Source organism: Nothobranchius furzeri, chromosome 3 (assembly GCF_043380555.1).
Source record: "Nothobranchius furzeri strain GRZ-AD chromosome 3, NfurGRZ-RIMD1, whole genome shotgun sequence".
NCBI classification, from domain to species: Eukaryota; Metazoa; Chordata; class Actinopteri; order Cyprinodontiformes; family Nothobranchiidae; genus Nothobranchius; species Nothobranchius furzeri.
Window position 1 is genome coordinate 4,634,820 of NC_091743.1, and position 288,358 is coordinate 4,923,177.

General features: G+C 43.7%; 2 protein-coding genes and 2 long non-coding RNA genes across 13 annotated transcripts in view; 2 read left to right on the forward strand and 2 right to left on the reverse strand.

Moving 5' to 3' along the window:
• Positions 1 to 2,228: 2,228 nt before the first annotated feature.
• usp48 (ubiquitin specific peptidase 48) lies at positions 2,229 to 159,624 on the reverse strand. 8 transcript variants are annotated; one of them, XR_011520076.1, is made up of 29 exons: positions 159,305 to 159,624; positions 158,739 to 158,893; positions 158,312 to 158,432; positions 158,047 to 158,188; positions 154,138 to 154,265; positions 151,934 to 152,058; positions 139,404 to 139,512; positions 99,655 to 99,788; positions 93,819 to 93,904; positions 93,127 to 93,306; positions 92,841 to 92,978; positions 92,447 to 92,596; positions 92,090 to 92,290; positions 91,741 to 91,852; positions 91,494 to 91,633; positions 51,204 to 51,278; positions 50,962 to 51,086; positions 48,395 to 48,517; positions 48,254 to 48,315; positions 48,027 to 48,137; positions 43,617 to 43,747; positions 41,611 to 41,717; positions 29,037 to 29,141; positions 6,311 to 6,478; positions 6,104 to 6,229; positions 5,697 to 5,818; positions 3,019 to 3,067; positions 2,917 to 2,943; positions 2,229 to 2,776 (listed from the first exon to the last, which is right to left on the reverse strand). XR_011520076.1 is itself a non-coding variant. In XM_070549125.1 (27 exons), the coding sequence occupies exons 1-27, from the start codon at positions 158,870 to 158,872 to the stop codon at positions 2,754 to 2,756; spliced, it is 3,132 nt and encodes a 1,043-aa protein (XP_070405226.1). In that variant the 5' UTR covers positions 158,873 to 159,387; the 3' UTR covers positions 2,229 to 2,753. The 8 variants fall into 8 exon arrangements, 2 of the variants coding, with proteins under 2 accessions (XP_070405226.1, XP_070405227.1); XR_011520077.1 differs by having other exon boundaries at positions 159,241 to 159,624; XR_011520075.1 differs by having other exon boundaries at positions 158,739 to 159,624.
• Positions 159,625 to 178,064: 18,440 nt separating this feature from the next.
• LOC139068966 (uncharacterized) lies at positions 178,065 to 180,499 on the forward strand. The gene is made up of 3 exons (XR_011520197.1): positions 178,065 to 178,332; positions 178,655 to 178,729; positions 180,244 to 180,499. It is a non-coding gene; the product is annotated as an uncharacterized lncRNA (long non-coding RNA).
• Positions 180,500 to 193,992: 13,493 nt separating this feature from the next.
• Positions 193,993 to 288,358, forward strand: part of LOC107372335 (laminin subunit beta-3) — a 143,632-nt gene continuing 49,266 nt past the window's right edge. The window contains exons 1-13 of one of the 3 annotated variants that reach the window (XM_054734789.2): positions 193,993 to 194,147; positions 194,382 to 194,428; positions 199,297 to 199,451; positions 207,970 to 208,084; positions 224,730 to 224,803; positions 232,831 to 233,019; positions 241,429 to 241,492; positions 245,592 to 245,782; positions 246,087 to 246,207; positions 249,835 to 250,023; positions 250,099 to 250,245; positions 271,364 to 271,557; positions 277,239 to 277,335. In XM_054734789.2, the coding sequence (XP_054590764.2) occupies positions 194,404 to 194,428; positions 199,297 to 199,451; positions 207,970 to 208,084; positions 224,730 to 224,803; positions 232,831 to 233,019; positions 241,429 to 241,492; positions 245,592 to 245,782; positions 246,087 to 246,207; positions 249,835 to 250,023; positions 250,099 to 250,245; positions 271,364 to 271,557; positions 277,239 to 277,335 (1,561 nt within the window). In that variant the 5' untranslated portion in view covers positions 193,993 to 194,147; positions 194,382 to 194,403. Of the gene's footprint in view, positions 194,148 to 194,381; positions 194,429 to 199,296; positions 199,452 to 207,969; positions 208,085 to 224,729; positions 224,804 to 232,830; positions 233,020 to 240,951; positions 241,285 to 241,428; positions 241,493 to 245,591; positions 245,783 to 246,086; positions 246,208 to 249,834; positions 250,024 to 250,098; positions 250,246 to 271,363; positions 271,558 to 277,238; positions 277,336 to 288,358 lie in introns of those variants that run through there. The other 2 variants (XM_054734788.2, XM_054734790.2) reach the window with 2 other exon arrangements.
• Positions 240,640 to 241,147, reverse strand: LOC139068826 (uncharacterized). Its single transcript, XR_011520081.1, has 2 exons — positions 241,075 to 241,147; positions 240,640 to 240,958 (listed from the first exon to the last, which is right to left on the reverse strand). It is a non-coding gene; the product is annotated as an uncharacterized lncRNA (long non-coding RNA).

A 288,358-nucleotide genomic window follows, 5' to 3' on the forward strand; every position in this document is an offset into this window, starting at 1 on the left:
TATCATTTTTGCTACATGCAGGATCCTTCATGAATATTCTTCAGCTTAACAAAGGTCATCAGCCATCATCTTTGCAGCAAATCCTCAGTTTCCTCCGAAGCCCAGCATTCTTCATGAAGGCCTTCCGTTCTGATGAGCTCTTTTCACTCTGTTTCTTTCAGTCCCATCTCTCCTGCCAGAGGTTGGGCCAGACGCTTCCTGACCTTTTGCCCAGTTTGGTCCACGGAAGCAAGTTCTGACCTCTTGTCCCTGCGACCCTTCTGTGACCCTTGTTTCTGACCACAGTTTTTGACCCGCAGGAACTTGCAACAAGGAGAGACATTAATTCCCAGGTATGTGATATTCCCTGACTCCAATTGTGTATTAAGTAAATTGACAAATGAGAAATTAATTGGTAGAACTGTGGATTTTAACCAGTTTGTAGAGTAAACTGAAACTTTTGAAAAAGAGTTCAGTTCTATTGAATGAGAGAGAGATGATTTAGAATTCTGGAGAAAGAGTAAAACATCATCTGCATAAAGACTGATCTTATGTTCTATTTTCTTGCACTTTATCCCTTTAATACCTGTTGTTTGCCTAATTGCTGCTGCTAGTGGTTCGATAAAGATAGCAAACAGTGAGGGGGAGAGTGGGCATCCCTGCCTGACAAAAGACAGAAGCTAGCTGATATTTGGTCGTAGGATGTTTTCTAATGTAAATTGGACCGTAGAACTTATTTTGCATCAAATGGGTAAAAAGTTTTCAAAAAACAGGCTTTTTAATAAAATAGCATTGAAGCGTTTTCAATTTGCATTTGTTTATTCAACTTAAGCCTAATAATGATTAGATATGTCTTAAAAATGAAAATTCTCTGTAGTTTTCCCTGCTGCTTTTCTTTAAACTGAACAGAACCAGTGTACAACAGGTTATATGTTTTGTTTTACATTTTTCAATAAAAGAAAAACAAAACTATTTTTTAATCTATTACAGGTCAGCATGCACTGTGCTGCACATCTGCCTCTGTGCTGGTGAAGTTGTGGGTCTGGAGGATGAGCCTGAGGAAGATGTGTGTGGAGGAGGTCAGTGGTGCTCTGTCCTGGAGGAGGTACCAGCAGACCACCACTACTGTTAACAGGCAAGTCATTCACAGAGACGTAACAGCCGTCGTCTGAGCCAGCCCAGCAGGCCCTGTAGATGGACGATGGAGTGGACAGTGAGAGGAAGCGTCCCAAAGCTCTCTGCAGACCGTCCTGTATGATGTTCCTCTGACCAGAAACGTCCAGCCACGGGTCTGCTGGGATAGCCTTGTTCTGTGAGGATACAACAGACCCGTCCTCGGAAATGTGGACGGAGCGAGGACGAGTTGGAGGACGTGAGAATAAGTATTCTTGGAATTCGGACAGTACTCGTTACTGCGCTGTGACGTCATCGACCTCAAAATGCACTCTTACCCCCAAATTCCACTAACTCCACTCCGCTCCGGTCCGCCCCCGCCTTCCGCAGCCGCTTGCTTCCGAACTCAATTTTTACTGGTACCCGCTCTACAACGGCTCCGCTCCGGTGCGGAGACCTGAGGTGGGCAAACAAGCATGCGCAGGATTTTCGAGATCTTGCGATACAGTCCGAGCAATAAACGCGGAAGTTAGATCCAAACGCCCGTTGTGTGGGAGAAGCATCGGCATGAACTATTTAATCTGCCCATCATTTGTGTAGAGAGATCAGCAGTGTTTGGATAGACAAAGTGTGACTACTTTGATAGTGGAAACTGTATTTATGGCTTATTTTTGTGCATTTAAAGTTCAACCGCCATTGATAGTTGTTAAAAGTTGTTAAACCTGTGCATATGAAACAAAAAACGCCTTTTATTTATCGATTGATTGTGAAAAACGGAAGTTGTGCTGGCTCCTTTTCCTGTTTGGCGGTTGTGATTTCTGTCCATTTACTGCGGAGGTGCTCCGGCGTCCGGCGAAAATAGGATCGATTCTATTTTTGCCGGACGCCGGAACAGAGGGCGGCGCACGGCGCCGCACTGCCGAAGCACGGCCGCAGTAGTGGAATTGCTCTGATTGACTACAATGGGACCGATTTTGCTCCGGTGTTCGTGTCGGAGCGGAGTGGAGCGGAGGTAGTGGAATTTGGGGGTTACAAGCATCCTTCCCGTGGATTCGGACACACCCCTAGCTAAGTCCTGAAGATGATTTTTAATCAGAGTGTTGGGAATGGGCTTCCATAATAACAGACTCAACAACTGCCTGGAAAATAGCTTTATTGTCCATAAGAAATAACAGCTGGTCCTGTTTCTCACTTCTGAAACCAGGTCGTAGTTTCGACCTTTACCACCTCACAGTGTACATGAACGCTGAACATGTTTTAACGTCTAGAAGTAATAATTAACTGTTATTAGGGATCATTTGGACATACCTGTAAATCCTGCAGTGACAACAAAAGCTTTAATAAACTGTAAAGTGAGCTTGCATTTTCCATGTACCACAATTCAAACCCAATTAAAAGTTTCGTTTCTGGACTGACAGTCAAACAGAATAAAAACTCATGAGAACAACAAGCTACTTGTCTTCAGAGTTCCAGACTCAGTCCTTCAGAACATTTTTGACCTTTATGCAGAAAACAGAAGCTTTGCAAAAGAGTCACAGTTTTATCAAAGGAAATCTCAACAAAACATAATAGTTAAAGCACTTTTTGCATAACATTTAACAAATCCAAGCTTGAAAAAAACACGTCTGACTTCTATCAAACGAAATAAAGAAGAGCTTTCCTCAGTGTCCGAGAAGCCCAGTGCCTGTAGGGACACAAATGAAAAATTACACACTCAACATAAACAACATGTCAGCTGTTTTCATCTGGAGTGTGCTTTGTCAGCGTCAGACCGGAAAAACGAGACATTACAGAGAAAATGGGAATGAATGAAGGAACACTCACCTTTAAATCCTTCCTCAGGAACTCTGACTGTAAAAGAAACCATGCCACATAAAAAACACTTCTTTTTTTGTTGTAGCTGATAAAACAGAACATTATATTTACCCTGATAGGCATCATCCATTGCTGCATAATCTGCTATCGGCTCGTCAGCCTTAGAAGAAGAAGAAGAAAATATCATTTCTATAGCACCTCTCATGATAAAAATCACGAGGCGCTTCACAAAATCATAAAATGTAAAAATGTAAAAAAGAATTTAGAAAATGGTTAAAAATATATTTAAATGAGCAAAAAATTGACAATTGTGATTAAAAAAATGTTAAGAAAGAGAGAGAATGAATAGGAAAGAGGGAAATCAGTGGATCCCGAGGAAGGTGGAATAGGTGGGGAGAGCAGAATAAAGAGCACCTCAGGCACCTCTCAAACCAAGAAGGGATAAAGGGAGGTCGCTGGGCGGCCCCCCCTGCATGTGACGTACAGGGTCGCGCATTCAGCGTCAGACGGAAGGCACGTCAGACTTAGGAAATTTCTTTTTCAGGACCTTTAGCTTTGATGTGACCTGCTTTTTGTCCCGCTTGACGCCCTGCTCAGCCAGTGTTTTCACCACTCTGTCGAACAGCTGGTTGTCTCTCACCATCCCTGTAAAAAGGCGACTAATCTGTTCGTCCGCTCGCACGGCCAAAAGCTCCATGGTCTCCGCGTCCGTCCAGTTTGCCATGTAGTAGGTGGTTGAAAGATACTAGTGAGAGGCCATGTTTATCTGTGATTATATCCCTTCCGGCCGGCACTCGGCGCACAGTATACGTCACTAACGCGACCGCCCTCTTTTGCGGGGGGACCTCCCACAGTCGCTCCAAAGGGATTAGCTGGGCTGACACGCGTTTAGCCGTCAGAGGCAAGGGGCTCATGCGGCAATATTACTGCGAGGCTAAGCGCATCGGAATCGAGTTTTATCACCTTTCCCCTTTGCTCCTTGCCGCATTTACGAGACCCACAAATTCGGATTAATCTGTAATGACGCGATGGTCTGTCTTATAAAAGAGGCTTAAGGGAGAGCACAGCCTCCCTGTGGAGAAGACTAATTTCGGCCGCCTGTAACCGTAATATAATTTTTTTGGTCACTACCCAAACCTCGTAACCATAAGTGAGGGTTGGAATGTATATCGACTGGTAAATCGAGAGCTTTGCCTTCCGGCTAATCTCTTTCTTAACTTATTAACTGACATGGATGATTAAAGTTGTCATTTTAAATTCAACCGCTTTCTGCCATTGACAACAAAATTTGTCAATTGCTTTTAACATGGCGGGCATGGGAACGAGCCCTTGCACCGCTAGAGAAAATCTTCACTCGTGTTTGTCACACCTCACGTGATCAAGAAGCAGAAAATCCATGAATTAGGAGATTGTTTTGGGACGCTGTTGTGGAAAAAAGCGAGGTGCAAACCGGAAAAGCTTCTGCTGCTCACACTTCGACAACGGAAAAGCTAGAAATATGCTGATTCTTCCTGCTGTAAGATGTGAGTCTACTCTTTCTTTTGGTAGTTTAGGTGTTTATATGACAATAGAGCACAATGTTCTGTGACTCTTAAAAAAAAACAGTAAAAACGCTCAAAAATGCTGGCAGTCAGGGGCTTTCTGATCAGAAAACAGCAGGCATTTAATGAGTTAACCACAACAGACCGGTACAACGCCCGCATCACTGCAGATGCAGCACCAATCCGGCTGTCCATCTCGCGCTCCATCTTTCCCTCACTCATGAACAAGACCTCAAGATACTTAAACTCCTCTACTTGGGGCAGGACCTCATCCCTGACCTGGAGAAGGCATTCTACCATTTTCAGAATGAAGACCATGGTGTTGGATTTAGAGGATCTGCTTCTCATCCCAGCTGCTTCACACTCAGCCGTGAATTGCTCCAGGGAGAGCCGGAGATCACGTTCTTATGAGGCCAACAGGACCACATCATCTGCAAAAAGCAGAGAATCAATCCTTAGGCCACCAAAACGCATCCCCTCAACACCTTGGCTGCACCTAAAAATCCTGTCCACAGACTTCATGAACGGAATCGGTGACACAGGACAGCCTTGGCGGAGTCCAACCAGAAAGAGCCTGGCTTACTGCCGGCAATGTGGACCAACGCCAAGCCAATATAGCCCTAAAACATCCAGAGCCCTAAGGAACTCTGGGCAGATCTCATCCACCGTTGGAGCATTGCCACAGAGGAGCTTTTTGACCACCTCAATGATCTCAGCCCCAGAGATAAGAGAGCTGACCCAAAGTTCCTGGACTCTGCTTTCTCACTGGAAGATGTGCCGGTGGGATTCAGAAGATCTTCGGAAGGTCTTTGAAGTTCTCCACCCACGATCCACAACATCCTGAGTTGAGGTCAGTAGCACACCGTCACCATTGTAAACAGTGTTGGTAGAACACTGCTTTCCCCTCCTGAGGCCCCGGATGGTAGATCAGAATCTCCTTGAAGCTGTATGGAAGTCATGCTCCGCAGCAATTTCCTAATGTTGTGATTCTCGCACATATGGCAATAAAACCTTCCGATTTTGATTCTCCATGGTCTCATCGAACTCTTCCTATGCCCGGGTTTGTGCCTCCGCGACCACTATGCTTGGACTGCCAGTACCCATCAGCTGCCTCTGGGGTCTCACAGGCCAAAAAGACCCGATAGGAATGTTTCTTCAGCTTCACGGAAGTTGGAAGTTCTGTCAGAGGTAGGAATTGAAACTTCTTCTGACAGGAAACTCCACCAGACGTTCCCCGCAGACACTCACCACATGTTTGGGACTGCCAAGTCTGAATGGAATCCTCCCCACCATCGAAGCCAACTCACCACCAGGTGGCAGTCAGTTGAGAGCTTCACCCCTCTCTTCACCCGAGTGTTCAAGACATGCGGCTGCAGATCAGATCAGATGACAAAGTCATCACCGAGCTGTGGCCTAAGGTGCCAAGAGCACATATGAACACCTTTATGTCTGAACATGGTGTTCATTATGGAGAATCCATGATTAGCACAGACGTCCGATAACAAAACACCTCTCGGTTCAGATCACAGGAGCCGTTCCACCCAACCACACCTCTCCAGGTTATTGCCCCAAGCTGAATGTTTGTTGTTTTAAATGGTTAAAGCATATCTTGTTGTAACTTTATCTTTCTATGGCTTTGACGCACACACACTTACCTTCAGACAGATGATGCTGTCTGGGATGACCCCCAGATTGCCCAGTGTGGCTGAATCATCCGTCAGGCCTTTTCCATTGATGGAGAGGTTCTGGTCAAACGGCGCCACAGAGAAGGCATGCATGATCTATCGGCAGAAAGGTAGGAGTTCATGCTGGGAAACACTATCCTTTCTTCAGCATTTTGCCCTGTGTAGGGAAGCCCTCACCTGGATCTTCAGCTCCTTTAGTGTCTGATTTGCTGAAACAATGAGTGCCTTTTCTCCTCGGAGTTTCCTGTGCCGGGTGCTTCTCCTGATCCCACCGGGTTTGGTCACATTGGTTACAAAGAGAGCAGCACCATCACTCAGCTTGAGTCGTTTAGCATTGTCTTGTAACTAGAAAGAAACCATTTGATGGTTAGCAACAGATGATCATCTCCTCCCCTTTGGGAACACAATGACAGTTTCAACCTGGTCTCAATCTTAGTCTGCTCCTATTGCAGTGTTCGCAAAGGCGTTTGAACAACGCCTGCCATACTAGCAGATGTGGGAATGTCTCACGCAGGACATTTTTGAACCACTTAGGACAATGGACTCGCGATTTTCAGATATGTATCTGTTATTCAGTGGGTTTTTAGTGACTTCTGAATTTTACATAATATACATATTTTATTGTAACAATAATCTGATGGAAAAAGTTGAAAAAAAGAACCATAGTTTTTTTTTGGCTGAGGCTCAGCATGCGCTGACGGCCGATCACCAGATACACGGCAGCGTTTGAAGCTGATGGCAGCTCGTTAACAAACATCCACAAACAATTAAGACACATTTTTGCCTAATTTATCTACTGACAATGCAAAAAACAATCTGGTAAGTATAACTCACTCAATCTGGAGGTAAGTGAAGAAAATTTAGAAAGTTTACTAAATTATATTGATGAAGTTTTTGAGTTATTCGTTATGGGTCCGAAGAAATCAGCAGCTGAGCCTGAAACACCTGGGACCAAGAGGAGCCGTCCTCAGGACTCGCCTGAGGCCTCACCTCCCCGTAAGGACATATTAGATTCTATAGATAAACGGCTTCTGGGATTTGAGGGGCGTCTTCATCTGCTTGAGGTTCTACACCAGGAGTTTCAGAACCTCAGTCAGTCTCTGGAGTTCATCCAGGAGCAGGTGGAGCGGCTCGCCGCTGAGAACGCGTCTCTGCAGGAGTCCGTTTCTTCCCTGGAAGAGGGAATGACGCGGATCACCCAGGACAACAAGATTCTGAAGGAGACTGTTTTGGACCTTCAGGCCCGTAGCATGAGGGATAATTTGGTGTTCGCAGGCCTGCCGGAGAGGTCGGGAGGGACGGAGAACTGCGAGCAAACAATAAAAAAACTTTCTCCAGACCCAAATGAAGATACCTGAAGAAACGGTAAAAAACATCACCTTTCACCGGGTACACTGCCTTGGAGCTAAAAGAGTGGACAGCAGAAGTCCTCATCCCAACGTGGCTAAATTTGAACATTTTGAGCAGAAGGATCTTGTTAAAAGTCACGGAAGAGAGCTCAAAGGGAAAGACTTCAGCGTAAATGACCAGTTCCTAAATGGAAATCCTGGATCGGCGCCCAGTCCTCTTTCCGCTGCGCAAAAAGTTTATCCAGGATGGGAAGAGGGCTGTCCTCTAGGTGGATAAGCTTTATGTGGACGATAAACTTTACAAGGAGCGAGGAGTGACTGACTGGCTGTATTAGCCCAACATCAGGTCAGACATTTATTATTCTTATCAGGATTCACTGGGTTTGATCACGTCAGGATTAAACAGCTGCTAAATCCGTTTTCTAGATGATGAGATCACCTGTTCATCACCACCTCACACCCCTATCACCCTTTTTTTAGTTCTTTCTTCGTTTTTAACCTGTATTTTCCTTTCCTCTTTACCTGCTTCTGCACCTTTACACCTGTATGGCACAACCACACAACGTTCCAACACTGCGTCAGACTCGGCACACACGTACACACACGTACACACACGCACACGCACACACACACACACACGCACACGCACACACGCGCGCGCGCGCACACACACACACACACACACACACACACACACACACACACAAATATATATATATTAAATGCACAGCACAATATCATAATTTATGCGTCAAATAATACAACCACAAACACTGTTGGATCTTTATTATTATTATTATTATTATTTACTTTTCTGTTATTTATTAACGTACTATTCTATACATTTAGATACTTATTCCATCTTATTCACATGAAGACGCCATATTTTAGCTACTCACACAAACATCTATGGGTGCACTAAAGTTTGTCTCATGGAACGTACATGGAGCTGGCTCCACAGAGAAAAGATTAAAGATTTTTGATCAGCTAAAGAGAGTGCAAGCAGACGTAATATTATTACAAGGGACTCATAGATCTGCCACATCCGCAGATGAACTTAAAACACCTGAGTTTCCCAGCATGTTCTCTGCCTGCTATAACTCTAGGCAAAGAGGGGTAGCTATTTTAATACACAAAAACATCAATTTCACAGTATTGGACACAGTTTCAGATCCAGAGGGTAGATTTATAATGTTAAAAATATCTGTACAGAACCAAAGCTTATGTATTGTCAGCAAATACTGTCCAAATATTGATGACCCATCATTCTTTCATAATTTTTTCTCTGTACTCTCCGAACACTTGGACTGTCCACTTATACTTGGAGGTGATTTTAATCTTTGGATGAACTCCTTAACAGACAGGCTCAGTACAGCTGGGACTCAGTGCAATTGGCAATCCACTAACATAGTTAAACAGTACATGAGTGATTATGGGCTTTGTGATGCATGGCGATCTCTTCATCCTAACTGTAGAGAGTATTTTTTTCTCACACGTCCATCACTCTCATTCACGTTTGGATTATTTTCTAGTCAGCAGCTCATTGTTGGCTGACATTTCAGACACTGAGATACACCCCATAGTTGTCAGCGACCATGCTCCGGTTTCATTAACTCTGGTAAATAAGAAGACAATCCCACCAATCAAAAACTGGAGGTTTAATACATCACTGCTTAAAGATGAAGGTTTTATAGAATTTTTTAAAAAGGAGTGGGCTTTATATTTAGAACATAATGACCTGCCTGGAACATCAGCATCTGTTCTCTGGGAGGCAGGAAAGGCAGTGATGAGAGGTAAAATAATCTCTTTCTCATCACATAAGAAAAAAACAGAAAAAAAACATATTCAGGAGTTAGAGGAAATCATTAAGGCTTTAGAGGCATCCACAGAAGAAGAGTTACTGAGCAAATTACGTAAAGCTAAATTAGAACTTCATGGAATCATTGACAAAAAGACACAATTTTTAGCACAAAGACTACGAATAGAAAACTTTGAACATAGTAATAAATCAGGTAAATTTTTGGCTAGCCAGTTAAAAATTAATAAAGAGAAAACTACCATATCTGCCGTTAAAGACTCAACCGGGAATATAGTTTATGACCCTGAAAGAATAAACAACACTTTCAGAGACTTTTACCAAACTTTGTACTCACCACAGATAAACCCATCAGATAACGAGATCAATGAGTTCCTTGACAGGATAACACTTCCTAAATTATCAGACAGCCAAGTTACAGTCCTGGACTTGCCACTAACATCAGCGGAGCTCCAGGAAGCCCTTAAATCCATGACTAATAGGAAAGCTCCAGGTCCAGACGGGTTCCCAGCAGAGTTCTACAAAGAATTCTGGATCATTCTGGCTCCAATATTTTTCAGAATGGTGAGGGATATCGCAGAGAGCGGCAGATTACAGCCAAACATGAATTCAGCCAATATTAGTCTCTTGTTAAAACCAGGCAAAGACCCTGCATTTTCTACCAGCTATCGCCCAATTTCCCTCATTAATGTTGATCTCAAAATAATTTGTAAAGCCCTGGCAAAAAGATTAGAAAAGGTAACCCCCTTCATAATACACCCTGACCAAACTGGTTTCATCAAGGGCAGACAATCATCCACTAATTCACGTAGATTACTTAATTTGATAGATTTCTCTTACAGTAGAAACAGAAACTAGTATATTATCTCTAGATGCAGAAAAGGCGTTTGATAGAGTTAACTGGAAGTTCTTATTTGAAACTTTACATAAATGTGGGTTTGGGAACTTCTTCATAAACATGCTACAAACATTATACAGTTCACCAACTGCACGTGTCAGGACAAACGACCAAATATCAGCTAGCTTCTGTCTTCAGAGGGGGACCAGGCAGGGATGCCCACTCTCCCCCTCACTGTTTGCTATCTTTATTGAACCACTAGCAGCAGCAATTAGGCAAACAACAGGTATTAAAGGAATAAAGTGTAAGAAAATAGAACATAAGATCAGTCTTTATGCAGATGATGTTTTACTCTTTCTCCGGAATTCTCAATCATCTCTCTCTCTCATTCAATAGAACTGATAAACTCTTTTTCAAAAGTTTCAGATTACTCTATAAACTGGTTAAAATCCACAGTTCTACCAATTAATTTCTCTTTTGTTAATTTACTTAATACACAATTGGAGTCAGGGAATATCATACCAGGGAATTAATATCTCTCCCAAGTTAGCAGATCTAACCAAACTAAAACACATCCCACTTTTAAAGAAAGTGGAAGATGAGATGAGAGAGACCTCTCTGACAGCATGGTGGGTGTATCTTAAAATGACAGTCTTCACTAGTACCATGCAGACGCACACCTATCTGGAATAATCCTGATATTTCGCAAAATAATAAAATGATGAACCTTCCGGACTGGAAAAATAAAGGAATCCTATACCTGGAACACATATATGAAGGATTAGACTTCATCCCATTTAATAGAATAGTCTCCCAATTTGGAATAGATAAGAATAGCTTTTTAGAATACCACCAAATTAAATCTGTAGTCAAGCAAAAATTTAAGCTCAATAAAATAGAACTACAAACACCACCAAGGGTTTTCGGCTTCTATAATCTCAACCCCCCCAAACTACTGTCTAAAGCAGTGGTTCCCAAACTTATTTAGCCGCGCACCCCCTTCTATGTCCCGACCAAGCTAAACAGAAAGGGTTAAAAAAATTCCCCATCACTTTCATTTTTAAAATAGTGATTAATAAACATTTGATACCATTACAATTTCCTTTATGTGCCCAGGTAGCACATAAAGAATGCAATTTAACGGTTTTCTTAAAGTAGGAACGTTTAACCTGTGCGGCCAGAGCGCTCTGCTTCCCTCTGCTCTGCGTAAACCTGAACGGATCACCTACTTGTGCGTAATCAAATGTCAATAGGGGACAAGATATAGCCATGATGTTCACTTTTGCCTCAGACCGACTTATTGCTGTTTTATGGTGTGGCTTAATCTGCGATCCGCTGTCATGCGGACCGGAATAACAAATGCTGCAGTGGACTTGTGGTCAGGTTCATGAGGAGTCACTGGCTGGAGCGGACCCGACTCATCCCAGAAGCTAATATCTTAATTTGACCTTGAATGAAAAATAACCTCTTAAAAGTTTTTATCACGGTGGAGGCAGCACTCATTTCTGCCGTCAGTCTGACAGCGGGCCGGAGTTAAAGCAGCGTGTGCGCTTATTGAATCTGTGTGTGTGTGCGCGCGCACGCGCGCGCGGCACAGCCGCTCAAGTCACCGCGTCTCGCGCTATTTAAACCAATGTTGTAAAATGACTTCTGCCCAGCCCAGATGTGCTCACTTGTGCACCCGTGAGCCGTGGTTCAGCTGGAACACGTCTGACCTCTGACAGACGTGCTCTGAACTTCAGATCTTCAGCGTGCTGTTAATAGCCTGGATGGGAATCATTTCTTGTTATTTAGTTACATCCACGATGTTCTGTGTGAGGTTTACAACGTTGGAACACCTGCATGAGACAGGTGTTAATTACAATCTGCCAGAATGACTCACCACCTTCAGATTCCTCCAACACCGTTAAAAATGATCAAATACGGAACATATCGGCGTGCGCAGGCCAGAGTACTGAAGCTCGGCGCATTATTATTATGAAGCTAGGGCACATGTGGAGGACACACACGCGCTCAAAAATATACTTGTTTTCAATTACATTTATTGTGCCCACTTACTTTTTCTTTGGCCCACCCACAAATGAGTTTCTACGCTAATGGTGACATATGACAGACTTCACTGAGCTCCGCAGCCATTACACTTTTCACCTCGCGCACCCCCTAGCGGCAGCTCGCGCACCCCCAGGGGTGCGCGCACCACACTTTGGGAATCCCTGGTCTAAAGTATATTAGACACTGTCCAAAATAGATGATAGAATAGCAATCCCTATTGAAAAATGGGAGGTGGATCTATCAGTCAGCTTTGACCAGAACTTCTGGTCCCAAACTTGTTTAAAAACTTTTAAAATGATCAGACACCCCAATTTACAATTAATTCAGTACAAAATTCTACACAGAGTACACTATACAGGTCATCGAATGTTCAAGACGGTGTTTGTGTCGTCTGACACCTGTACACACTGCACAAACAACATTCCTGACAATTACATTCACGCACTGTGGTCCTGTCCACCTGTCCAGGAATTTTGGGGTAGAGTATGTGAAGACCTGTCAAAGTCTCTGAAATGTCATATCCCAACCACCCCCTCTTTTTGTTTACTGGGAAACCTGGACGATGTCCTGATTGAAACATCTTTGGTTCACGTGGTTCTGACTGCCATATGCATTGCTAAGAAAACTATCCTCTTGAATTGGAAAAATAGAGAAACTCTGCATTAACCAGCATAGCAATCTTTTGTTAGATCATATTACACTTCATTTAGCCTCTGCTTCCACTTAAAATCAATCTCTCTGGGCTCCTTTGATCAGTTCCATCACATAGCGATGATGGGGGACTGTTGATGTTGTCCTGCGGGATGATGTGGGTGGGGGGGTGGAGGGTATGAGTTTGGAGTATCCGGATGTTCCCTGGGGGTGGGTTCACTGGGGATGTCTAGGACTGGGGGGCCATTGCCCCCCTCTAGAGGTGCTTGGGTTGCCTCGGGGGGTGGACTACTGGCGGTTGTGAGTGGGGCCCCTTGGAGGTCTTAGCGGCGGCCATGGGTCACTGCCTGGCAGCTGCATTGCCCCTGGGTGGGTCTGGGGGCTCGGGGTGTTGGGGTGGCCGGCCCCGTGTGGGCATCTGGCCGGGGACTTTGGGGTCGGGTCCTGACATGTATGCTGCCGGGAAGAAGGCAGGAAAATGCAGCAGTGCCTGGCCCAGGTTCAGGGGCCTCGGGTAGACCGTGGCTCCTCTGCTGTCCCATCACAGGTGAGGGGGAGCTCCAGGAGGGGGAGGACCCAGCCTTACCTGGATGTCCTATGTCTTATATATTCTGGAAGTTGTGCAAATGCAGGGATGGGCAAAGATATTCTGCTGGGGTGGGGCTGGTTTCGTGCCCTCGGACTCCTTGAGGCTCTGTAATGCTGCTGCTTTGGGCCCTGGCAGGAAGGGCTGGGGTCTCCATGCCCTGGGCGGCAATTTGACAACAGAGGTGCCTATGGGGGCCAGTGGGGGAGCTAGCTCCCTGGAGGGCTAAGCCCAACCAGCCATTCCTCCCCATCCCCGCATATTTCTCTCCTCCTGCTCCCTCACATCATCACACAAACATACACATAGGACCTTGGGGGGTGGACAAGTCAGGGAGTGCGGGAATGGACCCTATTTCCGCATTCCAGTGGCAACCTGCCCCCCAATTTTATTTGCACCTTATACACTTCCACCGACGACATTCCACGCAAACACACACTTAGGGCCTTGGGAGTGAGCGCATTCAACGGCACTTGGCAGGGGGATTTCTCAGCCTCCTCCCGAGTGCCGGTGCTCACTTCCAATTTTAAACTGCACTTAGACACCGAGGGCTGTGGGTGCAAGTGGGGTGGTGCGGTGGCATCAGCTGGCATAGGTCAGACAATGGCCGCTCACCACAGCCACGGAACACCTCATTAACACACAACACTATGTTGGAGCAGGTGGAGGGAGACTAGGGGTCTTAGCACACCTCTGTTGTTGCTTGGCTTCCTGGGGTGGGTGGGGGGGGGGGTTGCTCATCAGCACCCCAGCAGAAAGGGTCAAACTCTGGTAACCGGTGATGGTTGTACCCCATGTGCAGCAGTACTGCGACCAGAGTGAATAGGGTGTGTATGGGGAGCATGAGTGGATGTACGGTGTGCATTTTTGTAAGTCTTTGGTTATATGTGCATGTGTGAGCATGAGGGAGGGAGTGTGTGACTGTGTTTGTGTATGACTGTATATGTCAGGTGGGGCCTTTGACTCCTCCCCTCTCCTGGGACTTCTTTTGATGACATAGATCTTCGTCTCCCCTCCCCCTGCCACACCTGGTGTGGGGTGTGGTGCCTTGGTCTGCCTGAGTGTTCGTGGCTCCCGGGTCAGGGAGTTTAAGATTTTTTGGCGTCTGCCTGATCAATCCCGGTGGCGGCCTGGTGGAGTCTAGGTCCCTGGGCTCTGCTGGGTCCCCGGCGGGGGTGGTCGCCCCTGGGTCCCGGGCTCGGCCGGCTAGGGGGTGGGAGGCTGCGGGCGGGCCTGAGGGCTTGCCGCTGATGTCTCCCAGGACTCTGCCGGCTGCTGGTTGTGGCCCCCCGGGGCGATCCTCTGTGCCTCTTGAGGGGGGTGGGGGCCTTTCTGGTTGCAGTCTCCTTAGGGTCCCTGTGTTCTGGGGCAGCGCCTGGATCTCTGGGACTTGGAGCTTCCCCCGTCTCCTACGCATCTTTGGGGGGCAGATCTGTGGTCCCTCACACTCTCTATTGGACGCTCCAAGAGAAAACTTACATAAACAAGCGCATGTACACACACAGGTGCTCACATGGTGCTCTCAAAAGTATGGGCTTGGGCACGTTCAACACAGGTCTTAAGACTATGGTGGGCACTTAATGCACTGTGATTTATTATCGTGCGACTGTTCAGTTTAACAATGTTGATTATATATTTCTTCATCAAGTTGACGCAGTGATAGCTTGATCTTGTTGTATTGTTGTTGTGTCCCATATTTTTTGTTTATTTTTTGCTTTTTTTGTCTCTTTCTGCAGGTCTAGAAGCAGACTCTTGTTCATTATTGTTTATTGTTTTTACTGTTTATTACAATGATATAATAATCATCATAAATAATCATCATGGTTCAGTATAAATGTATTTAAATAAACTGAGCGTCTTGGGCTTCCTGACAGGGTTGCAGAAGGCGCTTTATAAATAAAGCTTTAATTAATTTGATTTTGTTAAAACTAAAATCTCCACAGCTCAAGACCAGTTCTTGAACCAACCAGAGGACGAGGGTCGGCCGCCTAAGCCTCTACTAAGCTGTTCTGTCATGCAGATAGAATTGCTCCGAATAAACGCACCTGTAACCAGCTGACGCAAAACTCCTTCAGAGTTATTGATTTTGAGACGCAAATAGTTTCATCAGTCGTTGTGACCCGGACACATCTCAGGACCGATTTGAGTCACACTAAGGTCCTTCTACCAACCTCGTGCTCGGAGGAAACCATCTCCACCTGACATCTCAGATCCACAGAGGGTCTCCTGAACTGGGTGAGGTAGACACTTTCCGACAGATGGCGTCTGATGCTGTTCTCTCTAAGAAACCACTAAGTTAGCTGCAAAATAATATTTTTCACCCAGAACATGTTTCTCTCTTTGAAAGAAATCTTCTGAGATCATCCACGCATCCAAACATCGCATTTCACTTTAGTTTTCCATTCAGACACAGGTTTGCTTTTAATACCAAGTTTTATATCAAAGCTGTTACAAATGGTCATTTCTTTAAATAGTCATTTTCAATTGTCATCTTTAAAAATTGTTAGTAATAAATTCTTAACTTTTTAAACCTATATATAGTTTAGTTTATTTCAAACAAAGAAAACATACATAATTTTTTTTAAAAATACCACAAACAGAAAAAATACATATCATCATCCCTTTTTTTCTTCTTCTCTGTTTGAAAAGGAGTAGGCTGAAGTGGAAACTTAAATGTCCCTACCCCTTTATACAAGTAATTTTTACTTGTTTACTAAATCTAACATAAAACCTACATTAAAACAAACAAAATAGTACAAGTCACCAAAAACCACCAAACCATATGGAAAAAAAACCCACATCTTTTTACAATTGATACAATTTACTTTTCCTTAGAATAAAGGACACCCACATAAATCATCTATTTTCCACTATATACTTCTTCAGAATATGTTTTTTATAATTCATTTTAAACACATTTTTATTTGTACTTACTTTGATTTCTTCTTCTAAATTGTTCCATAATTTCACCCCTATTATTGTGATACACATCTGTTTTAATGTTGTTCTAAACTTATGTATCTTTAAGTTTAGTGTCCCTCTCAGGTTATATCCTCCTTCTCTCTCTGTGAACAGTTTCTGTATTTTATCAGGCATTAATTTATTTCTTACTTTATACATTATTTGTGCTGTTTTGTATTTAACCAAGTCCTGGAACTTCATTGTCCACGTTTTAATAAAAAGTTCATTTGTGTGATCCAAACATCCTGCATTTGTTATTAATCTGATAGACCTTTAATCTGATAGACCTTTTCTGCATTGTCGTTATTGTTTGTAAATGACTTTTGTACGTGTTTCCCCAGACCTCTACACAATAGCTCAAATATGGCAGTAGCATCGTATTGTATAATATATAAAGTGCTTTCTGATTAAAAATATACTTAGCTTTCCCCAATATAGCAATGCCCCGTGCAAGCTTCCCCCTAACATATTTGATGTGTGGCTTCCAACAGATTCTGCTGTCTATGATCACCCCAAGAAATTTTATTTCATATACTCTCTCAATTTTTACATTATTAATTACTATATCTAATTCATTGTATCTTCTTTCATTACCAAACAACATAAATTTTGTTTTCTCTAAATTTAGTGAAAGTTTATTTACATCAAACCATTTTTTTAAATTTATTCATTTCCTATGTGACCACATCCAGGACCTGTTGCAATTCCACACCCGAGCAAAAAACATTTGTGTCATCTGCAAACAATACAAACTTCAATACTTGTGAAACCCTGCAAATGTCATTAATGTACATTATGAATAGTTTAGGTCCTAAGACTGATCCTTGAGGTACCCCACATTGTATCTCTCTTAGTCCTGATTTATGTTGATTTATTTGCACATATTGTTGTCTATTTGATAAATAACTTTTTATCCAGTCCAATACTATACCCCTGAAACCATATTTTTCCATTTTTCTCATCAATATGTCATGGTTTACTGTATCTAAAGCTTTCTTCAGATATAAAAACAACCCTATTGCATGCTTCTTTTTGTCAATGCATTATGTTATTTCCTCAATAAGATCAATCAGTGCCTGGACTGTTGACTGGACTGAAATGCCATACTGGCATTCCGTCAGCAACTCATAATGATCAACGAAATTATCGAATCTTTTAACAAACAGCTTTTCTAATATTTTGGAAAATTGTGATAGTATTGACACAGGTCTATAATTTGTAAATTGATGCTTATCTCCAGTCTTGTAAATAGGAATTACTGTTAGGTATTTTTATTAAATGTTCATGTTGGTTGGTCTGTGAAGTGACGTGCTCCTGTGAACTTTGTAATGCCTGAGGCCAGATCTCTGGAATGTGGTAACCCTAGGAGATGGGTGTAACTGTATGTAACTTGAGAAGGCCCACCTTCTCCATCCTTTGCTGATTAAAGCCACTGGAAACTCTGAAGAAAGGGGGAGTCGCACGGCATCTAGCTCTGGAGAGGGTTATGGTCATTGGTGGTCTCCCCCTCATTTGGCTAATTCAGTGTAAAATGTCTCCCTTTCGTGATGTGTGTTCATTTCAGGTTTCAGGGTTAGGGAGAAGTAAAAATTACCCAACATTTTGGTGGAGAATGCGGGCATGCAGAGCTGGTGAGCTGAGGGCTTTGTCTGGAGCTGAGTGGGGGAGGTTTCCGGTTGGCTCCATGGACGGGTTTTCAGCGCCCAGCTCTCGCATAACGATTCAGGGAAATGGAAACTACGAATAATCAATCTACTCTCTCTCTCTCTCTGTGTCGTCCTTTAAGGTAATATGGGATAAATGAAAAATTACCTATCAATTACCCTTGCTACTTTCATGTTATTCGGAAAAATACCCTTTTGAAAAGAAAGATTACAAATGTGTGTTCATGGTTTTACAATGCCCTCAATTACACATTTCAGTGTTTTCATGTCAATATCATTCCAGTCTGTACTGGTTTTATATTTTACTGACTCTTTCTTGAAATGAAACACAGAAAGGTGTATATTTGGTTATTGAATAAGCAAAGAATTAATTAAGTCTTCTGTTTAATAAATAAACTTTTGCTATTACATTTAATTATCTTAAATAAAAAATTAATCTTTGGATTAAAATATAGACCAAGACAGTTGGTGTATGAACTTCTATCGATTGTATTAATATCCTAGATATTTATGCATAATATAAGTTCATATGCTAATGTGCCTGGTCTTTTCTCAGGATCTAACCAAACTGATAGCAAACAGTGTTAAATCCTAGTATGTAGATTGTCCATCCTACATCTTCTACATTATTCTTAGGTGTGAGCGTGTGTGAGCTTGGTTGTAGAGCTGTAGCGACTCATCGATGACATCCACGACTCAATTCTAAAACGTCTCCAAAGTCAAATCAGCTGCCTCTGGGGTCTCACCTAGAATTGATCTTCTGTGTGGAGTAGATCTCCCTTTTTGTTACTTTTCCCAGTTATATTGGGATATCTTCAGTGATGTGATTATTGACAACTCTAGTTAGTTGTACTTGTGTTTTATTTCTCCACAGGCAGAATTAATTAGGTTTGTTAGTATTCCTGACCTGTGGGAGTTTTTTTTTGTAAATAAACCTGATCATTATTTTAACATTTAAATCTTGTGTTACTGTGCCTTCCTTTTGGCACACGAGCCAAACTCAGGCTCTACATGTCACAGAACACAACCCAACACAACTAAATAAAAACAGTGTTATACAACATGGAAGGCCTGTAGTGTTTATTCTTTTACAGTTTATTACATTTTTGGGGTATTTATTAGAGATTTCCTGCTTTTTATTAACCTTGCAATAAAAAAAATAATCATTAGATTAATCATCTAATTAGTCTTAAGAATAGCTGACTATTCGATAAAATACTTGCTCGAATTATTGTTTTAAAAACAATTGTTTGCCTCCAGCACTATTGTCCTGTGTGTGTCTGTGTTACCATGCGGGGAACTGGCATCCTGTCCAAGGTGTACCCCACCTATTTTCCTGGAGACTGCTGGGGATAGGAACCAGCCCCCTGTGACCATGTGTCGACAAGCAGGTATTTAAAATGGATGGATGTCATGCTACACATGATCTAAATTAGTGATGGGACTTATGGCAAGGCAGCTTTATTTCTAGAGCACATTTTAAACACTGAGGCAATTCAATGTGCTTTTTTACATTTATCAGGACATGATATAAAAACACATAAAATCACAAATTAAGATACACACAGATAGAATTACAGTTTAGAGTTAAAGGAGAAGACAAAGTTACAGCACAGTGGAGATGACGCAGCATAAGAAACAATTCATGTAAAGGCTGATGAGTACATGAGGGTTTTAGTTGTGTTTTAAACAACACTAGGGTTGGGGAACATCTGAGGTCATGGCGAAGCTGATTCCATATGTGAGCAGCATAGTAACTAAAGGCATCTCCACCATGTTTGGTTCTGACCCGAGGTTCTACCAGCTGATTGTTTCCAAGGGATCTCAGAGCCCTATTTGGTGTATATACAGGAATGAGATCGAACATGTATTTTAGCCCCATGCCACTGAGTGATTTATAAACTAGTAGAAGCACTTTGAAATCTATTCTGTAGTTTAGTGGTAATATATTGATGAGGAATGCTGATTTAGTTGGCCTTAATATGTCCAGAGAAGTTCAGGTCTGAGTCAATAACACTTAGATTTCTAAACTGGGTCTTTGTCTTTATTCCCCTGGAGTCCAGTTGAGCAATAACATCCATTCTATCCCTCTTGTTGCCAAAGACAATAACTTCAGTCTTGTCTTTGTTTACAGTAGCTGAAGGAAGTTTGACTGTCTGACATTTCAGCCTCATAACTTTGTTGTTTTATTTCATATTTTTAGCAGCAGACTACAGCCTCTTTGCACTTGAAACATGTCAAATGGAATATTCAAATACTAAAATATCCAATAGCTGCTGTCCTATTTTAACCCTTTAACAGAAAAACAAACAAGAAGACACAAAAACCCAACCTGCACCAAACCAAGGTACGTCTGAGAAGATAAAAGTTTATAAATACAACACAGTGGTGTTGTACCTGAACAAGTTCAGTTAACAATCATTCATGAACTTGCAGTTTTTTTTTGTGAATGTAAATCAAACTCACACGTATTTTGCCTGATGAATAATAAAGTGAACTCTCATTCTGGCGTGTGAACGGGTTTATGAACGGTGCTCTACCACAGTTTGAGAGCTCCAGATCTCCACGGAGCTAAAACTTTAGCTAAAGCATCCTGTTAACCATAGTTTATAAAAAGTAGACCATGGGAATGCAGCTATCATACACCGTAACGATCGGTGTGGTGTCTAGTCTTCTATGTCTATGCTGTTGAGGACGGACCTCTGTAATGAGCAAAGCTACACTAATTTGAATTTGAACTACTTTTGGTTTTGAGGGATTGCAACCAATTTTTTTGGCTGGTGCTACAACTTTTTGTTCTGTGCTACAAAACCTGCAACCTTTCCAGCACCAGGGCTATAAGCTAAAAATGTTAATGTACAGCCCTGGCATCCAGTCGTTTACTTGTTCTAGACACTGACAGAGAGAGTCCAGTGGACTACAGTCACTAGGTGATAAGGTTAGGTAGATCTGGGTGTCATCATCATAGCTATGAAAGGCAATGCTGTTATTAAGTATGACCTGACCCAGGGGGAGCATATAGAGATTAAAGAGTAGTGGTCCTAGAATTGAGCCTTGGGAGACCCCACATATCATGGTGATCCGCTTTGATTGGTAGTCCCTAACAGAGACAACACTGCCCCTGTCTTTGAGATAGGACTGGAACCAGCCAAGCACTGTGCCTGATAGTCCCACCCAGTTTGTGAGTCCGTCCAGAAGGATGCTATGGTCCACAGTATCAAAAGCTGCACTGAGGTCAAGCATCATCAGGACATACGCTTTACCTGAATCAGTGTTGAGACGAATGTTGTTTAATACCTTGATCAGTGCAGTCTCTGTGCTGTAGTGCTGTCTAAAGCATAACTGAAGACCGTCCATAATGTTATTTGACTCTAAATAGTTGTTTATTTGGATCATTATTGCCTTTTCAATGATTTTTCCATCAGTGGGAGATTAGAGATTGGTCAGTAGTTGTTCAACACTGAGGATCTATTTTCCTCTTCTTTAGAAGGGTTTCACAGCAGCAGTTTTCAGTGGTTTAGGAAAAAGACCTGATGTTAAAGAGCAGTTACGATTTCCAGTACCTCAGCTTTTAGGCAACTAACACATTTTAACTCATACATGCCATTGACGACAAAAGTCATTTTAAATCCAACCATTGGCATCAAAAATGCCCATGACAACTATAATACTACTACTACTAATAATAATACTAATAGATTTGATTTGTAACGCACTTTAAAGTCGTCATGGGCATTTTTTACTGTGTGGGCATCGGAACGAGCCCCTGCACCATGAAAAAAAACATCTCAGCATTAAAGCCGATCTTCATCCGCGTACGTCACACGCAAGCCCCCACAATGCCGCTCTAAAAATGGTCCCATCCCGGAAGTAAGAAAAATTGCAGTTCCACCCTCATCTGCTGGGGGCTGGTGCCAGAAGCGAGCAAATCCTCATTGACTCCCATGTTAAATGCCAATTTCACAGCAGAAATAAACATGTTTACAGCCTGGTTCCAAAACATGTTTTTTGTCTAAATTATCTAGTTTATACTCATGACAACTCTGAGGGGGGTAAATTTTTTTCTCACTCTTCTGTTTAAGTGTATTGAAAGCCTAAAATTCTGTATAATTAATGAGCATCAGACCCACGTGACCGCCGCCTCAGACCCATTTGACCACAGAGCTAGCTCTGTGGAAAGGCCTCAGTACAGCCTCGGTCCCTCCTGGAAACTGTGTCGGGATTTTGAGTCTCTGTGCTTGTGAATTCTGTTTTGGATATTATTGGTGCAATTGTTGGACAAAATGACTTGCAGTGGTATTAATTGCACTAATAGAGCGTCCAAGGAGTCTCCACTTCATTTTTTTCGGTAAGTTAAAATCTATATTTGTATTTTATGTCACTGCCGCGCCTTTAAACTAGCTGAGTTTACCAAAGTAGCTAGCTAACTATCAGTTTAACATATATCATTTACTGTTTAACCATGAAATTTAAATGTAAAATACGGTAAAATAATTAATAGGGCATATTTCGATGGGTAAAAGGGTAAAGGTGTTTTCATCTGAACCCTTAAAATCTCCAGCAGGCTATGCTGCACTATTGACGTGTTAGCGCGCGGCGCCAACAACTTAGCAACGTGACATGTCTCTGAGAAAGCGTAAAACACGGACGCTTCTTCTGAAGCGGAAAATAACACTTCTTCTTAAGCAGAGCAGGATGTCGCCTCGGCTCGTTCACGGCCGAGCCGGACTGAGCTCGATAACATTGACCAAGCACAGCCACTGGGTCGTTGTAGCTGCCACCAGGCCTGCTGAAGGAACACCAGCGGGTTTCATCAGACTCGTAAAGTTTCTTGTTTTTGCTGGGGACCCCCTGTATTTTACCGCTCCCTCCTGCAGTCTTCCCCTATTAAAATTTAAAATGTGTAACTTTATGTATTGGGATGAATGACTAATATTCATGTAAAACTAAAACGTTAGGCATTTAGGGGGAAAAAACAAAATAATAAACATTATACAGATGTCAAATAACTCAAACTGTAATTAAACTATATATTTTCAAAGTCATATAGACAGCATGATGGTTTGTGTGATCCGCGCGGTTTCACTTACACCCCTTTTCACTTACACCCTCAGGCTGTTTTTATTATTTTTATCAGCTGATAGCAGTTAAAATTATGGTAAAAAATAATTTTATCTGTTTTTGATAACTTAATGCCCAGGAAGAGCATCTTCTCTAGACATTAAATATAACCCAAATGTTTTATTATGAGCAGATCTGATGAAGGTGTAGACAAGCAGTCTGCAAAGTAAAACTTGTTTAGAGTCCAAACTCTTACTAAAGCTTTTGAAAAGAAAACATGGTTGAATTTTGAGAAATATCCACAACAGGGGAGCGAGACCTCTGAAAAATGTATATTTTCTCTGAATTCATAGAATAATGTGAGGATTCTAGGAAAAGTTGGGATTCTGAGATTAAAACGTAAATCTATCTAATCATAATTCTGGCAGTTTTTGTGTCCTTCTGCTGTGGAAAGTCGTGCAACATGAAGATACTGAGAAGATGCTTAAAACCTGTATTTTTATTCCATCCATATATAAAATCATGAGCTATTTTTTTAATCCAAATTTGATCCAAAGGGCCATCGTTGGTTCCAGACCCGTTCTAGAACATTCCTCTAATCTTAAAGTCATCATCAGTTTCTTCCTTTTAACAAATATTTATTTGTTCAAATATTTAATATTTATAACTGGAATATTTGTTCCTCCCTCTCCCACTGCAGTTAGTCCTGTCCTGCAACCCTGTTTTTGCAGCTTAGTGAAGCCAACCATCACTAGCCTGGGGGTGGTTTTGGACCCAGAGATGCGGATGGACTCCCACATTAGCCAGGTGGTTAGATCCTGCTTTTCCCGGCTTCGCCAGCTACCAAAGATGAAGTCCATCCTGAAAGACGTGTCATATTTTCTCCCCAAGCCGGACCTGACCGCAGAAATACTGCAGCTCGGTGAGTTGGTAGATAGTGCTTGATGTTAGAAGTCTGTATGCCATCAGATAAACTCGCTCTTTTTTTTGGGGGGGGGTGAGGCTTATATTGCAGTACGCTCGAGTCAGTAATTTCTGGTAAGTATGTTAAAGCCATATACTTAATTAGTTCTTTGTATGAAGTTTTCCTCTAGGTGATCCAGAGAGGCTTGACCTTTGGGTGAGCAACCAAAGAAGAGAGTGCTGGACTCCCAAATCATTCTCCCGCTTGTGCAGTGAACACTTTGAGAGTCATCACTTCACCACGGACTCCAGGGTACAAACACATGACTTCATATTTTGGTTGAGATTTAAAAAATTGAAGCATTAGCTGTATAACATACCGACGTTACATTGCTGTGTAACTAGAAGAAAATCTTCCCCACCCTTGAATTGTCTGTGACTAGGGCTGTTTAGATGGGAAACAATCATGTTATTAATTTCCATCTAATTCTATGGTTAATTACTCAGAGAAACAAATTAATTTTTGGACAGTCTTTAATGTGTAACTTTATGTATTGGGAAGAATGACAAATATTCATGTTAAACTAAAACGTTAGGCATTTAGGGGGAAAAAACAAAATAATAAACATTATACAGATGTCAAATAAATCAAACTGTAATTAAACTATATATTTTCAAAGTCTCGATTCTGGATAAAATCCAACAACATATGCTTTATAAATAACAAACACTACACATGCCTTTTACACACACACACACACACACACACACACACACACACACACACACACACAAGCACATTCACTCACACACACACAGTGCTCTGGTGTACCAGTGTGTTCTTCAGAAGCTGACCTTGTCTGATGTGTGTCTATGTGAATCTCTTTTTTTTTAATTAAGTAATTATGTTTTTTTATTTTAGGGGAGAGTTTGCCTGAAGGACACAGCCGTACCTACAATCTTCTCGTCCTTTAAGGTCAAAAAACCTGTTCCAAGAAGGGAAGAACAGGTAAGTAGGAATGACAAGGTAAGTTTTGAACGTCATCAGCTTATCTGAAAGTAAGATTTAAAAGACCCTATCATCTTTGGTGATCTCACGCCTACACAACATCCTTTGTTCCAATGGTGAAATTAATTTAAGCTGATCTTTTACCTGCTGACCTCTATAACTTTATTCCTGTTCCTAATTACAAAGAAACACCTGTGCAGAGGAGGTGTTTTGAAGGTGACAGTTTCTGCTTATCAAGCAACAATTGACAGCTACAATAAAGCCTGATTCATGCTTCTCTGTCAGCTCCAACAGGGAGAGACACGCACGCACGGACGGAGACATTTAGCTCTCATACTTCTCCGTCTCCTGGGGAGTGTTGCAAAGCAATTCCCGGACCGGACAGCAGAGGGCGGAGAGCTGTTCTGTGGTATCCTGTCATGTATCGGTCCAAAATAGTGTGATGATATTGTGTTTTTTGTACATAACAGACTTTTTAACAGACAAATTTGGCTCATTCTCCTACACCTCTTCACGGGCTAGCCACCTCTAAACCCACGATTCCTGTCATTTCCGTCTACAAATAAAACGCTTGCTGTGGATCGTTTCACTCCTCCAGTCACGGGGAATAAACACGTTCATGTTTTTAGAGGTTTTTGTGAGGTGTTCTTCAAGTTTCTCCGTGTCTGTCGCTAGTTATCCTCGGCTCTTTGTTTTTGAGTGCGCAATGGCGGCGCTGTAGACGACAACGGCATCCTGACCAATCACAAGCTTGCGCTGTCCGTCTCGTTAAACAGATGTTTAAAAAAGTGGGCTCGACTTCGTGCGTACTTGCGTGCCTGCTGGGGCCCTACGCAAGGACGGATAATGGAGTTGCGTGTCTCCGCACTGACGCAGGAGAAGCATGAATCAGGCTTAAGATCAACCCTCCTATATTCATGAAACCAAAGAAGTCCAATTGCCTTCTTTAAAAATCCATTTGATGTCATACTGAACAACTGTGGTATTTGATTCTAATTTTAATGATTCTGTTTCAGGTGGAAATGCTGTGTGATTCCTGTGTCCTGTGGCCCATGACCTGTGTCAGCCCGGTTCTGGATGTGGCATAGCTGAGTTCTCTGTAGCAAGGTTTTCTGGTGCTTGTGGCGGTTCCAGAGTGCACCTGATCCAGTCTAACACTTCACATCCCAGCACACGCACAAACACATGCTTGTCAATGTTTGTTGTTCATGTTTGTGGTTCATGGTTTACATGTTTATAGTTGTTCATCCCACGTTTTCTTGATGACTCTTAGAAATGTTTCTTCACAGGTGCAGCTGCTGGTTGCTGTGTTTTTATGTTGGTTTCCTAGTTGTATTAATTTTTCCTCTTATTTACTTGTTTATCCTCTATCAGCAGTCTTTATTCCAGATTGGTTCAGCATTTACATGCTGATGTGGCGATACATAACCCAAACCAACATTACTCAAGGGGAACCTCGTACACATTAAGGCTCCTCTTGATAGAGCAAATCTGTTCAGCACATTCTGACAGACAGACCACCATTCTTCTGTCATGTTGCTGTACATGACATTTTTAGAGTTTTTCTTTTCTTCATTTAAAGAGCAATACTTTCACATAATCATTTTCCCACACTTTCTGTATAACTGTATTTTATTGTTTTTCAATAAAGAATGACAAATTATTTGTTTGATTTTTGTTGCACACAATTATAGATCTGTAAAAAATATCTACAAAGCCAATGTTTACATAACAAGTATGATTGGGTTTTGAAATACGGCACTCTGTTTATTTTAGTAAGATTTTTAAACCAAGTGAAGTTAGTAAAGAACACATTTCTATTGTCTGCTAAGAAACTGCTGGGATTTAAAATGGGCCTGTTGTACAAATAACTTGTAAATGATTATTCCTCACTTTTGTCTTAACCAAAGAAATTCCAGTAATTGAGCAAAAACATTTATTTTTAACACTACATTTTATAAAACAGGGCGCAAAGTGTCGGCACATGTATGTATGTCGATGGTCCGCCCCAACCAAACCAGGAGACACAGACGTCAGGGAGGCCAAGGTTGTGTCCGACGGTCTCTGCAGCTCTCTGGGCACCACGCCTCACGTAGCTGTCTCCAATGATCCAAATGGCTATGGAGAAAAAATAACAGGTTTGTCATAATTGTTTAAAGTACAAAACCATACATGAAGTGGTCAAGACAGGTATTTGGAACTTACACTTGCTGCGTTGTGTAGCTGATGTTGGAGACACACAGGCTGCCATGGTGACCTTTTAATAGATCTAAGAAAAAAATGTAATAAAAGAATGAAACTTAAAAACTCCCAGACCTCATGTCATATTTACTAATCAGCTATGGCTGATTTATTGTTTGGAACACAGTGAGTTACACTAATTCTAATATATTTTTATTTCTATTACACATACATACTTTTTAACTGTTATTTTCACATGACTGTTATCAGGCTCTCTTGTTCTGGTTCTCATGATAATTCCGTGTCTTCCAGTAAGTTATCTTGTGCTTACTTCATCTGTATAATGTCTCTTTACTTTTGAATTGTACTGAGTCCAGAATAAAGGCTACTTGGCTGTACAAGATACAAACAAGTATTACGTTTTGGAAATATATGAAATGTATTTAGGCTGCTAATTTAGCTCGAATACTAATAACTGCCATATTTTCCAGACAATAACTCACACTATTTTACATAATCTGGCTGGACCTGCTACTTATACTCCGGAGTGACTTATATAACAAAATATGTAGGCTACACCACGCTGCTGCAGGCCGACTCTGACCCGAGGCGCGCGGTTGTTCATTCTGTTATGGTTACCGGTGCTTGTCTTGCAATGTGAAACACTTGGTCTCAGATTTTGTAAGAAAAATAATAAAATGTCCCCCCAAAATACGACTTAAATACATTTTCTCTTCTTCATTATACATTTAATGGCTGGTGCGACTCAGGGCCAATAGCCCGGAAAACACGGTACTGAAAACTTGCTCAAAGCAAAATGTTTTCATTACGGAAATAAATTATAAACTTACCGATTTAATACTTTTTTAATCCAGGTACTTTTCACGAACAGGCGCCGAAAACCTCCACCTAAACTCCGTGTAAGGTTCAGGTCGATGGGTGTTCCAGTTAGCTCCGGTTGGGTTGAAGCTAGGTGGCTACATCCGTTAGCTCGGCTCCCACCTCCGCTTTAGCTTTGGGTTAGCCAGGGTTAGCTTCAGGTTAGCTCGTAGCTAGTTCGCCTGGGTGTCGTCACTCGATCCCAGCCTTACAGCCCCACCCTCAGCTCCTCCTCTCTTCCCTTTTATGGAATTGTCTGGGCTGGACGGAACCTGTGACACGGTCAAAATGGTGGTGGTGGCCACCTCCCATTATAGACAAAAAACGTGTTATTGGAGCCTATGGAATCGTTTTGTCCAGTATGTACAGTCTATGGTCACACGTCACAGGAGGCAGAAAATCCATGTTAGGAGATTGTTTTGGGCCGCTGCTGTAAAAGTGAGGCGCAAACTGGAAAAGCTTCTGCCGATCACAATTCAACAACAGATTTTGAAAGAACGGGTAACGTTCGAAATGTGCGGATTCTTCCTGATGTAAGAGGCGAGTCTCCGCTTTGTTTTGGTATTGACATCATCCTAGTGTGCAACGCTGGCAGCGAAGGGATTTACTGATCAGGAAACGGCTGGCAGTGAATGAGTTAAAGAAGTTTGTAGGCAGGCTGTCCTGACAACATGTAGAAGAATTTAGGGTATTTACTGTGTCATTCAGTGTTTAAGTACTAATCAGGGTAAAAGTTGCTATTCTGGCCAGGCTGTTGCTGTGTGGCTGTGTCAGTGGTCTGTAGCAGTTGCTTTATGAAGACAAGATGAATAGTTCTCTACAAGGACTCGGCTCTCATTGTTCACTTTTAAAGCCCTTTGATGTGTTCATGAACGTCACATCACTATTCTACAATTTTTATTGTCCTTGAGGACTGTCCAGCGCATCTGTCCTAGCAGCTGCTGCATAAGTACCTGACTGAAGTCTGGATCTGTCCCTCCATCCAACTTATGATGCTCCTCTCTCTCCTCTTCTGCCTCAGAGCTGCTGGCATTCAGCTCTGGAGCAGCATCCTTCATCTGTGAACAAAATTCAGTAGCATCATTATCTACAGCCAAGGGCCAAACTCCTCTGTCAAAAGTGAAGCAAAGAAGGAAGTGACTAAAGTTGCAGTTCCACCCTCATCCACTAGAGGCTGGTTCCAAAACAGAGAAATCCTCTTTGCCTCCCATGTTAAAAATGCCAACTTCACAGTAGAAAAATCATGTTTACAGCCTGGCTGAAAAAACATTTTAGGTTTAACAGATATAGTTTACAGTCGTGACAACTCAGAGGGTGAATTTTACGTAACACTTCTGCTTGGGTGTAATGAAATCTTGAAGTTATGAATAATTATACTTGATTGACATGGGGCATGAGCATCAGAGCTAGCGCTAGCAACAAGCTCCAGGGAAGGCCTCAGCCTGGGACTCACATTAATAGATGTTTGGACATTTAGACTCTGAACTTTAGTTGTGTCCTTTGTGTTTTCCTGCTTGGATGATAGTAATTGCACAGAGCTGTGGTTACTGATTGAAATAACAGACCATCTAAGAAGTCTCTGCTTCACTTTTATTTTTTGATCCATTTTTATTGGTAAGTAATGGCCTGTATTTGATACAACACCTTCGAGTCCTGGAACCCTCCAAGGCGCTTTACAACACAATCATTCATTCACACACATTCACACCATGGTGGGGATGAGCTACAACGTAGCCACAGCTTCCCTGGGGCACACTGACAGAGGCTAGTCTGCTATACACAGGAGCCACCGGTCCCTCCGACCGCCACCAGCAGGTGAGGAGGGTTAAGTGTCTTGCTCAAGGACACAGCAACAGAATGAGCGGAGCTGAAGCCTGCAACCTTCAGATTATGGGACAAGGACTTAACTCCTGTGCCACCGTTGGCCCATGTAAAGTAAAAATATTTTCTGTATTTTAATTCCCTTGTTGAAGTATTTACCATGGCGCTGCTTTAAATGTGATGTGTTGGTTGGGCTGGGTACCAAAACTCTGCACTGTAGTGTGTGATTGGTAAGTCAGGAAAGGAGTGAGTGAAGGCTGATTGCAGCAGGGAAGCTGATTGACTGCAGCCGTGGGCAGCTGGAACGCTTGGAGGAAATGGGATAAGAGGAGAGGTTGCATGAGCCACATGAGAGACGGGGGAACAGAGCTTGCTGGTAGTAAACCGGGTAGTCGCCCAGCCATTGGTGGGGATAGGGATGGATACCTTTCACATTTCAATCAATTTGGTACCAACTCTCGGTATCTAATGGGCCATTCCCATCTGTACCGGGTCGGCCCGGGCCGGGTAGTGTAGGTTGTTTACATATCTGGGTGGCCTGGTATTTTTCCGGGCCAACCAAGGCTCATTCTCAGCCCTCTTCTCGAGGGGGTCTGCTTCAGGCCGACCAGGGCCAACACACCCACTGCTGACAGCAAATTCACACCTTCCATTAAAGCAAGCCTCTGATTGGTGGGTAGAATCAGCCCACATGGGCTTAAGACAAGGATGTGTGGAATCAACCGGGCCAGGCTGGGGCCGACTGGGGCTACCCGGCCCGGGCCGACCTGGTACAGATGGGAATGGCCCATAATTGGTACCGGTGTCCTGGTACCAATTTTCAATACCTTGGAGTGTTTAATAATTAGTTAGTTCTCTTTTTTTAACCACACACACACACACACACACACACACACACACACACACACACACACACACACACACACACACACACACACACATTGTGTGTGTGTACAGTACAGGCCAACAAGTGCTAAACACCTCTGGGAACTCCTTCCACACTGCTGGAAAGCCATTTCAGGTGACTAATGGGCTCGACACACGGGAGGCGACAAACGACCGCGATCAGCGAAATTTGTCGCTGTCGCTTTTATTACCTGTCACACGGGAGGCGATCTGCGGTAGCGGCCAGCGGCAAAGCCGTCTACGCGTTCTGTTCCATGGCGAAATTGAAACTTCCGTTGTTTTGTTTGGCTGTGTCAGGTTGGAGGGAATTAAGGTTATTTAAGCGGTTCAGAGTTAATAAAGTGGTAGATATGATGTTTCGCAAGGTGCTGCTAGAGTTATGTGAAATCTTACTTCTGATTTTACTATAAAACATAATAATAATCAACTTCTCCTTCATGTTTGCTCGGAGATGTGCGGAGCATTATGTCCGCTCATTGGTCAGTGAATGAAACCTCCGCTGATTGGTCCTCGCCCAAGCGACAGCGATGAAAAGTTGAAAATGTTTCAACTTTCTGGGATCGCGTCGCTGGGTCGTCCATGCACGACAAGTGCACGAGTGCAAACTTTCACACGCACGTTTTTCGCATTTCGCTTGGTAGGAGAGACCCGCGATTATCGCTTTGTCTCGCATGTCTCATTGAAAATGAATGGAGGAGAGGCGATGTCGCCTCCCATGTGTCGAGCCCATAACTCTTGAAGTTCATCAGGAGAATACTAAGAGTGTGCAAAGCAGTAATCAGAGCAAAGGGTGGCTATTTAGAAGAAAATGGAATATAAAACATGTTTTCAGTTATTTCACCTTTTTTGGTTAAGTACATAATAGTTTCTAAATGATGCAAAAACAAACCCAGCTCCATGAACTCCTAATCCTCTTCTAATCCCTCTGGAATAACTCTGATGAGACCAAGTATTACAAACTACAGATAAAACTAAAGGAAACTTCGATACAATACAACAGTTTGTATCTTAATATTGTGCTGTTTCACAAACTAAACCAGCTCTATGTTCTCCTTTTCCTTTCTCCTCTGGACAACCTGTGTGACAGTGCGTCCTTGTAGTTTTATAAACTGTGTGATGGTGCGTCCTTGTAGTTTTATAAACTGTGTGACGGTGGGTCCTTGTAGTTTTATAAACTGTGTGACGGTGGGTCCTTGTAGTTTTATAAACTGTGTGACGGTGGGTCCTTGTAGTTTTATAAACTGTGTGACGGTGGGTCCTTGTAGTTTTATAAACTGTGTGACGGTGGGTCCTTGTAGTTTTATAAACTGTGTGACGGTGGGTCCTTGTAGTTTTATAAACTGTGTGACGGTGGGTCCTTGTAGTTTTATAAACTATGTGACGTGGGTCCTTGTAGTTTTATAAACTGTGTGACGTGGGTCCTTGTAGTTTTATAAACTGCTGATTACACTGAAGCAAACATCTCTGCTGTGAACTAAATTTACTATGTATCTTCATTCTTTTTGCCGTTCAATTTCGAACTGTTAATTTTTCCTAATTGGAAGTGGGAATTTTCAAATTACAGGGAGGAAGCAAATGCACCATTAGTTGATAGCGCTAATGTATCAAGCTAATGTCAAAGTTGGGCATTTTATGCAGTGCTCCTTTATTGCGCAGAAGTCAGTGTTTGCTGTGGTTACCAATTGCATGCTTTTTTGAGATGTTTGCTTGTTTACTTGCATGGATTTGTTTTTTTTTTTTGTTTGTTTGTTTGAGCATGGGACAATGAACTTCCGATTGAGAGCAGCTGTGCAGCTCATAATCACAGACTATACGGCTCCGGATTGGACCACTGAGGGGTTTGGACCTTTCATAAGGACACTGACAAGTGAAGGGTGTGTGCAGTGGAACAGGGAAAGCAGCAACAGAGCAGTAACGGGATCTGCCCTCCTGAAATCAGCTTGGATTACCGCACAGGTGATTTCTGTCTCCTGGGAGAGACCAGAGGACGCCGCGGGAGGATAATGATAAATGACCCACGCTTGTATAGCGCCTCTCAGAGTAAGGACTCCAAAGCACTTTACACTACAGTGTATCATTCATCCATTCACACACACATTCACACACTGGTGGGAATGAGCTACGATGTAGCCACAGCTGCCCTGGGGCACACTGACAGAGGCGAGGCTGCCGAGCACCAGTCCCTCCAGCCGTAAGACCAAAATAAGTCAACGTCCGCTAAACAGCTAAGTAAAGGAACATGAAATATTGTTGCTGCAACTGTGCCTGTGGATTCTGGGAGAAGTGAATGCTCCCCCTGAGGTATTTCCTTGTGTTTCCCTCACAGTGGCAGAGACAGAGCCGAGGAAAGAAGAGGAGCGGGACAGCGGCACACCCCCGGCTGATGATGCATTGGAGTGGACACAATCGTTGACGGAATGAGGCAGCCCCAGAAGAGGAAGTCGGGCCATATTTGGGAGACTATCATCAGCAGCGGAGATTGAGGGAAATCTGTGGAAGCCCCCCTGCAGGACAGGAAGGATAATACACCACACACCCATTCAAGTTCCAGTTTGGTGGGGACAAACTGTTTTAATCTGAGCTGCAAAGACTTGTTTTTTAGGACATTTTTTACAAACTGTGTGAGAATAAACCTTCTGATCGTACCATCCGGATTTAGTCTTTCTGTAACACTGAAGCTTTTATAAATGCTGGAATAAGGAAACCTGCATGGTGACGTTGTTGGCAGGATTCCAGCTCCATTGTTAAAGGATTTGAGAAAGCTAAACAATGGATGCTGCTCAGTGTAGTGCATCCTCACCGGCTACTGCACAGTTTGTCTTACCATGGTTTATGGGGGCTGTTTGGATTCCTAAATTTGACGGTTATCAAAGTAAATTTGGGGAATGGAGGGCTCAGGTGGAAGCCATGTTGCGGGCACAGGGGCTGAGCCAACAGCAGCAAGCAGATTTTATTATTGGTGCCTTAGAGGGGGAGCCCAAATGAGAGCTGCAGTTCATTAGTTCCAGAGATAAGGATATTGGACAGAAAGTTTTAGAAATTTTACAGACACTGCACACCAAACCAGTAACTAGAGCGCAGCTACGCGCCAGCTTCTTCAACTGTAGGTAGAAGCTAGAAGAGAACATTAGTTCTTTCATCTTGAGACTGAGAGAATTATTTTCCAGATGGCGGGAACGAGATGAGGCTGGTGCTGATGGTGATGAGGACCTTTTACTGGATCAGCTGATGGTGGGACTACAACCAGGACCAATAAAGCAAGAGTTGAGCAGACAACTGCGGCGCCGGGAGAACATGACGTTTTCCGAAGCTTGCAGAGAAGCACGGGCTATGGCCGAGGAACTGCAGGATGGGGATGTGGTTCTTTCCCAGAGGGTGGTTGCACCAGTCTCCAAGAGTCGAGACACTCGGATAAATGAAAAACAAGATGGCCAGATGCAGGCCAAGTGCCAGGCAGAGGTGATGGAAGACATGAATAAAGAACTTATGGAGCTGATGAAAGCTGTTGCAGTGGACCTCATGGAAGAAATGCGGACACAGATGGCCCTGAAGGATGTCCCTACAGTCCCAAGAACTGATCGTTTCCCAGCTTCAACACAGGCCCCTCGGGTGAGGTGACAGCAACCAGATAGGTCACCATCCTATCAGTGGGACGCTCAAGGTAGGCCCATCTGTCATAAATGTGGGGCAGTTGGATATGTACAATGTTACTGCTCCCAAAGATCATCCAGGCTGCAGGATTTTTAACCTCCCCCACGATTGAGGGCAAAGTTGTGGGGGTTGCCACTCAGGAGGAGCCCGCAACTCTTGTGGTGACTCAGTCCACATCTACTTTGGTTGGTGAGTGCCCTGATGTTACTGTTAAAATGAATGGCCACTCTATTCCCCTTATTCTTGATAATGGTTCTCAAGTGACGATGTTAAGCAAAAGTTTGTTTGCAAAGGGGACCAGTGTGACCAGCCCTGGCCACCTCCCTTGGTTGACGTTGTGAGCTACAAACGGCCTGAAGATCCCCTATATGGGCTATGCCTTTGTGGACTGCCAAGTAGGGAAAGTACATGTGCCTGAAAAGGGGGTAATTATTGTTGAGGATGACTGCCTGGGATCCAGTAAGGGTATGCTGGGCATGAACATTTGTCGGGCTGTTTGGTCTGCTCTCACGCAGGGAAGCCACCCGGGGCTGGCGGCATTCAAAACTATGGAACCTCTTAGAGACAGTGCTACAGAGTGGCAAGTGGGTATAACATTGGCCACATTAAGAGGTGGAAAGGTGCCCTGTAAGGTTTGCAATCCTAACCCTTACCAGTTGAAGTCCCGCAACGTCAGCCCTTTGCCCAAGTGTAGGAGGTGACGCAAGATGGCATAAAGAGGGAACAAGAATTGGTTCTCCACACAGTGGAACCAGACATGGTGGAAGTGTTGGTGAGCCGGTTAGGGGTTGCAGATACAGTTGATGACTTGAAGTCTCATCCTGTTATGTCATTGCAGGGAAATGGGCTGACATCCAACCAACAGACAGTGATGACCAGTCTGCTGCAGGAATGGGCCAAAGTGTTTTCCAGCCATGATGAGGATTTTGGCCGCACTGGGGTTGTGAAGCATCAAATCCCAACTGGAACTGTGCAGCCAAGTCGCGAGACGTATCGGCCTGTTCCACTGAGTCTTTATGCTGACCTACGTGCTCTGTTATCTGCTTCCTCTGGGGTCAATCTTTTGTAAATATGGCCTATCATTCCATCTCTATGCTGACGATTGCCAGATTTCCTCTCCATTGTGTCAGGAGAAAGGTCACTATCCAGTCCTTTGTGTCCTGTCTTAACGAGGTGAAGTCTTGGCTAATGGCCAACATTCTGCATCTGAATGAGGGAAAGACAGAGCTCATTGTTTTTCACCCCAACAGCAGTGCTGTGGGTCGTTATGTTGATCTTGGCCCTCTTTCTCCCTACTCAAAACCAGCTGTCACCAGTTTGGGGGTGAAAATTGATGCTGGACTTAAATTTGATGCTCACATCACCTTTGTGATCAGGTCCAGTTTCTTTCACCTGAGACGCCTTGCAAAAATCAAGCCTATGCTGTCAAGAGCCCACCTGGAGCGGGTACTGCATGCATTTGTAATTTCTAGGCTTGATTACTGCAACTCTCTCTATGCAGGGTTGTGTCAGTCATCACTGTGTTGCCTACAGGTTGTGCAGAACAGCGCAGCCAGGTTCCTGACTGGGACCAGGAAACGGGACCACATCAGTCCGGTTCTGGCCTCCCTGCACTGGCTTCCGGTCTGTTATCATTCACACTTCAAACTCCTCGTCTTTGTTTATAATTTCATCCAGGGTGGTGGTCCCCCCTATCTAGCCACACTCCTGAACAGACATTCCCCATCACGCGCTCTGCGCTCCTCCGACCTAGGCCTGCTCGCTGTCCCTCGTTCTAGGTGTCGTACTCGCGGGGACCGGGCTTTCTCAGTCCTAGCACCGTCACTCTGAAACCAGTTGCCACCCTCAGTTAGGCTTTCCCCCTCTCTGCCAGTCTTCAATGGGCCATTCCCATCTGTACCTGGTCGGCCCGAGCCGGGTAGCCCCAGTCGGCCCCAGCCTGGCCCGGTTGAATTCACACATCCTTGCCTTAAGCCCATGTGGGCTGATTCTACCCACCAATCAGAGGCTTGCTCTAATGGAAGGTGTGAATTTGCTGTCAGCAGTGGGTGTGTTGGCCCTGGTCGGCCTGAAGCAGACCCCCTCGAGAAGAGGGCTGAGAATGAGCCTTGGTTGGCCCGGAAAAATACCAGGCCACCCAGATATGTAAACAACCTACGCTACCCGGCCCGGGCCGACCCAGTAAAGATGGGAATGGCCCATAAGAGTCGCCAAAAAACCCACCTCCTCCGCTTGGCGTTTCCTGAATGTGTTTGAATTTGGCCCTCTTGTATGTTGATTTTATTTTCTTGTTTTCATTGGTTCACTCTATCCCTTGTTTTACCCATTTGTCTTCTACTAGAATGTTTTACCTTTTTTGCAATTTGTAATTTGAATTGCTTTTATTTTCGATTTATTCACCATATTTAACTTTCTCTTGCACCATGTTCAGCGCCTTGGGCTTCCCAATAGGGTTGCAGAAGGCGCATTATAAGCTTTGTTTGACTGATTGATTGATTGTTACAAAACATCAATCAATCAATCAATCCTTTATTAATCCCAGAGGGAAATTAGTTTCAGTACACACAATTAAGAGATCAGACAAGGGCAAGACACACATGACAAGAATTGGTGACTGTGGTAATTCGCAACCCGAGTTGCGCTACCTTAATAGAGATAAGAGGGTTACATGAGGATAGAGTCAGGTGGAGGGGAAAAAAGGCACTTCAGAGTTACCCTCCACCAGGAGGGCAGCTTTGCTCTGCAAAAAAACACCTAGCTAGGCTGAAGTCCACCAATCCGAAGGCGGGGGGGGGGGGGGGGGGGGGGGGGGGGAGTCGGGTTTTCACAGCATCTGTCTGCATTCCTTCGTGGGGGTCTTAGTTGCTTGCAGCTCAAGGCTTCCAGGGCGTCAGATTCAGATAACAAAAATTTGTTTGGGTCAGGCTGAGAAAATTTTCCTCTTTGCCTTCAGTTTTTAAACTGATCATTTCCAGTCCCTCGGTGAAGCCAATTTTAGGTTTTTAAACCTGTCCATACCGTCCGGTGACTCTCTCCGAGATGACATCCATTTTGCGCACCAATACCGGTATCGCAGCTAGAACATTGTTTAGCTTACGATTCACCTCGAGTAACGTCCCAGTATGAGAAGTCTCCACACGGACGGTGCTTTCCGTGGGTGCGGGTCGCCCTCCAATCGCTCCCGTCTTGCCAAATTTCCAGAAAACCAGATATCTTCCCACTCCAATCAGGAGAAATCCAGTGATCATCAGGCCGAATATCCACACGTCTTCGATGTCCTCAAAGGACAGCTGACTGAGGCATATGATCTTCCACTCCTTCCTGGAATCCAACATATATCCCACCGGGTGTGTCCCCTGTGGACATGTGGGAGCCCCCTGCTCCGTTCTAATTGTTGAAAAAATCTTATCGATCGCATTGAATGACCAGTTTATCAAATCCATGGTTGGTAAAAATAGAGTTTTTCAGAAGAAATGCAGAGAGGCGCTCTGTGGGCAGGCAGGACAAAGAGCCTTGGGAAAAAAAGATAAGGGAGCGAAAGAGGGAAGCATCTGTACTCCTCGAGTGCCTTGTGAAGAACATGATCAACAGTGGGATTGTGAAGGAGAACGCAACCCTTGGGCTGCACCAATTGTATTAGTGAAGAAGGATGGAAGCTGGTGCTTCTGCGTGGACTACAGGAGGCTGAACGCCCTGACCCACAAGGATGCGTACCCCTTGTCCCGTATCGAAGAATCCGACTGGGTTAAAAACTGCTAAATGGTACTCCACTTTAGACCTTGCAAGTGGTTACTGGCAAGTGGAGATGGACCCAGTCAATCAGAAGACTGCTGTTACTACACCTGTAGGCCTGTACGAGTTTGAACGGATGTCATTTGGCTTGTGCAATGCTCCTGCCACATTCCAGAGGCTGATGCAGTGCTGCCTGGGAAACACGGTAAATGAGTCTTTGCTAATTTACTTGGATGATGTGGTTGTGCTTTCTGCTGATTTTGACAGCCACGTGCGCCATCAGAGTGAAGTGTTCCAAAAGCTCCACCAACATGGATTGAAGTTGCAGCCCAAGTGCCACTTGTTCCAATGAAAGGTAACCTATCTTGGACATGTGATTAGTGAGGAAGGAGTGGCCACAGATCCAGCAAAGATGGCAGCCATGGAAGATTGGCCCATACATCAGACAGTAAAACAGGTGAAATCCTTTTTGGGCTTCGCTGGGTACTACTGGCATTTTATCCCAGCCTTCTCTAAACTCCAGCTACTGCAGCATCTCAACAAGGATGACCCAGATCGGCGCACAGAATTTGCTGAATGGGCTAAACAAGAAAAGATTTTGTTCAGTGATGAGGCAAACTTTTATGTGAATGGTGAAGTTAAAAAACAAAACCACCGCTATTGGTTTGACACAAACCCACATTGGATAGATCCCTCCAGGACTGCTGGAACAAATAAAGTGATGGTATGGTGTGATATATGGGGTACAAAGACAGTGGGGCCATTCTTCATCAATGGAAACCTCAAGGCCACTGGATATTTGAAATTGCTACATGATGATGTGTTTCCCTCTTTATGCGCTGAAGCTGGCACGTTCCCTGAGTTTTTCCAGCAAGATGGTGCATCACCACATTATGGGTGTCAGGTCTGAGCATTCCTAGATGAACAGTTTGCTGGAAAGTGGATTGGTTGTCGTGGGCCAGTTGAATGGCCCCCAAGATCTCCCGATCTGACCCCCTTAGACTCATCTTTGGGGGTCATTTGAAGGCAATTGTCTAAGGTGTGAAGATACGAGATGTGCAACACCTGAAACTACGGATACTGGAAGCCTGTGCTGGCATTTCTCCTGGGGTGTTGCTATCAGTGTGTGAAAAGTGGGAGAAGAGGGTTGTATTGACAATCCAACACAATGGGCAGCACACTGAACATTTTATAAGTGGTCAGAAACTTGTAAATAACTCATGAAAGAATAAAGTTTTGTTCAAACCAAGCACACCATTGTTTTTCTTGTGAAATTCTCAATAAGTTTGATGTGTCACATGACCCTCTTCCTATTGAAAAAAACTAAAGTTGGATCCAAGATGGCCAACTTCAAAATGGCCACCATGGTCAACACCCATCTTGAAAAGATTGCCCCCTCACATATACTAATGTGCCACAAACAGGACGTTAACATCACCAACCATTCCCATTTTATTAAGATGTATCCATATAAATGGCCCACCCTGTAATTTGTCATCTTCAAAGGTGTGCCCCTTGTCCTTCAGGTGTAGGTGGACTACAGAGCCTTGACCTGAAGAGGTGGCTCTCCTGTGTTGTGCCATGCTCTTGTGTAATTGTTGTTTAGTTTGCCTGATGTAAAGGTCTGGACAGTCCTCACTATACTGGACTGCATAAACGACACCACTGAGCTTCTGTTTGGGTGTTTTGTCTTTTGGATGGACCAGTTTCTGTCTGAGGGTGTTGTTGGTTTAAAGTTTACCGGTGTTGAGGGTCTGCCCTCATAAGAAATTGCTACTCAGTATTTTCTCCAAAAGACTGTGTCATCTGCTCTGAAAAGCTGGAATATATTCCAGCGCCAGCATGCCCTCATGAGAAAATTGCTACGCAGCATTTTCTCCAAAAACTGTGTCATCTGCGCTCTGAAAAAGCAGATAATAAATTCCAGCGCCAAGAGAGACTTCATTTCCCATGATTCCTTGAGCCGGAAGCAACAAGATGACGTCACCGTCGAACCCAGGAACACAAGTTCTGCGCATGTGCGAGAGCCGCACAGAGTCTTCCCGCCCGACCGCTGAAAGCTATAAATCCCAGCGAAATGAAACTTAACTCCATCTTTTGTTCCAGTTCAACTGGCGTGAAGAGGCACTCGTTTTCCAGCTCCGGACTCAGGCACGAGGCCTGACGGCTGAAGAGCAGCGGAAAACCATCAGATCTGCTCTCTTTGTGTTCAGCTTCAGCTGATGTTTGGAGAGGTCGCTCGCTGCTACGACTGAACGCACAGACGGAGGCCGAGCCGCTGGAATCAACGGAGAAACCATCTGACCTGCAGCGCGAACACAAAATGGGACGCCTTGGGGTTCGACACGCAAGCTTTTGTTTTTTTTCCTATTTCTCTTCCTTCCGTTTCTTCTAATAAGTTCAGAATAAGCAACCAGACCGCGCAATTGCTTCAAATTACCAGACGGCTTTCCTTCTCCGTACCAAAAACGCCATTGGATCATCTTGAAGAGTAAGCCGTTTTGTTTGTCATTGTTTAATATCTTAAATAGTGTTATGCTGTGGCCAGGCTGACAAACTATTAGATATTCATTTATGATTGATCTTTTTGTGTTGTTTCTTGATTTAAATGAAGCGGTTTTTGAAGTTTGGTTTAAGTTACTGTGACTGAACGTGCTTCGAAGTTTAAAGTGCAAGTTGCCCACCCACCCACACACACACACACACACACATACTTGTTTTCAGTGTTTAGGAGGACACAAGACTAAAACACAACCATCCATTGGGGTCAGATTGTTTTATGGTATCATTTCATTGTTTCATTGTTGTTATTCATTTGATAAAATCAGTTGGTTGACATTGATTGATTAACACTTTAGAAGGAGCTGAAGTGAATATATTAGTTAATAAAGGTCATTGCCAATTAAGATTTTGTCTCAGGTAATTTGTTTGTGTGATATATAAATTCAACTGCAGCTCGTTAGGATTTACGGAACGTTTAGACGAGATTGATAAGAGGTTTGGATTCATTTCCCTTTCAAATTCAAAGGGTGGTGCCCCGAGGATATCTCCGGATATCCTAATTACGTAATAAAATCGGTAAATATTTCCATATTTACGAATTTTATTGAAGAATCCAAAAAGTAAGTAAAAGCTTACAAATTATTCGTTGACCAATAACCCCCGAACACCGGGATGTTGTGTTTGGAGAAGATTCTTCTAAATGTTTCTATTTGTCCATTTCTGTATTGTCTGGGAGTGACCAGATGTGTGGCACAGACAAGATGGCGGTGCAGGGAACTACACATTGGCCTTCAATTCAACTCTTCAGAAACCTATGGATGATGTCGCAGAGGGTTGGCCTCTAATTTCTACAGGCATTGGCTACAGGAAATCTGTGGATCTGATAGGAAACAGATGCTCGTTTTGGGTTCTCACCCCTTTATCTTCAAGGACTTTGCGGATGTAGATTGTTGCTTGGGTATACTCCCTGAGATCCCGCTGTTGCTGGAACAAGAAGCTCTCTCTGCACTCCCAACACAGTTCTAAACACGGAGACAAAAATCACTAGAATTACAGGTCTCAGACAGGGTACTGGTGTCTCTACCGGTCCCAGACAGGAAACTGGTGTCTCTACCGGCCCCAGACAGGAGCCTTATGTCTCTACCGGTCCCAGACAGGAAACTGGTGTCTCTACCGGTCCCAGAGAGAGAAATGGTGTCTATAGCGGTCCCACACAGGGTACTGGTGTCTCTACCACTCCCAGAAAGGAGACTTATGTCTCTACCGGTCCCAGACAGGAAACTGGTGTGTCTACTGGTACCAGACAGAGAATTGGTGTCTATAGCGTCCTCAGACAGGGTACTGCTGTCTCTACTGGTCCCAGACAGGAGACTTATGTGTCTACCAGTCCCAGACAGGAAACCGGTGTCTATACTGGTCCCAGACAGAGAATTGGTGTCTATAGCGTCCTCAGATAGGGTACTGGTGTCTCTACCGGTCCCAGACAGGAGACTTATATGTCTACCAGTCCCAGACAGGAAACTGGTGTCTATACTGATCCTAGAAAGGAAACGGGTGTCTCTACGGGTCCTTGACAGGGAACCGGTGTCTATACCAGTCCTAGACAGGGAACCGTTGTCTATATCAGTCCTAGACAGGAAAGTTGTGTCTATACTGGTCCCAGACAGGAAACTGGTGTCTATACTGGTCCCAGACAGGGGACTGGTGTCTCTATGGGTCCCAGACAGGGGATTGGTGTCTCTATGGGTCCCAGACAGGGGGCCAGTGTCTCTATGGGTCCCAGACAGGGAACCGGTGTCTATACCGGTCCCAGACAGGAAAGTTGTGTCTATACTGGTCCCAGACAGGGAACTGGTGTCTACACTGGTCCCAGACAGGGGACTGGTGTCTCTAAGGGTCCCAGAAAGGGAACCGGTGTCTATACCGGTCCCAGACAAGAAAGTTACGTCTATACCGGTCCCAGACAGGGAACCGGTGTCTATAACAGTCCCAGACAGGCAGGAAAGTTGTGTCTATACCGGTCCCAGACAGGGAACCGGTGTCTATACCGGTCCCAGACAGGAAAGTTGTGTCTATACTGGTCCCAGAAAGGGAACTGATGTCTATACTGGTCCCAGACAGGGGACTGGTATCTGTATTGGTACCAGACAGGGGACTGGTGTCTCTAAGGGTCCCAGAAAGGGAACCGGTGTCTATACCGGTCCCAGACAGGAAAGTTGTGTTTATACCGGTCACAGACAGGGAACCGGTGTCTATACTAGTCCTATACAGGGAACTGGTGTCTATACTGGTCCCAGACAGGGGACTGGTGTCTATACTGGTCCCAGACAGGAAACCGGTGTCGATACCGGTCCCAGACAGGAAAGTTGTGTCTATACCACTCACAGACAGGGAACCGGTGTCTATACCGGTCCCAGACAGGAAAGTTGTGTCTATACCACTCACAGACAGGGAACCGGTGTCTATACCGGTCCCAGACAGGAAAGTTGTGTCTATACCACTCACAGACAGGGAACCGGTGTCTATACCGGTCCCAGACAGGAAAGTTGTGTCTATACCGCTCACAGACAGGAAACCGGTGTCTATACCGGTCCCAGACAGGAAAGTTGTGTCTATACCGGTCACAGACAGGGAACCGGTGTCTATACTAGTCCTATACAGGGAACCGGTGCCTATACTGGTCCCAGACAGGGAACCAGTGTCTATACTGGTCCCAGACAGGGAACCGGTGTCTATACCGGTCCCAGACAGGGAACTTGTGTCTATACTGGACCCAGACAGGAAAGTGGTGTCTATACCAGTCCTAGACAAGGAACTGGTGTCTATACTGGTCCCAGATAGGAAACTGGTGTCTATACTGGTTGCAGACACTACATGTGAAGGTATAAGGGTAGAAATTTGCTGGAGCTCAGAGATCTTACCAGGCTGGGTGGTGAACTGGGCGGAGCCATCGTTAGATGTGCTTTGTTTCAAGCAGTGGATGGATATTGAGTGGTCAACAATGAAGAGCCTGCTGATCACCTCCCACTCGTCAGGCCAAAGCAACGTTACACTATACAGGACAAAGCATAAAGCAGCTTTTCTCTTACATATGCAAACATGTCACAGAAAAAAGTGAAGAAACTTTGTGTAGGGATGTAGTGGGATGACCTAAACCTTTAGCTGTATTGCTAGTTCCATGATGTCTGAATGTATAATCTGCATGAGCTATACCTGATGTTCAAGCTGGCATCCCAGCAGCATAACAAACACTTGCTAGTTTCACTAAAGACATGGAAGAACCCACTCATGTTTTCAAATCTTTTCTGAGGGTTATGGATTCCCAATCTAACCCTCTGGTTAGGGTTTGGGTTAGAAAAGCTGTGAGTGTCACCTGCAGCTCCCAAAGGGAAAAACTTCAATATGACTGAAAAACAAATAGTTAAAGTGGTAAGGCTACAAAAGCAAGCTGCATAAAGAGCTAACTTAAACCGTTTTATTCATGCATCAAAACAATGAGCTAACATAGTATAGCTAGACTGTATAGCAGGGGTCTCCAACACGAAAGTCACTCACCTGGAAGCAGCCAGCAAGCCGTCCTGCCGGACTTGTAAATTTAATGGCAAGCCATCTGTTTTCTGTAAAATCTAATCTAAAATTAGCCTTTTGTGGAAGTAAAATAGGAATCTGATTATGGCCCAAATCTTTCAGCAAACATGTTTTATCTGCGATAACAGCTTATGAAGATGATAGTGTAGTTTAAAGATATTTCCCTTAACCGTTTCAGCTGATTATCTCATCTTAATGATGCAACACGATTTTAAAATCTCTCTCCCACCACTCTCCACGCATGCTTTCAACACCTGTTTTTCCCCCCTCAAAGCTCTTTCACGCTCCAGCACTCTAGGTGGCAGCACTGCACCTCCTAAGTTGGATGCCAGCTACATTGGCAGTGGCCACCAGGCAAGGAGAAGAAGCTGAAGCAGAGAGGGGGCAAAGGAAGTAGAAAAAAAATGATGCAAAACCCGGCCGCTAGTAAAAAAAGAAAAAAAAGGAAAGAAAAGGGTGGGGCTGAGAAGGCAAGAGAAAAAAAATTGCGGGCATTAGATGCTGAAGCCTCTAAATGTCACAAATTAACTGACATATTTAGCAGTACAGCCAGCAACAGCACCTCGCAGCAGGTTCACAGCAGTGAAGAAGTCAGGCAGATAGCTACACAGCAACGTGCAAGCAGTAATGAGGGACAGAAAGATGTGCTGGTTCCACAGGCAAATCCAGGGGAAGTAAGTATGGAATGTAAGAGGAGAAACATTTGCAAGGACTGATGTTAGGAATTCATGTTTACGCCGGGGACACACCGGCCGCGGAAGCGCCGAGAAGCGAATCGCTCACGAAATTCGGCCGCTGCTCGCCGCTCCTCAGTTCAGATCAGAAGCGCCCCAGTCGAGGCGCGCCTCAGCTCAGCTGTAGTTTTTCTTTTAAACACTTTGTGTCCTCCATTTCCTCTCTGCCTTTTCTCAGCTCTTTTCCTCTACGTTTGAGTGTGTGTGTGTGTGTGTGTGTGTGAACCTATGTTATGAGTTGTTTCTGCCAGTTGAATCTCTCGGAACCCGCTCCAATTCTGCAGCTGTATCCTAACAGTTTCTTCCGAAATGGGTACGTAAATAACCATGTTTTTCGGGGGTCGTACAGCACCTTGTGTTTGTCAACTTCCATAATTAATTTAAAGTCATCCATCTTAACTGCTTGCCTCAGACTTTCTGCCTCTCTGTCCGGTTTGCTCCAGTGAAAAGACACCCCAAACCACTCCCCCCTTCACGTGGTCACACATGCACACAAGTTCGATGTGTGTGTGTGTGTGTATTCGTGTGGTTTTCTGCAGTGTCTGACTACGAACACATTTGACTATTGCGGAATTTTATTTTGAAATGCTTTATTTTGTTAACTTTACCGGCCTGCCTCTTATGTCTAGGTTTGACTTCCTGCCAGAATTGACGCGATTCACCCGCGGCTCGCGAAAAAAATAGAGCAGATGCCGAAATGATCGCTGCACGGCACGGGCTGGAGCGCCGGCGCGCGCCGGCACAAGGCGCTTCGCGGCACAAGGCGGCCCATGTGGTCTATAGAATAGCTTAACAAGGGCGCCGAATGAAGGCGGTCCCATTTTCGCGGCGCTTCCGCGGCCAGTGTGTCCCCGGCGTTAGGTTGCAATTTTATTTTATGATAACAGCTAAATTTCAACATTTTAGCTGTAAAAGGCCACATGCAGTGGGTAATAAGAAATATGTTGCGGTTTTACGTAAAAAGGTTGGTAGTAGTATTACAGTTAATTCTCACAAACTTTGAAAATCTTAAATACAGAAGTTACATTTGTAATGTTGCATTTTCATTTAGATGTGGTATTATTTGTGCAGTAAGAAGATTAATTACTGCATAAATTATTAAGCTTATCAGTAATACAGCTTTTAATACAACATATAGACAGCATTAGCGCTGTTGCTATAATTTTGATGGTTTGACCACATATTATTGCTGCCGAATTTCCGCGCGCCAATTACTTTGGGCCGGGCTTAGTCAAAGTCCAGGGCTGTTTTTTAGTCCCAGTCCGTCCCTGGAGGCAAACCTTAACTTTCATGAGTAAAAACAAACATAAAATGATTGAATAAATCAGGAAAGCAGGAAGATATGTTATTCCTGTTTTACAGTTTTTACTTCAGTTCAGTATATAGTGCTTTCATCACATTTAGCTTCTACTTTACTTTTAAATGATCTTCAGCTCTATTCATTTTATGAGACTTTTTGTGTTACATGTTTGGGAAAACAATCATAACACAACTCAAAAGACTGTATTAAATGCCATTTAAAGTGAAATAAACTAGTGAATACAATGCAATTTAGTAAAGTAAGCAAAGCATTTCTAACATAGTAAGCATATTCAAACATGGAAATTATTAGGGCTGAACGATTTTGGAAAATAATCTATTTCCGATTTTTTTTCTTTAATATCGCAATCACGATTTTATTCACAATTATTTTCTCAAGGGCCTTTTCTCATTTTTCAACTAACGGAAGCAAAAAAAGATCTATGTAACTTGTACTGAATATAAACAAGTTTACGTATCTTCATATATCAACAAGTTTATTTGTCTACACATACATGAACACTCACAAGTAAAGACAACATCTTGTATTTGAAGGTGCAATGCTTTGCAGCCAGGAGCACATCCCTTGAAGGAGAACAGGTATTAGCATCAACTGTGAAAATGTATTAGCAGGAAAGAAGTGTTCCATTTATTGAAGTCTTTTGTGTTTAGTTTTTGACGTCTTGTCCATGCAGACGTTCAGTTACGTTCACAGCTGCTAGCCAAAACTCAGTGGAGTTGAAGTACAGTTTTCTAGCTTTACTAAAATATCTGTCTGTACTTATTTAATTAATGGCAGTTTTTACTTTTTATTAGACTCCAAATGTAATAATTTAGCATGTTCCTAATTCGTAATTTGGGAAAACAATCGCCTTTGCGATTAGAAAATCTCCTTTTGTCACATCGCAATTTAATTGCATATGCAATTAATCGTTCAGCCCTAGAAATGATCAATGTCAATAAATCATGTGGCTTCATGTATTTTCATTGTGTAAAAGTAGCCCATGGGCCAAATAAAGTTGGAGACCCCTGCTGTATAGTATAGTATTGCTATACTGTTGTCGAACATAACACGATTCAGACCCAAACCAACCATTGGACCATCCAGTTGTCAGTTTCACCAAAGCGCCACACTTCCCTGGGTCCTCCACTCATCACACTCACGTATTCAACACTGGTGTGAGAGGTTCTCCAGTCAATAATATCATAACTGTTACCACTTCAACTTTAGGACAGACTACCAGAGTCCCAAAAAGAAAAACACCATTTGCAGTCAAGGACAACAAAAAACGTTTGGACCTAGAAAACAGAGACTGGTGTTTAGCGCTATCTCGTTTACTCTGATAATGTGAGTTCTGGTATAAGAGGGTAGGGCCCAGGGATGATTCCTGACGGGAGGTTTGAGAGTTCTGTGACAATGTTTGTGTTTAAAAACTAGCTTGTTTTGCAGATTTGTTATTGCTGCTTTAGTAACACCCCAAACTACAACACTGCTTTTATGAAACTATTAGTTGCATTAAACAAGATTTGCTCTTAGTTGAACAGTGTTCATCCCTGAATGTTAACTCAGTTTGTGACCAGTGATCCACAGTAGAAAATCCATCTGCTCTGGGATTACATCCAATAATAATAATAATGTGTTATAACAGGAAACCACTGAGCAGCCTGGTGTTGCTTACAGATGTAATGCATGAATGAACTAGTACCCACTGTTGTGCCTCTCCATTGATCAGAGACTCGTAGGTGAACATGAAGCCCCCGTGAGGACAGAGCAGCAGAGTGTTGCCCACGTTGGACACTGGAGAGGATTTAGTGGGTCTCCTAAAATCAGCAGAGGCATGAAGACATCTGGATGTGGCTGAGCAGAGATTTTACCCACAGGCTAACATCATTCAAAGACAGGTGATGTTTGACAACATTTGATTTGTTTTACACACCTGATGAATTTTTTCCACTCATCAACAAAGAACAGAGGGACAATGTAAAGGACATCTGTGCCCTGGAGAAACAAGGGTAAACAACATAAACTATGTTTGTGCGTAAAATGCTCTGAAGGGTACCACTTAGCTAGTGTTTACCTGAGGCCACTTTGTGAGTGTTGGTCGGTTCTTTTCATGGAAGAGGTTGGGAAGCTGGCTCTTCTGATCGAGAGCCATCATCTTACTGACCGCCTCATTGTCCTTTTCCTCCTGCTCTAATGTCTGGGCACAAGCAGGAAACATTGAACACATGAACTCTAAACCCACACACGTTTTATGTGAATCTGAAATTCTGATATCACATTTTGACCCAATTCTGAATAAGAAGCTTCAAAGTAAATCTGACTTTCTCATGCTTTTGATCTAAATAAGGCCAGGGAGGCTGAACAAATCCAGACAGTCCACATGTTAGAGCGCACCTGAGCAGCGTACAGCCAAATGAAATGCAGCGCCACCTCCCCTTTTTTTGTCCCCTAAGATCATCACTCTGTTAGGTGATGTATGTTCATGTCTCCTGTTTCTCTCTAAACGTGTCCCTTCAGAGGTCTCCACAGCCTCCATTTAGTCCTGTCTTCTTCCTCCTCAACCCTCACACCAACTACCTTCATGTCCTCTTTTACCACATCCATAAATCTCCTTGTTGGTCCTCTCCTCAGTCTCCTGCCTGGTAGCTCCAACCTCAGCATCCTTCTACCTAGAGCTGAAACAACTAATCGATTTAATCGATTATAATCGATTATTAAAATAGTTAACAACTTTTTTTAGTCATCGATTAGTTGTTTAATAATCATATTTTACCGCATAAAGTCTATTTCTTTACCACAATCTGACATTGGTTACAATCTGTTAAATTTGCTGCCAGTGTGTGGCAGTAATGAGCCACTGATCTACCAGTGGAGCCGTAGAAGAAGAAACGAGCCAATAAGTGCTTTCGGTTTTCACGACGTAACAAGTTACTGACGCGCATCTTGCTGTGAGAGATGGCAGAACAAGAAGAAATACGGAAGAAAAATAGAAGCGACAAAACTGAAGAGAAACCCCGGACAAAAACCTCACGAGTATGGGAGCACTTCACTCTAGATGCCATGAAAAGACGGGTGACCTGCAAAATATGCAAAAACCATCTAGCATGGCACGGAAGCACAACGTCCCTAAGTGAACATTTGAGACGAAAACATGTGGGGGCTGATGCAGCAGAGGAAAGTCCAGTAAATCCGGTAAGTAACAGAAAATAAACAAGCTAACGTAGATCAAATTTGGGAGCTGAGTTCGTTATAGTGGATGTTAAACATGTTTTTTTGCCGTGTCAGTCTACGGTGTTCTACTTCTGATTGACTAGATGCAATCGTGAATCTCCTCCGTGTTGTGTATCATGCGCTTGCCAAATTTAGCATGTCTGTTTATATGAATGTTCTCGTTAAGAGAAAAACGGCACAAACCCATAACTATGTTCCTCATTCAAAAAAGGACAACTCCGCAGAGAAAAATATACAGACGAGCTGTGTCCAGGTGAATATAACGCGGCATAGTTGTACGCTTTCAATTTTTAAATACAGGAGAAATTCAGAAAGTCACTTTTTTTTTTTACTATTAAAAGGCTGTTTTACTGTCTAACACTGTAAAAATCCTCACAACACATTTTTGTCAAAATAAATGATCACTGTATATTGTTAATTAATTCAAATAATGTAATATTGATTTAGTCTTGTAGTGTGTGTGCTGCTTTATTTTATATGTGTACTTATTTCAGTCTATTTGTGTTTCTTATGCAGAAAAAAACAAGCAACGATGGACAACTACATGGGGAACAAGACACTCACCCCCCAGCAATGCATACCACTTACAAACTCTTTTCTAGATTCTACATTATTTTTTATGGAATTTACCTCTTATATTTTGATGCCAAAAAATTATTCTGGACTGATATTTTGCACTGTTTAGCTCATTTTACACCGCTGACTGTGTTCATGTGCAATAAAATAGATTGCAGTCAACTGCACAATTCTCTTATGTTTTTCTTTTTCTTAACTGAAATGTATTCATCACTTGTATAGGTTAAATAGCTAAACAATAACAAACCGATTAATCGATTAATCGAAAAAAATAATCGACAGATTAATCGATTATGAAAATAATCGTTAGTTGCAGCCCTACAAAGTTCTGCCTATGTCGGCATCGTCTCTCCTCTGGACCTCACTGCTGTCTCACAGCTCACTGCTGTCTCACATCTCTCATACATGTTCTACCTCACGCCTTCTTTTCTGCCACTACAGACATAGCTCCTCTACACCCATGTTTCCAGTCATTTCCATCCACGAATAAAATGCCTGCTGCGTATCTGTTACTCCTCCAGTGTCAGCTGCTAGATATCTTAGGGTCTCTTTATGTTGTAGAGGGCAAAATGGCAGGGCTGTTGACAACAGTGGCATCCTGACCAATCACAAGCTTGTGTTCTCCATCTCATTGAACGGATGTTTAGAAAAGTGGGCTTGACTCCGTCCGTCCTTGCGAGCCTGCTGGAGAGCCCTCGCAAGGACAGACAATGGAGTTGCATGTCTCAGATGCCCAAATTAGTCTCAACACTGCAGAGGTAATTGTGTTGGATCTTATCCACCTCTTTGCAAGCACCTCTAAGGCTTACTCAGAAATGTTCAAGCTGATTTTACCAGACACTGCTGACAGAGCTCCTGGTTCTGCGAGAACTTTGGCGATTTAGGGAAATATTTTCTCAGCTTGGTCCACACTTCAGTAGAGACTAGCTTCCGTTCTGTCTCCAGAATACTCAGGCCTCCTACAGCAAGAGCACAGACTTCAAAACAGATCCTTATACTACCAAGATGACATTATAAAACAATTTAAAATGTCAGTGTCAACATTATATTATTTTATACAGAAAAATGAAAAATACCATGACTGCAGACGATATCTTCATTGAAAGTCTTCATCTCATCCTCAAGGGCCTCTGATAGATCTGAAGCAAAGTCTAGACACCAAAGTAGCAAGAAGACAAACAATATGTTATGTGTGTTTAAATTCAATGGCTGTAGACACAAAAGGACGTCTGAAAAATAATATGTTGACAGTAAAGGGGAAACTAAGCATTACAAGTTAAGCAGAGTGATCTTCACATGAAGAAATGTTGTCCCTATAACTAAGGTAGCAGCCCCCTCCCTGGGCTGCCACCTTGTAATGTGGTGGAGGGGTTTGAGTGTCCCAATGATCCTAGGAGCTAAGCTGTCAGAGGCTTTATGCCTCTAGTAGGGTCACCCATTGCAAACAGGTCCTAGGTGAGGGATCAGATAAAGAGCAGCCCAAAGACCCCTCATTAGAAAAAATATACATGGAAACAGTGTTTCCTTGCCCGGACATGGGTCACCGGGTCCCCCACTCTGGAGCCAGGCCTGAAGCCGGGGCACGTTGGCGAGTGCCTGGCGGCCGAGCTTTCACACATGGAGCCCAGCCGGGCACAACCCCAAGAGGAAACATGGGTCCCTCTTCCCGTGGGCTCACCAATTGTGAGAAGGGTCAAAGGGGTCAGGTGGAGTGTGTGACGAGTGGTAGCTGAAGGTGGGGAGCTTGGCGGGTTGATCCTCGGCTCTTGGCACCTGGAATGTCAACTTTCTGGTGGGGAAGAAGCCTGAGTTGGTTTACGAAGTTGAGAGGTTCCGACTAGATATAGTCGGAGTCACCTCAACACATGGATCAGGCTCCGGAACCAGTTTCCTTGAGAGGGGTTGGACACTATACCACTCTCCCACTGAGAGATGTTCAGAAACAGCTCTGATGACGTCAATGTGTTTACAGAAGCGGTTGTGGGATTCATCGGGAAACTAGCGGATGATACCGTGGAGACAAGGACTATCACTACGTTTCCCAACCAGAAGCCGTGGGTGGATAAAACCATCCGCGAAGCTCTGAGATCCCGCACCGCTGCCTATAACACGGGACTCGCGACGGGGGACATGAACCCGTACAAAGCAGCATCATATCACGTGCGGAAGGCGGTAAAAGAGGCGAAGCAGCGCTACGGGAGGAAACTAGAGTCACAACTCCAACAGAGTGACTCTAGGAGCCTGTGGCGGGGACTGAGGACAATAACGGATTATAAAGCACCAACAACCAGTATGACGAACGCGGACGCGACTCTGGCAGACGAGCTGAACACTTTCTATGCTCGCTTTGAGGCTGCAGCTAAGGACTCCAACGACGCTAGCGCTAGCGGCGCTAACGGCTGCAGACAGGAAGATACTGCCAGCACCGGAAAACATGCTCGTCATCTCCGAGCATGACGTGAGGAGAGCCTTCAAGAGAGTGAACACCAGGAAAGCAGCAGGACCAGACGGCATCCCAGGTCGTATCCTCAGAGACTGCGCATACCAGCTAGCTCCTGTGTTCACTGAGATATTCAACATCTCTTTATCTCAGTCGGTGATCCCCACATGCTTCAAAGAGTCCATCATTGTTCCTGTCCCGAAGAAACCCCACCCTGCTTCTCTCAATGACTATCGCCCCGTAGCCCTCACCTCAGTAGTGATGAAGTGCTTCGAACGCCTGGTCAGAGACTTCATCATTTCTTCACTACCAGACACACTGGACCCACTACAGTTCGCTTACCGTCCAAATCGTTCTACAGACGATGCCATCTGTCATCTCCTCCACACATCACTCACTCACTTGGACACTAGAAGGGGGAATTATGTTAAAATGCTCTTCATTGACTACAGCTCTGCATTTAATACCATAATTCCCTCCACACTCACCACCAAACTGGAGCACCTGGGACTGAGCTCATCTATGTGCCAGTGGATCTCCAACTTCTTAACTGGCAGACCACAGGCAGTAAGGATGGGCGAACATGTCTCAGCCCCCACCACTCTCAGCACTGGAGCCCCCCAGGGGTGTGTTCTAAGCCCCCTGCTGTACTCTTTGTACACATACGACTGTGTGGCCAGTACCAGCTCCACCACCATCATTGTTTGCTGACGATACCGTCGTGGTGGGCCTGATCTCTGACAACAACGAGGCGGCCTACTTAAAGGAGGTCAGGAATCTGGAGACCTGGTGCAAGAGGAACAACCTCCTTATAAACGTCAGCAAAACGAAGGAGTTGATAGTGGACTTCAGCACAAAGCAGGAGAGGAACTACCAGATCCCCGTCATCAGCGAGTGCCCAGTGGAGAGAGTGAGCAGCTTCAAATACCTCGGTGTTCACATCACGCAGGACCTGTCATGGTCCTGTCACATCAACAGCGTGGTGAAAAAGCCGGGCAGCGTCTCTACTACCTCAGACGCTTGAGAGACTTCCGACTGCCCCCCAGGGTGCTCAGGAACTTCTACTCGTGCACCATAGAGAGCATCCTGACGGGGAACATCATAACCTGGTTCGGGAACAGCACCATGCAGGACAGACGAGCTCTACAGAGGGTTATTCGATCAGCTGAGCGCACCATCCGCTCCGAGCTCCCTGACCTGCACTCGATCTACAGCAGGCGGTGCTGGACCAAGGCCAGGAAGATCGTGAAGGACCTCAGCCATCCAAATAACAGACTGTTTGCTCTGTTGAGGTCAGGGAAGCGATTTCGCTCCCTGAAGACCAACACAGAGAGGCTGAGGAGGAGTTTCTTCCCGCAGGCGATACAATCTTTAAACCACACCACCACATAGTAAGTGCACACACATATGGTTCTCACACACACTGAACAGTCTGGACTTTGCTTAAGCACAGTTGCACTACAAAGTCACTAAAATGTGGTTTGCACAACTCCGGACATTGAATATATATATATTTTTCATTTCCATTTAATACTTGTTCAGCCGCTGTTTTGTACAGATATTTTTATTTCTTCACACATTCTTATACATTTACATACGATGTATTTTGTTGTACAGTTACTTTATTCTCAGCTTCAACTTATATATATTTTATCTTATTCCTTCCCAGCTAAATTTACCTTTTATTCTAATTTGTATTGTGTTGTGTATTTTGTTGTAAAGCTATTCTATTATTCAATTTTAATTCAGATATATTTTACCTTACTCTTTCCCAGTTAATTTACCCTTCATTTTAATCCGTGGTGTACAGTTTTTTTATTTTCAACTCTTAGGTCACGAGCAGTTGTGTAAGGAATTTCACTGCATTTCGTACTGTGTATGAATGTGTATGTGACAAATAAAATTTGAATTTGATTTGAATTTGATTTGAGATGTCGAGCAGGGGTGGGCATATTAGTGGCACTCCAGAAGCTGATAGGTACCGGCAGTCCAAGTGGAATGCAGCTACAGAGGCAAAAACCCAGGCATGGGAGGAGTTTGGTGAGACCATTGAGAGAGAGTTCCACATGGCTTCGAGGAGATTGTTGTCAACAACTCGACACCTTAGGAGGGGAAAGCTGTTACGAACTCCTCCCGCTGACTTCATTTCCCAGCATTCTCGCCACCACTTCCCATCATTCCTGCCACCAACGTGGCGGCTGACGTCATCACGCCGACACTACTTAAGGAAGTGCCGGCGTTTCATTCATTACTCAGTCATCGTTCTCACCAGACTTTGTATCGAGTTTCCAGGCTTACCAGCCCTCAAACCTTCAATCCTGACCTACAGGAGATAACCACGCTGGTTATTTCCATCTGGGCAACAGATCCTCTCAGCCACACTTCAGCTCTGCCACCGAACCTGACAGGATGACTGAGTCACAAGTTGACCCAGCGGAGTTCGCGCGTCTGCATGTTGAAGTGGCTCAACAGCGCGCAACCTTGGATCAGCAGACGGCAGAGATAAGCCAGCTCCGTGCCGAGATGAACCAGTTTCATTCCATAGCTGATCGCCAAGCCACAAAGATTGAGTCACTCACCGAGCTAGTTCTCCAGCTGTCCACCGCTCTGCAATGACAGACCACAGCCATCACCGACAGGATGGAACCACGCCTCAGCCGTCCAGAGAAGTGGGACGGAACCAGGGGATCCCCGGAGGGCATGCTGGCGACCCTGGCCATAACTTTTGAGTGCCAGCCGGCTCGCTACCCCACATCCTGCTCTCGTGTCGCCCTGCTGACCTCACTGCTGACAGGTCGAGCAGGTGAATGGGCTGCTGCTCTTTACAATCAGAAATTTCCTGCCTGCAATGACTTTTGTAAAGGAGATGAAAAAGACATTTGTGCACCCCAGCAGTGAAGTCTCGGACGAGACTCGGCTGCTTCAGCTTCGCCAGGGCTCCCAGACGGCGGCTCAGTACACCTCTCGCTTCCGGACAACAGCCGCTCGATTGAGGTGGGATGACGCCGCCCTAAAAGCCGTTTACCTGGAGGAATTGCCACCTAGAATCCGGGAGGGCATGATCGGGCACGAGGCCCCAACCTCCCTGGACCTGGCAGTGGATCTGGCTCTCCAACTGGACCGCTGTATCCTGAACCGGCCGAGCAGCATGTCAGCTCCCATACACACCAGGACGTCACCCCGCCGTCCGGCTCACCAACCGACGGAGGAGCCGATGCAGCTCGGACATCTCCCCCCTGAGGAACGGGCACGGCGCTATCAGGAGGGAAGATGCGCTTACTGTGGGGATTTGGGTCACCATCGTGGCATATGCCCAAAACGACCGGGAAACAGTCCCTCTGGGTCGGAGTAGGGGCTGTCCCGCCCGGAGTCTCCACTTTTCCGGCTCCACACCGAACCACTCTCCCGGTCTCCTTCCACCTGGACCAAGGCCCGACCAGACTGGAGGCTCTTTTAGACACTGGGGCTGCGGAGTGCTTTATCGATCATGGACTGGTTACTCAGCTCAAGATACCCCTCACCGCCCTCGACCAACCCTTTCCCGTGACCTCTGTGGACGGCCGGCCCATCATGCTGTACCCTCTCACCCACCGAACCCAGGGTCTCCACCTGGAAACCCTCCACTTCCTGGTCATCAGGGCTCCGGCTACACCACTCATCCTGGGTCATTCCTGGTTCTGCCGTCATGAGCCTCACATCTCCTGGCCCACCAGTAAGGTCCTGGCCTGGGGCACGGGTTGCCATAACCACTGGGGCTCCCCTACACCTCGGAATGGAGCAGCCCCTCCCGTAGACCTGACGCTCGTCCCTCCTCAATACCACGACGTCGCTCAGGTCTTCGCTAAAGAACCCTCTACCAGGTTACCTCCTCATCGACCCTATGACCTGGAGATCAGGCTCCAGTCCGGCACCACCACCCCTCGGGGTCGCCTGTTCTCCCTCTCTCCGGCGGAGACCCGGGCAATGGACAATTATATAACTGATGCCCTCCAGAAGGGATTCATCCATCCCTCAACATCCCCCGGGGCTTTTATTTGTAAAGAAGAAGGAGGGAGATCTCCGGCCCTGTATAGACTATCGAGGGTTAAATAAAATAACGATCCAGGACCGTCACCCTCTCCCTCACATGGGCACTGCCCTGGACGCCATCACACAAGCCGCTGTGTTTACTAAACTGGACCTGCGCAGCGCTTATAACCTCATCCGTATTAAGGAAGGTGAGGAGTGGAAGACCGCTTTTATCACACCCACTGGCCACTATGAATATTTGGTGATGCCTTTTGGCCTCTGCAACAGCCCCGCCGTCTTCCAGCGGTTCATTACAGATGTGCTGAGAGACATGTTGGGCCGCTGGGTCTTTGTTTATCTAGATGACATCCTCATCTACTCCCGCACAGCAGAAGAGCACATTCAGCATGTTCAAGCTGTTCTGTCCCGCCTCCTGGATCATGGACTGTACTGCAAATTGGAGAAGTGTGCGTTTCACCAGGAGTCCACCTCCTTCCTGGGTTTTACCATCTCCTCCTGGGGCCTGAAGACGGACCCTCAGAAGGTTCAGGCAGTAGCTCAGTGGCCTCTACCCACGACCCTGAAGCAGCTGCAAAGCTTCCTGGGTTTCTCGAACTTTTATCGGAGGTTCATACGCAACTTCAGTTCCCTCGCAGCGCCTCTGACCTCACTCACCAAAACCACCAATCAGCCTCGCCCTTTTCGCCTTACTCCAGAGGCTGTCCGTGCTATCCATGAGCTGGTCGGACGTTTTACTAAAGAACCCATCCTCCTCCACCCGGACCGGACCCGGCCCTTCGTCGTGGAGGTGGACGCCTCTGATGTGGGAGCGGGGGGCGTTCTCTCGCAACGGGGTCCAGACTCTAAGCTCCACCCATGCGCCTACTTCTCCCAGAAGTTTTCCCCCACACAGCAGAACTATGGGGTCAGCGACAGAGAGCTGCTGGCTATAAAATGGGCTCTGGAGGAATGGAGGCAGTGGCTCTTGGGGACCACCGATCCTTTTCTGATCTGGACCGACCACCAGAATCTCATTCATCTACAGACTGCCCGCCAACTCAACCCTCGTCAAGCTCGGTGGGCCCTCTTTTTCGAGCCATACCACTTACATATCGCCTACCGGCCCGGCTCCAAGAACCTCAAGGCGGACGCTCTCTCTCGGCGTTTCGTACCAGAGTCAAGCCCCCCGGAGCCTCGGACCATTCTGCCGACTCAACGCTTCCTGGCCTCCCTCCAATGGTCGTTGGAGCAGTCCATACGGGCAGCACTTCCTGGCGATCCAGCGCCGCTGGAGACTCCACCAAACCGTCTCTACGTTCCCTTCTCCTGCCGACAAGAGGCACTCACGTGGGGGCATTGTTCACGGCTCGCGGGCCATCAAGGACAAGCCCGTACCCTCCAGTTCCTCCGTCGGGCTCTCTGGTGGCCGTCCATGAGGAAGGACGTCTGCGAGTTCACTGCTGCATGTGATGTGTGTGCTCGCTCCAAGTTCTCCAACTGACCCGGCGCTGGAGAGTTACAGCCTCTCCCTGTGCCCAAGTGGCCGTGGTCACACATTGGGCTGGATTTTGTCACGGGACTGCCGGCTGTCGACCACCTGGACACCATATTGACTTTCATGGACCGTTCCTCCAAGGCCGTGCACTTGGTGGCCCTGGTCAGTCTCCGCACTGCCAAGAGGACAGCTGAACTACTCCTCGAACAGGTGGTGCGGCTCCATGGTTTCCCCCAGGACGTGGTTTCCGACCGGGGACCTCAGTTCGTCTCACGCTTCTGGAAAGCGTTCTGTCGCCTGGTCGGCGCTTCCACCAGCCAGTCCTCTGGATACCATCCACAGACAAACGGTCAGACAGACCCTCTACTGAGGGTCCTAAATGACATCTATCTATCACTAGATCAGGGAACATCTGTGCTGCTTCTGTTATTAGACCTGACAGCAGTCTTCGACACAGTTGACCACGCGATTCTACTCGATCGCTTGGAACGATGGGTTGGGATCAAAGGGTCAGCTCTGGACTGGTTTAGATCGTATCTCCAAAAGAGGACATTCTGTGTTAAACTGGGTGATGTTTTTTCTTCTTGGGAGGGGCTCCGGTGGGGGGTCCCGCAGGGGTCGATCCTTGGTCCACTTTTGTTTGCCATTTATCTGCTACCTCTGGGGTCAATCTTTCGTAAACATGGCCTATCATTCCATCTGTATGCTGACGATTGCCAGATTTACTCTCCATTGTGTCAGGAGAAAGGTCACTCTATTCAGTCCTTTGTCTCCTGTGTTAATGAGGTGAAGTCTTGGCTAATGTCCAACTATCTACATCTGAATGAGGGAAAGACAGAGCTCATTGTTTTTCACCCCAACAGCAGGAATGTGGATCGTTATGCTGATCTTGGCCCTCTTTCTCCTTACTCAAAACCAGTTGTTACCAGTTTGGGGGTGAAACTTGATGTAGGACTTAAATTTGATGCTCACATCAATTCTGTGATCCGGTCCAGTTTCTTTCACCTGAGACGCCTTGCTAAAATCAAGCATATGCTGTCGAGAGCCCACCTGGAGCGGGTACTGCATGCCTTTGTAATTTCTCGGCTTGACTACTGCAACTCTCTCTATGCAGGGTTGTGTCAGTCAACACTGCGTCGCCTACAGGTTGTGCAGAACAGCGCTGCCAGGTTCCTGACTGGGACCAGGAAACGGGACCACATCAGTCCAGTTCTGGCCTCCCTGCACTGGCTTCCGATTTCCTATCACTCACAATTCAAAATACTCGTCTTTGTTTATCATTTCTTCCAGGATGGTGCTCCCCCCTATCTGGCCACACTCCTGAACAGACATTCCCCATCACGCGCTCTGCGCTCCTCTGACCAAGGCCTGCTCGCTGTCCCTCGGTCTAGGTGTCGTACCCGTGGGGACCGGGCTTTCTCAGTCCTAGCACCGTTACTCTGGAACCAGTTGCCACCCTCAGTCAGGCTGTCCCCTTCTCTGCCAGTCTTTAAGAATCACCTAAAAACACACCTCCTCCGCTTGGCGTTTCCCGAACATGTTTGATTATGGCCCTCTATTATGTTGAATCCATTCCACAGTTTTCATTGGTACACTCAATCCATCCACTCAATCCAATTGTTTTTCACACATTTGTATTTTACCGGAATGTTTCATCTATTTTGTTATTTCCATTTTGTATTTTGTAATTAGTATTTTGTAATTTGAATTTCTTTTATTGTTGATTTATTCAGTATAATTACTTGCAACTGTACCATGTTCAGCGCTTTGGGCTTCCTGACAGGGTTGCGGAAGGCGCTTTATAAATAAAGCTTTGATTGATTGATTGATTGATTGATTGACAGAGAGGGCGAACCAGCAGCTTGGACGCTACTTGCGCTGCTTCGCTTCGTCCCAGCCAACCACCTGGCCCCGCTTCCTCCTGTGGGCGGAGCTGTCACACAACCTCCAGACCTCCTCTGCCACGAGTCTGTCTCTCTTCGAGACCTGTTATGGGTACCAGCCTCCTCTGCTCGACCATCAGGTGCCCGAGGTGGAGGTCCCTGCTGCCCAGATGCTGGTCTGCCGCTGTCGGCTCACCTGGATCCGGGCCTGTGCGGCCATCACCCGGACCAACACGGAGTATGCCCGTGAACATCGCCGCCGCCACCGGCCTGGCCCCGTCTTCCGGTCTGGCGACCAGGTGTGGCTCTCCTCCGCTAATCTGAGGATGGTGGCTGGCTCCCAGAAGCTCACTCCTCGCTTCCTGGGTCCGTTCCCTGTCCTCAGGGTCATCAATCCAGTCACCTACCGTCTGCGCCTCCCGGCTACTCTCCAGATCCACCCGGTCTTTCACGTCTCCCAGCTGAAGCCGGTGATCTCCTCTCCTCTCCACCCTCCGCCGACACTGGTGCCTCCGCCCCGCAGTGTAGAGGAGGATCACACCTACCGGTCTGCAGGATTCTGGACGCTCGCAGCCGGGGACGAGGTTGGCAGTACCTCGTGGACTGGGAGGGGTACGGGCCTGAGGACCGCTCTTGGGAGCCCACGAGCTCGTTTGTCGACCCTACCCTGCTGACTGACTTCTGGGCCCGCCGTCCTGGGACTTCGGGAGCCGTCCCTAGGGGGGGTTCCTGTCACGAACTCCTCCCACTGACTTCATTTCCCAGCATTCTCGTCACCACTTCCCATCATTCCTGCCACCAACATGGCAGCTGGCGTCATCACGCCGACACTACTTAAGGAAGTGCCGGCGTTTCATTCATTACTCAATCGTTCTCACCAGACTTTGTATCGAGTTTCCAGGCTTACCAGCCCTCAAACCTTCAATCCTGACCTACAGGAGATAACCACGCTGGTTATTTCGATCACTCCACGTCTGGGCAACAGATCCTCTCAGCCACGCTTCAGCTCTGCCACCGAACCTGACAAAAGCAGTGCGCTACCAACACTGTTTATAGTGGGGATGTTGTGCTGCTGACCTCTACTTGGGACATGTGGATCAGTGGGTGGAATACTTTAAAGACCTCCTTAATCCCACTGGCACATCTTCCAGTGAGGAAGCAGAGCCTGGGGATTTTGGGTTGGACTCTTCAATTTCTGGGGCTGAGGTAAGTAAGTAAGTAAGTAAGTAAAAGTTTATTTATATAGCGCCTTTCAGAGATATAAATCACAAAGCGCTGTACAACATGATAAAGATCAGGGCAAATACCTCTAACCAATAAAAACATCAGAAAAACAATAGCAGTGATAAACGTAGAAAATAAAATCATGAGTATAAACAAAGTGAAGGTGTGAACCCGAACAAAGCCATCTTTTTGAAACATTTAGGGAGGGAACGCCTGGATGAAAAGGTGAGTTTTTAGATGATTTTTAAAGACCTCTACAGTGTTAGAGAGACGGAGATTTGAAGGTAGACTGTTCCAAAGTCTGGGTGCAATAGTCTGAAAGGCCCTGTCCCCTTTGGTTTTCAGTCTGGTTCGAGGAACAGCCAGGGGGTTTTCAGATGTGGATCTAAGGTTCCGAGAGGTGGTGTGTGGGGACAAAAGCTCAGATAAGTAGCTTGGAGCCTGGTTTTTAAGAGCTCTATAGGTCAGGACTAAAACTTTAAACTGTATTCTATATTCTACCAGGAGCCAGTGGAGGGACTGTAAAACTGGGGTGATGTGAGCTCGTCTGCTGGATTTGGTTAGGAGTCTGGCTGCTGCATTTTGGATGGCTTGAAGGCGTGAGAGGGAGGTTTTGCTGAGACCAGTAAAAAGAGCGTTACAGTAGTCTAAGCATGATGACAGAAAGGCATGGATTATTTTTTCCAGATCTGCAGTAGAAACCAGTTTAAGGACTTTTGAAATGAAATGTTTCTCAGTTGAAAGAAACAAGAGTGGGAGATGGTTTTGACGTGTGAGTCTAAACTTAAAGCTGGATCAAAAATAACTCCTAGGTTTCTAATGTTGGCCTTGGCTGATGGGCAAAAAGAGGCAATTTCTTGCTCGATTTTTGGCTGAAGTTCCGGGGGTGCAGCGATCAGGGTCTCTGTCTTGTTAGCATTTAAGACAAGAAAGTTGCTGAACAGCCAGTTACTGATCTAGGTCAGGCAGAGTACAAGTGTGGCCAGCCTGTCCAACTGATGTGGCATAAAGGACATATAGAGCTGAATATCATCAGCGTAGATGTGGTAGGAGATGTCTGGGAAAGACTGAATGATGCCAGCTAGGGCAAGAATATAGAATGCAAATAGTAGAGGTACTAGAACTGAACCTTGTGGGACCCCGCATGTTAGAGAGGCAGTATCTGAAGAGAAGGTTTCAGACTTCACTGTGAATGTTCTGTTAGTGAGATAGGAAGAAAGCCAGTCTAGAGCAGAAACTGAAATCCCAGCCAGGGCATTTAACCTGTTTAGTAGTACGTTGTGGTCTACAGTGTCAAAAGCTGCACTGAGGTCGAGCAGGACCATGACAGAGCATTTCCCTGCATCAGCAGCCATCAGGAGGTCATTATGCACCCTTACTAGAGCAGTCTCAGTTGAGTGCTGCTTCAGAAAGCCAGATTGGAAGGGGTCATAGATCTTTGACTTAGAAAACCAGGATCTGAGTTGGGTTTCAACAACCTTCTCAAGTACTTTGCTGATGAAAGGTAGCTTAGAAATGGGCCTAAAGTTACTGGTGGAGCTGGCGTCAAGGTTGGGTCTCTTTAAGAGAGGAGTCACTACTGCATTTTTAAAGTAAGATGGAACACAGCCTTGGCTCAGTGAGCTGTTGATTATAGTCAACAGAGATGGACTGATAGAGGCAAGGGACCCGACTAAAACAGAGGGAGTTAAGATATCTGATGAGCATGATGAGAGTTTCATCTTGAGGTTAAGTCATTTAGTGTAATTGGGGAGAAGGAGGTGAAAGACTCGGAGCACTGGGGGGCCTCCCCTCCTGAGGGGGGGAGGGCTGGTGGAATGCTGGATCTCAGATTCAACACCTTGTTTGCAAAAAAGTGGGGAAAGGTGTTACAGTCATCAGCTGAAGATAGCTGAGCCTGCTGCGAAGGAGAAGACACGATGCTGGAGATGGTATCAAACAAAACCTTAGGATTATTCTTATTTTGACATATGAGGTTGCTGAAGAAAGAAGACCTGGCATTTTTTACAGCTTCGTTGTATGACTCGAGAAGTTCTTTAAAATATTCACGATGAACAACCAGACCTGTCCTCTTCCACTGTTGTTCCTCTTTTCTATAGGAGCGTCTAAGTTCAAGAATCTGGTTGTTCAGCCAGGGTGAACTGGAGGCACTGGAACTGCGGCTGGTTTTGTAAGGTGCGACCTGATCTAGAATTTTTAGGCAGTGATCATTAAATGAGTTGGTAAGGAGCTCTACGTCATCAGAGGAAGGAGGTACAAAGTCAAAGAGGGAGGAGAAATTTAAAATGGTAGAACTGTTGATAATACGTTGTTGCTTAGCAGAGACTGGTAAAAGAGATTCAGAATTTAAGTTGATATGAAAAGAAACTGACTTATGGTCACTGAACACAACATCATTTATCTGCAGCTTATCAACGGCGCTCACAGGGAGCAGACGCTTCTGCCTTTTCCTCCCTTATCTGTGTTTTCCCAAGGCTCTTTTTGTCCCGTCTGCCTACAGAGCGCTTCTCTGCATTTCCTCTGCAATCACCTTTTTCAGCATTTCAACATGGACTTAATTAATTGGTCATTCAACGCGATTGATAAGATTTTTTCTACAATGAGAACGGAGGAGGGGGCTCAAGCTTGTCCTCAGGGGACACATGCAGCGGGATATATGTTCGATTCCTGGAGAAAGTGGAATGTCATCTTTCTCTCTCAGCTGTCAATTGAGGACGTCGAAGATATGTGGATATTTGGCCTGATGATCGTTGGATTTCTTCTGATTGGAGTGGGAGGATATCTGGCTTTCCGTAAAATTGGGATGAAGGGAGCGATTGGAGGGCGACCCGCAACCATGGACGGCACCGTCCGTGTGGATACCTCACAGACTGGGACGTTGCTCGAGGTGAATCGCAAGCTGGACAATGTCTTAGCTGCGTTACCGGTGTTAGCGCACAAGATTGATACCATCTCAGAAAGGGTCACCGGACGGTGTGGAGATGTTTAATCACTGAATTGGCTTCAATGGAGGACTTGAATGATCAATACAGACTTAAGGCAGAGAAGAAAAATTATCTCTGTCTGTCCCAAACAAAGTTTCTGTTATCGAATCTGACGCCATAAGCAGCCTTGGAGCTGCATGCAAAACCCCCACGCTGGAAGGAATGCAGACAAATGCTATGAATCTCTATCCACCCACCCACCCCGCCTTCAGATTGAGGTCTCCACCGAGGTCATCAAGCTAAGGACTCACTACTCTCTGTGCTTCCCCATGACCTCCCTCCCACCTGCGGAGCCAGCTGGTTGAGCGCCACAACGGGTCGCCCCTGCTGAGGAACCAGGATCCCAGCCCCTCCCCCCTACCTACCGGGTCCCATGTTGTGAACTGTGACGTTTGTTGCTTACATGTCGGGTGTTTTTTTTGCATTGGAGTGCTACACCCTGCTGGTGTAACCCTGTTAATGCCTTTTTTTTCTCCCTCACTGAACTTTCCTCATGTATTCCCTTACTCATCTACAAAGGAGCGCCGTCAATGGCTGCTCCCATGGTCTGCCTGTATCCGTCCTGTCTATATGTGTGTGTGTGTGTAACCTTGGTCAGGTTGTACTATGGAGTCACGTTCCTACGCTCTGAAAGGAGCGCTGGCAATAAAATTCATTCTGATTCTGATTCTGATTCTGAAGAAGTCTGTAGGAAAAGACCAGATCCAGGGTGTGGCCTGCTCTGTGAGTGGGACCAGACACGCGTTGAGAGAAATTAAAAGAATTCATCATGTTTAGGAACTCCCTAGTAGAGCAGTTAGATAGATCCTCAGAGTGGATGTTGAAATCTCAAACAATGATTATCCTGTCTAGTTTAATAGTTGAAGATAGGAGATCCTGAAAGTCAGACAGGAAGGATGAAGTAGATCCAGGTGGGCGATAGACCAGAATTCCATAAACTGGTTGAACTCGACCAATTTTAATCATGATCATCTCGAATGAGCTGTAGGAGTTTGAGGATAATATAATTTGGCACGAAAAATGTTTCTTAAAGATAACAGCTGTTCCTCCACCGCGGCCTGTGGTTCGTGGAGCAGAGAAGAAAGAGCAGTCTTGAGGACAGAGCTCACGGAGATGAGTGACGTCATTTTCGCGTTGCCACGACTCGGAAATCCACAAAAAGTTTAATTTTTTGGTCCGGAATAGATCGTTGAGGATGTGAGACTTGTTGGCGACGGAGCGCGCGTTAATCAACATCATTTTCGCGGAGGTATCTGGCAGTGTATGTGCCGCGGGCTCGATAATGGCGGGCGGCTGGCGGGCTAAGCTACGTAGCGACTCCAGGCTACACCCGCGGAGGTTCTTGGGTCTCCCACGCCTTCAGGTAGCATCCTGCATCAGGGGCACCATTTAGCAGCGAGATCAGCCCAACTCCGTTAAGTTTCTGTTGGATCCGCCACAACACAGCCGCTGAGCAGCGATCGGGAAGAGCTTCGCCTCTCAGGATCTTTCGAAGCTGAACGAAGAAGCCGGCTCTCTTCCCCCGTTTCCTCTTCCATGGCCTCCTGGGCAGCGGCAGGCCGACAGGTAACAGAGGGCCGAGATCTGGTTAACGCCAGGTTCCAGAGGCGGTGGGAAAGCGGGTCCGGTATCGGAGTTCTGGAGGTTGATCATCGTGGACCTGATCAACAACAGTAAGTCTCGATCATATGTTAGTAGGGACTCTGCACCAGATAGAGAAAAAACAATAAAAAACAACAAATAACCAAAACAGATCAGGAGCCTAGCAGACGCACAGCCACTCATGGGCGCCATCTTGCTTCTCACTGAGCACTGAGGTTGTCAAAATGCTTCTCAGTGGCAAGTCCCCAGGGGTGGATGAGATCTGCCTGGAGCTACTCAAGGCTCTAGATGTTGTAGGGCTGTGGAAAAGTTCCACTGGACTGGCAGACTGGGGTGATGGCCCCCCTATTTAAAGATGGGGACCGCAGGGTGTGTTTCAACTACAGGATGTCAAAATGCTTCTCAGTGGCAAGTCCCCAGGGGTGGATGAGATCTGCCTGGAGTTACTCAAGGCTCTAGATGTTGTAGGGCTGTGGAAAAGTTCCACTGGGCTGGCAGACTGGGGTGATGGCCCCCCTATTTAAAGATGGGGACCGCAGGGTGTGTTTCAACTACAGACACTCCTGAGCCTCCCTGGAAACATAACTTTTATGGAAAGGATTTCTAGGTGCAGCCAAGGTGTTGAGGGGATCCATTTCGGTGGCCTGAGTATCAAGTCTTTGCTTTTTGCAGATGATGTGGTCCTGCTGGCTTCATCAGAACGTGATCTCCAGCTTTTGCTGGAGCAGTTTGCAGCCGAATTTGAAGCAGCAGGGATGAGAATGCGCTCCTCTAAATCCAAGACCATGGTCCTAAGTCAGAAAAGGGTAGAATGCCTTCTCCAGGTCAGGTATGTGGTCCTTCCCCAAGTGGAGGAGTTAAGTATCTCAGGGTCTAGTTCACGAGTGAGGGAAAGCTGGAGTGTGAAATGGATAGGCGGATTGGTGCTGCTTCTGCAGTGATGCAGGCACCAGTCTGTCGTGGTGAAGAAAGAGATGAGCCAGAAGGCAAAGCTCTAGATTTACCGGTCGAACTACGTACCTACCCTCACCTATGGTCACAAGCTTTGGGTTGTGACAAGTGGATGAAATGAGTTCACCCCACAGGGTGGGTGGACTCTCCCTTAGAGATAAGGTGGGAAGCTCGGCCATCTGGGAGGGGCTTGGGGTAGACCCGCTGCTCCTCCTAATCGAGAGGAGCCAATCGAGGTGGCTCGGGCATCTTTAGGATGCCTCCTGGACGCCTCTCTGGTGAGGTTTTCTGGTGCAGCATAGGAGATGGCCAACAAGGTCAACAACTTGCCCTACTAGTGGGCAGAGGTCAACAGACATGGAAATGTCTAGAAGTTTCTTCTGCCAGGAAGGCTGTGTGCTTTAACAAATATCCTGTTTACACCTCTCTAGCTTTCCCACTTGGGAAAATAGTCAAAACCCTCCTGTCTCCTGAGCCCCTTTCCACTACTGTTGACACGTAGCTGCAAACCCAAAGCCTACTCCCCACATTAAGGAACTCTTAACTTTTTCTAACTTTAATAAAAAATCTTTTTCTGTCTCATAAGACTTCTTCACAAGTTAATTATAATTACAATCATTTTCGGTTATCTACAATGAATATTTTAAGTGATTTAATAATGTCTTGACTGCTTTACAGTAATGAATTAATCAACATATAGGTTTATTATTTCATGCATGCAGATCTTGAATACACCAAATGAGTCTAATTGATGAATTTAATAATGATTTATTATCAGTATATTAACATATAATTATCAGTATAATAACTACACGCTCTGGCTTCTCATTTGTCACCAATTCTCAAAAAAATGTAATAACTTCCTATATTCCCCAGTTCCAGCCAAAGCTCCAAGCTCATGCAGTTCCCTGCAAAGCTCCAGCTTGTGCTAAATAACCATCCTTTGGGGAATCAAACCAAATCTTTGAGTGGAATAACTTTAGCGGCATATGTCCCATCCATTTGAGTGAACCATATATTTGCTCATTCTACAAACAACTCATCAGCCTTCAGCCCGGAAGAGGATCTCTGACCAGCTGATGCGGATTCAAAATCAAATCAAATCAAATCACATTTATTTGTATAGCACATTTGAATGCAACTATTTTGCCCAAAGTGCTGAACATTGACATATAAAAACTAAAAATATATAAGCAGTCAAGTAAAAGCCCAATAAAGCATAAAATACAAAACAGAAAAAAATCAGACATAAGAAATGATAACAAACAGGACTACCAAGTCAACTAGGAATAGTAAAAGCTGTCGAGTAAAAGTTTTAAGTAGTTTTTAAAAAATGGCAACAGATGACGCCTGCCTAATGGAGACAGGCAACATATTCCACAGAGTCAGTACTGTCGCAGAGAAAGATCTAACACCTCTTTTCTGTAGCCTTACCCTAGGTACACTTAACCTATGTTGGTCAGTCAAAGCAATCCATGAGATGGAACATATGGCACGAGGAGTTCAGATAAATAACTAGGAGCTATTGGGGTGAAACTCAAATGGGGTACAGAAAGTGCTTTGCTCCACTACAAAACACAGCGCAATGGACGATTGAAAGTAATTTTATTAAGGCTTTAAATGAGCTGGCAATGACACTAAAAAATACATCTTCCTTTAGGTTATGACCCAAATAGTTTTAAAGGGACTTTACGGAGTTTTTAATTTTTATGCTCGCGATTGCCCCCTCAGGCCAAAAGCGTAAAGGCAGCTTCAATAGTAGGCTCGTGCACGAGGCGTGCATGCTGTACGTGCACACTCCTTAACAAAAATAACAGCTGAGACAGTCCCTTGTGTGTGTGTGTGTGTGTGTGTGTGTGTGTGTGTGTGTGTGTGTGTGTGTGTGTCCGTGTCTCGAGGACAGAGGACAGGAGAACGTGCAGCTAATTAATTAAATAATTTGGTTCTGTACCTTTCTCTTCAGCACAGCCGACAAAGGTTTATGATGGGTCAGTCCTCCTGCATGCTCAGATCATTCCCTTCCCTTGCTTGAAAAATTGTTCCAAAATGAAAGTTGAACCCACATCTTTTTTATCTGTGAATTCAATGCCGTTCGGCGAGTCTCAAATAAAAATTTGGGCATCTTACTGTAAAAAAATACACCATTAATGTAAAAAAGAAACTCTGAATAAACTATGTTCACAATCAGAATCGAACCCGGGTCTTCAGCATGAAAGTCCGACGTCTTTCTAGCCAAGCTAAAGCGCCAGTGACGTCTTCTGTATCTGTAACATTTATATCCTTGATTACAGCTGAAACAACGTTCAAAGAACGGTTCGGAGGGCTAGGCCTGAGCGTGAACGCGCATGAAGCAGCCTGCTCGAACCGAGCAGCTCTCTTTTCTGTGATTTTACAGAAAAACAGGCAATCACAGTAAAAATGCCAGTGCTCATTCTACAGGACCAGGGCATTGCAGGAAAATGTATGAAGAAGAAATTTATTATTTCTATACATGTTTTGGCTGTCAAACTTCCATAATGCCCCTTTAAATGTCGTACTCTCAAACACTGTGGACATTTTACCCAGTGCTGAAACAATCAGCGTAACAAACTAACTTGTGCTGCATGCCTCATTTTACATTGCAAACCAAGTTGAAGCCTTTTACGAGCCTGGAAGCCTTCAGGTTGGTTAACCATTTAGTGATCCAGAGAAACTTTAAATGACTGTCATCTTATTTTTGCTCTGGTAATTAATGAGTTGTGCCATTTTAATTCATTAGCTCATAATAATGCATCGACAGGAGCCAGTTGAGATGGCTCGGGCGCCTCCCGGACGCCTCCCTGGTGAGGTTTTCCCAGCACGTCCAACCGGGAGGAGACCTAAAGGGAGACCCAGGACACGCTGGAGTGACTATGTCTCTCACCTGGCCAGCGAACGCCTTGGGATTCCCCCGGAAGAATTGGCCCAAGTGGCTGGAGAGAGAGAAGGCTGCCCCTGCGACCCGACTCCGGATAAGAGGATGAAAATGGATGGATGGATAATAATGCTATTCCTAATGCCTAATCAGTATGTGCTAGGATCGACTTGTAACTAACTTTTTATACCTTTTTTAAATTCAAATTTCTGGTACATTTGTTTGACTTGAATACGGTATAAATGCCACGTTACAACACAAGGCAAGGCAGTTTTATTTCTATAGCACATTTCACACACAGAGACAATTCAATGTGCTTTCCATTAGCAAGAACATTAAAATCAACGTGATAGAAAATACAATTTTAAAATGAAAAATAAACAAAGTTAAAGGGTGAGCAGTTACAGTGCAGAAGGTGCAATGTAAGAAAATTTATTCAAAGATTGATGAAAACATGAAGGTTTTGAATTTGGATTTAAAAGTTTCTAGAGTTGAGACATTTGAGGTCATGAGGAAGCTGATTCCATCTGTGAGCAGCATAGTAGCTAAAAGCATCTTCACTCTAATTCCATTTTTGGTTCTTTTTTAAAATACAGAAAAGTTTTTTTTTTTACCTTGCTGAGTTTCGTTTGCGGACTGAAAACCTTCCTCAGAGCTGACGCTGATGGTGGCATCACTTCCTACTCCGTTTATCCACGGGCAGCAGAGGACGTTGTCGCACTCTGCTGCCTGCTCTCCCCTCACCAATGATGCAGTCCTATGTACGATCCAATGTGTGAACCCCATCGTCTCTGTTCATGGACCCGTATCCACGTCTCCTTATCTCCATGGCTTCCTTTATCCATCTTTTGCACTTCTGTTGTTCGGTGTTTATGATCCTTGTGTTGTCCCAGTCCATGAAATGACTTTCTCTTGTGCAGTGATCTGTTACAGCTGACTTCTTTATTGTACTTTCTGCTTCTTGTTTTGCTGCTCTTGTGTGTCTTTGACTTGTTTCTCTCTCACGCTCCTTTCTATGATCTGTTGTTCGTGTGTTGAGTTGGCATCCGGTTTCACGTATGTACGTTTTATTGCAGTTTACATGGGATTTCGTAAACGACTCAACATTTATGTCCTGCAGGTATTTTGTCTTTTGGGTGCACCTACCTGTTTCTAACTGTTGTGTATGGTTTTGTTGGTGTGTTTATGTTGTGTGTTTTCATTATTGCTGTTATTTTTTCTGTTATGCCTTTGATGTATGGTAGTGTTATCACTGGTTTTGGTTCTTGTCTTTCTGGGTTTTTGGCTCTTTGCTTTGGTTGTTCTTTTCTTTCTGTTGTTGTTTGTTGTTTTCCTTTGTTAATCGCCCATGTCGGGTATCCACAGGTCTTTAAAGCATTTTGTATGTGTTTGTCCTCTTGTTTACGGTCTCTTTCTTCAGTTATCATGTTTGCCCGGTGGTATACCGTATTTTCCGGACTATAAGTCGCACTTTTTTTATAGTCTGGCTGGTCCTGCAACTTATACTGCGGAGCGACTTATAAGCCAAATAATGTATACCGCGCTGCTGCAGACCGGCTCCGACCCAGGTATAAGCTCCCCTGTCCTGCTGGGAGGGTTAGGGATAGGGTCTTCATTATACGTTTTATGGCTGGTGCGACTTATACTCCAGAGTGACTTATGCTCCGGAAAATACGGTAATGTTCTGATTCCAGACATTTTGTGTATGGTAGGGGTGTTCTGATGTCCATAATAAATATTGGTCTGTGTGTGTTGGTGTCCTATATGCGTTTATGTTTAGTGTCCCGTCGGTCAGCCTGCTTAATTTCATGTCCATAAATGCTATGCTGCCTTCTGTTTCTGGCTCAGATGTGAACTTTACGTTGCCTGTGTTGTCAATGTTATTCAAGTGTTGTGTTAGTGTTTCTGTTTGACCTTTTGGTATGATTTCTAGTATGTCCTCTATGTAGCGTGGGGGGGCAGTGGCTATGGCTTTTGGTTTTAAGTCTTCCATGAAAAACTTGCCCAGGGTGGCTGATAACGGGTCACCCATGGCAAAGCCTTCCAGTTGTTTGTATCGTGTGTTATCGTATGTGAAGTACATGGAGTTAGCTACCAGTCCTATCAGTTGTGCTATGTCATCTGCTGTGAGGTTTGTTCTTTTGTGTAAAGTTTTGTCCTGTCTGATTCTGTTAACTACTATGTCTAAGGTTTTTTGGGTTTGTGTTTTTGTGAACAGGGGTGTGAAGTCATGTGAGATGAGCATGTCGTTATCTTCTATTGTAGTCTTTTTTTAGTTCTATGCCGTTTTTGCAATGTTGATCTGTGTTACCTAATAACGGGCTGATGATTTTGCTGATTTCTTTAGCCATGTTGTATGTTGGTGTATCTATGCTGTCTACTACTCTAAAAAAAAAAATAGCAGGATGGCGGCGCACACGGTTGCAGCGGCTTATGGCTCTCCGGCTCAGTACTCCCTTTTTTTGTTTAGTTTGCTTAGTTTGTATGTCTTCTTTATTTTTTTCTGCACCATCGGCTCTACTTTCAAATTTTGCTACACCCGCCAGAGCCTCATAGACATTGGTGATCAGCATCAAACATCTGTTTCACTGGACTTCCTTCACACGCACAACATCCCAGATCATATGGCGAGACCATCGGGATCCCCGTGGATTGTTATCGGGACTAAGCGGAGGCGCAGACGGAGGGAAAGGAGGCAAAAGCGGGGCCGCAGGTCCGGCATCATGCCGAGGCTAAAAAACAAACCACACAAGCCACCTCTGCCGAGCCTCTATCTCTCCAATGCTAGATCCCTCGTGCAAAAAACAGACGACCTGGAATTACAACTAGTGGGAAATCGCTATGTTCGTGACTGCTGTGCCTTATTACGGAAACCTGGCTTCACCCGGGAATACCCGATGCTAGCGTTCAGCTAGCAGGCCACACTCTGCTTCGCTGGGACAGAACAAAGGACTTGGGTGAGAGCAGAGGGGGAAGGCTCTGTATTTACGTGCATGAAAGCTGTTGTAACAACGGGACAATTATAAACAGTCACTGCTCCCCGAACCTCGAGTACATTTCGGTGAGATGCCAGCCTTTTTTTCTACTGAGAGAGCTAACAGTAGTGATCATCATGGCTGTGTACATCCCACCCGATGCCAACGTAAACACGGCGCTCTCTATCCTGCTGGACACCGTTAACGAACAGCAGCGGGCCCACCCAGATGGGGTTCACATTATTGCAGGTGATTTTAACAAGGCCAACATAAAAACTGTACTCCCAAAGTTCTATCAGCATGTCAAATGTCCCACCAGAGGAGAAAACACTCTAGATCATGTTTACTCCAACATCAAGCATGCATATAGCTCCCCCCCCCCCCCCCTCGGTCAGTCCGACCATCTCTCTCTCCTGCTCTCCCCAGCCTACACCCCCCTCAGGCGCAGTGCCAGGCCCACCACAAGGACTGCTACAACCTGGCCAAAAAATGCTCTCCACAAATTACAAGACTGCTTCACAGAGACACTGGGAAATATTTGAACACCAGGACCTAGAAACTTTCACAGGATCAGTACTGGACTACATCAAGTTCTGTACTGCAAATGTGACAGTGGACAAAAGCATTCGGGTTTTTCCAAATCAAAAACCCTGGATGACCAGCGAGGTCCGCTCACTCCTCAAAGCCTGTGATGCCGCCTTCAGGTCAGGTGACAGAGCTCTGTACAGGGCTGCTTGAGCTGACCTGAAAAGGGGGATTAAAAAAGCCAAGTCAGACCACAAAAGGAATATCGAGTCCCACCTGTCCAGCAACAACACACGAGAGGTATGGCAGGGAATGCGAGACATCACCAACCACAGAAACAGCTCTGCAAAAACAGAAAACCTGAGTGTGCAGCTGGCAGAGGAAATAAACAGCTTCTTTGCCCGCTTTGAAACACCACAGCAGCAACACTCATCTGCTTCAGCCCTGCTACCATCCTCATCCTCACCTGGTTCTTACACCGCTCCACTCACTGTAACGGAGCACGATGTCAGACCTGTGCTCCTAGCAGTGAACCCCAGGAAGGCGGCCGGTCCAGACGGAGTACCTGGCAAAGTATTAAGAGCATGCGCACACCAGCTCAGCCTCATCTTCACCAGACTCTTCAACCTCTCACTGGAACAGGCAGCCATCCCGTCCTGTCTAAAATCAGCCACAATCATCCCAGTACCAAAAAAGTCTCCCATCTCCAGCTTAAATGATTACCGCCCTGTGGCTCTCACACCGGTAATCATGAAATGCTTTGAGAGACTAGTCCTTCAGCACATAAAGAATCACTTCACCCCAGAATTCGACCCCCACCAGTTTGCATACCGTGCAAACAGATCAACAGAGGATGCCATCGCCACAGCTCTCCACGCTGTGCTGAGTCACCTAGAGCAGCGGCAGAGCTACGTCCGAATGCTCTTTGTGGACTACAGCTCAGCCTTTAATACAATCATCCCAGACATCCTCATCAACAAACTGGTCACTCTTGGCCTCCCTCCTCTCACATGTGCCTGGATAAAGGATTTCCTCACAAAACGGCCCCAGACTGTGAGACTCGCCCCTCATCTCTCCTCCACTCGCACACTGAGCACCGGCTCCCCACAGGGCTGTGTGCTGAGCCCCCTCCTGTATTCTATGTACACCCACGACTGCAGTCCGACCCACAATAACACTCTCATCATCAAGTTTGCTGATGACACCACGGTAGTCAGACTCATTTCAAAGGGAGACGAGGCCGAGTACAGAGAGGAAGTCGTGAAGTTGGCAGCATGGTGTTCAGAAAACAACCTGTCCCTGAACACCAAGAAAACCAAAGAGCTTATTGTCAACTTCAGGAGACACAGCACCGACTTGGCCCCCCTCTACATCAACGGAGAGTGTGTGGAGAGGGTCCACACTTTCTGGTTCCTTGGTGTCCTCATCTCTGCTGACATCTCCTGGGCGGAAAACATCTCAGCGGTCGTCAAGAAGGCCCAACAGCGGCTGCACTTCCCGAGAGTCCTCAGGAAGTACAAACTGAACTCCGACCTGCTGCTGACCTTCTACCGCTCGTCCATTGAGAGCCTGCTAACCTACTGTATCACGGTATGGTACGGCAGCTGCACCAAGGCGGATAGAGTGAGGCTTCAGAGTGTGGTAATGACAGCACAGGAGATCATCGGCTGTCCTCTCCCCTCCCTGATGGACATTTATTCCTTCCGCTGTCTCAGTAGGGCAGCAAACATCATCAAGGTCAGCTCCCACCCTGGCTTCAACATGTTCGGACTGCTTCCCTCAGGGAAGTGCTACAGGTGCATTAATACAAAAACCCACAGACTCAAAAACTGTTTCTTCCCCAAAGCAATAACCACCCTGAACTCACACATGCACCGATAACACAGCCCCCCACATCCCACTTCCTCCATTGACCACCACTATCTACTGATAACAAATTCCATGTGCAATAATTGTATATACACAACATTACTGTCCATATGTACATAGCGCTGCAGAACTGTAACAATACTGTGCAATAATTTGTATATAACACTCACTTTCCATACGTACATAGCGCTGCAGAACTGTACCCCCCCCCCCCCCCCCCCCCCCCACACACACACACACAGTATGTTTGTTTTACACCGAGTAGGAGATGCTCTGTATCTCACTTTACACCTGTATAGTGACAATAAAGGCATTCTATTCTATTCTATTCTACTTTTGGTCTAAGTGGGGTGTTTTGTTTGTGTATTTTTGGAGTTCCGTAGATTCTTGGTATTATGTTTGCTGTAGGAATCCAGTGTTTGTGCATTGTTTCTGGCTTCAGTAATTTTTTCATGTTTTTCTTAATGCTTTCTGTTGGGTCTTTTTTAAGTATTTTGTGTGTATTTTTGTCCTCTAGCATCTGTTTCATCTGTTGTTTGTATTTTTACTTGTCCATTACTACTGTGGCTCTTCCTTTGCTGGTAGAATAATTATCTGTTCATTTTTGGATAATGCTGTCTTGGCTGATTGTTCTTTTGTAATATTGCTGTGTTGAATTTTGCTTTTCTTTAATATCCCAGCTACATTATTTCTGACTTCTGCTTTCTTTCCCTCATCTGTGATCTGTTGACATGCTAGTTCTGTTGCTACAATAAATTCATCATATGGTATTCTGTTTGGTGTTACTGCAAAATTTAAACCTTTTATTAATATGCTTTCTTCTGCTTCAGTTTGTATTGTGAAAGGTTACATACCCATGTACTTTGTGTGGTGTTATGTTGTTTATCTTTTCTCTTTTTCTTGATGATGAGTTGGTTTACTTCTTTATGTGTCTTTCTTTTACTTTTATGAACTCTTTTTCCTGTTGTTCCATCATGTGTTCTTTAATTTGTTCTTCTGTTTTTCATCGTTTGTAATTCCTTTTTAAGTCCAGGTGTCTTCTTTCCAGTTCGTTTTCCACTTGCTTCTGTTTGGTTGCGATGTTTTGTATCCTTTGTTTGAGTAGTGCTTTCTGTGTTCTTTCCATTATGTTCTGTGCTGTCTTGGTCCGGATCTGTGTTTTCAGCTGTAGGCTTGTTGGCGTGATGTTTTCGTCCCGGCATCTTAAATTAAAGCGAAGGTGGTTCCTTAGACGTGCGCGTTTTTGATGTAAACGTTCCAAATGGCGGAAGTCCTTTGTTCCTTGTTGTCTGTATTTTTCTTTAAACATCTTTGGTATGTTCTTGGTGTGTCTAGTTTCTAATTTCATTTTTGGTTCTTTTTTAAAGCACAGAAAAGTTTTTTTTTTACCTTGCTGACAGTTTCGTTTGACGACTGCATACAAGAGCAGCAAAACAAGAAGCAGAAAGTACAATAAAGAAGTCAGCCGTAACAGATCACTGCACACGAGAAAACCATATAATGGACTGGGACAACACAAGGATCATAAACACTGAACAACAGAAATACAAAAGATGGATAAAGGAAGCCATAGAGATAAAGAGATGTGGATACGGGACCATGAACAGAGATGATGGGGTTTAAACATTGGATCGTACATGGGACTGCATCATTGGTGAGTGGAGAGCGGGCAGCAACGTCCTCTGCTGCCCGTGGATAAACAGAGTAGGAAGTGACGCCACCATCAGCATCAGCTCTGAAGAAGTTTTGCAGTCCGCAAACAAAACTGTCAGCAAGGTAAAAAAAAAAAACCTTTTCTGTGTTTTAAAAAAGAACCAAAAATGGAATTAGAAACTAGACACAGTAAGAACATACTAAGGAAGCATCTTCACCCTGTTTGGTTCTGACCTGGTTCTAAATATATATTCTCTGTGTACACATATTCTCTACAAACACACATTCTTCATTTTCACATTTCTATATATTTTATCTTTGATATTCTTATAATGTCAAACCAGAAAGTATGTCTTAATGTGCAAGAAAAGAATGTGTGTATGTGGGAGGAGAATATATGAATGAGAGGAAGTTTGGATAAAATGGATTTGACTTTGAAATGAAACGGAAGGCAGACCACCTTACTGCTTACTGATTGGCTGAAAGGTTCGAGGGCGGGTCATAGTCAAGAAAGATGCGCACTGAGAGGGAGACTGAGCATGCGCGGAAGGCCGATCACCGGACACACGGCAGCGTTTGAAGCAGATGGCAGCTTGTTAACCAATTTCCACAAACAAGACACATTTTCACCTAATTTATTCACTGACAACACAAAAAGAAAAATAAATCTGGTAAATATAATTCACTCAACCTGGAGGTAAGTGGAGAAAATTTAGAAAGTTAGCAAACATATATTGATGAAGTTTTAGAGTTTTTTGTCATGGGACTGAAGAAATCAGCAGCTGAGACCAAAACACCTGGGACCAAGAGGAGCCATTCCCAGGATTTGCCTGAAGCCTCATCTCCCCGTAAGGATGTCCTAGATTTACTAGAATCCATAGATAAATGGCTTCTGGGATTTGAGGGTCAACTCCACCTGCATGAGGTTCTTCACAAGAAGTTCCAGAACCTCCGACAATCTCTGGAATTCAGCTAGGAGCAGGTGGAGCGGCTCGCTGCTGAGATTGCGTCTCTGCAGGAATCGGTTTCTTCCTTGACTGAAGGATTTGATCGGATCTCCCAGGACAATAAAGCTCTAAAAGAGATGGTTCAGGATCTCCAGGCACGCAGCATGCAAGACAACCTGGTGTTCGCAGGCCTTCCAGAGCAGACCAGAGGAGATGCGGAGGATTGCGAACAAACCAACAAGAACTTTCTCCACACCCACATGAAGATACTTGAAGAAACCGTTAAAAACATCACCTTTCATTGAGTACATCGCCTTGAAGCCAGGAGGAGGCGGCGACGACGGCCTCTCGGGGGCCTGCGTCTGTGGCAGAGGAGGCGGCGACGACGGCCTCTTGGGGACCTGCGTCTGTGGCAGAGGAGGCGGCAACGTCATTGGCCTCGGGGCTGGAGGCGGCATCGTCGGCCTCGGGGCTGGAGGCGTAGTCGTCGGCCTCTGGGCTGGAGGCGGCGGCGGCGTCGGCCTCTGGCCTGGAGGCGGCGTTGTCGGCCTCTGGCCTGGAGGAGGTGTCGTCGACCACGGGACTGGAGACGGCGTCGACCACTGGACTGGAGACGGCGTCGACCACTGGACTGGAGACGGCGTCGACCACTGGACTGAAGACGGCGTCGACCACGGGACTGGAGATGGCGTCAACCACGGGACTGGAGACGGCGTCGACCATGGGACTGGAGACGATGTCGACCTCTGGACTGGAGGGAACGTCGACCTCTGGACTGGAGAGAGTGTCGACCTCTGGACTGGAGAGAGCGTCGACCTCCGGACTGGAGAAAGCGTCGACCTCTGGACTGGAGAGAGCGTCGACCTCTGGAGTGGATGAGGCATTGACCACTGAAGTGGATGAGGTGTCCACCTCTGGAGTGGATGAGGCATTGACCACTGAAGTGGATGAGGTGTCCACCTCTGGAGTGGATGAGACGTCGACCTCTGGAGTGGATGAGGCGTCGACTTCGAGCATCTAGGCGTCGACTTCGAGCATCTAGGCGTCGACTTCTGGCCTGGGGGCGTCGACTTCTGGCCTGGAGGTGTCGACTTCTGGCCTGGGGGCGGTGGCCTCGAGACTGGAGGCGTCAACTTCTGGCCTGGGGGCGTCGACTTCTGGCCTGGAGGCGCCGACCTCGAGACTGGAGGCGTCGACTTCTGGCCTCGGGGCATCGAATTCTGGCCTTGGGGCGTTGACTTCCATCGACTTCTGGTCCGGGGGCGTCGATTCCTGGTCCGGGAGCGTCGACTTCTGGATCGTCCGCTTCTGGACCGTCGACTTCTGGTCCGGGGGCGTCGACTTCTGGTCCGGGAGCGTGGACTTCTGGTCCGTCGGGTTCTGGACCGCCGGCTTCTGGAGTGTAGGAGGAGTTGCTGCAGACGGGACCGCTTGGACAGGCTGGACCGGACGTGGTGCGACCTGCGGGACCACCGCTGGAAATGGATGCAGTGCGACCTCCGGGACCACCGCTGGAAAAGGATGCGGCGCGACCTCTGGGACCACCGCTGGAACTGGTGCTGACTGGACTGGTGGCGTGGGACCTGGTGGAGCTGGTAACTGGAAAAGCAGGGAGGATAGATTGTCCAACTGGAACTCCTGGAGACTGAGGATCTGATGGAGTCGGACCAGCTCAGCTCGGAGACCGGCGAGCTCTGCTGGATGGACTGCGAGCTCGGTCCTTTGGCCTGGAGACGAGAGAGCTGCCGACTGGATCGGAGTGTTTACCGTTTAATACACTGCTATTTTTTAAATATTGATTTGTTATTATTTATTGTCTTATTTAGCATTATTTTGTAAACTGTCTGAAGACAGCTGGGATATTTACTTTTCAATAGTGTTTGCCTCCTTCTTCAGCCTGACGGCTCCCCGAACCTCTGGTCCTACCTCAAGTGGAGGAGTTTAAGTATCTCGGGGTCTTGTTCACGAGTGAGGGTAGGAGGGATCGGGAGATCGACAGGCGGATTGGTTCGGCGTCTGCAGTCATGCGGACGTTGAGCCGATCTGTCGTGGGGAAGAGGGAGCTGAGCCAGAAAGCCAGGCTCTCGATTTACCGGTCGATCTACGTCCCAATCCTCACCTATGGTCATGAGCTTTGGGTAATGACCGAAAGAACGAGATCGCGGATACAAGCGGCCGAAATGAGTTTCCTCCGTAGGGTGGCCGGGCTCAGCCTTAGAGATAGGGTGAGGAGCTCGGACATTCGGGAGGGACTCGGAGTAGAACCGCTGCTCCTCCGGATCGAAAGGAGCCAGTTGAGGTGGTTTGGGCATCTGCTCAGGATGCCTCCTGGACGCCTCCCCGGGGAGGTGTTTCGGGCATGTCCTGCCAGCAGAAGGCCCCCGGGTCGACCCAGGACACGTTGGAGAGGTTACATCTCCAATCTGGTCCGGGAACGCCTTGGGGTCCTGCCGGAGGAGCTGGTGGACAAGGCCGGGTAGAGGACGGCCTGGAGCTCCCTAATTGGGATGCTGCCCCCGCGACCCGGACCCGGATAAGCGGAGGAAGACGAAGAATAGGGTTTGCACTATCTTTATGTATTGTTCCATGGGAAAAGGTGTTGACAACTTAGCTACCTAAGTATTATATTTGGATTCTAACAGCATGTCATTAACATTGTTTCACACTAAAGTTTATACTTTATCAAGTAACATTAACAAGGATATTATGTTATCAGGTTTCACTACAGTGGTACTCTGTTGTAATTTTGAAACAACTGAAGGCACTGGAGAAATGCTTTTCTCTTGCTTTTTGTACTATTTTTGCAACTGTTTATGCACAGTGAAAGTACAAATAAATACAGAAGCTGTTTACATTTTAAACTTATTATTTGAACCATTGTGTAATCATCACTGTATATATATTTCTACAATAAATCTAGGAAATATATATATATATATATATATATATATATATATATATATATCTTGTCATTTATCGTTATCGTAATAAATACCTAAAATTGTTGTGATAACAACTTTGGGCCATATCGCCCATCTCTACAGGTGAGATGTTGCATTTTCATGTAAGATAAAATTAGATTTTTTTTTTGTTGTTGGCCCATGAGAAAAGATTTAACCTACAGTAAAACAGGAAGTGGAAAGGCTGCAGATAGATGAATAGAATAGAAAATCCCTTTATTGTTCTTCAGTGGGGAAAGCTAGACGTCACAGCAGCGATGACACGTATTACAGGAGAAAAAAAGGAGAATAAAAATAAGAAAAATGAATAAACAACAAGAAAACATAAATCCTGAACAGATTTTACATTGGTTCTCAGACCTCCCCTTTTTCAGACACTTAGAGAAGCTTATTTCAATTAATATGTGAAGTAAATATGTTAAACAGTCATTTGTTAATACTGATATCAATATGTGGCATGACTGATAAGTCATTATTAAATCATTAAGTAGACTCATTTTGGTGTATTTAAGATCTGAAATAAGGCATTTCAAGAACTAACATTTTTGTTGACTCATTCATTACTGTAAAGCAGTCAACACATTGTTAAATCACTTTAGATAAAACATTCATTGTAGATAATGTAGGACACGTGTCAGACACAAGGCCCGCAAGCCGGATGTGGCCCGCGGGGCATTTTTATGTGGCCAACAAGATAAATATCAAAAATATATTAAAACTGGCCCACTGGCCGATTTTACCGCAAAGACTACAACTCCCATGATGCTTTGCTGTGTTAGCGCAGAGCAGAACCACCCCCTCCTTTGTGTTTTTTCCAGCGTCTGCTGCCGGTGTCTGCAGCTCCGCTGTCTCGGACAAACTAAACACTCCTCACACTCAGCGCTAAGTTCACTCAGCTATTTTCTGACGTTGAAGCCCAGAAACGGAAATTTTAACTACTCAGTAATGTGTTTTATGTAACCGGATTACAGGATACAATAAGATAATTAAAAGAAAAAATAAACAAATGGGCCAATAATTAGGTTCGGGGAGAATTGGAGGTTGTTTAAGAATGACTGGAGTCACGGGTATAGCATGAAACGGTTTATATACTAAATTTTAATAATAATGGGAGATATAACACATAAAGATAACACATAAAAACAGATGAAAACAATCGACAATAGTAAAATGGTCGGTATGAGATTTGATCATATGAGTCACAAGTCAGCCGGCGTCAAGTCAAATCCCCACGCTTGGGGTGAAAGTCAGTCCGGTGGTGCGATTTTTTCCTACCACACCGTTGAGATTGTTCACAGAAGAGAGCAGTCTGCTCTTCAGTTACTTGAGATGTCCTGGTTCGTTCAGTGGTTAAGGCTCGCCATCTCCCTCGTCAGGAAGAAATCCAGTTCTCGTTCCAAGTGAGTGATCATAGGAGTCGGGATCAAACCCAAGGAAAAAAAAAAAACCCAGCCAACGCGCTCCAACGGTTCCCTCCTACAGAGGATTGGTTCACTCTGTCGTCTCCACACAAATCGCGTTGGTTCCAAGTTCCTAGCTCTTATTAGAAGGAGTCAAGTCCGCCTCTCCCTCTATCTATGCGGCACCCAAATCAGGGTTCTTCACGGCCTCGACCGTTGTTTTTTTTTTCTCTCTCTCTCTCTCTCTAACCGCTCAGTCTTTGCTTTCTGTATCTGCGTGCTGCACAGCCGTTTGTCTCTCCTCTCGCTCAGCTGCGTCGCACGGTTTTATTTCGCGGAGGCGGGACTTATTTCTCTCAGCCAATGAAATTTCAGATTCCCACCTGGACCAATAGTATACAGCTTTCCTCTTCTGTTTCTGTTAGTGATGTTCAAGATTCTTGTTTTAACCGATGTTTAATATTAAACTCGTTATTTTAGTTATTCACCCTTCCAATAATTCATTATGAAATTATCTATTAGTTAATTAGATATCTATTAATTAGTATTGTTAATTTCCTTAATTTATATTTTATATTTTATCTAAATTGAGGATGGATCATATTAGTAAGCCAATTAGTTAATACCTCATTAAGGTTCTAGCTTCTGGGTTACATCCTCCCCCATTAAATATCATGCACGTCCCTGTGCATTGTTTCTACGGGGTACACAACTTCTTGAGTAAGAGAGTCAATAAAAGCTTTATTAAGTCCTTGGAAAAGGGACCTAACTACGGTCACTAGTGGATTGCCCAATTGAGAGTAAGTTAGTCTTTGAGGAGGCTGACTACTTCGTTCAGATCTCCTGACATACATCTCTGGTTGCACAGTATCATGCTCATCCGTTTCGGTTTGATTCTCAACTGAGACAGGACGAAGTGAGCTCTCTGTTTCCGACAGAGCTGATGAGCTATTCTCTAAGACTTTGGTCTTTTCAGATGTATGTGTCTGATCGTGTATGATGGGTTCAAAACTTACATCACGTTGCTGCGACTTTAGGACACCATCCAATTGAGGTAGGTTTGTGTTAGTTTCATCCCCCGTTTCTACGTCAGGTAAGTATACTTCGTTTTTTTTCGTTTTTTCAGGTAAGTATGTTGCTGCTTCTTTCACTCTTTCAGGTAAGAATGTCGCAGTTTCACTCATTCTGTCAGGTAAGAATGTTTCGGTGTTGATGCCTTTGTCAAGTAAGGACAATTCAGCATTTTCATTACCAGCTAAGGTTGGTTCCTTGCGATCCCCTGTGTGTAAGGATAGTGTGTTTTGTTGTTGAATATTATTTACCGGTCCTGAATCTGCTATGAGTTCCCTATTTGGCAAGGTGACCGCTATTTGATAGGATGGTCGGTTTAGCACTTGTGGAAGATCAGAGTAATAAAACTCATCTACCTCTTCGTCAAGTGGCTCATCTGGGTCAGGTTCTAAGGCTGAACTCTGTCTTGTATGAGGTCTGCTAGGTTTCGTAACGCGTTCTGTTTCATTTTCTAATGAAGAGAGAAAACCACAAGGCAGTAAAAGATCTCTGTGGAGTGTTCTGTTGGGTCCTTCTCCGTTCTCTGGTTTTACAGTGTATACTGGCAAGTTTTCCATCTGTTTGAGAACTATATACACTGTTTGCTCCCATTTGTCTGCTAATTTATGCTTTTCTCTTAAGCGAAGATTTCGGACTAAAACACGATCTCCCACACCTAGTGTGGACTCACGAATGTTTCTGTCGAACCGTTCTTTGTTCTTCCTCGCTGTTTTTTGAGAGTTTTTTATGACAGTGTCATAACTCTGTTCCAGATGACTCTTCAGTTCTTTAACATACTGAGAATGAGTTATAGAGGGCTTGTTCAAATGCGGTAACCCAAAGGCAATATCTATAGGCAACCGAGGCTGCCTACCGAACATTAACTCGTAGGGAGAGTATCCCGTCACGTCATTTTTTGTACAATTGTACGAGTGAGTAAGTGGTTTTACAAAATCGCGCCAGTGATGTTTCTCAGTGGCTTGTAAAGTTCCCAACATGCTGAGTAATGTACGATTGTACCGTTCAACGGGGTTGCCACGAGGGTGATAAGGGCTCGTTCTGACTTTACGGATACCAAGTAAAGAACAAAGTTCCTTGATTGTACGTGATTCGAAATCCCGTCCCTGATCACTATGAAGACGCTCAGGAAACCCGTAGTGGACTAAAAAATGTTCCCACAGGTTCTTCGCGACGGTGGTGGCTTTCTGATCTTTGGTTGGGATGGACACTGCATACTTTGTAAAATGGTCTGTAATCACTAAGACATCTTTAGTGTTCTTACTGTCTGGTTCTATGGAGAGAAAATCCATGCAAACTAACTCCATAGGTCTGGTGGTGGTAATACTCACCATTGGAGCAGCTTTGTCAGGGAGGGCCTTCCGACGGATACATCTTTCGCAAGTTTTAACTTTGATTTCGATATCACTAGCCATTCTTGGCCAGTAAAAACGGGACCGAATGAGATCTGTCGTACGTTCAACCCCAAGATGCCCCATATCATCATGTAGGCTTTGCATGACTGTTGAACGTAATGAATCAGGCAAGACTAACTGCAATGATGTCTCTGGTCCTAATTGGCGTCTCCGGTACAGTAAATCATTTTGAAACTCAAACCGTTTCCACTCTCTCAAAAGGTTAAGAACCACCGGGGGTTCTGCAATAGTATCAGTTGGCGGTTTATTGTCAGTCATAAGCAGCTGAATGACTCGGCCAATGGTTGGATCTTTCCTCTGCAAGGAGACAAGGTCAGCATGGTTATACTTGGGCACAGCAAAGAAACTGTCACTATTGTCTTCCAACTGGAATAGGTCTGGAATGGCCGCTGCAGACATGGCAAGTGACTGAACTAAACCACAAGGAGAATCAGTCTCATCCAAGACCATGTGCTTTTGGCATGTTGCCTTCACTGCTTCGGCTTGAAGTTGAAGCTCGACTTCTTTGACAGAGGAAAAAAGATGAGATCGGAACTCATCTAGTCGTTGGCATTCCTCAGTGAATTTTGAGTTGTCTTCAGGTTTATCATGCAGCCTCCTAGACAGGCCATCCGCGTCAACGTTCTGTGTACCTGCACGGTATCTGATGTCAAAATTATAGGTGGACAACGCAGCTAGCCAACGATAGCTCGTTGCATCGAGTTTTGCCGTTGTTAAGAGGTAAGTTAACGGATTATTATCAGTAATGACAGTGAATGTGTTCCCATACAAATAGTCATGAAACTTATCTGTTATGGCCCACTTTAAGGCTAGAAACTCCAACTTGTGCGCAGGGTACCTAGTTTCACTAGAGCTTAAACCGCGACTTGCATAAGCGATTACCTGTGTGACACCGTTTTGCACTTGGTATAGCGCTGCACCGAGTCCGGTCGTACTAGCATCTGTGTGTACTAGATATGGGAGTTTTGCGTCAGCGTAGCCAAGAACTGGCGAAGTGGTAAGTTTTTCAATAATAGTTTGAAAGGACTTCTCACAGTCTTGGCTCCAACGATTCCCAAAGGGTTCTTTGGGGTTCAAGTACTTTGATCTACATGGTGGTGTTTTAAAGTTTTTCCGTTTGGGTGGATAACCAGCCGTGAGAGATGTTAGTGGCTTGACAATATTTGAGTAATCTTTAACGAAGCGTCGGTAATAACCGGTAAATCCTAAGAAAGATTGGAGTTCCTTCAAAGTCTGAGGCTTCGGCCATGTTTTGAGTGCTTCCACCTTATCTGGATCGGTTTTTATGCCATGTCGAGATACTATATGTCCAAGATAACGCACAGATGTCTGGAAAAAACGACACTTATCTGGTGATAGCTTGAGTCCGTATTCTCTAAGCCGTTCAAGAACGTGAGAAAGTCTGGTTTCGTGTTCTTCCAAGGAGTTGGAAAAGACGATCAAGTCGTCTAGGAAAACTAACACTTCCTTCAGATTAATGTCCTTCATACACTTTTCCATAACCCGTTGGAAAGTGCTTGGAGCATTTGTTATTCCTTGTGGCATACGGTTAAATTCATAAAACCCAAACGGGCAAACAAAAGCAGTTTTAGGTTTATCCTTTTCACACATCTCTATTTGATAGTAACCTGACTTGAGGTCCATCACAGAAAACCACTGTGATCCAGCGAGAGCAGAAAAGGACTCCTCCAAGTTAGGCAGGGCATATGCGTCGCGAATGGTTTGCAGATTAAGCTTTCTATAGTCTATACATAGACGTACCTCACCATTCTTTTTCCGAACTACCACTATTGGTGAGGCAAATGGAGACTCCGACTCTCTTATTATACCGGTTTCCAAGAGGGCTTCCAAATGTTTTCTCACGGCTTCATAATCATGTGGATGGATCGGCCGAGATTTCTGTTTGAATGGGGTCTCGTCTTTTAAGTTGATGTGATGTCTTATCTGTTGTGTATGACCAAAATCAAGATCGTGGTGCGAAAACACATCGGAGTAAGTGTTAAGTTTGTTGGTGATCCTCCCTTTCCATTCTTCGGACAAGGGCGAAGTACCGAAGTCAAAACTGAGAGGAGGGTTTGAAGGTGAAGTCTGTTGCTGCGAACTACACGCCGCAAGTACTTTCTGATCACTTTTGTCAGGTTCTGGATATGGCATAACACGATCGGCTTTAACTAACTCAGCGATCACACAGTTAGTGGGTAATGTGATGTCATGGTTAGTTTCGTTTCTTAGTACAACAGGTACTTTGTATGGACCATGTGAAGGTAAGGAAATGAGGCAACAGTCTACAATTATACCCCCTGGTAGAGAACCATTGGTGGGTTGTTCAATGAGTGCATAAGGCTCATGCTTGTTTTGGCTGGGTTGCATAAACCCTTCTAGTAACAGTTTTTTATTTGCAGGGAGAACTTCTTGGGTTCTCCCTCGAAGCTTCACCACACCAACTCGTCCATCTTTGCTTTGTTTTTTTCTGACTGCTAAGGCTTTTAGCACGTGTTGGTACCCATAAGAGAGTGCCTTGGAATCAGGTAAGTTATTGGCAGACAATTGCTCATACAAAGGATCGAGTGTGTTTGTGCCAATGAGTAGTGGTGTATCAGAGTTTGAGCTTATATCCGGAACCACTAACGCAAGGGTAGGTAACTCAAGTCCAGACTGATCGAGCTCTTTTGGAAATGTGACACTTATCTCTATGTATCCTAAATAAGGAACTGCTTGACCGTTTGCGCCCTCGACTTCTAACAGATTACTGATGGGTTTAATTGAGAGGTCAGGTAAGTGTTCTTGGTAAAAAGAATTGGCAATGGTGGTTACCTGGGACCCTGAATCCAGTAAACAATTACATTCAACACTGTTAACTGAGACTGTAGCTGTGCATCGCCCACCCACTAATCTTTTGGGAAGTTTTGGCACTGAATGAGCATGAACTGGCTTGCAAAAAAGTCTCTCTGTCCTTTCCTTAGAGGGACTTGGTTCTACTTTAGCACCTATCTGTCCCACGATAGGAGCTTCTACCGGTTTAAAGGAGGAGACTGAGCAATTGGCTTTGACATCTCCCACTCGCGCTGCTTCTGTCTAAGAGCAAGTCTTTTAGTTGCAACTAGTGCTGGATTTGGCTCGTTGCTACAGCTAGAAGCTATGTGCCCATCTTCTCCGCACTTAAAACAGTATCCAGGCTTTGGTCTGGGCACCACTGCTGTTATCTGCTGAATCTGTTTGGGCTCATCTGGAATTTTAGTCCCCACACGGGGTTTTGACTCTTTTTGAGTTTTCTTTGCCTTTTTATCTGTGTTGTTAACCTTAAGCTGTGCAATTTGGCTCCTGAGCTCAGCGATTTGTTTGCGTAAGTCATCACAGTTATCATCTATTTCCAGTTCACAAGTGTTTTTACTCTGAGAGCATGTTGTTTGCACATTTGAATACACTCTAGTTCGTTGTGCCCCTAAGTGTTGTTTCATGCGTGCTGCTTTAGTAGCCTGTTTGTCTTCTTCAGTGCGCAGTTTGAGGAGAAGTGCTGTAAAATGAGGCGGGTTGTCTTTCTTTTGTTCGAGTTGCAGGTTTGAAATCAGCGAGCTGTCCCAACAGCCTCTGCAAAACTGCTTGAGCAGCTGCTGGTCGGCGTCACTGGAGGAAATTCCATTCCTCTGAATAACTAGGTTTAACAAGGTGTATAACCTCTGAAAGTAATCGGAAGGTTTTTCACCACTGTCCTGGTTTGTGTTTAAAAAGCGAGCAAAGAGCTCGTCGCCGTCTTCGACAGCTGCGTAAGCTGAATCGAGATGTTCAAGGTACGTTTCCGGGTCGGATTTTGGACTAAGAGCTTTAACGATGCTCGCTGCTGGGGCTGACAGACTCTCCACGATTCTTCGTACAATTTGGGACTTGGTGAGTGAAGGATCATTTATGCATAACACTACACTACTACGCCAAGTATCATAGTCAGTTTCAAAAGAAGGGTGTGGAACTCGCCCTGAGAACGGTTTTAGTCTGTATTGTGAAGTAGGCGGAGGGATAACCTCACTGCTTTTAACAATGTGTTCCACAATAACTCGCTGAACCTCAGGTGTGTTTAAAAGATTTGGTGGAATGCAAGGGTTTTGTTTTCCAGTCTCTGTAGGTGGACAATTGTCCTTTGAGTTGTTCATATAGTTAACTTCTGGTGTTAAAGGCAGGGAATATGTAACTTGGTCACTATGGAGCATTGGCTCTGGTTCAGTGACTGGTTCAGATGCATGGGTATCCCTTCCTAAAGATTCCCCAATTTTTGCCAGTTCCTCCATTAGAAGGTCTTTAAATGATTGATTGCTACGCGCAGCTATGTCCCTGAGCTCTGACAGATAGGCATCAGTGGCAGATGTGCTAGTTTCTAGACTGTACGCGCTGGCTAGGTCTTGAATATGGAAGAAAACATCTGGGTTCCTAGTACAAGGTTTGTCATAGGGTAAACATTGTTTCTTTAATTCCTTAACAGTGGCTTCATGTTGAAACTCCACAATAATCTGATCACAGTTTGGTAACTTAATGCGCCTGTTAACTGGTCCGAATCCTTCCATAAACCCAAAGACTTCGTTATCAAGGTCTGTATCAGTTAACCCACTGATTAAAACAGCATTTGAAACTTTGACCTTTTCTGTTTTCACAACTTCCATTTTAAAACACTCAAAAGTACCAATAATGCCAAAATGGCAAACCACTGTGACCTCCAGGCACTCTTATGATGTCAGTCAATGGTTAGCTAAGGTAACAACTCTACAATTCTCCTGGCTGGCTCGCCAAGTTTTATGTAACCGGATTACAGGATACAATAAGATAATTAAAAGAAAAAATAAACAAATGGGCCAATAATTAGGTTCGGGGAGAATTGGAGGTTGTTTAAGAATGACTGGAGTCACGGGTATAGCATGAAACGGTTTATATACTAAATTTTAATAATAATGGGAGATATAACACATAAAGATAACACATAAAAACAGATGAAAACAATCGACAATAGTAAAATGGTCGGTATGAGATTTGATCATATGAGTCACAAGTCAGCCGGCGTCAAGTCAAATCCCCACGCTTGGGGTGAAAGTCAGTCCGGTGGTGCGATTTTTTCCTACCACACCGTTGAGATTGTTCACAGAAGAGAGCAGTCTGCTCTTCAGTTACTTGAGATGTCCTGGTTCGTTCAGTGGTTAAGGCTCGCCATCTCCCTCGTCAGGAAGAAATCCAGTTCTCGTTCCAAGTGAGTGATCATAGGAGTCGGGATCAAACCCAAGGAAAAAAAAAAAACCCAGCCAACGCGCTCCAACGGTTCCCTCCTACAGAGGATTGGTTCACTCTGTCGTCTCCACACAAATCGCGTTGGTTCCAAGTTCCTAGCTCTTATTAGAAGGAGTCAAGTCCGCCTCTCCCTCTATCTATGCGGCACCCAAATCAGGGTTCTTCACGGCCTCGACCGTTGTTTTTTTTTTCTCTCTCTCTCTCTCTCTAACCGCTCAGTCTTTGCTTTCTGTATCTGCGTGCTGCACAGCCGTTTGTCTCTCCTCTCGCTCAGCTGCGTCGCACGGTTTTATTTCGCGGAGGCGGGACTTATTTCTCTCAGCCAATGAAATTTCAGATTCCCACCTGGACCAATAGTATACAGCTTTCCTCTTCTGTTTCTGTTAGTGATGTTCAAGATTCTTGTTTTAACCGATGTTTAATATTAAACTCGTTATTTTAGTTATTCACCCTTCCAATAATTCATTATGAAATTATCTATTAGTTAATTAGATATCTATTAATTAGTATTGTTAATTTCCTTAATTTATATTTTATATTTTATCTAAATTGAGGATGGATCATATTAGTAAGCCAATTAGTTAATACCTCATTAAGGTTCTAGCTTCTGGGTTACATGTTCACGACTGAAAGAGAAAGTTTTCCAACTAACTTCCAGACAGACGCGCGACGGAGCGCTTCACATCGCTTTTTCAAACAAAAAAAAAATAAAAATAAAAAAATTAAGTTTGGCCCTCGACTCCGTCCCAGATTTTCATTTCGGCCCCTGATGTAGGACATAATTGTGAAATAACTTGCAAAAGCTAGGAAATAATTTATGAGACCAAATAAGATTCTGTATTAAGGTTTTAAAGAGTCTAGTCTTGTGAGGAACCTTGTGCTTTGCAGACATGCATAAACAGGAGAGAGGTTGTTATGACGGCGTATCCAGATGGCAAGCTTAGGGAAGTTAAAGAGAGGACAGTTTTGATATGGAGAAGCACACAATATTCCAGGCATGATGAAACCAGCTGGACACCAGGTCTGGGTGACCTCTGCCCATTGGTACGGCAGGTTGTTGACAAACAACATAACCCTTGCATTACATAGCCTTCTCCCACGCTATATATCCCCCCCTTCCAAGGAATCGGGGTAAGTGGCAGAAGACTACAAGTCAGTTTGGCTCCCCCCCCCCCCCCCCCCCCCCAATGCTTGCTGCTACCGTCGTAACACTTTAATAACCAGGAAAACACCAAAATGCTTCTCAGATTGTCACAGCTTTTCGTCCTAGCTGTGGACGTTTTCTTCTTTCAGACATACATTGTTTAACGGTTACCAGCAGCCTGTTCAAACAGCGGCTGGCTCCACACTCTGATTTTATTAAGCCTGTCTGTTCCATTTCCTGATTGGTTCTTTTTCACGTTCTCCCATCTTTTCCGTTTTCTGACTGGATTTTTGTTACTGTCAATCAGAGGACATGTGTCACATGACTTGGACTTGGGTAACACATTTAATGACTAAAGACCTGACAAGAAAAAATCGGTCTAACACTCGGACTTGAATTGGACTTTTACACCAGTGACTTGGACTTTGACTCGACCTGAAGACTTTTATGTCTTTAACGCCACATCCAGTAAACTGAGACATCTCTGTTGAGTTGGTTTGTTGGTGGCTGGTATGTGTGGCATAAGAAAATGGCTTGGGCGTACACACATCAAACACAGGTTGGGAAACACTGATCTGCATGCTTGAATAGAACACTTAGAAATGAATTTTTTGAGAAACACATCGTTTCCCATTCCACCCAGCCCTACAGGCCGATGTCCTTACCCTTGTTGTTGCTGTGTAGACCCTGACCGTTGGTCTGGCAGTTGCTGGGTTTGGTTTCATGTTCATCTTCTTCCAACTGCTCCAAAGCCAACTGCCTCCAGCTACGCAAAGATGCTTTACCCACCCAGTAGCCCTCGCCACTACCATGTTGCATAAACATAAATAAAAACAAATCTTAGTTAGATTAAGGCTTAGCAAACTGACTGTAAATGAAATAAAAGCTAGTGTTTAATGTTAGTGTGTTTACCTGATAGAGCGTTTGACTAGATTAGAGACTTCCTTAAAATCCTCACTGAGCTGGTTCTTCAGCCGCAGCACTCTGCACTGCTGGCTAACGCACTCTCTACAAAGAGAGGAGCCTGGACACAAACACAAGAAGTCACATCTACTCCAGAAGGGAAACCTCCAGGAGGACATAAGATAAACAACCTGGATAAGAGGGTAATGTTGCTTTGTAAGGGTGAGGATTATGTTACAGTCTCTGGGAGATTACATCTACAGAACACAATCTGAGATCATCTGTGCAAGTAATGGAATACTTTTACACAGGCTTCATGGAGGACAACCTACTGGAGTAGATCTTCTGTTTGACTAACCATCTAGTCTTGGACCGCCACCGTAGCGTTCATACAGGAGGTTTGCAGCTTGAAAGGAAATCCTCTTGACTTCTCCCACCTTGTCTGGGTGCAGTTTTCCATGGGAACAAAGGAAGAGTGAGCTGTCTATTTCCTTTGAGACGGTTGAGTCATCGAGCCACTTCTTCAGCCAGTCTGTAGGAATGAAGTCATACTGTTCACCTACGGAGGAAAACAAGAGGGAAAAATGCGGAAATGAAACAAATCTGTGTATTAGCTCTGGTATACAGATGCATCTGTCAAATACACAAGTTCTAGACAAGTCACAGTTTAAGAGTACACCTTTATAAGTGAGTCAGTGAGGAATGTTTTACCAACCATCTCTTGCAGACAAAAGCGTGTAGAGCTTCTTCACCTCTTCATGCTTGGCCTTGCCCTTATCCACACTCTGTTTTCTCATGTCAGCCATCTCAGTACACCACTCTTCAAACTTACGGTTATCTTGGTCTACTAACCTCTGCAGGAAGGCTGAAGGCCAACATAGATCATCAGAACATGAGATATGGACTAAGCAGAGTGATTTTCAGGGACTGCAGATGGAAACTAGCTCTGGCTATAATCTGGTGTGAAACATCTTTAATGCTTTCGCACATTGTCCCTGTTAAGAAACTAAAAACTAAACTGAAATGTGTTTCTTTTGGGTGAAACTTGCTTCTCAAGTCATGATGTTTTCATGATGCTATTAACCAGAGACACAAGATCATCTACTCACGTGGCACCTCCACATTGGTCCTAGTGGGGTCAGAGGTCTCCTCACCCTGGATCTTATACACCAACATGTAAGCATTTCTAGAGCAGTGGTAGCCTTTACTGCACTTTGGCTTTCGTGACTGGGATTTCACAGTGTCACCTAGCAACAGGGAAACCAATGTTTATTTACATGTGTAATGTGATGAGTTTTGAGTCAGCAATCCCATAAATTGTCTGAAACCAATGAAACACAGCTTTCAGCCATGTGGATCTGTACATAATCAAACCTCAAACTTATTAGTACTCACCAATGTCCTCTTCAACACCAAGCTGCAGCTTCTTTCCCTCCATTTTCTCTATTTCTTCATCATTGAATTTGTACCAGTCACCAATAAGGGCGTCCTTCACATGTGCTATGTAGTGGCCTGAATAGGCACTGATGCCCCGATGGATCAGAACTGCACTGAGTTCATAGATGCACTTCTGGTCTGAAACAGTCAGATCAGACAAACAAGCGAACGTCAGCCATGTTTGTTTTTGAAGGATGTGATGCAGTAATATTAAGAAAGCAAAGTCCTCAACATCTTAATTTCACTTTTCACTCTGACCGTGAGACAAAGGCAGGCTGCTTCAAACAGAAGGACCCAGGTGCTCGTCCCAAAACAAATGGTAAAAAATAGTAAATGGCCTGTATTTGATGTAGCGCCTTCTAGGGCTCTACAACCCCCCAAGATGCTGTTCAACATCGAGCAACTGGGCTCCTGCCAGTGCTCGTCACTACCACTGTTACACTTCTAACCTGAGGAAAACAAACGTGGATGTGTAAAATAGTTGACACCGGATCCTGGGTTACTCAGAACCGCTGCAAAAACCTCAGCTTTGATGATCACGTGATCAGTAAACAATAGATGGTTCAGCCCTACTCCAGTTAGTTTGATAGAGCAAGAGCTCAGAGTTCAGACATCCATATGAAGTAACTACTGAAGACACTGACCAATACCTTGTTTATCTTCTAAAAATGGTCCCATATCCAGTTGTTCTGGAAAGCTGATGAAAGTGTTGAGCTTCTTCTTATGGCCCGTTTGTCTGGAGTCAGAGAAACAAACATCAGCTTTAGGCATATTTCAGCTTTGGTTCGAGTGGTCTGAGGAGAACTGGTTTTATTCTAGCCACTCACTTTCAACAATAGGTGAGAATGTACTTTGCTCTCTCGGCAGAATAGTGATGACAGCCGGTAAAAGATTTGAATCCCACCATTTTCAGTTACACATATTTATTCCTTATTTAATCTACCTCATTCATACTGAACAACAGCAAAGATGCAGAGAGCAACAGCTTGCTCTGTTTTCAGCTCACCCACAGTGACTGACAAGATGATAAATGACCCACACTTGTATAGCATCTTTCAGAGTCAGAGGACTCCAAAGCGCTTTACACTACAGTGTATCTTTCATCCATTCACACATACATTCACTCCCCTGAGGTGATGAGCTACAGTGTAGCCACAGCTGCCCAGGGGCGCACTGACAGAGGCGAGGCTGCCGAGCACAGGCGCCACTAGGGTTGGGCATCGTTTGATTTTGAACGATTCCAATTCCAATTCCTCGTTTCGATTCCGGTTCCTATCGAGTCCCGATTCCGATTCTTTCAAGACATTCCATGTTTTACACGAGCCAGCTAGCCACAGATCCTACTTGATGAAATAATCTTAACTTTATATGTCTGTGAAGGTTCTCAGTCATCCAGGTCATTGTAGTCTAATGAGCTTTGAAAGAAAAGCGTCTGGACTTCTTTGAGTTGCTTGAAGACGTTTCACCTCTCAACGTCTTCAAGCAACTCAAAGAAGTCCAGACGCTTTTCTTTCAAAGCTCATTAGACAATCTTAACTTCAACATGAATTTTAACTCTATGAACAACAGCATCACCTTCATTTAGACAAAAACATGTTTTGGAGAAAAAAAGAAAAAGACTTGCAGCACGACCAGTGTGTTTGTTTCTGACCACAACCAAAGTGTGGAAGAAGCCTCTGGGATGAGAGGCTAAATGTCTCCAACATATCCAGAAACGTGCAGCTGTTTTCAGCTAAAACTCTCAGGACGATCATGTCCAGGATGACTGAGAACTACACCTCCATGCTGCAGCAGCATTCAGTCACAACAGGAAGTGAAACTTAAACGTAGCTGCTGTCAGTAACAAGCTAACAGATTTAAACATTAAAACTCAACAGAAATAGTTCAGAAAGGAAATAAAAATGTTATTTATTAAAATTATTTATTGTGGCAGAAGCTGGTGTGGTCCACCACAGAGAAGCTTCTCTAGCATGATGACTTTAATTATTCGACAGGTTATAGTTCAGCCTTCTGACGCTCAAGCGGCTGCGTCTGACTGCTGACGCTCCGCGTGTGTTTTTATTTCTGCAGTGAGACAAACTCACCTCACACCGTCCAGTTTGTTCTTTAAAGCTTCTATTAAATCCACCATGTTGACGTATTTAACACGTTTCCTCTACGCTGCACGAGTTAAAGTTTACATTACGGAGTAAAAGTTCAGCAGACGCGTTTGTTTATATCTGGGTGGGGGGGGGGGGATGGGTACACTCTTGCTGCACAGAGACGGCTGGTGTGATCAGCTCTGAAAAGCACTTGCATGTTTCTTTTACATTAATATCTCATTTTCAGTTATTTGGCATCAGTTTGCACACACTGTTATTTCACAATCATTGACTAGGCTCCAAAGAAGCAGATCAACACTGATTCTTACAAAAAAAATCAATTTCTAGTTTTTACTTTGAAAACTTTTAAATGTTTTATTCTTCAATTTGCACTTAATTCCACTACAACTGAGTTTATTCTTATTTGGAGTAGCACTTGCATAACAAAATATGAGCTATATAATAATTTATACATCAGTGAACAAGGCACTAGAAAATAGACCTGGTAAACAGAAACAAAAACAGAACACTACCACCAGGCATTATGATTAGGATGGACAACAAAATCTAGTCTGTGAGTGTGCCACGTGACACAGTCTCCTCCTGCCAGGACACAAAGAATTGTGTCGGTTCGTTCCTCACACTAACGGCATTCATGGTTGAGCCGCTCTTGCACATCATCCTGTGTTGTCCGGTAGCAGATGGGAGTCACCGTCCACCATTCTCCGCCAATCTCCAGGGTGCACCGCTCCTGCCGAGTCGGTGTGAGCAAGTGGGTGGGATATATCGGCTCTCTGGTGTGTTTGCATTATCACAGTATGCCAGGTAGTTGTGGAGAACGACACACGCCTTTACAACCTTCACTGCTTTATCTGGGCGGAACTCGATGGCCCTCCCAAGAATTCGCCACCGTGCTGCTAGGATTCCAAAGCTGTTTTTAATGACACGCCGGGCTCTGGAAAGGCGGTAATTGAAGATCAGCTTATCCTTCTCCAAATTATGTCCTGAAAATAAAAACAACAGCAATGAGTGTTATTAAACAGAACATAACCACAACTTAATACACATGACACACTTGTCATTTTAAATGTGAAACATATGGCTAGTCGCATACCTGGAAAAGGTCGCATTATGTTGATGTGCAGGGGGAAGGCAGCATCAGCAACTAGCATGCGTAGTGCTTCAGTCCTGGTTCCAGGAAGAAACTCAGGCGGTGGCAGGTTCAACTTGTTGTTCAGCAGTGTGGAACCAAAGACACTTTCTTAAAACACACCACCATCACTTTCCTGTCCGTACCCACCGACGTCCACCATCATAAATTGATATTGGGCATCACATGTTGCCATCAGCACAATGGAGTGAGTACCCTTGTTGTTGAAGTAGTCACTCCTAGCATTTGGTGGTGCTTTGATGGTCACATGTTTGCCATTCAGGCTCCCCACACAGTTTCCAAAGACGCCAAAAATCTGCTGCAATGGCTGCCCACTGGTTAGTAGAAGGACATGGCAGGTAATCTGATTGCAGTGCAAAACGCGCTGCAGATCTCTGAAATAATCATCGACACTGTGTCGGATGCCATTTTGTAGCTGGAAGCTACAGCCTGTTGACTGCTATCAGAAGCCAAAACATGCAGAGTCCCGGACAGTCTCTGGGCAACATTTATCATATGCTGTGTGTCCCCTGGTGATGTATCAGTGGTTCCAATCTCCGAAAAAGCTCATCAAATCTGTCAACAGACATACAAAAATACCTGAAATGCATTTCTGCATCCATGTCCCTCAAAGGTTGCACAAGGGTCGCCTGTTGTCTGCCTAGACCTGTTTAGCGGACGGACATCCCACCAACGCCGCTGTCTCCTTTTATGCTCTCGCTGGTATTTCAGCAAGATAAGCATTTCTTCATCTAGATCACACAGTTCCAACTCAATTAAAACTCTCATTCTCGTGTTGCTTGCCATTTTTCAGACTGCGGAAGTGATTTCCAAGGAAATAGTATGTCACTGTACTGCTACTTACGCTACGCCTCCTGTTGTCCTGGTGGAGAATTGCTTTGCAACACCCCTTCAGCAAACGGGGAAGTATGAGAGCAAAATGCTTCCGTCAATCCGTGCGTGTCTGTCCCTTGCGGGGCTGACGCAGAAGCATGATTCACTCTTAAATGAGAAAATGACTGACTGAGAGGGCTGATCCTAATGAGAAAATATTTGTATCTATGGAGTGACAGTGGGATCAAAGGACAGCATGCTATCAAGGGTCTCACTTGTAGAACGATTACTGACACACAAACACGAAATAACCCCAGAGCTGGATTTAAACTTGGAGAGGGCACACAGGTGAGAAAACCACCTGCAGGCGCCTTCCAATGGACATTGTCGCTAAACTCATCAATTTGAGGATGAAAGAAGAAATTCTGATAGACATGGTAAACAAAAAAAAAGGTTAGCATTTCAACGAGAAAGTTCTAAAGGCGGATCATGGTTACGCCTTGGAAGTAAGGGTGGGAAAGAATACCGATCTGCAGAGCTAGCACGGGGGGAAAGGCCTCGGCATCGCCTTAAAACTGTTCCACGATTTTCAGTCTCTCAACTTAGACCATTAGTTGTGCCATTTGTGTATTCTGTTTTGGATACTATTTGTGCAATTGTTGGACAAAATGACTTGCTGTGGTATTAATTGCACCAATAGAGCATCCAAGGAGTCTCCACTTCATTTTTTTTGGTAATTAAAATTATATTTATGTATTTTAGGTCACTGCCACTGTTGCACTAGCTGAGCTTAGATTTTAACATGTACTGTTTAACCATGAAATTTAAATGTAATAGGGTAAAACCCAGTGCATTTAACATAACGCTGCATTTTTGAAAATGGGTTGAAACATAACATGTTGGTGTAGCTGGGCTCCGACTATCGGTATGGTGCCCTCCCCTCAGCGGCAGCTTGGCGCATCGCTTATGGCAGCCGCGCTTGTCTGCTGTGCGGGCTGCCGGCTTGTGGAGCTCTCAGGAGACCTCTGTGTTCAACCCGGTTCTCCCCAGCGGTCAGCCCGGCGCATCTGACTCAGAAGTTCTGGTGTTGTGCACCAGTTGTAGCTAGGTAGCTACCTCTGTTAGCTTAGCTCCCACTTCCGCGTTAGCTTTGGGTTAGCTTGTAGCTATAACGCTTCAGTTCGATGGGTGTCGTCATTTGATCCCAGCCTTACAGACCCATCCTCAGCTCCACCTCTTTTCACTTTTATGGATTTGTCTGGGTGTGACGAGATGTGTCAAAATGGCAGTTGTGGCCACCTCCCACAAGATTAAGAGGACACACACAGCAAATTAATAAAATAATGTGATTCCGAGCCTCTAAGAGCAACACAGCTCATGCCCACCTTTGTTTACCTTATAATGGTGGACACCGCGGGCTTCCCCGCACATATTAAATGCCACCCACAGACTCGGGGATTTCCGCATTCCTGAGAAGTCCCCCAGATTTATATGTGAACACTACACCACCCGTTCAAGATGGAGCTTACGCCATTCAGCCTGACCAAACCCTGACCGTGCAGATGCTAATGTGTAAACGCCATTTGTGTGGATGGAACAAAGCTGGATGAACACTATGCAGCATGCAAGAACAGCCCCACAAAGATACACTACAAAAATTTACAGAAAAGGCTGCGTTATCTCTGCTGCACTTAAAGTTCCTAAGAGCACAGTGGCCTCCATAATCCTTAAATGGAAGACCAGAACCATTCCTAGAGCAGGCTGCCCGGCAAAACTGAGCTGGCAGACTGCAGTCAGGTCCAGAACTTGATGAGGACGACGAACATGCAGATGAGCTTCCCTGAAACAGTTTCTGACATTTTGTGCAGAAAATCTCTTGTTATGCAAACTGATTGTTGCTGCAGCTGTCCGAGTGGTGGGTCTCAGGCGTGTTATTTTGACTAAGATGAGAGTTATTAATACAAACCTAAAATGTTACTGAAATGTAGGTCAAATATTAAAAAAAAATTTTTTTTACTATAAATATCAGATGGGAAAAAGGGAACTAAACACCAATCTAATGCATATTATTGAGCCTTTTATAACAAGAGTGTTATTTCAGCCTGATAATCTTTTTTTCTTTTTTTGCAGCAAACAAGTTTTGTTTCACTTGAAACGTCAAATGGAATATTCTATTAATCAACAGAAGCTTAGATTAGAACATTTAACGAAAAAATATTTGGCCTTTAAAAAAGTGAGGCAGTTGAATGCACAGAGTATGCATGTGCTGGTGCATGGTCAGGATGGTACCACCTCTGCCGCAATTTGAGCAAGGAAAAACCCTGGACAGTATTCACAAATATACTCATGCTTTAACATCTAGACGTTATGTTTAAATCAGTTGACTAATTCTTCTGGATTGTATGAGACTGTCCAACTGACCTGTCAAAGATAAAACGCATGAGTTGCAAGTTGAGAGTAGATGGTAGGCTGTGCAGTTTGATCCTGCGGGTGGCGTTCTGTTTACTCTGACAGCTCTCGCAGAAGTAACGGTTGTCATCATCCAGCTTCTCTTCCTAGAAGGTGAGAACAATGGCATCACGATGAGAAGAACAAAGAAGCAGAAGGTGCATGGAACATGAGACCACTAAGGCCTACAACAGATTTACTTATACAGTGGTTCCATTTTTTCAAGACAAGTGCCCAAGACAAGCTAGGGTCCCCCAACCCCAACTCCTATCAGCATGCACACAATTAAAAGTGAGTAATTACAAACTTTTTACAGACAAACAGAGCTTTGACTGTACTATTTGGTGCGATAGCCTCACAATCTGAGCACTGAAAAAATTGTGGGGACGCCCTGGGTAACGGACTCCAGGTAGCCTTGGCCCGCAAGATGCCTTGAAATGGCCCTGGGCGTGGCACTGAGTTTTAAAGGTGATCTGAATTCTAAAAAATATATAAACTGACATTTCTTATAATTTGCTTCATAAAGTTAATAATGTGTAGTGGAATAAATCTACCTACATTTTCATTTTCAAACTCTTTGTTTGGTTTTCTTTTTATTTGACTTTTTTTCCTGTCCTATCTGTCTCTGACCTTTCTGCATCTCTTCTAAATCCTACAGAACAAGATTCCAATATTTTCACCCCATTAGTTACTTTTGAATTAAGCACATCAAAGTGATACTGACTGATAAACAGTTGAGTGCACGCTGGCAACACTAGTGAGGTGAAATCAGCAGAGCACAGATGATAAGCCACTGCATCGGGCATGAATAAAAGGCAGAAAGCACCAGAGGATGTGAGAAGATACAATTTTGTTCCACAAAAAAACAAAAACAATGATGAACAGGAGTCTGCTTCTAGACCTGCAGAAGGAGAAAAACAACAAACAACAATACAACAAGAGCAAGCCATCACTGTGTAAACCTGATGAGGAAATATAAAATGAACATTGTTTTACTGAACAATCAAACGATAATAAATCACAGTGCATTTAGTGCCAACCACAGATTGAATACATGTGTTGAAAATGCCCAAGTCCATACTTATGGTTTCAAGATGGCGGCGCACACGGCTGCAGCGGCTTACGGCTCTCCGACTCAGTACTCCCTTTTTTTGTTTAGTTTGCTTAGTTTGTATGTCTTTCTTATTTTTTTCTGCACCATCGGCTCTACTTTCAAATTTTGCTACACCCGCCAGAGCCTCATAGACATTGGTGACCAGCATCAAACATCTGTTTCACTGGACTTCCTTCGCACGCACAACATCCTAGATCATATAGCGAGACCACCGGGCTCCCCGTGGATTGTTATCGGGACTAAGCGGAGGCGCAGACGGAGGGAAAGGAAGCAAAAGCGGGGACGTAGGTCCGGCATCATGCTGAGGCTAAAAAACAAACCACACAAGCCACCTCTGCCGAGCCTCTATCTCTCCAATGCTAGATCCCTCGTGCAAAAAACGGACGACCTGGAATTACAACTAGTGGGAAATCGCTATGTTCGTGACTGCTGTGCCTTATTACGGAAACCTGGCTTCACCCGGGAATACCCGATGCTAGCTTTCAGCTAGTAGGCCGCACTCTGCTCTGCTGGGACAGGTCAAAGGACTCCGGTAAGAGCAGAGGGGGAGGGCTCTGTATTTACGTGCATGAAAGCTGTTGTAACAACGGGACAATTATAAACAGTCACTGCTCCCCAAACCTCGAGTACATGTCGGTAAGATGCCGGCCTTTTTTTCTACCGAGAGAGCTAACAGTAGTGATCATCATGGCTGTGTACATCCCACCCGATGCCAACGTAAACACGGCGCTCTCTATCCTGCTGGACACCATTAACGAACAGCAGCGGGCCCACCCAGATGGGGTTCACATTATTGCAGGTGATTTTAACAAGGCCAACATAAAAACTGTACTCCCAAAGTTCTATCAGCATGTCAAATGTCCCACCAGAGGAGAAAACACTCTAGATCATGTTTACTCCAACATCAAGCATGCATATAGCTCCCCCCCCCCCCCCTCGGTCAGTCCGACCATCTCTCTCTCCTGCTCTCCCCAGCCTACACCCCCCTCAGGCGCAGTGCCAGGCCCACCACAAGGACTGTTACAACCTGGCCGGAAAATGCTCTCCACAAATTACAAGACTGCTTCACAGAGACACTGGGACATATTCGAACACCAGGACCTAGAAACTTTCACAGGATCAGTACTGGACTACATCCAAGTTCTGTACTGCAAATGTGTCAGTGGACAAAAGCATTCGGGTTTTTCCAAATCAAAAACCCTGGATGACCAGCGAGGTCCGCTCACTCCTCAAAGCCTGTGATGCCGCCTTCAGGTCAGGTGACAGAGCTCTGTACAGGGCTGCTCGAGCTGACCTGAAAAGGGGGATTAAAAAAGCCAAGTCAGACCACAAAAGGAATATCGAGTCCCACCTGTCCAGCAACAACACACGAGAGGTATGGCAGGGAATGCGAGACATCACCAACCACAGAAACAGCTCTGCAAAAACAGAAAACCTGAGTGTGCAGCTGGCAGAGGAAATAAACAGCTTCTTTGCCTGCTTTGAAACACCACAGCAGCAACACTCATCTGCTTCAGCCCTGCTACCATCCTCATCCTCACCTGGTTCTTACACCGCTCCACTCACTGTAACGGAGCAAGATGTCAGACCTGTGCTCTTAGCAGTGAACCCCAGGAAGGCGGCCGGTCCAGACGGAGTACCTGGCAAAGTATTAAGAGCATGCGCACACCAGCTCACCCTCATCTTCACCTGACTCTTCAACCTCTCACTGGATCAGGCAGCCATCCCGTCCTGTCTAAAATCAGCCACAATCATCCCAGTACCGAAGAAGTCTCCCATCTCCAGCTTAAATGATTACTGCCCTGTGGCCCTCACACCGGTAATCATGAAATGCTTTGAGAGACTAGTCCTTCAGCACATTAAGGATCACCTCCCCCCAGAATTCGACACCCACCAGTTTGCACACCGTAAACAGATCAACAGAGGATGCCATCGCCACAGCTCTCCACGCTGTGCTGAGTCACCTAGAGCAGCGGCAGAGCTACGTCCGAATGCTCTTTGTGGACTACAGCTCAGCCTTTAATACAATCATCCCAGACATCCTCATCAACAAACTGGTTACTCTTGGCCTCCCTCCTCTCACATGTGCCTGGATAAAGGATTTCCTCACAAAACGGCCCCAGACTGTGAGACTCGCCCCTCATCTCTCCTCCACTCGCACACTGAGCACCGGCTCCCCACAGGGCTGTGTGCTGAGCCCCCTCCTGTATTCTCTGTACACCCAAGACTGCAGTCCAACCCACAATAACACTCTCATCATCAAGTTTGCTGATGACATGTTTTACATGTGGTTGGACTCATTTCGAAGGGAGACGAGGCCGAGTACAGAGAGGAAGTCCTGAAGTTGGCAGCATGGTGTTCAGAAAACAACCTGTCCCTGAACACCAAGAAAACCATAGAGCTTATTGTCAACTTCAGGAGACACAGCACCGACTTGGCCCCCCTCTACATAAACGGGGAGTGTGTGGAGAGGGTCCACACTTTCCAGTTCCTTGGTGTCCTCATCTCTGCTGACATCTCCTGGGCGGAAAACATCTCAGCGGTCGTCAAGAAGGCCCAACAGCGGCTGCACTTCCTGAGAGTCCTCGAGAAGTACAAGCTGAACTCCAACCTGCTGCTGACCTTCTACCGCTCGTCCATTGAGCCTGCTAACCTACTGCATCATGGTATGGTACGGCAGCTGCACCAAGGCGGATAGAGTGAGGCTTCAGAGTGTGGTAATGACAGCACAGGAGATCATCGGCTGTCCTCTCCCCTCCCTGATGGACATTTATTCCTCCCGCTGCCTCAGTAGGACAGCAAACATCATCAAGGATAGCTCCCACCCTGGCTTCAACATTATCAGACTGCTTCCCTCAGGGAAGCGCTACAGGTGCATTAATACAAAAACCCACAGACTCAAAAACAGTTTCTTCCCCAAAGCAATAACCACCCTGAGATTAGACATGCACCGATAACACAGCCCCCCCCCTTCCCACTCCCTCTATTGACCACCACTATTTATACCAATTCTATGTGCAATAATTGTATATACATTACACTAATACTGTCCATATGTATATAGCGCTGCAGAACTGTACCAATACTGTGCAATAATTGTATATACCTAACACTAATACTGTCCATATGTATATAGCGCTGCAGAACTGTACCCCCCCCCCCCAGCATGTTTTTTTTACACTGCTTAGGAGATGCTCTGTATCTCACTTTACATCTGTATAGTGACAATAAAGGCATTCTATTATAAGAGCACCATGTGAGCACATGTGTGTGTACAGGCGCTTGTATATGTAAGGTTTCTCTATAGGAGCGTCCAAAAGAGAATGTGAGGGGCCACACATCTTCCCCCAAAGATGTGTAGAAGATGGAGGGAACTCCTAGTCCCAGAGATCCAGCAGCTGTCCCAAAGCGCAGGGACCCTAGAGAGACTGTAACCAGAAAAGCCCCAGCCCCCTCTCAAGAGGCGCAGAGGATTGCCCCGGGGGGTCACAACCAGCAGCCGGCAGAGTCCCGGGAGATATCAGCGACAAGCCAACAGGCCCGCCCGCAGCCTCCCACCCCCAAGCAGGCCGAGCCCGGAACCCAGCGACCCAGGACCCAGGGGCAACCAGCCCCGCCGGGGACCCAACAGAGCCTGGGGACTCAGATCCCACCAGGCAGCCAACGGGATCGATCAGGCTGCTGACTCCAAAAACCTTTAACCCCCTGACCCGGGGGCAGCAAACACTCAGGCAGACCAAGGCACCACACTCCACACCAAATGTGGCAGGGGGAGGTGAGGCGAAGATGTATAGTAGCACAAGAAGTCCGAGGAGAGGGGAGGAGTCCAAGACCCCACCTGACATTTACAGCCATATACAGACACAATCTCTCCCTCATGCTCCCACATACCTCATTTTTCTTCTTTCAATCTTACTGCTTTTGTGACCCACGGTTTGTTGTTTGGATATATCCCGACACAATTATGGGGTATAATCATATCCCGACAAAAGGCACTACTAACATATCAAAATCATTTCCACATGACTGAGCAAAGACGTCCCACTCTGTACAGTCAAAACATTTCTGAAGATTAAGCACCACCTCCTCAGACCAGGTGGTCACGTCCCTGGTCCTTACTTTCTCTCTTTTAAACATAGTCTTGTAGTTCGGCAAGAGATGTATACAGTTATGATCTGAAGATCCCAGAGGTGGAAGAGAGAAAGATTTATAAGCATTCTCTATAGACCCGTAGCACATGTGCAGAGTTCTGTCCTTCCTGGTAGAACAGGTCATGAACTGGTACAAGTTTTTAAGCGTTTTACCTAAATTCACATGATTAAAATCCCCCAGAATGAAATTAGGTGCATCTGGGGAGATTGACTGCAATCTCTGCACAACGTCAAAGATAGTGCTGGAGGCTAACTGCGCATTTGCTTTCGGGTGGATATACACCATAGTAAAAAAGAGATGCGGGAACTCCCACGGCAGGTAGAAAGGGCGCACTGAGACTGAAAGCAGTTCTACATCCGGGTTGCAGATTCTTTCACGTATCCTGATTGATTTGCAGTACTGTTAGTTTACGTATAAACATACCCCTTCGCCTTGATGTTTCCCCGTCAACTCAGCCTGTCAATCCAAGCGAAGCAGAGCTCCGAAGGCATCAATCGCCAGGTCTGAATCCTGTTCTTTATGTGTAAGCCATGTTTCCGAGAAAGCCAAAATGCCGCACTTTCCAAAGTCCTTCTGATATCGGACGCATGCTTGTAATTTGTCCATTTTATTCCTCAATGATTGAACATTTCCCATAATGATTGAGGGTAAAGGAATGTGATTTAGTCGGCACTTCCTCATGCGGACTCGCACTCCACCGTGTTTTCCACGTTTCATTCTCCTCCCAAAAACATCATGGCTTGATCTTCCATTATCCCCGGACTCCAACCGATGCAGCACCAGATGCGATTCAACTGTCTTGCCTGTTGGTCTCAACTGTACTAGCATCTCCCTGGTGTAGAGTTGCCTCCCCGCCATGACAGCTCCATGCCCTCCAGCAGCAAACAGCCACGCAATCAAAATTCCCAGCGCAATCAACTTACATAAATCCATCTTATCACAGTGAGAAGGATATAAAAATATAAAGTCATCTTGTATCTTGTTTAAAAACAAGATGCCAGCCCAATTATAGAGAAATTGCAAAGAAAGTCAAGGTGTCAGTGAGTACAGTTTCCTTCACCAACAAAAGGCACCCAGAAACTGGGGCAACTTCTGACAGGAAGAGGTCTGGCAGACCGAAAGCCACAACTGCATCAGAGGACAAGTTTTTGAGAGTTAGCTTGCGTGATAGGCGGCTCACAGGACAACAGCTTCAAGCACAGCTTAATAGTGGTCGTAGTGAACAAGTCTCAGTTTCAACTGTGAAGAGAAGACTTTGAGCTGCAGGTTTGACAGGACGAGTTGTATCAAGAAAGCCACTGCTAAGATGTCAGAATAAGAGAAAGTGGCTTGCCTGGGCCATGAAACACTGCCATTGGACTACTGAAGACTGGAAGAAGGTATTATGGACTGATGAATCCAAATTTGAAATCTTCAGTTCATCACAAAGGATCTTTGTACGCCGTCGAGTAGGTGAAAGGATGGTTCCTCAGTGTGTGACATCAACTGTCAAACATGGAGGAGGAAGAGTGATGGTGTGGGGCTGTTTTACTGGATCCAGGGTCGGTGACTTGTGTTGGGTATTTTTATAATTGTACCTTTTTGAGGCCTAAAAGATGCCCATTTTGTGTTATTAACACTTCATGAATCTCAGTGTGTTCATGAAAGGTTGAGCAAGGATGTTGATTGTGGGTTTCCAACTGAAAACTGTACCTCTGTAACCTGAGAAGGCCCCGCCTTCTACCCCATCCTTTGCTGAATAAAGCCCCTGGGAAACTGAGGAGACTTGGGAGTGACAGGGGAAAAGCCTTGGAGGTTTTTCCCTGCGTTAACTCTCCTTTATTTTGGGGACTCATGGTAAAATGTCTTCCATGTTGTCAAGAGTGTTTATTTCAGGTTCCAGGGTTATGGAGATTAAATATTACCTAACATTAAATATAACCCAACATCTTGGTGGAGAATGCGGGCATGCAGAGCTGGTGAACTGAAGGCTTTTCCCAGGAGCAGAGGAGGCCTGGTTAGCTCCATGGAGGGGGTTTCTGTGCCCAGCTCTCGCATGACGATTCATGGACATTACAAATAATCAATCAATCAATCAATCACACTCTCTCTCTCTCTCTCTCTCTCTCTCTCTCTCTCTCTCTCTCTCTCTCTCTCTCTCTCTCTCTCTCTCTCTCTCTCTCTCTCTCTCTCTCTCTCTCTCTCTCTCTCTCTCTCTCTCTCTCTCTCTCTCTCTCTCTCTCTCTCTCTCTCTCTCTCTCATCCTTTAAGGTAATATGGGATAAATCTAAAATTACCTATCAACTTGTACAGAGTGAGAGGCAAGCTGAATGAAAACGGCTACCACAGCATTTTCTAGCGCCATGCAGTACTCTCTGGTGTGCGCCTAGCTTGTCAGGGGTAACATATGTCCAAGCTATGCCAGCACATCTCCAGACTTAAACCCCATGGAGCTGGTTTGGGATTAACTGGACAGAAGACTGAAAGCAAAGCAACCTACAAGTGTCACACATTTATGGCAACTTCTGCAACAGATATGGGAAGAACTTTTTTAAGAACATTTGATTTCTATTGTAGAAAGAATGCCACGAGTGTGTTCAGCTGTTATATCTGCCAAAGGCTTAGAACACATTTTGGTCAATAAATTGATTCCATGATTTCTTTTTTAACTCAAATAGCTTACTTGTACTATGCTTTCATTTCAGAGTGCAATGTGACATTAAACTGCATGGGCAGTTGTCTTGGCTGCTGCCGTGGATCTGTTGCTGTCAGGGCAAATGGCTCCGCTGATGATGTGTCGTTTATTACCTGACCCATCTGAACTCAGCCTATTGTTTCCTCTGTTGTTCACGTGTGTGTGTGTGTGTGTGTGTGTGTGTGTGTGTGTGTGTGTGTGTGTGTGTGTGTGTGTGTGTGTGTGTGTGTGCATGGACGAGTGTGCGGGTGATTGTATGTCCACTTTGGAAGTTGGGCGCGGGAGGGGAACTGTAATTGTCAATTGTTTAATACTTGGGGAGGGGGGCTGGGATGGGAATATGGGATCTATGGGGCCATTTTAATCTGTGAAGCGCTTTGAGTTGCATTTTTTTGTATGAAAAGTGCTATATAAATAAAGTTGATTTGATTTGATTTGCATAACCCCCCCCCCCCCCCCCCCAAAAAAACTGGAAAAATTGAGGCGTTCTAAAACTTTTGCCCGGTGGTATAGGTTTCCACTTTTGACTGACAGAGAAAAAAACATAAAAAAGGTGAGTTATGTTGACATGTTTCTTCTTTGCGCGCATGCACGAGTGGCTGGGTGGCAAAAACAAACACAATATGGCCTGCTATCAATATGTGATGTGGGGGGTGGGGGTGGGGGGGTCTGGGAAGGATAAAAGATTAGAGAAAAGTAAAGTGAGGTGAAGAGGGGGGGACTCCTTATTTTGAGTCTTATGGTTTTTTTTAATTAGACAGTTTCTCCCATTTCTCCCAGTATTTTTTACATGTATCCCTGGATAATCTTAATGAAAATGTAATACGTTCCATGTTTTGGATGTGTTGGACTATTTCGTTCCAATCCCGTGTGGTAGGCACAGTCTTATTTAACCACTTTCGGGTAATAGCTTTCCTGCAGGCTGCTTGTAGTGTCTGTAAGAGGTATCTGCCTTTTTTTCCAACATCTGATGGGATATTCCCCCGGTAAAAAACGTCAAAACCCTCTGACAGTTTAAGATTTAGAACCCGCTTGATTTCGGCAATCACCTCTTTCCTGAATGCAGTTATCTTTCGACATGCCCAGAAGATGTGAAAGTGGTCTACTGGAGATTGGCCACATTCTCTCATCATCTCCCGAGTGAAGTATTTTTGCTTTGGAGTTCCTTTATTTTAGGAGTAATGAAAAATCTCACAGTATTCCTCCAGGAAAATTCCTTCCTTTCCTCTGAACAGGAAGTAGTTTTAACAGTCTTGCATATGTTAGACCAGTCAGCGTCTGACAGTGTTAAGTTAGCCTCTTTTTCCAATTTGAGTTTGATATATGTTGAAGAATTCCTCTTTTCCATCATTAAAATAGAGTAAACTGTTGAAATTTGTTTTCGGTTAAGATTTCCTTTACCTGTTTCGATAAAAGTTATGACGAGAGGATGAATTTAATTGATTTTCAAGTTATGTTCATAATAATGACTAAGTTGGAGGTATCTAAAAAAGTCTAATTTCTCTAAATTATAGTTTGTTACCATCTGTTGAAAGCTATTTAATCCTCGATCTGTTTTTATTTTCCAATAGGCTGTGATGCCCTGCTCAGCCCACAATTTAAGTCTTGAATCTAATTTTGCAGGTAGGAAATTTGAGTCATAAGCCGGACAGCGTAATATTTGTGTGTCTGTCTCAATTTTGCCATTTTCAATTTTTTTCAGCCAGATGGTGAGTGGCACTTTTTTCACATTTGGATTCTTATTCATTACTGACTGCATTATTAATCTGTCACCTGCCATGGCAGACAGAGGAAGGTGTGTTTCTTTTTGAACTATGTCTTTCCATTTAGCATCATTGTTTGGATCACAACAAGCTAGTAAAGTTTAAGGAAGACACTGTTAGTCCGCCTTTATTTTTGGGCAGCTTCATGGTTTCCGCTCTGGTCCTTGGTCTCAGTTTTCCCCAAATAAATTTCAAAATCATCCTATTCCGTTTTGTAAATTGGACAGGGGGAATTTCTAATGGTAGTGCTAAAAATAGGAAGAGTAGTTTTAGTAATATTGTCATTTTTATTAGGTCAATCCCATGGTACATGTTTAATGGTAACAGTTGCCATCTGGATAAACTAGCTTTGATGCTGTCTGTCATTGGGGGGGGGGGGGGGGGGGGACATTAACCGCAAATAAGTTGGTTAATATTCTAGGAATATAAATCCCAAGGCATTTTATAACTTGATTGTTCCAATTATCCTTTAAAAGTTTAAAAATGTGTTTATGTGGCTTACAATTAAAGGTTAAGACCTGTGTTTTATGGAGGTTTAATTTGTAGCCTGAGTGACTGCCGAATATCTTGAGTGTATGTATTAGAGCTGGTATGCTCTGGTCTGGGTTTGCTAAGGTCAACAAGATATCATCGGCATGTAAACAAATTTGATATTGTTCGTTCAGGATGGATACCCCTGCAATTTCCTCACAGTCTCGAATGGACTGTGCGAGGGGTTCAATGTATAATGCAAACAGGGCCGGACTTAAAGGCACAGTCCGTAAGATTTAAATGTAGAATAACTTTAAAAATGTTTGATTTTGTCCATCTGACCCAATTTTCTTAAAAAAGGTAAATAATCTTTAATATTTCAATTTTCTCCTAAGTCCCTCCTCTGCACTGTATAGCTCAGACAATATTTCTGCAAGCCTAACGCGTTGACCAATAGCGCTGCGTTACCACCAGGGGCAGCTGTCAATCATCGAGCATGAGCAGGTCTCAGCGTGCACAACAGTGTCACGCGCCTCACTCGGCTTACTGCAGAAACATGGAGCAACAAAACACCAAATTACCGATTCCTCGACTGCCTTCCACATCTCAAAAAACATTTAAAAAGTTTAAAAGCCCTTCTTCAAAAGTGGCTGTAAGACGTTTAAGACAGTCGAGTAGAATTTACATTGGAGATTGTTTTAAACGATGGAGAGATTTTCGTGATCTACACGGCCTGAAAATGGATCAAGAGTTGGCAAAGTATCTTTTGGACAGGTAAATTATTTATTGTTTTTCGGATAAATTTACTTAAAATCTTTCTTTCACTGAAAGAAGTAATAGAGCAAACAAGCTTTGTATGCTTGGTGTCCTATTGGCTAATGTAGCATTAGCTTGAATGCTAAGTCGACATGAATCGATGCTAGTCAAACTATTTATGCCATATTTGGAAGAAGTTTGAGTAACGAAAGGGGATTTTAGTTTTTTTTTTATATGGGAGCTAATGACCAGTGTGGCGGCCATATCAGTGTATTGTTTTAAGCTCTTGTTTATAACTTCCCCGTTAGCAGGGTTCAGTTAGCATCTTGAACGCTGAATTAGATGTTTACACTTTCCTGAGCTGCGTGTTTGATAAAAATGAGTAATCAGCAGCTCATGTAGCACTTGTAGAAGTCTGAGGAGATGATTCAGCAGTTAGAATTAGGTGTGATTGATGAGGAACGTATCCAAAACCTTACGTTTCCATTAGCACTGGAAGACATATTGTGCTAACCTGGGTGGGCCACGTGTACAGATTACCGTCTGATTTTGTGGTCTTACCTACGTGAAAACTCCATATTAAAATAAAAGGAATGATAATCAGCTCGTGCAGAAATCTGTGAAGGCTGGGGAGACTTGTTTTATTACAGTGGAACAAAGATATCTGTAACCATTTTTGGTTTTGCTGCAAGTCGGCGAACACTTATGAGTTTTTTGTAAGTACATTATTTGTATTTTCATATTAAAAAAAGTGAATGTAACTAATCGCCACATATGTCTTTTAGGACATGTGGATTGGTCTACTCCATCATGTGACTGGAGAACATGAGTGGTCTCTGGATGCTAGTCAGCATGATCCTTTACTGAGTGACAGAGAGAAAGACTGGATTCAGAAAGGCTCCACTCCACATAAAGCCCTCAGTGACATCATTCTCAGTGAACGCTGGCTGAAAGAAGTCCAAAAATATTTGAAATTCAGGTACTGTATTTAATTATAGCTATAAATAATAATATAATTGTTCTAAATGTTAAATTCTTGTTTTAGATCTACAGCAAATTTGGAGGCATTTCACAACCATCTCCTAATGTAAGCAAGCAAAAGATTCAGTTACATCCCACCTGTTTACGAGGCACGGATACTGCTTGCTGAATTGGACTACAATCACCACTCACATCGAGAAGTGAAGAGCAGAGCAGATGGATCGATACAGTATGTATTTATTTATTTATATTTTTAATAAAACATACACTCATGAATTCATAATTCACTGGTCCAGTTTTAGTCATTTTTTATTAAGAACTTCCTCAGATGAACAACCACAACGCTCCTAACTGCTACATATTGGTTTTACAACATGCTGTCAAGTGGCCAACTGTAGAATAACAGAAACACCACATTTTCAATAATAGTGCCTCCAGGTGGGGCGTACCTAAATTACTTTTAATTTAAAACACTTTTTCAGCTAATTTGTTGTATACTACAAGTTAGAACCCTGCACGGGCCTAAAATCTGAGCCCGTGTCCGGCCCGGCCCGAGGGGGTGGAGCCTCAGCCCGACCCGGTCCGAAAAGGTTTTCAGGATTCTCTGGCCTGACCCGAGCCCGACTTTTTTTTAACCAACTAAATGAAAACAAAGTGCGTCAATCCTGACCAATGTGTTAAAAGATGTGCAGGATCAGATCAAATTGTTTTTCCCTCATTTACCGTCACGGAGATAACGGCGTACTGGCTCTGGTGGTAATCAAGTTAAATTTGATCTCTTTCCAACAATTTTCACAAGAAAACAGAACAGTTAAAAGCAGGGCTTGTGTTGACCGGATAGTTCCCGTATTTGACCGTTTATTTTGACGGAGAAAGAAAAGAAAGAATTACCCTGACGCATGCAGACGTCACTCAAGAAAAGATTCCCATCTGAACATCTGAGCTGGACACTGCTCAGCGCAGCTCGCTCTCAGCGCATATGTGCACAGCGAGCTGAAGTTGAGGAGATTGGCTTGGAGCGCGTCGCAGAACCAGAGCGCATGCGGGAAGGTTCCTCCCACTGAAGCAAGTGTTTTCCAAACCCTGTCTCTCAGATAGACTTGTCACTTAGAAAATGTTCCCCGATTATGAAACTTTGGCTGAATGATGCTTGTTCCTGTCTCCAATGAGGCAACTCATCCAGGAGCCGTCTGAGGAGAAGCCCAGAATCTCACATCTTCAGCTCAGGAAGCGCCTATGATTACACACAAGCGTGACGCGTCAACCCGGTCTCACAGTAAGACCGGGTTGGGCCTGTTCAGGTTTACGCAGACAATCTTTACATAGAATTGACTTACAGATATAAAATTAATTCAGTAAAATATAAAGCATTTTATTTAACTATCCATTCATTATTTTACAAGCACAAAGAGCCGCATCAGATTCAGATCAGCGGGAAGATTCCTCTGGATGAATTCAGTCGGAGGAATCTTCCCGCATGCGCTCTGGTTCTGCGACGCGCTCCAAGCCCCTCTCCACATCTTCAGCTCGCTGGGTACCTTATGTAGTACACGCTGACAGCGAGCTGCGCTGAGCAGTGTCCAGCTCAGATGTTCAGATGGGAATCTTTTCTTGGGTGATTTAGCTACATTTGTGATGTGCATAGAATAAAAATGTCAGTTCGTCTGCATGCATCGGGGTAATTCTTTCTATTCTTTCTCCTTCAAAATAAACGGTCAAATACGGGAACTGTCCGGTCAGCACAAGCCCTGCTTTTACCTGTTCTGTTTTCTTGTGAAAATTGTTGCAAAGAGATATAATTTAACTTGATTAACACCAGAGCCAGGCGCACTGCACCGTTGTCTCCGTCGCTGTAAATGAGGGGAAAACAAAATGATCGGATCCTTTTCTGACTTTCCCCACCTACAAAGTTTAATTACAACAATCAAACGTGACAGAGCCTGGATTTGTATTCTGAACAGTCTAAACATGTTTTAAAAAGAAACGTATGACAAAAGTGGCACCTGCTCAGTAAAACTACCAACAGGGTGAAAAATATCAAAATATTGTAGGCAGAGATGGGATACAACTTCTGGATCCATTTTATATAAAGCTCAGTAAAACCACCAACAGGGTGAAAAATATCAAAATATTGTAGGCAGAGACGGGATACAACTTCTGGATCCATTTTATATAAATTGTTTTATTGATTATCTTTTTATGAAAGATAACTTTGACGTACACGAGCGACCGGTACCGGCTGCTGTCACCTGTTGTGAGCAGCGCTCTGCTGTCTGAGGGTAGGCCCCGCCCACAACGCCGCGGCTGCTGTGGCTCCCAGTGTTTTCTTCACTGTGGGAAACGGGTAATAATGGCTCTTTGATGGGAACAGGTTGCCAACCCCTGGTTTAAGTGTTTCAATTTTTTTTAAAATGAATTCGATTAAAAATAAAGGAGCCCGGCCCATGTCCGAGGTAATTACACAGTCATTGGCCCGAAGCCCGGCCCGAGGGCCTAGGGCCGGGCCAACCCGAGGGCCTAGGGCTTCAGTGCAGGGCTCTACTACAAGTTATGGCATGTGTCATTTCAGATACATTAAAATATTCAACAAAAAATCAAGATGCTGGAGGCTGTATTCTGAGAAGGTGGCAAAAGACTACTCCTACATCCCACAGATCCAAACCATGATCGTCAACCAAGCAAGAAAGGTCTTCCTCGACGCTACAAGCTGAGGATCCAAGGCATTACGGTTTGCTGTCCGGAGTCCCTGCACCATCAACAGAGGAACTTCTACAACACCTACGGACTCGCGGTGATGGTAAAATAAAACATGATCTGCCTTACATCTTCCACACAATAGTCCATTGCTGATTTGAGTTTATTTTTTTATTTACAGGTAAAACTATGCCACAGACATAGGTGTTGGGGGAGGCAAGAGAAAACCCAAAACCTTCTTTATTTTTGTTTCCTGTGTTTTTTTTGTTTGAAAATAAAGATATATTTTGGGGAAATAAGGACTAATAATTTACAAATGTATGTAAAATGCTGGAGGTAGACTTAAGTTTTTGTTGTTGTGCAGGAGTTTTAAAATTTATGGTATTTTTACAAATGCAACACAGAGTTATGCTTTAGAACACTTTATTAGAGCATCAAACAAAAATATATAAAAAACAAACTTATGTAAAATATCGAAAATATACATTTATTTACAATCGTCTTGGAATAAAACCAGTGTAGTTACCATTGGGGTCAGGGAATTTTTCCCTTATCCTCCAGACAACACAGCTTGGGATTACTAATCTGTGCCCTCCACCAAGTTTTCCATGCTGCCATGCTACAAATTGTCTGTAAGCTGCATGGCGGAACTGTCTGTTGTCCTCACCAGGGTCCGGGTCATCATAAACTGCTCGAAACTCATTCCACAATGTTCTGGCAAGGCGAAGAACACCATTTTGCAGAATAAACTCCTCCATGTGTGGTACAGTTGAAATACATGTCTGGGGAGGCTGTTGGCAGCATTTCTTTCCCAAATCAGTTGGCATATCTCTGCAGTGGGAGCATACACACTATGAAGGTTGATTGGATGTTGGAGGTGTTGTGGCAGGTGGACCAGAGAGGGCAAGTACATCAAAGAGAACACCAGTGTCTGTCCAGCACCATGGTAAGGACGTCAATAGCCTGCTGAGGGTTCAGGTTCTGTATGTGTTGCTACAAAAGTGGAAAGAGATGCTACAGCAATAGATTTTCAGATCATTTAGTGTAATTTTGTTATGCTTACACGTTTAAAGTCTATTTGCTCTCTCTCTCTCTCTCTCTCTCTCTCTCTCTCTCTCTCTCTCTCTCGAGAGAGAGAGAGAGAGAGAGAGAGAGAGAGAGAGAGAGAGAGAGAGAGAGAGAGAGAGAGAGATCTTCATCTCCAAGGTCCACAGCTGAGTGTTTCGCACTTCTTCGGTCTCTGGATGCACCGCGGCCTCTAGACGCACCACGGCCTCTGGATGCACCACGGCTTTGAGATGATTGTGGGCATCTCCTTTTTGCACCAAGTCGAGGATGCAATGGGAGGTTCAAACTCTTCCTCAGAGGATTCCTCAATCACTGAACTCTAATTTGTATTAGAATAAAAAAAAGTATACCAATATAAAAAGTACTCTTGCATATTAATCAATTTTGACACAGATCAGGTTTACATCTAGTCAAAATTAGGGCTAAACCAACAATAAACAAACTATGAAAACAACCATGATTATAGGAGGACTACACAGAATGCAGTGTTTATTCATGATTTCCACATAAATTATATGCTTTGATATATTCATCCCATCTTGAATGGCAAAGCAATTAAAAATAAGCTAATTACGCGCAATAAAATGCTAACAATTTGATAGGATTCATTTTATTTACAATATAGATTGTCAGCTGTTACTGGTATTTTTAAAATATGTATATATTTATAGATATTCTTTATAAAATGCCTTTTGTAAACAGTAAGTGTTTAATGTGCTGGTTAAAAACAACTTTCTTACCTCAGATAACTCCATTGCTAACACTAGCTCAGCTCTATTATGAAGAAGCAATGCTCTGCTGTTGACTCGGCTTTTCCTGCACGTGCACATTAGGAGGCGTGGCTTTCGGCTCTTTCAGGAAGGGCGGGGGAGTGAGCAACAGCCGTTTGAATTTAAAAATCTCCTCCTCCTCACCCTGACGGTGTCATCTTACGGACTGTGCCTTTAAGGGACATCCTTGTCTGCATCCTCTTTCCAAAGGGAAGGGCTTGGACAGGTCTCCGTTTATCTTTATTCTAGCTACTGGTGAGTCATAAATTTTTGAGGCAGCCTATTATTAAATCCAAATCTCTTGAGCACTTCGAATAGAAATTCCCATCCAACTGAATCAAAGGCCTTTTCTGCGTCAAGGCTGAGCATTACTGCCGGACTATTTTTTATGTAATGAATATTTTGAAAGGCTCTTTTCACATTGTCGTAGGTTTGTCTACTCTTAAGAAAACCTATTTGATCCGTATCTACGACCTGAGGTAAGATATTTTCTAGACGTTTAAATAAGATCGAAGCAAATATTTTATAATCTAAATTTAATATAGAGATGGGACAATATGAGCTGCATTCTGACTTTTCCTTCCCCGGTTTAAATATCACTGATATCAGGGCGTATTTCCAGGATGCCGGAGGCATTCCTCCCTCCAGTACGTGGTTGAAGCATTGACATAATAAAGGTGTTAAAACCAGAGGTGGAAAGTAACAAATTACATTTACTCACGTTACTGTAATTGAGTAGCTTTTTTGTAAATATATACTTTTTAAGTAGTTTTTAAAAGCTGTACTTTTACTTGAGTAAGTTTTAAAAAAAGAATTGTAATTCGCAACATTTTAAATCATATCCGTTACTGAGTAAATATAAATTCTAGGCTTAATAAATTAAAAATATTACATGTAGCAGCACTGGAACGGAAAGAGACACCTGCATGAGCGCCGCGTCTAAACGGGGGGGGGTACACTTTTGCTCAAAGACATCGGTTCAGTTCCTCAACTCGCTGTTTACCTCCTCTCTCCCTCCTCTCCTGTGTGTTGGATCCCGCACCTTCGCGCACCGGTGTGACGTCATCAGAAATCTGCTCGGTTCGGTAGCCGGACTCGGTTCCGTGTTTGAATTGTGTTTCTCTACCGCTCCGCATGGAAGCAGCAAAATAACGTTTAGCGCTCATAACAAGCGGATTATCAGCGCTCTGCTCATAAAACAGAAGACCTGAAGGCCTCCGTGAGTTAAAACATCCTGATACTGTTCAGGTGTAAACATTGTGCTCCATCCCTGTGTTTGAACTCAGAAGATGCTTCTTGATGCCACAGATATGTGATGATTTTGCTTGTTTCTTCATTTTACTCCAGAATAAGAGATTAAATTATTACTAAAGCAGTTCAATGTAGTTAAATTAGTCATTAAAATGATTCTAACTTGCTGTGTGTGTGTGTGTGTGTGTGTGTGTGTGTGTGTGTGTGTGTGTGTGTGTGTGTGTGTGTGTGTGTGTGTGTGTGTGTGTGTTACACATATAGGACTGCATGAGACAGCGTGGTTTCATCAAATCCATGCAGTCCTATATCTTGGCTGAAGTAACGGCTCAGGAAAATAACATATTTCATAAATAATGACGTCTCTGCAGTGTTTATGATAATATTTTATCATATCTTTGGTCTGGGAGGTGTAACTTATTATGATACAAGCCTTTTAAAACATGTTAAAGTGTCCTGTTCTCACTGATTGGATAGAAATCCCTCCTTCAAGCTGAGCGTGTGTGTATGTGTGTGCGCGCACACACACGAGCGAATTGTGAACTGGCGTTGTGATTTAGCACTACTTAGATGTAGCCATCCTTACGCTGACAAAAATGTAACTAAGTAACATTTACTTTGAGTACATTTTGTTTACGATACTTTTTACTTTTACTTAAGTAAAAATTTAGGCAAGTACTTTTACTTGTAATTGAGTAAAAATAATCAAAGTATTGGTACTCGTACTTAAGTAGGAAATTTTAGCAGTCTTTCCACCTCTGGTTAAAACCTATCTGAAGGATTTGTACCACTCAGAAGGAAAACCGCCTGGGCCTGGCATCTTATTTGATTTTAGTTTAGAAATAATTTTGTTAATTTCATCTTCTGTGATCTTTTTGGTTAGTGCTTTATTTTGTTCTGTGCCTATAGACAGCAAGTCGAACGCATTTAAATGTCTCAACATTTGATTCATCAGTTCCGTGGGGTTGGCTATAAAGGTTTGTACAGTATGATATAAAAGATTGTTCAATTTCCTCAGGTTGACATTGCATAGTGTTTGTCCATTGATTTTTGATTTTGTGTAAATATCTATCCGTTTTCTGCTTACGTGTTCGCCAGGCTAGTATTTTCTTAGCTCTGTGTCCATTCTCATAATAAATCTGTTTAACAAATTTAGCCTTTTTCTCAATTAGTTGTTCATAGATTACATTAAGCTTCTTTCTGGCGTTTAGTACTTCTTCCAATGTTTGTCTGCTATTATTTTTCATGTGTTCCTCTTCTGCCTTTTTAAGGTTTCTTTCAAGTATGTGAGTGTCTTTTTCTAGCTCTTTCTTTTTGTAACAGACCACATAATTATCTTTCCTCGGAGCACAGCTTTTGCTGCGTCACATAGCACATTGGGAGATGACTCCTCATTATAGTTGTAGAAAAGATAATCCTTTAATTTTTCTTTGGTGAATTTGTGAAAACTATTGTCAGGGAATTTAGTGTTAAGTCTCCAGAGAGTTTCTTTATGTTTAACATCTAAGTGTAATGTAAGATAAACCCCAGCATGGTCTGAAACATCTCTTGTTCCACTATCGCAACTTTTTATTAGGCCCGAGCAGCGAAAGCGCTGCGAAGGCCTCTTGTTTTTGCTCTGTTTATTATTTTTTATTATTCCGTGTCCGCTTTGAATGGCTTTTGGGGGACCTTAACATACCCCAAAACTCACAATATTTTGCAAACTTGTCAGGCCTGGTGAAAAATTTGAGATTTTAAAGGTCCCAAAAAAATCGCAAAGAAAATGGCTGAACAGCGCCCCCTAGAAAGTAAAAAAAAAAACCCTCTCCATAAAGCTTAGTTTATCGTACAGTTATGAAATTTGGTACACTTGTAGTACTCAACAGTCCGCATAGAAAAGTCTCTTGCAAGCATGGTCAATATCAAACAGGAAGTCGGCCATTTTGGGTTGAAATGGCGAATTTTCGCCGTTTTTGCCGTTTTTAGGGTCTGTTTCTGATTGGATTGCTCGATCATTTTTCGCAAGATCGTCTCAAAAATTGTGTAAAATTGCTCAGAAGGGATGGGCGAACAAAATGAGACAAGGATTCTGAGTTTTCGTATATGTTGAAGGGGCGGGGCCAGGCCTCGAAGTTTTACTACGCGCCAACATTTTTTAAATTACTATAACTTCATAACTGCATGGAATAGAGTTACCAACCTTTCTGTGGTCATTCATCGTCCACCCACAAAGTAAATTGAATGGTCGGATGATGACATCACACAAGCCCCGCCCCCTCAGGACCAAAAAGGTCAAGTTTTACTGTGAAAGGTCCCAAATTGCCCCATTTCACTTAATCACCACAAATTTGTAGCTGGTAACTCAAGACAAGTGGGGGTTGCTTGGCATCACGTGGCCTTACGTTTGCCTCCCATTTCGTCATTTCTAAAGATATCGTCACGAAACTTCTTGTGAGTGATCCTAGTCCGGCCCCCCAAAATATCTGATGTGAACATCCGGTGGGCATGGCCTACTTTCTGAAATAGCGCCCACTGGACCATTAAAACTGTCAGCCCCAAGCCATGCTTTGACTGAGGATTACGAAATTTGGTACACTAATGTGGTGTCTCAGGAACTACAAAAAAGTCTATTGGACCCAAGTGCAAAGTCGTACAGGAAGTCAGCCATTTTGGTCCAAGTACGCGATTTAGTGGTTTTCGCACACGTTGTTTGGAGAGTGATGCTCCGTCGCCCTTTTCACCAATCTCCTTCAAACTTCTGCCTAATGCTCTTAAGACATAGGGGAAAAAATTCAACCATCGGATTTGTCAAAAGTTGAAAGGTGTGGGCGTGGCTAAGCCTCAAACTTTGACCTGTCGCCACGCCACTCTTTTTCACAGCTCCCTACTGGACTCATTTTACCCAATCAGCAGGAATCTCTGGCAAATAGCAGCAGACAACGTGAGGTCACTTGGTATCCAGTAGTGGCAGGTTTCAAAAAAAGGCGGGGCTTTGGGAGCATGGCGAAAATCGCCATCACGCCATGGAAATACGTTTGCCTCTCATTTCTTCAGTTATCGTGAAATCACTACGAAACTTCTGGTGAGTGATCCTAGTCTGACCCCCAAGAGACATAGACATTTGAAATTTGTGGGCGTGGCCTATGTTCTGAAATAGCGCCCTCTAGGACCATATAAACTAATAGCCCCAAGCCATGTTTTGACTGAGGATTACGAAATTTGGTACACTAATGTGGCAGGACCTACAAAAAAGTCTCTTGGAGCCAAGCGCAAAGTTGCACAGGAGGTTGGCCATTTTGGTCAAAGTACGCGATTTAGTGGTTTTCGCACACGTTGTTTGGAGAGTGATGCTCCGTCGCCCTTTTCACCAATCGCCTTCAAGCTTCTGCTATGTACTCTTAAGACATAGAGGAAAAAATACAACCGTCGGATTTTTCAAAAGTTGAAAGGTGTGGGCGTGGCTAAGCCTCAAACTTTGACCTTTCGCCACACCACTCTTTTTTTTCACATCTCCCTATTGGACTCATTTGACCCAATCAATAGGAATCTCTGGCAAATAGCAGTAGACAAGTTGAGGTCACTTGGTATCCAGTACAGGTAGGTTTCGAAAAAAGGCAGGGCTTTGGGAGCATGGCGAAAATCGGCATCACGCCAAGGAAATACGTTTGCCTCTCAAAACTTCAGTTTTCGTGATATCGCTACGAAACGTCTGGTGAGTGATTCTAGTCTGACTCCCAAGAGGAATAGACAGCTGAAGATTGTGGGCGTGGCCTATTTTCTGAACTAGCGCCCCCTAGAGTCATTAAAACTGTCAGCCCCAAGCCATGCTTTGTCCGATTGATACCAAATTAACAGAAAAACATCTTGTCAGCCAAAGCTGACCTCAATGGGATTTTTCTGTAGTTGGTCACAGCGCCCCCTAGATAACTTTAACCTACAATAACTTCAAAAAACGTGGTCAGAAAAGCATTACAGTTGGTCTGTGTCATCGCACCACCAGTCTGGTAAAGATAAGAGTTTGCCCTAGTGGTGAGACGTGTAATATAATGGTGGGCTCAGAGGGGATGCTGAGTCAGGGTGAGGTGCGGAGGAGGTGACCGTTAGCGGTTTCTGGTGTCGGGGTGGCCGACGTTTCTGTTCCGCGGACGTGCCCTGGTGCCCCGGGCTGCCGGCCAGGCCGGAGCGGTGCAGAGCTGCGAGGGCCGAACGATGCTGCTTGCAGCTTTAATTCTATATCTTTCTGTTTGAAACATAAAAAAGTAATCCAATCTTGAGAATGACGAATGGGGGTGAGAAAAGAAGGTGAAACATTTTTCTATAGGATGGAGAGCACTCCAGGCATCCATTAAACCCATTTCTTTCATAAGTTTATTTATATATACTGCTTCCAACTGGATCAGTTTGGATTGAGATGTAGAGTCTAAGGTTGGATGGAGGGGAACATTCCAATCACCCCCGCGGATCACTAGCACAGTAGATTAAAGAGCTTTTTAATAAAGTTCTTGTCAGCTGCTGGTGGTCTGTAAACATTTAGCAAGGTAACTTCTATATGATCTAAAATACCTTTTACCAGGATGTATCTGCCTTCAGAATCTTTCAGTTCAGAGTGGAGATGGAAATTAATACTGTTAGAAAGTAAGATGGCTACTCCTCTCTTTTTTTTCCTTGACATGAGGAGAAATATGCATGTCTAAATCCCTTATTTTTTATTTTTCGTGTTCTTCATTTGATAAATGGGTTTCTTGCCAGAATATTATTTGCGTTTTTTCTCTTTTTATATTAGTTATGATCTTACTACGTTTTATAGGATTATGTAGTCCGTTCACGTTGAGTGAAATACATCTATAAATCTGCATTAAGCTTACCTTCTGGCAGTGGTATTATTTGTCTTCTGTGGTGTCCAGGAGAGCATAGAGGGAGCGTGAAGGTAGGGACGGGGGGAGGCAGGTGTGGCGGGACCGTTGGGGGAGAGGGTGAAAAGAAGAGAAGAAAGAGAGAGGGAGAGAGGGAGGAGGGGGCATGAACTTTTTACAAACAAGCTGACCTCCAAAAGCGAAGTGAGAAGAAAACTTCCATGAGTGAGGGAACAGTCCTAGATTGATCTGGGAGAGGGAGCCCTCAGGATGCAAACCCAAAGTCCGAACGATAGAAAAAACGGTGAGTTATGCATGAAGCGGAAAGTCCAAGAGAGGGTTTCAACTTAGAAATGTCTTATGCATCATAATAAGAGGAAACATTAACAATTATGTTAATTGGTGACGCAGCATTTTTGTTAATTTAAGGGTTGGACTTGTCACGCCAAAATTCTTTCGGTCTTTCTTTAACATGATCGATTTTCATCTTTTTTTCTGGTCGTGACGTGTTCTTCTTTTCCCATCGCGAGTTGTTTCCAGGCTCACGAGGGAGTGTTTTGGGAGCTGATCGGGTGGATTCCAGTATCCCTCTTCTTTCCATGTCTGCTGTAGCATCGTGTATGTCCTTGTAGGTTATTGGGCCTGATGCATAGTAGACCCGCAGACGCGCCGGGTAGAGGATCTGGTTATGCACATCTTCATCCTTCAGCGCTCTCCGAATGGGGGCATATGCCTTCCTCTTCGCCAGCACCTCTGTTGTATAGTCTTGTTCAAAAAAGATTCTTTTCCCTTTGTGCTTGATCTCTTTTTCCCCCATGCTGTGCTTAGTATCATTTCTTTAGTTTTATACTCCAGAAAGCAAACGATAATGGATCTTGGTTTGCATTCGGGTGGGAGGTTGTGGTCCCAAGGATCAGTGACATCGCTGTATCCCCAAGTGTGTATCTGGCAGTCCCAACGCTGTTTTTATGAAGGAGTCGATAAAGGCGGAGATGTTTGTTCCTTCTGCCCCCTCCGGCACGCAATGTATCCGAATATTGTTTCTGCGCGACCTCGCCTCTAGGACCGAGATTTAAATCTGGAGTTTTTCTTGGGTTTCTAATGCTTGAGTGAGGATTTCGTGGAGATCCACACAAAATTCCTCTTTCAGTTATTCTCGTCTCGGCCTCCTCTACTCTTTGAGACATCTGTTGCCTCTGTCAGACCTCCCCAGGGCGGCTGTGGCTACAAGTAGCTTACCATCACTAGCAGTGTGTGAATGTGAGTGTGTGTGAAAGCGTCTTTGGGTGTCTAGAAAAGCGCTATATAAGTTCAATGCATTATTATTATTATTATTTCCTTTAAGTTTGTTGATATCATGTTTAGTTTTCCATTCATTTCTTCCTTAAGTTCTGTTAGCTCTTTTTCAGTAACCCTGATACGGCGCTGACTTCTTTTTGGACGTCTGGCCATATTTCTTTGACTTCAGCAATAATGCTACCTCTAATAGCATCCATGCTCTTGGATTCGGTTAGCTTATTGTCGTTAGCCGTGTCTGGTTCAACTTTTTCCGTTGGAAAGGCTTGTTTATGCATCAGAATTCCATGTCAGAATTCCGAGATTAAAAGTCAGAATTCTAAGAAAAAAGTAAGATTTCTCTTTCTTTTCTTATTTTATTTTTTTGTTTTGTCAGTGGCTCTAATCCTCTTCCGTACAGCGTAGAAATAAATAAATAAAATGTAGAGCACAAAAAGTCTCAATATTAATAACTCTTTCACGTCTATCAAAGGTGCTCAGGGTGAACCTGCTCTTGTCTGTAAAAAGTAGAGGGCGCCAGTGGCGGACTTGCCAATTCTGGTGTTCTTGAGCAAATGCCAGTCGAGCTCTACGGTGCTGGGCAGTGAGCACAGGGCCCACTACAGGACGTTGGGCCCTCATGCCATCTTCATGAAGTCTGTTCCTGATTGTTTGGGTAGAGACATTCACACCAGTGGCCCTCTGGAGGTCATTCTGTAGGCCATGAGCAGTCCTCAGCCTGTTCCGCCTTGCACAAAGGAGCAGGTATCAGTCCTGTTGATGGGTTGTGGACCTTCTACGGCCCTGTCCAGCTCTCCGAGAATAACCACCAGTCTCCTGAAATCTCCATGTCCTGGAGATTGTGCTGGGAGACACATTAAACCTTCTTGCTGCAGCACGTGTGGATGTGCCATCCTGGAGAAGTTGGACAACCTGTGCAACTTCTGTAGGGTTAAGGAATCGCCTCATACTGCCAGTAGGGCTGCTCAATTAATCGAATTTTAATCACGATTACGATCTGAGTTTTGAACAATTATAAAAAACAAAACAAGCCGATTATTTGCTCCTCCCACTTGCGCTGCCCTGAGTTGCAAATGAAGCGCTCCTCCAGTGTTGCCAACTTGGCGACTTTGACGCTATTTCCAACAGCTTTTCAGATCCCCTTCTTGAATTTTTAAATCTTAAAAGTACCCAGTGAACACCTCAGAAACATCTCTGGTAACCCTTAGCTACTTTCTGGATAACTGTCGTCGACGTTTCCTGCAGGTTAGCTAAACACTCCGCCTGCGCTCCGGACCGCTCTTCAGGACATTAGGAAAGGGAATGATGTAGTGATGTGTCGGTTGCTAAAGACAGCTCTCGGAGCCGGCTCCCTGTTGGATTAACCAGAGTGAGTGACACACACACCGCACCTGCGGACTCCTTAGCCGCAAAACACAGCTAAATGTGCGCGTGCAGCTTGCTAAACACACGTGCATCTTGCCCCTGATTGCTGTGAGACCGGGTTGGGGGGTGGGGAGTGCAGCTGTGGTTGGGACATAACTGATGGACCTGTAAATAAATAGTTTATAAATAAGGTAGAAATAAGTTCCTCACGCTGATAAATAATAACTAATCTCTCTGAGGACACGGTGCTAGTGCACTCTCCTACAGCACCGTGACACACTCAATAAATGTTATGCAACATTTTGTGAACATCAATTTATTTGCGTTTATTTGTTATAAATGCCTCTGTATAATTCTTGCTGTCAGTATTTGCAAGATATTGGAATTTGGGTCTGTACTGGTTAGACTTAAATGAGTTAAACCAAGGTTTATAGCCCTTGGGTCATAGACTATGAGCTATAAGTATATTGATCTTTTTATACTGGGAATCAGGAGTTATTTTAGTGATCATCTTGTTTCTTATTTATTTTTTGTCCTGATTGTGCCCTGAGCAATTTTATGACTGAATAAAAACAAAATCAACATAAATAGAAAAATCGTCCTAAATAATCGTGATCTCAATTTCAGTCACCATAATCGTGATTATTATTTTTGCCATAATCGAGCAGCCCTAACTGCCAGTAGAGAGCCAAAACTAGCACGAGAGAAAAACCAGCCAAAAAAGATCAAGAGGGAGAAACTTGAAATGACCTCTACATGTTAAACCAGTCCTGTTTTGAGCGTTTTGTAATTGTTGCCACTTTAGTGCACCTGTCATTATGTCCATGAACACCAATACGGCTGAAAGTGATTAACAATGCCCTCAGCTGCTTAATCAACCAGGAAATTATCAGACAGGTTTAACTGATTTCATGCCATGCCCAATAAAAAAAGTGTTCCTTTAATTCTTGTGAGCAGTGTATACACACACACACACACACATACATATACATATATACACACACACATTAATATGATATATATATATATATATATATATATATATATATATATATATACATACAATCAACAAAAATATAAACGCAACACCTTTGTTTCTGCTCCGATTTTTCATGAGATGGACTAAAAGATCTAAAACTCATTCCAGATACACAATATTACCATTTCTCTCAAACATTGTTCTCAAATCAGTCTAAATGTGTGACAGTGAGCATCTGTGCTTTGCTGAAATAATCCATCCCACCTCACAGGTGTGCCACATCAAGATGCTGATCTGGCATCATGAGTAGTGCACAGGTATACCTTATACTGCCCACAATAAAAGGCCACCCTGGAATGTGCAGTTGTTTGTTTTATTGGGGGTCTGGGGACTCAGAACTGGTCAGTATCTGGTGTGACCAGCATTTGCCTCATGCAGTGCAACACATCTTCTTCTCATAGAGTTTATCTGATTGTCAATTGTGGCCTGTGGAATGTTGGTCCACTCCTCTTCAATTACTATGCGAAGTTGTTGGATATTATTGGGAACTGGTACACGCTGAAATATATGCCGGTCAAACACATCCCAAACATGCTCAACGGGTGACATGTCCGATGAGTATGCTGGCCATGCAAGAACTGGGATATTTCCAGCTTCCAAGAATTGTGTACAGATACTTGCAACATGGGGCCGTGCATTATCTTGCTGAAACATGAGGTGATGTTCATGGATGTACGGCACAACAATGGGCCTCAGGATCTCATCACGGTATCTCTGTGCATTCAAAATGCCATCAATAAAATGCACCTGTGTGAAGGAATGAAATGACTGTTTTCCACCCAAAAGTCATTTTCCCCCTCTCCTCAGCAAGAACTAATCTGCATGAGATATTGCTCAAGGTCATGCATTTGCTTCTAAACTGTTTTCCTTTCCAGCCCAAGAATGAAGAAAAGGACTCTCTCTTTATAATAAATCAAAGAACTCTAGTTTTAATAAGCTAATCAAACAAAGTGTTCGTCAATAATAAAATGTGAACCAGTTTGTGAAATGAAAATATTAATTACTTGATATTATAATCCTACGGAATATAATAAGTAATATAACTTTAAATGTTTCCACTAGAGACTGATCACACGTAAGGTTAAGACATGACACATTGCTTTTACTGTTCCAATAAGAATCTGCCAGATCTGACGGAGGCGTGGTTTTGGTGGTGTTTGGTAAATCTCTCATCTTTTCATTCGACCATAGACCAAAACATCCAAAGTATAAAACTATGCCCACATCATCTTTAACGCCAGTTCAAAGCGTTCTAGAGAAGTTGTCGGAGTGGCCAATCCGTAACTTTCCTCTTGAGCCGAAAGAACCAACGACAAGCTGGATAAAATCTGTTGCATTTTACCAACCAAGCAACGGTTCCTTTCAGAATAAAAGCTGAACTCACTGACCCTCCGGGTCCATCTGACGCTGTCAACCAACTGTCGCTTTTTACCTGGAGACAATCCAAAGACTAGCCTGTCATACTGCTGACGCTGTTTCATCGGCTCCAGTACCGAAAGACGGGTTCGAGGACCCGGCATTCTGGATCTGTACGGAGGTCTCATTCTAAGGGTATGTGTGGAGCGACAAAATGGCATCTTATGTATTTATGAATCTCCGAATCAAAGCTTAGAGCGAAGACATCACCTTCACTCCCATCAAAACTAATCGTTTCAACGGATCTGCTGGTTCTGAGCAACATTCCACACCACACCATACTCTGTCTCACTTCACCTTAGTTACACCATACATTTAGTGTTTAAAGTTAGTCTAGTTTAATTTTTTTAGTAATAAATCTTTAAACTTTTAAAACTTGACTCTCTCTTCTGCTGTCTCTGAGTTAATACGAGGTTGTTACATAATCCCTGCAATAAAAAGTTCCAATCTTCTGGTTAAAGGTAGGCCTACCCACCGATCCATAAGATTGATTCCATATTTTCTATGGAATCTCATGTCTCATGGTTCATTAAATAACATGTAAATTAACCCTTTACACCGTGTTTTCTCTGATTCTACAGTGCTCGTCTTCTAAGACTCTGCTCCAATTCACAATCGGTCCTATGATCTTGAAACATCCCTTGAGTGGAACCATGCCTTTCCCCCTTGGCATGGACTTTCTGAGGCACATTGATGTGAAAGGGGGGGGAACTCTGGTCAGGGGTTCAAGAACCTCTGCCCATCGTTCTGCCTCCTGACCTCCACTGTCTCATGGTTGGCAACTCTGAGAAGGGGGGGAACAACATGTTCACCACCTTGCCCAGAACCTTTGCCACCACAGATTCAGCTTTCATCAGAGTCACATTCTGATGTTTTCTCTCAAATTGAGCAGGTCGTGGACCAAGCAGATGCTCCTACCACTGTAGTAGAGCGAGAAAAACAACAACTTGTGTTAAAACATCCTGATTGCAATAATCTTTCTCTTTCCACCGTGTGGGCAGGTAAACACCTTTCCAGCTACATCAGTGGCCAGAAACTCAGCTTTGAAGCTCGACTTCTGCTAGAGAACTTCCTTAACGGTCATCTCAACAACTTTACAGACCCTCTTGCCACTCAAGGTAAAGATGTGGGCACCTCATGGTCCCTCAAACCCGTGTGGCCCCCTGATGATGCGTCCATCTTTCAACCATCTGAAGGTGTTTGTGTCTGTTCCACTTGCCTTTTCTATAAATGACCTTGTCAGTCTTCAGATCCAGGACCCTGCCATCAGCAAGATGATCTTGCACCTTTCTGATCCAAAAGCTCATCTACATCCTTCTCTGGAGTTTGACTGTGTTCCTGAGCTGCGTGCTTTCTTTTGTGTTCGTGTCACTCCTCGGTCAGGTGTTGTTGACCGCAACGGCGCCGGACTGACCAGGGAATCCACTACCTCTACAATCATTGATGTCCACAAAGCCTGTGTTGTCCCTGCAGCAGAACCACTCCTACCTGAGTTGGGAAAGCCACCTGACCCAGGGGAAGCTGACGCTTGCAGCGACGCTCCGCCTGAGACTCCACACCCTGCAGTGGGAACGCCACCTGCCACAGGGAGAGTTGATGGTGGCACAGAGACTCCAGCTGAAGCCCAGTACTTTGCGGTGGGAACACCACCTACCAGAAGGGGGGCCGACGCCATCACTGACCTTACTCCACTACAGCTGGCGCTGATGACCTCTAAACCTCAGGTGGGTGACTTACCTACCGGGGGGGGGGGGGGGGGGGGGGGGTCCAGATGTCGCCCTGTACCTCTACTGGCTGACCCTGATCTCTCTGATCGCACCTGTGTGTCGACCAGGGGCCTTCCAGAGAGCACATCTGCTCCGGACCTTCGTAAGGCTGCACCTGTCTATAGCCTATATCATTCTTGGTTTCAGTCTTCAGGGCAGACAATGTGTCTCTTGCTAGTCACATGCTTCTGTCTGATCCTAAACGCGACTGCTTCCCCCACAGCCTCCTCTAATACAACCGTATGAATCTGGGTTCTTGTAAGGTGTCTCTCTCCGAGGACCCCCCAGATCTCTTAATGTTTAACCATCGCCTGCTGTTCCAGCCAGTTCAGTCTGGTGGCGCTGTGGCTTTCACTAGTGAGCGGGTTTTGCAGAGCCTTAACAACAATCTGCATGCTGTGTTTTCTTTTCCACAGACAAGTCTGAAGAAACCAGCAGGGGGCAGTATGACTCCTCATGATCAGAGGGCCTCTCATTCTGACCTCAGTTTTGCTCCTAAAACTGGTAACACCAAGAACACCTCTGGGAAGCTGGCTAAGAAACTTTTGCCGAAGTGGTCAGGCCCATACCTGATAACTGATACGCTCTCTCCAGTCGTGTATCAGATCAGGATTACCCAAACAAACAAGGAGCCCGTCTATAAATGGGTCTGCAGGGACCAAATCAAACCGCACAAGGGTTCCACTAATTTGGTCAATGCTACCACCAACAACTTACCGACTTTGAAAGGGGGTGATTTCGCGCCTCGTAGTTTCCATAGCTCTTTATCTCGAGTTACACAAGTTTGTCTATGTTTGTGTGTGTCCGTGGTTGTCTTTCCTGTTTATACATGACATGCAGACTTGGGTGATTTGAGATGAACATCCTGTAGGTTCCTGAAGTCAGGTAATCAGGTAGTTAACAGTAGATGGGTTTAGTCCACATATTACTGTTATCCAATTTTTTATTTTTATTTTCACTAATCGTAATTCCTTATGGGTACATTCACATGTAGGTTGATTACTAACTTCACTAATTTACATTTTTGGTGCTCTTTGACACTCATATCTATCTTTTTATAGAATTTTACTACAGTGATTAAGTTTTGAAAACTTTATGATTAACTTTGTTAATTTACCATTATGGGCTACAACCATTTTTGCCCTTCATGTTGATTATATTTTTACTTAGTGCAGTGATTTCTCCCATATGCAATATAGGGTTTTATTAATTTGATTCTTTTTGCACCACTTTTTCCAGTACATGTAGTGTATTGCATCCATTTCTTCACTTAAAACGCTAATTCACATAACTGCTTCACATAGTACATGCAGGTACTCACAGTGCAAGGTTTCTTTTTGTTTCTTAATTTGCATTAGATGCCATTTTGTTGTGTCTACATTGAAGTGCCCTGTGCTGTGCTCTCTCTCCTCTGCTGAGTTTCGTCGATGATCCTCGCTTCCTGGGGGTGGATCTATGATTAGTCATCGGATTCTACTCCTGATTGGTGCTCCGGCTTGTAGGACCTGGACATCCGTGGATTCCGGCATGGTTGCTGGGATACTTCATGCTTGCGTAAGTGCAATTACAAAGATCAATATACTATTTTGGAAGTATTCTCTACCCGTGGATATATGGGCTGCATGGTGGCACAGTTGTTAGCGCTGTTGGCTCGCAGCACGAAGGATGCAGGTTCGAAACTCGGCTGCGGCCTTTCTGCGTGGAGTTGTGTGTTCTCCCCATGCATACGTGGGTTTCCTCCGGGTACTCCAGTTTCCCCCACAGATCACAACATGCCCTATAGGTTATAAATTGTAAGTCGCTTTGGATAAAAGCGTCTACCAAATAAACATAAACATAAACATACATAAAGTTGCTCCTGCTTCAAATTATTACCTCCACGTGCATATCTTAATAATCTGCTAACTTGTGTGCTTCCAAAGGGATTATACGAGACTGTTCTTCGGAGTGGGGTTCGTACCTCACCACTTTTGGCCTCTTCCTGGGGAACTGCACCTTTCCCTATCGCCGGAGTCCCTTTAGGACTCTGGTTTATTCAACGCCAGGTGGTCTCTGTACGACCACCGTACCATTGAAAAGTGGGGATATGTAACGGAATGAAATGACTGTTTTCCAAATTCTCCAGATTTGCTGGTTCTGAACAACATTCTACACTACACCATTCTCCGTCTCACTTCACCTTAGTTACACCATACATTTAGTGTTTAAAGTTAGTCTAGTTTAATTTGTTTAGTAATAAATCTTTAAACTTTTAAAACTTGACTCTTCTTCTCTTTTGTCTCTGAGTTGATACGAAGTTGTTACATAATCCCTGCAATAAAAAGTTCCAATCTTCTGGTTAAAAGTACCCAAAAATCCATAAGATTGATTTCATATTCACTATGGAATCTCATATCTTATGGTTCATTAAATAGATGTAAAATAACCCTTTACACCTGTGTTCTTTGTCCATAACAGATGCCTGCCCATACCATAACCCCACCACCACCATGGGCCACTCGATCCACAACATTGACATCAGCAAAGCGCTCGCGCACACAACGCCACATCAGAACTAGATTCAGGACAGATACTTGTCTGCCACCTGCCCTGAACAATGTAAACCGAGATTCATCCGAGAAGAGAACATCTCTCCAACGTGCCAGACGCCATCGAATGTGAGCACTTGCCCACTCAAGTCTGTTACGGCGACGAGCTGGAGTCAGGCCAAGACCCCGATGAGGACGACGAGCATGCAGTTGAGCTTCACTGAGATGGTTTCTGACAGTTTGTGCAGAAATTGTTTGGTTATGCAAACCAATTGTTTCAGCAGCTGTCTGAGCGGCTGGTCTCAGACGATCTTGGTGGTGAACCTTCTGAATGTGGAGGTCCCGGGCTGGTGTGGTTACTTGTTGTCTGCGGTTGTGAGGCCAGTTGGATGTATTGCCATATTCTCTGAAACGCCTTTGGAGATAGCTTATGGTGGAGAAATGAACATTCAATGCACGAGCAACAGATCTGGTTGACATTCCTGCTGTCGGCATGCCAATTGCACGCTCCCTCAATGCTTGTGGCATCTGTGACATTTTGCTGTGAGACAAAACTGCACATTCCAGGGTGGCCTTTTATTGTGGGCAGCATAAGGTACACCTGTGCACTACTCATGATGTCAGATCAGCATCTTGATGTGGCACACCTGTGAGGTGGGATGGATTATCTCAGCAAAGCAGAGGTGCTCACTATCACACATTTAGACTGATTTGTTAACAATGTTTGAGAGAAATGGTAATATTGTGTATCGAGAATGAATTTTAGATCTTTAAGTCCATCTCATGAAAAATCGGAGCAGAAACAAAGGTGTTGCGTTTATATTTTTGTTGTGTATACACACACACACACACATATATATACATATACATTTACATATATACATATACATACATATATATACACATAATTACATATATATATATATATATATATATATATGTAAATTTTTTCAACTTTATTTTCATTTATTGACATTAAAATAAAAATACAAAACTAAACTGCTAAAAGCCAAAATGAAAAGGGGGACAGAAAGAAGAAAAACTTATGTTACCTGCCCCTTTAAACTAAAATAACATTAATACAAATAAAACAAACATATGATTCTTAAAAAAATATTAACAATATTGTTTCTGGACTGGTTGGCCGACACAACCTCAACCCATGAATTGAAAAAAAAGAGAGAAAACAAGTTACACAGAAAGAAGCATAAAGTTATGTACATATATACTTACATATCAATTTCCCTCTGGGATTAATAAAGTTTTTTTGAATTGAATTGAATATATACACATATGCATACATAGGCTGTGTCTCAATTCAGGGTCTATATCCTTCGTCGGCCGGTTACGTCACAGCGCCGCGACTAGGCCTGTCCCAATTCGAAGACTCTTTCAAATGCGGTCGACGAATCCGGCCTTCTTTTCGCCTGAATGAAGGATGGGTCCGGTGTATCCTTCAATGGTTTACATTTCCCAAGATGCCTTGCGGGCCGGACGGCAGAACTTTTAAAAACAATGGCGGACAGTGAAGCGGGAGCTGTCGGAGAGGATTGCGCATATAAATGTCAGTATAAACTTGAAAACTGTTAGGTCAAGGGCTTTTTGTGACACAAGAACGTTATTTTAGTTTGAAATGTTACAGTAAAAGTGCTTGTATTGCGGTCTCGGCTCGTATGTTCGGCCGCTCGGTGTTGTACTTCTCCCGCTACGTTTCCCCCCTGATTTTAATAGAAGTTTGTATTTTAGGGACAAAAGAGAAAACCACTGACTTTATTAAGCTTAGGGCAGAGATGGACCACATGATCACTGGAGCAAAGTATTCGGCGGCTGTAGCATGGAGGTACAATAACATCTCATATTTTAAATTTAGTTTTTTCTGTGAAAACATGAAAGGAATAACCCGTTGTCCTCTTTTCTCTATCTTTTCTCTTCCTGTTTTTTTTTTCTTGCATGTTTGTTAAGACTATTCTGGAGAAAATGGGCATCCAGGGGAAGGTGACAGCGATGACCAGCTTCTGGATCTGATCAGGGAGGACATGAGGCTGCAGAGAGAGGCAGAGCAGCAGAGGGCACAGGAGAGAAGGGAGAATTTTGACAAGCTTTTTATTTTGCTAGAAAAAATGGTTAAGAAAGATTAAACATGTACATATAGAAGAAATATCTAAATAAAATCAGTTCTGTATTAAACTCTTGAATTTTATTTGTTGTTTACAAATGTGAATTGTTTAATATTACAGGGTATCCGCTGGGTCTTGAAAAGTCTTAAAAGGTGATAAATCGGTTTTGGTCAAATTAAGACCCTTAGAAAGTATTAAAAACTATTAACACATATTTGCTCAGGCTCAGCTTGTCGAAAGTATTTTCTCTGAATTAGCTCTCCAACAGTCAAGGAAATGATTAAAAAGCTAAATAAAACTTCGAGCTCCATCGTTTAAAGTTCCTTCTCCATTCTGCTCAGCGGTTCCACGGTTGCTAGGCGACGGAACATTCGCCGAGGGAGTGGCGGGAATTCATGAAGGCTAGGCCTGTCCAAATTCACAGCCGTTAACATCCGGTCTACCCGGCCGACGGAGGACCCAGCCCACGTCGGCCGAGTAGGCTGGGTGCTTCGAAGGATGCAGACCCTGAATTGAGACACAGCAATAGACTTGTTCTCTTTTTTTTCCCCTTTTTTTTCTTTCACCCCCTCAACCCCCCTCCCCTCACGTGTTTATGAAACAGATCTATATAGGTTAATAATTTCTTTTTTTATCTCTTTTTTGAAAGTCAATATTGTTTTTGCATTCTTGATTTCAGTATTTAACTTATTCCACATTTTAACTCCATATATGGAGACACAATATTCCTTTATGAGTATCCTATGTCTAGGTATATTAAATAATTCATGTCCTTTTAAATCATATTTGCTGTCTTTTTGTAAATCTTTTGATTAAACTTGCAGGTGCGTACCCTTTGTTTGCAATGTACATACATTTTAAAATATTGTAGTCCACCAGATCATAGAATTTTAGTGTTTTTGATTTTATAAATAATGGATTGGACGGATCTCTGTGGTTGCTCCTTGTGATTATTCTTATTGCTTTTTTCTGTAAGATGTAAATGGAATTTGTGTAAGTTGTATATGTTGTTCCCCATATTTCAATGCAGTAGTTCAGGTATGGTATGATCAGTGAGTTATATAACAAATATAGGGAATTATTATCAAGCAACCCTTTTGCTCTATGTAACAGTGCAATCGTTTTAGATATTTTAGTTTTGACACTGTTTATATGCAGTTTCAAAGACATTTTTTCATCAGTGATGACTCCCAGATACTTGACTTCTTTAACTCTTAATATTAATCTCATCTATATTTAATAAGATTTCATCATTTGAATATGTATTACTTAAAGGGACTTTACGGAGTTTTGAATTTTTATGCTCGCGATTGCCCCCTCAGGCCAAAAGCAGAACGGCAGCTTCAATAGTAGGCTCGTGCACGAGGCGCGCATGCTGTACGTGCACACTCCTTAACGAAAATAACAGCTGAGACAGTCCCTTGTGTGTGTGTGTGTGGCCCAGAGGACAGAGGACAGGAGAACGTGCAGCTAATTAATTAAATAATTTGGTTCTGTACCTTTCTCTTCAGCACAGCGACAAAGGTTTATGATGGGTCAGTCCTCCTGCATGCTCAGATCATTCCCTTCCCCTGCTTAAAAAATTGTTCCAAAATGAAAGTTGAACCCACATCTTTTTTATCTGTGAATTCAATGCCGTTCGGTGAGTCTCAAATAAAAATATTGTCATCTTACTGTAAAAAATATATACCATTAATGTAAAAAAAAAAAACTATGTTCACATCCAGAATCGAACCCAGGACTTCTGCACGGGAGTCCAACGTCTTACTAGGTGAGCTAAAGCACCAATGACGTCCTTTGTATCTGTAACTTCTATATCCTTGACGACAGCTGAAACAACGTTCAAAGAACAGTTTGGAGCGAAAATGGCTATTTAGTTTCTAATCTGCAGGAAATATCTAGGAGAAAGTTCTACAGAAAGTAGCTAAGGGTCCTCAGAAATGTAGCTAGCATTGTCACTAGGCGTTAGGAACAGCGACAAAGTGGCACTGCCTCTCTCTGCTGCTAAAGCTACGTATAGCAAATGCTACGGGCGATGCCTGAGCGTGAACGCGCATGAAGCAGCCTGCTCGACCCGAGCATCTCTCTTTTTCTGTGATTTTACAGAAAAACAGGCAATCACAGTAAAAATGCCAGGGCTCATTCTACAGGACCAGGGCATTGCAGGAGAATGTATGAAGAAGACATTTATTATTTCTATACATGTTTTGGCTGTCGCACTTCCATAATGCCCCTTTAATATCATACAACATGATTTATCACTGTTTAATGATAGTTTGTTCCCATCAAACCATAGTTTAATTTTTTTTCATCTCTGTTTGTATCACTTCTATCATCTGCTCAACATTATCTCCGGAATAATAAAAAGTTGTCTCATCTGCAAATAAGGTGCATTTTACCTCAACAATGTCATTTATATAAATGATGAATAGTTTAGGGCCCAATACCGACCCATGTGGTACACCACAAGTAATGTTATTTACATGTGATTTTGTGTTGTTTATTTGAACATACTGCTGCCTATTGGTAAGATAACTTATTGTCCATTTTAGGGCCATCCCTGTGATGCCATCTTTACTAAGTTTTTTAATAAGAATTTTATGATCCACTGTACTGAATACTTTTTTTAAATCAATAAAGATACTTATGAGATGAGTATTTTTGTCAATGGCTTCCGATATTTCTTCTGTTAATTCCATGAATGCCATGGATGTTGAATGATTTGTTCTAAAACCATACTGACTGCCATTTAATATCTCTTCTTTGATCAGGAATCGGTCCAACCTAGCAATATATACTTTTTCTAGTATTTTTGAGAATTGTGACAATAAAGATATTGGTCTGTAGTTGTAAAAGATATGTTTGTCTCCACTTTTATGAAGTGGTATGACTTTTGCAATTTTCATCCTGTTAGGAAATGTCCCTGCTGCAAAAGATAAATTACATGTGTAAGTCAATGGATGAATAATACTTTCTATTATATTTTTTATCAATGTTATGTCTAAACCATCACAGTCAGTACTTCTTTTATTGATGCATTTATTGATAATATTTCTTATTTCATCACTAGTTACTGGACTTAAAAATATACTGTTTTTATTGCTTTTGATATTCTCACCTATAATACGTTCTTTTTGGAATGTTTTTGCCAAGTCAGGTCCCACATTAGTAAAAAAAAATGTTAAATTAATTTACTATTTTACTGGTTTGACTAATTTCAGACTGTCCGTTTTCAAAATAATTTGGAACAGTTGAAGCTATTTTATTTATTTTTATGACATTATACAACAAGTTGCTGTAATATTATTTTTGTTTTTTCTGATAAATTGCTATAATAATGCCTTTTTTTTTATTATAGAAACTAATTTATTCTTATATTTTTTGTATTTCCTTTCTGCTTCACTTGTTCTTAGTTTTAAAAAACATCTATATAATGTAATTTTTTCTTACAGGCGTTCAGCAGCCCTTTTGTCATCCATGGTTTGTTCATCCTCCCTCTTTTTGTTTGAGTTTTTGTTTTACAGTTTTTGTCATATTGACTACATAATATTCCTATAAAAGAATTGTAAGCCATGTTTACATCATCAACATATACTTTTTCCCAGTTTTGTTGTTCCATATCTCTTTTTAGTGCATCTATAGCGTTTTGTGACCTGTCCCTTATAAGTTTTTCCATTTTTTGTTGATTTTTGATCTGGTGATTTTTATAGACTGTGAAAATTGGCAGATGATCACTGATATCAGTCATCACTATTCCACTTCTCTCTATCCCCTCTGAAGCATTAGTAAATATATTATCTATAATTGTTGAGCTATGCGCATCAATTCTTGTTGGTTTGGTTATCAGTGGAAACAGACCCAGTAGATACATTGAATTTATGAAGTTGTTTGCTGTCTTTGAATTGTTTACATTTTCCAGATCAACATTAAAGTCCCCACAGAGAAAGACATCCTTGTTACAGATTCCACTCAACATTTCAGTAATTGTATTTGTACATGTTTCTACACAAGATCCAGGTGCTCTATAGATACAACTTATTATTATGTTTTTTGTCTTTTCAGAGATTATTTCAATAGTGATCATTTCCAGTACATCTTGGATGGCTGTTGACATGTTATGAATGACTTTACTTTTTAAATTGTGACATACATACAGTGCAACACCACCACCTCTTTTATTATTCCGATTCATAAAGTACATTTCATACTCCTATTTATACCTCCTCCTCATCTCCTTCTTTTAACCATGTTTCTGTTATAGCAATGATTTGAAAGGTTTTTTTTTATTTTGGGTTAAATAATACAATATTTTAAAGTAATTGCAATACAAACTTCTATTGAAGTGAATGATTGAGAGGGTACCTTCTATCAAAACTGAATCACTTAGTTCTTGTTCACAACAATATTCACATTTATCATTCATATGTATGTACACATTATTTTCTAGTTCCTTTCCAGGGCCATATATCTTGTATTCTAGTTCCTCATATGTATTTGTTGTTATGTCCATATGCTTGTGTTGTGGTATACTTGCATTTCATTTATGTGATGCTATAAGAGATTTTACTTTATTCCACATCCCTCTTCCAACTTTCACTGTTTATTATTTTTTTCCAGTTCTCCCAGCTCCTTTATCTTAGCCTGTGACCCTTCTTGTTCTCTGATCCATACACTCCCGTTCCTTGTCCATGTAGCTACGATTTTTGTCTGCTTTTTTTAGCATCCGTGCCTCTCTAGCTATTGTCCCCTCTTTTTTTTTTTTTTTTTGGTTAAATGTTCATTTATATTCACATTGGTGCCTCTTAGCTTGTTTGCTTGTAACAGAACTCTGTTTCTTTGTTTTCTACTGGTAAACCTTACAATAAGTCGGTTTAGCTTTCTCAAATTTTTTTAGGCAGTGCATGACATATTGATATAACATCTCTTTGAATAGTTATGTTCTTACTGTGCAGAAAAGTAACAACTTGCTGTTCTAGTGTCTCAAGTTCTTTGTCTGAAGCCTCTTCTGCTGTGTCATGATTTGCTACTGCTTTTGCATAGCTTCTGTGTCGGGTTTCTAGTCCCATTATCACCAAATCCTCTCGTCTTGTATATTGATATACATATATACATACATACATACATACACACACACACACACACACACACATATATATATATATATATATATATATTTTTTTTTTTTTTTTTTTTTTGGTCAGCAGAGGGCCTCAGGTATAAACATGTGGTGTGAGGAGTAATGGACAAGTATAAACGTGATGCTCCCACATGTTTTGGTTTGAGATCACTGCTGTTGTGTCCTTGGGCAAAACACTTAGCCCGCTTCACCTTCTGGTGGTGGCCGGAAGCCTCGCCATTGTCAGTGCGCCCAGGGCAGCTGTGGCTACATTGTAGCTCATCACCACCAGGGTATGAATGTGTGTGTGAATGGATGAATGATACACTGCAGTGTAATGCACTTTGGGGTCCTCTATAAGGCACTATACTAGTGCGGGTCATTTATCTTTTCCCATCCTGAGAGGTGGTTTGTTACCATGGATAACCTGACTCAGCAAAATATATCATAGTGCAGCACTGATTATTTGGTGCTTCTGGTTAAAACCCACTAGTGTTAAGCTCTTATTATGTTTAAGTTTGGGGGGGAAAGACAAGACGAGTACCAAAGTTACCTTTAGGAACTCAGTGATGCACTTAGAGAGATTCTTGTGGCCCTGAATGTTCAGCTCCAGCTCGTAGAATCGGGATGGGAGTGCTGATGATCGTCCACACTGATTACATCTGCAATGAGCCAATATAAATGAATAATTTTGCATTTATTCACAGTCTAAAACTGCTTTGTAAAAAGTGTCTTTGGGAAAATGATCAAATGTCAGGTAGCTAAAGGTTCCAAAACGTGTTTTATGAACATAACTGGTTTGGTTCAGTGACCATAAATTCTTTTGATGAGTTTTGTATACTTGTAAAAGAAAGACAATAACATTTAAAACTGAGTTTCTGACATATCAAGCATCAACATCTTATCAGTTATTCTGTCACTTCCAGTAAAACACACAATTAGTAGAGTTATGTGACTGGCTGCCATTTTTATGCCATGGTCATATTGCATTCTCTTTACTGACTATGAAAATAATAATGTAGCATTTTTGTCATCGGATATCAGGTTTTCTGCACTTACACCAACATTTCCCCAATGAGGGACAAGAAAATAATTTTCTTCTTTTTTTCAGCACTTTTTCAACTCAGGAAATGTAAAGTAATTTACACTAGGGGTTATATCAACTAGTCGACTACACTGCTCTGTAGTGAATGTTTATGCCTTTCATCGACTAGTCGCTGTCACGTGATAATGACCAACAAGATGCAGTCCTTGAAAAAGACAGCAGGTGACGAGCCCCTGTGCGTTGGGAGGCTTCGCGCTGTGCCAGAGCGTCGATATCTGATGCCCACGGTAAAATGGACAATTGACCGAATTGTGAACTTTACCCTCTTGCAATTTAACCTTACCCTTACCCCCAACCTAACCTTAACCAGCTTGCGCATGCAAAGCTCTGATCGTTGACGCGCTCCAGACATCTGTGTCCTGAGCACGGCCACAGTAACATTATCAAATTAGGTGTCGCCACCTCAAAAACAAATTTAACACGCGACCGTTCATATCAGCTCATTTCCTTTTATGTTTTCTGTCTTTTATTTGTGCCTGATACGTGGAGTGGAGCGCATCACCTGTTTTGTCCTCCGGTGACGCACCTCACCGGTGCGGCCGGCGCGCGCTCTGCTGTTTTTGCAGTCGGTAGATCTTTTAGAACTGCAGTTCAAAGGTAACTCATAAGGTGAATATATATGAAGCCAGGTTGCAGTTTTTCTTTAGGATTGAGAGGAGATGCAGGAAGATAATAGAAAGAGACAGGACAGAAAAACAGTCAAATAAAAACAAGTTCGTTTTTGTACCTGGTGGTTGCAACAAACAGACACCATTGAAGGCAATCATTGAAGTGAGGAACAGAAAATGAAATAATTATTTTAATGTTTTGAGCAGCAACTCTGTTTATTTTTTGTCAAAAACTACAACAAAGTACTTTGGACCACTGAGCAACAGTCCAGTGCTGCTTCTCTGTAGCCCAGGTCAGGCGCTTCTGCCGCTGTTTCTGGTTCAAAAGTGGCTTGACCTGGAGAATGTGGCACCTGTAGCCCATTTCCTGCACACGCCTGTACACGGTGGCTCTGGATGTTTCTACTCCAGACTCAGTCCACTGCTTCCGCAGGTCCCTCAAGGTCTGGAATCGGTCCTTCTCCACAATCTTCCTCAGGGTCCGGTCACCTCTTCTCTTTGTGTAGCATTTTCTGCCACACTTTTTCCTTCCCACAGACTTCCCACTGAGATGCCTTGATACAGCACTCTGGGAACAGCCTATTTGTTCAGAAATTTCTTTCTGTGTCTTACCCTCTTGCTTGAGGGTGTTAATGATGGCCTTCTGGACAGCAGTCAGGTCGGCAGTCTTACCCATGATTGCGGTTTTGAGTAATGAACCAGGCTGGGAGTTTTAAAAGCCTCAGGAATCTTTAAAGGTGTTTAGAGTTAAAGGAGACATAACATGAAAAACCCACTTTTTTATCCATTAACACAGTGTGTTTCACATTTTAAGTGTCTAAGTGAGCAGAAAGGCTTATATTATTCACTGGAGTTGCTATTTAGATATTTAATAATTAAGTTTTGGGCATATTTGTCCACCCGTTCAGTTTTTCAAATTATCTATTACATCAGTAACTTATTTCGTCAGGATAACTACCAAATATGGTAATGGCCCTCGGCTAAACACAGAGCCAATCCGCCATTTTTTCTTCTCGCTAAGATTTTTTGTAGTCCTATTGGAAAAATGCAGAATGTCTGGTTATTTTAGCCACACACAGCTCAAAACTGTTCCTCGTTTAAGGAAGGGTGGTGTGGCAGTATTTAAACCCAGGAGCTGATGACACTACTGCTAAAAAAAACACAGAAGAAAAAGTAGTGTGTGTGTGTGTGTGTGTGTGTGTGTGTGTGTGTGTGTGTGTGTGTGTGTGTGTGTGTGTGTGTGTGTGTGTGTGTGCGCGCGCGCGTGGTTCGTTCGTTCGTTCGTGTCTCCAGGCTAGTAAGTACTGAGGGCTTCATCTATCTAAAAGGAGTCATTGCCATCTGAATGTGGCAGCACCGGGACACAGCAGCAGAGCGGTAAGCTTCATATCACTCTAAAATGTCGACAAACTTTACTTTAGATTTACGGGCATTAGCAGCACTAAAGCGTTAGCATCCGGCTTGCTATCGCTAGCACAGTATGCTAGCAAAGTTAGCACCCAGATTAATGTGGATTTGGCTGATTTTCGTGGAATAAAACGTGATTTATGATCAACGCCTTCTTTTACACCAGATGATAACCTCCCACTGATTGTAACAGCAGAGAGCCTGTGTGTTATTCTACGTGAGTGTGATGTAATCTTAGCATCCAGTAAATAAAGTCCCATATCAGCTAAAATGCAGCGTGACAAAGTCATTAAAGTGCGTCAACACAGTGGATTTAATAGAGTTTTAAAGAACAATCTCTGAGTGAAGTGAGGTTAGTTTTTTGTCTCACTGCAGATATAAAAACTAACTCTGCATCAGTCAGACGCAGCAAAGCTCACCGTCTGTATGAGCGTGAGCGTCGGAAAGCTGATAAAATCGGCTGTAAAATAATTAAAACAAAAGTAGAAATGTTCCTTTGCTTTTTAGTCCACATCCAGAAGGCTGGAGCCGTGTTTCACTGACAGGCTGTCAGCCTAACGCCCTGATGAGCTCAGCTGGGACAAACTGGTCTGATGTTTAGGTAAGTGAAGATCTGCTTCTCCAAGTCCTTGAGATGCTAGTAAAAAATAATTTAGCCAGCTTGCTAATGTTACTTTTCTTCTCCTCTAAGGAACACAGAACGTTCAGATGTTGGAGCTTCACGTCACCTACTGAGGAAGGAGACCCACCAGTAAAGAGACGGTCTGGACCAGACCAAAGTGAGTGATGACACACCTCAGCCACCCTCATCATTAAGAACACCTCGCCCCCTGAATCACTCCGTCTGATGACAGCAGAGTGATTTATTTGATGTTTTACTTGTTTAGTCTGTTTAGAAATTATTGAATTACATTATTTTCTGTAATCGACCATCTGATCTGGATGTGTGCAGAATAACTTTCCCCAAATTCAGCAGCAGCTGGCCTACAAAAACAGCTGCAGCATGTAGTAAGTCTGTCTGCACTGCTCTCTAATGAGCTTCCTTTCATAAGGAGTCATTTGTATAATTTTAGTGTCACTATTTTATTACATTTGTAAGAAAATATGAAGTCACTGCAGCAAAGTGAACTTGTGAACAAACACAAACGTGACTATAAACATGAAAGCTAAAGAAACAACTTTCCTAAAGCTGCTTGTAGACAAAATATGTCATTAAAGTTATTGTCTATCATTGCAGAATATGGCGATGACATCATGGAACTGGTCTTTGGAAAAGTTTTCCCTGAACCAACTCCGTTTCTAGATGAGGTAGAGAAGATCTGCATCTCACCAACCCTCTGGTCTCAGTATTCAGACAACGGAGGTCTCCCACTGTTGTCCAGGACCAGTTTGAAGCCCACATACTGCCCCTCCCTCATCATCAGGAAACATCAATCCGTATCCTGAGGACAACAGAAGACGGCAGGAGGACAGGAACTCTGAGACCTAGATACCACCAGCACCGAGACACAAAGCACCTGTGTGCACAACGCCTGTTTAACTACTAAAGCCTGTTTATTATATTGTTCTACGTATTTGCTGTGAGGTTAATACTTAGAAAATTTGTATTTTAATGTAAACAATAAAAAAAATCACTGATTGTATGTTTTCTTTTAGATGTAATGGTCCAAACTCAGCCTTGTAGACATTTATTGCATCCTGTAGGTAAATACACAGAACAGGCTCAGATCCAGGATGACCCAGCATGCTCTTCTTCCATTCTGGCTGTTAGGGATTGTATCAATAACTCAATGCCTACTGATGTTTTCACCTAACGGTATTTATTTAGAATGCAGGTAAGATTTAACTATATTTGTTAGCAAAGCAGACTGATCTTGGGAATTTCACTGCAGCACTGATGTCCACCTCTCTGTACACATTAGAGAGAATTACCACTTTACAGCTAAACACATTTAATAAAGATATAGGCTACACATTGCAGACAATAAAAACAAAGTTCTAAGCATTAGAATTATAATGATCACATTAAAGAACATTTGGAGAAATGTTCTTTATTTTTGACTAGAATCTCAAATCTTTAAATTAAAATGTAACTGCTTTTTATCAATTTTCAGCCATTAAGACACCCAATATAAAATAAGACTACTTATAAAATTATTTATAATTATATGTATGTATATATATATAGATAGAGATCTTAATAAAATATATTCTTTTAATGATGTTTTAATGAGCTGTATCATTATTTAAAACATTTTTATAGAAATAAATAAGCAAGCAGCATTCCTTGTGTGTGTATGTACAGTCTATGGCCGTGACGGATGAGTGTGTGTGTGTGTGCGCGCGCGCACGTGCCTGCTCGCTTGTCCCTCCGTCGGCCGTGACGGGTGTGTGTGAGTGACTACAGACAAATGCATGAGAGAGTTAGCAGCCTTGAAACAGCTTGATGAACTACTCTCCCCACATGTTTTAAAAATGCTAATATGCTATGCTAAATCTGCTATGCTAAATAATGATTTCTCTATAGAACTACAAAGTCCGACTGGGGGAGGAGAGTACAGGTCTGCACTATGGAGGGGGGCGGAGTTTACAGCTCCTCCTCCAGTTTAAAGAGACAGTACCCAAAAACGGCTCGTTCTCAAGACTCTCCTCCGAACAGGGGTAGATGAGGGTCTGTAGAGCAACAATAACGAGGAAATCAGACCAAAGAACTGCAGTTCCACTTTATTTAGACCCCAACTGAATGATTTAGATGTAAAAAGGAATAACTTCAAAGCATGTTATGTCTCCTTTAATTAGTTGATTCAGATTATCCTTTTCATGATAAGCTAATTTTTTAGATAGGAATTTTGGGTTTTTTTAGGAGCTGTATGCCAAAATCATCAATATTAGAAACTGTAAAAGGCTTGAACTACTTCAGTTGTGTGTAATAAATCTAATATATATGAAAGTCTAATGTTTATATGTACATTACAGACAATAATGAACTTCATCACAATATGCTAATTTTTTGAGAAGGACCTGTAGATATGCCCATAATAAAAAAACATAGGTTAAAGCAGCTTTTCAGAGTTTTCATTGAATATTTGCACTGACTTTCCACAACAAAATTATAGTTATATTTAACCAGATAAGTCAATTGAGAACCACGATGGGAAGGATTGACCTTCTGACCGAGGTTTGATTGGCAGATTGAGTAAAGGATGACCTGTTGCGGTGGAAACCCAATTTTTGACCTTTATTTAGCCAGGCAAAACATATTAAGAACAGACTTCTTATTTACAACCTGGCAACAGGTCAATTCTTGACTTAACTTCAGAAAGTCCTAGTAATAAACTTCTTCTTTGTTCATAAGGCACAGAGCAGTGATTAGTTGTTTAACTTCAGCTGACATGTTTCTGTCAAACATCCGCCTTTGTCAGAGCCTCCAGCTGTTCCGTTGATGACGATGTCGCCGTCTAATGCCCGCATCCTTCATGCTGATAACACAGTCCCATGCGGCGGCTCTGACGAAGGCGGAAGTTCTGCAGAAACATGTCAGCCGAAGGTAAACAACTAATTACTTATCCGGGTCCGGGTCGCGGGGGCAGCATCCCAACTAGGGAGCTCCAGACCGTCCTCTCCCCGGCCTTCTCCGCCAGCTCCTCCGGCAGGACCTCAAGGCATTCCCGGACCAGATTGGAGATGTAACCTCTCAAACGTGTCCTGGGTCGACCCGGGGGCCTCCTGCCGGCAGGACATGCCCAAAACACCTCCCCAGGGAGGCGTCCAGGAGGCATCCTGACCAGATGCCCAAACCACCTCAACTGGCTCCTTTCGATCCGGAGGAGCAGTGGTTCTACTCCGAGTCCCTCCCGAATATCCGAGCTCCTCAACTTATCTCTAAGGCTGAGCCCGGCCACCCTACGGAGGAAACTCATTTTGGCCGCTTGTATCCGCGATCTCGTTCTTTCGGTCATTACCCAAAGCTCATGACCATAGGTAAGGATTGGGACGTAGATCGACCAGTAAATCGAGAGCCTGGCTTTCTGGCTCAGCTCCCTCTTCACCACGACAGATCGGCTCAGCGTCCGCATCACTGCAGATGCTGAACCAATCCGCCTGTCGATCTCCCGATCCCTCCTACCCTCACTTGTGAACAAGACCCCGAGATACTTAAACTCCTCCACTTGAGGTAGGACCTCTCTCCCGACCCAGAGTTGGCAAGCCACCCTTTTCCGGTCAAGAACCATGGTCTCAGATTTTGAGGTGCTGATCCTCATCCCAGCCGCTTCACACTCGGCCGTGAACCTACCCAGCAAGAGCTGAAGTTCAGAGCTGGATGAAGCTAGGAGCACCACATCATCCGCAAAAAGCAGAGACGAGATTCTCCTGCCACCAAACTCGATACACTCCACACCACGGCTGCACCTAGAAATTCTGTCCATAAAGGTAATGAACGGAACCAGTGACAAAGGGCAACCCTGGCGGAGTCCAACCCTCACCGAGAACAGGTCCGACTTATTACCGGCTATGCGGACCAAACTCACGCTCCTCTGGTAAAGGGACTGAATGGCCCTTAACAGAAAGCCACCCACCCCATACTCCTGGAGCGTCCCCCACAGGGTGCCCCTGGGGACACGGTCATAAGCCTTCTCCAAATCCACAAAACACATGTGGATTGGTTGGGCAAACTCCCATGCCCCCTCCATCACCCTTGCAAGGATATAGAGCTGGTCCACACTTCCACGGCCAGGACGAAAACCACATTGCTCCTCCTCAATCTGAGATTCAACTATCGATCGGACCCTCCTCTCCAGTACCTTGGAGTAGACCTTTCCAGGGAGGCTGAGGAGTGTGATCCCCCTATAGTTGGAACACACCCTCAGGTCACCCTTCTTAAAGATGGGGACCACCACCCCGGTCTGCCACTCCACAGGAACTGCCCCCGATAACCACGCAATGTTGCAGAGACGTGTCAACCATGACAGCCCTACAACATCCATAGCCTTGAGATACCCAGGGCGAACCTCATCCGCCCCCGGGAACTCCGCCGCTGTTTAGTTGTTTGACTACCTCAGCAACTTCTGCCCCCGAGATTGGACGGTCCATCCCCAGGTCTTCCGGCTCTGGTTCCTCCTCGGAATAGGTGAGATTGAGGAGCTCCTCAAAGTATTCCTTCCACCGTCCGACTATAGCCTCAGTTGACGTCAGCAGCTCCCCATCCCCACTGTAAACAGTGTGAGCGAGTTGATGCCTTCCTCTCCTGAGGCGCCGGACAGTTTGCCAAAACCTCTTTGGAGCTGATCGATAGTCTTTCTCCATGGTCTCACCAAACTCCTCCCACGCCCACGATTTTGCCTCGGCAACTGCCACTGCTGCACCCCGCTTGGCTATCCGAAACATGTCAGCTGCCTCCGGAGACCCACAGACCAGCCATGCCCTGTAGGCCTCCTTCTTCAGCCTGACGGCTCCCCGAACCTCTGGTATACACCAACAGCTACAAGGGTTGCCACCATGACTGGCACTGGCCACCTTGCGACCACAGCTAGCAACAGCCACCTCAACAATCACAGAGTGGAACAAGGCCCACTCGGAGTCAATGTTTCCCACTGCTCTCGGGACGCGGTCAAAAGTCTGCCGGAGGTGGGAGTTGAAGACCTTCTTAACAGGTTTTTCTGCCAGGCGTTCCCAGCAGACCTTCACTATACGTTTGGGTCTGCCAGGTCTACGCGGCATCTTCCCCTGCCATCAGATCCAACTCACCACCAGGTGGTGATCAGTTGACAGCTCCGCTCCTCTCTTCACTCGGGTGTCCAAAACAAACGGCCGCAGGTCAGATGATACAACTACAAAGTCTATCATCGACCTGCGACCTAGGCTGCCCTGGTACCAAGTGTACCGATGGGCATCCTCATGTTCGAACATGGTGTTCATTATGGCCAAACTGCGACTTGCACAGAAGTCCAAAAACGAAACACCACTCGAGTTCAGATCAGGCGGGCCATTCCTCCCAATCACACCCCTCCAGGTCAAGCTGTCATTGTCCACGTGAGCATTGAAGTCCCCCAGCAGGACAATGGAGTCCCCTGATGGAGTACTATCTAGCACTCGTCCCAGGGACTCCGAAAAGGGTGGGTACTCTGAACTGATATTTGGCCCATAAGCACAAACAACAGGCAGGACCCGTTCCTCGACCCGAAAGCGCAGGGAAGCTACCCTCTCGTCCCCCGGGTTAAACCCCAACACACAGGCAGAGAGTCTTGGGGCTAACAAAAAGCCAAACCCAGCCCTCCGCTTCTCACCCGGAGCAACTCCAGCAAAGGAGAGTGTCCAACCCCTCTCAAGGACTTGGGTTCCAGAGCCAATGCTATGTGTCGAGGTGAGTCCGACTATATCTAGCCGGTACCGCTCAACCTCTGCCACAAGCTCCTGCTCCTTCCCCGCCAGCGAGGTGACGTTCCATGTCCCAAAAACCAGTTTTCTTGTCCAGGGATCGGACCGCCAAGGCTCCCGCCTTGGTCTGCCACCCGATCCACATTGCACCGGACCCTTCATGTTCCTCCTGCGGGTGGTGGGTCCACAGTTGGATGAGCCCATGTATCCGGTTCGGGCTGGGCCTGGCCGGGCCCCATGGGCGAAAGCCCGGCCACCAGGCGCTCGCTCACGGGCCCCAACCCCAGGCCTGGCTCCAGGGTGGGACCCCGGTAACCCTCCGGGCCGGGTACTCCGACTCTTTGACTTTACCTCCATGAAAGATCCTGTGATCACTAATAACATGTCATTTAAAACATATCCACCCTCTTTTGCAAGTTTTTTTCCTGTTAATTTCAACTTTCTTATACAACACATGTAGAGAAGATGTGCTTGATAAGGTTTGGTTTGTGTAATCTAAAACAACAGCCGCAGCAGCTCGTCTGTGTCAGAATCCTCTCTGGGCTTTAGCATGAACCTGCCTAATTACTGGGTAAGCTGTTCTTGACTAACGCTTAAACCCTGTTACGAACTTTAAGCTCCCAACCGCTGACAGTTGAATCAACAGTGGTCGTACACGCTGTAGCAACTACCGCAGTGTGTTTTTGCCTAGCTATCTCTACTTCTTCTTCGATGGTAAGGCAGGGTGGATGCCCAAAGGCACCCACACCAACTCCACAGCCCAACCAGGTCACTGTCTGCCATAGAGCCTATTGACCACAGAAAATGCAGCAGCGCCCCCACCATGCGCCACTCCCCCATTTTGCACAGATGGTATTGAAACTTTAAGCACTCTTGATGTGTGATGTTGGAGCCTATACGATTTCTATTTTTCAGTTTTCATTAGGGGAACCCCGCATATATCCGTATCCGTTTATATTGGTATCAGAAATAAAGAGTTAGACAATATCATAAGATAGTAAAAAAGCCTACATCGAGCATCCCTAGTTATAAGCCTGCACATTTATTATTTATTATTATTTAATATGCACAAGTGGGGCTGAGAGAAACATTTTATTTTAACTCATATAGTGCATTGTTGTCAGAGCTAAATAAATGCTGAGGCTTTTATAGCAGAAACTGTTCCTCTTCAGTTCTTTGATGCACTCCACCAGCTGTTTAATCAATTTCCCTCTGGGATTAATAAAGAATTTTGAATTGAATTGAATTGTTCTGACAGTGACCCTCCAACTGCCATGCATGCCTGCAAAGTTCACCTCATAATGTCTCAACTGTAGCTCCGATGTCAAACTTAAGCAAACATTTTCACATTTCATCTGGAGATGTGCTGTGGGAGTAAATATTCAGGTTTGTGTCATATTTATAATTTCATCCTGTTCCTCATCAGGTGGGGGTTGTGCATTAACTAAAGGTATGGCGGAGGAGCTTTCGTATCTCAGGAAGGAACCTGCCTCTCCACATTTTCAAAAAAATGTGCATGAGAGAGAAAGCCCAGTTATCCTTGTGCATGCTCTGTTTACAAGTAGCTGCAGCTGCTGGCCCTGCAGCTAACTTAGTCCACAGTCCCCAGGAATGGCCAGATGATCTAACACAGAGAAACTATTGGATCTCTGCATTGCTGCAGTTTATCATCTCAGCTGATTCTGTTAACAAAAGCAAAGCGTACTCCCTGTTGTTACTTTCATTTTCAACATACAGTGGGGCAAAAAAGTATTTAGTCAGCAACCGATTGTGCAAGTTCTCCCACTTAAAATGACGACAGAGGTAAATAATTTACATCATAGGTACACTTCAACTGTGAGAGACAGAATGTGAAAAAAAATCCATGAATTCACATGGCAGGATTTTTAAAGAATTTATTTGTAAATCAGGGTGGAAAATACGTATTTGGTCACTTCAAACAAGGAAAATCTCTGGCTCTCACAGACCTGTAACGTCTTCTTTAACAAGCTTTTCTGTCCTCCACTTGTTACCTGTATTAAAGGCACCTGTTTGAACTCAGTATCTGTATAAAAGACACCTGTCCACAGCCTCAAACAGTCAGACTCCAAACTCCACTATGGCCAAGACCAAAGAGCTTTCGAAGGACACCAGGAAAAGAATTGTAAACCTGCACCAGACTGGGAAGAGTGAATCTACAATAGGCAAGCAGCTTGGTGTGAAAAAATCAACTGTGGGAGCAATTATCAGAAAATGGAAGACATACAAGACCACTGATAATCTCCCTCGATCTGGGGCTCCAAGCAAGATCTCATCCCGTGGGGTCAAAATGATCATGAGAACGGTGAGCAAGAATCCCAGAACCACTCGGGGGGACCTGGTGAATGACCTGCAGAGAGCTGGGACCACAGTAACAAAGGTCACCATCAGTAACACACTACAACGGCAGGGACTCAAATCCTGCAGTGCCAGACGTGTTCCGCTGCTGAAGCCAGTGCATGTCCAGGCCCGTCTGAAGTTTGCCAGAGAGCACATGGATGATACAGCAGAGGATTGGGAGAATGTCATGTGGTCAGATGAAACCAAAGTAGAACTTTTTGGTATAAACTCAACTCGTTGTGTTTGGAGGAAGAAGAATACTGAGTTGCATCCCAAGAACACCATACCTACTGTGAAGCATGGGGGTGGGAACATCATGCTTTGGGACTGTTTTTCTGCTAAGGGGACAGGACGACTGATCCGTGTTGAGGACAGAATGAATGGGGTCATGTATCGTGAGATTCTGAGCCAAAACCTCCTTCCATCAGTGAGAGCTTTGAAGATGAAACGTGGCTGGGTCTTCCAACATGACAATGATCCCAAACACACCGCCCGGACAACAAAGGAGTGGCTCTGTAAGAAGCATTTGAAAGTCCTGGAGTGGCCGAGCCAGTCTCCAGACCTCAACCCCATAGAAAATCTGTGGAGGGAGTTGAAAGTCCGTGTTGCTCGACGACAGCCCCAAAACATCACTGCTCTCGAGAAGATCTGCATGGAGGAATGGGTCAAAATACCAGCTACTGTGTGTGCAAACCTGGTAAAGACCTATAGTAATCGTTTGAACTCTGTTATTGCCAACAAAGGTTATGTTACAACGTACTGAGTTGAATTTTTGTTATTGAACAAATACTTAATTTTCCACCCTGATTTACAGATACATTCTTTAAAAATCCTGCCATGTGAATTCATGGATTTTTTTTTCACATTCTGTCTCTCACAGTTGAAGTGTACCTATGTTGTAAATTACTGACCTCTGTCATCATTTTAAGTGGAAGAACTTGCACAATCGGTGGCTGACTAAATACTTTTTTGCCCCACTGTAGTTGCCGACCGGAGCTTGGCAGTAACTCCCCACGTGATCATGACACTTCCCTCAGTTGCGCCAAGGCGTGATATGCGTTGTCCGGCGTTGTGGCAATATCACTACCAAGTGTGGCGGTACAAATGCAGCACCAACACCACAACACATTCACAAGACACACCGTGGTGGCAGTATTATGCTGATTTTCCAGCATGGGGTGTCTTATAAAAAGGGCTTTTTAAGTAAGATCTCAATGAAGCTGGCCTTACTCTGTAACGTAGGAAAACTGGCCACAGAACTGCTGCTGGATGACATTTTGCAGGCTGGGATTCTTCTGTTTGGACAGAGTATCCTCCAACAGAGACAGGAAAAGCTTAGAAAACTCCTGGGCATCCTGGAAATGAAGAAGTCTCATGTCAGAGCTCTGCTGTGAAAGCACACATGCACTATTCCTCCCACAGACACTGATGCTCTCACCCAGCATCTACTGGATCATCCTAAAACTGATCAGTTCCATGCAAACATGCTTTGACAACAAAACAATTTACTGAGTGGACCGTTACTGAAGGTTTCTAAATAAAATAACATTTTTACAGTAAAAACCGAAATCATAGCTAAACCAGATTGTTTTAGGTATTATTGGTATGATGCATCATTACAGTTTAATTCAACTTAGTTTATTTATATATGTTTATTGTAACGGAATGAAATGACAGTGTTTTTTTCCCTGCTCTGCACAAGACTAGTCTGCATGAGATATGGTCTCATGCATTCCTTCTAACCTGCTTATTTTCAGCTCAACAGAAGAATGAAGAATGAACTCTTTTAATCAAAGAAAAGAGTTATTGGCTTGAAAATTACTGATGGACCCTGAAAAGGGTAAGTAGTATAGGGTTAGGTAGGCATGTGCCAAAGGATGATAATTATTTTTTGTGAAAGATTTTCTACTGCTATGAATGCAGTTATTTTTTCAAAAAAATCCTCGCATATTAATGCTTTATGACAAAGGCTGTTCACAGTGAACATGAATGTGAGTTTCCCTACTGTGTTGTGTGGAAAAATAATTATTTTGAAAATAGTTTGTACAAAACGGGGGTTGAAAACTAGCAAGCTGACTGTGTTGTAGCCAGTGAGTGACTGATGGATGGGGAATAAGTACAGTATATGTCAAAGGATAACTTTTTGTGTGAAAGAGTGTTTATTTACTGTTGTTAATGAATGCAGTTCTTTTTTCAAAAAGTCTTGCATGTTCATGCTTTACTACCTATTAAAGGTAAACCCTTCCATGCAATGACATTTCCTAGTTATTTATATTATTTCGCACCAACACTATCCATCTGCTCCTGGTATGGCCCTTCTGTCAAATTTTTGAACCCATTGCGGCCCACAAGTCAAAAAGTTTGCCCATCCCTGTTCTAGGGTGTCTGCTCTGTCTTCTCAAACCCCTAGTGAGTCCTGGCAGATGGCTGCTCATAAGCCACTTCCACATCTGGGTCAGTATGGTCAGTGCCGGGTCGCGTCAGTTTGGGCTCCTACGGGTGTTTTTTTCTTTATGTATGGTTTCCAGGGACTTCTCAGGTATGTGGAATTCTTCAAGAACGTGGGTGGCATAAAAGACACGAAGAAAAGTTTGGGAGTTAATTTGCTCCCTGTTCTCTCCCTGATGCAGCAGCAGAGGACACAGTGTGGGTCACACACACACACCTTCAGGTGATCTGAGCTCCAGCTCTGACGAAGAGAAGATCCTAGAGTGCTGCATTGCTCCAGTTTATCCTCTCAACTGGTACTGGTAACAATAAATTAGGGCTGCACAATATATCGCAAATATATCGTTATCGCGATATCAGCATGTGCAATATGCATATCGCAAAGAACAGATAAACATCGCAATAAATGGTCAGCTCAAATGTTTGCTACACATAATGCACTCTGTCAATCAAACGGAAGCATGATGCTTTTTTAACAAATCAAATAGAGCTCTTCACCCATTTGGCCAATTGAGTGGGTTCTCATAGGTTAGAAGCCTGTTGGAGGTTTCTTCCTATAAGGGAGTTTTCCTCTCCACTGTCGCTGCATGCTTGCTTAGTATGAGGATTGCTGTAAAGACTCTGACACTAGTCAGTGGCTCGATGCAACCTGCTGGGTTCCTTATGGAGGAAACTTTTAAGTGTCTAGTTGTGAATTGATGCTATATAAACAATCTAAGTCGAACTGAAACTGAATTTCAAACTCCAGTCATGAATCACAATGGTACAGTACTGAGTCTGCTCTCTCTGAACCTTGAGGCTGCAGGCAAAACCACTACCATCAGATGAAACATGCTGAGTGTCATTATCCTGATGACACAAACACCTGCTTTACCACTACAGAACTTCCTTCTCATTCAAGCTATCAAGCATAAAAAGCATCAGTGATAGACGAAGTATAGAAACGGTCTGCAGGAGTAGATTTGGTTGGTTTGCGTTAGATTTACCTGCTGTTGTCCTGTGTCCAGACCTAGGGCTTTGACCAGTCCTGAAGGATCGATGTACTTTCTATTGCTATTCTGAAGAAGAGCAAAAAGGTACTGCAGATGTTCACAGATGGACTGGGGCTCATAGTCTGTGAGAGACAAATATGTTCTTTTGAGAGAAGGACAAAATGCAGTGATAAAAAGCTTCAGAGTAAACACATTTTGTACTTGATCTGCTCTACTAGTTAACATTACAATGTTTCACAGTTAGAAGCAAAGTTAAGTGAATACGTTTAGGAGAAAATTATCTCTGAATGTTCCTCTAAGACAGGGCTATTCAACTCCGGGCCTGGAGGGCCTGTAACCACCACGTTTTAGTTGTAACCTGCTTCAACACACCGGATTTCAGTCAGCAGGTGATCAACAGGCTTCTGCAAGACCTGATGAGCTGCTGCAGGTGATTCAACCACTGAATTCAGTGTGGAGCAGAGTTAGCCTGTGGGTCTGCTGGATGTGAGAAGTGATGGTTCTGGCGATGGTTGTTCGGTTTGGGGTGGATTCGTGGGTTGTCCGGGTGGTCGGCCGATGGCCTGTTCAGACCCGGTAAGATGGCGGCCCGGCTTCGCTTCAGTTCAGCCTCCTCTGGGACAGAGGATGAGGAGGAAGGTGGCAAGTAGGGCTGAAGCGGCTGCTAAGACGGATCGTTAGTGATGGGACAAATGAAGCGAGGCGTCAAGGCTTGTATCGAACAGGAAGGGGGCGTGTCCACAAAGCCCCGCTTTGAGGCTTGTTTAATTTTGTGTAAAACCACGTGACTGATAACACATGAAAGCTCGGTTTGCCTGAGCAATGTGACTGGTTCGTTTCGTGTCACGTTCAAAAGAAAGCTGCACAACCTCACGGTGGGCTGTGTTAATTTGGTCTGTGTGGCAGAGTTCATCCACAATGTCAGCATCACACCTGTCAAGTGTCCCATTTTGGGCCTGAAACTGTTTTAAAAATCATAAACTACTCCAGGGTTTCCTCCAGTGGCTCTATAAGCCTGGCGGCTCGCCAGGCTTTGCTTGCCCACCCGCCAGGCTAAGCGTCATGCCCCGCCCCCCTCCCTGACCCGACCGTATCCGCTGACACGAACGGCGCAGCAAAACTAGAGCCCTCCATCAGCTGATACTGGTGAGAAACAGCAGCGGAACGTGTGCAACCACCCCCCCCCGCTCTCACAGAGGAGCACTGCGGGACGGAATGCGCAACACCCCCCCCCCCCCCCCCCCCCCGCCAAAGCCGCCAGGCTTAACCCACTGTTGTAATTGTGGTGGGAGTATCAAGCAGCTTTTAGGGCTTGTGCGTCATATAGGACTGCGGTGGAGGTGGGGCAGTTTCAGGCTGAGCATAAGGTGTCTGCTGATGAGGCGGTGCGTCATGTGGGGGTACGGGCTGGTGCATCTAGACCTTGTACTCTGTCTCTGTCAACTGGAGGTGGGGGTGAGGGAGTGGGTGTGGTGGTTGTGAGGGGTAAGAGGATGTTCTTGAGGTTTCTGGTTGAGGCCTTGTGGAGGGTGAAGCATGTGCTGTCCAACAAGTACAATGTGGCTAGCGAAGTGACTGCGGATGCGGGGACCCTTTTGATGTGTCCCTGACGCGTCCAGCCTGCCTAGATTAAAGAAGAATCTAGTGTGCTGGACCAGAGAAACCACAAAACGTGTTGAATACCGGCCCTTGAGGCCTGGAACTGAATAGCACTTCTCTGAGATCATGATGCCCTTCACCAGTGGTGTCCAACACTCGTCCTGGAGAGCAGCGCGGTTTCGTTGTCTTCGACATGCCTGATTCAGTGGCTGAATTACAGGTTCTAACTCTGCTGAAACCTGTTAATCACTGTAAATCACATGTGGCAGAACTGGACACCACTGCTTTACACAAACTGTCAACTGACATTGACTTATTTTTACCTGCTTTATATTTAATACTTGGTCAGATAATTAACTTGTTAAATTTACTTTGGTTATATGTTTGATTGTGAAACTGAGCAGTGTACAAAATTAAGATTGAATAGTTGGTTTAATTCAGAGTTCAAAAACTAAGTCTCTCTCTCTCTCTCTCTCTCTCTCTCTCTCTCTCTCTCTCTCTCTCTCTCTCTCTCTCTCTCCTCTCTCCCTCTCTCTCTCTCTCTCTCTCTCTCTCTCTCTCTCTCTCTCTCTCTCTCTATATATATATATATATATATATATATATATATATATACCATAAATCCTCTAATACAGGCCCGGGCATGTATTTGACTCAAGCTCACCAAGCTCCAGGCCTTTATTGGAAGGAGGACCAGAATTAGAGGCAGGCCTCTATTTCTATTTGAGCAAAATGAGCTAATGGTTCGCTGGAGTTTTTGACAATTAAAATTGCGCCCACATTTTCAAAGTTAAACACATTTCTTTTAACAACGGTAGTTTCTGCTTCAGCCCTCTCCCCCCTCCCCCTGCGCAGCGGCAGCAAACTCACTGATGTGCCTGCAGCCTCTCAGAGTTCCTGCTGCTCTAAACATTAAAATAATTATTTCATTTTCTGTTCCTCACCTCTGATTACCGTCCATGGTGTATGTTTGTTGCAACCACCAGGTACAAAAACTAACGTGTTTTTATTTGACTATTTTTCTGTCCTGCCTGTTTATTATCTTCCTGCATCTCCTCTCAATCCTAAAGAAAAACTGCTACCTGGGTTCATTTATATTCACCTTATGAGTTACCTTTGAACTGCAGTTCTAAAAGATCTACCGACCGCAAAAACAGCGGAGTGCTCGCTGCTTGCCGGCCGCATCAGTGATCGGTGCGTCACCGGAGGACAAGGTGATGTGCCCCGCTCCACAGTGAAATGCATCAGGTGCAAATAAAAAACAGAAAACATAAAAGGAAATGAACCGATATGAACAATCGCGTGTTAAATTAGTTTTTGAGGTGGCGACACCTAATTTGATAATGTTACTGTGGCCGTGCTCAGGACGCAGATCTACCGTCCGCAAAAACAGCGGAGTGCTCGCTGCTTGGCGGCCGCATCAGTGATCGGTTCGTCACCGGAGGACAAGGTGATGCGCCCCGCTCCACAGCAGCGAAACACATCAGGCGCAAATAAAAGACAGAAAACATTAAAGGAAATGAACCGACATGAACGATCGCGTGTCAGTACCGACGCTCTGGCACAGCGTGTTGCCCCCCCCCCCCCCCCCCCCCCCCGATGCGCAGGAGCTTGTCACCTGCTGACAGCAGGCTGCTGTCTTTTCCGAGGGCTGCATCTTGCCGGTCATTATCACGTGACAGCGACTAGTCGATGACAGGCATAAAAAGTCACTATAGTGAAGTCGACTAGTCACTAGTTCATACAACCCCTACTGCTCCCCAGTGTTCTGCAGCATAATCAGCACGTTCTCTTTGAACTTGATATCAAATTTTCGCCTCCTCTTCGTCTCCGCATGGTTAAAGTTACCCTCGCGGTCTATCACTGGCAAATCAAAAGTGAGACGATGACACAACCGCCCCCCGTACTTGCTTGTTACCACATTCCACCCGGCCACAATAAGAGACCGGCCATTATTCACCTCCGCCGACTCCGACACCGGCCAAAATATGAGACCCAGCCGTTAATTGAATACAGGCCTGTATTAGAGGATTTACGGTATATATATATATATATAGATATATATATATCTATCTATATATATATATATATATATATATATATATATATATGGATAGATATATATATATATACATATATAGTACAACTAAAGCTACTAAAATTAAAATGACTAGTGTAACGTGGAATTTGCCTTTGGTTCTCTCTGAAAATCCACGTATCTGAGGTGGATGCTGTTAATTCTTGGGGTTAAAACCTGGAAAAAGTCACAACAAAGGTCACACCCAGATACAGTTGTAGTTATACCAGATTGAATGTTGTGTTCCTCTGCTCGGGAATTGTGGAACTGGTAAAGGCTTCTTCGAAGCTCCAAGTTATGGAACCATACTTGCAGGAATGTGTTGACGTAGCATGTTGCTCCAAGGTTGGTCAGACCAACAAAGGTGTTCTATAAAGACACACAGACAGACAGGGAGAATTAAGGTATCAGCTCTAGTCTAGATGATAGAACAATGGTGGTATTAACACCTAAGAAACACTAGCTGAGTGAGCAGATAGTAGAAAGAAGTACCTTGTCCCGCCGTTCTGAATTTGGATCATCAATATTATGGAAAACGTTTTCATCTATCTCCCCAAGCCATGCCTGTTCACCAATTCCAACAAGACAGTTGGGATTCCCTCTGCAATTCCTCCTAGGGGAAAATGAGTCCTGGTCATCATAGCCACTTTAAACAAGGCTTCTGTTTCAAAAGGATGTGGTACTGAAGCACCACGGTGCTAAACAACAGCACAGCACTGCAGCACATAAACGTGGCACTTCTAACTTTTTTTACTGTTTATGAGGCTGCCAGTAAGCATTAGGCAGTGCTGTCAGCACCACAACTGAAAACCGAGGCTAGTGTCTTTGCAGCGTTATAAGAGGCTGGTCACTGAAATGGTCAATAATGTGTTTTTGCTGGCAGCGAAGCGCAACGATCGTGTTAAAAATGTTAAAGTACCTGCAGGCTCCTCTCTTGCAGGCCGGGAGGTTGATGCGGTATGCTAGCTCTATGTGTTCTTGCTTGATTTCTTCTGGTTTTACCGATTCCACCCAACGCCAAGCCGCTTTCTCCAGTTGTACGCGAGGTGCCATTATCCCACGATGCAAACTTTACTATAGTCACAAATAATAAACAATGGCAAGAAAGCAAATGACTACAGCAGTCCGAGCTGTTCCCAAACAATGCTAGCATAGCCAACTAGCCAAAGCTAAATGAGCACATACGACCGTTAATAGCCACTCTTCACTGGGATGCTAAGCTAAAAACTGGCTTCGTATGACTCTTATTGAATTGAGAATTAAAACAGGCACCACTTGCCGCAACACATTCAACACAACAATTTTGCGTTCTGCGATCTTTTCTTCGTGGAAAGTAGTAAACTGCTCGAAATCGCTAATATTTAGCTAGCTACACCGGTTAAGCTAACGTGTCATTTAGCCTAATTTAGCCAAGGGCTTACTTTGTTTACGTAAACTGACGCACACCTAACACATTTATTGTGCTGAAGACAAATGGAATCGGACCTATTATGTGTGTAACTTCATCAATATGATCTTAGAAGTCCACATTTTATTTGCAGCTTATTTGAGATTTAGCGCCCTTACGTCAAGTTATAAATAAATAAACTCTCGGTTCTAAATCAACACGACGTGAACGAGTGACGCAGGACACGTTCTGCAGCGGAAGCCCTCGCCCCCTACGCTCTGAAGCTCCTTTTATTTATTTATTTATTTATTCATTCATTCATTTCGTCAGCACTTTTTTATTTTATTATTATTTTTTATTCATTTAGACATTTGAATAACAAACATACATGGCATTGTAGAATATAGAAAGGGTATAAACATTCCACATCTTGTAATAACAAGTTGAACAAGTTATGTATACTTAAACAAAAAGGTATACTTTAGGAGAAAACAGATTAACAAAATAACTGGATAAAAATTTGAAATAAAAATAAATAAATAAATAAAATGCTCAAGGTACAAATAAACAAGTAAAACAAGTGAAATTATACATTCGGCACAGCTCTAGTGTTTTACACGCTTTGGAGTTAGTACTGTTATTAAGATTCTTCAGATAATTGGAAAACAGGGCTTTAAAAGCAAATATGTTTGGACGCTGTTGAGAGAATTTTGTACAATGTATGTGAAATTTGGCAAAAATGATCAGAAGATTAATAATATTTTTTTTTCCTGAAATAATTTTATCGGTATGTGAGAGGCCAAATAGAATATGGTGAAACTTCAATTTACAAGAGGGATCAATTTTGGTGTTTATAAAATTATTTAGATCAATTCAAAATACATGTGTATAAGTGCATTCCCAAAATAAATGACATATTGTTTCCTCTGCATTGCTGCAAAAAGTACAAAGAGTATCAATATTTTTCTTACGTTTAACCAGATATGTCTTTACCGGATAACATCTGTGGATCAACTTAAAAGAAACCTCTCTTATCTTATTAGTTATAATAAATTTTCTTGGTAGAATCCAAGTGTTTTTCCAGTCTATATCATTGTAAATATTGTTCCAGTAAAATACAGCTGCATGTTTGGAAACAATATCTCTTTGAATGATTTGTCTAATACATTGATTTGTGGCTTTATCCCTCAATAAAGGACATATGTTACCGATGAATATGCTACCGGGATTTAGTTCTGGAATAATACAATTTCTACCCTTAGGAGCATACACACACTCTGAAGCTCCTACCAGCAATTGACCCTTTGCACGTGACGTCACGCCACTCATGTGACCTCCCCCTTCACCATGATGGACGGCAAAAAGATTGTTTACACCCGTTGAAACTGCAGTAAAGCTAGTCAAAACAAGCTAGTTTGTAGCCTTTTATCGCTTTTATTTAGTTGATTTGATAGTAAAATGGTTTTAGCTTGCTGTGTTGTTGGCTGCACTAACAGACAAGGATGTAAACTCAACTAGTTTTGATTTTTTTAATAACTTTGATGGAGACCGAGGACAGAGATGAACTGCCCGTCAAGTGGACTAGCAGCGAACATGTTTTTACCGGGTAAGATTAACGTTCATTTATTTCACGAGGAAGACAAGGACAGGGATAAATGTAATGTGCTTATACTAGTTATTGATAATCAAGGCCGGATTATCATTGCACCCACAGCCACAAGGGGGCCCACCAAGCAGCAGTCTTTTTTGTGTGTGCAGCAGTCTTAAAGAGCAAGTAACGTCAGTTAACTTTTTTTTGCTGATGAACTGTATAAATGAGTGTCCAATAGTGTTTTAAATGTGTGTATTCATTATTTTAGCATTTTGGTGCCTTTTCTTTAAAAATTCTGCCTAAATACTATAGCGCCACCGTCAGCTTTAAACATAGAGTTTGAGTCATTTTGAATACACTTTAGCCAATGACTAAAGAGAAAGATACTACGTAAACCAGTAGAGTACTACGTAGCAGCTCTGTGTCAAAGTTATGAAAGCATCGAGAGTCTCGGCCACGCCTTGTGGCGAGTTGGAAGTTGGATTTGCAAGCGAGTGTAAGACGGTTAGCAGTAGTTCAGCATTAGCATATAGCATTAGCATATCCTAATCTTTAGCATAGCTTTTAGTGTTACACATACTTATTTAGTGTTAGTTTGGCTGTTGGATATTGTAGTTTAGTTTGTGTTATTAGGAAAGTAGTTCGGGTTTAGTGTTCCATATCGGGTTAGTATGGTGAGAAGGTGTAGTGTAGTGGGTTGCGGTGGCTCTGTGGGGGTGTCTCTATGCTGCTTTGTTTTGGTCACTTATGAGCGTGAGGCGAGTGGTGTTACGACTCTTCCTGGGGAGTTTGGCTCGTGTGCAAAAAGGAAGGGACAATAACACGGGATTTTAAAGTTTAAATGATGATCAGGTTTATTTACAACTACAAAAAAACTTAAATCTTTCCATCCACAGGTTGGGAATAATAAAACTAATTCTGCCTGTGGGGAATTAAAACAAAGTACGAATAAGTAGGGATGTCCCACTGGGCAAAGATTACTGGGTTCTGGACCAAAATAAGGATCTCCAAAGGTCCAAACTCTAAACTGGGTGGTTAAACCAAACTCAAGGTGATGTTTTAAACTAAACCGAAAACCCACAAAACTCTAAATGTAATAAAAGGGAGATCTACACCACAAAAAAGATTAACTCTAAACCAAAACGTAACAGCTTATACAAACACAAGAAGCTGTTAGCGAATATGCTAACAGTAGCTTTACCAATGTTAAGTTCAAGTTACCAAGTTTAAATAAACCAAAAATACCCAGCAGCAAACAGACCAGCACGGAGGAGAGACTGCTACCACCAAAACAGCTCTCCTCATGTCTGAAAGAAGCTCCTTTATGAAGGGAGAAACGCTCCCGGTGATTTTCTACATCTGCGATAGAGACGAAGCAGCGCATCTGACCCCGGAAGTAGTTGTCCGTTGCCGGGAGACGAAGGCGGGCAAAACAGGAAAAGAATCTCGTAGCGGACGGACATTGTTCCGGGTCTTCGGTATTTGGCGGAGATGTTAGTGAAGGCGGAGAAGAGGGCCAACTAGAGGAAAAACAGGCAGATTCCTCTTCTATTTACAAACCCCTGGGGATGCAGCAAGTGGACGTGGTGCGTTGACTACCGGATCTGACGTCGACAAAGTTTTAGAATCGAGCCGTCGACGTCATCGAGGCTTCGCTACAGCCCTAACAGACAGCATTACAGCGTGAAATCCAGCTCCACAGCGTGACCCGGTTCTGTAAGGATTTCTTTTCAGGGGGTCGCATTTCAGGCTCTCCACATCATATGTGACTGACTTTTACGTTATAACAACAATCACACACTAGGAATGTTATAAAGCACCTTTATAGGACAGTTTCTTTTGTATATTATCTGACTTTATAAACTCCAACAACAATGTGCTTTTATTTTATTTTTTTTTCAGGCTAAATCTGCCCAAGACATTGGCTGTCAGACTGATTTAGCTGCAAGAATGCACTTGTCCAGGCTGACGTGAAGCCTTACCGGCATAGCAAAGGTGAATTATTTTTAATAATCGTCTAAGCAAACATTTTATTATCACCTTCTAGTTTTAATTTGTTTTACAGATTATTGTTACACGTGATTTTATGCTCTTTTAAACAATTATAAATGTGCTGCTTCTTTGTTTTTACATAGCCGCCCAGTTTAGAGCTCCCAGCCTCAGTGTGTCTTGACACAGGGACCATGACGGAAATTCATCTTCCAGAAAGTCCCAGAGCAGCATCCACACCCCCTGAAAAGGCCAAGATGTGAGGTTTCTGCTGTTGATTCCAGCTTCCACCTCAATGACAGTGAACTGTTCAAGGAAAAAAAAAATTAAAACATTTCAGAATTTTTAAGATATTAACAATTAAATAAGTAGGTGATTACATCATGACACCATGAAGGAGGCTGTACACTGTCCTGGATTTGTTTTCTTTCTGCATCTCATCATTAGCCTGGCTGATCACCTGATAACTCCTGTCATCTGGTTATGACAGCATGAGGATGTCCTCACACCTGTAACCTATCAGCTCATCTGGCAGAATAGAGAGAGAAGAGACAACACCACATCTCCTGTTCCTGGAAAGCCTTCAGCCATCCTTCGATGACTGAGAACCTCCATCAGCTCTGTCTCCTGTCTGCCTACAATTATTATAATAAATATTGTGTTTGACACATTTTTTGTGCTGCCAAATATCTCATTTTGATTCCAGTTTTTACATTTTAATGGATATTTATAAATTACATTGTTGCATGTTTAGCTAGCTCTATTGTGATGAATTAACCTAGCACCTCACTGTTAAAAGCTCGTTTTAATTTCAAGCATGTTTAAGTATTTATGAACATGAACAAAAACAGGAAATTCGCATACAGAGCTAATAGGTCTGTAGACGACGCCATCAACCTGGCCCTCCACTTCATCCTGCAGCACCTGGACTCCCCGGGAACCTACGCTAGGATCCTGTTTGTGGACTTCAGCTCTGTGTTCAACACTATCCTCCCTGCTCTGCTCCAGGACAAGCTCTCCATGGTCAACGTACCCAACTCCACCTGCAGGTGGATCACTGACTTCCTGACAGACCGTAGGCAGTGCGTGCGTCTGGGGAAGAATGTTTCCACCGCTAAGACTATTAGCACAGGATCCCCACAGGGCTGTGTACTTTCTCCTCTGCTCTTCTCCCTGTACACAAACTGCTGCACCTCGAGCCATTACTCCATTAAACTGATCAAGTTTGCGGACGACACCACCCTCATTGGGCTCATCTCTGACGGTGATGAGTCCGCCTACAGGAGGGAGGTGGAACGGCTGGTGTACTGGTGCAGCAGCAACAACCTGGAGCTCAATGCTCAGAAGACAGTGGAGATGATTGTGGACTTCAGGAAAGTCACAGCCCCATCTCTCCCCCTCGTCCTGACGGACACCCCCGTCACCACTGTGGACTCCTTCCGCTTCCTCGGAACCACCATCACACATGACCTTAGGTGGAAGCCATCCATCAGCTCCCTGATCAAAAGGCCCAGCAGATGATGTACTTTCTGCGGCAGTTGAAAAAGGCCAAGCTGCCGGCCCAGATGATGGTGCAGTTTTACACGGCCATCATTGAGTCCATCCTCACCTCCTCCATCGCTGTGTGGTACGCTGGAGCCACGGTGAGGGACGAACATAGACTGCAGCGCATTGTGCACTCTGCTGAGAAGGTGATTGGCTGCAGCCTGCCATCTCTCCAGGACCTGTACGTCTCCAAAACTCGGGGGCGTGCAGGTTGGATAGCAGCTGACCCTTCGCACCCGGGTCACAGACATTTTGAGCCGCTTCCCTCAGGCAGGAGGTTACGGTCCATCCGGACTAGAACCTCCCGCCATAGGAACAGCTTCTTTCCATCTGCCGTTAGACTTGTAAACAGCTTATAAACACACAACCATGCTCGTCTTCTGTACTCGACACGACACGTTATCGGTTATGTTACCATTACCTGCCATTTTTTAATCGCTGAAAGTTTTATTCTAGTTTTTTTATTCTATTTTTAATCTTATTATTCATGTTATATGTAGCACATTAGTACCGAAGCAAGTTCATAGTTTGTGAATTGTTTGTTCACTGACAATGTCATGACTGAGGGAAGTTTCCTGACCCAAGACATGCAGAATTCATACTAGGAGACGTAGGTAGGAAAAAATAAATGTTTTATTTTAAGGAGAACTAAAGGTGCACCGCCAGACGTGGCGGTGATGTTGAGCACAGCTCCGGGGCTGGGTCTGTTGAGACAAACACTGTCAGTGTTGGGCAATGGGGAATAGAATTTGCAGGACTCAGTTTGTGGTGGATCTTACAGTGGGGGCTGAAATCCAGAGCTTGGGAGGGTAGCCAGGACTGGGGTGAGCAACGTCAGCGTGAATCCAAAATCCAAGGGAGGTGAGCGGTGGGAGAGCGGGTCGGTTCGGGTGAGGAGGGAGATCAGGCTTGGAGATGAAAACCAGGTTATTGTAGGAAAGGTTCCTGGTGAGAATTCCTGATGAAGGGAAGGCAGAGGTCATCAAAAACAACAACGACGACAACAACAACAACAGACAAATATAAGGCCAGACTAAAGCTGTAGTTTTACTATAGTGGCAAGAGCTACCCAAGGTGAGTAATCTTCCGGCGAGGTGAAGTGATCTCCAGCTCCTTATAAACACATGTAGTTGATGAGGGAAATCACCGCAGCTGGCCGCTCTCCGGAGCCGCCCACCTGCAACCACTTTAGGTGATTAGAGGAATGTGCAGACTCACCCCAGATCCTGACAGACAATGGCAATAAACCTATTCTGATTCTGATTCTGAAATATATACCGTAAATCCTCTAATACAGGCCTGGGCCTGTATTTGACTCAAGCTCACCAAGCTCCAGGCCTTTATTGGAAGGAGGACCAGAATTAGAGGCAGGCCTCTATTTCTATTTGAGCAAAATGAACTAATGGTTCGCTGGAGTTTTTGACAATTAAAATTGCACCCACATTTTCAAAGTTAAACACATTTCTTTTAACAACGGTAGTTTCTGCTTCAGCCCTCTCCCCCCTCCCCCTGCGCAGCGGCAGCAAACTCACTGACGCGCCTGCAGCCTCTCAAGAGTTCCTGCTGCTCTAAACATTAAAATAATTATTTCAGTTTCTGTTCCTCACTTCTGATTACCTTCAGTGGTGTCTGTTTGTTGCAACCACCAGGTACAAACACTAACTTGTTTTTTTTATTTGACTATTTTTCTGCCCTGCCTGTTTATTATCTTCCTGCATCTCCTCTCAATCCCAAAGAAAAACTGCTACCTGGGTTCATATATATTCACCTCATGAGTTACCTTTGAACTGCAGTTCTAAAAGATCTACCGACCGCAAAAACAGCGGAGTGCTCGCTGCTTGGCGGCCGCATCAGTGATCGGTGCGTCACCGGAGGACAAGGTGATGCACCCCGATCCACAGCAGTGAAACGCATCAGGCACAAATAAAAGACAGAAAACATAAAAGGAAATGAGCCGACATGAACGATCGCGTGTTAAATTAGTTTTTGAGGTGGCGACACCTGATTTGATAATGTTACTGTGGCCGTGCTCAGGACGCAGACGTCTGGAGCGCGTCAACAATCAGAGCTTTGCATGCGCAAGCTGGTTAAGGTTAGGATGGGGGTGAGGGGAAGGTTAAATTGCAAGAGGGTAAACGTCACAATTTGGTTAAATGTCCGTTTTACGGCGGGTGTCAGTACCGACGCTCTGACACAGCGTGTGCCCCCCCCCCCCCCCCCCCCCCCCCGATGCGCAGGAGCTTGTCACCTGCTGACAGCAGGCTGCTGTCTTTTCCGAGGGCTGCATCTTGCCGGTCATTATCACGTGACAGCGACCATGGACGTAATTTTGGGGGGGGGGGGACAGGGGGGACATGTCCCCCCCACTTTTTCCAAAGTCAAGTTTTGACCCCTGCACTTTTTACCATCCAAAAACAATATTACGCTATATTAAATTGACACTAGTTGAGCTCTAGGACCAAGCGGAAAACAACAGTTTGTGTTGAAGCCTGTTTCCCATTAGAACATACTGCAAAGATACCCCCCCCCCCCGTGTCCCCCCCACTTCTAAAGTGAAAATTTCGTCCTTGACAGCGACTAGTCGATGACAGGCATAAAAAGTCACTATAGTGAAGTCGACTAGTTCATACAACCCCTACTGCTCCCCAGTGTGTTTTGCAGCATAATCAGCATGTTCTCTTTGAACTTGATATCAAATTTTTGCCTCCTCTTCGTCTCTGCACCTGCCAAATCGCGGTCTGTCACTGGCAAATCAAAAGTGAGACGGATGACACAATTTGTAAGAACTAAATTAATATCAGATTCTGCCGATAAAAGGGCTCTAAAACATATCATATGTAAATATTTAGTATATTTATCGCAAAATCTCATTTTTCTGCTTTAGTGCTGCAACAAGGTTTTATTAATAATAAATTATAATACCTTTTGTTTTACTACAGCATCGGTACGCTTCCTGTGCACAGATTATTAAGGATGCTTGTTTCAGCTGTGAGATTAGACGATAGGATCAATGAAAAAATAAGTTGTCCCACACTCCATGGAAACTTTCAGAGAATCCACAAATAGTGGCTTTCAAATGGTTTTGTTACTTTTTGCAAGTTTAGAAAAGCAGCAGATGAGACGGCATGTCTGATAATTTAGTTTTTCATCTGATAATATTAGAACATGTCAGCGATGTCTGAGGGGCTTTTACAAACACTGTATAACTAACACTCCTGGAGAGGGTATGGATTATGTTATTATGTTATGGGGGGGGGGGGGGGTGGCATTTTGCCTTGGCCCCCCAAAAGCCTTGAAACGGCCCTGGCTGTGTGACTGAGTTTTGAAGGTGATCTGAATTGTATCAGATGTATAAATATGACATGTGTGTAACTTATTGTTTTATACAGGTAAAAACGTGTAGTGGAGATAAATCTACCTACATTTTACTTTTTGTTTTGTTTTCTTGTTTTTATTTAACTATTTTCCTGTCCTGTCTGTCTCTCATCTTCCTGCATCTCCTCTTCATTCTCAAGAAAAACTGTTGCCTGGATTCTTACTTTTTCACCTCATCAGTTACTTTTGAGCAGATCAAAGGGATCTCCTGACCGCAAAGTGGAGAGCGCGTTTCGATGCTGCGTCAGTGAGGTGACATCACCGCAGCACAGGTGATGAGCTCCGCAGTAGCAGAGCCCTTCAGGCACAAATAAGACAGAAAATAGAGAACATGTGCAGACATGAACGATCGTGTGCTAATTATAGTTTTTTGGTTGCGCCACTTTGAGAATGGACCGTGCGATGGACGCAGCAGCCTGGAGCGCTGCGCACCAACGCGCTGTGCCGCTCTCTGTGCTCTCTGCTCAGAAGAGTCCATAAATGATGTAATATAGGTAGAAAACTTTTTTTCTGGCTTCCCTGGATGTGTAGGATATACAGCTCCCCCATAATTCGATCCCTGCTCCTGGATGAAAAGCCGGACATTTTCATCAATGCAAGAACCCCCAGTCCGGACACCCCGGACAGAGAGTGAAAAGTGGACATGTCCGGGGAAAACCGGACGTACGGTCACCATAGTCCTCATAAAGCGGGAAATTACAGATACAGTATTTTGCTCGTGCCCTTGCTGCCCTGGGCCCTTTAGAGTTTGTGGGCCCTGGGCAATTGCCCAGTTGCCCATATGGTTAATCCGGCCTTGGATACAGACACAAGTACAAATTTTTGTGCACTCAGTTATGTCATAGGAAGCTGTTGGTGGGAGTAGGGCTTCTGGATTTTATTGCTGCATTTGATATTGTGGGTTGTTATGTGCAAAGAGCTTTTGCTGGCAGTTTCTATAGCTGTTTTCTTTTCCAGGTTCAAGTTGCCTGATACACTGAGGTGAATCTTCCCTTTTTGTCAGTGATTGGCTGCTGTGTACCTGGTTGCCCAATCAGCTGTGGAGCCTGCCTTTAAATAGCCTACACCTGGTAGACACGGCGCCCATTTTGTTCTGATCCTGCCTTTGAGCCCAGAGCTTTTTTGTCCCTGCTCTTTAGTTGTGAAGTTGAAGCTGAAGTCCTTTTAAAGCTGGTTGCCAGGTATGTGGTGGGAAGGTTGTGGACCAGGTAAGATGGGGTACCCTGTACATCTGCACACAAAGTATCTGGAAGTCTAAAAACACTAGGGAAGCGTGGGTAGTACCCAGAGGTGGAAAGTAACGAATTACATTTACTCACGTTACTGTAATTGAGTAGCTTTTTTGTAAATTTATACTTTTTAAGTCATTTTTAAAATCTGTACTTTTACTTTTACTTGAGTAAGTTTTTAAAAAAGAATTGTAATTCGCTACATTTTAAATCATATCCGTTACTGAGTAAAAATAAATTGTAGGCTTAATAAATTAAAAATATTATGTGTAGGAGCGTCGGAACGGAAAGATACACCTGCATGAGCGCCGCGTCTAAACCGGGGGGGGGTACACGCTTTATGATGAGGACAAACAGCCATTTTTACCGCAGTTTTGCTCAAAAACATCAGTTCAGTCCCTGTGATCCACTCGCTGTTTACCTCCTCTCTCCCTCCTCTCCTGTGGGTTGGAACCCGCACCTTCGCGCACCGGTGTGACGTCATCAGAATTCTGCTCGGTTCGGCAACCAGACTCGGTTCCGTGTTTGAAATGTGTTTCCTTACCGCGCACGTAAGCGGCAAAGTTACGTTTAGCGCTCCTAAGAAGCCGATTCTCAGCGCTCTGCTCATAAAACAGAAGACCTGCAGGCCTCTGTGAGTTAAAACATCCTGATACTGTTCAGGTGTAAACATTGTGCTCCATCCCTGTGTTTGAACTCAGAAGATGCTCCTTGATGCCACAGATATGTGATGATTTAGCTTGTTTCTTTATTTTACTCCAGAATAAGAGATTAAATTATTACTAAAGCAGTTCAGTGTAGTTAAATTAGTCATTCAAATGATTCTAACATGCTGCAGTGTGTGTGTGTGTGTGTGTGTGTGTGTGTGTGTGTGTGTGTGTGTGTGTGTGTGTGTGTGTGTGTGTGTGTGTGTGTGTGTGTGTGTGTGTGTGTGTGTGTGTGTGTGTGTGTGTGTGTGTGTGTGTGTGTGTGTGTGTGTGTGTGTGTGTGTGTGTGTGTGTGTGTGTGTGTGTGTGTGTGTGTGTGTGTGTGTGTGTGTGTGTGTGTGTGTGTGTGTGTGTAAGACAGCATGGCTTCATCAAATCCATGCATCCTATATCTTGGCTGAAGTAATGGCTCAGGAAAATAACTTATATTTAATGAACAATGATGTCTCTGCAGTGTTTATGATAATGTTTCATCTTATATTGGACCTATTTTTGGTCTGGGAGGTGTAACATATCATGATACAAGCCTTTTAAATCATGTTAAAGTGTTACAAGAGGAGATAAATGCATGAATTTGAAGTTCATATTTGGAGACCAACCTTCACAGTTTGGAGGCTCACGCTGGTGAGGAGACACCATTAGTTCTAGTAACACCTGGGCTCCCAAGGCCTATTCTGACAGAATGTACGTTACGGGACCCTTAAGGATTCCAGTTGGATGATTGGAGGATTATTTAGGAGGATTGGAATGAACAAACTGATTTCAGTGTTGAAGGCTCGGCATTAAAATTGTAGAAATGCAAAATAACTACACTTTATTATCTATATAAACATGTACTGGGTCCAGTTTTTTATTTTATTAAGGACTTTTGTCATAAATCATTACAGAAAATCCAAATCCTCTCCTCCAGACAGTGAAGAACTGTGTTTCGCATACGTCACTCCAGCACGTAAAACAAGCTAGCTGCTGATGCTAATATTGTGAATCACTGTTATTTGTTTACTTTCATGCTCCTAATTATTACGTAAAATTGCGTTTACAGCTGAAGCAAAAGGTCTGAGCCATGTGTCCGTGTCCTACACGCATTTTTAAATAACAGGTCTGATCTAAAATAATAACCTACATCTATAAATCCATCTAGAACTGCTACTTCTGGACTCCAGACGAGTCCCGTTAGCATGACTGCAGCAAAACTGCTAACCATGTTCGCTCCGGTAAGGAAAGAACAAGTCCTTTGGGAAAGCCACACACACACACACACACACACACACACACACACACACACACACACACACACACACACACACACACACACACACACACACACACAGATATAATCTAAAAGATGATCTCTATATTTCAACATTAGAACCTCCATGCCATCCTGGATTAGTGCAGACAACGAGTTGAGCTAAGGAGTTATTCCAGCATCAGGAAGATTTATTCTGGTAAATTGTTGGTTAAATATTTTCCAGAGTTATGTCAATAAATACACACAGCAGTAAAACTGTAGATTACTGAACTATATTGGGACACATGATGGAGCTAAAACCAGCTGAAAACTTGTCAGCTTAGAGCTCCCAGTGGAGAACAGAAATGAAATATTTAAGAAAAGTAAACAAACTGTTCCGATTTTGGTTCTGAAGATGAACAGAATCCTCTATGTCCAAATCAGGTCGCAGGTCTTCTGAGTCAAACGGTCTAAAACATGTCTGCACCTCTGGTAGTGATATCCAGCTGGCGGGGTCGGAGTTCGGTTGAACTTCTCCAGTAATCTAACATCCGTTCTCGTCGCCGTATCCCAGAGAATAAACAAATCTTATGGACTAGTAGAGGCTTCAGAAGCTACATCTGATTGATGACACATTGTTCTCTGCTATAACGCTAACGCAGAAACAGCGGAGCCAGGCGTTGTTTACTACAGCTGTTTCAGCAGAGCTCCTTGTGAAATGTCACCAGCTGCCCAGGGCTTAGACCTGAAGTTAGTTTCTGTTTTTCCTGCGCCGGTCACAAACATCAGATTTTCTTACAATTCCAGCCGTCAAAATCCAAAAACCTTTTTCATCTGAGATTTTAATACACATTTACACATGCTGTTCAAACAAATTTTGCCTCTGGCCGATATCTTTAAATGAGTGAGTGAACCCACTACCAAAGATGAACTCTGCTAACTTTAAGAATCAGCTGCTCTAAATAAGCATTCAGGGAAAAGTCATGGGCTTGTGACTATAACCTAATTTATGTTACTAGTTTGCAGTGTAACTGCCTTTGTACTTCAATATGCATATTTGTTCATTTAATTAAAAAAACGGCCACTTTGACATTTATACCCAATTGTCTTTTTTTAACTATTCAGAAGAGCCCGTCCTTGCACAGTCAAAAAATAACTAAGTAACTTTTACTCTGACTACATTTGAAATAAGCTACTTTTTACTTTTACTTGAGTACATTTTGAGGCAGGTAATTTTACTTGTAATTGAGTAAAATTTCATGAAAGTAATTATACTTGTACTTAAGTACAACATTTTAGTACTCTTTCCACCTCTGGTAGTACCCCCCCCCCCCCCCCCTGTACTGGTTTTAGAATGCCATTTTTGTAGATGAGTAAGTTAGGTTTTTCTTTCTCTTTTTTTCCCTCAAGGTTAAGAGTTCAGTTAGGGTGTGTTTTGTTTTATTTATTTCATTTATTTGGTCAACCCAGAGGTCCCTTCTTTTCCCCCACATTTCTTTTTTTTATCTTCAGCAAATAAACTTTTTGCTCTTTAGCAGAACGGCCTCCTCCATTATTGTGACTGTCATGTTGCTTCCCCCACATCCTAGACTGAGGGGAATGTAACAAGTGGGGGCTCGTCCTTTCCCGGCGCTATTTGACAGTAGCAGTTGGATTTGGTGGAGTTTGCTACGGGCCATGATGAGGTTTGATTTGCAGGAGTTTCTTGATAGTCCTAGTCTGGAGAAGCTTGAGTCTTGTCGCAACGATGACTTATTGTGTATTGCTGCACATTTTGATGTCTGTGTGTTTAGGTCGGATGTCAAAAGGGACATTAAGGATGTCTTAGTGGCTTGTCTGGTGGAACTGGGGCTTTTTGACGGCTGTTTCTGATGCGGGAGTTTCTGCCGTGGATGTTTTGACGGGTCCGTGTGTTTCTCCAGTAGGTGTGGCAGAGTGTGGGGCCCCCCATACCCCACAGAGGCCGGAAAAGGAAGATGTGGCTCCTCCACCAGCCCTTCCGCATTTTGGTCCATTGTCTCCTGATCGCCAAGGGTCAAGCATGAATGCTGGGCTTAAGGTTCGTCTGGCTCTTCTACAACTGGAGGCTCAAGAAAAGGAGCAGGTACGAAAGGCGGAATATGAGCTTCGGTTGCAGGTTTGTAAAATGGAAATAGAGGCAGAGAAAGAAATAAGGTTGAAAGAATTAGACATAAAGGCTGCTCAACTTTCTTCGAGCAATGTACCTCCTTCTGTTTCTGCTCCGGCTATGGCTGTTGATGCTGGAAGTCATAAGTCAGGGTTTGATGTCAGTAAAAATATAAGTTTGGTACCAACATTTCGTGAAACGGAGGTGGATGCTTATTTTGGTGCTTTTGAACGCATAGCTACCGCTCTTGCGTGGCCCAAAGAGATGTGGTCTATTTTGCTTCAGTGCAAATTAGTTGGTAAAGCGCAAGAAGTGGTTTCCTCCCTTTCTGTCGACGATAGCTTGAAGTATAGGGTGCTTAAGGATGCAATTCTGCGTGCATATGAGCTGGTGCCTGAAGCTTATCGGCAAAAGTTTAGAAATCACAGGAGGTCTGACAGCCAAACTTTTGTTGAATTTGCGAGGGAGAAGGGGTATCTTTTTGATAAATGGTGTTCTGCTAATGATGTCAAGGGTAACTTTGACCGTCTCCGCCAGCTGATTTTGTTGGAAGATGTCAAGTCTGACCTTCCGGAGAAGATGGTAATCTTTCTGAATGAACAAAAAGTTTCCTCTCTGTCCAAGGCGGCAGTCTTGGCCGATGAGTTTATTCTAACTCATAAGAACACGTTTTCCTCTTTTCAACCAACCAGAACTGTGGTACCTCGCTTTGTGGGGCCTGACCTTGATCATGATTCTCTAAAAAAGCAGAGGGATCCCCAATCACCATCTCGTGGCATTCGTGAGTGCTTTTACTGCCATAAGAAGGGTCATATCGTTGCAGATTGTCTTACTTTAAAGCGCAAACAGTCTCTGATGAACACTGACAAGCCTAAGGGAATGGGATTGTTTAAATGTTTGCCAGCTCCAGGCCCGGGAAAACCTCCAGCTGACCAGCGTGAACCTGACTCCTGTTTTAAACCCTTCATTTCACAAGGTTTTGTGTCGGTGACGGCTGATCCGAAAGATCAGCGCTTGGCAACCATCTTGCGAGACACAGGTGGTTCTCAGTCCATACTTCGTGACGGTGTCCTACCTTTGTCTTCCTTGTCCTCATGCCAGTCATCTGCAATTGTGCAGGGTATTGGGATGACGTTTGTTTCTGCTCCCTTGCATAAGTTTTATGTCCGTTCATCATTCATTAATGGATATTGTAAGGTTGCAGTTCTTCCTGCCTTGCCAGTAAAAGGGGTAGATTTTATCTTAGGCAATGACTTGGCCGGTGGGATGGTTGTGGCTGTTCCAGATGTGTTGGAAAATCCTGTGACGAGTGCTGGATCAGAGAGTTCACAGATTGGTGCTGAGATTTTTCCGGCATGTGTGGTCACAAGAGCTGAGACAAAAAAGTATGGTCTTGATCTCTCTGACTCTTTTATTGTTACACAGCACCCTCCTGACCAAGTGGACGATGAGGTTCAGCTTAAGGTCGCAAAGCGATGTCTAAACTTGCCAAGTTTTGAGGGACTGAAGTTACCAATTTCTCGGGCAGACTTAATTGAAGCAAAGACGAACGATGAGACTCTAAAAAAAAATGTCATGCTTCTGTTTCTTCAAATGAAGCCATTGGGAAGAAAGCATCCTATTTTGTTGCTGATGGCATGTTGATGCGTCGATGAACTAGGGGAGCGTCTGAAGACTGGGACACAGTTTATCAGGTGGTTGTCCCCAAATGTTTCCGTTCGGAAGTGCTACTTTTAGCTCATGATAATGTTTGGTCAGGACATATGGGGGTAACAAAAACTTAATACAAAGTCTTAAAACATTTCTTTTGGCCAGGACTTAAGTCTGATGTTGTTAAGTACTGTCGAACCTGTCATGTATGCCAGATTGCAGGGAAACCGAATCAAGTGATTCCTTCAGCTCCTCTTGTTCCCATCCCGGCAGTGGGGGAACCATTTGAAAGGGTGATTGTTGACTGCGCGGGACCTTTGCCGAAAACAAAGTCTGGAAACCAATTTTTGCTGACTGTTGTGTGCTTCTACTAGGTTTCCTGAAGCTGTGCCATTGCGGAGAATAACGGCACCAGTTATCTCCAAGGCGTTGGTAAAGTTCTTCTCAGTGTTTGGCCTACCAAAAGTAATCCAAACTGATCAAGGTACCAACTTTAAGTCAAAAACTTTTGCAGAAGTGGTTAAAATCTTGGGTGTCACTCATGTTACGTCAAGTTCTTACCATCCTGAGAGCCAGGGAGCTTTGGAACGTTTCCATCAAACTCTTAAATCAATGTTGTGCAAACACTGCCAGAGTTCTCAGAAGGATTGGGATGATAGTGTCCCACTTCTGTTATTTGCTGTTCGTGAAGCAGTTCAAGAGTCACTGGGTTTCAGCCCAGCGCAGTTGGTATTTGGACATGACGTAAGGGGTCCTTTGAAGGTTCTGAAAGACCAGTTGACTTTGCCAGAGAGGACTACTAAGACCATCCCAGAATATGTAGTTAAACTAAAAGATAAACTCCAGAAGGTTCGTGCTTTAGCCGAAAGTGCTCTGGCTTCATCTCAAAAGAGAATGAAGCAACGTTATGACAAAAATGCAGTCGTACATTTGTTTAACCCAGGTGATAAAGTCCTTGTCTTATTAACTGTTCTTGGTTCTGCACTCTCCACCAAATTTGCAGGTCCATATGTCATCAGAGAAAAACTCAGTGACACCAACTACACTGTCAAAACTCCTGATCGCAAGCGGCGAGTAAGGTTATGTCATGTGAACATGATAAAACCGTACTGTTCCAGAGAACCTGACCCGGTGGGGTCCACGGCGAAGGGGGAGGAATCCGTCTCTGCGGTGGCACCAGTGGTAACAGTGGAATCCCTCAGAGTTGACGAAAGTGATGGTTTGGTGGAACCGACCCTTATGAAACATGGGGCCAGACTTGCTAATACAGAGGTGTTGGCTAATCTTTCTGAGTATCTTTCTCACCTTTCAGATGACCAGCGGAGGGACGTGGAAAAACTCATTTATGAGTTCCCTACACTTTTTGCTGATGTTCCTTCACAAACTGACCTTGTCTTTCATGACATTGTTCTGGTGGATCCAAAACCCATCAAGCAGAGTGCTTACCGGGTTAACCCTGTAAAAAAAAGAGCTGATGAAGAAAGGGGTAGAGTATCTCATTGAAAATGGATTAGCAGTTTCAAGTAATAGTCCATGGAGTTCTCCTTGCCTGTTGGATATGAAACCCGATCGAAGTCCAAGATTCTGTACGGATTTTCGAAAAGTGAATGCTGTCACTGTGCCTGATGCACATCCTCTGCCTCGCATTGATGACTGCATCGATGAAATCGGTCCTGCTACCTACGTTAGTAAACTGGATATGTTGAAAGGTTACTGGCAGATCCCATTAACTGAAAGAGCTTCTGATGCAGTAGCGGTTTTAGGCACGGGCAGACAGGGCAGTTGCCCGGGGCGGCATTTTTTCATGACACAAAAGGGGCGCACAAGCGCTGAGTAAAAAAAAAAAAAGGAAATCTGCGCCGCACCGAGGTTTTCTATTATCTGACAGTGTCTGGATTGGAAACAGCAAGTTGGCGCCCCCTGCAGCTGCAGACGCTCCTGCTGACTGAGAACGTTCACGTGCACCGTGTGTCTATGAAGAACAGGAAGGGGAGGGGTGCGGCGGGGGAATTCACCTCTGCGTCTTTCCCAAATGAAATGAGCGTGCAGGGGCTGAATCAACTGTATTAACGTGGCTAAAGTCAATCACATCTTAACGTTCTTCCATATTTCATTCATAATATCATAAAGACAGGCCTATCATTCTTTCAGGTTTCTCTGAATTGTGTGAAATGGCCGAATAAAAAAAGGAAAAACAAAACGATTTTGTGGTCATCCCCACATCATGGTCAAATAGTTTAGTCCTGACTAAAGGAAACTTACTGAGTCAGGAGCCAAACAGAAGAGATGAACATAAAAAGGCTAAAACCACCAGGTGCCCCATTCAGGGGGAAAAAAAGAAAAAAGAGGAGAAAGATAAAGGTATGTAGCTCTCATGATGCATGTTTTCAATTTTTTGAACCAGTTAACTGGGATTTTAACGGTTAAATGCGGTCAACTAATTGCTAACAGAGCTAATAGGGCTGAAATATTGAAACGAATATTCAAATGGTTCGAAAAAAGTCCTTGAATCGTTTTTTACTGATTCAAACTAGGATTTGTTAAATGCTCACTGCAGCCTGTGGCCTGCCTGAACAACAACAAACACATGTTGATCATGTTCACATAATAATAAATAAAACAACTCTACAAGCAGAAGAAAACTCCCCAGTCACCACTAACTATCCTGTTTATTTATTGCAGATGGCTGCACTGATTATTTTTTACATGATTTGTTCTGTAAAAGTTGGCATTTTTGGTAGTCTACAGTTTTTATGTCAGTTTAAATTACAATTTCAGGGGCAATTCTAAAATATTATGGATCATGAGATCTATTGGAGATCTACCCAACTTTTGGACTGCTCTGCCAGTCACTGTGGCTCAAGCTGAGAGGAGCTTTTCAAAACTTGATCAAGTCATACCTGAGGTCACCTATGTTTCAGGGGCGGCTCACTAACCTGGCTCTGATTAGTATCAATCACTCAGTAGGGGAGCAGATTTCATGTGATGACATTATTGATGACGTTGCATCAAGGTTAGGTTTTAATTTTAGTTTGTGTTTTCTGTTCTAAGTGCAATGCTGTAGTGATTATCTTTAGTTTGTTATATGTGAAATATTTTTGCTATTTAGAATATTTATTATCTATTATGTTCATATATTCTTAATATTTAGTTATTGTTTGTTTTTGTATATTTGATTCTATATATTTTGATACAGTATATAATGTATAGTGCTTTACATTCTGACAACTTCATAGTAATTAATGTAAATATGTGCAACTTAGAAAAATGAATGTTCAATAGTCGTTCTAATAAACATGCCTGTTTGTAGAAAACATGCGTGTGTTCATGCAGGTGGGGTGGTGTGGTGGTGGTGGTGGGGCGGTTGGGGGGGGGGGGGGGGCGCTCAAAGGGGGCCTCGCCCGGGGAGTAATTCGATGTAGAACCGCCACTGTTCTGATGTTTCTGCTTTTGTAACACCTGATCACTTTCTTCAATACACAGTGATGCCTTTTGGATTATGTAATGCTCCATCTACCTTCCAGAGGCTTGTGAACCTACTACTGAGAGAGGTGCAAAACTGTTGAGCGTATCTAGATGACATCGTGGTGTATTCCGACGACTGGACGAGACACGTTGCAACCTTGAGGGAGGTATTTCAACGTTTATCGCACGCCAACTTGACTCTCAACCTTGCCAAATGTGAGTTTGGTAAATGAACTATCCTTTACCTTGGTCAGAGGGTGGGAGGAGGATGTGTCTGTCCTGAAGATGCTAAGATCCAAGTGATTAATGCTTTCCCTGTTCCAAAATGCAGAAAAGAACTCCGCCGATTTTTTGTATGATAGGTTACTATCGCAGGTTTTGTAAAAACTCATCTGTAGCATCTCCGTTAACAGCCTTAACCAGTCCGTTACAACATTTTGCTTGGTCTGATGAGTGTCAGCAGTCTTTCGAGCATCTCAAAGCCATGCTCTGTTGTACTCCGGTGTTGTCTGCTCCAAATTTCTCTTTACCCTTTAAGATCTAGGTTGATGCCAGCGCAGTAGGTGCCGGAGCTGTACTTCTGCAAGAGGATGTGCAGGGAATTGACCATCCTGTGAGTTATTTTTCTAGAAAGTTCAATACTCACCAAGTTAAGTATTCTACTATAGAAAAGGAAACCCTTGCACTGTTACTGGCCTGACTGACCTCACTTTGAGGTCTGTGTTGGTTCGAGTTCTGAACCTGTTAAAGTTTTCACTGATCATAATCCTCTAGTGTTTCTCTCCAGGATGTTTAACTAGAACCACCGCCTTCCAATCCAATCCAATCCAATTTTATTTATAAAGCGCATTCACAAGGCATTACAACCAAACAAGGCGCTGTACACTAAAAATGTTGGTTAATTAAACCGGCATTATACAAACATGTCGAACACAGATAAAAGATAAAAAGGAAATACAACAAAATTCCCAAAAATAACAGCTAAAAATCATTAAGACACAGGGTGAAGTAAAAATAGAAAAAAAAACATTTTACAAAGAACCTCAATAATATGGAAGTCGATAATTGTGGAGTCAGTTTATAAACAGTGCAGATGTCAGTGAGGTTCATAATTATGTTGTATAAGCTAGGTTGAAGTAGTGAGTTTTCAGGCGTGATTTAAAAATGCTAGCTGTTGGTGCTAGCCTCACTAGCAGTGGTAATGCGTTCCACAGCTTCGGTGCACAGACAGAGAAAGCCCTCTCTCCACGGCTTTTTAAACGAGCATTGGGAACAGCTAGGAGGAGCTTATCTTCAGACCTGAGAGCACGCGGCGGGTTGTAGTAATGGACAAGTTCACACAGATATGGAGGAGCTTGATGGTTCAAGGATTTGTAAGTGAGAAGCATAATTTTGAAGTTTATCCTGAACTGCACGGGCAACCAGTGGAGAGATTTCAGAATTGGAGAAATGTGTTGTCTTCTGTCAGCTCCAGTCAGCAACCTAGCTGCTGAATTCTGGACCAGCTGAAGTCTAGAAAGAGCTGCTTTACTGATGCCATATAAGCAGGAGTTGGAGTAATCCAGCCTTGAGGTGATAAAAGTGTGGACCACCAATTTAAGAAGACGGACACTCAGGATGTGCTTTAGTTTTGAGATGCGTCTTAGTTGGTAAAAACATGATTTAACTGTGTTATTGACCTGGGCATCCATCTTCAGAGCCTGGTCCATTTTTACTCCAAGGTTGGAGATTACAGAGGATACATTAGGTGAGAGATAGTTGAGGTCAGGTTGTTGAGTTGCCGTGGTACTGTTAGGCCTGAAAACGATTAAGTCAGTTTTGGAGTCATTGAGATGGAGGAAGTTGTCAGCTAGCCATTGCTTGACCTCAAGGATACAATCAGACAGAACTTGCGTTGACTGAGTTGGCCTAAATGAGCCCAACGCCTTATGCGTTGGGCTTTGATCATTCAAGAATACAACCTGGAGATCCATCACAAAAGGGGTTCAGAAAATGTGTTGGATGACGCTTTTTCTCGTGCAACTTAACTAAAGTAATTGATTCAAACGGTGTTTGAACTTTAAAGGGTGGAGGTGTTACGTGCAAAGCGCTTTTGCTGGCAGTTTCTATAGCTGTTTTCTTTTCCAGGTTCAAGTTGCCCGATACACTGAGGTGAACCTTCCCTTTTTGTCGGTGATTGGCTGCTGTGTACCTGGTTGCCCAATCAGCTGTGGAGCCTGCCTTTAAATAGCCTACACCTGGTGGACATGGCGCCCATTTTGTTTTGATCCTGCCTTTGAGCCCAGAGCTTTTTTGTCCCTGCTCTTTAGTTGTGAAGTTGAAGCTGAAGTCCTTTTAAAGCTGGTTGCCAGGTATGTGGTGGGAAGGTTGTGGACCAGGTAAGATGGGGTACCCTGTACATCTGCACACGTAGTATCTGGATGTCTAAAAACACTAGGGAAGCGTGGGTAGTACCTCCCTTGTACTGGTTTTAGAACGCCATTTTTGTAGATAAGTAAGTTAGGTTTTTCTTTCTCTTTTTTTTCTTAAGTTTAAGAGTTCAGTTAGGGTGTGTTTTGTTTTATTTATTTCATTTATTTGGTCAACACACAGGTCCCTTCTTTTCCCCCACATTTCTTTTTTTATCTTCAGCAAATAAACTTTTTGCTCTTTAGCAGAACGGCCTCCTCCATTATTGTGACTGTCACGTTGCTTCCCCCACACCCTAGACTGGGGGGGGGGGGGGGGGGGGGGGGAATGTAACATGGGTCATAACATTTTACTTTTGAAATTATCAGCATATGGCTTTTACAAGACTGCTATTCATTTTATGAGCAGACACTTGTGTAATAGAAAACAATGTGTTATATTTAATGGTAGTCTGTCAAACACTGGCACTCTTGTGTGGGATTCCCCAAGGGAGTTGCTTGGGTCCTTTATTATACAGTATATTTGTAAATGATATATCTTTTGCATGCAGTGAAGCGCACATGACTGTATATGTGGATGATACGACCATATCTGTTTCAGCTTCAAGTTTAGATCAGGTCAATGTTATGCTTCAACAGGAGTTAAAGTCCATCTCTGAGTGGGTAGAGGGAAATAAGCTAAAATTGAATATATTGAAAACCAAGTGTATGCTATTAGGCTCTAGGAATTTAATAAGAAAAAACCACAAGTTAGACATTTATTTACGGGGACTAGGGCTGCTCAATTAATCGAATTTTAATCACAATTACGATCTGAGTTTTGAACGATTATACAAACAAAACAAGCCGATTATTTGCTCCTCCCACTTGCGCTGCCCTGAGTTGCAAATGAAGCGCTCCTCCCACAGTGTTGCCAACTTAGCGACTTTGACGCTATTGCCAACAGCTTTTCAGACCCCCTGCTTGACTTTTTAAATCTTAAAAGTACCTAGCGAACACCTCAGAAACATCTCTGGTAACTCTTAGCTACTTTCTGGATAACTGTCGCCAACATTTCCTGCAGGTTAGCTCAACACTCTGCCTGCGCTACGGACCGTTCTTCAGGACTTTAGGAAAGGGAATGATGCAGTGATGTGTCTGTCAGTCGCTAAAGAAACGGCTCTCAGAGCCGGCTCCTTGTTAGAGTAACCAGAGTGAGTGACACACACACCGCACCTGCAGGCTCCTGAGCTGCTAAAAACGGCTAAACACACGTGCAGCTTGCTCCTGATTGCTGTGAGACCGGGTTGGGGGGAGGGTGTGTGTGTGTGTGTGTGTGTGTGTGTGTGTGTGTGGCTGTGGTTGGGACAATTATTACATCAACCAGGGCCAGATTAACACTTTGTTGTTCCCTGGGCAACAATATTCAAGGGCCCCCATCGTCACGACCCAAGGATCACCATAATGTGGTCACATACAGAATATTTTACTGTAATATGCAGTAAATATACTCAATATTTGAACTCCTGACATCATGTAACCTGCTCAGGGTAACCTTTAACCCACCTCGTATGTACTGACCAATGAGGAGAGGGTCTTAACTTGAGGCCCTCTCTTGTTTGGTCAGTCTGCATGAGACTGACTCTCTACTGCTCTCAACTGACGTTCAGTCGTAGGCAGCGAAGCGTCTCTGTGCAGCGCAAAAGCCCGGGTGGACAGTTTGTTTAATGTAGGGTGATCATATTTCCATTTCCAAAAAAGAGGACAGGGGATCTGTGCCTATGGCGTCACACTATGGCAACGCCACACAAACCACGCTGGGACCCATTTTTTGTAAGAACTAAATTAATATCAGATTCTGCCAATAAAAGGGCTCCAAAAAATTTATATGTAAATATTTTGCATATTTATTGCAAAATCTCATTTTTCTGCTTTAGTGCTGCAACAAGGTTTTATTAATACATTATTATACCTTTTGTTTTACTACAGCATCGGTAAGCTTCCTGTGCACAGATTATTAAGGATGCTTGTTTCAGCTGTGAGATTAGACGATAGGATCAATGAAAAAATAATTTGTCATACACTCCCTGGAAACTTTCCACAATCCACCTACCAGCCACTGGGTGAGCCAGAAGCTCCAGGCCACAGCCCAGCTACCCAAGGGCGTCAGTTTGTTTTCAGAATTGCTGGGGACAATAACCATACACTTGAGTGGGGTTTAAAAATTGCTGGGGACAATAAAGTAGGCTAGCACAGGGGTCGGCGGCTCTGGAACCGCATGCGGCTCTCCCTGTGCTTGTAAAATAATGAATGGATATTTAAATAAAGTGCTTTATATTTTACTGCATTAATTTTACATCTGTATGCCAATTCTAAATGTAAAGATTGTCTGCGTAAACCTGAACAGGTCCAACCCGGTCTTACTGTGAGACCGGGTTGACGCGTCACGCTTGTGCGTAATCATAGGCGCTTCCTGAGCTGAAGGATGTGAGATTCTGGGATTCTCCTCAGACAGGTTCCTGGATGTGTCGCCACATTGGAGACAGGAACAAGCACTATTCAGCCAAAGTTTCATAATCAGGTTTGGCAGTGTGAGTGTCCTGTCACAGTGTCCCGATAGATTATGCGCCCTGGCTACTTGGCCAAGGGTTTGTCCCTTTGGCTGACTGGTTAGAGCGTATGACTCTCACCCGGGAGTCTGGGGATCGAATCGCGCCCGGGCACTCCTTTCATTTGACTGTTTATTTTGATGGATAAACTCAAGGATGTTGCTTGGTTTGAAAGAATTACCCCGACGCACACTGATGCGCATGGATGAGCTGACATTTTAATCGTTAACGCACATCGTGGAGGTAAAATATTCCCATCAGAGCTTTATACTGGACACTGTGTTCAGCGTGGCTCGGAGCGCCCACGGTGGACAGTGAGCTGAAGATCTGGGGTTCGCAGCGCAGCGCTGAACCGGCGCATGCGATAAGATTTCCTCCCACTGAAACAGTCTGGAAACCCGGTCTCTCTGAGTGATGTCACTTGGAAAAATGTTCTTTTTATGAAATTATGAAACTTTGGCTGAACAGCGCTTGTTCCCGTATGGAGACGCATGACGCGTAGAGACATTTGATTACGCACAAAGTTTATGTGGAGCAGAAGCGGTCGGGCCACGGCAGGTGAAACGTTCCTAGCCTACATGAAGTGAAACTGTTTAATTGTAACATTAATGTGTTACTGGACACGCTGGTCTGGTTGGTTAGACCAGTGTTTGAAGTGGAAAGCACACGCACGCACGCACGCACACACACACACACACCAAATAAAATAATGCTGATAGCGTGGACTAGAAGACAGGTGATGGTTTACGTATTTAAATGATGATCAGGCTGTAAAATGTAATCTCCATCCACATCCAGACACAATTATCCTCTATTCTTTCTCTATTTGCTCTGCTCTTGTCTGGGCTGACGTAGCTGATGGTGCGCGCGGCACGCCTAGCTAGCGGCTGATGCACATTTTACGCATTTGGAGAGGTGGGCTGGATCCTTTGCTTTTACTGGAAGATGGTCCACTTAACGCACGGGTGTAGACTACATATTAATGACAAATGAATGAAAATTAAATTGTGAGTTTTTACTTCATATTTTATAAATAAAAAGGATGGGGGAACACATTTATTACGTCTTTTTAAACTAAATTTTCTAGCGCGACCTCCTGCTTCACTTAAGTCACTGCTTATTAAGGTCCGTCCAAAATTACCGTGGGAAATGGGTAATAATGGCTCTTTGATGGGAACAGGTTGCCGACCCCTGGTATAAGATCTGAGCTGGTAAAACAAAAATCCTCATCAGCAGGCGTTTTTGAAAGTGGGGGGGACACAGCTGCCAATCACAAATTTTGCCGGGGACATGTCCCCGGCGTCCCCGGTTAAAATGACGCCTATGCACCTACCAGCCACTGGGTGAGCCAGAAGCTCCAGGCCACAGTCCAGCTACCAGCCACTTGGTGAGCCAGAAGCTCCTTTCCACAATCCATCTACCAGCCACTTGGTGAGCCAGAAGCTCCAGGCCACAATCCACCTACCAGCCACTTGGTGAGCCAGAAGCTCCAGGCCACAGTCCAGCTACCAGCCACTTGGTGAGCCAGAAGCTCCAGGCCACAATCCACCTACCAGCCACTGGGTGAGCCAGAAGCTCCAGGCCACAGTCCACCTACCAGCCACTGGGTGAGCCAGAAGCTCCAGGCCACAATCCACCTACCAGCCACTGGGAGAGCCAGAAGCTCCAGGCCACAGTCCACCTACCAGCCACTGGGTGAGCCAGAAGCTCCAGGCCACAGTCCACCTACCAGCCACTGGGTGAGCCAGAAACTCCAGGCCACAGTCCAGCTACCAGCCACTGGGTGAGCCAGAAGCTCCAGGCCACAATCCACCTACCAGCCACTGGGTGAGCCAGAAGCTCCAGGCCACAATCCACCTACCAGCCACTTGGTGAGCCAGAAGCTCCAGGCCACAATCCACCTACCAGCCACTGGGTGAGCCAGAAGCTCCAGGCCACAGTCCACCTACCAGCCACTGGGTGAGCCAGAAGCTCCAGGCCACAGTCCACCTACCAGCCACTGGGTGAGCCAGAAGCTCCAGGCCACAGTCCACCTACCAGCCACTTGGTGAGCCAGAAACTCCAGGCCACAGTCCACCTACCAGCCACTGGGTGAGCCAGAAGCTCCAGGCCACAATCCACCTACCAGCCACTGGGTGAGCCAGAAGCTCCAGGCCACAGTCCACCTACCAGCCACTGGGTGAGCCAGAAGCTCCAGGCCACAGTCCAGCTACCAGCCACTGGGTGAGCCAGTAGCTCCAGGTCACAGTCCAGCTACCAGCCAGGGCAAGAGGTTTTTTGGGCTATACCAGGTGCCAGCTTGGTCCAACCTGGGGGCCAAAGAAAGGAATCACAGCTGAAGAAGGAGATGACATTAAAAAATCCCTGGAATTTATGACAGAGGAAATTTCTACTATCAGAAAGCAGCAGATTACCATTTTGAACTTTATGGAGGAAGTAAAGACTCCCCGCCTGCAGAATGCTGAAAAAGACAAGCGTCTGTTGTTGTTAGAGACAAAAGTGGCGGAATTGGAGCAGTACACCAGACTAAATGATGTCATTGTCAGCGGTTTACGGATTAAACCCCAAACATACGCCCGAGCAGTAGCTAATACCAATGATGGTCAACAGCCTGATGAGGAAGAAAATACTTCTGTGGAACAACAGGTGGTAACCTTCCTCAAGACGAAGGCTGTTGAAGTGGACTCGTGCAACATTGAAGCATGTCACCTGCTGTCTCGAAGGAGTAACAGTGAAAAACAAGCTGTGATAATAAGATTTGCCAATAGGAAGCACAAAATGGCTCTCATCAAACAAGGTAAAAAGCTGAAAGGAACCAATGTCTACATGAACGATCATCTCACAAAACAGAACGCAGATATTGCAAGAAAGGCTAGATACCTCAAAAAAGAAGGAAAAATTCAACATACATGGACTTCAAACTGTAAAATATATATCAAACTGAAGGGAACTCCCGAACAAGCGAAGGTGTTGCATATCAGGAGTATGGAGGAGTTGGACAAGTATTAAACCAATGGAGGTATGATGACATACAAACTGAGATAAATCTTACGGTGGACTCACAATCAACTGATTCAATAGTTACTAATTCTGATCATGTTAATCTGGATAGTCAGGATACAGATTTTAAGATTTTTCAGTACACTGAATACAATTTTATGGACATGGAAAGTGACTTGGATCCGGAAAATAATTTTCTTTCAAGGATCTCTTGTTGTAGCAAGTATTACTCAGATGATCGGTTTAACCAGCTTATAAAGGCTGAGGACAAGTTTTCCATAATTCACTTTAATAGTAGGAGTATTTATGCAAATTTTCAGAAATCAGAAACATGGCGGAAGGATGATTGTGACCTTAGCTTTGAATTGGATGGCTATGAAGCCAGTTATATTAACCCTCTGATGCATGAATTATGAGATCTTCAACCATGATTTTTTAAACAATTTTTTTCATTCATCTTTAGGTGTGAATGAAATAAATTTCAACAAACATTTTTTGTAACATTTTGTTAATTTACATATAATTTATTACATGTCCATTTCAGTGGACAGCGTGCATTCTGAACATGAAATATGTTGGCTTGACTTACTGAAGTCCAAATGGAGGGGCTCAAATGCAATAAAGTCTTCAACAGCTGTGCTTAATAGCAAAAATAAAGAAATAACAATTTTGAGTACCTGTCCACTGTAGTGACCATTATGCATCAAAGGGTTAATAGACAAAATGAGTGGAGGAGTTGCACTATATGTTGATAACAATTTAAATTACAAAGTTGTAAAAAAAATGTCATTTTCAGTTGATAATTTATTAGAGTGTATATCTATAGAAATATCAAAGTCTAATATGAAAAACATTGTTGTCAGTTGTGTATACAGGGCACCTGGGTCTGCTATGCATGCCTTTTTAAAGTGGCTTGAAGGAACCAATTCAACACTTCAGAAGACAATCTTCATTTGTGGTGACTTTAACATTGATCTCCTAAATCCTAACAAATTGAAGCGAATAGATGAATTTATTAATGCAGCATATAGTTTAAGCCTTTACCCGACAATTACTAAACCGACTAGAGTAACTTCACACTGTGCAACATTAATTGATAATATATACTAACAAATAACATAGAGAATAATATAATAAGTGATCTCTTAGTTAATGATATTACTGACCACTTACCCATTTTTATAATTTATGATGATAATTATAGGAATAATGATCCAGATAATAGTATAAGGTACAGATGTATACGAACAGTTAATACAACTAATGCCTTGAAGAACGAATTGATAAGACAGACATGGGAGGAAGTGTACCAGCAAACTGATGTTGACAAGGCTTATGAGACCTTTGTAAGAATATTTATTTCATTGTATGATAAGAATTGTCCCTTAACAAAATAGAAGCTCAAACAAAAGGGATAATCAACCATGGATGACGATGGGGATAAAGTGTGCCCTCAAAAAGAAAAATAATTTGTACAGGTTGTTTATGAATAAAAAAACTCCAGAAGCTGAACATCAATATAAAATATAAGAATAAGCTTACCAATATAATAAGAAAATGTAAAAAGGAGTATTATTATAAAAGTTTGAATAATGCTAAACATGATATTAGAGAAGTGTGGAAAATATTAAATAATGTAGTTCGACCAAATTTAGGTCATGATAAATATTTTGTTGAAAACAGTATTGTAAAACATGATTATGGTGATGTGGCTGATAGCTTTAATAAATTCTTTGTAAATATAGGGCCGTCATTGGCAGAAAACATATCTAGCTCTTCAAACATCGCATACACCATTCTTAAAAAAAATCAAACCTAATCCTCATTCCATGTTTCTTTCAGCTGTAGAGGAACAAGAAACAATACAAATTGTAAAAACATGTAAAGGTAAAACATCAACTGACAATCATGGCATTGACATGATGACAGTAAAAAAGGTGATAGGAGGAATTTCAAAACCACTTGCATATATTTGCAATTTGTCTTTTCAATCAGGTGTATTCCCAAAATTAATGAAAGTTGCAAAAGTTATACCAATATATAAAACTGGGGATAAGCATCAATTTACGAACTATTGGCCAATTTCATTGCTTCCACAATTTTCCAAGATTCTTGAAAAATTGTTTAATAATCGACTCGAAATATTTTTGGATAAATACAAGATAATATCAGACTGTCAGTATGGATTTAGACTGAATAGTTCAACATCACTAGCTCTGGTGCATTCTGTGGAAGAAATTACAACGTCAATTGATCAGAAGAAACATGTTCTAGGGATATTTATTGATTTAAAAAGGCTTTTGATACGGTTAATCATAAAATGTTACTTGAAAAGGTAGAGAGGTATGGGACTAGGGGTGTAGTGTTGAGCTGGTTGACAAGCTATCTACAACAGAGGAGACAGTTTGTGAAATTTGGAGAATGTTCATCTTCATGGTTGGACATTGTTTGTGGAGTACCACAGGGGTCTGTGTTGGGTCCAAAATTATTTTTATTATATATTAATGATTTGAGTAATGTAACAAATACACTGACATTTGTTTTGTTTGCCGATGATACCACTATTTTCTGTGCAGGAGATAATATTAGCAAGTTAGAAAGGATGGTCCAAATTGAAATGTGCGTCATTAAAGAGTGGTTTATTGAAAATAAGCTCACATTAAATATAGCAAAAACAAAATGTATGCTGTTTGGTATGGCTAATAAAACTGAGGTTAAGCTGCAAATAGATGGATGTGAAATTGAGCAAGTAACAGAACATAAGTTCCTTGCAATAATAATTGATAATAAATTAAGTTGGAAACCACAAATTAAACATGTATATAATAAGGTTGTGAGAAGCATCTACATTATGAATAAAGCTCGGCAGTACTTGGATTATAAATCACTCCATGTCCTTTATTAGTCATTGATTTATCCCTACCTTATTTACTGTGTAGAGGTATGGGGTAACACTTATAAAACATCTATTGTACCCTTGTCTATCATACAGAAAAGAGCCCTGAGAGTCATTCACAATGTTAGATTTAGAGAACACACTAATCCGTTATTTATATATTCTAAAATACTAAAATTTAAAGATTTACTTCAACTATATACAGCGACATTCATGTTTAAAGTGCATAGGAAATTATTGCCAAATATACTAATCAATTACATGGAGGAGGAGGAAAAGTTGTAAGGGCGTTGCATTTGATTGTAATTGTCTATTGTTGGTGAACTGGGAGCAGTGAACATGGGGGGAGGGGGGGGGGGGGGGTGAAACATAAGAAAATGTAAATTTTGTTTGTGTGATTGAGGATAAAACATGTTATAGGAAAATGGCATTGACACTCAGTGTAGGGAAAATATATAAATTTTTTGTTTTATCTTTCTTGAAATTTGATTTGGGGGGGATTATATAAGCTACCAGAGCTTCGTTCCCTTCCCATTGAACATGTTCTACACACACATATATATATATATATATATATATATATATATATATATATATATATATATATATATATATATATATATATATATGTGGGTTTCTTTTTGGATACTTTTTGAATGCTTTGGGTTGTCTATTGATTTGCATGCATGTTCAATAAAGAAAGAAAGAAAAAAACTTTCAGAGAATCCACAAATAGTGGCTTTCAAATGGTTTTGTTACTTTTTGCAAGTTTAGAAAAGCAGCAGACAGCGTGTCTGATCATTTAGTTTTTCATCTGATAATATTAGAACATGTCAGTAATGTCTGAGGGGCTTTTATAAACACTGTATAACTAACACTCCTGGAGAGGGTATGGATTACACAGAGGCTTCTGGGGAGCCCAGTTATAGCGGTGGGGGGTGTTCTGTTTTACCTTGGCCCCCAAAATGCCTTGAAACGGCCCTGGCTGTATGACTGAGTTTTGAAGGTGATCTGAATTGTATCAGATGTATAAATATGACACGTGTATAACTTGTTGTTTTATACAGGTAAAAACGTGTAGTGGAGATAAATCTACCTACATTTTTACTTTGTTTTCTTGTTTTTATTGAACTATTTTCCTGTCCTGTCTGTCTCTCATCTTCCTGCATCTCCTCTAAACTCTCCAGAAAAACTGCTGCCTGGATTCTTACCTTTTCACCTCATCAGTTACTTCTGAGCAGATCAAAGGGATCTCCTGACCACAAAGTGGAGAGCGCGTTTCGATGCTGCGTCAGTGAGGTGACATCACCGCAGCACAGGTGATGAGCTCCGCAGTAGCAGAGCCCTTCAGGCACAAATAAGACAGAAAATAGAGAACATGTGCGGACGTGAACGATCGTGTGCTAATTATAGTTTTCACTTTGAGAATGAACCGTGCGCTGGACGCAGCAGCCTGGAGCGCTGCGCGACAACGATCAGCGCTGTGCCGCTCTCTGTGCTCTCTGCTCAGAAGAGTCCATAAATGATGTAATATAGGTAGAAAACTTTTTTCCAGCTCCCCTGGATGTGTAGGATATCCAGCTCCCCCATAATTCGATCCCTGCTCCTGGATGAAAAGCCGGACATTTTCATCAATACAAGAACCCCCAGTCCGGACGTCCCGGACAGAGAGTGAAAAGTGGACACGTCCGGGGAAAACCGGATGGTCACCCTAGTTTAATATAAAGTGGGAGATTACAGATACAGTATTTTGCTCGTGCCCTTGCTGCCCTGGGCCCTTTAGAGCTCGTGGGCCCTGGGCAATTGCCCAGTTGCCTGTATGGTTAATCTGGCCTTGACATTAACTGATGGACCTGTAAATAAATAGTTTATAAATAAGGTAGAAATAAGTTCCTCACGCTGATAAATAATAACTAATCTCTCTGAGGACACGGTGCTAGTGCACTCTCCTACAGCACCTTGACACGACTCAATAAATGTTATACAACATTTTGTGGACATCAATTTATTTGCATTTATTTGTTATAAATGCCACTGTATAATTCTTGCTGTCAGTATTTGCAAGATACTGGTATTTGGGTCTGTACTGGTTAGACTTAAATGAGTTAAACCAAGCTCTATAGCCCTTGGGTCATAGACTATGAGCTATAAGTATATTGGTCTTTTTATACTGGGAATCAGGAGTTATTTTAGTGATCATCTTCTTTCTTGTTTATTTTTGTCCTGATTGTGCCCTGAGCAATTTGATGACTGAATAAAAACAAATAAAATCAACATAAATTGAAAAATCATCTCAAATAATCGAGATCTCAATTTCAGTCACAATAATTGTGATTATTACCTTTGCCATAATCCAGCAGCCCTAACAGGGACAACAAATTGAACAAGTAAAAAAGACCAAACTACTGGGCATAACATTAGATCAAACAATGTCATGGACTACACATATTGACAATATTGTAAAGAGAATGAGTAGGAGCATTTATGTAATTAGGAGCTGTTATGCACTGCGTCCGTGGATGGAGTGATTGTTTTTTTGTTGTTACCGGGGACTTCACACAACGTCGGGTCCACGGAAGGGCAGAGAGGGAAAAGAGTGGGGACTGACATGTGCTCCTGCTGCAAGAAGCGCTGGGGTTGCTAGGGCAACGGCGGGAGATTTTCCGTCTGTCCAGACAAACCTTATGCGTCAGTCTGAAGCCTGCCCTGGAAAGAATGGACACGACGTACCTCTGCTGTAGCTGTAGATGTAGCAGATTTCAGCTGATGTGTGCTTCCTGACCTCAGTGACATAAAGCTACAGTCATCTGGCTGTCATCAGGCTAAGGTGAGACCCCTACAGAGCCAAAGGTAAAAGGTCGAAGTGACTTTTTTAAGCAAATGCCTTGGATTCACAACAGGAGAGTCCATGCACAAAAACCTTTTCCCCTAACCCTAATACAGGTACATGTATAGACATACATAGGCAGTAAACTCCTATTGTAACCTTCAACCACTAAAAACCACCAACAAAAATGAAAAACTTGGGTTCCAGAGCTATGCAGCATACTGTAAGGGACACAGACATACTATGTAAATGTGGTATTGCACAGGTATTGAACACATACTGACACAGTAAACTACAGAATCCCTTTCAAAGTACTTCTACTAGTTTATAAATCACTCAATGGCATGAGACCACAGAACATGTCAGATCTTCTTCAGGTATCTACGCCCAGCAGGGCTTTGAGATCCTTCGAAACAGTCAGCTGGTAGAACCGGGTCAGAACCAAACAGGGTGAAGCTGCTTTTAGCTACTATGCTGCCCAACTCTAGTGAATTTTAAATCAAAATGAATAACCTTCATGTATTCATCAGCCTGTGAATGAATGTTCTTATACTGCACCTTCTGCACTGTAACTGCTCACCCTTTAACTTTGTCTTTTTATTATTCTTACAGCTAATTTTATGTGTATTTTAATCTTAACGTTAAAATCTGTTGTTTAATGTTGGGCTGATTTGAATGTTCTTGCTGATCTTGCTCCTGGAAAGCACATTGAATTCCCTCTGTGTACGAAATGTGCTACAGAAATAAAGCTGCCTTGCCCTGATTAAAGCAGCTATGAACCTGCCTCATAGTGAAACCCTCAGCAGGCCGCTCTGAATCACCTATCCAAAGGGACTGGGAGTAGAACAGAACGTGTCTGAATCTGCATGTGTGCTGAAGCTGGTGTGTGTTCGGAGTCAGGAGGCATACCCTGTACCTGGTCTAAAGCCACATTTAAAGTTCTCTCTCAGCTCCGCGAGGGAGACACACATACGTTGATGAAGACGTTTTAACTTAGACTTCACCGGTAGCTGGGGAATGTTGTGAAGCACTTCCCCACCAGAGGGTGTAGCACTATCCTGCCACCATGACAGTCACTCATCCAGCCCCCTAGTGCATTTACTATTGTGTTCACGTTGTTTTAATCTGTTTCAGAGACTTTTTAACACTCATTCTCCTCCAGCTCTTCATGCGATCGGTACCTTTAAGCTCACTGCCGTCCACAAATGAAACGCTTTCTGCGTTTCGTAAGACTTCTTCAGTCACAGGTTAACAAACGCTCAGATTTTGGGACTTTTTATATGAGAAGTTCCTGGATCACTTCTGTGTCAGCCGCTAAATATCTTTTTATTCTTTTGATGGGGCAATAGCAGTGCTGTTGATGAATTTACAGGAAGTGGCATCCTGACCAATCACAAGCTTGCTGTCTCTGTCACTTTTGATGGATAGTTAAAAAGTTGGGCGTGTCTCCGTCACCCTCTGTGAGCCAGTCGGAGACCTCTTGCGCTGACACACAGGGGCGTGTGCCTCTAGTATAAATCAGGCTTGAGTCAGTGTCTGCAGCAGGAGCTAACAGGAAGTGTTTAACTGGCTCTCAGGCCACCGTTTCTTTAAATGAAGCTGAGTTTACGCAACAGCCTGCTGTCATTCAGACATGCAAACTGATCCCAGACCTTCAGAATATCTCTGGTTTCACAGAAACGTGTTTAGGTCTGGCTTTGTTTGGACATGTTTGGTGGTGCTGAAGGAATTCCATCTTTCCATAGTGCAGACAGTAATTCCAGCTGTAAGGGAGCAGTTAGACAACAGCAGCCTGAGAAGGACCAGACATACATGGAAGCAGACCTTTGACTTTGTGTGGTTTAGCAGCAATGTGAATAAAATCAAAACGGTAATTACAGACGTGTTGGTCTGGTGACATTGTGGACTCATTAGTGTAAACATGTGTGGACAGCGTTCACTTTGCTGGTTTTTCTTTTTCACAAATTTCAACACTCTGACCTGTGACCTTCACTCGCTCCGGGATCTTTAACGTTCCATATATTCTTTTGCACACACACACACACACACACACACACACACACACACACACACACACACACACACACACACACACACACACACTTTATAGATTTAAAACTTGAGAAGTTCTTAGACCTCCTGTCTCTCTGCACTGACTCATAACTGAAGGGAGTGGTGGAGTTGAAGGGTGTGACTCTGACACACTGTTCATCACTCTATCCAGGTGGGTCTACCACCTTAAAGCAGCATTCAGGAGCAGCTCACACCTTTATTCAGGAGAATTTCAGATCCTGAAGAGCTCAAGCTTTCAGGTAAGTTTCTCATCAGAACCCCTCTGTAGGTTTGGAGTCAGTTGTTGTCTGCTGACATTTTGTTTGACCGACAGACAGACAGACAGACAGACAGACAGACAGACAGACAGACAGATATCCAGCCTGTTAATCAGGCTTGATCAAGATGAAACCAACAAAGGGCGACAGAAAGGACATTTTGACATGACTCATAATACAAATACATATAAACAGACCATTTCTTTTGTTTTCCAGATCTTTCCAGAAGGAACCCAGCATGAGGATCTTTTTGCTTCTAGCTGGTAAAATTTGTTTTAAACTTTTGTCTCATTGATTGTGCCGTCAAGTCTGATTTGACACAAAACAGCATTCCAGAGCAGATGTTAGAGTCCTTGGACTGAATGATGGCACAGGTACAGGATTCTTCATGTGTGTGATCTTGTGGAAATGTTACTATCTCACCCTTTTCACCTGAACTTAAATTTTTGCACTTGTTAATTTTGACCAGACTGATAAGCTAGCAGCTAGCGACAGCTGTTTATTCCAACCCTTACGCTGCACTTAATGTTGGAATGCTGTTAAGCAGTAAGTCATGTTTAGTCATTACTGGCCAGTAAGTATGTAAGGAAGGGAGGGAGGAAGGATGTAAGTAAGGAGAAAAAGATGCAAGGATGGATGGAAGTAAGGAAATAAGGAAGGAATGCAGAAATGATATAAGGAATGAATGACAGAAATAATATAAGGAAGGAAATAAGGAAGATTCTTGTTTCTCTCTATTATTGTTTGACTGGATTCAAACTATTGTCCTGTTTCAGATTAGGTAGGTTTTATTGGCACTTAAAGTCTCTTTCCAGAATATTTCTCTTATCCGATGGCACCATCTAGTGGCTGAAAAGCATATCACACAAATAGTTTCTCCTTTCCTTTCTTTAAGACGACGATGTCACGTTTCTGTTTATAAATGTGCTGCTGTAGCCAACAAACAGAGCTGTTCTTCTCATGTCATGTTGTGCTCTCTTATACTCATATTTTAAATAAGTGATAAATGACCCACACTTGTATAGCGCCTCTCAGAGTAAGGACTCCAAAGCGCTTTACACTACAGTGTATCATTCATCCATTCACACACACATTCACACACTGATGGTGATGAGCTACGATGTAGCCACAGCTGCCATGGGGCGCACTGACAGAGGCGAGGCTGCCGAGCACAGGTGCCACCGGTCCCTCCGACCACCACCAGCAGGCAAGGTGGGTTAAGTGTCTTGCCCAAGGACACAACAGAAGAATTCTCTGTCCGGAGCCGGGATCGAACCTGCAACCTTCAGACTACTGGACAGCCCGCTCAACCTGTTGAGCTACTGCTTTTTACCTGCCTTTTAGAGACTTACTTGTCCGTGGAAAGTTCATCAACTCTGCATCAGCCTGAGGTTATTCCTTAAATATGAGCAATGTAAGCGGTAGTCTAACGCTATTGGTTAATTCTGGTCGGTTCTCAGTTTCCTATTGCACGGAGCTCTGCGGGGTAGGGGGCATGCTTAGCAAAAAAAAAAAAGACGTATGGCTTACATTATATCACAGTACATGATGAGAGAATCACTTTTACAGATTTCTGACAAATCACACATCTTTTCTAAAAGAGGGAAACTCCTTCCACAATCCTTCAGCAATTTCAACAAATTTGGCATCAAAACATTCAGCTCATTCAGCTGTCGTGCGCTATGACTTTTGGTATTGAAATATTTAATACTTTTTGCGATATTCAGCTTTTTCAGCATTTTTTTAGTCCCGTTGGAATACATTAGAGATCCTTTATATTCTCAAAATTTCCACAAAATCCTGTCAATTGACTTCGAAAATGAGGATTTTCATTACCGGCCAGTAAGTACGTAAGGAAGGATCTAAGTAAGTAAATAAGAAAGGAACGAACGACGGAAATAAGGAAGGACATAAAAATGAAGGAAGGAAGATTCTTGTTTCTCTTTAATATTGTTTGAATGCTGAATGTTGTTTCATTTACTTTAAGCTCTATCACAATTTCATTCACCCCCCCCCCCCCCCCCCCTCGTAGCTTTCCAGCCACCTGCACCATAAGAAATGTGGCAGTTTACATATTTTTTGTTTTCAGCTTAGCTTTTACATTATTAAACTTCATGTTTTTGGACATCTTTAGTTTATTTGAAGCATTTAACCTTTTTCACAGCAAAAACTACAGATTTGCTTCAGCTATATAGCAGCTTCAGCAATCAGTTTCAGAATTTAGCATGTGCTTCTAATTTCACAGTTCATCTAGTTGTAAAAGTGTAACTGCTAAACTAGCCCTACTGAAATAACAGGTGTTTAGATATTTCAGCTGTCCCTTTTTTAAACTATGTTCAAAGATTTCAGCATTCTGCCATTTAGGATTATTTTTCTCCATCCTTCACCTACTTTTTGAACTTTATTACACTTGTTGGTGATTTTTGCTTTTAAATCTTTAAATACATTCAGCTAATTTTGACAGCTTTGCTTAGCTTCAGCTCAGCTATTCAGCCGCTTCATCTTACAGTTTCAGCATCCAGCATTCAAACAGCATTTCTGCAAGAAATGCAATTTATCCAGTTTGGTCTGACTTGGTTGTTTACGTGAGATTTGCTGGTTACCTGGGGATAAAGTTAGCCAATGAGCTAGCCGTCTGTGACATGTCTGGTCAGAATGTTTATGACAAAATTACAGTCATGTAAAATGAACAACGGTTGGTGAAAAGCATTAGCCTGAAGGAGAGTTTTTTGAAAACTGCAGAAATCCACTTTGGAAGTGAGGCCATCCTCACCCTGACTAACTGTTAGCTCATCAACCAGATTAGACCTGATCTGTGTTTCTGGAAGCAGAGGCCATTCCTAAAACCTTCTACAGAAAGCCACTTTAGAGGATGGGTTCTGTGCCTTTAAGAGGGAAACGAGTAGTGTTTAAATTAAATTCATTTTATTTACAAAACAATAACAGTAGTCGTGTTTCCACTACCGGAACCCCTGACATGCTTGTCTCCACCTGACTGGGCCGTTTTCAGGAACCGTTTGGGTACCAGCTCATGTAGTCTGGGTACTCCGAACGGCCTGGTGGAGCAGCTGAGCGGAACCTCTGGGTAACTTACGCTGATTGGTTGTAACTCAGTAGGAAATTACATCAGCAGATGTCCAAAACAACCAGCATTAGTAAAATTAGAAGAGTTGCTGGTGAAGCAGAATGCAAGCAAAAAAATAAATAAAATCCAACAGAGCTTAAAATTTGTAAAACTCCCGACACCGGAAAACATGGGAAAATTCCCCCAGAGATGCAATGAACAGGTTTGTTAAAGGCTGTAAAAAACAGCACTTCTTCTGGTCCCTGAACACCCCATTTTACATCACACAGCAGCTCTTGTCCTCTTAGTGGATTAAATCATGATACACTTAGATGATAGAATTTGAATGGAGACACAACAGCTGACAGGACCGGGACATCCTATCTCCTGGTCAATTTCCACATCCCAGGAACTACCCTGGAGTTCTGGTAATGGAAACACAGCTGGGGTCAGTGCGATTACCTAAACGTTTCCCACTTAAAGAACCCAGCAGATTGCATCGAGTCACTACCTCAACAGTCCCCTTACCCATGAGGACAATGAAAAAGTCATCTTTTTAAGTTAGCCAGTAATATTTGGTTACTGCAGCACCTAACCCTAACCTACCCCGCTGAACCCTGTTTATTTAAACTCCTGCTGTAGCAAAAGGAACAGCTGGTTTCAACGTGCTTTAACGATCGCCTCCCAGGGCGGGTAGTGTTTCAATCTCAGGAAAATTAAACAAGGAATTAATTTTCTGCTGAACTTTTACCTTCACTACAGGAAATGTGTTGTAACAAAAAGGAATTATATAATTCCACTACAAATGTCATCATCTTTCAAGACGTGTGCAATACCACTACTTTTCTCGTTATTGTGTGCAAAAATGATCTTAATTTAAAATTGCTACGTATGTACTCTTCTGTGATATCTTGTGTGCTACAGCTGCTATCATGCTGTACCTGAATCATTGCAATGATGAAATTTCCCACTGAGGGACAAATAAAGACATTTTTATCATTATTAAAAATAGAATTCCTCATCTCTTCTAGAGGTGGATGTCTGGCTGTTCTAGATAAACTTGTAAAGGTAAAGTGGAAGTCAAGGAATGGGTGGAGATGTATTTCATCCACACTTCCTTTTAGGAAAACGCTTCTGAAAGAGGCGTCGCCTTGAGGACCGAGAGAGCGGCACTGAGGCAGTGATTGGATGCAACCGGTTTCACTTCCTTCTGTGCAGCAGTCAGACACTAAAGAGGGTTGACTCCGTCTCGGTGCACATGAGGCTTTGCTGTACTGTGTCATTTGTACAGTTTCCTTTGTGAATCTGCTGCTGAGAAGCAGGAGACAGCCAGAAGCTACTTGTTCTTGAGCTTCACAACGGTAGTGCATGTGCATGTTGCTGTTGGAGCTGTGAGGATCAAACGATGTGTTACAGAAACCTGCCTAGTGGCCTCGAGGTTGTGGTTTAGGGGAAACAAAAGATCGAGTCAAACACAAATGAAACGTTCCAGATCCTAGTTTTTTGGCGAATTAGCCGCTGAGGGATCTCAGTCCTGCTGTAGTCCGTGTACCTGCCAGGATCTGCTGTGGGCTGCTGCTGGAACTAAAGAAATCCACCAGCTACCCAAACACTGAAACACAAATGAAGATTCTAGATCTTTAAGCAAGAGATAAAGGATAAATATAAAGATATCAAGATATTTGTCTCACCAACATCTTCAGGCAGGAAACTATCAGACATGCATCTGGACTCGTCAAGATCTTTAGGTATTTGTTATCTGGGGAACTTGTTGCAGCCTAAATTACTTTTCTGTGAGCAAAAAGGTTAATTTCTAAAATGCTTCAAATCAGAAAAATTTTATTATTTTTTTTACTTTTACCAAACTGACAGAAAAGTAATTAAAATGTGTTCTAAGGTGAAACTCAGCATGTGTGAATGTTGTAGAACAACTTCTGGACATGGTGCTCAGTAGGGTTCAGTCACACTGAACTCCAAGTGCAGCTTCCAGAAGGTTAAGTAGAAAGTGGAGCTACTGGAACCATAGGCTGCTGTGGTGATGAACTCCAAGTTTCTTCCTCTCCTCAGCGATGATGATGGCATCTTCAGCCCAGAATGACTGCTCTCTTGGAGCATGTTACCCCCCCAGCAGAGACCTCCTCCTGGGCCGTTCTCACCTTCTCCACGCCTCCTCCACCTGTGGCCTTGATGCCTCAGAGATCTACTGTACTCCATATTATCAGGTACCACGTTCACATATTGTTTCAAAATGCTGCTTTGATTTTTGTCTGTTGAAAAATACTGAATTTTGTTTCTTCACCCCACCTGTACTTCTGTAGAAGGGAAACATTCTTTAAAGAAGCTGAAATACAAACCTAATGAGCAGCTTTCTGAATGGGTCCCGTCTTTGGGCCATGCACAGGCCATTTACAGACAAGGATGACTTTTGTGCTTTGGGTCACATTGTCTATTTGTGAAACTCCCATTTCTGTGTAAAATTATCATGTTGAAACTGGTCTCTTGCTTGATGTCTTCAAACCCTGCCAACTGATCCAGAACAACCAATACATAACTGGATGTGAGAGGAACTGTGTAGAACAGAGGTTATGCAGTGAGCGACAGTCCAGCGAAGCGGCTCAGGGACTTCAAACACAGAAAAATGTTCAATCTGGAGTCACTGAGACATTTATGTTTATGTTTATGTATTTAGCAGACGTTTTTGTCTAAAGCGACTTACAAGTGATAATCGGCATGTTGCCCTTGAGGCTAACAACAACAATAACAACAACAACTTGACATCAGTCATGGAGAGTAGGGAACAAGGGGTGGACAGTAGAGAGGGGGGACGGGTGCAGGGAGGGTGCTAGTTAAGGAGATGCTCTCTGAAGAGCAGGGTCTTCAGGAGTTTCTTGAAAATTGAAAAGGAAGCCGCTGTTCTGGTAGTGCTTGGTAGGTCATTCCACATTTGTGGAACGATGCATGAGAAGAGTCTGGATTGTCCTGAGCGTGGTGTAGGCACTGCTAGCCGACCATCCTGTGATGACTGGAGTGGCCGGGCCGAGACGTAAGCCTTTAAAAGAGCAAGTCACATCAAAATCAACTTTTTTTGCTGATAACTAGTATAAATGAGTGTCTAATAGTGCTGTAGACATATGTAGTCATTATTTTTGCATTTTGATGCATTTCCATAGAAAACTAAATTCTGTCTAGCACCATCTTCAGCTCAAAAGTATAGAACATGTTTACTTTGAGTCTGTTTTAGCCAATGGCTAACGAGAACGATGCTACGTATCCAAGAACAGTACTACTAGCAGCTATGTGGCTGCAGGTTATAAAAGCATTGCGGTCTCAACCAGCCTTGTAGCAGTCGAGGCTCGGATTAGCTGCAAGTGAGTTGTGCTGTAGTTAGCATTAGCATTGTGTCAGAATCCCAGAAAAGCTTCTAGTATCATAGTTATTTAGTTCCAGTAGCTTGGCTGTTAGATTTTGTAGTTTAGTGTTTTTTACATGTGTCTCTTTCCAGTGATGGGAATAACGCTGTTTAAAATAATGACGTTACTAACAGCGTTCTTTTTTTGGGTACGAAATAATCTAATTAATTACTTTTCCCACTGTTGCAGCGCCGTTACCATTACTGGGGACGGAAGGTTGTGCGTTACTATGTGCTTGTCGAACGTTGAGCAACAGTGTGAGGCTTTCTGACCGCCACACTTCAGCTGCAGCCAGGGAGAGAGAGGTGTCGGTAACGCACTTACAAACACCATGATGATTGGCTGGGTGGGCGGAGACCCTCACGGTCTCAGTCACTGCCTGCTGTAGACCCAACAGAGCAGTGATGGGAATAACGCCATTTAAAATAACCGCATTAATAAAAAAAATATTTCAGTAACGAGCAAACTAATTAATTACCATCTTCTTTTATCAAAACGTCGTTTCTGTTACTGATAAGAAAATGCATTCGTTAAGCAGTGCGGTGTGTTGCAGCTGTCATCAGCTGATCAGGAGCTAAAGAGGCAGGTGTTTTCTTCCAAGCGCATCACGGCTGTGACGAACGAGGAAGACGTGATGAATAGTCTACGCCCTTCTTAGCGTGACAGCGGGACGTCCCGAAGGTCCGCTCACCTGTTCACCGCTCAGACGTCCTGATCTTCTACCTTCCTAGATCATCCAGCTGTAACCTGTTCCTGATCATGTCTTTAGTCCCGCTGTAACACTGATGCATCAGTCTCAGACGTCATGGAGCTCAGGTGTTATTAGAACTACCTGTGTGTGTTCACCACCCAGCTTCAGCTCTTCTGTGGTTGGGTCTGACCCACGTTAGTAAATGTAAGTCCTCCATCAGGCTCGTGCCTCTTCTGGTGTCATTTTAAAGGATTTTATTGATTTATTTAACTGTTACTAGATTAGCAGCAACAGAAATGCTAAAACACACAATTATGTGAAGCTGGAAAAATTTAAATACTGTTCAAATTTACATTTATTTCTGTAATTTAACTAGACTGAGAGACCATTTAAAGGCTCGGGAACCTTTACAGGTGTTTCTATTTGCAATTTTAAATTTTAGCTGATTGGGGTCTTGTTAAATATCACACAGTGACCTTATAATAGTCTAGATAAGTGTAATGCTCCTATTAGTAGTTCCTCCTGTTAAGTGCTTATTTATTTAAATTATTCAGGTTTATAAAAAACATTTGGACATACATTTTATTATGTTCCAGTCATTAGTCATTTATATTTCACTATTGCAGTAATTTATAGTAAATTAAGTAAGTTCAATTAACCCATTTTTCTTGCATTCTTTAATGAAAAAAGTAACTAAGAATCAAAGCACAAAAGAGGACTCAAATGCAGAGCTCACACAGTTTAATAAGCTGAAGGGATTCCTGGCAGTACAGCACAACTGAACAAGTCCAAAACTAACTAAATACACTCTCACAAAGTGTTACTGAGAGCAGGTTCACTTTACTCAACTGAAGAAGACAAACTGGCAAAGGAATCTGTTTGCAAAGAAGCATAAATGGAGAAGTCAGGACACAGGTGCAAGACATAAGGCTGATTAGTGCGGAGCCTCAGGTCGTGAAGCTGCCTATAATGAGACAGGAAGTGAATACACAAAATAAAACAGGAAGTACCAGAAATACAATAAAACCAGAAACATGACTGTAAAGCACTCAACCTACAGAACCACCCTTGACACTAAGTAGTTCTTTTTCTTGGTAATTAGTAACTTTTATAATCTCGTAACTCCGTTAGTAACTGAGTTACTTTTTTTGACAAAGTAATTAGTAACTTTGACTTACTTTTAAAAGTAACTTTCCCAACACTGACTCTTTCACAACTTGATGGAGTTTTAACCGGGATGGAGTTTGAACCGTGTTCTGATGGTTTGAAGAGCATTTCACAAATTAGTCCAAGCCGTTCCAGTAATTAGCCGCATCCCGTCAACTGCTGCTTCCTCAAAACGGAGATTTTGTTCCCAATTTGAGGTGAGTAAGCTAAATAATTACTTTTAACAGCTTCTAAAGATCGTTCCCTACCTGTAATTTTGCAGCTTCATTTGCTATATTTATAAATGCAGAGACGTGGACGTGGTTCATGTAATTTAGCTAGTATCAGTTCGCACTGCCGCAGGCTCGGGGCGAGTGTTGTGTGTGTTACAGACTGGTTCGGGTTAAGTTTTTGTGCCAGTTAGTAATATCAGCGCTTATGCAGAGCAGGAGGGACACTGAAGAGCAGCTCCTCCTGTAGCAGACCTGACCCAGTTCTGAACTGGTGATGAGTCCAGTTCTCATTAGAACATGTCTGATTCTGGACCCTGAGTTAGCTCTGAGAGCAGTTCGATCACTCACCAGCCGTGTTATAAAGCACATATATTAGACAGTTTGTTTTGTACACGATCTAAGTTACTAAACTCCCACAACAATGTGATGAATTCCACCCAGAGCAGCTTCTACGCTCCTGAACAGACCCAGGTGTGGTGGAGAGCTTCTGAGCAGCTTCCATCTGGATGACAGGACAAGCTCTATGAACTGATCCAGGTAAAAACATTCTAAATAATAATATTGTACTCTGTTTTCTGTTTTTTTTCCTTACATCTCAGCCTGGCTGCTCACCACTGGAGAGGGGTAGCTTCCCAGACTCACATTAACATCCCATTTTACCTCAGGGCCTCCTGATCTAACAGAAAAACCTGTAGCTCCATCCTTGCTCCGCTCTCCACGTTTCTCATCATCTCTGGATGATTCCTCCCACAACACTGATGTTATATATAATTTGCTTTTTTCAGGCTAAATGAACCCAAGTAATCTGCTGTCAGACTGATTGTTGCAGCTACAAATGGTCCAGACTAACATGCAGCCTTGCAGGTGTAGTAAAGGCGAGTTGTTTTTAATCATCATGTAATCTTCGTTACAGCCTTTGAGTTTTAACATCATCTATGTTTTTGTTTCATAGCTTATTGCTACACGTGTGTTGCTGCTGTGAGCATCATGAAGGAGACTACTGATTCTGGTCCTGTGACACTTGGTGACATGTGAGCTGATTCACCTGATAAATAACTTTTACATTAAATATTTTGTTTTTTGCTATCAAAAGTAACTTAACTAATAACCTGCATTATTGTAGGACACCCAGCAAAATGTGGACGCAACACCATGAGGCAGGCACATGTTAATACTCTATAAGAGCACATGAGGTGAGCAACACCTAACCATCTCATCATTAGCCTGGCTGATCACCTGATAACTTCTGTCATCTGGTTATGACGGCATGAGTGTGTCCTCACACACCTGTAACCTATCAGCTCATCTGGCAGAATAGAGAGAAGAGACAACACCACATCTCCTGTTCCTGGAAAGCCTTCAGCCATCCTTCGATGACTGAGAACCTCCATCCAGCTCTGTCTCCTGTCCGCCTACAATTATTGTATTAAATATTTTGTTTGACAAGTTCTTTGTGTTGTCAAAATGTCTCATTTTAGTAACAGTTTTTATATTTTAATAGATATTTATAAATTGCATTAACTGAATTATCACATTTTTACACGTTTAGCTCTATTGTGATGAATTAAACTAGCACCTCACTGTTAAAAGCTCATTTTAATTTCAAGCATGTTTAAGTATTTATGGACATGAACAAAAACAAGAAATATATAAATTGAGATTTATTTAATTAATATAACAAATAACTGTTTAGAGGGGGAAGGAATCATTCAAGGGAAAAATCTTCTGGAAGCTCCTGATCCTGACAACACCACCAGAGGAGACCCAGCTGCTGACACTTGAGGATCACCTACGACCAAGAGAGCAGCTGGTATCTGTAAATAAATAATGAAATCAGGGCAGTTTTAGTGGGCTGTTTGGGATTGTGTAACATAAATGAACACATTACAGAATAATTTTCTCATGGGGTAGTTTCATAACTTTCTATGCAGCAGACTGTAACTTTAGCCCAGGGTAGGTGGCTGTGTCCTAGACAGCTGCTATCGACACATTTCAGTGTTTTTTTTCCTGCTTTACCAGGTTAGATTAGCTGTTCAGCAGCGCAGCTATTACTGCTGATTAAAATAAGGTGTGTTGAAGCAGATAAACTTCTAAAACATGATTGATAATAGCTTTTTAAGGCCGTGGAGCCAAACCCTGCAGCTAATCTAATGCTATGGCTAACAGCTACTTACCATTCAAAGCTGGTTCTGTTGTGTCGGTTCCGGAAGTTTCAGGCAACTCACAAGCTCAAAACAATAAGGCTCAGGTCCGCTTGTCTCCTCCACATAGACATGGTCCCGTTCTTCTCAATTGTCTGGGTAAGGACGGGGAGAAGCGTCCTCCACTTCTAATGACTGCTCAGAGTGAAAAAAGCTAGCTTCGTCTCATTACCGATCCATCTTCATCACTGCCGCGGCTCCGCCCTCTCGGTCCGCCAGGCAACGCCTACGAATGTTGCAATTTTCAAAACTGATATGTGGGTGGAGAACTCTGAGGCAGGGTTGACCCGCCCTTTAAATGTTTTTATTCTGTAAAGCAAGGAAATAACGCCCCTTTAACTGAGTCCTCATTCCAAGTTGAGGAAGCTGCAATCTATCTATACATTTAACAGAAACATGGTTGTCTCCAAAGCCAGAAGCACATTCAATCCACTCCTCATCGTGGTTTTCATTGTTTTATTGAAACAGCTTTGAGTACAAAATAAAAATGTTACATGAAAATGTGACTCCTTTTTGTGACACAAGGCCTAAAAATAAAATACAAAAAGCAAAACAAGTAGGACATGAAAGGAGGAAGTGTGTGTTGGAAGGTCATCACCACTCATCCCTGTTATGTTTATGTTTATGTATTTAGCAGATGCTTTTGTCCAAAGCGACTTACAAGCGATAATCGGCATTTTGCCCTTGAGGCTAACAACAATAACAACAACTTGACATCAGTCATGGGGAGTAGGGAACAAGGAGTGGACAGTAGAGAGGTGGGGACGGGTGCAGGGAGGGTGCTAGTTAAGAAGATGCTCTCTGAAGAGCAGGGTCTTCAGGAGTTTCTTGAAAATTGAAAAGGAAGCTCCTGTTCTGGTAGTGCTTGGTAGGTCATTCCACATTTGTGGAATGATGCATGAGAAGAGTCTGGATTGTCCTGAGCGTGGTGTAGGCGATCCTGTGATGACCGGAGCGGCCGGGCCGAGACGTAAGCCTTTGCAAGAGGATTCAGGTAGATGGGAGCCGTACCATCTCGGACTTTGTATGCTAGTGTTAGCAATTTGAATTTGATGCATGCTGCTAGCGGTAGCCAGTGGAGCTCAATGAACAGAGGGGTGACGTGTGCTCTTTTTGGCTGATTGAAGACCAGACACGCCACTGCGTTCTGGACCATTTGAAGAGGTCTCACAGTACAGCCTGGAAGACCAGTTAGAAGGGCATTGCAGTAATATGTTAGGTTATTTCATTTTCCCATCCAGGGTTACCTGAAAGGAAAGCTTACCACTCAGGGGTTTTATTATCAAGCTGATCAATTTAACCCATTCTAATCTTACTAACAAGAAACCTTTTAGACTTTGCAAAGTGGAGAGAGAGAGATAAAATGATACACACGAGTCGGTGGTCTCTTTGCTCTCGTCGGACAAAAGCCCTCAAGAGTATTTATTAAAGACACACAGAAATGATAAAACGCACACACATTTAGGGAGACAAGCATGCGCTGGCACAGGGTGTTCTTACTGATAAGCTAGGAGTGGGGAGAAGCAAGGTCAAGCACCTGTCTGTTGCCAGGGAAAAATAGGCTGGATGTAATTTCGTTTAAAATCATACACAATGTATCCATAATTTATCCAACAGACTGCACTTAAAATAATAAGTACATGATACTAGATTATTTTCGAAGTTTCTCCTGTATATAAAGTAAAACATACTTAAATGCAAGTAACTATTACTAGGAAAAAACTAGTACAGCGTACTGAAAACTTTACTTGCAGTTTACTAAAGCTTAAGTATACACAACTCAAAAAAGAAACTAGTCCAGTAAACAAATTTCCAAATACTTTGTACTAGTTTGACTTAGATTAACTTGTAATGAAGTAAATTTTACTTGTAAGTATTAGTAGCTCCAACACATAATTACCTAGTCCTGTGTACTAATTGAATTGCGATCGTTTTGCATGTTTTTTCAAGTAAGCTGAACTAATCAGATTTAACAATGTATGGAGCTGAAGTAAACACATCTGCAGGCAAAAATTCCCCATTAAATTCTTAAAGCTGCTTTCCGGAGTTTTCCCCTTTCAGAAATGATGTATGATTTTTCAGAAACCCGTAAAAGCAATTGTCTCATAATGTACTGTGATAAAATGTAAGCAATATGGCTTTTTGAAATTTTTTGGCTAAGCACGCCCTCTGCCCTGCAGAGCTCCGTGCAGTAGGAAACTGAGCGCCGACCAGAACAAACCAATAGCGTTAGACTACCGCTTGCTTGCTTCAAATTTAAGGAATACCTCGGCTGTTGCAGAGTTGATGAACTTTTCACGGACAAGTAAGTCTCTAAAAAATAAATATATGAGAACATGAGAATAATACTCGTAAAACAACGTGTTTTAGCTTTTTGTTGACTACAGAAGCACATTTATAAACAGAAACGTGAAATCGCCATCTTAAACAGAGCAACTGAATTTTTGTGTGAAATGCTTGTCAGCCACTAGATGGTGCCATCGGATAAGAGAAATACTCTGGAAAGAGACTTTAATCAAATGCAGCAGTGAAGAGATCGATTTATCTTGCTTTCTATAATTGTGTATTGGAGGAAATGTTTTATTGCCTGGTGTGATAGAGTGAGTATCTGTATTTTGCGACTTAGTTTGGTGAATTCTATTGTATCTGTTTCTTTCTTTTTTGAATATGGATTTTTTTAGATGAATTAGGATTATTAATCATGACTGTAAATGTATTTTAGATTTTTTCTTGGGATTATGAATACTGTTTGTAAACCAAAAGTGCACAGAAGTACATATTTTCAGCATTTCTGTGTGGACGAGGCCCCACCAAGTGTTAACTGACTCTGCGCACCTGACTATAATTACTTAACTTCTACTGTTCACTTTTGTAAAACTCTAAAGAAACCCAATCTTTAGTTTGGGTTAGGGTGATTAAAGTAATTGTCTAATGAAGAATCATGCATTGGTTGCTTCTCAGTCTGCTCACAGTGCCCAAACGTTGCCTATGCATGTATCAATAATAATAATAATGTCTAAAATGTTATGTCCCCTCCCACCCCTGCATCCTCTTTACAGTCAAGGATGAAGTGCTGTCCATGTGACTCCAGGAATACAGACAGTCAGCTGGCCCACACAGTTCAGAACATCTTGACTTCTTCTAAACCTGACAGATGGTGGCAGTCCAAGAAAGGTAAGAAAAAAACATATTTGTTTGGTAATTTCTAAATTACTCCCATTTTACCTCAAAGGAATTCTAAGCACACCCAGCGGGATTAGATTCATAATTTGGTAAATTGTAAACAACCCTTAAACATACAACAAACACATACTTTGCAAAATGAGAAACTTTGCAAAGGGTGAGAGGAAGAATCAATCCACACCAATCGTGTAACCAGTTTCCTCTCACACTGAGTTGAAAACTCCGGAGAGTATTTATTTACAAGAACACACACACCCATACATTCCTCAAAAAACCCCTTGGCCTTAGGAATCCACAGAAGACAAAAGGGATTCTTCAGATAATAGCTCAACGAGCCTCTTGGCCAGGGCAGGAAGGAGAGTCGTTCCTGCCTAAGCTCTTAGCCAGGGCAGGACCCCCCGGTTTGGCCTCTATATAATATTCCTGCCTAAGCTCTTAGCCAGGGCAGGACCCCCCGGTTTGGCCTCTATATAATAGAACACAAGTACCTGAAGCAAACATTCAAATGTAAATAAGCACCTCAAGCAAAATGGAGTAGAAAGGAATTCCTGCAACCATTTGGAGTGAGGTAACTGTTTGATAATCAGTTTTTGCCTAACATTCCCCCCTGTTCAAACGGAGTTCACCTTAAATAATTATAACAATGAAGAATAACACAATCTGAGTTGATAACAAGAACATCAAACAACAATGGTTACAGAAACCGCAATTTGCATTGTTGAAATTATAATGAAACTAACTTCATCAGGTAATATATTCATCTTCTGCAAGCTCCTCTTTTTGTCTCAGGAGAGCTGGGACGTAATTTTGGGGGGGGACGGGTGGGACATGTCCCCCCCACTTTTTCAAAAGGCAGTTTTGGTCCCCTGCACTTTTTTCCGTCCGAAAACAATGTTACGCTCCATTAAATGGATTTGGTTGAGCACTAGGACCGAAACGGAAACCGGTTTACTATTAGACCCGCCCAAAAGCTAATCTATTGGCTCTGCTGATACTTGCTAACGTATTATTGGCTGTTGCTGCTGTCACTCAAGTTGGAAACAGTCAGAACGTGCTCACGTTGTTTTGCTAGTTTGGAGCCGCTAGGGAACACCGGTACTGAGTCACATCGTCAACTAGACGCTGTGTAATATCAGAGCTCAGCTCAGCTTCCATTACATAACATTTGAATAAGTGTTCATTTGTGAGTCTTTTGTAGTTAGGCACAGCCAGGAGGAAGCATGTCAAGAAAACGAAAAGTGGATATAAGAGACTTCTTTCAAAGTCAAAACGTAAGTTGGACATGTGACAGACCTGCATTAAGCTCAGACTCACCTCCTCCTTCACAAACATACTCAAAACTAACTTTTACAAACTCATCTCCTCCACATAACTGACTCCTCAGACACAATTTATTCGTATTATTATAATAATTATTATTATTATTATCATAATTATTATTACTAGTAGTAGTAGTAGTAGAAGTGTAACTTCAAAACTTTTATCATTTAACTTTATTGTAAACTTATCTATTGCAATGCATATTTTCACATTAAAAAGCTCTGAAAAATGAACAGTATCATCATCGTCAACAGATTTTTTAAGCTTAATGTCAAAGATGTACATTTTTCATTAGATTTATCTTATTTTTTCCATTTTTTTTTTTGTGTGTTGAAATGCAACAACTGTTTAAACACTTTTAAGGGAAAAACATATTTAATAAGTTTTTATACACTCAAATGTTAGGGTGATGATCATGTGTAAAACATTAGTTCAGCATGTCCTCTAACACAGCAAATGAACAAACGGCCAGATCTCAGGAGGGACCGTTTATGTATAAATAATTTTTATACTTTTGACTAGGCCTGGGAAAGTAACACATTTTGATGGACGATATTTTGTCCAACAAATTGTTGATGATAAACGATATCATTGTCAACATTATCTAGACCAAAATAACCGCTAATATAATGTTAATATATCATAATAATGCAAGTACACCCTTTAAAATGCAACAAATGAACCTTCATTTAACATTGAAATGTCCAGAACCAGAACTTCTAAATGAATAAAAATAACAAACAAAAATTAAATAAAAAAGGAATCTAACTCCCTGTTAGAAAATGTTGCACCAAAAACAATAAAAAAAGACCCAAAACAATAAATACAATGGCCTATCCATTGTCAACAGCCAAAACTGCACTTCAATAAGGATGGAAAAATTATTGAGATGGGCACGTGACGTGTCAAGGGGTCTTTACATAACACCCCCCACCCCAAATCCGCACAAGCCTGCTGTGTCCCCCCCACTTCTGAAATCAAAATTTCGTCCCTGCAGGAGAGTATACTGAACTAAGACATTCGTCATCAGTTTGCTTACCATATTCTTCAAACACGGGAGCACACAGCCTAAAACTAAGCAAATCATGACCAGGATAACAATAACAGGTGCGAGAAACTTTAACAAGAGCTGATACCAGTTACCAGACACCAGCCAACTCATAAAACTCCAGGATCTGCCAGTCGATTAGTTGGATTTCAGGAAGTTGCTAGAGGGGGAAAGTTAATGTAGAATGTCAATGTACACAGCTCTAACTGTGGCAGAGCTGAGGTCAAAAGGGCTTGTCCGTGGACTAGAAACTGTAGTTTGAGCAAAATAATGCCTTCGTCAGGATGGTGTTGCACTTTCGCCGAGATGAAACAGAAGAGTCCTGATGGCGGGACCGTCGATGTGTGGGGTTTCGTGTTTGTAGATGGGGAAAGGGCAAAGGGTCATCACAGACCCAGACTCTCTTACTTCAGCTCGAATGTCCTCGTAGGGACGCCCGTCCTCATGCGATGTGAGGCGGGCGCAGGGAGCCAATCTGCACTTTGGGCCACACCAGTTGTGTGGCAGGAGAGAGAGCCAGTCTGAGTAAAAGATGTGTGTGGCAGCAACTTTGATGATGTTACTGCAACGCGGGATCCTGTGACGGTTGGGGCAGTGAGGGGATGTCTCTTTGGACAAGAGGTTGAACCATGAACCTCAGAGGACATCTGCTGTCTTAACAGTCTGGAATCACTGCGTTTGCTTCAGAATGGACAAAAGGCCAAAATAACAAAGAAAAACCTAGCTCTAAATAACCCTTCAACCATCATATATCTAACCCTGGCTAATCCAAAACAAGCAAAAGGTTAAAAGAAAATGGCAGTCCACTCTTACTGGTGCAGTGCTAAACAATTTTCACTAAGCAAAACTAATAATCAGAAGTTAGTTGAGGATATTAATGGTTTGTTGGTATAAACCATGCATGCACTGCAATGTGCAGAATTCTATCACCAAAGAAAATAACCCAATAAAATAAAACTGTATAATTGAAACAATAATACAGGATATGGTCACACTAGCTTAAATTTGGGGATAGGCCACAAACCAAAGAATATCTATATCTATATATACATATATATATATATATATATATATATATATCAGATGGTCCCACTGGAAAATTTAACAATGAGTCTCATAAAATCAGCTCATTCTTAAAAAACAAAAACAAATGGCAAATGTTAAAATAAACCACATCTACTTAATTAGTCTAAACGATAACATAAACCAGGTCGAAATATTTAGTTTGGGGGTGTTTAGACTGTCAATGTCTTAAACATAAGAAGAATAATTTTATAATAATCTGTCCATTTCATTTCTAGCGGTGTTGTTGAGCACCGGACGCAATGTTCTCATAACAAGCTCTGTTTCAACTAGATTTGCTTCAACGGAGACTTGCAAAGAATAATATACATCAGTAGGATCATGGAGGTAACAGCAATCTTCAGCCACACGAACAGCCTTCATGCCATCTTTTATGGGGACTATAGAGATTTTTAGCACTGACATGAGGTCTCTGCCCAACAAATTTAAAGGACAGTCTGGTGCTATGACCAGGGAGATTCTTTTTTCCAGTCCTGTCACCGGATCATCCACCCAAACAGGTTTAGACAGAGAAGAGCGAGTGGTTTGTCCATCAGCAGTTTTACTGCTTTGGAGTGTGGATGTGTGAGGGAACTGATCCAAGTTTAAACTCTACGGTGACTACTCCTGATCTGCATGCCTAGTCTACAGAAAACTAAAACACAACAACCTGTGGTTCTGGTGTTGACACACAAAGAACTCAGCGGGGGACTGAGAAACAAGCATGTACAGATGCTCCACCTGACTAACTCCCAACCCCCCGCCTGTTACTGATCTCAACTTCTAAAAGCATTTCCCTGCATTCCTGATAAGAACGTCTCACACACCAACATTTGCTCTGACAACATCTGGCCAATAATCTATTCTGAGACCTGGGTAATTTCACTCCAGATGTTATAACAGATTGACATGCACCAGAATCACAAAGGAACTCAACACTCTGTCCTTCAACATTAAGTGTTATAAAAAGTTTTTCTTTTAGGACATTAAGCAGTTCCCCAGCTTCACAACAATCAACCACATCATTTACTTCCTTCCAGGTATCAAAACCTGCCGCTAGTCTTTGCTGATAGTCATCCCTTCGCTCCTGTCTGAATCGGGTGTGACCCGGTTGGTGATTGACAGGCTCAAGGCTAGGTCGGCTCCTCTGTGTTTGGAAACCCCTGCCTCTTTTGGGACCCTTATTGGGCTGTCTGTTATCTGGGCCATCTGACTGGGAAGGACAGTCACGTGACATGTGACCTCGACCTCCACAAGTCCAACAAACGAGTGGCTGTGAGCGGTCTAGTGAGGACCGCTGTCTCTGGTTGCTGCTACGACCACCCCCCTGGGGATTAAACTCCCCTCTGTAGCTACCCTGCTGGTAAAAAACAGCTTCCTCCTCAGGTTCATCAGTTTCTTCGAAGAAGGTTTGTGGGCCTGTTTTAAGGGCTTTTGGTTTATTATCTTTTCCCTGGATGACCTTTTAATGTTCCAACAACTTTGTATTTCTTCCGCCACTCATCCATAAATTTTAAACTATCTGGGTGTTTACGGGACATACATTTCACATCTCCCTCCAGTTTGGCCTTAGAAGCGGTATTCCCCATTCTATCTAAGTCGTTTTGTTTCCTGGTTTAGTGAAACAGGCTGAGAGCACGCCAAGGAGTTCTAATGCAAAAATTGTCAGAAACACAATTAAACTGCAGATAAGGGCATATGTTAAAATGACTTTGTCAGATAACATTTGGCAGCCACTGAAGCAATTCACCACTTCTCCATTTCTATTTTCCACACACACACACTCTCACACACACACACACCTGAACACACCGTCCCGGAACTTTAGTCAAACAATCTTGTTTCCTTTTTCCAGTACCTCTAAATTCATACTTTCTCATACATGCACAGAACAGAGACAGACTGACAGACAGACAGACAGACAAACAGAGCCGGCTCAAAGCTTCAGAACAGTAGCTACACAATCACACGTAGAACAGAACCTGCAGGATTCACACACACTCAAAAACCCAGATACACACCCCTTTTCACACACACACAGATATCCGCTGAAGCAAAGTTCACAGCCGGGTTTTTAACACGCTATCACAGATTCAAAACCACAACACAACACAGAAATACGATACCCACAAAATGACAACTGACACCAATATTTCAGCAACCATTCACAGGACCATAAAGATCTGCTTAACCAGAAGTAGCAAACCTGATCAGAAATGGGACGCAGCCCCGATACCAGATGCACAACAAATTGCGAATAACACACAGAAAGGCCGAATTTAGACCGACTTGGGATTCCTTGGCCAACTGTAGCGGTGATTAATTTTTGTGTACCTTCGTTGCACCATGAAATATTTAAACAATCCCAGCGACAGTGTGATTTTTAGCAACTATCCTCTCCACTCGACACCAGCACATGGACTCTGTGCTGCGTGTATATCAAATTGCTATCCGCTTTAACGTGGCTACACATCACTTCTCATTGCAGTGCCGCAGGCATGTTGCCATCATCTATCCAAGCCAGTATACATTTCACATACATGTTCAATAAACCCAAAACGAGCTGGCTGCGCAGGCCGGGACTCGCTGCGAGAACATCCCAATGCACTTCCATGCAGACAGAGCTAAACAGAATCTGTCAAATCCTTCCTGTCGGCAGCTGCAAAAAGAAGCATGTGTCTGTGCCAACTGCGGTTGGCCGCTTTAACGCAGCGCTGGTTTAGCAACGGTTTTAGGTGCCTCTGCACATTCACCTGTAGTTACCACCCACAGCACTGTGGGCTGCCTGCAGACACGGACTAATTACAACCTCCTTCATTCAAGGCCAGGTCTACAGCCACAGTTCACAGTTCCAGTGCAACCCCTAGCTGGACACGAAAACGTCTTTTTGTGCATGAATGGCAGTCACCACAATCAGCTTAAAAACACACTGCCAGCAGTTAAGGAAAAAGGTGCAAAATAATGAGGTACTTACTCTCCCCCTGAGTGGCAGACTCGCCCTGAGTCCGAGCGCGAGAGCCTGTTAATGGAAGTTCATCTGCGGAGCTAAACAGCTGGCCGATGGGGCAATTCTCAGCCCCCCGGACTTTGATGAGGAAGTGGCGCCGTGCAGCTCTCTGAAGGCGAACTTCCCACTGCAGGCTCTGCGTCCCGGGTTGTAGGAGATGGTTGTTAATAGAATGAAAGCATGCTAACAAATAAGTCTCCAATGTATGTTAGTACACAAATCTAGTTCCAGGTTCCTCTATCAATCTTCTCTGCTTTTTGTCTCACTGGTTAATTTCAGTGCAGCATTTACAGACATAGTGACTGTCAAGATGAGGGATAAGTGTCCAACCCACGACATGCAGAATCAGAACAGGGACCAAGGTAGAGTGATAACGAAAAATTATTTAGACAATAGATGTCCAGGAGAAGTGGAGGGAGCTGAACATGGAGGAGGGAGGAAGAAGGTTACCGTGGGTTCCATGGGCTGACCAACAAGGGGCAAGGCTGAGGGAGACAGGCAGGCAGCTGAGAGCTGATGTTCAAAGGAATCAGAGAGCGAGATGTGAAAGCTGGGTTGTTACGGAGAGGCGGGGTGGTGGAGATGAGAAGACCTGAAGGTAACGAGAGGCAAGGTTGCAATTTGGAAGCAGAACCAAAACTGTTGCAAGGATAAAAACGTGGCTGTGACGAGACTGTGGCAAAAGCAATACTATGACTTAGTGGCAAGAGATCACCCAACACTAGCAGTACCAATGTGCGTAATCATCCAGCGCTAACTGAGTGTCTCACTGCAGCTTAAAAACCCCTGGCTAGGCTGATGATAAACCAGCAGCAGCTTGGAGCTCCCAGACACACTCACCTGCAACCAGGAGCTCAGGGAGAACAGGAACAAAGGAAGACACACAGGGAGGCCCACCACAGACTGTGACAGTAATCCCCCCCCCCCCCCCCATAGAATGCCACCTGCCGGCTGAGACGAGGAGGAGGAAGCTCAGGAAGCCTTGAAGTCCAGAATGAGTGAGGGATCCTCAATCCTGGAACCTGGGACCCACGAACGATCCTCATCCTCAGGCTCGTACCCCTCCCAGTCCACCAGATATTGGTGACCGCAGCCGTTGCGGCGGACGTCAAGGAGGCACCTGATGGGGTAGACCAAGCTGCCGCAGACCAGCCGGGCAAGTGGAGGAGGATCAGGAGGCGGGCATAGAGGACTAGAGGAAACAGGCTTGATAAGTGAGACGTGGAACACTGGATGGATTTTCATGGAGGAAGGGTTGATGACTTGAGAAATGGAGTAGGAACCTATGAACCAAGGGAACAATTTGCAACAATGGCCCTTGAGAGTTATGTCCCTGGAGGATAGCCAGATCTGCTGTCCTGGAGTGTAATTAGGAGCCGGTCATCCTCTGGAGGGCAGAAGTGGTCAGGCTCCAGGTTTTCTTAGCATGTTGCAGAAAATGGAGAACTGAAATGGCTGTGGAGGGAACATCAGAGGGAAACAGTGGGGGCTGGAAACCCAGAAACATTTCAAAGGGAGACAAACCTGACGGTGACGAGACAAGGGAGTTGCGTGCGTACTCTATCCAAGGGAGATGGGAGCTCCAGCCTGAGGGGTTAGAAGAGCACCTGATCGCCCCTCGGTCCCGGGTTGCTGGGTTCTGGGCTCGGCCGGCTTTAGGGTGGGAGACTGCGGGTGGGCCTGTGGGCTTGCCGCTGATATCTCCCGTGACTCTGCCGGCTGCTGGTTGTGGCCCCCTGGGACAATCCTCTGCGCCTCACGAGAGGGGGCTGGGGCTTCTCTGGTTACGGCCTCCCTGGGGTCCCAGCGCTCTGAGGAAGCTCCTGGATCTCTGGGAATTGGAGTTCCCTCCATCTCCTACACATCTTTGGGGGCAGATCTGTGGCCCCCATGCTCTCTATTGGATGCTCCTGTAGAGAAACCTTACATGTACAAGTGCGTGTACACACACATGGTGCTCTCATAAGTATAGACTTGGGCATTTTCAACACATGTCTTAAGGATGTGGTTGTCACTAAATGCACTGTGAGTTATTATTGTGTGATTGTTCAGTAAAACAATGTTGGTTTTGTAGCGGAAATCCACATTTCACATTCTCAAATCAACTTTACTTGGATTCACAAGAAGAAGGACAACTATTTCACACAAAGTTTTTCTTTCCCTTACACTGCAGAAAAAAGGGAAAATTGAAACTGGCCTCCAGTCACATAAATTCCAAGATTCATTTTCCAGCACATCTGGTTAAGTCCTACGATTCTCTCCCAGGGTTGTAAATTGCACCGATTGACATGGTTTTCCCTTCCTTACCAATCGGAGAAGCAGGACGATATCAGAAACTGGTCTGTTTTATATCCACCCATCAGGGCTGACTCTTACACAAGATATGGGTGGTCGTAAAACTTCTCTGGGGCTTTCTTCTGGAAGTTTCCAGACTTTAGTCCTTATAAAACCTTGTATTTTTGTTTATCAACAGTAAAAGAAGGTGCTTTAGGTTGTTTACCATTTAAAAGAATCATTGTGTTCAAAGTAAATGTGAAACTCCTATCAGTTACAGACATAAATGTTGTTTGTGTTCCTCTTTCTTGTTAAACCTCTGCCATTTTTGTTTCTCCACTTAAAATTCATGCTAACAGTAATACCGTCAAGTTTAAGACATGAATTTAGTTCTTTCCTTGTTTAAAGTAATCATTTTTTATGCCTTATACAGGTAATCTTGGTAAATGTTGATGCCTCAGACATTGTTTGAAAAGGATGAGTTTATTTGAAAGAGCCACAGTACCATTCAATGGCTAATAAGTGAAGCAGTGTAGGGTAGCAGCGTATGTGATCAAAGCCAGTGCCACGACTGAACACCGGCACAAATGAAAAAACAAACAAACTGATGAGTTATGTAGTGGAATACATTTGTTAATTATGACCAATAAGATGTGATATTCCATACAAATATAAATATCAATCTGATTGATCTTTGAATGTTTAATCAGAAGATTTTAGGGTCTTTGCCTCTTTAGGGACCATAAACACACTTCATATTAAATCAGAGTCAGTATAAAGTTTATAAAATTAATTTAATTATTTTTCCTAAACTAATGATACATGACAAGATATGAATAATGAGAAGTGAGGTGTTAGGATGGAAGCTAGATGTTGTAGCAACCGTTCTTTGTATCTGAGAGAAATTATGAAATCTGGGTGTAAAAGAATTAGTTGTTTGTTATAAACTAGAGAGTTAGTTATTGATAAAAACCTCATCAGATGTAATTTGTTGTGTCTACTACCCTTGTGGAGACCCTCAGTGCAGATCAAGCCCCCACAATGTGGCAAAATTGAAGCAATCCCGGAAGTACCAAAATTGCAGTTCCACCCTCATCCGTTGGGGGCTGGTGTCAGAAGCAATCAAATCCTCATTGACTCCCATGTTAAAAATACCAATTTCACAGCAGAAATAAACATGTTTACAGCCTGGTTCCAAAACATGTTTTTGGTTTAAATGATCTAGTTTACACTAGTGTTGTGCATCTCTACCTGCCTCACGATTCGATCCGATTCCGATTATCTGCCTAACGATTCGATTTGAGTCTGAAATGCATCACGATTCTTCACACAAAAATTTCCATTACTTAATAAAAGCAGTAGAATAGTTTTCAATTTCTTTTTGATTTCAAAATCCCTGAAAAACAGAACATTCATCTACTCACTATAGTGAGCAATAATGTTTAAAGTGAGCTGGCTATAATTACTTAAATAATATAAGAAATAATGTTTTCGGCAGAGCAGCTTTAAGATAGAATATTACTGAACTTAAAAATAGTAAACAAATACTGTGTTAAGTGATTCTTTCACATCCAGGATCCCAAAACCGAAATTAGCCCAGACATCCGATTTAAATGTAACGGTACATCTTTGATTACTGGTAATGTTGGCCCTGTATCTCTGTCCGCCTTTTCTGTTTTAAATTGGCAGTGTGCATGTCATTGCAACTCTGCCCCCAGAAGTAATTGTAAAACCTCAAAACTTTATTGTCCTGCATAGACATAGACCAGGGGTCGGCAACCTGTTCCCATCAAAGAGCCATTATTACCCGTTTCCCACAGTAAAGAAAACACTGGGAGTCAAAGTTATCTTTCATAAGACGATAATCAATTAAACGATTTATATAAAATGGATCCAGAAGTTGTAGCCCGTCTCTGCCTTCAATTTTTGGTATTTTTCACCCTGTTGGTGGTTTTACTGAGCAGGTGCCACTTTTGTCATACGTTTCTTTTTAAAACATGTTTAGACTGTTCAGAATACAAATCCAGGCTCTGTCACGTTTGATTGTTGTAATTAAACTTTGTAGGTGGGGAAGGTCGGAAAAAGGATCCGATCAATTTGTTTTCCCTCATTTACAGTGACGGAGATAACGGCGCAGTGCGCCTGGCTCTGGTGTTAATCAAGTTAAATTATATCTCTTTGCAACAATTTTCACAAGAAAACAGAACAGTTTAAAGCAGAGCTTGTGCTGACCGGATAGTTCCCGTATTTGACTGTTTATTTTGAAGGAGAAAGAATAGAAAGAATTACCCCGACGCTTGCAGACGAACTGACATTTTATTCCACTTAAATCGCAGATGTAGCTAAATCACTCAAGAAAAGATTCCCATCTGAACATCTGAGCTGGACATTGCTCAGTGCAGCTCACTGTCAGCGCGTACGTAAGGTCCACAGCGAGCTGAAGATGTGGAGAGGGGCTTGGAGCACGTCGCAGAACCAGAGCGCATGCAGGAAGATTCCTCCGACTGAAGCGAGACATGTCACTTAGAAAATGTTCCCTGATTATGAAACTTTGGCTGAATAGCGCTTGTTCCTGTCTCCAATGTGGCGACACATCCAGGAGCCGTCTGAGGAGAATCTCAGAATCTCACATCCTCGTCAGCTCAGAAAGCGCCGATATGATTACGCACAAGTGTGACGCATCAACCCGGTCTCACAGTAAGACCAGGTTGGAACTGTTCAGGTTTACGCAGACAATCTTTACATTTAGAATTGGCATACAGATGTAAAATTAATGCAGTAAAATATAAAGCTTTTTATTTAAATATCCATTAATTATTTTACAAGCACAGAGAGCCGCATCAGATGGATGGAAGAGCCGCATGCGGCTCCAGAGCCGCGGTTGCCGATCCCTAAGCTAGCCTACTTTATTGTCCCCAGCAATTTTTAAACCCCACTCAGGTGTATGGTTATTGTCCCCAGCATTTCTGAAAACAAACTGACGCCCTTGCTTACAAGTCAGGCAGGGGTGAGAACGATGCAACACAAACTAAGTATGATTTTAAGACACCTTTAGGGAACTAAAACCTTGGCACGATTGCTGTTTATTGACTTTTCATCTGCTTTTAACTGTAGTCAACTTTATATTTTAGCCGGGAAATTACGCTTTTATGGTACTGACTCTGGCCTCATTATGGTGGTTGATGGACTTTTTAACTGTTCGTTCTCAGCGTGGGAGGGTCAGTGGGATTCTGTCTGATGTTTTTTCCTCTACTGTTTCTCAACAAGGCTGTGTTCTTTCTCCAGTTTATTTGATATACCAATGACTGTCGCAGCCAGCATTCACATCATCACATTTTAAAATTTACTGATGACTCTGACCCCGGGTTTCCACGGGAGCCGTCAGCAGCACGTTACTGCAGCAGCACGTCTTGCTCGCGTAAGCTGCTGCTTGGCCCTTCCCACGAGACGCGAAGCAGCAGGGGAGCAGCTGTCACCGACCGAGCACGAAGTCACACGAGCGACGTCGTCAGTAAACACAACAACAAGCAGGAGAAAACTACAACATGGTTTGTGTTTTATGTTCTGTCCGTTTTATAATCGCCAGTACGGACCTGAAAAACAAAGGAGACCGCTAGCTAGATGTTAACTTCTCACGGGGACGCACAGTTAGTAACCTTTTTTAAAAGTAAAGCAACCGGAAGGCAGTACGTTCTTTATTCTGAAAATATCTGGAGCTTCTCTCCATTTCCGCGTCCAATTTCCTGTCTTTCCTTCCCCAAAAATGTCGAACTTGACCCGTTTCAGAGGCGTCGCGCGTAGAAAATAGAACCGGCGCGTAAAGGCCGCGACATGCTGCTCCTGAGACGCGGCCGACTCGCGCTGCTGACGGCTGCCGACGGCTCCAGTGGAAAAGGTTCTGTTGACCACAGCGGTTCCTATCAGCAGCTATGACGTGCGGCTGCAGTAACGTGCTGCTGACGGCTCCCGTGGAAAGCCGGGGTGAGGTTGTGTCCCTCCTCAGCGGGGATAGTCCTGACCACGGACCAGTGATCAGGAGCTTCAATGACTGGTGTGAGGCAAACTTTTTACAGATTAATGTTTCTTAGATGAAATAAATGGTTATTGATTTTAGAAAAAAACAGCACGGTCATTCAGTCTGTGCTCATCTCTGGGGAAGTTGTGGACAATGTGGACCAGCATAAATAGCTGGGGACAGTTCTTGATGATAGATTGACCTTTGAACTCCATGTAGACTTACTCTGTAAGGAGGCTCACCAACGAATGAACTTTTATCGGAAGCTCTGTGGTTTTAATGTGGATTCTACTTTCATGAGGATGTTTTATTCATAATTTATTGAGTCCTCATTAAACTCTAATTTCATGTGTTGGTTTGGGTTTTTAACTTGTAACAGCAGGAAAAGGTTGTTTGGAATTTGGAATTGTCAGAGAGTGCAGCAAAATAGCTCACTAATGCAAGGGCGCAGACAGGATTTTCAAACTGGGGGGTCAAAGTTCCAGTGTACCCTCCCCAAAGACACACACACACACACACACACACACACACACACCTACATGCACGCATGCATGTACACATACACAAACTATTGCAAGAGCCTTAACTAGAGCTCAGTCAGTTTGTGTCATTTCATCCAATGTTTTACGAAAAAACTGACACTATTATATACGTGTTTGAAGCCATTATGCAGTGGAACGCTGGCAACAAATTTCTGCCTGATCAACACTATCCAAGTCAGTCATTTGTTATTCTCCCAATCAATTACTGACCAAAACCTCATACTTTATGCAAAACATCTTTCATTTAAACATTAACTGGTTTTCAGCATACTGGGCAATAAATCAAAAATGTATTGTTATCGAAATTTCTGACCCTTTTCAAGATAATTTTTCCCATGTCAATAAATTTGATAATAAAATATGAATAGATATGTGTAGGTTGACAACGTTCGTGTCCCTTTAAGAAGCTGTACCACCTTGACGTAATACACATGACAGCTGCTTCTAGTGGACAACTTTTGTTTCTGCTCATACCTGTAGTTATCGTCCGTTTATCGTTATTGAGGTGAAGTCCACAATATATCGTGATATTGATTTTAGGCCATGTCACCCAGCCCTACGATCTTTTAAGAAAACATAAAAAGCCCTATGTAAAAAAAACTGCACATAAAATGATTATGTGGCACACTGACCTATATATAACTCATCGGCATCTGCTTCTCTTTATGGCTTTTTTTTTTACATTGTCGCTACGTCTGCCACGTTTGCAGTGTTTTTACCATAGTTTCTACATCCATCACGTCCCAAAGAAGGTTAAACAATCATCAAACCCAACATTTGAATCTTGTAAACTCCACACACCTCTCGTGCAGCACCAGCTGTCTGATGCTGCAGCAGCGTCAATCTTCCCGGCTGGATGAGTGAATTTCTTCATCAGAGTCAATATTCTGCTTCATAATCAGAGTCAGTCATGACCAGACAAAGTGATCAGTCAACAAAGACCAGACCTGCCGGCAATTATACGTTTCATCCTGATAATATTTGCGCTCTTCATGCTGCGCGCATCTTCTCCTCTCCCCGACTGGGAGCCTCTCGGCGGGAGGCGGTTTCAAACTAAACTCCCAAACTTTGCTCAGCCTGAAGGTTCCACATCTCCACTATCTTCTGGTGTAAAGTAGTAACTTCATGAGGGATCATATTTGTAGATGAGACTTGTTAAAGTCAGTGATGACGCTTGTCACAATACTGCAACTTTGGCGCTTATAACGAGTAAGTCCCAACACTGACAACAACGTACTGAAACTAGAACCAACATGCATAAACAGACAGATCGGTCCCGCCTACTTACACTGTTGGACTTTTTTAAATACACAGTAATCGTTGCTTCATCCTGCATCCTAGCAGCAACCACTTTGGCGCCTTTGGAGTCACTGTTTGTTTACGTCATGCTGCATTCAATGTAATTGGGAAAAGGAGCTTTAAGCTCTTAACCTCCAATTTTGTTTTCTTTCTTGCCTTTAAAGTGAAGGGGAAGGATCGGAGTCAATCTGAATCTGGAGGGGACAGATCCCCCCATCCCCCACCCTATCTGCACACCTGCATTGATGTGTATAAAGCCAGGTCAGTGAAGAAGGCCTGGCTGATCCTGGCAGACTGTTCTCACCCTCTTCATAGTGAGTTTAGATTGCTACCATCTGGCTGTAGATAGAAGTTACCAAGGGTGAAGACAAACAGACTGAGACACTTTTATTCCTGTAGCTCTTAAACTTCATAATGATGATCTACTGTGATGTGGTATATGTGTTGTTTTTGTTGCTGTTTTTTTTTATCACTAGTGACTGTGAAACCAATTGCCCCTAGGGCATAATAAAGATTTTATTCTATTCTAAGGTAGACTTGGTGTGCAGTCATCATTAGGTCCTGGTAAATGCGGAGGACATTCCTAAAACCGCTGTCTTCACCCCCTTTGGCCTCTTGAGATTTTATGCATCCCCTTCGGCCTTAAAGGTGCCGCACAAACCACCCTTTCCCTTCTGCCTCATTAAATTTGACCACCAATGCGTCAGATGTAGCTGTTGGCTCTGTGCTGGAACAGCATGTGGCAACCGCTCGCCTTTTTCAGTCACTCATTACGAGCAAAAGTACAGCATATTTTACAGGGAGTTGCTAACGCCATTTTCCAGGAAGGCCGCTATTTTACTGCATACATCGACCACAAACCTTTGGTTTTTGTTATGTCCAAGACCTCTGAACCCTGGTCCAGTTGCCAACAGTGACATCTAGCATGTGGCAGGAAAGTCCAACGTGGTGGCAGACTGCCTTTCCCGTGCTCTCCCCAGTTTCTGTGGGTATTGACTTCGCTGTAATGGTGGAAGATCAGTTAAATGACAGACATCTGAACGCTCCAATCTGCGCCGATGGGCCTAAAGATAGGCAGGAGCCTGGTGCGGGAAGGCCACCCTCCCCTCATCTGGGATTTCTCCAGGAGTATGTTATTGATCCTTTATTAAAAGTAACCACTTACATCACGTTACAACAATAACAAGAATCCTACACTGCTGCACGTTTTGTAATATAAATCTTAGTTGTTGTAATTTGCCCTTACTGAACAACTTCACAAGTTTATTTTTTAATTTTTAATTTTTTGTGTGAACATGCGCATGTTTTGGCACTTTGGCATTTTTGCAGGTCTGTAAAGGTTTCCCTGACACACACACACACACACACACACACACACACACACACACACACACACACACACACACACACACACACACACACAGGTTTGGGTCACACCCTGTTGATTTGCGCTAGCTGTCTGAGTAAATTAATGCAAATGTGGCTGAGTTCCCTGGAAAGTAGTGTGTTAACGCAACAAAAGCAGGAGGACAATGGCACAAATTAGCACAGCCCTAGTAATTCTGGTGTTACAGCAGGTCACCTTAACTCAGGTCACGCCCCAACCGGTGTCTTGATCCATCCACATATGAAAACCAAACCAAAAGGGAGACCTGGCAGACTTAAAGAGTGGCACTGACGCCGTAACCGATAACCAGTGGCCCCACCCCAACCATCGCCCTTCAAGTGCACTCTCTCAGGTGTGCACACACACACCACCTGGAGGCTTGGTGTACCAGCAGCAACGTCACTGGGTACTTTTCAGCCAATAGTAATGGCTGATTCAAATGGCTCTAGTGCAGTTTTAACCAGAAGAGGGCGCAATAAAACGACTTTAGGCTGAAATTTATATTTTAAATACGATGCACTAAAATGCCGTAATAATGACTACACATGTCTACAGCACTATTGGAAATTCAATTCTGGTTTATCAGCAACAAAACATGTATTTGGGTGACTTGCTGTTCATGTCTGATATGAGCATGTATTTATAGAGTTGAAGGCTAAATAAAACCTTGTTTCTTTTGTAGGAGTAAACCATGTCACTCTCCAGCTGGATCTCGGCAACCTGTTCCAACTGGATAGCCTGGTGCTCAGCTTCAAGGTACCACAAAATCACCACTACACAAATAATCATTTTCCCTTTTAGTTCATAATTATTTACCTTAATGGTAATTAAATGTTATAATTAATGTTTTCTACCATCAAATCTTTTTACCTGATGAAGATCAGAACTAGGGATGGGGATTGAAAACCAATCATTGTTGAGAGCCGGTTCCCATTGTTTCATTTCCTAGGAATCATTTGCCTTTTTTGAAAAAGATTCCCTGAAAGCCAGTCAGCACGAATGACATCACCATGCTCGTTGCATAGCTACACATTTACTCAGAAGGAAACATGGGATAAGCTTTGTTTATGCTAGACGCATTCACTTTCCACTTGGTGATGCGGCTCACGGATGGAACGCGCTTCACAGCTCGCAGCGTTTATGGTTCATGCGGCTCGTCTCTGCGGTGAGCCAATATTCTCCCAAACTGTAGGGGGCAGCATGGAGCTCTACGGCATGCATCCAACACTACACCATAGTAGAAGTAAAAATGACTGTTGTTTACAACATGACATTCCAGCATTTTTTAACAGCGTCCTCGTCTTTTCCGACAGTGCGAGCTATTTCTCTCCAAGAATTATTAACAACATGTTGATCACGGTGATCTCTGAGAGCTGGTTGAAGATGGCGCCAGTGTTGCCGGCCTGCTGTCTGTCAGCTCCTCTACTTTTTGTTTTTTTATAGTTTTTAGCCTATGCGCTACAACCCGCTCATCCAAGATTGGTGTATGCTCGTCATACGCTATTAAAAATAGGTTTTTCAGCTGGATTTTTACCGTTTGAAGCTGTTGAGCACTGGAATACTTCCTCTCCCCTCTACCTGGATGGCCTTTCGGCGTGCTGGGAAACACCGCCGTTTACGCACCCTACTAGGAGGAAACGTAGGAGGAGAGGCTGTCGGGGTGGACGGCTCGTCAAGCTGAAAGCATTGAAGCTTGCCTCTTCTGGCGGTTCGCGAGTGGTCTTGTGTTCGTCCACTCGGTTCCTGGCGCCGTGGCGTGTGGTGGATCTGGTGGATTCCTGGCTCGTTCCTGTTGCCGGCAATTCATGGGAGTTTGGCATGCGCTCCCCACCCTTTCGGAGATTCAGTCGGAGACGAGCTGATCTGAGGAATCTCCGATCATTGACTAGAGCTTCCTCCACCAGCAGCAGCTCTGAAGTGTCCTTAAGGTGGGACCTGGTCAATGCTAGATCTGTGGCTAACAAAACATTCATTGTGAAGGAATTTTTTTACAACGCATGTTCTTGACATCCTCTGTGTGACGGAGTCATGGATTCTTCCTGGTGAGTCCGCTGTTTTTAATGAAGTGATCCCAGCAGACTGTGCTTTTATTAATGTGCAGAGGACCATTAAACTTGGGGGTGGATCGGTGGTTATCTATAAAGCACATTTGAAGACGAAACATTTGCAGTCCTGGTCTCCTAATACCAGTTTTGAACTGTGCTTATTCGAACTTGGTCATCCGCAACCAATCCTCTGTGCTGTAGTATATAGACCCCCGAACTACAATAAGGATTTTTTACCGGAGTTTTCAGAAGTCCTAGCAAACTGGGCTGCTAGATACGAGCGGATTTTGCTACTGGGAGACTTTAATATTCATATCTGCTGTCCTGGAAAACCTTTAGTCTCTGATTTCATCAACCTTGTGAACTCTTTGACTTTTACGCAGTGGGTTAATGGGGCCACACAGGAATGTGGCCACACACTGGATCTTGTGTTATCACTGGGGTGTTCAGTAGATAATCTGACTATTAAGGATGCAGTTTTCTCAGACCATAATCCCATATTATTTGAGACTACTCTGCTAAGTAATTTGCTGGCACCTGTTGCCCCCAGCAGGTATAGTCGTCATGTGAACTCTGACACTGCAACTCAATTCACCTCACTGTTTGAAAAGCCTTCTTTGATTTATCAGACTGGATGGATTGCTTACTTGCTTTAATGAGACCTGTGAGGCTATCCTTAACACTGTTGCGCCGTTAAGGCCCAGGAGGGGAAAAGCGTATGGTAAATTTATGGTCAACGGACGCTACTCGTGCCACAAGAAGGACATGTAGAAGATACGAGAAACAGTGGAAGAAGGATGATCTGCATGTTTCCCTAATTGCTCTACGTGACAGTTGGAAATCATACCAAGAGGCAGTTAGATCTGCGAAATTTGCATATTATTCAAATCTCATTTCTTAAAACTCAAACAACCCCAGAGTACTTTATACAGCAATTGACTCAGATCTGAAACTAAATGATCATCATGTGGCTTCAGCTAAAATGTGTGATGAGTTCCGTGACTTTTTCATTGGGAAAGTTTCTGCGCTCCGGGCTAGCATGTCTAGGGCACCGGTATGTGGCCGTTCTGTTACTGCCACCAGAGGTTTGGTAGCATTTCAACAAATTAGTCTTGATGATCTGATCAAGATCGCTGGGAAGGCTAAGCTGAATGGCTCACCGGAAGAAGTAATGCCAACGCGCCTCCTTAAAGAAGTCTTTCCAGTAGTCGCCCCTTTAATATTGAACATAATTAACATGAGCCTCAGTTCTGGTATAGTCCCTGACGATTTCAAAAAAGCGGTTATTCAACCTTTGCTCAAAAAGCCTGGACTGGATGCTTCGCTGGCTGCAAACTACAGGCCCATTTCGAAACTTCCTTTCTTGAGTAAGGTGCTAGAGAAATGTGTTTACCACCAGCTCTTGGTTTTTATGGACGAGAATGCCATTTTTGAGACTTTCCAGTCTGGCTTCAGAGCTCTACACAGCACGGAGACTGCTCTGGTTAGAGTGCTCAGTGACATCTATCTAGCGACTGATAGCGGTAATTCTGTGTTGTTATTTCTGCTGGACCTCACGGTAGCCTTTGACACGATAGATCATGAAGTGCTGCTTCACCGTCTTCATCATTATGTCGGAATTTCAGGGTTAGCCCTGGAATGGTTTAGATCATACCTGACAAATAGAAAAATGTGTGTTAGGATGGGAAGTTATTCCTCAGAGTACTCTGATCTACCTTGGGGGGTACCACAGGGCTCGATATTGGGACCTTTGTTGTTGTCTATTTACATTCTGCCCTTAGGTGACATCTGTCGTGAGCTTGGAGTTCAATTCTACCTTTATGCTGACGACTGTCAGCTGTACCTGCCTCTGAACACGTCAAGTGGTCTCTCTATTTCTACTCTTACAAACTGTTTGAGGGAGATCAAGACCTGGATGACTGGAAATTTTCTGAGCCTAAATGATCAGAAAACAGAGGCTATATTATTTGCTCCAAGCATACACTGTGACTCTTCCCTAACTGACTGTGGGTCATTTAATGGCCAGCTGACTACATCGGTGACTAATCTTGGTGTTAAACTGGATAGCGCCCTTAGTTTTGATACCCACATCAATGGAGTGATCTCCTCCTCCTTTTTCCACCTTCGTCGGCTGGCAAAGATCAAACCGTTTTTGACACGTCGTGATCTTGAGACAGTAGTCCATGCTTTTGTTACGGTGCGATTGGACTACTGCAACTCTGTTCTATTCGGTGTGAGCAAGGGCTCAATAGCCAGGTTGCAAATGGTCCAGAATGCTGCTGCCAGATTTTAAGAGGGCAGGCGCAAGTTTGACCACATTACTCCTGTCCTAGCTGCGCTTCACTGGCTGCCCGTTAATGTTAGGATTCATTTAAAAATACTTTTACTAGTTTTTAAAACGTTAAATGGTTTGGCCCCTCCTTACTTGGTGTCACTACTTCAACCATACACCCCTTCACGGTCCCAAGAACACGTCTAAAGACGCGTGGTGATAGGACCTTTGCTGTGGCAGGTCCTAAGCTTTGGAATAAGCTTCCTCTGAGCATAAGGGCCTCCACCTCTGTTGCGGTTTTTAAGGCAAGGCTAAAAACATATTTTCATGACCTGTCTTTTAACCTTTCTAACTAGTTTTATTGTTTTACTTATAGCGATTTTACTCATTGTATTTTTATCTGTATCGTGTGATACAATGTTTTATTTTCTGGACTTAATGTTTTATGTTTTTATTTGATCAGTGTAGCGCCTTGGTGGCATCTTTTTGCCTGTAAGGCACGATTTATAAATAAAGTTGAGTTGAGAGCTGAATCATACAAATGTCTGTATTTACGAACCTCTGCCATACTAGTTCTTGCCGGTCCGCCATATTTTTCCGCGTCCGGCCGTCCGCGTGGTTAGAAAATTTCCTAGGTGCGCGTTGCGGAAATTTGGGGCCGTGCGGAGGCGCGGTGGAGGGGCGTGGTTGTTAAGATGACGCAAAGTGACGCAACTTTTCCGCGCGGAGCCGTGCGAACCTCGCGGACGCGTCAAGCATAAACCAACCTTTAGGGTTAGATATACACACACACACACACACACACACACACAAAGTCTCACACACCCTACTCAATGTTGTCAGTGTGCATTATTCTGAAGTAATTTCTAGTCATGACCTAGATTGCATTTTACTCTAGGTAATTGTTAAGGTCCTAGATAAAGGACACTGTCTTGGCTAGGGTTAGGGAATCCCGTTTCTGACCCAGAACATAAAAAGGTAAAATGATGAACAGGGGGAAGAACAAATTTGTTGCAACTAAAAGATTTATTCCTTATAAACAAAAGAAAATACAGCTGCCACGGACTGGAATTACTAACATTAATATAACTAGACACAATCCAAAAATAAATGAAAAGGGAGACATGAAAGACGCAGGAGTCTAGTCATCAAAGTCAAGCCCAAAACTTATCAAAAACCACTAAACAAGCTTGTGAACCTAAAGACAAGAGAGGGATCAAATCTAAAAGGTAAGTTTAAACTGAGTGTGGGCAAACAGGATACTCTCAATCTTAATAACAAAAAGACTTGTGCACCTGAGAGAGATGTATGCACCACCTTTCGTCAAACTTTTGACAGTTTTATTGCTTTATGACCTTTTATGACCCTTTATTTTGCCTTCTGCACACCACCTTATGTGAAGATACGATTTATAACCCTTTTGTGTTTGTTTTACTACACATCCGATGTTTGTCTTTTATTACATCCTTTTGTTTAATTATCCTTCTGTTTTATTAGGGTTTGGTCTTTATGTTACGTGAGAATTTATAACCCTGGAACTTTGAGTCAACTCTATCAGCCCACCCCTTTCAGATCTATGATGTAATACCCCCATCCCTCCCTCCAACATGGTCAGCTCTTTAAAAACTCAGAGCCATTTCAGCACACACACACACACACACACACACACACACGCACGCACGCACGCACACACATACACACACACAATGGATCTTGCATGTTTGTGACAATTTCTACTCTCTGAGTAGTAGATTTGTATGTATACTTTTGTTTGATCTTTTGACTTGAGTATGAAAATAAACATTTTGGATCGTGAAATGTTTGAACCTTTGAATGAATTGTCACCACACCACAGATTCATTCATTAAGAATCCTAGCTAACAACAGCACTAGGGTTATCCTATAAGCTTGCTAATAAGTTGTGCATGTCACCAGTAGGTGGTGTAATCAGTGAGCGTCAATACAACAGTCCCTATTGCTTTGCTGGGCTTCAACTACAGCTGTTTAACATTGTGTAAAAAGCCAAGCCGTTAAACTGACGCCAAAGCTGCTTCCTGTTTTTCTAACAGGGCGGTGGGGTCATGATGTACAATTACAGAACCGATAAACAGTAATCCACAAGTACACAAAATTTGGTGTGGATCTGATGTTGCACTATGGAGATGTATCTTGTTGAAAAAAATCTAGAGAACGCAATTCAAAAAACAGCTGTTCTTAGGTGGACAAGATCATTTACGTGCAGTTTAATAATGCATGTGTTAAACAGAGCCAGTTGCCTGAGCAGGGAGGCCCAGACTTCCCTCTCCCCAGCCACTTGGACCAGCTCTTCGGGGGAATCTCAAGGCGTTCTCTGGCCAGCCGAGTGATATGATCCTTCCAACATGTCCTGGGTCTCCCTTTAGGTCTCCGGACGTGCCCGGAAAAGCTCACCAGGGAGGCGTCCAGAAGGCATCCTGACTAGATGCCCGAGCCACCTCAACTGGCTCCTCTCGATGTGGAGGAGCAGTGGATCTACTCCGAGCCCCTCCCGGATGACCGAGCTTCTCACCCTATCGCTAAGGGAGAGCCCAGCCACTCTGCGTAGAAAACTCATTTCGACCGCTTGTATCCGTGATCTCCTTCTTTCGGTCACTACCCAAAGCTCATGACCATAGGTGAGGGTAGGAATGTAGATCGACCGGTAAATCGAGAGCTTCGCCTTCTGACTCAGCTCTCTCTTCACCACCACAGACCAGTACAACGCCCGCATCACTGCAGATGCAGCACCAATCCGCTTATCGATCTCACGCTCCATCTTCCCCTCACTCGTGAACAAGACCCCGAGATACTTAAACTCCACTTGGGACAGGACCTCATCCCTGACCCGGAGAAGACATTCTACCCTTTTCTGACTCAAGACCATGGTCATGGATTTAGAAGAGCTGAATTCTCATTTCAGCTGCTTCACACTCTGCTGCGAACCACTCCAGCGAGATCATGTTCTGGTGAAGCCAACAGGACCACATCATTTGCAAAAAGCAGAGACCTGATCCTCAGGCCACCAAAACAGATCCCCTCAACACCTTGGCTGCTCCTAGAAATCCTGTCCATAAAGGTTATGAACAGAATCAGTGATTAAGGGCAGCCTTGGTGGAGTCCAACTTTCACTGGAAACGAGCTCAAGTTATTGTCATACAGGGATCAAACAGCCCGTATCAGAGGGCCTGGTACCCCATACTCCCGAAGCACCCCTCAAATAATGCAGCTCTTAACTTCCAGGTGAAAAATCTGTCCGTTGAGATGGAGAACGCAAGCGTGTGATTGGTCAGGATGCCGTTGTCGTCTACAGCGCCACCATTGTGCCCTCACAAACATAAATAGAGCCGAGGATAACTAGCGGCACACACGGAGCAGCTTGAACAATACCTCCAGGAAAAACTCTACGATATGAACGTTTTATTCCCCCGTGACCGGAGGAGTGAAAAGATACGCAGCAGGCATTTAATTTGTGGACGTAAATGATGGAAACGTGGGTTCAGAGGTGGCGAGTTCATGAAGAGGTGGAGGAGGATGAGGGACACATCTGTCTGTGTTAAAAAGTCTCTTAAATACAAAAAACACAATATAATCACACTATCATGGACCGGGTACGTGACAGGATACCACAGAACAGCTCTACGCCCTCTGCTGTCCTGGCTTGCTTTGCAACACTCCCCAGGAGATGGAGAAGTCTGAGGTCAAAATGTCTCCGTCCGTGCGTCTCTCCCTCGTGGAGCTGACGGAGACATATAAATTAAGCTCAAGGCTGCACAGAGGTGCAGGGGTTGGCACTGTTGCCTTGCAGCAAGAAGGTCCTGGGTTCACATCCTGGGGTCTCTCTGCATGGAGCTTGCATGTTCTGCATGTGCATGCGTGGGTCTCCGGGTGCTCCGGCTTTCTCCCAAAGTCCAAATACATGTCAGGATAATTTGGTTTGTCTAAATTGTCCTTAGGTGTGTGTGAGTGTGTGTGTGTTTGGTTGTTTGTTCTGTATGTCTCTGTTGCCCTGCGATGGACTGGCACTTTGTCTAGGGTGTACCCCACCAGTTTGCCTGTTGACTGTTGGAGATAGACACCAGCCCCTCACAACCCTGCATGGACAGGCGGGTTCAGATAATGGATGGCTGAACATGAATAATTTTGTCTAAATTGTGTTATTTTGTTCTTACCCTTTTTTCTCTGTGTGTTGTGATGGATCTGTAAGGCGATGTGTCTAAAGGAGAGGCAATAAATAAGCTTTGGCCTCAGCCTATTCATTTTTGTTTTGGTTCCAGTGATTATAAATTATTTTGATGAGATGAATATCTCATGTTTACATTTTAATTTTACATGGTAAATTCCAACAAAAATAAACTGTAATTGTATATTGTAGGAAATAATCAACATGTTTGATAAACTTTTGTTTAACACTGTTTCGTTGATCAGCTGTTCATGGGTTATTGTTGCAGGGTCCCCGTCCCAGTGCCTTGGTAATAGAGAAGTCTCTGGATCACAGTAGGACATGGCAGCCTGTCCTCTACTTGGCTGCAAACTGTCAGAAATCCTTTCCTGTTGTCCCCACATCAGCACCTCTTACTCTTGATGGGACCTACTGCCACACCCTGCCGCACCACGCCAACCACTACCAGAATGAGAAGGTAAGGACAAACATCTAGCTCAGGGGTCTCCAACCTTTTGGAGACTGTGAGCTACTTTTACGCAATGAAAATACAGAAGAGCTACCGCCATACGATTGATTCACAATGATACTTTCCATGTGGAAATATGCTTACTATGTTAACCTGATTTCTGTGTTAACATGCTTACTATGTTAACAAGCTTGCTATGTTAACATGCTTTCTATGTTAACAAGCTTGCTATGTTAACAAGCTTGCTATGTTAACATGCTTGCTATGTTAACATGCTTTCTATGTTAACAAGCTTTCTATGTTAACATGCTTTCTATGTTAACAAGCTTGCTATGTTAACATGCTTTCTATGTTAACAAGCTTGCTATGTTAACATGCTTTCTATGTTAACAAGCTTTCTATGTTAACAAGCTGACTATGTTAACTAGCTTGCTATGTTAACATGCTTTCTATGTTAACAAGCTTGCTATGTTAACATGCTTTCTATGTTAACAAGCTTGCTATGTTAACATGCTGACTATGTTAACAAGCTGACTATGTTAACATGCTGACTATGTTAACAAGCTGACTATGTTAACTAGCTTGCTATGTTAACATGCTTTCTATGTTAACAAGCTTGCTATGTTAACATGCTTTCTATGTTAACATGCTGACTATGTTAACAAACTTTCTATGTTAACATGCTTTCTATGTTAACAAGCTTGCTATGTTAACAAGCTGACTATGTTAACTAGCTTGCTATGTTAACATGATTTCTATGTTAACAAGCTTGCTATGTTAACATGCTTTCTATGTTAACAAACTTTCTATGTTAACAAGCTTGCTATGTTAACAAGCTTGCTATGTTAACATGCTGACTATGTTAACAAGCTGACTATGTTAACTAGCTTGCTATGTTAACAAACTTTCTATGTTAACAAACTTTCTATGTTAACATGCTTTCTATGTTAACATGCTTTCTATGTTAACAAGCTTGCTATGTTAACATGATTTCTATGTTAACAAGCTTGCTATGTTAACATGCTTTCTATGTTAACAAACTTTCTATGTTAACAAGCTTGCTATGTTAACAAGCTTGCTATGTTAACATGCTGACTATGTTAACAAGCTGACTATGTTAACTAGCTTGCTATGTTAACAAGCTTTCTATGTTAACAAGCTTGCTATGTTAACAAGCTTGCTATGTTAACATGCTTTCTATGTTAACAAACTTTCTATGTTAACATGCTTTCTATGTTCACATGCTTTCTATGTTAACAAGCTTGCTATGTTAACATGATTTCTATGTTAACAAGCTTGCTATGTTAACATGCCTTCAATGTTAACAAACTTTCTATGTTAACAAGCTTGCTATGTTAACAAGCTTGCTATGTTAACAAACTTTCTATGTTAACAAGCTTGCTATGTTAACAAGCTTGCTATGTTAACAAACTTTCTATGTTAACAAACTTTCTATGTTAACATGCTTTCTATGTTCACATGCTTTCTATGTTAACAAGCTTGCTATGTTCACATGCTTTCTATGTTAACAAGCTTGCTATGTTCACATGCTTTCTATGTTAACAAGCTTGCTATGTTAACATGCCTTCAATGTTAACAAACTTTCTATGTTAACAAGCTTGCTATGTTAACAAGCTTGCTATGTTAACATGCTTTCTATGTTAACAAACTTTCTATGTTAACATGCTTTCTATGTTAACAAGCTTGCTATGTTAACATGCTTTCTATGTTAACAAGCTTGCTATGTTAACAAGCTTGCTATGTTAACATGCTTTCTATGTTAACAAACTTTCTATGTTAACATGCTTTCTATGTTCACATGCTTTCTATGTTAACAAGCTTGCTATGTTAACATGATTTCTATGTTAACAAGCTTGCTATGTTAACATGCTTTCTATGTTAACAAACTTTCTATGTTAACATGCTTTCTATGTTAACATGCTGTCTATGTTAACATGCTTTCTATGTTAACATGCCTTCAATGTTAACAAACTTTCTGTGTTAACAAGCTTGCTATGTTAACAAGCTTGCTATGTTAACATGCTTTCTATGTTAACAAACTTTCTATGTTAACATGCTTTCTATGTTAACATGCTGTCTATGTTAACAAGCTTGCTATGTTAACATGCTTTCTATGCCGCTGTTATATTCACAAAATCGCTCCACCAAAACCAAGTAATTCGTTTGCGATCGTTTATATCAGCCCATATTCTCTGATACTTCATGTACTTTTCAGCTGAGTCCATAATCTGTGCCCTGGTGAATTCAACTCATTGCTGCTGGTGCGCAGCGCATATTAAGCTTTTTTTATTTACTTATTTTTTTCTTTGCGTTCGGTAGATCCCTTTGGCTGATTAGTTAGAAAGTAAGAAATCTAGGAAACAGTTTTTCTGGAAGACGGAGAAAACATGCAGCATGCAGGAAGGCTAGAGAGAGAAAGGGCAGGAAATTATTCACATAAAATCAAGACAACAAAACAAAGTGCTTAAAAAGAAAAAAAGTAGGTAGATTTATCCCCAATACACATTCTTACCAGTGAGAAGCAATACTATATAAGCATTTAATATTTATACATGTGATAGAATCAGGTCACCCCAGAAGTCAGTCCCACATCCAGGGCCGTATCAAGGCATTTGGGGACCAAGGCAAATATAGGCTTGGAGCCCCCACCACCTCACTCCCTGCTCAGATGGCCCTATAAGATGGCAGCGTGCTGAGAGTACAGATTGTTGTTGCTTTTACTTAATAAACAATCATTTTGAAGCACTGTTATTATATCTGACTGTTTTTAACAACAATCCTAGCTCAGACACCACATCACCTTCCACATATATGTCATGAGCTCACTGAGCATCACATGACCAGATTCATATTGAAGTTGTATTGGTGAAAGTAACTTAAAGTAATGCAAAAGTAGTGTAATGCCTTACATTTTAAAATCAGTAATATTGTAATGTAATGAATTACTTTAAAATGAGGGTAACACGTAATAAATAACGCATTACAGTTTTGAAGTAACTTGCCTAACTTTATTGTTCTATGCCTGAATGCATTCTCATTTTGTTCAGACACACTCACACATTCTTGTGGCCATTCACATACACACACATTCATTTTTACACACACACCTTCTGTTCTTCTCTTATCTCATGTTATAAATAAACTCTGAGAGCAGAAGCTTGGGGCAGTCGCTTCGAGCTTCTGCCCCTGATTGCAATTTGGTGGCTTGTCTTGTTTATTTGTCTATTTTTTTCTTGGCTGCAGGTATTGGGTTATTAATAAAAATCCCTAACAGCATGTTAACATAGAAAGCATGTTAACATAGAAAGCTTAACTTACAAAGCATTATAACATAGAAATCAGGTTACATAGTAAGCATGTTAACATAGAAAGCATGTTGACCTAGAAAGCGTGTTAAAATAGATAGCTTGTTAACATAGAAATCAGGTTAGCATAGTAAGCATGTTAACATAGAAAGCATGTTGACCTAGAAAGCGTGTTAAAATAGATAGCTTGTTAACATAGAAATCAGGTTAGCATAGAAAGCATGTTAACATAGAAAGCATGCAAACATAGAAAGTATGTTGACATAGTAAGCATGTTAACATAGAAATCAGGTTACATAGTAAGCATGTTAACATAGAAAGCATGCAAACATAGAAAGCATGTTAACATAGAAATCAGGTTACATAGTAAGCATGTTTACATAGAAAGCATTATAACATAGAAATCAGGTTAGATAGTAAGCATGTTAACATAGAAAGCATGCAAACATAGAAAGCATGTTAACATAGAAATCAGGTTACATAGTAAGCATGTTTACATAGAAAGCATGCAAACATAGAAAGCATGTTAACATAGAAATCAGGTTACATAGTAAGCATGTTTACATAGAAATCAGGTTACATAGTAAGCATGTTTACATAGAAAGCATTATAACATAGAAATCAGGTTAGATAGTAAGCATGTTAACATAGAAAGCATGCAAACATAGAAAGCATGTTAACATAGAAATCAGGTTACATAGTAAGCATGTTAACATAGAAAGCATGCAAACATAGAAAGCATGTTAACATAGAAAGCATGCAAACATAGAAAGCATGTTAACATAGAAATCAGGTTACATAGTAAGCATGTTTACATAGAAAGCATTATAACATAGAAATCAGGTTAGATAGTAAGCATGTTAACATAGAAAGCATGCAAACATAGAAAGCATGTTAACATAGAAATCAGGTTACATAGTAAGCATGTTTACATAGAAAGCATTATAACATAGAAATCAGGTTACATAGAAAGCATGTTAACATAGAAAGCATGCAAACGCAGAAATCAGGTTAGCATAGAAAGCATGTTAACATAGAAAGCATGCAAACATAGAAAGCATGTTAACATAGAAATCAGGTTACATAGTAAGCATGTTTACATAGAAAGCATTATAACATAGAAATCAGGTTAGATAGTAAGCATGTTAACATAGAAAGCATGCAAACATAGAAAGCATGTTAACATAGAAATCAGGTTACATAGTAAGCATGTTTACATAGAAAGCATTATAACATAGAAATCAGGTTACATAGAAAGCATGTTAACATAGAAAGCATGCAAACGCAGAAATCAGGTTAGCATAGAAAGCATGTTAACATAGAAAGCATGCAAACATAGAAGGCATGTTGACATAGTAAGCATGTTAACATAGAAAGCTTGTTATCATAGAAAGCATTATAACATAGAAATCAGGTTAGCATAGAAAGCATGCAAACATAGAAAGCATTATAACAAAGAAATCAGGTTAGCATCATCGACATATAAATATTGGACAATGGGTTTCCATAGCCTCCAATAACACGTTTTTGTGCTAAAATGGGAGGTGGCCACCACCGCCATTTTGACCGTGTCACAGGTTCCGTCAAGTCCAGACAATTCCATAAAAGGGAAGAGAGGAGGAGCTGAGGGTGGGGCTGTAAGGCTGGGATCAACTGACGACACCCGGTCGAACTAGCTACAAGCTAACCTGAAGCTAACCCAAAGCTAACGCGGAGGTGGGAGCTAAGCTAATGGAGGTAGCAACCTAGCTACAACCGGAGTTAACATAGTCAAAGATAAGCCGGGTTGACCGCTGGGTAAAACCGGGTGGAACACAGAGGTCTTGGAGACATCCACAAGCCGGCAGCCGCACAGCAGACAAGTGCCGCTGCGCAGAGCTGCCGCTGGGGAGAACTGGGTGGAAAGGTTTCCATCCCAGAGCTCCACAAGCCATCAGCCCGCGCAGCTAACAGATGCCGCGATCAGACAGAGATGCCGGGCTGTGGGGAGGGGAGAACCGGGTGGAAAACATCGGTCTCCCGAGAGCTCCACAAGCCGATAGTGGGAACCCAGCTCCACCAACATGTTATATTTCAACCCATTTTCTAAAGTGCAGCATTATGTTAAATGCACTGGGTTTTACCCTATTACATTTAAATTTCATGGTTAAACAGTACATGTTAAAATCTAAGCTCAGCTCGGCAGTGACCTAAAATACATGAATATAATTTTACTTACCGAAAAAAATGAAGTGGAGACTCCTTGGACGCTCTATTAGTGCAATTAATGCCACAGCAAGTCATTTTGTCCAACAATTGCACAAAAAGTATCCAAAAAAGAATACACAAACACAGAGACTCAAAATCCCAGAGCAGTTTCCAAGCCAGACTGAGGCCTTTCCACAGAGCTAGCTCTGTGATCACGTGGGTCTGAGGCGGCGGTCACGTGTGTCGGTTGCAGAATTTTAGGCTTTCAATACATTTAAACAGAAGAGTGAGAAAAAAATTCACCCCCCTCAGAGTTGTCATGAGTATAAACTAGATAATTTAGACAAAAAACATGTTTTGGTACCAGGCTGTAAACATGTTTATTTCTGCTGTGAAATTGGTATTTTTAACATGGGAGTCAATGAGGATTTGCTCGCTTCTGATATCAGCCCCTAGTGGATGAGGGTGGAACTGCAATTTTTGGTTCTTCCGGGTTGGGCCCAATTTTAGAGACGCATTGTGGGGGCTTAGTTAGCATAGAAAGCATGTTAACATAGAAATCAGGTTAGCATAGAAAGAATGTTAACATAGCAAGCTTGTTAACATAGCAAGCTTGTTAGAGGGAAAAGCATTATGATAATTGTTTAAAACCAGATGTGAGCTTATAAATTCCTTTTAATGTGTTAAAATGCTTCAAATCACATCATGAATTGTATCGAATCGAAAATCATTGTCAAATCAATAATCAATCATGAGCAGGGATGAACTGTATTGGCTCAGGGTTTCACAGTATCGTTAATGTATCGTATATTGAGATACGAATCAAATAAGCGTCAGAGGTTAGGATTCACAGCCCTAAACCACGTGCCAAAAGGACAGCAACATAGATAGACATTGTAATGAGTGGAAAGGTGACTCCCTTGTTATTGCGCTGCATCCTGGTCTAGCACCATACAAATCCGAAGCTCAAGACTAAGTAGCCCAAGAGAAGCATGGCGGGGGTTTGCTATGTTTACAAGGGCACTGTGGGTTTCCCTTCTAAAGCTACATCTTTGTCTTTCTATTTATTTACTTATTTTCTTTTAAGTAAGTACTTTTAAATTTAAAGGGACTTTAAAGGTTGAATATGGAACACTCTGGTGTTCAGAGGTGGTACCGCAACAACAGGATTCATTTTTCAGCAGTGGGGATGTTGGTTCACTGCTGACACGTTCCAGCACCATGTTCAGAGACAAATCAGACAGGATAAGGACTCATTTCTACTAATATGTTTGTTTTACAACAATATTTACTGTTAGAACATCTTCTGGGCTCAGAATTCACTGGTTGACTTGCCATTTTACACAGTCCTGACCTCGCCTTGCCCAGCAGATGTTTAGCGCAATGGTTCCCTCTAGTGGCTGGTAGATGTAAACATAAATACAGTGTCATGCAAAATTAAAATTTGAATATTTATTTTTTGAAATATAGCTTTTCAACTAAAAACTGTACATTCATTCTGCAAACCTCTATACGCCCAGTGGAGGTATTATTCTTTTAACAAATAGAGCTTTTTATTAAATTATTCAATTTTCTAACTTTAAAGAAATAAACATTTGAAATATATCAGTCTGTGTGTGCTGAATTAATCTAATATACAACTTTCACCTTTTGAAGTGAATTACTAAAATAAATCAACCTCACCTGTATAGTCGCCCATAGTATTTTTCTGAGGATGTTTTCCTGCTCAAAAAACCAAAGTTAACCCGTCTTCCTTACAAGCATGTCTTCATCCAACCGCTCACGCCGCTGCGCTCAAAGTGGACAGAAACGGGGGTCTGTGCTGCAACCTTGCAATGAATCTGCGTATTTCCTCTAGTCCAGAATTGAACAGATTTGCTGAAAGATTTGTGCAATAATCAACATTTTTTACTTCAACAAAAAGCAAATTTTCGATTAGATATTACAGAACAGAATCATAAGGGTTGTAGTTTAATGTGTCCCAGAAATCACAACTTTGCTGCATCTTGATAACCTCACTCAAGTGGTCTATATATTGACAGTATCGTTGTTTCTGTCATGTTGTGGTGTAGATGTCTAACCCACGACATACAGAATCAGTTTGAGACGGGGAAAGTGTTTTAAATAAGAATTTATTAAAAGGAAACCAAGGGAGCAGCTTGAACGTAGCTGAGTTCTGTCACAAAGGGAGCCAGTGCGGGAAATAGTCTGGAGAGGGGGAAAAGTAGCTCGAGGGAGGAGTGGTCCGGTCTGGGCTGAGAGGGGATTCCTGAAACTTAGATCCAGAAGGGGAGACGTGGAGGGAGCTGAGTTGGTGGAGATCCAGGGATCTTAGGTGGGCAGCTGGAGGTGGTTCTGGCCAGGGAGCAGCTGAGAGACAAGCAGGTTGGAGTTCCAGAGAAATAGCCAGTCGGGGATGAAAGTGGAGGTTTGATCTGGTGAACGAGAGCAGGAAGAGTAAAATGCAAAATCCAAAAATCCAAAACACATATAAAATCTCAACAGGTCATAAGAGCTCGAAAATACTGAGATGAGGCGGCTTAGAAGGTACCCAGGTAGAGTAATCATCCAGCGAGGTGTAGAAGTCTCCCAGCTGCTTAAATACCCCTGGCCAGCTGATGAGCAGATCTGCTGCAGCTTGGTCAACCTCCAGACACGCCCACCTGCAGAGGGAAAAACTCAAAAGACAGGGAGTGACAGCAGGAATCCACCTCTCACCGTGACGGTTTCAATGTCCCCAATTTGGAAACTTTACATTTCAGTGAGTTCCCTTTAAGAATGGCTTGAACACCAGTCACCACACATCGGTCCAGGTGTCTGCATGTGAAATCACACAAACTTAAATAATGTGACTGTAAAATGGTTACTTGATGTGAAGAATTAAAACTAAACCTTCTGTTTCTAGATTGATTTCAGCCCGTTGCATCAGTATGCTTTAGTTCCTGCTTCCAAGAGCCAAAAACTTGAAGGTGAGTGTTTTAACGATCATGCTGTTTCACTTTGAGAGCAAAGGAAAGCACAGTGTAAGATAAAATATTACTGTTGGCACTAATGAGACGTCATTTACCTTAAGTATGAGTTATTTTCATCAGCCTGAATCTATACCTGGAAATAAAATGGTTGATTTAAGTGAAGCTCCGCTCACACCCACGCTGACAAAACACACCTACAACAATGTCTTAGGCAAGGCTGCTGTTGTACTGGGCTTGATAGTCCAGTGGTTAAACCTTTCATTTTGCTTTGCTATGTCCTGATCAGTGTTGTGCATCTTTTGCTAAAAAAGTAATTAGTTATACTTACAAATTACCGTAATTTCCGGACTATAGAGCGCACCTCAATATAAGCCGCACCAACAAAAAAAAAAAGGTTTTCTACACACACACACATGCTGCACTTGAATACAAGCCGCGGCGCATCTGCCACATGCAGGTCTCCGGCGCACAGCGCATGTACGGCCATAGCGTAAGATAATTAGACAGAAAGATGCTACAGGGAGTTTTTTTTGTTGTTGTTTTAATTCAACAAAACAAATTTTAAACACGGGTGAACGTGCCTGCAAGTTTAGAAAAGAAAACAGCGCTGATAGCATTCATATTTCTGGATGGTTATAAAATAAAAACAGCACTGACGCGTTATTACCGATAATTTGCATGTTTAGAGGAAAAGAACAGCGCTGACACAGCGTTAATAAGCCCTGGATGATAAGAAAATAAAAACTGCACACAAAACATGCCTGGTTAGTAAATAAAACTCACTTGCCTACCAGAAGAAGTCATTCGCTCTCATCTTCCTCTTGCGCACTAAAGCCATTAAAGTCCTCTTCTTCAGTGTCGGAGTTGAACAGCCTCAGAAGAGCTTCGTCACATACCTTTTCTGTGGCGATGTCGGTGTCCCTATCTGTGTTGCCGTCATCATCCCCGGGTGAAGCTGGCTTGAATGAGTTCTTCCCGCTGCCGTCTCCAGCGCCGAACCATGGATTCATTCATGCCAAGCTTACTTGCGGCAGCACTGTTTCCCTCGTTTACTGCCAGATCGATGGCCTTCAACTTAAATGCGGCATCATATGAACTCATACGTGTAGTTACCATGATGAGGGGGTATGGATTTGAAAAACATTCTCTGTGGTGCCGGCTGCTTGTATGTGCTAAATTAAAATGAGCACTTTCTTTGGTTTCCACTTTTGAATTCCACCTGTTTCACTTTCTGCTACAGCGCCCCCTGCAGGTGAAGGAAAATCTTCAGTAAAGTCGCACCTCATTATAAGCCGCATGGTTCAAAGCGTGGGGAAAAAAGTAGCGGCTCATAGTCCGGAAAATACGGTACTTTAACCAAAGTGTTTTGAGTTAGTAATTCAGTTGACACACGTTGTTTAACTGAATGATTCTTACTACCTAGAGTAAACAATTCTGAAACGTTTATTCAGTAAGAATGTTCTGATGGGTATCCACAAGGGCGCCTCCAAGGGGTGGCCATGGCCACCCCTAGAAAATTGCAAAAATCATATTAATGTTCAGTCAAACCATATATTGATTTTTTTTATTCAAGACATAATTGTAAAACAAAATAAAATATTACAATTAATGAGTAAAGAAATAATCAGAATAAAAAAAATCTATATGCTTCTGCTGCTCAGCATTTAAAAAAAGTTTTTACCTCCATAGTTTTTTTTGTGAACACAGCAACAGGTGAATTAACGAAAAAAATACATTTTTTAATTACATTTGGGATAACATTTTAAATAACTGACATGTATTTTTCTAAAATGTTTGTGGTTGTAAAATTTGTTAAATATTTTGGATACGTACTGTTATTTTGATATAAACAAATAAAGGCGCAATGCAGTACATCGCCACAGACTAAATTCAACCAGTTACCACAAGGACCAATTTGGTTTGCCACCCCAAAAATGTCTTTGGCCTCATCTGGCCACCCCTATCAAAATGTTCTGGAGGCGCCCCTGGGTATCCGGTATGTTAATTCCTACTACGAACAATAGAATCCTGGATATCTAGTAAGTGGTAAGTACATTTTATTTCTATAGCACTCATCACAGACATAGACTCACTAACTCCTTCACATAGATCAACCAAAATAAAACATAAAGCCATAAAATCATAATGATCTCAAAACAGAATTAGATTAACATCAGAAAAAATAGTCGTAAAAATATAAAATTTCATAAACAGATGAAAGATTACAAATCTGTGTGAAGGAGCGGCCCCATCTCACAACACACACACAATCCCATTAGACATTAATGGATTGTTATTGCCACGATTCAATCGTTTCCCCAGCAGCAGTGCATGGCTGCACACCTGGAGACGCCTTCATCATGATCCACACACATACATGCCAGATGTGTTGGAGCTATCTCAGTGTTTGTTTTTCTGTGAAATGATTGGTGTGATGTTATGCATGGGAAGTGCTTAGGGGCGGGGCAAAAGCTTCAAAGCTCTCAGTGATTGATTGATGTAGAGAGGCTGAGTTTTGTTTTGCTGGCTGAGAAGGAAGTCAGGCGATGTATATTCTCTCAGCAGGAATGTCGTGTGTTCTGGATGAAAAATCAATGGTCTCTGTTATTGCTGGATGGTGGGATAAGCAGCTGTGAACAAAAAATACTTCACTGCACCCTCCGATGCGCCAGCGTGGATTACTGGAATAAACGTTCCCGTGACAAACCCAAAATAAACCAAGATGTATTTGTGCTTAGGGCACCGAAATGACTAGCACTGGCCCTGGTCAGCAGCCATTCATTCGTTCGTTCGTTCGTTCATTCAGCCACAATGTTGTAGCACATCACTTTACGTGCCCAGTAATGGTAACAGGGTTGCAACAATGGGAAAAGTAATTAATTAGATTACCCTGTCACCTAAAAAGGAAGGCTATTAATAACAATGTTATACCCAAACGCCGTCACTCCCAACACTGGTCTTGAGGCCGGTTTTACTCCCAGTGTCAGCACTAATTTGTTTGGCCAGTTGAAGCGGATTTAATTCATTTATTTTTTTGTTTTATGATTATTTTCTGCTAACTAGTTTGTTTCTGTAAAGATTTCTTTAATTTGGTCGTTTCCACGCAGCATTTTATTTGATTTAATCTGCTCACCTCCCATGGACTCACACTGGCTACATAAACAAAGTAAAAAAAACACATTAGTCCTTATATTTAAAGCAGTTTATCAATAAAGGGTTGAAAACATCGGACTGCCAGTCAGTTACTCTAACCACTGGACCACCAAATCTGTTAAAAACAATGGTGCCCCATTCTGAGCTGGGGTCTCATTTATAAATCTTGCTTACGCACAAAACGGGGTCAACTTTCCACGCAAACTTTGGGATTTATATGTGACCAGGTGAAAGGGGTTATTTCTGAATGTCCGCCAGATGGCGCTGTGAGCAAGGACAGTAGCGCCAAGTAGAACAGATGTGTTCTGAAGGAAATGGAAAGAGGAAGCCATAGGTTGTCCAGTGACTCGTGCATGTGACTAACAACTTTCCTGCCGTTTAAAAGAGGATTCCTGTAGGAACATTGGGCTGTGAGGATGGGTGGTCCGTTTCATTTAGAGCAGTGTTTCTCAACCCTGGTCCTTAGCGCCCCCCTGTCCTGCATGTTTTCTATGTTGTTGTTTCCAACAGCATTGTTTCTCAGCTGCCACTCACCTGACCATTGAGAAACACACATTTAGAGTTTTACTGCTGGGAGTGGGTAGCCTACTGCAGCCAGTCATTTAAATGGATCTTTTGCTAAAGCGCGTCTGCTTCCGTTATTTGTTGCACTCAGGTTCAGATAGGTTCTGGTGCTCTAGTAAAGAGTTTAGAGTTTTTGTGTATTTTAAAACACCTGGCAAAAAGATTTGTTTAATTTTTATCCTTTTGAATTCCACACTGTTGTAAGACTCCACATTTACTTCACTGCTCTTTCACGAAAGAGCACTGGAGAAATAAAACCCCAAGTCGATTTTTATCTGGTCCAACCTCACGTTTACCAGGTCAGATATAACGAAAACGAAACCTGCAGTGCTGCTGCTGAGAAGGATACATTTAAGTCTGTAAAATCTTTTGTCCACAGAGAAGTCCGCGTTGACGGGTCTGAGGGTGAACCTGACTGAGCTGGGCGATGTCCCCCATATACCAGGGAGAACTCTGAGCAGGTTTTATGCCTTAAATGAGATGAAGGTGATGGGCGCTTGCATGTGTCATGGACATGCTAACCGATGTCTACCAGAGGAAGACAATGACCCAGGTTCCAACCGCATACAGGTGTGTATGAGACATAAATTACTCTCCACCCTAGAGATAAGTACACACCTTTTTCTACTTTAATCATGGCGGACATTTTAGGGGAGCTGGGCTCCTCTTTGCTCCCGGTAATTTGAACAATGACCCTAATGTTTAACCGTTTGGAAACATTTTTGTACATATAGTTTTCTTACTGAGACACTTTTGATTTGCTAAATGCATGCTTGAACATCACTGGGGTCTCAGCCTGCTGCAGCTGTGTCTACTCATGGATACAGATGAACAGAGTCACTTTGACAGAAGACTTTCCTTTGCTTTCTCACAGGTGAATTCTCAGTGTGATTGCAAGCATAACACAGCTGGCGTTAACTGTGAGCGTTGTGCTGACCTCTATAACGATCTTCCCTGGAAACCTGCAGAGGAGCGCAATACTCATGCTTGCAAACGTGAGATATTTTCCATTTCATTTCAGTGTTTTTCTAAAGCACCAATTCACAACAACACATCTCAAGGCACTTTACAAAGTAAACATTCCAACTGAGCCTACTGATCAGTGCACTGAGTTCAGTTCATTAGTCCAGTTAGTTAAAAGTTTCATGTGTTACCCTAACGTCACACTGCTCCAAATTCAGATCCATTACAGTCTATAGCAGGTGTGCCCAACCCTGGTCCTCCAGACCCCCCATCCAGCTCGTTTTATATCTCACCTGCTGATTCAGTGGCTGAAGCACCTGTTCAACAGCTACTCAGGCTCTGCGGACAGCTGCTAAATCAGGTGTGTTGAAACAGGGAACCTTCTAGAACGTGCTGGATAGGGGATCCCAAAAGCAGCGCACCGTGTTGCTAAATATAGGATCAGGTTGTATTTGTGCCGCATGCCGCTTCTGGGACATGACAACGTCTGCAGTTAACTGGAACGTTTTGCAAGTGGTCACAATTATTAAACTGCCAATAAATTATGAAACAGTATATAATGTTCCATTAAATCTTTATAATTGAGCCTTTAATATCTAATTGATAGTGGAAATAGGTGTTTTGGGTATGAATCAACACTTATTAATAATTTGACAAAGAATCAAAAATATAGTTCATAAAATAAATTAATTACTATATTTCTACTACTAATGATCATACAGAATAACTGTAGATACATGATTATTCAAGGTAAAATCAACTAAGACGATAATCAAACTTTAATTAAACAATATGTTATTAAAGGTCTAATTAAGTGTCTTAGGAAGGAATGTGATATCTGGGAAAATAAGAATAATCTGGCAGATTTTAATGATGTTATCAATTTATCAAATGAACCTGACCCATCCAACGCCAGTGTGCAGAGCGATGGTACCCCTGTGATGAGAGTTCTTGCTGATCCGGCTGTAGGGTAAAGTCAGCTCGACCCGGCTGTCGAGTGGAATTAGACTTCTGGTACCCAAAGGTCGTCCCCTTCAGAATACCAATCAGCTGGTCAACAGAGACCCCTCTGGGTGACCGCCGGAAGCTGGCGGATCGTTTTGCATCCAGTGCAGTTCTGCAGGTGAAAACAAGTAATATTTGATCCTGATAAGGGTGGTTCAATGCCGCTGAAAATATTCTGTTGAAAGACCTGGGCTGATCTCCTGAGAAAAGAGGAAGTGACTCTTTATTTTAAGGGTCCGTTGAAGACGAACTAATCACAGTCCAGAAAATGTAGGAGGCGTTAACAAAGACCTGACACATCACATCCTTTTTTAAGAAACCCAGTGAAGGAATCCATGCTTTCGTTCTTTTTTAAACACAGAAACAGTTTTGTTTACCTGTTTCTGTGTTTAAAAAAGAACGAAAGCATGGATTTACAAAGACACAGCAAGAACACACCTAAGATGTCCAGTGAAGGAATATTTAGCTTATTATGTGAAGTAAATATGAGGCATTGGTTAATATACCAAAAAGATATGTGACATTGGTGACTTGATGAGTTAATGATGATTATTATTCAAGATCTAAATCATGCATTTCAATAATAAACTCCTCATTACTGTAAAGCATTAAATCACTTTACATCAAACACTAATTGTATCAAACAGAATATGTAATTAATCTATAAAGGTGGAAATAATGATATGAGCCAGATTAAGATTATTTTTGTAAAAGTATAAAAGTCTCGTCTTCTGACTTAGGAAGCCAGGAGATGGACTTTTATTCACTTCCTGGTGGCGAGGTCATCAACAGAATGTTTCTCGTTTGTTAACCGTTAGCACGCTGATGAAGCTGGCTGTGGACAGCGTCTTCCGCGGCTTTTTCAACGCTACAAAACATAGGGCTAGACATGAAATGACACAGTTTCAATGTAAAACCTCAATTTTCTAAATAAAAGTGTGTTGCATCGATGCAATTTCATATCTATGTTGATTACATCCAAACGCGTTATCTAACAGCTTATTTACTCCCTGCATCGTTCCAGAAGGGCAGCGGTGTTTCATCCTAGTGGAGAGAAGCATCATGTATGACATCAAACAGCAATATCAAACGTGATTTCTTTCTTTTGGGTTTAAACTTGAGGGATTCAGTGATGTCGCAAGTCCAGGGAGAAGCACGGCAGAGACTCTGCTGCTGATCTTTTCCCGGTGTCTACTGACACTCAGAGAAAGTCGCGAGTAAACCGTTCCGCTGCGCTGGTGCTTCGGGTGTGAATTAAGGGTAAGAAAACCCATGCACACACATACCCTTAAAAGCAATATTACTCAAAAATAATGATACATTCATAAAAAGGGTTTCCAGCGCACACGCATAGTTCAGGTTTCATGTTGCAGATCTGTTACTCAGGACCGTTGCCAGCTATGAAAATCCTCTTGTGCAGCGGTGATGGTAAACAGTAAAGGACCTGTATTTCAATAGTGCCTTCAAGAGTCAGAGAACCCCCCAAGGCGCTTTACAACACAATCAGTCATTTACCCGCGCGTGCACACATTCACACCCTGTAGCCACAGCTGCCCTGGGGTGCACTGATGGAGGCAAGGCTGCCGTACGCAGGCGCCACCGTTCCTCCCACTACCATCAGCAAGCTGGGTGGGTTAAGTGTCTTGCCCAAGGACACAACAGCAGCATTCTCTGCTGGGAGCCAGGATCGAACCTACAAAATTTTAAGATATCTCGGTCACCAGGTGTCCTTGCCTCTGACAACACCGAATGGCACTTGTAATTACTCATGGTAAAATATAAAGTCCATCTATCCATCCTCCCATTGTCTATACCCGCTTGCCCAGGGGTACCCAATCCTGGTCTCGAAGGGCCGGTATCCAGCACGTTTTAGTTTTATTACTGCTTCAACACACCTGATTTCAGTCAGCAGGTTCTGCAGAGCCCGTCGAGCTGGGGTGTGTTGGAGCAGAAAAACCACAAAACCTGCTGGCTAGCGGCCCTCCAGGACCAGGATCGGGCACTCCTGCGCTTGCCCATGCAGGGAGCTGGTGCCTATCTCCAGCAATCTATGGGTAAACAGGCGGGGTACACCCTGGACAGTCAAATCTAAAATAATTTCATTTATTCATTTACTGAACACACCATAACCTTTATCCAGCCTGAAGAGTTGATACGAGACAGGATGGATCAATGCTTTCATGTTAGTAAAACCAGTTTCTGACCCGACATCCAGACTCATCAGGCCAGGAAATGTTTTACATTCTCCTCTGATCCAGTTCTGGTGGTTCCGTTTGAATTATAGCCTGATTGTCTAGCTCCTAGCTGACAGTAGAGACACCTGATGTGCTCCTCTGCTGCAGGAGTCTATCTGCAGCAGCTGGTGTGCTTCTGCTGCCCTTCATTGTTGTCATCATCACGTACAAATGACTGAATTTCAGAAAAGCTAGTGTTTCACTACAAGAATAGCTTTTTATAACTTCCCATGCTCTTTTTTCTTACTTTAATGAACAATCAGGGAAAAACAGTCATCAACATACTTGGAACAATCATTACTAAAGAAATGATCTAGTTCCAATGTTGAGCTGAAGGCCTGTCTCGTTGGTTGGGTTGCTTTGAGTGCAGGCCAGTGAGTCAGCAGTCAGCCGTTCATTGGTCTGTTTTTCTGTTCTCAGGCTGTGAGTGCAACAACCATGCCCAGCACTGTCACTTCAGCCAGGCTGTGTATGAAGCCAGTGGGAAGACCAGTGGGGGAGTGTGTGATGGATGTTTGCACCATACCGTAGGACCTAAGTGCGACCAGTGTGCCCCAGGCTACCAGCCCAACCCGCGCAGCCGAATGGACCGTCCTGATGCATGCATACGTAGGTGAAAATAAAGATCTAGAAATCCCTGGCCTATTTCCAACAGCATCACAGTGACTATCTTTTGGCCTACAGGCTGTTCCTGTAGTCCTGAAGGGACGGCGAGCGAGGGTCAGTGCATGGAGCCCTGTCAGTGCAAAGTGAATGTGGAAGGATCTCTGTGTGATCGCTGTAAAAGAGGAAGCTACGGCATGAGCAGACTCAACCCAGCAGGCTGCAGCAGTAAGTTGTAACGGAATTGAGTGATTTTACTATCTAGAGTTGTATTTTAATACACTGTAAGTAGATCACTTGTTATAATCAGAAGAATAGGTTGTTTTTATCATCAGGGAGTTCATTTAACACTCTGTATTGACCTTGAGACAAGAAAAGAGAGAGTTGGGATCGTTTAAGAATTTTATTATAAATTCTACAATCTAACAGGACTCACTCTGTGTTGTTTGGAAATGAATGTGATGTTCGATGTGTGTGTGTGTGTGTGTGTGTGTGTGTGGTTGGTTCAGACTCCTTAGGCTGACGTCATTGAATCTGGTAGTCTTTGTTATGACTAGATATCACGAGGCTTATAAAGTGATGACATGAGCTGCTATTTTGCCGTGTACGTACCCAGTGGGGGGCCTCCCAGGTAGATCAGGAAATGCCAGGTCCAAGAACCTCAGATGTGTACTGGAGCTGTCGAAGCAGCAGTCGCAGCACGTCAAAGCCCGTCTGAAGAGTCGACCCCGGTACCAATCGGCAGCGTCAGCAGGTGCTCTTATTTTGAAAGGATGTCGTCTGGTTGTTAAACGACGAAAATCTCCAACTTCACAGTTCTTAGTTTAAAGAAGAAAACACATCTGGCCAGTCTGTGCTTCTCTTTGGGATGACGGTGAATAGAACTGAAGTCAAAATGGAACTGAGCTTAAAATGGCGTTGCCTTGTTTTATATCTCTGAATTGTTGATAAGTTTTAGTAAAGCGGATTGGACACTTTAAGTCAACAAGCCAGATTCTCCTGCGGCAGCCGAAAGCTCTCATTGGTTGGAACAATGTGTCATGCGTTTCTATGGAGATGAGGGTCAGTCTGTCTGTGCAATAGTCCTGTTTTCATTAAACACATAAATCATGACATCTTTATTCCACAGATCATTCACTTGATTATTATTGATCAACATATGTTTTGCTTAAATTTTTTAATCACACATAAAGTACTTTGATTAGGTAAAAGCGTTCTTCTTCTCCTTCGGACTCTTCTCCTGGAATGTAAACAGTCTGAGGAACACCCGACCTTGGCTTTTATACACGGGTGTTACTGTGTACAGGGGCAGCTGTGTGGAGCTGAAAATTCCGAACTTCATAACCTTACATATCCCCCCTTTTCAAGGTCAATGTGGTCCTTCAAGAGACCACTTGGTCGTTGAACAAACCCAAGTTATGAAGAATCTTGACAACAGAACAGGATGCGATCCCAAGGGAACAGCCATCTGTGGTGAGGTACGAACCCCACGCCGGAGAACAGTCTCGCATACTCCTCAGGAAGAACACAAGTCAGCAGGTTATTAATTATTCCCCATGGAAGCTATAAACGAAGCATCAAGAGAGTCAAGAGTCAAGAGTCATTTATTGTCATATTCTCCACATGTGCGGGACATACAGAGAAATGAAATTCAGTTTCAGCACACACAATTCAAAGATCAGACATACGTGGGTAAGACACATAACAAGAATTGGTGACTGCGGTCATTCGCAACATGAGTCGCGCTACCTTAATAGTTAGATGAAAAGGGTGTTACATGAGGAAAGTTCAGGGAGGGGAAAAAAAGGCATTAACAGGGTTACACCAGCAGGGTGTAGCACTCCAATGCAAAAAAACACCCGACATGGAAGCACAGACAGCACGTGTACAACATCAGAGTCCAATGGGGAGGTGGGGGTGGGCGGGATCCTGAAGCCTCCAATGGGAGCTGCCACTGCGGCGCATCGACCAGCTGCAGAACAACAGGTGGGAGGGAGAGATAAGGAACAGAGAGCACATTTGAGGTACCTGCAGACATGTCAGCCTGAAGGGAGAGGGTGAAGGTCGGGACACAGCATCTGTCGGCATTCCTCCTTTTGTGGGGGTGTGTTGAGGCAGCCTTGAGAGGCTGCTATGGCGTCAGATAAGGATAAACATAACTTTGTTTAGGGTTGACAGAGATAATCTTCCCCTCCGTCTTGTAGTCTCTAAGTGGTCATTCATGTCCACCAGTGAAGCCAATTTTACATTCCACATCCCCGCATCGTCCGGCGACCCTCTCCGAGATCAAATCCATCTTGCGCACTAACACAGGCAACGCCGCAAGGACATTGTCCAGCTTACGGCTCACCTCGAGTAACGTCCCAGTCTGTGAGGTCACCGCACGAGCGGCACATTCCGTGGGTACGGGTCGCACTCCAATCGCTCCCGTCTTCCCAAATTTCCAGAAAACCAGATATCCTCCCACTCCAATCAGAAGAAATCCAGTGATCATTAGGCCGAATATCCACAAATCTTCCACGTCCTCGATGGACAGCTGAGAGAGGCACACGATTCGCCAGACCTCCCAAGAATCGAGTGCATATCCCGATGCGAATGTCCCCTCGGGACAGGTGGGAGCCCCCTTCTCCGTTCTCATCGTAGAGAAAATTTTGTCAATCACGTTGAATGACCAATTAATTAAGTCCATATTTCCAAAAAAGAGTAGTGGTTTCAGGAGAAATGCAGAGAAGTGCTCTGTAGGCAGACAGGACAAGAGCCTTGGGGAAGCCGATAAGGGAGCTGAGAAAAAAGCGTCTGTTCTCTCTGAAGGCAGGAAGAAGAAGCAACTTTATATCCTCACGGGCAATAAAGCAAAGCAGGAGCAAATCTTGAACGTATCCACGAACAGGGTAGTATTCCAATTAAAAATCGATTGTTGTATCCGCAGGCAGGGTAATATTCCAAATAAAAATTGAACTTTGAAAGAGTACTTATCGTAATCCACAAAAAGGGAAGAGCAGTTGACAGTAATCCCAACGAATGAGGTGTCCCAGCAGCCATGCCGGAACCACAGTCGTCCAAGGCCAACGAGCCGGAGCACCCTCAGGAGTAGTCGATGCAGATGACGAGTCACGGATCCACCCCCAGGAAGCAGGATCCTCACAAGCTCAGCAGAGGAGAGAGAGCACAGTGTAGGCACTTCAATGTAGACACGACAAAAGTGCATTTCATGTCATCAAAGAAATAAAAAATAATAAAAACCTAACTCTATGAGTGCCTTTTGTACTATGTGTTAGTTTTATGTGTAATTACCCATGACGTGAAGAAATGGATGCAGCCCTGTCTGTGTTAGATGCAAAAAGGGATGATGCGAGAAGCAGAAAAATGAAAGAAACCCTAACTGGTATCAGTGAATCCTCACTGTAAATACACGCTGTCAGGACAGGGGCAAAATTGGTTATAGCCCCGTGGGATAAATCAAAGAATTGATAATCACAAACATAATATTCACTGTTAAAATCAACTGGTCAAAGATACTATAAAAAACAGAAATGTAAATCAGTACTAAAATGTAAATCAGTGGTTAGTAATCATGTTCATGTTAATGTACCCCTAAGGAATTGTGATTAGTAAAGATTAAAAAAAACAAAATTTTGGACAACAGTACTATGTGGCCTAACCCACTCACTGTTACCTGGCCGTTTACCTGACTCCAGGAGCCGACAGCACGTCCGTCTCAACACACCTTAAGTCTGCACGTGACGTATAACAGGAAAGACAACCATGCACACTCACAAACAAACAAATTTGTGTTATCAGAGAGAGAAATCTGTGGAACCAACGGGGCGTATTTATCACCCCCCTTTTGAAGTCGGTGGATTGTTGTTGTTGGTATCGGCCAAATCTGTGGGACCCTTGTGCAGTTTGATATGGTCCCTGTGTACCCATTTGTAGACGGGCGCCTTGTTTTTGTCGGCGATCCTGATCTGATACACGACCGGAGAGATCTTATCTGTAATCGGGTATGGACCCGACCATTTGGGCAAAAGTTTCTTAGCCAGCTTCCCCGAGGTCGCCTTATTGTTACCCGTTTTGGGAGCGAAAATGTAGTACCAGGCCTGATCACCTACATCGAGTTCGGAATGTGAGGCTTTCTTATCGTAATAAGATTTTCTGCCTTCAGCTGACTTTTCCAGAGATGCCTGTGCGAACGAGAATGCTGCAAGCAGGTGAGTTCTCAGGTCCTGCAAGTATTGGCCGCTCGTACAAGCCGGGGCTGTGTCGGACCGAACCCGTCGTTGATACAGCAGGTGAAGCGGTAGGGTCATTTGTCTGCCCGTCATCATGTTCAAGAAGATGTTGAACTCAGCTGGCGAGTTGGAATAACCAAAAGGACACCGGGTGAAGGTGTACTGCCGGTAGGCAAAGGAGAAAGCAAGTTTGTGTTGGTCCGATTCGTGGACGGGAATCGTCCAAAATCCGGACGCAATGTCAAGTGTGGAAAAGTACTTAGCATCTTTCACTTTTGGAAGCTCCTGCTCCAGGCGTGCCATAGACCACCTAGACAAGGGGACCTGTTTGTTGAGTTGCCGGTAGTCAATGGTAAGTCGGCACTTACCATTAGGCTTCAGTACCGGCCACAACGGAGCCGAGTAGGTGCTGTTGCAGTGTCGAATGACCCCGTTAGCCAAGATGCTGTCAATGATTTCCTGGACCGGTTCTATGGACGCCAGGGAATCTTGTATTGCCGCACAAAGGACGGCGGTGCATCTGGCCTGGTAGGAATCCGGACTTCATGGATAGTGGTCAGACCACAGTCCAAGGAGTCAAGTGAAAGAAAATCCTGGTACTTTAGCAAAAGTTGTCGTAGCTTGTCTCGCTCGACCTCGTTTGTGAGAGCATCTGCTTGGTCTATGACCTTCTCAATCTGTAACAGAAGTTCCGGGGGTCTACCCGGTGGCTTCGAGAGTGGTGGTGAGGTCGAAATCGCGTCCCCCCGCGAAAGACTTGCCACCGAAAGGCGTCCGCCTGTGTCAGGCCGCGGTTTGTACGGCCTTGGCTTCCTCACACGTGCAAACAGTTGTCCGGACGCGTAGCTGATTCTAGCGCCAAGGCGTTGGAGACAGTCCAACCCTATGAGCATGGGCATCCTCATCTCCTCGTTGATGTACACGAGGTGTTTAAAGGACATGCCTCCTATCGAGATGTTGACCTCAATCGTCGCAGCCGCGGACGAAGGTACGCCATAGAAATCGTCAAAATCCTTTGGGCCCGAAATTAGTGTGGGGGGTGAGATGTCCTCCCCCCTTTGTTCGCACATGCTGCTGTAAAGAGCTCCGCTGATGAGCGAGATGTCCGCTCCTGTGTCTAATAATGCGACACAGCGAAGTCTCTGATTTACAGTGACCTCCACTGCGGGCCTATTAGATCCCTTTCTCACGACCAGAGATGCAAGCAAAATTTTTTCAGTTACGGCGGTGGTAGTAGTGGTACTGCGGTCGTCATCTGCGGGTTCATCGCCTAACATCGCCACGGATGGAACGACCGGAGAGGTGTTGTCGCTTTCCTTTGAGGTGTTGTTGTTTTCCTGTGAGTCAGAACCTGTGAAAACATCAGCCTGCAGCATTTCAGACTCATTTTGCGGCTTCTCAGGCAAACACGGAGCTGCCGCCCGTGTCGCCTGAAAATCACGCATAAACTGTTTGACGTCCTCGCTGTCTTTCTGAAGAGCGCAGATCATGTTCATCATGTTAGTCATCATTGGAAGGAAAGTGTTTTGCATCGCCTGAAGTTGAGATGATAATTGCATCGTTACCTCTGAGTCCATTTTCCAAGATAGTAATAAGTTTTCCTAATTTACTAACTTTCTCTTTGATTGGTATTCTAATTAGATGTTTATTTAGAAACAACCTTACCTGTAGACTTATTAAAGAATTAGTTACAGGGAAGCTCGGCTGGTGAATGAATATTTTGGGCAAAATTGTTCAATAATGCCAAAAATATCATTGTCATTTGACCTGCCCAAGATGGCGGGTCGAGCTACGTGTCGGGCACCTAAGACGGCGGATTGTTGTGCATGCGTCGTCCGACAACCGGCTTTGATCCTCGTAGCAATGTCACGATTCTAAACACCGGAGCGTATATTAGAACCGCCGCTAACGTTATCCAAAAGTACTCCGTACCGGAAGGTTTAGCGGATTAAAGGACGCAGAATCGCTGCGTCGGAACGGCTTGACAGCTTCGCGGGACGCGTTCCCGAGCCTTCCACCGAGAGTGGCTAGTTAGCTCTTCGGCTAATGCTAGCGAACGCCCTGGAGCGACCAGGGTCTTAAAATTGCCCGATCAACCAACGGGCATCTCGCTCCGTGGTTAAAAGGGTTTCAACAGCGTACGCAATCTGGATGCAGTATCGCTCTACAGTAATAACCCGACTTTTTACCTAGCGTTTACCTAGCAAGTTAAGCTACGGTAGGTGCTAACGAGTATTCCGGTAAGGAACAGCGTGGATCAGGCGCCTATTGAACGGAAATAAATTTCCGACGGAGTCTTCTGTCTCCGATTACACAAATGGATGCACACAGTGTCACAAACACTGCGACAAACAATAAACAGACGGTTCCAACGTATTAAAACAGGAGAAATATTTACCCTCAAATGTAGGCCTCAAAATGGCCGTCAGCACACGTCAGCACTTAAGGTGTTTTGATGAAACAGCGCCTCCTGTTGGAGGGTGATTAATGTGCACCCCTCTTTCTGAGAAGCTGAATGAGGGAAATGCTCGCCTTCCCTCTCCCTGAACTCACACTGAACCAAAAATCCCAAAATATGTCTCAAAATCGGCACAAAGTGTAATAAACTGTGCAGATATCATGCTAGGCTCGCCAAATGTAACGGAATTGAGTGATTTAACTATCTAGAGTTGTATTTTAATACACTGTAAGTAGATCACTTGTTATAATCAGAAGAATAGGTTGTTTTTATCATCAGGGAGTTCATTTAACACTCTGTATTGACCTTGAGACAAGAAAAGAGAGAGTTGGGATCGTTTAAGAATTTTATTATAAATTCTACAATCTATCAGGAATCACTCTGTGTTGTTTGGAAATGAATGTGATGTTCGATGTGTGTGTGTGTGTGTGTGGTTGGTTCAGACTCCTTAGGCTGACGTCATTGAATCTGGTAGTCTTTGTTATGACTAGATATCACGAGGCTTATAAAGTGATGACATGAGCTGCGATTTTGCCGTGCACGTACCCAGTGGTGGGCCTCCCAGGTAGATCAGGAAATGCCAGGTCCAAGAACCTCGGATGTGTACTGGAGCTGTCGAAGCAGCGGTCGCAGCACGTCAAAGCCCGTCTGAAGGGTCGACCCCGGTACCAATCGGCAGCGTCAGCAGGTGCTCTTATTTTGAAAGGATGTCGTCTGGTTGTTAAACGACGAAAATCTCCAACTTCACAGTTCTTAGTTTAAAGAAGAAAACACATCTGGCCAGTCTGTGCTTCTCTTTGGGATGACGGTGAATAGAACTGAAGTCAAAATGGAACTGAGCTTAAAATGGCGTTGCCTTGTTTTATATCTCTGAATTGTTGATAAGTTTTAGTAAAGCGGATTGGACACTTTAAGTCAACAAGCCAGATTCTCCTGCGGCAGCCGAAAGCTCTGATTGGTTGGAACAATGTGTCATGCGTTTCTATGGAGATGAGGGTCAGTCTGTCTGTGCAGTAGTCCTGTTTTCATTAAACACATAAATCATGACATCTTTATTCCACAGATCATTCACTTGATTATTATTGATCAACATATGTTTTGCTTAATTTTTTTAATCACACATAAAGTACTTTGATTAAGTAAAAGCGTTCTTCTTCTCCTTCGGACTCTTCTCCTGCAATGTAAACAGTCTGAGGAACACCCGACCTTGGCTTTTGTACACGGGTGTTACTGTGTACAGGGGCAGCTGTGTGGAGCTGAAAATTCCGAACTTCATAACCTTACAAAGTCATCCACCAGCAACACTTAGGCTACGTTCACACTGCAGGCAAGAGTGCATCAAATCTGCTTTTTTCCCCACATGGGACCCATATCTGATTTTTTATGACAGTCTGAATGCACAAATCCAGTTTTTTAAAATCTGATCCGTGTCACTTGAAAATGTAATTCTGATTTCGACACATTTTTGATGTTTTTGAACGCAACTACAGTCTGAAAGGTCATGTTACACTATATCGGTCTCCTACATCACTGGGTCAGCGGAGGTGAATATCGTGTGTGGATGTTCCTGAGGAGGAGCGCTGACAGGAGCGTTCAGGAGTCTGTCTGGATTTCCTGTTTTAGTCTCACTAAAGGGGGAGGGGCGTCTCCGTGAATGAATGAATACCAGAAAAGTTTTGGTGAATAATAATTCAGGGAGACGACGGGAACAAGGAGTAAAATAGTTTACAGTTTTTAAAACAGTTTCCAGTGAAAACAAAAGAATTAGCAGGTGTGAAAGATCAGGATTACATCACAAGTCCGCCGCTCCTGGTTTCGACTCCACTGAGTGTGGCTTCTTCTCTTCTGCACATGCGGGTCACTTTGGTGCCGCGGAGCGTTCACACTGGAGAGAGTTTGATGTCTCATTTCAGTCATTGTGTGAACGACCACACAAAAAAATCTGATTTACTCAAAAAATCTGAATTGAGCATCAAGGCCTGCAGTGTGAACGTAGCCTTAGTCTTCCACTTCTTTGAGTTACTTTGCTCTCTTTATCCATCCTGATTCATGATGAAATGGATCAGTTCATTTATAAAGCCCACCTGGTGGCCGGGCTTTCACCCATAGAGCCCAGCCGGGCACAGCCCAAAGAGGAAACGTGGTTCTCCCTTTCCATGGGCTCACCACTTGTGGGAGGGGCCAACGAGGTTGGGTGCAATGTGTGATGGGTGGGGACCTTGGCTGTCTGATCCTTGGCTACAGAAGCTGGAATGGCACTGTTTGGTGGGGAAGGAGCCTGAGTTGGTATGAGAGGTTGATAATCAGAAGGTTGCAGGTTCGAGCCCCACTCAGTCTGTCACTGTTGTTGTGTCTTTGGGCAAGACACCTAACCCACCTTACCTAACCTAACCTGCTGGTGGTAGTTGGAGGGACCGGTGGCGCCAGCGCTCGGCAGCCTCGCTTCTGTCAGTGTGCCCCAGGGCAGCTGTGGCTACAATGTAGCTCATCACCACTAGGGTGTGAATGGGTGAATAACTGATTGTAAAGTGCCTTGAGAGGTTCCAGTACTCTAGAAAGTGCTATATCAAATGCAGGCCATTTACCGTTTAAACCACAACACAAGTCAGAGCTATAAACTACTCACTCACCAAATTTCCAACTGAAGAAGCTTCAAACGAAACCAAAAGTCTTTAAGTCTTCTCAAAAATACTCTTAGCTCAGAATGTACACAACCAAGCTTAAAAAGGACTACACACAGGGTAAGGACTAGTTTCTACTGATAAGTTTTTCTAGGCTTGTCAAGTCCGCCGTTTTACACAGTCCCAGGCTCACCTTGCTGGGTGGACATTTTAGGGCAGGGGTTCCCAAAACTGAACAGTTTCAAAGTCTCGCGACCCCCTGGAGATGAGTGAAATAATTAAACACACACGTGGAACTTAATCTTTAATAAGTGTACTCAAATAGACAGGTTTAGAAACCTCCACAGGTAAATATGGTACAAATTTACATTTGAAAACTGTAAAAGGCGACTCTGAAAACATTCTTGCTGTAGTGTGCAAACTTTAACATGTTACAATCCTTTGCAGTTTTTGTATAGAACAAGGCAGTCAGTTAGCTTGTTGGTTAATTTTCAGCTTCTAAAGTGACAGCAACTCAGTGCCACAACAATCTCCACACTTTCTCCCTCATTTTACTCTCTCCCATCCCCCACCCTGCACACGCTCACACATACACTGCATTGCCATGGCAACAAATGGACATGCACTAATGACATGTTTAATTACAGATCCACTAGGATAAATACAATAAAGTTTATCTATCGTCAAATAGAATATTTACTAAGAAATCACAATATAACTATAGACACATTACTTTGTTTTGTGTGTGTGTGTGTGTGTGTGTGTGTGTGTGTGTGTGTGTGTGTGTGTGTGTGTGTGTGTGTGTGTGTGTGTGTGTGTGTGTGTGTGTGTGTGCTCTGTCTTCTCCATCCCCAGTGAGTCGTGGAGGATGGCTGCTTATACTGAGCCAGGATTCTCTGGAGGTTAGGGTTGTCACGGTATGAAAATGTAACCTCACGGTTATTGTGACCAAAATTATCACGGTTTTCGGTATTATCGCGGTATTTTTTAAACGGTGTTGCATATGTTCAGAAAGCATTGATAGTCCTGTTCTACACAAACTGAAATAGTTCTGAAAAGGTTTAACAGTGTTTATTAAACCTAAGATAACACAAAGCCTTAGCAAAAGTGCAACTTTTCACAAGTAAAGGAACAAATAGCTTATTTTTCTGGAGCATGTTACAGTAGTCAGTGCAGGTTTAAATTATACAAATCCAAACATTCAAAACATAAACAATATGTAAACAAATCAAAGAAACACCACTTGTTTTCTCATATACTTGTTTTCTTCATTATCAAAATGAAAATCTAAAACTCCAGTCCACACTTGACTTGAGCGCTGTACAAGTCAACCTTAAAAAAATATGTATTTAAAATAAATATCCACTTTAAACAAATTACTAAAATAACTACTACACTATGTAATCAAATCCAAATGTTCAAGTTTAAATGGCATTGAATAAGTAAACAAATCACTGACAAGGAACTAATCGTATATTTCTCTTCATCATCAACAAATAAGATGCTTCATCCAGCAACAGGGTGTCCGTGACACGGTTTAAATGCTGGCAGAGGACGCTGCGGCTGCAGTATATAGTGACTCGTTGCATTCTCCCTCAACCAAAAGTCCTCACGTCATGCATTTAAGCTAAAATGCTAATGTTAGCTTACCTTGCACTGGCTGTGGAGACGTGGGTGATGGTCACGCAGATGTGCCATGAGATTTGAAGTGATGCTGCCTTTTGCAGACACTTGTTTCCTGCACGTTCTGCAAACGGGATAGCCGTCTTCTATTAACTGTCCCTCAGCATTTTCAGAAATCCAAAATATGCCCATACTTCCGATTTAGTCTTCTTTGAGGGCTGATGGATGTCCTGGGCGCTGCCGTCTCCTCCTTCGGACATTATTTCAGCTTCAAAGTTTTGGTGCCGTTGCAAATTAAAAAGTGCGTGTGCGCGCCGCGGGAACTTCAGCTGAAGCGACGGTGGCTGGTAAGGGTCACCGCGCCGAAACCGCGGCCACGGTAAACCCACCGAGATAATTTAGTTTTTTAAAAACTGGACGGTTATTTTTATTGTCAACTTTTTTACCGGGGTTTACCGCTATACCGGTTACCGTGACAACCCTACTGGAGGTTTCTTCCTGTTAAAAGGGAGTTTTCCTCTCCACTGTCGCTTTATGCTTGCTTAGTATGAGGATTGCTGTAAAGTCACTGACACTAGTCAGTGACTCGATGCAATTTGCTGGGTTCCTTATATAGGAAACATTATTTCTGATTGGCTTAATGAACTGACCTGAATTGGAATGTTTATTATGTGAAGTGCCTTGAGACGACTCTTGTCGTGATTTGGCACTTTATAAATAAACTTGAATTGATTTGAATTGAATGCATCTCTGCCTCCCTTAAGTAAACATTTCCAGAACGTATGAAAACAAAATTCCTAAACGGGTTACAAATGTTTGTAACAAATGCACCTCTTGATGAAATCTTAAAAAATTGTAACAGAAAAGTGCTTTCATTTCAATGTAGCAAAAAAAAAAACTCATGCAAAGTCACAAACGATGACAGAGGAACTTTGTTTCCGTGCTTATTCACATTTTCAGATTGTATGAGATGGGTGGGCAATATGCTTGGAGCCGAGCAAGTCCATTCTGGGTTTAATTTTAGAGATGGCCACTCGAAGATCATCCTGCACGTTAAGATCGTCGTCGTCGTCTTCCTCCGCTTATCCGGGTCCGGGTCGCGGGGGCAGCATCCCAACTAGGGAGCTCCAGGCTGTCCTCTCCCCGGCCTTGTCCACCAGCTCCTCCGGCAGGACCCCAAGGCGTTCCCGGACCAGATTGGAGATGTAACCTCTCCAACGTGTCCTGGGTCGACCCGGGGGCCTTCTGCCGGCAGGACATGCCCGAAACACCTCCCTGGGGAGGCGTCCAGGAGGCATCCTGACCAGATGCCCAAACCACCTCAACTGACTCCTTTAGATCCGGAGGAGCAGCGGTTCTACTCCGAGTCCCTCCCGAATGTCCGAGCTCCTCACCCTATCTCTAAGGCTGAGCCCGGCCACCCTACGGAGGAAACTCATTTCGGCCGCTTGTATCCGCAATCTCGTTCTTTCGGTCATTACCCAAAGCTCATGACCATAGGTGAGGATTAGGACCTAGATCGACCGGTAAATCGAGAGCCTGGCTTTCTGGCTCAGCTCCCTCTTCCCCACGACGTTAAGATGTGATCTGTATTTATTTTTAATATATATGAGGGTTGAGAAAGTCTTTTCACACAGGTATGTGGAGGCAAACGGCATCAGAATGTCAATCGCAGCCTTAGAAAGCTGTGGATATTCTCTCTCAACTGAAATCCAGCAAGCATCTTTGAGTTGAAAGCGCTCTTTAAGGTGCAGTCGCTTGACAGTTCAACCAGTGCGTCCTCAGTGTCAGATGAGTGATGTGTGCTTGTTATCCAGTCATAAGCTTCTGGAGCTTTTTCCTCAGGAAAAAACCTGATAAAGTGTTCCAAGAGGGTTTGAACCTTTACAGTGTTAACACACAAATCATTTTCCTCCATGAACTCCACCAGTTCAGGAAACATGTCTAAACAGCCCGTTTTTACTCGTGCACACCACCGATCCAGTTTCCTTTTGAATGCATTGATTTTGTCATTCAGTGACTTGATGTTTGTGTTTTCAACTTGTAGTGATGTGTTTAACCCATTCAGCTTGTCAAATATGCAAGCCAAGTATGCTAGCCTTGTTAACCAGTCAGGATCAGTCAGATGGGCAGCAAGGTGAGACCCGTGCTCCAACAAAAATAGGCGCACCTCATCCTGCAGCTCAAACAAGCGCCTGAGAACGTTTCCCCGTGACAGCCACCTGCCTTCTGTGTGGAAAAGCAGACTTTGATGCTTTGATCCCATTTCGTTGCAGAGAGCAGCAAACAGTCTTGTGTTCAGAGGACGGGATTTTATGTGGTTGACAATTTTTGTTGCAACTCTCAAGCACCGTTTTAAGCTCTGGGTCTAGCGATTTACTCACCAGAACTTCTCTGTGGATAATGCAGTGCGTAAAGTTTAAGTGTGGGGCCACTTGTACAACTGTTGCTTTAAGTCCTTTATCTTTCCCCAGCATTGCTGCAGCACCATCTGTGCACACACTGATGCATTCATCCCAAGACAGCCCCTCCTCTTTCAGTTTTTTATCAATGTCTGTGAAAATGTCCTCACCTGTGCACTTTGCTGACAGTGTGGTGCAAAACCGCATGTCCTCGTGAAGTTTTCCATCAAAACTGTATCTGACAAAAACGAGCAGCTGTGCAGAGTTTGCGACGTCTATGGATTAATCTAACTGCAAAGCGTATTTTCCTCTCTTGACTCTGTCAATCAACTGAGACTTGATGTCCTGCGCCATCTCTGTGATGCGCCGGGATATTGTCCCATCAGACAGCGGGACCACTTTCAGCTCCTGGGCTTTTTTATTTCCATGCATTATTTGGCTCATTGCGATGGCAGCAGGTTTTATTAGGATCTCTCCGATTGTGTGCGGTTTTTTTGCCTGTGCAATTAAATATGCCACCTCATATGATGCCTTTTGAGCTTTTGCAGAGATTGTTTTCTTGTTGGTCATAACTTTCTTTTGGCTTTGCAATGCTCTCTCTTTTCGACGGAAGAAGTCTGCTGGTTTAGCTGCAAATGAGGAGTGCTTAGTCTTCAAATGTCGGAGCATTTTTGCAGGCTTAAAGCTCTCATTTGCAAGAAACTCAGTGCACAGTACATATTGGGGGTGTTGTATTTCGTTTATAACAGTGCAGGTCAATCCATACTGGATATATTCCTCTCGATACCTGCGAAATTTAGGCGAAGGCTGATTCAGCTGCACCTTACACTGCAGCTTATGGGCTCCTCCTCCCGCCTCAGATGTGGAAGGCGACTCCCCGCTGTTCTCAGTCTGCTGCTGCTGCATGATCAGTTGGCTTCTGTTCGCTGTCTCTAATATGTGTTAACCAGCACTTCATATTGCATACAAACTATATTACCGTAAAACTTTTTGGAATGTTTGAGTTGTTCAGAAGAAATGTGGTTACCGCGGCGCTGCAAAGTAACCCGTCGGTCGCAAATTGAGCTGCCGTAAGAGCCTTGTTTCGTGACCCAACAGGGGTGTATTGCAACTCCCGGGGGTGTCGCGACCCCGGAAATGGGAACCCCTGTTTTAGGGCAATGATGTCCTCTATTGGCTGGAAGATATAAACATGAACCCAGTTTCGTGCCTGTCCACATACATTTTTGATATTTTGATATTTAAGGAAAAACTGTAAATTCAGTAGTGATGGTTGGGGTTTAGAAGAGTCTGAAGAGGGCTAGCTGGCGGGACTGACATGACAGCGTCGTCCGAGCAGTGTTGGCACACAGCCAAACCCATACCAAGAGGGCTACGGCAGTTCTGGGCGTAGCGTACTTCGATGTCAAAGCTTTGAAGAGCCAGCAGCTATGATGCGATTTGCGTATTGGTCACCACACCACCTCTGATGCGCTGAATGTTAAGGAAGGTCACTGGCTGGTGCTGAGACTCAATGATGATTTTCTGTCCACCGATGTAGCTAGAAAAGTGTTTCACCACCTACATGGTGGAAAGCAAAGCTTTTTCACAGCCAGAGAACTTCAACTCAGGACCGGACAAGAACTTACTAGCATAGGCTACGACACGCCTGTTGCAGTCATATACTTGGTAGAGACCGACACTCTAACAGTGAGCTGAGAAACCGACCTCAAGGTGGAACTCCTTGTCACAATCGGGGAGCGCCAAGCACGGAGCTGAGCATAACGTGGCCTTCAGGTCATCCATGGCCTGTTGCTGCTGCTCAGTTCACTCGAAAGGCACATCCTTCTTCAGTAGATTAGTCAGAGGTCTCGCTGTCTCAGCGTAATGTTCATTTTGTGTGTGTGTGTGTGTGTCCTGTCTGGCTGTGAAGCAAACAGAATTGATGTCTGAATGCTGGTAACAAGCCTTACAGATTTACTCTCAGGTGGAGCATGAAAGCGTCTGCTTTTAATGTCACGCCTGATACTTAAAACTTTATTGTTGTTGTTTTTGAATGCTTTTTAATTCCGATCAGACACGGAGACAGAGGTGAAAGAGAATGGAAGAGACAAAAGATTGGGGGGGGGGGGGGGGGGGAGTCCACAGAAATAAACAATAATAAACAAGAATCTGCTTCTAGACCTGCAGAAAGAGAGAAGAAGAAAAAAAAATGGGGCACAACAACAACACAAGATCAAGCTATCACTGCGTCAACTTGATGAAGAAATATAAAACCAACATTGTTTAACTGAACAATCACACGATAATAAATCACAGTGCATTAAGTGCCCACCATAGCCTTAAGACATGTGTTTAACGTGCCCAAGTCCATACTTATGAGAGCACCATGTGAGCACCTGTGTGTGTACACGCACTTGTTTATGTAAGGTTTCTCTATAGGAGCGTCCAATAGAGTGTGTGAGGGGCCACAGATCTGCCCCCTAAAGATGTGCAGGAGACGGAGGGAGCTCCAAGTCCCAGAGATCCAAGAGTTTCCCCAGAGCACAGGAACTCCAGGAAGACTGCGACCAGAAAAGCCCCCCCTCCCCTCAAGAGGCGCAGAGGATCGCCCCGGGGGACCACAACCAGCAGCCGAGAGAGTCCCGGGAGATATCGGCGGCAAGCCCACAGGCCTGCCCGCAGCCTCCCACTCCCTAGTCGGCCGAGCCCGGGACCCAGCAGAAGCCAGGGACCCAGACCGCACCCGGCAGCCACCGGGATTGGTCAGGCAGATGCCAAAAATCTTAAACTCCCTGACCCGGGAAGACTCTGTCATTTTAAGATACTCCCACCATGCTGTCAGAGAGGTGCTGATACTAATACTTTTGAAGCCTTCATGTTTTCTTATGCTTGAGCTAATAAATGGTAAGTCTGAAAGCTCTATCGTATTGTAAAGTGTCTGTTCTATATCTAACCAGGACTCATCTAGTGGGTTATCTTGCAACCATCTTGGTATATTTTGCAGCCTGTTGGCTAAGAAATAATAATAAAAGTTGGGTAAATCCAGTCCTCCTCTGTCTTTGGTCTTCTGAAGCGTTTTTAAGCTAATTCGTGGAGGTTTATCCTGCCAAAGGAATTTGGTAATTGAGGAGTCCAGAGATCTAAACAAGTCAGCTGGTGGTTTGTTTGGGATCATTGAAAATAAGTAATTTATTCTGGGTAAGACCATCATTTAACTGTAGCAACCCTCCCCATGAGTGATATCGGTAAGGATTTCCATCTTGCAAGATCATCGTCCACTTTCTTTAAAAGTGGGATGTAGTTTAGTTTGGTTATATCTGCTAACTTGGGAGAGACATTAATTCCCAGGTATGTGATATTCCCTGACTCCAATTGTGTAAATTGACATAAGATGAATTAATTGGTAGAACTGTGGATTTTAACCAGTTTATAGAGTAATCTGAAACTTTTGAAAAAGAGTTCATCAGTTCTATTGAATGAGAGAGAGACGACTGAGAATTCCGGAGAAAGAGTAAAACATCATCTGCATAAAGACTGATCTTATGTTCTATTTTCTTACACTTTATCCCGTTATTACCTGTTGTTTGCCTAATTGCTGCTGCTAGTGGTTCGATAAAGATAGCAAACAGTGAGGGGGAGACTGGGCATCCCTGCCTGGTCCCCCGCTGAAGACAGAAGCTAGCTGATATTTGGTCGTTCGTCCTGACACGTGCAGTTGGTGAACTGTATAATGTTTGTAGCCAGTTTATGAAGAAGTTCCCAAACCCATATTTATGTAAAGTTGCAAATAAGAACTTCCAGTTAACTCTATCAAAAGCCTTTTCTGCATCTAGAGATAATATACTAGTTTCTATGTTTCTACTGTAAGAGAAATCTATCAAATTAAGTAATCTACGTGAGTTAGTGGATGACTGTCTGCCCTTGATGAAACCAGTTTGGTCAGGGTGTATTATGAAGGGGGTTACCGACTCTAATCTTTTTGTCAGGGCTTTACAAATTATTTTGAGATCAACATTAATAAGAGAAATTGGGCGATAGCTGGTAGGAAATGCAAGGTCTTTGCCTGGTTTTAAGAGACTTATATTGGCTGAATTCATGTTTGGCTGTAAGCTGCCGCTCTCTTCGATTTCCCTTACCATTCTGAAAAATGTTGGATCCAGAATGATCCAGAATTCTTTGTAGAACTCTGCTGGAAACCCGTCTGGACATGGAGCTTTCCTACTAGTCATGGATTTAAGGGCTTCCTGGAGCTCAGCTGATGTTAGCGGCGAGTCCAGGACTGTAACTTGGCTGTCTGCCGCCCCCCCCCCCCCCCCCCCCCATATCCAAGGTCATAAAGAGACTTGCCCATGATTGTAAAATATGAACCCATATCTAAAAGTGCTTTGCAGGGGAGCACCTGTTGCAAAATGACATCTATTGTGGGCTTACCACCCCTCCCCCGTGGCAGGAGAGGTCCCAGCAGTAGTTTGTCAGGCTCGACACCAGGGTTTCACTTATCATCAACGTGGATGGAGCGAATTGCGAGATGTTGGGGGTTTCCTGTAATTCAGAGCCAATTAAAACATCCGATTGCAGCATTTTCATTTTATCTGGCGGGAGATCAGCAGAACACAGGGTTGCCGCCCCTCCCACTTAAAAATCATTTCCAAAATCTCAGATTTCTGTGACTTCCTGTTGCAGATTGAAAAGCTGTGATTTTATGCTTCTCATCTCAGCAAGCTGAAATTGAAAATCATTTCTCATCTGTAGGATGAGATTAGTCAGTTGTTTAATTTCCTCTGAACTCATTTTAATGTTCCAGGTCCTTTCATTTGATATAAAATTATTGGAAGCTGAACAACCCTGCTGGAAAAACCAGCATAGACCAGCATGGCTTCCTTGCTGGTCTTTGCTGGTTTTTGCTGGTCTATGCTGGTTTTTCCAGCAGGGAAGAAACAGTTCTTACCGGTTGATTGTAAATGAGCTTTGTTACAGGAGAAATTTTTGTGTTTTTAATGAACATTCAGGCAGAACATTTAAGTAATGACCCAGAAATATCACTCTACTGACCATACCGAAAATGGCTGGTCAATGCTGCGTGGTCTTAACAGTCAAGATGGTGGCAGGTGCGCATGTGCCGTGCGTCCACTGGCGGCTAGCACAAATGCTACCGAGGTCCGTTTCTCACACCGAACGTGTTGAAAACGCCACTAAATCAACTCGAACGAAGCAAATTTTTATCCCTTTGTGGGTAGCGGATTTATAAGACACAGGAGCGCTGTGTCGATCGATTTTCAGTGCGGTTTGCAACTCAATTTTTTGCGGAAATCGAAGCTAAACTGTAGCAGCTGCGTGCTAAGCTAGCGGGCCTGTCAGCTGAATCAGGCAGTTTGGTCCAATTCTGTAGTAGAACTGGCCGGCATGAATAATCGAACGTTCGTGAGCATTCATATTAATATTCGGCCTAATTGCGTATCCACTTCGTGGTGCAGCGACGCTCTTCCGTTTAAAACGCTTATATTTAGCAGCTAGTGCTAAGCAGCTCAACAAGGCTGATCACCGTGATAAAATCCGCGATCTGGAAGCGAACTCCCAGTGGAGATCTCTATCTCCGTTACACAAGTTATCACACAGTGTCTCAAATCACTCAAAAACATATTTAAACATTTCAGATGACAGCAGGAAAAAATCTGTTCTTTGCTAGAAACTCCAATGGCTTTAGGTGGAACCAAAATGGCTGCGTATGACGTCAGACTTACCCCCAAATTCCACTACCTCCGCTCCGCTCCGGCACGAACTCCGCAGCAAAATCGGTCCCGTTGTAGTCAATCAGAGCTATTCCACTACTGTGGCCATGCTGCGGCAGTGCGGCGCAGTGCGCCGCCCTCTGTTCCGGCGTCCGGCAAAAATAGAATCGATCCTATTTTAGCCGGATGCTGGAGCACCTCCGCAGTCAATGGACAGGAATCACAACCGCCCAACAGGAAAGGGAGCAAGCACAGCTTCCGTTATTTCACAATAAATCGATAAACAAAAAGCGTTTTTTGTTTCATATGCACAGGTTTAACAACTTTTAACAACTATCAATGGCGGCTGAACTTTAAATGCACAAAAATAAGCCATAAATACAGTTTCTACTATCAAAGTAGTCACACTTTGTTGATCCAAACACTGCTGATCTCTCAACACAAATGATGGCAGATTAAACAGTTCATTTCGATGCTTCTCCCACACAACGGGTGTTTGGATATAACTTCCGCGTTTATTGCTCGGACTGTATCGCAAGATCTCGACAATCCCGCGCATGCTTGTTTGCGCACCTCAGGTCCCCGCACCGGTGCGGAGCCATTGTAGAGCGGGTACCAGTAAAAATTGAGTTCGGAAGCGAGCAGCTGCGGAAGGCGTGGGCGGAGCGGAGGTAGTGGAATTTGGGGGTTAGATGAAGAGAGATGAATCAGCGCCTCCCTGTGGGAGGAGAACAGTGTTACCCCCCTTTTGACTTAAAATGGAGATGCTGCACTCTAGTGGCACAGTACGAGATTGTACCCCTTTTCAACCAGAAACATCAGTTTTAGTTTTTCATTTCTTTGAACATCTTAGGTGTGTTCTTGCTGTGTCGTATCTCTAATTCCATGCTGTAGTTCTTTTTTAAAACAGAGCAGTTTTTGTTTACCTGTTTTCCCGCTACGTTTCGTTAGTCTTTTATTGTTTAAAAATATATATATATGTCTCCGACTGAGCACGAAATGTCCAAAATGCACAAATATCTGGCTAGGCTTGCCATTCTGTAATGAATTAAATTACATGTTATTTAATAAGCCATAAGGCGTCGGATTCCATAGTAAATATGAAATCCACCTTATGGATCAGTGAGGTTATTTCAAACCAGAAGATTGGAACTTTTTAATGCAGGGATTAGATAACTGCTTCGTATTCACATAGAGACAACAGAAGGGAGAGAGTCAAGTTTAAAAGTTTAAGAATTTTATTACTAACAAATTAAACTAGACTAACTTTAATACTAAATGTATGGTGTAACTAAGGTGGATGAGACGATGAATGGGATGACGTGTGATGTTGCTCAGAAACAGCAAATCCGAAGAAGCGATTAGTTCTGATGGGAACTGAAGGTGATGTCTTCGCGTTAAGCTTTGGTTAGGAGATTAATAAACACATTCGATGCCATTTGCCGGTCTACCTACCCTAGTGGAAGCCTCCGTTAGATCAGGAATGTCGAGGTCCAGCTTGACCTTTTGTTGAACCGCAGCCAGTAGGAGAAGCGGCGGTTGCCAACCAGACCAGTCTCTGAGATACTCCCGGGTCATGACAATTTTATTGGCGTCTAGTGAGACCCAAGCCTGGGTCTTGATGGTTCAGCTTTTATTCTGACAGGAACCGTTGCGGCAGTGGGAACAGCAAAAAATTTTCCAGCTTGTTGTTGGTTCTTTTGGTTGAAGAGGAGAGTTACGGATTGCCCACTCCGGCACTTTCTCTAGAACGCTTTGAACTGGCGTTAGAGATGACGTGGCATAGTTTTATACTTCAGATGTTATGGTTTATGGTCAAATGAAAAGTTGACAGAGTTACCAAACACCATCAAAACCACGCCTCCGTCAGATCTGTCAGATTCTGATTGGATCAGTGAAATTAATGTGTCATGTCTTTTAACGCTACGTGAAATCAGTCCTGTTGGAACATTTAAAGTCATAGTACCTTTATATTCTATAGGATTATAATTAAGTAATTAATATTTTGATTTCACAGATCGGTCACATTTATTGACTAACACTTGGTTGTATTAGCTTTATTAAAATAGAGTTCTTTGATTAATTCAAAGAAAAGAGTCTATTCTTCGTTCTTCTGCTGAGCTGAAAATAAGCAGGTTAGAAGCGAATGCATGTGATCTTGAGACCATATCTCATGCAGACTAGTCCTGTGTCAGAGGAAGGGGAAAACAGTCATTTCATTCTGTTACACTATCTATGATAAGTGCTTTATAGAAAAACCTTACTCACTCACTTACTAATAACCACTCCTGCTCTCCAGAGTGTTCCTGTTCTCCAGACGGATCTCTGTCGGATATCTGTGACCTTCTCACTGGTCAATGTCCCTGTCGTCCAAACTTCCTCGGTCTCACCTGTGACGTGTGTTCAAAAGGCTACTGGAAATCACTACTATCCAAACGCTGTGAACCCTGTGGTTGTGAGCCCATCAGCTCCAACAGTGACAGCTGTGACCAGGTAGGCCCAACTCAGGAAACCCATCCCTCTGCAATCCTGACCTGTGACTTCTAGCCACACCAATCTTTTAAAATCTAAGAAAAAAGCCCAAAAAGTCAGGAATCAGTTAAGTGTGACATTGAGACGTGGGATTACATGAACCGAGTGGATTGTTTTTACTATGACAGGGAATATTATAACCAATAAGCAGCAAAGTCTGTACTTTGACTTTGTGCTCCATCATATAATGCTAACATGGCTGTGCAGTCCTCCGCCGCAGCACAGTGGTTGTGGTCATAGCAGTCGACTGCTGTGCTCATAGCATATTGACTGTGCCCGTAGCAGTGTGGCTGTAGCTATGTGTCTGTGAATAGAGTCCCAAACCACTGCTGGTCGACTGCTATGACCACAGCCACTATACTACGGACAGAGCACTGCACAGCTGTGCAACATTTTGTAAGTGGTTACTTTTAATAAATTGGCAATAGAATATAAAGTATTCAATAAAATGTAATATTCCATGAAAATATGGATTATCAAAATTACTGAACCTTTAATATTCAATTGATGATGAAACTAGGTAAGTTGGGTATGCCAGGGAAACAACACTTTATAATAATTTGACACAGAGACAAAAATATAGTTTATAAAAATCTATCCATCCATCCATCCATTTTCATCCGCTTCTCCAGAGTCGGGTCGTGGGGGCAGTAGCTTAAGTCGAGAGGCCCAGACTTCCCTCTCCCCAGCAACTTGGGCCAGCTATTCCGGGAAAACCCCAAGGCATTCCCTGGCCAGGTGAGAGACATATAGTCCCTCCAATGTGTCCTGGGTCTAACTTTAGGCCTCCTCCCATTTGGACGTGCCCGGAAAACCTCACCAAGAAGACATCTAGGAGGCATCCTGACCAGATGTCTATTTATTACTATATTTCTATTATTGATTAAGATGCAAGACAATCAATTATAAATGGTGATTCAAAGTGATATCATCTGAGACAGTGAATTAACTCTGATTAAACGTGACCTGGTATGTTTAAGAACTTCACTAATTGACTCAGAAAGATGCCATCAATCAATCAGTCAATCAGATTTTATTTATAAAGCGCTTTTCAACACCATGTTCGAACATAAGGATGCTCATCGGTACACTTGGTACCAGGGCAGCCTAGGTCGCAGGTCGATGATAGACTTTGTAGTCGTATCATCTGACCTGCTGCCGTATGTTTTGGACACCCAAGTGAAGAGAGGAGCGCAGCTGTCAACTGATCACCACCTGGTGGTGAGTTGGATAAGATGGCAGGGGAAGATGTCGCGTAGACCTGGCAGACCCAAACGCATAGTGAGGGTCTGCTGGGAACGCCTGGCAGAAGAACCTGTTAAGAAGGTCTTCAACTCCTACCTCCGGCAGAGCTTTGACCACGTCCCGAGAGCAGTGGGGAACATTGACTCCGAGTGGGCCTTGTTCCACTCTGCGATTGTTGAGGCGGCTGTTGCTAGCTGTGGTGGCAAGGTGGCCGGTGCCAGTCGTGGTGGCAACTCCCGTAGCCGTTGGTGGACACCAGAGGTTCGAGGAGCCGTCAGGCTGAAGAAGAAGGCCTACAGGGTGTGGCTGCTCTGTGGGTCTCCGGAGGCAGCAGACAGGTACCGGATAGCCAAGCCGGGTGCAGCAGTGGCAGTTGCCGAGGCAAAATCTCGGGCGTGGGAGCAGTTTGGTGAGGCCATGGAGAAAGACTATCGATCGGCTCCAAAGAGGTTCTGGCAAACTGTCCGGCGCCTCAGGAGAGGAAGGCAGCAACTCGCTCACACTGTTTACAGTGGGGATGGGGAGCTGCTGACATCAACTGGGGCTATAGTCGGACGGTGGAAGGAATACTTTGAGGAGCACCTCAATCCCACCTACGCGCATTCCGAGGAGGAACCAGAGCCGGGAGACCTGGGGATGGACTGTCCAATCTCAGGGGCAGAAGTTGCTGAGGTAGTCAAACAACTACACAGCGGCGGAGCCCCGGGGGCGGATGAGGTTCGTCCTGGGTATCTCAAGGCTATGGATGTTGTAGGGCTGTCATGGTTGACACATCTCTGCAACATTGCGTGGTCATCGGGGGCAGTTCCTGTGGAGGGATCCGGAGATCGACAGGCGGATTGGTTCAGCATCTGCAGCGATGCGGACGCTGAGCTGATCTGTCGTAGTGAAGAGGGAGCTGAGCCAGAAAGCCAGGCTCTCAATTTACCGGTCGATCTACGTCCCAATCCTCACCTATGGTCATGAGCTTTGGGTAATGACTAAAAGAACGAGATCACGGATACAAGCGGCCGAAATGAGTTTCCTCCGTAGGGTGGCCGGGCTCAGCCTTAGAGATAGGGTGAGGAGCTCGGACATTCGGGAGGGACTCGGAGTAGAACCGCTGCTCCTCCGGATCGAAAGGAGCCAGTTGAGGTGGTTTGGGCATCTGGTCAGGATGCCTCCTGGATGCCTCCCCGGGGAGGTGTTTCGGGCATGTCCTGCCAGCAGGAGGCCCCCGGGTCGACCCAGGACACGTTGGAGAGGTTACATCTCCAATCTGGTCTGGGAACGCCTTGGGGTCCTGCCGGAGGAGCTGGCGGAGAAGGCCGGGGAGAGGACGGTCTGGAGTTCCCTCCGCGACCCGGACCCGGATAAGCGGAGGAAGACGACGACGATGACAACGGCTTTTCAAGCAAAGTGTGACTCAAAGTGCTTTAAAGAATTAAAGTGATCCCAAATTCCCATAACAGTTTGAAAACATTAACACACACACAAACACACACACACACACACACACACACACACACACACACACACACACACACACACACACACACAATCACAATCACATCAGTAAAAACTTATATTCGGCTGAGTCCAGATGAGCCAAGTAAGGTAAGGCAAGGAAACGCCATCAGAGGAGCCGTCTGCCCCTGCAGCATCAGGTCTTCCACGCTAAGTTAGGGAGCTCAGAGGAGTGGGAGCAAAGACCCCCACCTCCACTTAACCCTCCCACTGTCTTTATGGGTGACCCCGCGAGGAAAGTTGACCATTGAGCAGGACTGATGGTTTATCCCTTGAGGTCCACGTGGCAGGGGTGAGATGGCTTCTCCCTCACTCCTGCCACATGGACAAAAGGGATAAACCATCAACCCTGCTCAATGGTCAACTTTCCTCGCGGGGTCACACCCATTAGGACTGTGGGAGGGTTAAACACTACTTGTAGAGCACCCAGGAAGCAACAGTTGACCACTGCCCCTGGGTCAGAGGGCCCCTACAGAGAAAACAATGGATTAAAATGAATAAAAATATGAAAATAAAAGAGCTAATATAAATGACAAAAGTAAGAAAATAAATAATAAATAAAATCATATGTACAGTAAAATTATAATATTATTAAATAATGATAAATAATGTGTTGGCTGACGCGGCTCTGCAATATCGCGTGGACATCGGGGGCAGTCCCACTGGACTGGCAGACCCGGGTGGTGGTCCCCTTATTGAAAAAGGGGGACCGCAGGGTGTATTCCAACTACAGGGGGATCACACTCCTGAGCCTTCCTGGTAAGGTCTATTCAGGGGTTCTGGAGAGGAGGATCCGTCGGATTGTTGAACCTCAGATTCAGGAGGAGCAATGTGGTTTTCTTCTTGGCCGTGGAACACTGGACCAGCTCTATACCCTTAGGGGGATCCTGGAGGGTGTGTGGAAATTTGCCCAACCAGTCTGTCATGTTGGGTTGTAGTTTTTTGACCCACGACGTGCAGAATCATACACAGAGACAGAAGGTAAGAAAAAGGTTTATTTTTGTACGGTGGAGGTGGAGATGAAGGTCAGAGTTCGGGTGGTTCCGGTGGAGTTCTAGAGCAGAGACAGGAGTGAGTAATTGCAGATTGAGGAGGGTAAGTCACGGCTGGCTGAGCTGGTCGAGTGAGAGTCAGAATTATGGCTGGGAGCTGAGCACCAGAGTTCGGGATGTCCAGGTTGGCAGGTGGCGGTTGGAGAGCAGGCGGTCAGGGGCGAGCGACGGGGCTGGCAGGCAGGGTTAGAATCTGGTGAGTCTATTTTCCTGATGAGGGAGGTTGGCTGGTGGAGGAGAAGTTCCCAATGCTGAGTATCATCCGGCACTGATGAGTTGTCCCGACGCTCCTTAAATCCCCTGACCACTGATGAGCAGAAAGGCAGCAGCTGCTCTCCGGGCACACCCACCTGCACACAGAAAAGACTCAGCACAACATAGAGTTAAACTCAGCACAGACCATGACACTACATGTGTTTTGTGAATTTGGAGAAGGCGTTTGACCGCGTCCCTCGGGGGACCCTGTGGGGGTAATCCGGGGGTATGTTATTCCAGGCCCTCTGATACGGGCTGTTAGGTCCCTGTATGACTGGTGTCAGAGCTTGGTCCGCATTGCCGGTAGTAAGTTGGGCTCGTTCCCAGTGAGAGTTGGACCCTGCCAAGGCTGCCCTTTGTCACCGATTCTGTTCATAACCTTTATGAACAGGATTTCTAGGCGCAGCCAAGGTGTAGAGGGCATCTGTTTTGGTGGCCTGAGGATCAGGTCTCTGCTTTTTGCAGATGATGTGGTCCTGTTGGCTTCATCAGAACGTGATCTTCAGCTTTCACTGGAGCGGTTCGCAGCCGAGTGTGAAGCAGCTGGGATGAGAATCAGCTACTCAGAATCTGAGACCGTGGTCTTGATTTGGAAAAGGGTAGAATGCCTTCTCCGGGTCAGGGGTTAGGTCCTGCCCCAAGCCTTCCTTTCTTTCTTTCTTTCTTTCTTTCTTTCTTTCTTTCTTTCTTTCTTTCTTTCTTTCTTTCTTTCTTTCTTTCTTTCTTTCTTTCTTTCTTTCTTTCTTTCTTTCTTTCTTTCCCATTCCGTCAATCCAATATCGTCCTGAGTTAGGGTTAGGGACAGTAGAACAGCAGACGAGACGAGATGTTCAAGGCACACCTGGACAAAGTGTCCAAAGCCACTTGACAAGGGAATACCCGGGTAGAAACCAGAAAGAAGGGAGTATTATGTGAAAATAGAAGGAATTAATTTACAGAAAACATCAGAGAAGATACAGTGGGAGAGAGAGAACAGCAACAAGGGTTTTTTCTAAACATGGGATGTTTTGCAAAGTTAGATGTAATAACATTTGTAATAGAACTGCTTAAAAAATGAATTGTTTCATTGGCTATTCCCTATAACTGCAGTTTATGTATTTTATCTTGGTTTTAAATAGACAAGTTTTTATTGTTGTGCTTGTTGGAATGTTTTATTCTTTTTTCTGGATTGGTCGGGTCTGGTTATTTTTGGACCGGTGTAACTTGGTATGGGTCTGGACTTTTCAGATGAGCACAGTTTGGGCCATTACATTGGCAGGCAGGGTTAAACGAACTGTCATATGCGATTTTATAAGTTGTGCAACTATTCAGTATTTCTGTGCTGCAATTAATGTTCTACAGCACAAAAGCTCCACTTTTTCTAAGTCAAAACAGGGGCAGACACTCACAAGCTGCAAGTGTGGTGGAGATCTGAGTTACATTTCATTAACCCAGTAAAGGGTCATTGTAGCTCTTACTGGCTCAACGAAATTAATGAAAAATATAAAAAGGTAGCATAGTATGCCTTTAAATAGAAATGTGTGGTGTCCATTTGACTTGATTTAACTTGACCTGTAATCAAAAATAAGTTTTCTGTTTTTCCAGCTGACAGGCCAGTGTCAGTGCAGGCCAGGCTTTGGAGGCCGAAAATGTACGGAGTGCCCAGACAACATGTACGGGAACCCTTGGACCGGCTGCCAGCGTGAGTCATCTTCAACCTCACAATACTTTTAATGTTCTAATCAAAATAAAATCAACTTCATAGCGCATACACCACTGTTAGGGATTTTATCAATATGTTTATCAATAACCCATTTCCTGTAGTCGAAGAGAAAAGGAGACAATAGACAACAAGCCAACGAGTTATAACTGTGGCATATGCACGAGGCAAAATGCCTCGAACATCTGATCACAGAGTTTATTTAAACAGAAAGATAAGAATGGGAGTGAGGTCACTGTGTGAGAGAGAGTCAGTGTGTGTATGAGTGAGACAAGAATGTGTGTGTGGGTGTGTCTGAGTGTGAGAATGCTTGAGGGCATTTGTTAACAGGATTAAAGCAATGAAATATAAAATTTCCATAACATATTCCCTCCTGTTTATCCAAATAGGATAACCAAACAAAAAGAAAACAACAAAACAAAGAACAAATAAGTAAAATAATAAGCAAAACAATAAGAAATTCTACCCACTTCCATAACTTGTCACCATTACCTATGAATCATGACTCAAGGGACAGGGAAGGGGTAAAACCAGGAAAGGGGATCATCTCGGTAGTCATAAGGACCAATAGGGTACAAATCCAGCACTCAAGACAAAAATGATAAGCATCTAACAAGAAAAATAATAATACTCTACGACGAGGTAGGAAAGGTTCAGAATCAGCACGATGAAGTGAGAACACAGCATGGGGTGCTGCATTCATTTGTCTGTCACAGATCGTAATCTCAATCCTGATAACTTCGTCCAAAGAATAATTCCATACAAAGCGTATTACAAAAATCAGTAAAATAATAAAGAACAAATAATAAAACAAGATGACATCAACAGCATTTTACAGAAATACAAGTGAGATAACGGAATCTGTTAAATCAACACAACTATAAACTTAAGGACAGCTATATCATGCATATTGAAGTGAATTTACTGTCATGCTGTCAGACTCGAAGACTGGGTTCAGGAGTAAGCGCTTTTATTACACAGACGGTTGGCTGAAAGCGGTGCTGGAAAGGCTGACGGATGAGGTCTGAGGAGGAAAGGTGGAGGTTTAGCTGTGGTAGCTTTGGAAATACTCTGATCATGGATCACGGTGGAACGATGACTGAGTGAAGAGCCGGTGTGGCGTCTTCCATATATAGACATGGATGACGCAGGTGCAACGTGGAGGGAATCCCCGCGAGGGGCATGCTGGGTAATGGTCCGAGACAGAAGCCGGTCAGCTGGGAGAGCCCGGCCTGGGGGCTTGGTCTCTGACAGGACCCCCCGGTCCAGGGACGGCTCCAGAAGTCCCCGGACCACCTCGGCGGGCCCAGAAGTCCGAGATGAAGGCAGGGTCCAAGATGGAGCGGGCCGGCTCCCAGGAACGTTCCTCGGGGCCATAGTCCGCCCAATCTACGAGGTACTGCCAGCCCCGACCCCGGCGGCGAGCGTCCAGAATGCGCCGGACTGTGTAGATGGGCTCACCGTCGAGGAAGCGGGCCGGCGGAGGTGCTGGAGCCTGAGGTGGCAGGAGGGGGGATTCCACGTAAGGCTTGAGCCGGGAGGTGTGGAAGGTAGGATGGACGCGAAGGCTTGTAGGCAGCCGCAGCCGGTACGTGACCGGGTTGATGACCTCCTGCACGGGGTAGGGCCCGAGGAACCGGGGAGCGAGCTTCCTGGAACCGGCGCGGACCCGGAGGCCTGCCGTGGACACCCAGACCTTGTCCCCTGGAGCATAGGAGGGACCCGGGCGGTGCCTGCGGAGGTGTTGGTGTGAGTAACGGGTGTTGGCCCGGGTAATGGAGGCCCGCGCCTTGATCCATGCGTTCTTGCAGCGCCTCACCAGGGATTGAGCGGCTGGCACCGCGACTTCGGGTTCCTGGTGGGTGAAGACTGGGGGCTGGTAGCCATAGCAGACCTCAAAAGGGGACATCTGAGTGGCCGAGGAGGTGTGGAGATTATGAGACAGCTCCGCCCAGAGGAGGTACTTAGGCCACTGCGAGGGCTGGGCCGAGACAAAGCAGCGGAGGTACCGGCCCAACTGTTGGTTCGCCCGCTCCGATTGACCGTTGGTCTGTGGGTGGTAGCCCGAAGACAGGCTGACAGAAGCTCCCACTAGATGGCAGAAGGCTTTCCAGAAACGGGCCATGAACTGGGGACCACGATCTGAGACCACGTCGACCGGGAACCCGTGGAAACGCACCACATTCTCCAGAAACAGTTCTGCGGTGCGTCGGGCCGAGGGAAGGCCCGGGAGGGCGATGAAGTGAACAGCTTTGGAAAACTGGTCAGTGACCGTTAGGATGGTGTCGAGGTCGTTGACCGGCGGGAGACCTGTGACAAAGTCCAGCCCCACATGGGACCAGGGGCGGCTGGGCACAGGAAGAGGTCTGAGGGTGCCAACCGGAGCCTGGGTGGATGCCTTAGAGCGGGCGCAGACGTCACAGGCGCTCGTGAATTCCTTAACGTCCCTCTCCATACGTGGCCACCAGAGAGCCCGTTTCAAGAACTTGAGAATCCGAGAGAAGCCCGCGTGACCAGACAGGCATGATGAGTGGGCCCAGGACAACGCCTCACTGCGACAGGCCGCGGGGACGTATAGCCGACCGGCGGGGGTCTCTGGCGGCGCTGGGTCATCCCGGTGGGCGTTTTGGATGGCCTCCTCCAACGGCCACCCAAGGTGGGCCACGAAACTGTGCTCCGGGAGGATGGGCGCCGGCTCGGACGTGGGCGCTGAATGTGTGAACTGGCGGGAGAGGGCGTCCGCCTTCTGGTTTTTAGTCCCGTGGCGATAGGCGAGATGGAACTCGTAGGGTTTGAAAAAGAGGGCCCAGCAAGCCTTGCGAGGATTTAGCTGCTTGGCGGACTGGATGTGGGTTAGGTTCTGGTGGTCAGTCCAGATGGTGAACGGCTGAGTGGTGCCCAGAAGCCACTGCCTCCATTCCTCCAACGCCCATTTTATGGCCAGCAGCTCGCGATCCCCTACGCCGTACTTCTGCTGGGTGGTGGAAAACTCCTGGAGAAGTAGGCGCAGGGATGTAGCCTGTCATCTGGGCCGCCTTGGGACAGGATGGTGCCGGCGCCGACATCCGAAGCGTCGACCTCGACCACAAAAGGGACTGCCTGATCCGGATGGCGCAGGATAGGAGCCGATGTGAAACAAGCGACTAGGTAGTGGAAGGCCCGAACGGCATCTGGGGTGAGCCGGAACGGTTGACCAGGAGGGCTCGGTCGGGTGAGAGAGGTGAGAGGTGCTACAATGGTGCTAAAGTCTTTGATAAATTGACGGTAAAAGTTGCAGAAACCCAGAAAACTCTGCAGTTGCTTCAGGCTGGTTGGTAGGGGCCAGTCTTTCACCACCTGGACTTTCTGAGGGTCCATAGTTAGACCTTGATCTGAAATCAGGTAGCCCAGGAATGAAACGGACCGCTGGTGGAAGGAGCACTTCTCGGGCTTACAGAACAGGTTGTTGTCCAGGAGCCGGGTCAGGACAGCGCGAACATGGTGGTGGTGTTCGGCCTCTGACTTGGAGTAGATCAGAATGTCATCCAGGTAGGCAAACACCCACCGTCCCAACATGTCACGGAGGACATCATTGATGAAGCGTTGGAAAACGGCGGGGCTATTGCAGTCTGAAGGGCATGACCTGGTACGCCCAGTGACCGGTGGGGGTGATGAACGCCGTCTTCCACTCATCTCCAGCTTTGATACGGACCAGGTTGTAGGTGCTCCGGAGGTCCAGCTTGGTGAAAATCCGCGCCTGGGAGATGGCATCCAGGGCGGACGAGAGGAGCGGCAGAGGATGGCGATCTCTGACTGTGATCTTGTTCAGTCCTCTGTAATCTATACAGCGGCAGAGATCACCCTCCTTTTTCCTCATAAAGAAGAAGCCTGCGGCACCTGGGGAGGAGGAAGGTCGGATGAAACCCTGCTGGAGGGCCTGGTCAATATATTCCTCCATGGCTCTGGACTCGGCGGGAGAGAGAGAAAAAAGGTGCCCCAGGGGTGGGCTGGTTCCTGGTTGCAGCTTGATTTCCATGTCGTACGGGCGGTGAGGCGGCAGTGTGGTGGCGCGCCGCTTGTCGAACACCGCAGCCAGGTCCCGGTAGGGCAGTGGCAGATTGGGCGGTGTTGGGCCAGGGTCACCGGCCGGGCAGTCTGGCATGGATGGAGGAGGAGAGAGGTGGGCCTGGCGCTGGGTCCCCCATTCCAAAAGGCGGCCCTGGGACCAGGAAATCTGGGGGTCATGGAGATGTAGCCAGGGAAATCCCAGGATTAGAGGAGAGGAGGGAGCACATATGATCAGGAACTGGAGGGTCTCTCTGTGGCCTTGGACAATCATCTGGAGTGGCTGGGTTCGGTTTTGGACCGGATAGGGTTGGAGGGGCCTACCGTCCACCGAGGTCACTGGCACAACTCTCTCCAAGGGGGTCATGGGGATCCGTAGGCGCTTAGCCAGATCCATGTCCATAAAATTGTCAGCGGCCCCCGAGTCCCCCAGCGCGTGCATCTGGAGTGAGGCCTCACCATGAAGGAGGGTAACATGAAGGAGTCGATTTGAAGAGGCGGGGGCTGAAGGTGACCCAGGCTGAGCGACCCCGATACTCAGTGGGTTCATTCGTTTCCCAAACGTAATGGACAGTTCCGGCGTCTGTGGTGGGAGGAGCCACAATAGGCACAGAGACCCTCGCGCCACCGTCGCTGTCTCTCCTCTGGAGGAAGGTGGCCTAATTGCATGGGCTCATCAGTAGAAGCGGGTCCGGGAGCAGGCGTGGGGGAACGAGGAAGAGGTCCAGGCGCCCTGGATGGACGACTAAAAGGGCTTGGGCCGAACCAGAACCCGCTGATCCATGCGCAACGCCAGATCCACCACTTCATCCAGGTTCTGGGGCAGCTCCTTTCCCGCCATCTCATCCCGGATGTAGGTTGCCAGTGCCTCCAAGAAGACGGCTCGAAGGGCAGAGTCATACCACCGCAGCTTGGCGGAGATGGTGCGGAACTCCGACGCATAAGCGCACACAGAGCGCTCCTTCTGGCGGAGTTTTAGGAGTCGTGCCTCTGCCCCCATTTCGCTGCTGGGTGGAACAAACATCTTTCTGAGGGCAGCCACGAATGCAGCGTAGTCATTGCAGTCCAGTGATTTGGAATTGTAGAGCGCAGCGGCCCACTCTGCAGCGCGTCCGGTGAGCAGGGAGGTGAGCTGTGCCACTCGAGAACGCGCAGTGGGAAAGCGTCCTGGGTGGCACTCGAACTGCATCTCGAGGGTAGCGAGCAGACCGTCTGGACTCCCCTTCTCTCCATTCCACTTCTCCGGGAGACTGAAGTGTGGCTCTCCCGTTGGTGGAGTGATGGCTTGCAGGTGGAGAGCATGAACCTGCTGTTGGAGTGCCGTGACGGCAGTAGACAACTGCATGGAGAGATCGGTCTGGGAGTTCAGTCTGGTGTTAAACCGGTCGACCTGGGCGTGGAGCTGAACGTTCTCGTTCACCAGTTGCTCCATGTTTCTCTTCACCTGCTCGAACTCCGCTGGATTAATGGACTCAGTCATCCTGTCAGACTCGAAGACTGGGTTCGGGAGTAAGCGCTTTTATTACACAGACGGTTGGCTGAAAGCAGTGCTGGAAAGGCAGACGGATGAGGTCTGAGGAGGAAAGGTGGAGGTTTAGCTGTAGTAGCTTTGGAAATACTCTGATCATGGATCACGGTGGAACGATGACTGAGTGAAGAGCCGGTGTGGCGTCTTCCATATATAGACATGGATGACGCAGGTGCAACGTGGAGGGAATCCCCGCGAGGGGCATGCTGGGTAATGGTCCGAGACAGAAGCCGGTCAGCTGGGAGAGCCCGGCCTGGGGGCTTGGACTCTGACACATGCACAATTCTACAATTTATGGCAGTTCCTGTAAAGAGATTGGGAAGGGTTAGCAAAACCATGTAATACACAGAAAACATCAGTACAGTGTATTGAAACATCAGGTGAATTTAGTTTAAAGCTTCAAGTTGCAGACGAGTCTTTCTGTGAATGAGGAAAAATTAGTGTAATATTAATTTATGCAGCTCTAACCATGGCAGAGCTGAGGCAAACCAGGCGTTCTTCATCAAAGGGCTTGTCTGTGGACTGAGAGTCCTGGTTGGAGAATAGGTTTGAAAGTCAGAGTCCTCGTCCGTTGGTCAGGATGGTTTCAATCTTACGTTGATGAGTACCTTGAAGTCCAGGTCCGGAGCGTAATAACGCAGTTCGGAACATGAAGTGCACAGTTCAACTTCTCAATAGGAAGACTTCAGGGTCCTTCCGTGGCGTGTCGAGGCGGTTGTCCAATTGTCAGGGAGCTGATCTTGTCCCCAAAAAGTCCTTCAGGTCCTTGACCGTGAAACCCGTCTGGAGATTTGGGTGCAGGTGCTTGAAGTAGTTGATTTTTTTCCAGCGTCTCTTCTTCGCTGTGTCCTGTTGTAGTTGCGTCCAGGGGGTCGTCAGCCGAGGTGGATGCAGGTTACGTTGTCATGTGGGTGTGCGGTCAGGGAGGAACCCCAATCCGTCGTTTCAGTTCCAGTTCTAGTACCCCCTCAAATGCTGCTGTCACAGTTGTTCCATCAGGTGCTGAGAGGCGGCCCAAGTGCACCAACAACAGCAATGTGGTGAACCCAGCAAGCTTGAAGCAGATCTTTATCTTATCTTGATCTTATCTTCACCGGGGTTGAGACATGAACACCTATTGTATCCAACAGACCTGTGAAGCCGGACTTCGTTGCCACCCTAGTAGCATTGACGTTGATAAACTTGCAGTGGGATAGATGAATCCAAGATGGCCTCTCAGCAATCTTCGCAGCAGTGGGAGTGGTGAGGAGTACTTCGAATGGACCTCTGGCTGCCCCATCTGTTTCGCTTCAGCACCTTCATCAAAACCCAATTTCCTGGTTTTATGACATGTAGCGAAAAAGCACAAGAAAATTCTGGGAGATCACTGTTGATTTTGAATTGTTTTCAGCAAAAATCTTTATCATCCAGTATTTAAAGTAATTCCATCCACAATGTGAGGAAATCGTTATCAGCCTTCCCTCCTCTTGAGGCATGAGGCAACTCATGGCTCACCAGAAACAAAACATAAACAAACCGGGTCTGAGATCGGCAAGCATTGCGCCAACCCGATGTTAAAGTTGGACCTCACATAACGTGGAAAAACACCCATCCCAAGGAACTTGCAATTACTAGATTACATCAGCAGGGGGCAGAGTCATGCAGCACAGTGTGCATAAAACAACCAAGGCAAAACAACCAAGACAAAACAACTAAAAATAAGCCATAATCAGTGTAAAGAAAATTGAAAATAAACACAAAAAGTGATTTACATCACCTAGGAGTAACGGGAGAAATTGTAGTAAAAGAGCTGTTGCAGAAGATTGTAAACTGACAAAATCAAAAAGAATCAACCCATCTGGGAAAAAGGGTGAGCTTGTCAGCATCCCCAAGCTCATATCACAAAATAATAATGTTATAGACTCTATGTGTTTGCTCTCATTACGCCAGAAACTTTCACCTATATTCACATCATCAGAGCTAAATTAGGGAGAATCGTCAAAATCGTCAAAAAAAGGTGTTTGAAAAAATGATAATCGTTTCAGAAAGAGAAAAGATGTTCTAAACAAAAGAAACAATTCATAATTTATAAAAGCGCACTTTGTCTAAAATGGTTATACTACAGAAAACAAGGAAATGCATGAGGAGAAGCCCTAATTAACTTAAGGTCAAGCAGAGGAATATAACTAAGTATAAAAATGAACAACTAAAGTATTTATATTCAGAAAACAACAAGAAATAAACAAAATAAACAAAATAAAAGACACAAATGTAGAGACTACTAGATGCATATGTAACCAGGTCATTTTCAAAGTGATGTGACCATCAAGGAATATTTTTGGATCATCATGCTACTGGTCACATCTAAGGGTCATGCAGGACAAGTGTCATCTTATAATGCTTGTCTAGCAGTATTAAAACAAAACAATATCCAAGGTGCAAGAGCTGCTCTCTTTTTGTAGAATACAGAAGGAGATAAGAAGTGAGAGCTGATAGTAGAGGCAGAATAAAACTGAGAAACTGTTAATTAACCAACTAGGAAGGAGTTCAATATTAATTACATAAACAGTTAATTCAGATCAGAAATAGATTGGCTAACACAAGGTAGAGATATTTTACATAACCTTTATACTCAAACTTTTAAAGAACTAGATTTTTTTCAACCACACCGTTAATGTAACATCTTCATATAGAAGTAACTCATCATAAATTAGACGTTACTAAAATCATGAACATAAAATTAAAGGTTAGGATAACTTTTATCATAGATGGGGAGATTTGTGTATGAGGTTCATTTGCTAGAAAGGTTTCAAGGCTATAAACGGACTTGACCCATGGCTCGAGTAGTAGTCTTGGCTTTTAAGATGTCTAATGTCATATGATAACAACATAATGGAAAAGAAAAAAACCATGGTAACCTAGAAATCCATCTATCTGCAATGGATAATGTTTCTGATTATATTGAATAATCACTAATGATATTGATTAATGATAGTAATTAAGAATCTGCTCGAGGGGGCAAACCAGGTCATTCATAGACGATAATTTAAAAAGGCACAATCAGTACTTTTGAAAGTCTAGGACATCACACATAGGGTTGTCACGGTATGAAAATTTAACCTCACGGTTATTGTGACCAAAATTATCACGGTTTTCGGTATTATCGCGGTATTTTTTAAACGGTGTCGCATATGTTCAGAAAGCATTGATAGTCCTGTTCTACACAAACTGAAATAGTTCTGAAAAGGTTTAACAGTGTTTATTAAACCTAAAATAACACAAAGCCTTAGCAAAAGTGCAACTTTTCACAAGTAAAGGAACAAATAGCTTATTTTTCTGGAGCATGTTACAGTAGTCAGTGCAGGTTTAAATTATACAAATCCAAACATTCAAAACATAAACAATATGTAAACAAATCAAAGAAACACCACTTGTTTTCTCATATACTTGTTTTCTTCATTATCAAAATGAAAATCTAAAACTCCAGTCCACACTTGACTTGAGCACTGTACAAGTCAACCTTAAAAAAATATGTATTTAAAATAAATAGCCACTTTAAACAAATGACTAAAATAACTACTACACTATGTAATCAAATCCAAATGTTCAAGTTTAAATGGCATTGAATAAGTAAACAAATCAATGACAAGGAACTAATTGTATATTTCTCTTCATCATCAACAAATAAGATGCTTCATCCAGCAACAGCGTGTCCGTGACACGGTTTAAATGCTGGCAGAGGACGCTGCGGCTGCAGTATATAGTGACTCGTTGCATTCTCCCTCAACCAAAAGTCCTCACGTCATGCATTTAAGCTAAAATGCTAATTTTATCTTACCTTGCACTGGCTGTAGACACGTGGGTGATGGTCACGCAGATGTGCCATTAGATTCGAAGTGTTGCTGCCTTTTGCAGACACTTGTTTCCTTGCAAACGGGATAGCCGTCTTCTATTAACTGTCCCTCAGCATTTTTCAGAAATCCAAAATATGCCCATACTTCCGATTTAGTCTTCTTTGAGGGCTGATGGATGTCCTGGGCGCTGCCGTCTCCTCCTTCGGCCATTATTTCAGCTTCAAAGTTTTGGTGCCGTTGCAAACTAAAAAGTGCGTGTGCGCGCCGCGGGAACTTCAGCTGAAGCGACGGTGGCTGGTAAGGGTCATCGCGCCGAAACCGCGGCCACGGTAAACCCACCGAGATAATTGAGTTTTTTAAAAACTGGACGGTTATTTTTATTGTCAACTTTTTTACCGGGGTTTACCGCTATACCGGTTACCGTGACAACCCTAATCACACATAATCCCTTATGTCCTAATGATAAGGTAAGTCAGAATCAAAAACAAAACATTTATCATCACTTCTAAATTTGACATTTCAATTCTGTTCACTTAATCTCCTAACAGGGGTTACACTCTGCTTAAAATTGTTTTTGTTTACTCTCATAATCATGTTTTATTGGTATTTAACAGAGGTACAAGCATCAGATAGTTAGCAGATTATTAAGAGCAATCAGCTAATTATCTTACTCGGAGAAATGTCAGGCCACACTGTGTGCGTGGATAGGTCAGCGAATTCTATCCGTTGTTTGGGTCAAGATAAGGAAACAGTGAGGTCTTGGCACTCAGTCACAGGAAAAAAAACAACTGAATCTTCAACATTTAAATTCCAAAATTGATACTAAGAAACGGCCGAAACACTCAGTAAGGCCAAATGCATCTAAATCCCATTTATAAAATAAATTTAGGTTTGGAACAAAGACTTTTCAGACTCTATCATGTTTTCTGGAATCCGAGTTATGAAATGTAGTCAAGACCATACTGTATGCCACAGAAATGAATCAAATATTTGGGCATTGACAAAAATTTACTATTTGATGTGTTCAGCAACAAGTCAGAAACTACATAACTTATTTCTCCTGATTCTAAGGTGTACAAGGTTGAACAAGCTGTGTTAACATTAGCCTAATCTCAACTGGTCCCAAAACATGGGCAGATGTTTACATTCCAGAGAGGATGGGTGAACACAATCAACCGTTCAGCAGCTTCATACTAAATTTCAAGGTGTGCAAACCCCATTTTTAAATTAAAACAGTAACTTATGTATGTTTTTATATTTTCTTCCAGCAGTTATTTCTCAAAGCCTTTCTGCTTTCTGCTTCAGCTTCTTTGCTGATAGAATATGATGTGTACGTTTTTCTTATACAAACTTGCTGTTTAACCCAGACACAGCTGAGGAGCGCGAAATTCTGTGTCAAAGCATTTCAAAGTTCCCAATCTGGGAATACATGAAGAATTAAAACAATTAAAACTTTTTAAATGAAATTACCCTACGACAGCTTTAATCAACTGTCTCATTTTAATTTCACATTCAAACAGTTTCTCCCCTTGTTCCGATCACAATGTCCGCTAATCGGAGATCTGAACAAGTTCCTACATTTGACAGACACCAGGAGATT

What these genes read in the sequence shown, in the direction of transcription:
- usp48 (XM_070549125.1), bottom strand. Translation starts at nt 158,872, where the DNA reads ATGGCACCTCGCGTACAACTGGAGAAAGCGGCTTGGCGTTGGGTGGAA. An exon ending in AGATATCGTCTGCAGTCATG is followed by an intron (nt 51,087 to 51,203) that starts GTATTTTTCATT and finishes CTCTTGCTGTAG; the next exon opens with GAGGCCTGAGTATTCTGGAG. An exon ending in AAGTCCTTGAAGATAAAGGG is followed by an intron (nt 29,142 to 41,610) that starts GTGAGAACCCAA and finishes TTTTGTTCACAG; the next exon opens with ATGAAGGATGCTGCTCCAGA.